Genomic DNA, 288,358 nt, shown 5'->3' with positions numbered 1-288,358 from the left:
GACGGACGTCGCCCTCACAGCTCCTCGGCTCGGGCTTGTAGTCCGTGATGGTCTGAATGCCCCGCCAAAGGCTACGTGCGTCCTTGCTGTCCTTGAAGTGGGTGGAGACCTTGCACGAGAACGCCTTCTTTGCTTCTTTGATGCCTCGGGACAGGTCGGCCCTCGCTGTCCTCAAGCCAGCCTCATCCCCCGCTCTGAAAGCCTTGTCCCTGGCCCTCAACAGTCTGAGGACAGCCCCCGTCAACCACGGCTTCCAGTTCGCGCGAGTGACGACGGATTTTGAGCAAGTCACATCATCGATGCACTTTGTGATGTAAGAGGTAACAGAGTCAGTATACTCCTCTATGTCCGTCCAATCGTTGGAGGTGGCTGCCTGCTTAAATAAGTCCCAGTCAGTGGTGTCGAAGCAGTCACGAAGTGCATCGGAGGCACCCTCAGGCCACACTCGAACCTGCCTCCGAACCGGCCTGGATGCCTTTACCAATTGTCTGTATGCGGGCAAAAGCAAAACGGTGAGATGGTCAGAAAGCCCCAGATGGGGGAGGGGGGTGGCTTTGAAAGCTCCCTTTTGCGCCGAGTAGACTAGGTCCAGGAAGCTGTCTCCACGTGTCGGAAAGGGAACATGCTGGTGAAGCCTCGGGAAAACAGACTTCAGGTTGGCATGATTGAAGTCTCCAGCGAAGATGGTGAAACCGTCAGAGTGCGCTGTTTGCTGTTCACTGACAGCCTGGTACAGTTCACCAAGCGCCGCGATCTTGTCTCCTTCGATGTTGGAAGGCGGGATGTATACCGCGACTAGCAGAATCGCGGTAAATTCCCTCGGCAGATAAAAAGGACGGCACTTAATGATCACAAACTCCACAAGCGGCGAGCAGTGCTTACACACCACCACAGAGTCCCGGCACCATTCTTCTCGGATGTAGACGCATATTCCACCTCCACGCGACTTTCCCCCTCGTACAATGGCACGGTCCGCCCGATAGCACGCTAGCCGCTCCAGGTGCACTGCAGAGTCCGGAATGTTGTCACTCAACCAGGTCTCGGTGAACACGAGCACACAGCAGTTCCGCACCGTCCGGTTCGTAGACCTCAGCAGGCGAACGTAATCCATTTTGTTGTCCAGCGATCGAACATTCGCCAGAAGAATGGAGGGCACCGCCGGTCGCGCTGGGTTGGCCGCCAGCCTGGCCCGGACGCCTCCGCGCTTGCCCCTCTTTTGCCTCCTCGCACACCGTTTCCGACGGCTCCCAACCGGGGAAGGAATAGCGGGTGTGGTCGGCGACGTTTCAGGACGTAGCAGTCCGAGCGCCTTTAATGTCGACGCTTCAAAGTCCAGAACGCCGCAAAACCCACTTCTGCCGATGTCAAGCAGAACCTGCCTGCTGTACTTGTAGCACGGACGAGACGAACACACAAGACTGTCGGACGAACACTCATAAGACGAACAAATCACCGTACTGACGGGACAGAGAGTGGCCGATAGAAAGAAAAATGGACTGAAAAAGAAAAGAAGAGAGAGAGAATTGGATTGTGCTAAAATGTGGTTAAAATCTTCCTGTTAGAGATTTGCTCACTCCAACTTATTTTGCAAGAACCACACGGGAGACAAGCAAGTTCTTTTAGACACCTGCAGGTGGAGAGTTCACTCGCTCCAGGAATGAAGTCTGCAAACACAAGTTCAAGATCACACAAGTCTTGCCCCTTTTTTCGTCCATAATTGAATTTCACTCTATGGACTTTATCATCATTATCATCATTTAGATGAAATACATCAGAACTTTTGCCTTTCTCAATCCCTTTGTCAGCGTCTCTGGGCCACTGCATGTTTTTTGTAAACCAAGCAGTGTCCGCTTCCACCAAATGTTTCCTCACCCAACTGCCTAAGTCAGGGGGGAAACCAGTGAGGAGCGCAATTTTAAGATGTTGCTGATAAGCACTCTCATCTGAATCATTGAATGGGATGCCACTATGTACCCAGGATTCTTTTTCAAATCTCAATTGAATGGTGGCCTCATCACTTTTCAACTTTCTATCTTTTGTATTTTGGATTTGTTCTCTTCTCTCTTGTGAAGCTTTTAACCACATTTTAGCACAATCCAATTCTCTCTCTCTTCTTTTCTTTTTCAGTCCATTTTTCTTTCTATCCACACTCTCTTCTAAAACATCAACTACTATCTTCCACCCTTCAACTCTCAACTTCCCTTCTACTCCATACTTTTTCTTCCACTTCGGCATATATTGCATACAATTAAGAAATCTACTCGCCATGTACTTCTCATCTCCGTCAAGAGGTAAGGATTTACCGTTTTTATTCCCCATATTAATTCTAGTAGTTTTAGGTTTTACAATTTATTTTTCTCAAAAATATTATTATTATTATTATTATTACTTATTTATTTCTTTGAGGATCCTCAATGTAGGTTTAAATTGACCTTTCAACAAATTACTAGCCTGTATTATTGCCATGGATCAATGCTAGAACTGCTGTTTAATCAATTTATCCTACCAGTCACACACTCAATCACACAAGTTATCCCTGCCTACGCGAAGTCCTCCTTTTAAAAAAAGGAGCTGCTTCATCCAGTGAGGGGACTCTACAACACCCCCCACCTTCCCTGGGAACTAAAGACAGCAGTCCTTGTCCCCAGCCCTGCCAACGCGAAGTCCTCCTTTTAAAAAAAAAAAAAAAAAAAAAGGAGCTGCTTCATCCAGTGAGGGGACTCTACAACACCCCCCATCTTGCCTGGGAACTAAAGACAAAAGTCCTTGTCCCCAGCCCTGCCAATGCGAGGTTGCACTCTTTAGAACAGTGGTCGTCAAATAATGATCCACGGAGGTACTGAGATTTTAAAACAGTTTGAGAACCACTGCTCCAAAAGAGACACCTCATCCAGAGGGGGACTCTACAACACCCCCTCCTTCCACAAAACTTACTTATTCCTGTGCACTTCTACCTTTTTATGCGTTTCACAAACAACAACACAATCACACAACTTCAGGCCTTTAACTTACTTGTCCCCTGGTTCGTTGCACTGCCGGGTCCCGTCAATCCACCTCTGTCAGACGAAGGCAGACCTAAGATGCTGGCAAAGCGAAGAATTCTCTTCCCAGGACTTTCTCCTCCAGGTCCTCCTAATGGACGCTGGCTTGTCGACAATGCAGCACGTCCTTCTTCGTCAGACAGATAGCGGGTATGAGGGGTCCCGGGTTTCGGCACCAAAATGTTAGAGATTTGCTCACTCCAACTTATTTTGCAAGAACCACACGGGAGACAAGCAAGTTCTTTTAGACACCTGCAGGTGGAGAGTTCACTCGCTCCAGGAATGAAGTCTGCAAACCCTCCCAACTGCAAGGACATATTTATTAAGAGAAAGAGTGGGGGCTGGTGTAGACTGAATAGGAAGCCCAAAACATATCAGGGGGTGTTTTACGACCTTGTGTAGGATGAGACAAGGTAGGTTATTTATTACCGGTTGCATTCCAACATAATCATACGATAAGGATAATCTGAAAAACCCTAACACTTCCCCTAAACCAGGCATGTCCAAATTCCGGCCCGCGGGCCAAATCCGGCTCCCGGTCAAATTTCATACGGCCCGCAGCTTCGGTCTTATAAAGTATTATTTATGGCCCACCTGCATTGTCAAACTGAACAAAAAATTCACAAAACTTGAAACTGTAATTTCTCTTATTACCAAAAGGTGGCAGCACCACCCCCTCCGCTAATTTCTGCCATGGCGAGGAAGAAAACGAGGAAAGTTGACTTTGAGGACCGTCGCTTTCAAGGGAAATGAAAAATCAAGCCAATTGTGTTTGTCTAATTTGTAAAGAGACGGTTGCCTTGTTTAAGGATTTCAACTTAAAGAGACACTATCATGCTAACACATACGACAAGCTAACTATTTAGGTTATTTTATAGACCTAAATTAGACGTCTAAATTAGGTCTATATATAGACCTAAAATAGACGTCTCAATTAGAACTATATATAAGCTTTTCAAGACGGCGGCGCGTGCACACGCAGCGGCCACTCTCTGTCCCGCCAGTACGGTGATTTGTTCGTTTAATGAGTGTTCGTCCGAGAGTCTTATGTGTTCGTCTCGTCGTGCTGTGTCGTGCTACAAGTACAGCAGGCAGGTTCTGCTCGACATCGGCAGAAGTGGGTTTTGTGGTGTTCTGGACTTTGATGCGGCGACATTAAAGGCGCTTGGACTGCTACGTCCTGAAACGTCGCCGACCTCGCTCGCTATTTCTCCCCCGGTTGGGAAGCGTCGGAAACGGTGTGCGAGGAGGCGGAAGAGGGGCAAGCGCGGAGGCGTCCGGGCCAGGCTGGCGGCCAACCCAGCTCGCCCGGCAGTGCCTTCCATTCTTCTGGCGAATGGTCGATCGCTGGACAACAAAATAGATTACGTTCGCCTGCTGAGGTCTACGAACGGGACGGTGCGGAACTGCTGTGTGCTCGTGTTCACTGAGACCTGGTTGACTGTCAACATTCCGGACTCCGCCGTGCATCTGGAGCGGCTAGCGTGCTATCGGGCGGACCGTGCTATTGTACGAGGGGGAAAGTCGCGAGGAGGTGGACTATGCGTCTACATCCAAGAAGAATGGTGCCGGGACTCTGTGGTGGTATGTAAGCACTGCTCGCCAGTTGTGATCATCAAGTGCCGTCCTTTTTACCTGGCGAGGGAATTTACTGCGATTCTGCTAGTTGCGGTATACATCCCGCCTTCCAATATCGAAGGCGACAGGATTGCAGCGCTTGGTGAACTGTACCAGGCTGTCAGTGAACAACAGACAGCGCAACCTGACGGTTTCACCATCTTCGCTGGAGACTTTAACCATGCCAACCTGAAGTCTGTTTCCCCGAGGCTTCACCAGCATGTTACTTTTCCGACACGTGGAGACAGCTTCCTGGACCAGGTCTACTCTGCGCATAAAGGAGCTTTCAAAGCCACCCCCCTCCCCCATCTTGGGCTTTCTGACCATCTCACCGTTTTGCTTTTGCCCGCATACAGACAATTGGTAAGGGCATCCAGGCCGGTTCGGAAGCGGGTTCGGGTGTGGCCTGAGGGTGCCTCCGATGCCCTTTGTGACTGCTTTGGCACTACTGACTGGGACATGTTTAAGCGGGCGGCCACCTACAACGATCGGACGGACATAGAGGAGTATGCTGACTCCGTTTCCTCTTACGTTGCGAAGTGCATCGATGATGTGACTCGCTCGAAATCCGTCGTCACTCGTGCGAACTGGAAGCCGTGGCTGACGGGCACTGTCCTCAGACTGCTGAGGGACAGGGACAAAGCTTTCAGAGCGGGGGATGAGGCTGGCTTGAGAACAGCGAGGGCCGACCTGTCCCGGGGCATCAAAGAAGCGAAAAAGGCGTTGTCTTGCAAGGTCTCCACCCACTTCAAGGACAGCAAGGACGCGTGGAGCCTTTGGCAGGGCATTCAGACCATCACGGACTACAATCCCGCGCCGCGGAGCTGTGAGGGCGACGTCCGTCTGCTGAACGATCTTAACCGCTTCTTTGCTCGCTTCGACGCCCAGAACAGCACTTGCCCGCTGAAGACCACTCCCCCCCCACATGAGCAGCCCCTGTGCCTCTCTGCCGACGGAGTGAGGAGGGCGCTTGCCGCTATTGACACCCGTAAGGCGGCGGGCCCTGACAACATCCCGGGTCGTGCGCTGAAGGACTGCGCTGGCGAGCTGTCGGGTGTCTTCACGGCTATCTTTAACGTTTCCCTGCAGCAGAGCATCGTCCCTTCGTGTTTCAAGGCTGCCACCATCGTTCCTGTGCCGAAGAAACCTGCACCGTCCTGCTTCAATGACTACCGCCCCGTGGCCCTGACGCCCATCATCATGAAGTGCTTTGAGCGGCTTGTCATGGTGCACATCAAATCCGTTCTCCCTCCCACCATTGACCCTTTCCAGTTTGCGTACCGTGCCAAACGGTCCTCTGAGGATGCGATCTGCTCTGCCCTCCACTTGGCCCTCACCCACCTGGAGAGAAAGGACTCATATGTGAGGTTGCTGTTTGTGGACTTCAGCTCTGCCTTCAACACCATTGTGCCGCAGCGACTGATCTGCAAACTCGACGAGCTGGGCCTCAGTACCTCCCTCTGCAACTGGCTACTGGACTTCCTCTGTCAGAGGCCTCAGGTGGTGCGTGTTGGCGACAAAATCTCCGCCAGCGTCAGGCTGAGCACGGGGGCCCCCCAGCTATAGGTTGTATAAATAATGAACAGAGGTTGAATCTCTTTGTTTTAAACGACCATTGATCCAGATGAAGAGTGGTTATTTCTGTAACCTTATCGACGTCTAAATTAGGTCTACATGTAGACCTAATTTAGACGTCAATTTTAGGTCTACACTAAATTTGCCTCACAGACATTAAAGACTGGATGACTCAAAACTGTCTCAAACTAAACAGTAACAAAACGGAAATCATCATCTTCGGTCCTAAATCCAGCCTCCCCACCTACCACAACTTCACACTCTGCATTGATGGCCACTCTCTCAGTCCCTCCCCTCTAGTCAGAAATCTTGGAATTTATATGGAGCCCACACTCTCCTTCAAACCACATATCAAGCAAGTCACCAAAACATCCTTCTTCCATCTACGAAACATTGCACGCCTACGTCCCTTTCTTTCCACCCCTGCGGCAGAGATATTAATTCATGCATTTATCACCTCCAGACTGGATTACTGCAATAGCATCTTGTATGGTCTCCCCTCAACGGTCCTTCACAAATTGCAATATGTTCAAAACTCTGCTGCCCGACAGCTCACCGGCTCACCCAGCAGACAGCACATCACCCCTGTCCTCCGTCATCTTCACTGGCTCCCCATAAAACAGCGCATACATTTCAAGATCCTTGTCACCACATATAAGGCCCTAAACAACCTTGCCCCCCCTACCTGTCTGAACTCCTGCACCGTAAAGGGAAATGTGCTTTCGGCAGTTTGCAAACATATTTTTTAAGATTGTGTAAATATTAATATAATATCTAGTATTGGAGTGCTCGTGTGGATTGGTGGGTGGCGAAGAATGTGCACGCAAACTGCATGAACTTGTTTTCTTCGAAGTGTTGTGGAATAGGCCCAGACAGGGAGTACCGGACAAGAACACCTCAAGGTCGGTGAGAAACGAGAACAACATCACGTCATCTGATGGCGCCGCGGATGGCTGCCACGGTGAGTCGCTCTCTGTTTCTTTGTCTTATTTTGTGTGTTTTCTGTGTCTTCTGCTGTCCATCCCGGATCACTTTTACTAGAGAAGCACTGTTAAACATCGGTCAGTCTTCTTCTGGTATTTTCTCTCCTGTTCTCTCTGATTCAGACTGTTTGTCGGAGATTTTAGCCGGAGCGGCGGTGCTATACAAGCTAGCGCGACGGCGGCGACGCGGAAAACGTGCCGGAGCCCTCGTAAAGCTGAGGCAGAGAGGGTTCCGTTCTGCCCTACCGTCAATTCATCTGGCGAATGTCCGCTCCCTGGCGAACAAGATGGACGAACTGCTGCTCCTCACTTCAAGGAACACGGACTTCAGCAGATCCGCCGCGCTGTGTTTTGTTGAAACGTGGCTTAGCGAACGAACCCCCCACCACGCCATGGAGTTAGCTGGGTTTCGGCTAACGCGTGCAGAACGCAGCGCGGAGCTCTCCGGAAAATCAAAGGGAGGTAGTCTCTGTTTCTACATTAATGAACGTTGGTGTACCGATGTCATGGTGTTGAAAGAGTTTTGCAGCCCTCTCCTAGAAACACTTTTCATGAACTGCCGGCCGTTCTATTCACCACGGGAGTTCTCCTCGATCGTCATAGCGGCTGTTTACATCCCACCACACGCACGTGCGAGTGAAGCCACGCAAATGCTGGCTGACCAGGTGACAGACATGGAGAAACTTCTACCAAATTCACTAATCATTGTTCTGGGTGATCTTAACAGGGCGAACCTCGCACACGAACTCCCCAGATACAGCACATAACGTGTCCCACCAGAGGGGCACAGACACTGGACCACTGCTACACCGTAATTAAGGATGCATACCACTCTGTGGCTCGTGCAGCTTTAGGACTCTCGGACCACTGTCTAGTTCATCTGATCCCTGCCTACAGACAGAAACTAAAAACTTCTAAGCCTGTGGTGAGGACTGTCAGGAAGTGGACAGTGGAGTCAAGGCAGGACCTCCAAGCCTGCTTTGACTGCACCGATTGGAGTGTTTTTGAAGCTGCAAACTCAGACTTGCATGAACTCACTGACACTGTCACATCATACATCAGTTTTTGTGAGGATCTGTGTGTGCAGACTAAGACCTTCTGCACGTACAACAACGACAAACCTTGGTTTACACCGAACCTTAGGAGGCTGCGCAAAGTCAAGGAGGAGGCCTACAGGAGCGGCGACCAGGACCTGTTCAAGCAGACTAGAAACACACTGAACCGAGAGGTCAGGAAAGCCAGGAGGTGTTACGGGGAGAGCCTGGAGAGACACCTCTCTGCCAATCCTGATCCCTCAACAGTGCGGAAAGGCCTGCAGAGCATCACGGGCTTCAAGAAACGAACCCCCCGTCCTGTGGAGAGCCCAAGGCTCGCTGACCAGCTAAACAGGTTCTACTGCAGGTTTGATCGGTCCTCCCACACAACGGGACCTCCTGCAGCACAATCCACTCAATCCACATACTCACCTCCCCCCACAACTGCTCTGTCCACACCTCCATCACCGTGGTCACCGACTCTCTCTCTTGCAGAGGCCGCGCCCGCACTCCAGATTCGCGAGGAGGAAGTGCGCCAGATGTTCCGGAGACAAAAGATCAGGAAGGCACCGGGCCCAGACGGCGTGTCACCTTCCTGCTTGAAAGTCTGCGCTGAGCAGCTGGCGCCCACCTTTGCACGGATCTTCAACCGTTCCCTGGAGCTGTGTGAGGTGCCCTCGTGCTTCAAGAGCTCCACCATCGTTCCAGTGGCCAAGAAGCCCGCCATCACAGGTCTGAATGACTATAGACCTGTTGCACTAACATCTGTGGTCATGAAATCTTTCGAGAGGTTAGTACTGAACCACCTGAAGGATGTCACGGGCCCCCTGCTGGACCCCCTCCAGTTTGCCTACCGGGCAAACAGGTCGGTGGATGATGCGGTCAACATGGGACTGTACTACATCCTGCAACACCTGGACACCCCAGGAAAGTACGCCAGGATCCTGTTTGTGGACTTCAGCTTGGCGTTCAACACCATCGCTCCTGACATCCTCCAACAGAAGCTCATCCAGCTCGCGGTGCCTGCCTCCACCTGTCAGTGGATCACCAGCTTCCTGACCAACAGGAGACAGCGTGTGAGGCTGGGGAGCATCACATCTGACACCCGGACCACCAACACTGGAGCCCCTCAGGGATGCGTCCTCTCCCCACTGCTCTTCTCCCTCTACACCAACGATTTCTCCGCAAGTGACTCTTCCGTGAAGCTCCTGAAGTATGCAGACGACACCACTCTCATCGGACTGATCCAGAACTGTGATGAGACTGCGTACAGACAGGAGGTGGAGCGGCTGGTCCACTGGTGCAGCCAAAACCACCTGGACCTGAACCCGCTCAAGACCGTGGAGATGACAGTGAACTTCAGGCGCGGCCCATCACCACTTTCACCCCTCACTATCCGCAGTAATACTATTCTCTCATCAAACACCTTCAAGTTCCTGGGAACCACAATCTCTCGGGACCTGAAATGGACCGGCCACATAGACTCTGTCCGGAAGAAGGCCCAGCAGAGGCTGTACTTCCTGAGACAGCTCAAGAAGTTCAACCTGCCGCGGGAGCTGCTGAAGACCTTCTACACTGCCATCATCCAGTCTGTCCTCTGCACCTCCATCACTGTCTGGTTTGGATCGGCCTCCAAACAAGACAAGCACAGACTGCAACGGACAATAAGGACTGCAGAAAAGATAATTGGAATCAACCTCCCATCTATCCAAGACTTGTACCTGTCCAGGACCAGGAAACGTGCAAGTAACATCTCAACAGACCCTTCACACCCAGGTTGCAGCCTGTTTGAACTATTCCCCTCCGGACGCCGTTATAGCTCTGTACACTAAAACCAGCAGACACAGAGACAGCTTCTTCCCCCAGGCTGTCGCTCTGATGAACTCACACCACTCTTAGAGTCTCAGTGTCATTACTGTGCAATAACATCCCGCTTTCCACACCTTTTTTGTCTACACTGTTTGTACTATGTGTCCTCTCTGCATCCATGGCAGCCTGGTCTTCCTAGAAGAGGGACCCTCCCATCTGTGGTCTCTTCTCAAGGTTTCTCATTTCCCCTAGCTGGAGTTTTGAGTTTTTCCTTGCCCTCTTGGGAGTTTAATATCAGTTTAAGATCAGGGGGTGTTTGAGAATATCTTTCGTTCTTCACATGTCCTGAGTGTTGTTGTTAGTCACCTAAATGTTGAACAGAGGCTGTGATTTACCGAAGTCAAATTCCTTGTTTGGCACGCTCAAACATGGCGAATAAAAAACTCTTGAATCTTGAATCTTGAATCCAGGTGGTCGGGCTTCGTGGGGAAACCTCAACCGCCTGACCTCAGCAATAACACCTAGACGGGAAGGAGATGGCCATCGACCAATCATCACACAATGTTTTGCATGCTTTAACATTCATATTGTGTTTCTTCAAAACTGGGCAACCCGGAAGAATGTGTAGTCTTTTGGTGGTCACAAAAATGCACGGGTTTTAGTGTGAGGGACCCGGGACCCAGTGCGCTTTGTCTCGAATAAACAATTGGTAAATTTGGTGTGATTGATCTACTGGTCTTCCCTTTGACAGAACGAACTCGAAAAATTGTTAGGTGTGCCAGTGTGTGGATTGGGACATAGCAACTCATGTGTTAAGTGTTGATCGCAATTTGCAGTCAGATCAATAACTAAAATCCGTAGCCTAACAATTTCTTGGTGACCGCGGACGTGATACGGTGAATAAGTTTGGAACTTACGTGTGTAAGGTGTACGGTAAAGTCAGGGACTTACGCGTACTACGGATAGGTCAGGGACCTAGTGCTTCGTTGTGGTGGACAAAAGTGCGGTGACGATCGTACTTAAATAGCTGGGGTGTTTTTTAGAGATCCCCGAGGGGAAGTGAGGCCTCCTCAAAAAATATCCGGTGGTAACAGTTCCTCCTGTGAGAGATCAGACCGCTAAAATATCCAAAATGAACAACCAAATTGGGGAGAGAGTGTGTGATGAGAGAAATGAATGGAGTGAGATTGAAGGAATGTATGCTGATGTGGAAGCACAAATTGTGAGTGGTATTGACCGATAGAACGTGGCAAAGAAGCTACATGAGAGATGGATTTGAATCCCTTTGTCTGTGTGTTCTGTGTTCGTGCGTAATCTCTGTAAAATTTGTGTCAGTCTGTCGTCGTTCGTCTGAGCTCTGTGTGCGCGCTTTGTGTATTGGCGTGCATGCGTGCGGATGCGTGTGTGTGTGTGTACGTGCGGTTGTGTGCGCGCTCGGTGTGTGTATGTTTATGTGCACGCCCTGTGTGGGTGCAGGTGTGTGAGGAGGAAGACGGCATGGATCAGAGAATGTTCAAGAAAGGAGGGGGCCGGTGGGCTCCAAGGTGTGGAATGGCGCTATACTGGCGGGGGTGGGGGTCAGCGGGACGCGCGGGCCTGGCCAGACCGTGGCGTCAACATTGATACGCTGACCCCCCTCGCCCAGGGGCGCTGTGCCGAGGAGTCCGCAAAGGCGGGGCTGCGTCCCCCGGGAGAGGTCAATGTCGAGGAGAACTGAGGCAAGACGAGGGGAGATCAAATGTTGATGAGCAAAGGGTGCATGACCAACAGCGAACGTGCATGATTGAAACATCACTGACACTAATGTGTAACAGTTTGCAAATAGGCGAGAGAGGGGCATGCTTGCAATACTCATTAAAATACTAATGTATGTGTACCTGTGGGTCTTAAGAAAACAGTTGAGCCGTGAAAACAGTAATTTATGGCAGGACGCTACACATTCGGCCCAAGACAGATAGAAAGAGGGAGTGAAGAAAAGGGGGGGGGGGGGGCTAACTCGTAAATAATGAGGAGATATTGGGAGTAATCTGTTTGTCCTTTCTTTAAGACCCTTTAAATGGTTTCCTGGTGTAGATATTAGGTTAGCAACACGAGAGATTTAGAGGTTCAAAAGAAAGACAGTTAAAAGAAAATAACATTTTTGATTTGGACAATTGCAGGCTAACAGGACAGTAGAAAGAAGTGCAGGCAGGGAGAGAGAGAGACACGCAAAGAGTATAATTTGCGAAGTGGTCAGGGACAGATGACACAGGCCGAGGTGCAGAAAGATGAATTGATGTGTCCGCTGGTGACCACATTGGGCGGTCAACGCTACAAGGCCCTGGTGCTCCGCGATGTGACCGCGATGATGGAAAAGATGCCCCCACTTCACAGAGGAGGCAAGGTGTGGCTGAACAAATTTTTGGCTCTGATGAGTGGGCAGGGCTGTACACTCGGTGACAGGCGCCAGATGTTGGCAGGAGCATGCTCCCTAGTGCAATTGCAGGCGATTGAGGAAGCAGCAGGCACAGCGAGACTGTGGAGGGAGGTGCCCTTGCCACAAGTAGCAGCGCCCCTGTTTGAAAACATTAAATTGACTTTCCCCACAACCCACCGATCTGGCCCCCACTATGTTTCCTTATGATGTGAAAATGTCACCTGCACAACATTATGTAACGTGTGGAGAGTTGGATTGAAACCACAGGTTACCATCCGGCTCTCACGCACAAGGCAGAGGTGCTCTTCCGAATGGCGCTGGTGGATGGACTTCTGCCAGATGTGAAGAAGCAGCTAATGTCAGACCCTGACATTCTGGTTTGTGCCGAAGAACGATTTAAACGTCATATTTTGCATCACTGCAGAATGTTCACTGAGTCACAAGCTAAAGTTAAAAACAAGACAGACGCATTATCCAAACAGTTGTTGAAATTACAGTTGGCAAAGATGCATGGTGAAGCTAAACAGTATAAATCACAGAAAAAAGGAATGCAAATGTCACAGGCTCCTCAGGTGGTGGGGTGTGTAAGGGGCCAGTTCCGGGGCGGATACAGAGTAGGGAGTGCACCTGCTTACCCGGGGAGGGCAACATACAAACCCCATTCGCCCAACGCATGCTTCATCTGCGGCGGAACCGATCACTGGGCAAAAGAATGCCCACAGTATCGACCGCGCGGAGCCACCCGCCCAGCCGGAGGCCCGCCATACCAACCCGGGGCGCCGATGCAACAGGCAGGAACAGCCCCATCCGGTGGACGGCCCTGGCAACAGCCACAAACGCACGGAGGTCAGTACTACCAACATGATGATCTCTGGTGTGGACAATTTGAATAGGGCTGCCCGGGGAGCCAGGAAAGCAGTGGCCCGGCGGAGCCAATACTTCATGTGACAGTGGAAGGAAAACCTGTGAAGATGCTGGTGGACACAGGAGCAACTTATTCATCAATAAACACTGCCCTTCCTGTATCCTCACTGTCAAAGAAAACAACAACTTTAGTCGACTTCTCGGGACAACCACGAACTCTGCCTTTTACCAAACCACTTGGAACTGTGATCACCCGGACAGGGTGTAGACTGTGGCACAAATACATCCATTCCACAGACACTCCGATCAATTTGACGGGGAGGGACTTGCTGTCAGCCATTGAAGCCAAAATTCTGTGTGGGCCAGAGGGAGTGATTATTCAATTTCCAGATGGCGTCAGCATCCAGTGCTCACAGCAGCTACAACAACATGGTCAGTGCCTGATGGCGCCCCTACCGGCAGAAGCAGAAACTGCAACCATCTACTGGGCCAGGCTGGAGCCAGAGACCCCTGCTGGTGGCGGTGTGTTCTCGACCTACCTACTGTGGAAGCCCTGGATCTGCTCACTGGCGCCATACCACCCACCTGTTGATCCTTTGCATTGCACTCTATATTATGACCGAAAAAGTGATGATGTATATCGGGATTTGTTTGAAGAAATTGAAGGGCACATGTGGGATTTAACTTCATCATGCATTTTGATTGGTAAAGAGGGAGTTGCAGCGGCAACTGAACTGACATGAACAATTGCAGTGGTTCAAAATGACAGAGAAAGGGGTGCCAGACATTTCGCTGGCTCTTGCCCCAGGACACGAGGCCAGACAATTGGGCTCAATGTTTAAGCAGTTGTTGCAACAGACCGATCGGCGGAAAACTCACATTCCTAATTTGTACTGGTCTGAGTCTCAGAATGCATACCAAATTAAACAACCCATGGCAGACACAGGATTGCTGAAGATCAAAGTCAAAGTCAAAGTCAAAGTCAGCTTTATTGTCAATTTCTCCACATGCCAAAGACACACAAAGAAACCGAAATTTTGTTCCCCCCTATCCCACGGTGACAAGACATGGCTCACAACAGACAAACAAGTAAACAAGTATAACAAAAGCGTGCTGAATAAATAATGAATAAATAACACATAAATAAATAAATAAATAAATAAATAAATAAATAAATAAATAAATAAATAAATAAATAAATAAATAAATAAATAAATAAATAAGAGGAGCAGAAAAAAAGGAGCAAGTGCGCGTACAGCAGACATTCCCGAAAATAGCGCAACAGTGCCGCACGCTACGCAGAAGGTGGTAGCGAGTTCAGGGCCCTAACAGCCTGGAGAAAGAAGCTGTTGGCAAGTCTGGTGGTGCGGGAGCGCAGGCTCCTGTACCTCTTCCCAGAGGGCAGAAGGTCAAACAAAGAGTGAGCCGGGTGACTCACATGATGATGGTGTCCCGCGGTCCAGTAATTCTGGACGGGGAACACCCCGACTCTTGTTTGCCTCTGTCACTCTCACATGCCGATCTGTGTACCGCCCAGGATGCCACGTCCTCGGAACAAAAATCAGTCTGGCTGGCAGCAAAGGTTGTCAAATGATCAGATGGCTTGTGGGTAGGACCCACAGGACACCCCGCTCTTCCGGAAGGAAGGCTAATGGCGGAAGTCCTGTCACAGGCACACACACCTTCCCATGTGGGTCCCCATGCCATGATGATCCATCTCTGAAGTTGGTGGCATCCCAGACTCTCAGACATAGTCTAGAAATCCGTTGCGGATTGTGAGTCCTGCCAGACGTTCAATGTACGCCCTACGTTGAAACCTAAGCCCGGCCTGTTTCAGCCGGCCCCGTGGCCGGGGGCAGAGGTGATCATTGATTTCACCGACAAGAGTGAATGGGAAATGCTTTTTGCTTGTGTTGGTTGACGCTTACTCAGGCTGGCCTGTGGCATATCCGTGCTCAAAGGAAGATTCTGCTGCTGTGATCAAGGCTTTGATCACCCATTACATCCCCACACTTGGTTTTCCGGCCCTGATCCGTTCTGACAATGGTACACACTTTAACAACAAAGCCTTGGCCAAGGTGGAATCAATTTTGGGTTTGAAGCATTGGTTCGGCAGTGTTTACCATCCTCAAGCCCAGGGCAAAGTTTAACGCATGAATCGGACGTTGAAGGAAAATCTGGCCAAAATTATGGCTCAAACGACAATGAATTGGCTCCAAGCACTTCCGCTTGCCTTGTTGTCTGTGCGGCAATCTGTTAACTGGATTTGCACAGTTTGAATTGATGACGGGTCGTCTAATGTCAGGACGAGCAACGACGCTCGTTCCACCGGAGGATGTTACTGTACCAAATTTGTCTCATACAGCATACTGGTCCTATTTGTCTGCTTTGGTGTCCAGTGTTTCTGCACAGATTGGAGAGAAGCAGCCGCAGCGGAAGAAGGCGTGTCGGTGGAGAAACAGCTCACGCCGTACGTGTACGTCCGAGTCATCTCCAGAAAGTGGACGGACCCCCGGTGGAAGGGCCCCTTTTGTGTCTGTCACATACCAGGGGTGGAGTATGGAGCAGGACGACCAAGTGCAGCTTGGACCAGGGTTTATTGAGGGAAAAGGGAAGTGGAACGAGGCATCGAGGGAAACAGACGAGAACTGGCAAACTAATAACATGACAGACTGACCGACAGGGATGGCAAACAGAAACTGACTTGAAACAGACAGGAACCACAAGGACAGCAAACGTGACGACATCGACGATCCGACAGGGAGTGAGGGGCAGACAGGACTTATATACACGACAAGTAACGAGAGCCAGGTGGGAATAATCACACTGATCATGGGCACACAGGAGGGGAGGGGCGAGCACACAGACACACGAACAAAACTATGACACGATCGGGGACGAGTCGTGACAGAACCCCCCCCCCCCCCCACAAGGGACGGCTCCCGACGTCCCAAAAAACAAACAACTAGGGGAACCGAACCGCACTCGGGCGGCAACTAGGGCAACCGAACCGCACTCGGGCGGCGACTTGGGGAACCGAACCGTGCTCGGGCGGCGACTTGGGGAACCGAACCGCACTCGGGCGGCGACTTGGGGAACCGAACCGCACTCGGGCGGCGACTTGGGGGACAGAACCGCACTCGGGCGGCGACTTGGGGGACAGAACCGCACTCGGGCGGCGACTTGGGGGACAGAACCGCGGCCCAGCTCAACTTCAAAGGACGCCGGTGGTATCACTACTCACACCTCCGTCCGGCCCCAGAGATTGTTCCGTCAGGATGCAGGTATTCCTGTTTGGCCCGGACCCGGCCAAGAGTGTGGGTGGGGGGGGGGGGGGGGGGGGGGAACAGAAGGAGCAATACGGAAAAGGAAAGGTTTTTCAGAATTTTCAGAATTAATTTTAGTAGGAGTGCTATGTGTAAGTTGTCTTTTTGTGTGGGCATTGATGACAATTGATGAGACCATCCAGCAGAAAACGTCCCAGATTCAAATTTCATCCACCTACAGACAATACCGATGCGGAGGAAAAGTAGTCTATGAAGCTGAGGTGAACACAACAGAAGAGCTCTCACGAGAGGAACAGGGGGTTTGAGAAAGAGATGTGACAGCGGAAATTGGCAAACGTGTGTCGTGGCCAGAGACAAACCAAACATTACATGACAAATTGGAAAAGTACCAGAGAAGGGTGCGGAGGAAGCAAATACAACAGGTAAAGGAAGTATTGGATTTAGCCCCACCAGACAGAGAAGGGACATATATTTACCAATGTAAAGAAGATGGACAGTTTGTAGTTGCTTCATGTCATGGACAAAAGAAGTTAACATATGGAGAAATGTGGTTGTTTTATTGTCAATGCTTAGCGAATGAGCTTGGTTTGTTCTCGGTTGAGAGGGCATTGGAGAGTCACGGCATACAATTATCCACTCAGATGACGCAGATGGTGGTGAAGGGAGGTTGAACGATAAATTGAAAAACCCAGCCCCAATCATGGCACCGTTGTGGTACTGTAATGGAACAGGGTGCCACACAACAAACAACAACGTGTCTGAGTACCATTTAAACATCCGGTCCAAAAGACAAGTGGTGACTGGGGTCACTCAGGCACACCGAGGACTCTGCGAACTGGTTCAATCATTTACATGGGGGATCCAGGTTTGAATCCCTAAAAATGTGACAGTACAAATTACCATACCGTGTGATAGTTTGGTAAACGGGCAGATTAGAGGACAAGATTATCGGGATTATGATTGGTATTTGACCAACGAGTTGGTAAACAGGGTTTGGAAAAATGTGGTATGGGACACCAAAGATTGGTATAAGTCATGGGGGACTAGTGTTCAAGCGAAACAGGCATCACTTTGTGGGTTAATACTTCGCACAATTTACATTTAGGAAGCCGCACAATAGGATGCTGGGGTTTCCAGTTAAACATATATACGTATATGTATAGATACCCGTATTGGCAGGTGTTCCTATGTCAAGGGGAGGATGCCAAACAAGAATTATCCTTGAGTCCCTCGACAAACCCTCGAATCCTCGCGAAAGCAGTCAGGAGCATAGATGATTGGTTTAGGATCACCACGGGAGTCACTGATATAAATAATAATTGGCTTTTGATGGCAGAACAAGCTGCTAATACTACTGGTGAAGATTGTGTGGTCTGTCTTAAGGCAAGAGTAGTGTTAAAAGTCGTTTCAGCTGCAGTAGAATCATCTTGTATCTTACAGGTGTTGACCCAGTCCAGTACCAGTGGTAACTGTTTGATTTATGATGATATTTTCCCAGTCGTGGGCTTGGAAAAAAGAAAGCCAATTTTTGACAACCATGTGACTCAGCAAAATATGACATGTTTAAAGTTAAAGGGAACCGGCATAAGTATTGGGACAATAGATCCCACATGGTGCAAATTCAATTTGTCACTGAATGTAACCTCTCCTTATATGATCGCTTGCCAAAGAATGCATCAGGTATCTGTGCCCTTGTGTCTTTGATAATGCCTGTGGTGGTTGTCCCCATTGAAATACAGAATCTCAATTGGGACCTGGAGTCCCCACTGGCGGAGCTCCTGAAGCGAGCCAAAAGAGACGTTTTTCCCCCGTGGTTGAGCGACGACGATCCAACATATATTGACGCTATAGGAGTGCCCCGGGGTGTACCAGATGAGTATAAACTCGTTAATCAAGTGGCCTCGGGATTCGAAAGTATCTTCCTATGGATCATCCCCAATAAGAATGTAGACCGTATTAATTACGTTCATTACAATGTCCAACGACTGGGTAATTATACAGCTGAATCATTTGCTGCAGTTCATGAACAATTGGCTGCAACATCGTTAATGGCGTTCCAAAATAGAATTGCGTTGGACATGCTATTGGCTAAGGAACATGGTGTGTGTGGAATGTTTGGTGATGCATGTTGTACTTTCATCCCAAACAACACAGCACCAGGGGGCCGACTGACCAAGGCGTTGGAAGGACTAAGAACACTGAACAAAAAGATGAAAGATCATTCAGGTGTACACACCGATATTTGGTCTGATTGGATGAAAACATTCGGAAACTGGAAAGGGCTCATTATGTCTTTTTACTACAATTATGATGTTATGCGGTTGTTGTTGTATTCCATGTATTGGATCACTCACTGTTCGGTTGATCGAGAAAACCGTTGGCCCGTTGCCACCGATGGGCCAATATACCCTGGTGTCTCAACATGAGCCGCGGGGGGAAGAAAGGACCGACAGCGCCCTGGTAGCTGTTTGCTAGAGTAATGGGTGATGACCTCATAAATGAGGTCATGAGAGGGAATAAAGGGAAATGTGCTTTCGGCAGTTTGCAAACATATTTTTTAAGGTTGTGTTAAACTTATAATCATATTAATATAATATCTAGTATTGGAGTGCTCGTGCGGATTGGTGGGTGGCGAAGAATGTGCAGGCAAACTGCATGAACTTGTTTTCTTCGAAGTGTTGTGGAATAGGCCCAGACAGGGAGTACCGGACGAGAACACCTCAAGGTCGGTGAGAAACGAGAACAACATCGCGTCCAGGTGGTCGGGCTTCGCGGGGAAAACCCAACCGCCTGACCTCAGCAACAAAACCTAGACGGGGAGGAGATGGCCATCGACCAATCATCACACAATGTTTTGCATGCTTTAATATTCATATTGTGTTTCTTCAAAACTGGGTAACCCGGAAGAATGTGTCGTCTTTTGGTGGTCACAAAAACGCACGAGTTTTAGTGTGAGGGACCCGGGACCCAGGCCTGTATTAGTGCGCTTTGTCAGGAATAAACAATTGGTCTGATTGAGCTACTGGTGTTCTCTTTGACAGAACGAACTCGCAAAATTGTTAGGTGTGCCAGTGTGTGGATTGGGACATAGCAACTCATGTGTTAAGTGTTGATCGCAATTTGGAGTCAGATCAATAACTAAAATCCGTAGCCTAACAACTGCTATAACCCCACCCGCCGACTCCGCACTGCTGACGGCAACTTCCTCACCCCCACTACCTTGACCAAATACCGGACAATTGAGGATAGAGCCTTTGCCATTGCTGCCCCGACTCTCTGGAACTCTCTCCCCCTGACAATCCGTAATGCTGACTCCCTGCACTCCTTCAAACACCCTCTCAAAACCCACCTCTTCAACTCTGCATATAACCCCTAACACTCCGTGTGTGTGTGTGTGTGTGTGTGTGTATGTGTGTGTGTGTGTGTGTGTGTATGTGTGTGTGTGTGTGCGTGTGTGTGTGTGTGTGTGTGTGTGTGTGTGTGTGTGTGTGTGCGTGTGTGTGTGTGTGTGTGTGTGTGTGTGTGTGCGAGTGTGCGCGATTAAGCGTGAATTTTCCATGTAAAGCACCTTTGAGTGTTTAGAAAAGCGCTATATAAAACCAATCTATTATTATTATTATTATTATTATTACACATAAACCTAAGTTAGACGTCTATTTTAGGTCTATAGAATAACCTAAAATAGACGTCTATTTTAGGTCTATGTATAGACAAAATAAATCATCAAATATGAAATATTAAACCCAAAACCATTTTGTAAGTTGTATACATAATGTACAGCAGTTGTGTCGCTTTGTTTTAAACAACCATTGATCTATGTGAAGTGTGGTTATTTCTGTGACCTGATTTTAGGTCAATGGAATAACCTAAAATAGATGACAAAATTAAATCCATCAATTATGATCATATTAAACCCAAAACAACCATGTTTTAAACAACCATTGATCCGTGTATAGTGTCATAGGGGCTATGGAATAACCTAAAATTTACGACAAAATTAAATCCATCAAATATAAAATATTAAACCCAAAACCATTCTGTAAGTTGTATAAATAATGTACAGAAGTTGTGCTGCTTTGTTTTAAACAACCAGTTATCCGTGTGAAGTGGAATAACCTAAAATAGACGACAAAATTAAATCCATCCATCCATATTCTATACTGCTTGTCCCCACGGGGGTCGCAGGCGTGCTGGAGCCTATCCCAGCAGTCATCAGGCAGTAGGCGGGGGACACCCTGAACAGGTTGCCAACCAATCGCAGTGCACTCATAGACGAACCAAAATTAAATCCATCAAATACGAAATATTAAACCCTAAACCAGCTGTAAATTGTATAAATAATCTACAGAAGTTGTATTGCTTTGTTTGAAACAACCATTGATCCGTGTGTAGTGTATATACGTATATATATATATATATATATATATATATAGCCCGCGTGGGTTTTCACCCAGGGACAATTTGGAGTCTTCAATCGGCCTACCAAGCATGTTTTTGGAATATGGGAGGAAACCGGAGTGCCCGGAGAAAACCCACGCGGGCCCGGGGAGAACATGCAAACTCCGCACAGGGAGGGCCGGAGGTGGAATCGAACCCGCACCCTCCTAACTGTGAGGCGGACGTGCTACCCAGTGCGCCACCAAAACATGCTTGGTAGGCCGATTGATCACTCCAAATTGTCCCTAGGTGTGAGTGCGAATGGTTGTTTGTCTCTGTGTGCCCTGCGATTGGCTGGCAACCGGTTCAGGGTGTCCCCCGCCTACTGCCCGATGACAGTTGGGATAGGCTCCAGCACGCCCGCGACCCCCGTGGGGACTAAGCGGTTCAGAAAATGGATGGATGGATATATATATATATATATACATACATACATATAAGGCGGCTCGGTGGCGCACTGGGTAGCACGTCCGCCTCACAGTTAGGAGGGTGCGGGTTCGATTCCACCTCCGGCCCTCCCTGTGCGGAGTTTGCATGTTCTCCCCGAGCCCGCGTGGGTTTTCTCCGGGCACTCCGGTTTCCTCCCACATCCCAAAAACATGCTTGGTAGGCCGATTGATCACTCCAAAATTGTCCCTAGGTGTGAGTGCGAGTGCGAATGGTTGTTTGTCTCTGTGTGCCCTGCGATTGGCTGGCAACCGGTTCAGGGTGTCCCCCGCCTACTGCCCGATGCCGGCTGGGATAGGCTCCAGCACGCCCGCGACCCCCGTGGGGACTAAGCGGTTCAGAAAATGGATGGATGGATGGATGGATACATACATATATACATACACATATATACATACATATATATATACACATACACACATACACATAAAATAAAAGAGTAGCAATCAAGATATAACCAAAAAAAGAAACCATAAATTATCTTCAAATGCCTGAAAAGGAGTGAGAAGAAGTATAATTTAAAGACTGGGAAGAAGTATAACTTATCCATCCATCCATCCATCCATCCATCCATCCATCCATCCATCCATCCATCCATCCATCCATCCATCCATCCATCCATCCATCCATCCATTTTCTATACCGCTTGTTCCCACCATCAAATATGAAATCAGGGATGAGAACGGCAAATGACAAATACAATGAAAAGTAGCCGGGGTCTGGGGGCCGCGTGCCCCACTGGGGGGGCCTGTGCCCCCCCCCCCCCCGACTTGTTCCAGGGGGCCAGGGGCCGCAGGCCCCCCCAATAGGGGCTGCAGTGGGCCCAGGGCCACAGGCCTCCATTGGGGGCCACAGGGGGCCAGGGGCAACTTCCCGGAGGGGGCGCAGGGGGAAAAGCTCCCTTGAAACTCCTGGATTTTGGCAGTATAGCAACCCCAAAACCATTAATTTCATCACTCAATTGCAACAGTTTTGTTGCATTTCTGCTTGGTGGGCTACCAAGTTGAATATAATACAGTCAAGCCTCGGTTTTCGACCACAATCCGTTCCAGAAGTTAGTTGAAGAAGCTAATCGGTCGAATTCCGAATCTATTTTTACCATTACAAACAATGGAAAACTTTTAATCCGTTCCAAGACATTTTTAAAGCATTTTTTCATTTGCGCATTTTTGTCCGATCGTGTAACTGCAGTGCACCGCCGAACGCGCAACCGTAGCGCTTTGATCCCTTTCGACTATTTCCCTGGCACAATCCTCGTCTTTTTTCTCTAAAACCTTCGCCATGCTGGCTAAAATTTTGCTAATTAGGCAAATTATGTGACGAAAGTAGCGCCAAAATGCTGCCAAAAATAAGGCGGCTGTTGTCGCAATACTGCTGACAGCCGCCCCCCCCCCCCCCCCCCATATAAAAACAATTTTCTCAACGGATCTACACGATTCACGAAAATGATACTCCCGACGGAAAAAAATACGGAAATCCACGGATTCGCGGAAGATTCTCATCCCTGTGAAATATTAAACCCTAAACCAGCTATAAATTGGAAAGATAATGTACATAAGTTGTAATGCTTTGTTGTAAACAACCAATGATCCCTGTGAAGTGTGGTTATTTCTGTAACCTGATATAGAAGTCTATATTAGGTTATTCCATAGATGCCAAAATTAAATCCATCAAATATGAAATATTGAACCTAAAACCAGCTGAAATTGGATGGGATTGCAATGTTGTATTACTTCGTTCGAAACGCTAGGGGCAGACACGTGCATAAACTGTGCGCCACCGTAAAAAAAACAAGAAGAAGAAGAAGTGTGCTGCACAAGTGAAGTGGCCTATGGGTTTGAAAATCGCCATGGCTAACAAGATCAAAGAGTAAGTATAGATAACAAATTTGAGATTTTCTGATGGCATGGCAAAGATGCCATTTCCCTTTTTACCTATGTTGTGATTTGTGACTCCAGATTTAGCTCAAGGAGTGGCACGTGAAAAGGTAGGATTTTATCTTCTGATGTCATGTGCACCTAACTTAGTTTTGCGCTCAACAGGCCTTTGCAAGGCAAATCACTTTAAAAGTTAAAATTGTGTTGTGTCATATGATTAATAGTGGTTAATGGGCGAATTGTCAAATCAGACATCTTCTTTTTCCCTTTTCGTCTTTTTCAGACTCCAAGCCTGGAGAAAAGAGGAGCATCTGTATTAAAAATTGACCGGACAAGGTACAGATTGATTTTTGACTTATTCTTGATTGTAGAAGTAATCACAACTGCCTTGCGTTATCTTTGGAAATTGACCTGTTATTGGTGGTTTGAATATACTTATGTATGCTTAGCTACTGTCGAGCAGATGCAAAAAGCGCAATTGCAATCTTCAATATGGAACTTTCATTCATGACATGTCATTGCCTTGATTTTCAGACTCCGGAAACCAGGGCGGATGTCAAACTTGCATTTCATCATGTGGATAACAACTTGTACAACACGCAATTTTATCAGTACTATTTTAAAATAACGTGATTAGATATGTACAACAGTCAAATTAAATTGCAGCACAAAGGCACAGACAGAATGTGATCTTTTTTTCAAACAGGGCAAAGTTTATCACTGGAGAATAGTTCATTTGAATCTTGCAGTTAATATTTGCTTCATTTTTCAACAGCTAGGAAGTGAGTGTGAAAGGCCCATAACAGGGAAAAGTAAGATTTTTTATTAAAATTACTCAATTAAAAGAGGTCATAGCTGCAGTAATTAAAGTGAGTATTTTATTTATATTTCTCTTTATTCTCAGAGTTTCTGAAGGTCATCGTGCAGCCCCTTCTGGCAATCCCTGGGCTGAGGAGCCTCAACTCTCGTTCAGAATGTGACGCGGAGAGTGGACGGTGCCCAGGACTCATCTGTAGACCTTTGACATGATGTCCAAGGAAATAAATGACAAACAGCATGCAAGACTGAATGACAGAATGATTAAGCTTGGAATTGGTTAGTCAAAATTTTGGATGTCGCCCCCTCACTCTTGATAGCTTACAAATGGAACCTGTAGGGTTCTGTTTGGTTTAATTGCTGTACTGTCAAAGTTACTGACTTTTCAGTTATTTTTTGGTTGATTTACAAGAAAAAAAGTCCTTGTTAGAGATTTGCTCACTCCAACTTATTTTGCAAGAACCACATGGGAGACAAGCAAGTCCTTTTTGGCACCTGTAGGTGGAGAGTCCATTCGTCGCTGTGTGTGCAGCGATGATCGAATGGAGGTCTGACTCTCTCCCTCCTGTAAGGGCATATTTATTAGGAGAAGCAGAGTGGGGGTGAGAGTGGACAGGTTTGGTGAACCCCCGGCCTCTGGTAAGATCAGAGCAGGGGGTGTTTTACGATGTTGTGGGAAACAGAACAACTTTGATTGCTTCCTCTGCAGCTGGTCACTCAAGCAGAGGAAGCAACCACTTCATTTTACTGCATTGTGAGAGCAAGACAAGATTGGTTAATCATTATAGTCTACATTCCAACATAATCCTATGATAAAGATAACCTGGAAAACCTTAACATCTTCCTCCTGTTTTATCATATGATTATGTCGCCCCAAACAACAAACATTGATAGCAACACTTTCCAGTGAAGATGAGACATCGCCTCAACACCCTAGATCAAACTTATTGTGTAAGCGAAAAACCTGCTGGCCAGATGTTATTAGCAGGAAAATTCTTACACGGTCCCTTTGCCTAAGGCGACCAGAATGCTAACAATAATAAAAAAAATAAAAAGAAAAACACAGAAACAGTACATCATTGTATCCATCACTTGCGAAGCATTTTCAATGGTCAAATCATCAAGTTTCTGTAAAACATGCTCAACAGAACAGCATCTATGCAATCCACGTCTCATTATCATTATCACATCTGTCACGTCTAAGAACTTGTATATGTGCTCGTGTTTTCGTCAGCTGATGATGTTCTAGTCTGTAGGTGAGGTCTGTCACACACACTGGCGCACACACTCGTGTCCAGTTGGCAGGCAGCATCGGACAACTCCTGTGACCACAAAACCACGATCCGTTCTGAACAGGCACGTGCACCCATAGGACGTAGGTGAGGCAGTGCTTCTGAAACTCTGGATGAAGTAGGTCCCGTCCGATGGTGCAGCCATGTCGGTAGTAGAGCCCTTACACCTTGAAAACGGCTCTCTCATCCTGGCACACAGCGGTGATGTCCAAAGCTCCCATCCAGTTTCCTCCTGGAGAGCAGTCGTCGTTAATGCATTTGTGGGTCCTCCAACCTTTGATGCAACATGTGTAGTTAGCAAGACTTGGAATGGTCCCCCCCGTCGTGGCTGGCCCAGTTTCTTCTTTTGATGACCTTGATGTAGACCCAGTCTCCTGGATTGATGCGGTTTTCGACCTGTGTGGAGGAAAGATCAGGCGGCAGTAAATTTGTCTTTGACACAGTTTGAGCGTCCTGATCATATAATCTGCCAAGGACTGCTCTTCATCTGTTGCTTGCAACTCTCGTAGTCAATTGTAGTGCCCATTTAACTGGCAAATAGGAGTGTTTGCGGGAAGAGTTTGAACACCTCCTAATGATTCCCTTTAACCAAAAACTATTTATGGTCCCATTTATTGCCTCCTGGTTTAAAAGAGATTGTCTTATCCATGCCTTCTTTCTCCTCACACGCTCGCACCCACACAGGGTGTGAACACACACACACACACGCACACACACACACAAAGGGATTCTAATCCATCTCTCATGTAGCTTCTTTTGATAGAATCTCCTATTGGTAAATGTATAGCAGACGTTTTAGCATATAATCCCATACTCTGCTCTCTCACTTCTACTTTTTCATGTCGGTGCAGTCGTAGGTGGCCCCTATTGCAGTCATTGTCTCATTAACTGTCGCCTTGTGACTCCTATGCATGATTGTGTGAATGTCAAAAATTGAATGTACCTAACTTTCTGACCATTCAACCTCCACTGTGGTGCAAAAAAACTTACTATTGTATTGAGTAGGTACATTGAGCAACCTAGCTTCCTCCTGACTACCAAATGTCCTGTTCTAAAATTTATATAACTCGACCTCTACGTCTTAAGCTTGATGAGCCAAAATATAAGATCTTGCTCTTGTTTCCTACCGTTTTAGCCTATTTGTTTTATCCAAATCCGTTCAATCTCTGATTATAATCTGTAGCCCTACGTATTTTTCAAATTTTTATTTATTTATTTATTTATCAAATCTCCTCAGTTCTGTCAAACTCAGTGCACAATGAACCTCCCTTCCACTTTGAACCAAGCTTCACCAAATTTGGGAACGCCGTAGCAAGGAGTGCGATTTGGTTGTCGGACACTCCAAGTCCATATCTTTTTGCCGCACTTCACCCTCTCACGTTGGTGTTCTTTGGCTGTTGCTTCAGAGCGACCCCATCCATCACTCTTGAATGAGTCCATTGTTCAAATGAGTCAATTTTCATCATTGTGAGTTCCTCCGTTTTTCACTGTCTTTTCCGTCCCCGAGGATGTTGTATTTCCTCCGGAGTGTACTTGTCCTTCTCCAAGCACAACAGCAGTCTTTTCTTGTCCTTCGCCAAAGGTCAAAGGTGCTTCAGAGCCAGGCACCATTTTGTAGTTGTTCACGGCTGCAGGCGAAGACTCGGATTGGGTTTCAGGGGCCCTGACACTGAGAATGACAGGCTGGGACGTCAAACTTGTAAGACTATCTCCAAATGTAGCTGCTTCCATCAATTTGCTGGTAACATTTATTTACCAAACTTCAACTTCTCCTAATAACAGCGGTTTCGTTTTTATATCGTAAATCCTGCAACTCATCCTATTTTTGAGCTACATTTTATCTATAGTTCCAATTTAATCGGACAGTATGTTGTCTTCAGTATCATTATTGAAAATCAACTCATCGAGGTCTGCTTTCCACATCAAGCCCTGATCTGTATGTCTTGACCTCTCACATGTTATTGTCATGCTTGCTCAAAAATGTGACTTAGAGTATGGTGCTGTGAATTCTCAATCTCCCCAATGAAATTGGATCCCATCTCATAGTTCTTATCGTTCTCATGTTCCTGTTAGCCTGCAATTGTCCAAATCAAAAATGTTTTCTTTTAACTGTCTTTCTTTTGAACCTCTAAATCTCTCGTGTTGCTAACCTATCTACACCAGAACAAAAAAATTACCACAGTATAACACCAAATGTATTCGAAAATTCATTGTCATAAAGTGTTGTATTATTACTATCTTCCACTATCTGTCCTACTCACTCCCTCCTTTTGAAGCTTGGCAACGCCCATGCCTCACACCTTGACAAACTTTTTGGGAGAATGCGTTCTTTACTACATACGATTCCATCATCATTTAATTTGACTTTCTTTCCAAAACGCTTCTCAATTTCCCAGTTCACACATCTTCTGCATGTGTTACTGGTTCTCCAGTTTTTTTTCTCTAGATAATTATCAATCCAAAAGCTACGTGTTTCTTTCTAACATTCAACCTGCTCAAAATCACTCTTTCATCAAAGTCGCTCTACTAATTTTCCATAGTAGTCGCCAACGACTTCAACCATTCAACCTTTCATTCAGGCAATCATTCATCAATGCTCATCATATGTATCTCACACAGTCTCCAAAAAGGAGTCTTCCTATAACATTAGTCCCAATTCATCCAAGCTCACCACACAACATTCATATATCATTTTCAACTCAGGTTTCCTGGTAGAACAATCCACCAATTCAAAAAAACTTAACTAAAACAAACAACTGGCAAATTAATCTGAATTTTTTCTTTGTTTTTAAATTTGAAGAACTCAATCTCTCAGATTTAGCTTGCATTTAGAATTTTGTATAATCTTATAATACAACCAATCAATTATTCCTATTAAATATAGCATTGCAAAATCTTAAATTCACAATTTAGCTTCTTCCAATTCCTGAAAGCATGTTCTGTCGGGTTTTTTTTTTCCTTCGAATTTCTCATGTGGGCTCGACACTTAACATGCACTAGTGTGGAATAGTTTCTGCTCGCAAACAGACTTCTCTCTTTTCCTCTCATTTTTTTTTTTTTTGTCAAATTGTTTCTGTTCTGCGGTGTAAATTGAATAGACCACAGTCTAGCAATTTTTTTTATACTAAAACTTTAGCCAATGTTCATCATTTTAACATATACGCACACACATGCACAGCTCTCACACGCAAAAGGTAGTTCCCAGCACCAATGATTCGTCACAGGCTGGCCATTTCCTGTGGTCGATCATGAGCTGGTCCCTCCCATGCACACGAGGACAGCACATTCTAATTTTATTTATTTATCTTCTAGAAGCAAGTTGCATTTCTTTACCACTTGATTTGCATATTTTAACTTTAATGTAACACAATTTGAGCTCTAGTCATTTGTAATTTGGGCATACAAACAGCATTGTCATACTTCTTGTATGGACAGGACTTCTAATAATCTAAAAAAAAAATTCTAATAATCTGACAATGACATGTTTTGCTGTCATATGGGCATCTATTCTTTCTTTCTCTGTATGAGCATAAGCAGTCAAAGAGGAGGAAGCTTGTCATGCTAAAAATGTGGCTTTTCCTCTGCTCCTTCCTCCGCCCTTTGATTGGTATTGTTTTGCAAAACGACACTCTCGTGCAAAGTGTCCTCGTCTCCCACAGTTCCAACAGTTGTCTGAATCTGATGGGGGTTTTGATTTGAATGGTGGCTTGCGACGTTGTTGGTATCTAACTCTTCCTCTGCCCCTTTGGGAACTTTGGTAGAAGATCGTTGTATCTTCATTTAGATCATTATCATCATCTATATGAAATACATCAGAACTTTTGCCTTTCTCAATCCCTTTATCAGCGTCTCTGGGCCACTGCATGTTTTTTGTAAACCAAGCAGTGTCCGCTTCCACCAAGTGTTTCCTCGCCCAATTGCCTAAGTCAGGGGGGAAACCAGTGAGGAGCGCAATTTTAAGATGTTGCTGATAAGCACTCTCATCTGCATCATTGAATGGGATGCCACTATGTACCCAGAATTCTTTTTCAAATCTCAATTGAATGGCGGCCTCATCACTTTTCAACTTTCTATCTTTTGTATTTTGGATTTGTTCTCTTCTTTCTTGTGAAGCTTTCAACCACACTGTAGCACTTCTACCACTTCAGCATGTATTGCATACAATTAAGAAATCTACTTGCCATGAACTTCTCATCTCAAAGAAGAGCAGACCAAGAGATTTACCGTTCTTATTTCCCATCTTAATTTTAGTAGTTTAAAGTTTTACAATTTTTTTTCAATTTTTTTTTCTTTGAGGATCCTCAATGCAGGTTTAAATTGACCTTTCAACAGATTACTAGCCTGTTTTATTGCCGTGGATCAACGCTAGAACTGCTTTTTAGTCAATTTATCCTACCAGTCACACACTCAATTACACAAACTCCAGCGCTTTTTTTTTCAGGCCTATCCAGGGATGGATGTAAAACCCTCCCAAACAGCTTTGGAAAAACTGACAAAAGAAAAAATCTACGCCCTCCTTCAATTAAGAAAAAGAAGCTCTGTTTTTCTTAGCCTGTTTCTTCCACTGGGATTTGCACCCAAGCTATTCTTTGGCTTGGAAAAACATACAAAGAAAAATCTACGACCTTCTTTGATTAACAAAAAAGAAGCTCCGTGTTTCTTAGCACGTTCCTTCCACTGGGACTCTAACCCAAGCCAGATCCCTCAGCTCGGAAAAACAGACAAAGAAGAGTCTACACACTTCTTCGATGAACGAAAAAGAAGCTCTGCCTTTCTTAGCCTGTTTCTTCCACTGGGACTTGAACCCAAGCTGGCTCCCGTGCACCTCTATGTGTTACGCGGTTAACAACACAACACAACTTCAGGCCTTTAACTTACTTGTCCCCTGGTTCGTTGCACTGCCGGGTCCCGTCAATCCACCTCTGTCAGACGAAGGCAGACCTAAGATGCTGGCCCAGCGAAGAATTCTCTTCCCAGGACTTTCTTCTCCAGGTCCTCCTAATGGACGCTGGCTTGTCGACAATGCAGCACGTCCTCCTTTGTCAGCCAGATAGCGGGTATGAGGGATCCCGGGTTTCGGCACCAAAATGTTAGAGATTTGCTCACTCCAACTTATTTTGCAAGAACCACACGGGAGACAAGCAAGTCCTTTTTGGCACCTGCAGGTGGAGAGTCCATTCGTCGCTTTGTGTGCAGCGATGATCGAATGGAGGTCTGACTCTCTCCCTCCTGTAAGGGCATATTTATTAGGAGAAGCAGAGTGGGGGTGAGAGTGGACAGGTTTGGTGAACCCCCGGCCTCTGGTAAGATCAGAGCAGGGGGTGTTTTACGATGTTGTGGGAAACAGAACAACTTTGATTGCTTCCTCTGCAGCTGGTCACTCAAGCAGAGGAGGCAACCACTTCATTTTACTGCATTGTGAGAGCAAGACAAGATTCGTTAATCATTATAGTCTACATTCCAACATAACCCTATGATAAAGATAACCTGGAAAACCCTAACAGTCCTCAATTCAATTTTGTCTACTCTTAATTCCACTCTTCTAAGACACTGTTCATAATTCCTTGTATAAAGATTGCAAAGCAGTCTTGTGTTAGGAGGCCGCTGATTTGGAGACCTGCATGTTTCCAAGACCATGGACAGGTATGATTAGTTTGTACTGTAGATTAAAAAAAGACAACAGTGAAGGCTTACGATGTGGTGGCTGCGCTCAATGTTGATATTTATTTTTCTGTTGTAGACTCTACACAAATGACAATGACAACGTTCAATATGCGTGCTTCTGTGACTCGTGCAGAGCGCCCTCAGGAAGACTGCTCTGATAGCGCTGGTAAATAAAAGAAAAAACCTGTCTGCTTGTTCCTATGCGAGTGCTTCATGTACGAAATGTGCGACTGACATGAGATGCTTCAAGAAAAAACTATTTTACAGGTAGTCAGTTTTTTTTCTTCCCATATACATATTTCTTTTACAGAGTAATCTCAAGGTCTACAATGGGTGGTGCCCGATGTCCATCGAGTTCATCTTAATAGAAGCCGTACGAATGATGAAACAAGGACCGCAAGGGCTTTAAAATTAAAACAGGCTCCAGCGCTGAGTAGCAAAGGGGCTATCAAAACCCCACAAGAGAGTGATTTTTATTTTGTTTCCCCCTTGTGTTTCGCCGAGCTGGTCGTTATGTTTATTTGATATGTCCTACATAAAATATGTATAATATATGTATATACATATATTGTAACTTAGTAGTTTTGTTCTATTAAATAGCCCCCATTTTTTTAATATTGTATGTATCGTTTTACATTTTTAAAAATATGATTTAAAAACATTGCACATTTATATTAGTTATGGTTGCATAATGTTTGATTTTTTTATTTTATTTAGGTTCAATTATTGTTTTGGTTCATTTTAACATCAAAAGGTATACAGTCAAACCTCGGTTTTCGACATCAATCCGTTCCAGAAGGCAGTTCGAGAAGTGAATCGTTCAAATTCCGAATCTATTTTTCCATTTAGAAATAATGGAAAAAAATTTAATCCGTTCCAACACTAAAAAAACGCCTTTTTTAAGCATTTTTTCACTTGCGCATTTTTGTCCGATCGCGCAACTGCAGCGCACCGCCGAACGTGCAACCGTAGTGCGCCGCCGACCGCGCAACTGCACCGCGCTGGTCGCATTATTGTGACAATAATGACAGAGCCATCGCTGAAATTTAGAAAATATTTTTCAAGTCCTGATGTACTTTCCAAAATTTAAGTGGACCGCAGTGCGCAGGGAGCTTAATTTGGTCCGATCGCGCAACTGCAGTGCGCCGGGCGTTCACTGTCGCATTGCTTTAAGAGCATCTTTGTGTTTTAGGATGGCTTTACTGCTCCCAATTGCTTTCTTTGGAGGCATGATTAGGGGTTAATACAATCCTCAAAGTAACGAAAATACAATAACAACGAACGGAGTCAGTCGTCATCCGGGTCGCGCGGTCGGGTTTTCTCGGGTCCTCTCGGCTCATCTCGCGAGGTTCGACCTCCGAATTTTTGTTCGACAACCGAAGCAAAAAACTCCACAATTTTTCGTTTGAATTTTGATTTGTTCGAGAACAGGGACGTTCGAAAACCGACGTTTGACTGTATTTATATCTGCAGCTAACATAAGTATGACTGTTACTGAAACCTATTTTTATATTAAAAATGTAAATTTTCACACCCTGGACCATCACTAATCAAAGGTTAAATGTATTGAAGCGAAACTCAATGTTGAATAGACGTCTAGAAGTTAAAATGATCACTAGCTATTAGCGCGATGAGTGCTAATTGCGCTAATAGATATTCAGCCATCATTCGAACGTCTACTCAATAAACGTCTAAAAAACTTTCACATATAGACGTCTAATAGACGTCTAGACGTCTATCCCGTAGACGTCTAAAAAACGTTCACATATATTCTTTCACATATAGACTTCTAACCAGTAGACGTCTATAGTATAGACGTCTATGCTATAGATGTCTATGGCAGGGTTACGCTCGCAGGGTTAAGACTGTTGCTGTTATGAAACTGCAGACGTGCCACAAACTATTACTTTCTGAAAGCAAGAGCAAAATTCACGTCTTTTAAGTTTTAATAATAACAGACAACTTTGCATTACTTATAACTCCCATTTAAAATGTTCATGAGGCAAACATTATTTTAAACTCATTTAAATTTAACGTATTTCATACAGTTCAATGTTATCTGACTCTTCTCTATCTGAATGAAAGGCAGAAATTGTGTTTTTAGAGTTGTTCACATCTGCCCGAGTGACTTATATTTGGTTATTTTGTCATTTGAAAAATAAAGACAATTGTGACAATGAAATTTGTTTTATAACAGTGTCTATTTGCATGAAATTTTTGTAGTTAAAACATTTCTGAAAATGTAAGGATCTGACAGTACAGCCATGTGCAGAGCGACCAGACTTTATTTTGAAAGGGAAAGGGATCAATGGAGTTTTAGAGCGGTGGACGGGCGAGGCTGTAGTCGCTGGGCGAGGGTGGCTGGATAACAGGACGCTTCTGGAGCGGGCTACTGCTGCTGCAAAAGCGGGGCAGGACTGACTAAACAAGGACCGAATCACCTGGAAACGGGGAGTCAAGCTTTCTAAGATCGATGCGGAAAAGGACATGACGAGACAAGCTGACAACTGGAGTTGCGCTGGTCATGCTAATATAGACTTCCTGATGAGCCAGCGCCAGGTGCCGGTGATCAGGGAGATAGGGGGGCGTGGCCGAGCGGCCGGTGGCGCCCACTCGTGACAGAACCCCCCCACAAGGGACGGCCCACGACATTCCCAGGAGACTCCAGAACACCCCTCCCAACCCACCGGAACGGGCGGGAGGGATCAGGACCCCGAAGGCCGAGCTGGTCCGGATGCTGTCGGTGAAACTCCGTGATGAGTGAGGGGTCGAGGATCCAATGGCTCAGCACCCAGGAGCGGTACGCGTTGTCGTAACCCTCCCAGTCCACGAGGTACTGGAACCCCCGGCCGCGGCGGCGCGACCGGAGCAAGGAAAAGAAAGTGTAGACCGGCTCCCCCTCGACGAGCTGGGGTGCCGGCGCAGCAGACGCCGAGACCAGCGGACTCTCAAACACGGGCTTCACACGAGAGATGTGGAATGTGGGATGGACTCTCATGGAACCTGGGAGGCACAAGCGGGTGGCGGACGGGCTGATCACCTTCTGTATAGGGAATGGACCAACGAAGCGGGGGGTTCCAGCTTGCGGGATCCCAAGCGTAACGGCAAGTCCCGTGTTGAGAGCCACACTCACTGTCCCACACTGTACCTCGGAGCCGGCATCCGCCGCTTGTTCGCCTGGCGAGTGTAGCCTGCAACTGAGCGGAGGAGAGAGACCTGGGCTCTTGCCCAGGCCCGGTGACAGCGGCGAACACAGCCCAGGGCGGACGGGCATGCAGCACTACGCTCCTGGTGGGCAAACAGAGGCGGCTGGTATCCAAAGACGCACTGAAAGGGTGAAAGACCCGTGGCCGAACTGGGGGAGGGTATAATGCGCATACTCCACCCAGGGGAGCTGTTTGGCTCACTCGTGCTGATCTCCAGCGGCCATGCATCAGATGGACTTACCCAGCTCCTGGTCAAGGCGCACCACTTGCCCGTTGGACTGCGGGTGAAACCCCGAGGAGAGGCTATCCGCGGCGCCGAGGAGCCGACAGAATTCAGTCCAGAAGGCGGAGGTGAATTGTGGGCCTCGGTCCGACACAATGTCCCGCGGGAGACCGTGGTGATCCCGTAGCAGAATGGACACCATTGTTGATTGTTTCGTTGACGGAAGCTTAGGCAGGGAAATGAAATGGGTCATGTTGCTAAAGCGGTCCACAATGGTAAGAACCATTGTGTTCCCCTCTGAGGGCTGAAGGCCCGTGACAAAGTCAATCGACAAGTGGGACCAGGGGCGCCGGTTAACGGACAACGGTTGGAGTAATCCGGCTGGAGGACGATTCGACGCCTTGCAGCGGTTACAGATGAGACAGGCCCGAACGTAATCGCGGACGTCATCTCTCCAGGTGGGCCACCAGAACCGCTGGGCTCCCACATACCTCGTGCGGGCAGCCCCGGGATGACAGGCCAGACGCAAGTAGTGCGCCTACTGCAGGACGGGCACCCGCAGGTTCTCCGGAACGAACAGGCGACCCTCCGGGCAATTGCTGGGCCCGGGTTGATTGCGCGAAGCGCCCTCCACCTGGCGCTCAATCTCCCATGACAGGGCTGTGACTCGAATGGAGCTCGGAAGGATAGTCGGGACTGGCCCCCGCTCCTTCCCCCCACCAGGTAACACGCGAGACAGGGCGTCTGCCTTGGCGTTGTGGGAAGCCAGCTTGTAGGAGAGCGAGAAGTTAAAACAGAGCCCACCGAGCTTGGCTGGCATTCAGCCTCTTCGCCAATCGCAGGTACTCCAAGTTACGGTGGTCTGTCCAAACAATGAACGGTGAGGCGGCGCCCTCAAGCCAATGCCTCCACTCCTCCAAAGCCAGCTTGACAGCGAGGGGTTCCCGGTTGCCGATGTCGTAATTGCGTTCTGCGGATGACAAGCGACTCTCGGGATCAGGCACCCGAAGGATCGGGGCGGTCGTAAAGCGCCTCTTCAGCTCTACGAAGGCGTGCTCCGCTGGCTCCGTCCATTTGTACAGAGAGACGGGGCTGGTGAGAGCAGTGAGAGGAGCAACCACTGTGCTGTATCCGTGAATGAAGCGGCGATAAAAATTTGCAAAGCCCAAAAATTGGTGCAGTCTTTTGCGGGTCGATGGCATGGGCAGGGATGGAAGGCCTCAGAGGCAGGAGGTTCACTCCCCATTGACGAGCCAGCCCCAGGTCCATAATGTTGCCCTCCGCCCCAGAATCCACCAAGGCTGTCCCGTCTCTGTCACGCGCAGCGATCCGAAGGTGAGCCTGTAGCATGAACGCGCTGGCTCAGAGAGAGTGAGCGCCGGTCGAACCCACGCGGATTCCCTGACACCGCGTGAGCTCTTGGTCTTTTAACGGACATTGAATCGCCCGATGACCCTCCTTCCCACAATATAAGCATAAGCCCAGTGTGAGGCGTTGAATGCGTTCCTCCGCGGCAAGGCGAACCCGCCCCAGCTCCTTTGGCTCAGCTGGTGGTGTGGTCGGTGGTTCTGACCCTGACGAGGGGAAATGGCGGCGTGTTTCTCGCGACGCTCTCTGCTCACGCTCGCGCCGCCGTGTTCGGATCCGCCGATCTATTCGGGCTGTGAGGTCCATCGCCTCCAGGGTTCGGGGGCGATCATATGCCACCATCCCGTCCTTCATATAGTCCGCGAGCCCGTGGAGGAAGGTGCTTACCAGGGCCGGGGTGTTCCAATGACTGCTTCCTGCCAACGTCTGGAACTTTAGGGCATATTTGGCCACCGAGCAACGACCCTGGCACAGCGTTGCCAGCTCCTCGGCTGCATCATTTTCATCTCACCAAATCTGCCCTTTTTTGCAAAACGTTTGGACACCCCTGCCATAGACCATGCACTTCTCAGGAGCTCAACCACAGGCTTAAATTTTCATGACCCGTCTCCGTTAATTTCCTTGTGTCTACGTTGTCATGGTTTCTGTTCGCATCTCTGTGTACTCGCCCCGCCCCACCTGTGTCGACTGACAATCTATGTAATCACAGTCACCTGCCTCTCGTTACCCGTCGTGTATTTAAGTCATGTCTGTGTCACTCCCCTGTCGGATTGTTCTCGTCTTGTCTCTTTGTCTTTCTGTCGTGTCTCGTCTCTAGTCTAGTCTAGTCTAGTCTAGTCTAGTCTCTTTGTCTGTTCTGTGTCTTTGTCTGTTGCTGTTCGTCACTGCGAGTTGGTCTGTCTGTTCCTCTGCCTTAGCAAGTAATGTTAGTGTGCCCGTTCCTGTTTGCCTGTTCCCCTTTATCCTCTACTCCAACACCCTTTTCCCTCAATAAACCCTGGTCCAAGCTGCATTTGGTTGCCCTGCTTCACTCATTCCCAAATGTGACATAAATTAAATATTTGTACCATATCTGGGTCATTCCAGCCGCCGGGACCAGCTGAGGGGACAATGACGTCCTGGTGAGTAGCATTCCAATCCAAGATGGACTTGATGCTGCTCCACGATTCGTAGATGTCTGCCAAGTTGCGCCACTGGTTGCGTGTTTCGGCAACGGTGTTTTAATTTGGCTGAAATGGAGGGGGTCACAAAAAGGCTACAACTTGAACCATATCTAGGGAATTCAGAATTTAAATGTTAGAGATCAGTTACCTTTTGGAAAGGCCACTCACAGGAATATAGGGGAAGCACAGGGAAGCCGTTCTGTTTAGCGCTTTGGACATGTTTATGTACCCTGAAAAAAATGGATGCATTAAAGCGTTCTAAGGGGCTCTAAGCACCATCAAGTCAGACAACTCAGTGAATTAAGGCAGAGGGAAATAAATGACATTTCTGCTACGCTCTCTAATTTGGCCACAACTAATCACAAGGCTGCAGAAAACAATGCTCTCAAATTGTAGCCTGAATGATCATGCAATGAACATGCCTTCCTCAAGCAAAGTAGCGTCCATGGAGCAGCCGTTAAACTTGAGCAGGTCACCTTCCCACTCAGCGAAGGTCTGGGCGTCCGTGTCGTAGTGGCCCAAACTGCCAGGGTATCCAGTGCAGGTGGTTGTGCCAACATCTGCATAAAAGCCCAACTTCAGACCCTTGTAGTGCACCTGGAACCAGAGCTATTACTTTCAGACAGTCTCAACAAATGCCTAAATGTCCAAAAACAGTCCTACCTAACGTTAAACACAACTTGAACTGTAAATAACAAATGTACTGTAGTGAAAGTGAATCGCCACTAGGGGAAGCCTACTACCACCCTGAGAATTAGGGTGTATTCAGACCTGACTGTTTGGCCCGCTTAAGGTTAAGGGTTCGATTGGATACTACTTAGTGAGGTTTTTTTTAATATATATATTTGACTTAGCTAATATGTCATATGAATACAAAACTAAGGGTGTGTTCAAACCTGACTGTTTGGTCCGCTTTAAACGGACCAGGGTTCGATTGTAACTCTGGTCCAAACCTTTTCTGCAGGTGTGAATACACGTAAACAAATCCTGGTGCGGGTTGAAGAAAGGGACCGAGATCCACTTTTTCAAGTGGTCTCGGTTCACTTCTAAACGAACTCTGTGCGGTTTGGTTCAGGTGTGAATACAAACAGCGAAGATCCGAACCAACAGCAACAATATGCAGAGCAGGAACGCAGCGCGTAAGACTCGCATGTTTTCCTCCATTTGCGGATCTGTGCTCTGTGTGCCGCCCTGGTCATTGCTGTCCAATGGGAGCACAGATCGTCACATGCGTGGATGTGTGTACTTACTTCACTTACAAAATGTACCGTCTGAATTGTAACCGCACTAAACGAAAGAAATTAACTACGCTTTTTGTCCGGACCAAACGAAAGGACTTTTCTGGTCTGAATGCACCCTAAAACTAATTATAAAACTAAATTAAATTCAAGGATTAACCCCAAAATAAAAGCTAACAAACCTGCTCTGAAAATGAAAACTGGCTATATTTAAATGATAAAAGTAAAATAGATATTACAAAACCATCATAAACCTGAAAATTTCCCAGGGCACAGTAGATGAAAATCACAGATGATTTATAGTGTTGCATGTTCTTTGTTGAGCTTTGTTGTCCGTTGTTGAGCCAGAAAAAACAAAGATGTGGCGTAAGAGTTGGTTCTTTATTGGCAAGATCTTGGGCTGTTTAATGGCGGCCAGTACACGTGGCACGGCAGATGAAACAACAGTCTCGTTCTCGAGTTCACAAGGGTTTATACTGTCCAGAAAAGTATAAGGCGGGAAAGCGTCACCTGACCATTTGGTACCTATGTGTATTGGGAGGTTACCTGCCCTATATGTGTGTGTGTGTGTGTGTGTGGGGGGGGGGGGGGGGGGGGGGGCCTGTGTGTGTGTGTGTGTGTGTGTGTGTGTGTGCGTACGTTGGGGTAACAATTTGGTGAATGAATCTTTTGAACGATTCTTTTTAATGAACTGATTCTACAGATTCAGTTCACTCAAAAGAACTATGATTTCCATTACTAATATGATGCAATTTAGCGACAACAGGCATGCTTGGTGAATAAAAAAAGGTAACAAAAACACCCTTCTCAGGTGTGAAGAGAATTTTATTCATTTAACAAAGTTATTTTTAAGATTTACAACTTTGAGATGTGCTATATAATTACAAAATACTGCTATGAACAATGAAAAACTCAGCCATGGGCTGTGCAGCCGAGTATTAGTCCCAAGCCCAGATAAATGAGGAGGGTTGTGTCAGAAAGATCATTTGCCGAACAAGCCAACCAAAACATGCAGAGTTGTGGCCCGGGTTAACAACGTCTGCCACTGATGCTGTTGCCCAATAGGTTGCCGGTGGAAATTAGGACACTGCTCGGCGAAAAAAAAGGAGGAGAATGTGCCCACAGACAGAGGGAGAAGAGGTTGTTGGTAGCATAACTGGTAAAGGCAGCCGAAGGGGTTCTTTGTTACGTTAATTTAGGTCAGGCATGTTATTGGGCAGCCAAAGGGATCCATTTGCCGTATGTCTCCACACACATCAAACTCTGTTGGCCTTTTGTTAAAAGGGAATATGACAGGCGGATTGAGTCATTTTAATGCAGCCACGTTTTCTACTACTGTGTGTCTTTGACTTGTGAGTGACTCTGTGGATGAAGGTGCTTTCCGAATCAAAAACAATCCTCGCTATCCTTAACAATGTAATAAAGCAGTCATAAAGATCAAACAGCCTGACTTCTTATTATCTAACAGGTTTAACCCTTGTGAGATACAAAAAGTTATACATAACGCAAAATTTATCCCAAGTTGGGCAGTGCTTTTGAGGTGTGATAATTTTGTGATTTCTAAATATGTTTTTACTTTCAACCACTCAACTAGCATCAGACTTATCCATAGATACGTACCGTATTTTTCTGAGTATAAGTCACATTTTTTACTTGATCATTAACACATTACTTACTAGTATAGTTGATCACTTCACATGTTATTTTCACTTTAAACCGCATGAGGGCGCACTATGGCTGTGGAATAATTGGAGCCTCACTGACAATGAGTTCCATTCATTGACTTCCAGAGTCAGGAGATTTAATTATTTGAAATGGTATCATCTGAAAACGGCCTTCCAAATAAAGCACCCTACCTCAAATCAAATCTATTTTTCCCATTACAAATAATGGAACATTTTTTAATCCGTTTAGAGAGAAAAAAAAAAACTTTTTAGAGCATTTTTTGATTTGCACATATTTGTCTGATCGCGCAACTGCAGCGCACCGCCAAACGCGCAACCGTAGCGCGTCGCCCACCGCGCAACTGCACCGCGCTGGTCGCATTATTGTGACAGAGCCGTCGCTGAAACATAGAAAATATTTTTAAAGTCCTGATGTACTTTCCAAAATTTAAGTCGACCTCAGTGCGCAGGGAGCTTAATTTGGTCTGATCGCGTAACCGCAGCGCGCCGGGCGCTCACTGTCGCATTGCTTTAAGAGCGTCTTTGTGTTTTAGGATGGCTTTGCTGGTCCCACTTGCTTTCTTTGGGGGCATGATTAGGGGTTAATACAATCCTCAAAGTACCAAAAATACAATAACAACGGAGTCAGTCGGCATCCGGGCCGCGCGGTCGGGTTTTCTCGGGTCCTTCCGGCTCATCTCCCGAGGTTCGACCTCCGAATTTTGTTCGATAACCGAAGCAAAAAAAATCTAGATTTTTTTGTTCGAATTCCGATTTGTTCGAGGACCAGGACGTTCGAAAACCGAGGTTTGACTGTAAAATAAATAGATGCAGCTTACTGACAAGTGCCGCTATTTGAGGTAATTTTAGGACAGTCCTGCAGGCGACTCATGCGGTCCTCACGGGCGACCTGGTGCACCATGTTTGTGACCCCTGATCTAAAAGATAACTCTGCAGTATATTAGACCAGAAATATAATTTAAATATTTCATATGATAATAGCAAGGTGGCATGGTGGTGCATTGGGTAGCATGTCAGCCTCACAGTTCAGAGGTTGTGGGTTCGATCCACCTCCAGCACTCCCTGTGTGGTGTTAGCGTGCCTACGTGGGTTTTCTCCGGGTACTCTGGCTGATGGAGCACTCCAAATTCCCCGTAGGTGTGAGTGTAAGTGTGAAAGATTGTTTGGCTCTATGTGCCCTGTGATTGTCTGGCAACCAGCTCAGGGTAATCCCCTGTTGGCTGATGACTGCTGGAATAGGCTCCAGCACACCCGCGACCCTCGTGGGGGCAAGCTATACGGTAGATTATTAGAGAATTTGAAGGCTTTCATATAAACATCCAGCTTGAGTGCATAAGAACTGGCAGCATTGCAAATTGCCCAGATCTTCAGTCCTTATTTTGCCAGTTTGGAAAACATGTATTGTTTGAACGAGCAGTGGCATCTGATAGAGATGAGCTGCTCATCCACGTAAACATCCCTGACCGGATCGGGGTCAATAGTTAAGCAAGGGCATCTTTTGAATTCTCAGTCCTCCCTCCACAGAGCTCTTTGAAATTTCGAGGCACATGAACACGCATGCTCAAACTCAGATTAAGACCGAAAGTGACACCATACAGGCTGATCTCCACCCCTATGGTATCACCATCCGGTGGGGTGGTTTGCGTGTCTCTGTAACACCTAGAGCTATGTCAGGTAGTGCCACCCATGCCGAACAGGTCGAAGAGTAGAGACCAGACAAAGAGTGATCCCACTGGCCTTCCAGGATGGGGCTTGGCTCTGGGCTGATAACCTGCACCCGAAAAAATGAAATTATTACAGAAACAGAGCAGGCCCAAACCGACGGAACGCCCTTGGGCTGAATAGGTCATTGCTGCTCCGAAAAGCACCTTGAAGATCGGAAACTGGAACGTACTAACATTTTACGCAAGCGGCAACATTTTAGTAGCAAGAGAAATGAAGAAGAGAGGAATCGACATTATGGGCATCATGCTGGACAGGACAAGGAAAAGTGGAACTAGCAGAGAGAGAAACCATAATTTACTCAGGAAGAGACGACAATCATAGACAAGGAGTAAGCATACTGATGTCAAAACCAGCAGCTGATAGACTGGACTCCAGTCAATGAGGGAAGTATTCAAGCCAGATACCACTCCCAACACATTAAGATGACAATCATACATATACAGTGGGGCAAAATATATATTTAGTCAGCCACCAATTGTGCAAGTTCTCCCACTTAAAAGATGAGAGATGCCTGTAATTTTCATCATAGGTAAACTTCAACTATGAGACAAAAAAAAAAAAAAAATCCAGAAAATCACATTGTCTGATTTTTAAAGAATTGATTAGCAAATTATGGTGGAAAATAAGTATTTGGTCAATAACAAAAGTTAATATCAATACTTTGTTATATACCCTTTGTTGGCAATGACAGAGGTCAAATATTTTTTGTAAGACAAGGTTTTCACACACCGTTGCTGTTTTTTTGGCCCATTCCTTCATGCAGATCTCCTCTAGAGCAGTGATGTTTTGGGCTGTCGCTGGCCTACACGGACTTTCATCTCCCTCCAAAGGTTTTCAATGGGGTTGAGATCTGGAGACTGGCTAGGCCACTCCAAGACCTTGAAATGCTTCTTATGGAGTCCACTCCTTTGTTGCCCGGGCGGTGTGTTTGGGATCATTGTCAGCTACGTTTCATCTTCAATGCCCTTGCTAATTAAAGGAGGTTTTCATTCAAAATCTCACGATACATGGCTCCATTCATTCTTTGTGCTACACGGATCAGTCGTCCTGGTCCCCTTGCAGAAAAGCAACCCCAAAGCATGATGTTTCCACCCCCATGCTTCACAGTAGGTAGATTGTTCTTTGGATGCAACTTTGCATTCTTTCTCCTCCAAACACAGCCGAGTTGAGTTGTCACCAAAGAATTCTACTTTGGTTTCATCAGACCATATGACATTCTCCCAATCCTCTTCTGGATCATCCAAATGCTGTCTAGCAAACTACTGGCCTAAGCAGGGGAACACATCTGGCACTGCAGCATTTGAGTCCCTGGAGACGGTTGTGTGTTACTGATGGTAGTCTTTGTTACTTTGGTCCCAGCTCTCTGCAGGTCATTCACTAGGTTCCCCCGTGTGGTACTGGGATTTTTGTTCACCGTTCTTGTGATCATTTTGACCCCACAGAGTATGATCTTGCATGGAGTCCCAGATTGAGGGAGATTATTAGTGGTCTTGTATGTCTTCCATTCTCTAATAATTGCTCTCACAGTTGATTTCTTCACACCAAGCTGCTTACCTATTGCAGATTCAGTCTTCCCAGCCTGGTGAAGGTCTACAATTTTGTTTCTGGTGTCCTTTGACAGCTCTTTGGTCTTGTCCATTATGACAGCCCCAAAACATCATTCCTATAGAGGAGATCTGCATGGAGGAATGGGTCAAAATACCAGCAACATTATGCAAAAACCTTGTGAAGACTTGCAGAAAACGTTTGACCTTTGTCATTGCCAACAAAGGGTATATAGCAAAGTATTAATATGAAGTTTTGTTATTGACCAAGTCCTTATTTTCCACCATAATTTGCAAATAAATTCCTTAAATATCAGACAATGTGGTAGTCCAGATTTTTTTTATTTTGTCTCTCATAGTTGAACTGTACCTATGATGAAAATTACAGGCATATCTCATCTTGTAAGTGGGAGAACTTGCATAATTGGTGGCTGACTAAATACTTTTTTGCCCCACTGTATCAACACACCTACAGAAGATGCAAAAAACAAGAAAAAGGTGATTTTATTTTGTGAGAGTACAGCATGTGTTACAGCAGGAAAAAACTATGAAAAAACATGACATGTTGATTGTAATAGGAGACATGAATGCTAACATATGTCAGGAAAACAAAGATTATGCAATGGTCATGGACAAGCACGGTCTCGGACAGCAGAATGATAACGGAGCAAGGCTATGTGAGATGTGTGACATAAATGAGCTAGTAATAACAGGAACTCTGTTCCTGCATCAAGGCATACATAAACTAACCTGGATATCCACAGATGGGAAGACCAGAAATCAGATAGATCATACACTAGTAAACTAACGATAAGGAATTCAGTACACAGATCTGCGGATATCGGAAGCGACCATAATCTCAAATGCACAACAATCACTGGCTAGGCCACTCCAAGACCTTGAAATGCTGAAGAATCATCCATCCATCCATCCATCCATCCATCCATCCATCCATCCATCCATCCATCCATCCATCCATCCATCCATCCATCTTCTTCCGCTTATCCGGGGTCGGGTCGCGGGGGCAGCAGCTTTAGGAGGGACTCCCAGACTTCCCTCTCCCCAGCCACTTCATCCAACTCATCCCAGAGGATCCCAACGCGTTCCCAGGCCAGCCGAGAGACATAGTCCTTCCAGCGTGTCCTGGGTCGTCCACGGGGTCTCATACCGGTGGGAAATGCCCGGAACACCTCCCCAGTGAGGCGTCCAGGAGGCATCCTGATGAGATGCCCGAGCCACCTCATCTGGCTCCTCTCAACGTGGAGGAGCAGCGGCTCTACTCCGAGTCTCCCGGATGACCGCGCTTCTCACCTTATCTCTAAGGGAGAGCTCAGACACCCTGCGGAGGAAACTCATTTCGGCCGCTTGTATCCAGGATCTCGTTCTTTCAGTCACGACCCATAGCTTGTGACCATAGGTAAGTATAGGAGTGTAGATTGACCGGTAAATTGAGAGGTTTGCCTTTTGACTCAGCTCTCTCTTTACCACGACGGACCGGGACAGAGTCCGCGTTACTGCCGACGCTGCACCGATCCGCCTGTCGATCTCGCGCTCCATACTGCCCTTACTCATGAACAAGACCCCAAGATACTTGAACTCCTTCACTTGGGGCAGGATCTCATCCCCGATCCGGAGAGGGCATTCCACCCTTTTCCGACCGAGGACCATGGACTTGGATTTGGAGGTGCTGACCCACATCCCGACTGCTTCACACTCGGCTGCGAACCGCTCCAGTGAGAGCTGGAGATCATGGCTTGAAGATGCCAACAGCACTACGTCGTCTGCAAAAAGCAGAGACACGATGCTGAGGTCCCCAAAACGGACACCCTCAGCGCCTCAGCTGTGCCTAGAAATTCTGTCCATAAAAATTATGAACAAAATCTGTGACAAAAGGCAGCCTTCGCGGAGTCCAGCCCTCACTGGGAATGAATCCAACTTACTGCCGGAAATGCGGACCAAACTCTGGCATCGGTGATACAGGGACCACCCTTATCAGTTGGCTCGGCACCTGTACTCCCGAAGCACCCTCCACAGAACTTCCCGAGGGACACGGTCAAACTTCTTCTCCAAGTCCACAAAACACATGTGGACTGGTTGAGCAAACTCCCATGCCCCCTCGAGGATCCTGACGATGGTGTAGAACTGGTCCACTGTTCCACGGCCAGGACAAAAGCCACACTGCTCCTCCTGAATCCGAGGTTTGACCTCCCAACGGACCCTCCTCTCCAGCACCCCTGAATAGACCTTCCAGGGAGGATAAAGAGTGTGATTCCCCTGTAATTGGAACACACCCTCCGTCGCCCTTCTTAAAGAGGGGAACCACCACAGCAGTCTGCCAATCCAGAGGCACCGTCCCCGATGTCCACGCAATGTTGTAGAGGAGTGTCAGCCATGACAGCGCCACAACATCCAGAGCCTTTAAGAACTCCGGGCGGATCTCATCCACCCCTGGGGCCTTGCCCCCGAGGAGTTTTTTAACTACCTCAGTGACTTCGACCCCAGAGATTGGAGAGTCCACCTCAGAGTCTCCAGGCCGTGCTTCCACAATGGAAGGTGTGTAGGTGGAATTGAGGAGGTCTTCAAAAGTATTCTCCCCACCGACTCACTACGTCCCGAGTCGAGGTCAGAAGCACGCCATCTCCACTGTAAACAGTGTTGACGGTGCACTGCTTCCCCCTCCTGAGACGCCGGATGGTGGACCAGAATTTCCTTGAAGCCGTCCGGAAGTCATTCTCCATGGCCTCGCCAAACTCTACCCACGCCCGGGTTTTTGCCTCACGAACCGCCGAAGCTGTGTTCCGCTTGGCCATCCGGTACCTGTCAGCTGCCTCCGGAGTCCCGCAGGCCAAAACGGCCCGTCAGCTTGACGGAATCCCTTGCCGCCAGTGTCCACCAGCGGGTTCGGGGATTGCCGCCACGAGTGATCAGTTCTCCTTGTTCCAAAATCCGAATTCTGTTTAAAAGAACAGGCTGGCCTAAAGAATGGAGATGACGATGCCCTAAAAATGGCTCCTCTCTCCTGCACCGAGGTCTGCATCTCCTAGCCTGTCTTTAAACTTAAAATTTGACTAAGTCCAATTTGAAGATAGTATAAATTCATTTTAACGGACCTTGGGTTAATCTCAGAAAGAATGAAATCTGTCTTTGTCTAATCGGCGTTCTCGACCCACGGCAGTGGCCGCAGGGGCATACCCCTGACGGGGAGAGCCCACTGGGCGAGAGAGAGCGATGCTCTTTGTCCGAACGAACCTTTTCTAGCAGTCCAGTTCGTGGGTACTATGCCTGCTTGGTCACTTACCAGTTTTTTCCATAACGTCATACATTGGTGTTAGATAAATTGTATATATATGTTATCATGCGTTCCCTAATGAGTACTTATTAATAAAGTTATTGCACAGAATGCTTGCTGTTTCGCCTTGCAGACATCACCCAGTCCACAACAAGTCAAACGATGCTGTCTGGAGCTTCCTGACCTTCTACACCTCTGGGAATCCAAGAAAGTTGTTGATAGCTCAGTCTATTTTGGTGATGTCTGCACATGTCATTTTGTCTTTGCACTCTTTTCACATGACTTCTTTTTGTTTCACATAGCATTTTGTCCTTGGACTCTTTCCGTTTCTCATGGCATCCTGTCTGCGACTTCTAGTTTCACAAAGAATCTCCCTTCTTCTCTCATGAGACAAAGCCCACGCTTCCCCCCCCCCCCCACCTATCAGGGGCTAGTCTCACATTGTAGGTAGGGCATTCCTAAATAAAAAGAGAGGAGTGTAAACAGACCTTTAGTGTAGTCGGATTGCAGTAAGTCTGAAAGCACTCCTCGCGAGAAAAGACTCAACATTCTGCCTCACTGGTTTTGTCTGCTGATCCTTTTGCTGATTTTGAACCTAACAATTGGCCTCAGATGACCCAATTTGAAGATAGTATAAATTCATTTTAACGGACCTTGGGTTAATCTCAGAAAGAATGAAATCTATCTTTGTCTAATCGGCGTTCTCGACCTACTACAGTAGCCTGCAGAGGCAAACCCCTGACGGGAGAGCCCACCGGGGGAGAGAGAGCGATGCTCTTTGTCCGAACGAACCTTTTATACCAGTTCAGTTCGTGGGTACGGTTAGGGTTTTCCAGGTTATCTTTATCATAGGATTATGTTGGAATGCAACAGGTAATAAATACCTTACCTTGTCCTCCTTATCACAAGATCGTAAAACATCCCCTGAGATGTTTAGACTAGAGGACAAGGGCTTTCTATTCAGCCCACTGATACCCCCACTCTGTTTCTCTTAATAAATATTGTCTTGCAGGAAGGAGAGTCCAGAGGTCTATTCGAACATCGCTGCACGCACAGCGACGAATGGACTCTCCACCTGCAGGTGTCTAAAAGAACTTGCTTGTCTACCGTGTGGTTCTTGCAAAATAAGTTGGAGTGAGCAAATCTCTAACATTTTGGTGCCGAAACCCGGGACCTCTCATACCCGCTATCTGGCTGACGAAGGAGGACGTGCTGCATTGTCGACAAGCCAGCGTCCATTAAGAGGACCTGGAGGAGAAAGTCCTGGGAAGAGAATTCTTCGCTGGGCCAGCATCTTAGGTCTGCCTTCGTCTGACAGAGGTGGATTGACGGGACCCGGCAGTGCAACGAACCAGGGGACAAGTAAGTTAAAGGTCTGAAGTTGTGTGATTGTGTTGTTGTGAAACGCGTAAAATGTAGAGGTGCACGAGAGCCAGCTTGGGTTCAAGTCCCAGTGGAATGAACAGGCTAAGAAAAGCAGAGCTTCTTTTTTGTTCATCGAAGAGGTGCGTAGACTCTTCTTTGTCTGTTCTTCCGAGCTGAGGGATCTGGCTTGGGTTAGAGTCCCAGTGGAAGGAACGTGCTAAGAAACACAGAGCTTCTTTTTTGTTAATCAAAGAAGGGCGTAGATTTTTCTTTGTATGTTTTTCCAAGCCAAAAAACAGCTTGGGTTCAAGTCCCAGTGGAAGAAACGGGCTAAGAAAAACAGAGCTTCTTTTTCTTAATTGAAGAAGGGCGTAGATTTTTTCTTTTGTCCGTTTTTCCAAAGCTGTTTGGGAGGGTTTTACACCCATCCCTGGATAGGCCTAAAAAAGCGCTGGAGTTTGTGTGATTGAGTGTGTGACTGGTAGGATAAATTGACTAAAAAGCAGTTCTAGCGTTGATCCACGGCAATAAAACAGGCTAGTAATCTGTTGAAAGGTCAATTTAAACCTGCATTGAGGATCCTCAAAGAAAAAAAAATTGAAAAAAATTGTAAAACCTTAAACTACTAAAATTAAGATGGGAAATAAGAACGGTAAATCTCTTGCTCTGCTCTTCTTTAAAACGAGAAGTTCATGGCAAGTAGATTTCTTAATTGTATGCAATACATGCTGAAGTGGAAGAAAATGTATGGAGTACAGGGAAATTTGAAATGTGGAAGAAGTGGTAGAAGTGCTAGAGTGTGGTTAAAATCTTCATAAAGAGATGAGAACGAATTCAAGAGACAAAAGCTAGAAAGATGAAAACTGATGCGGTCACAAGTGTTTGTCAGACCAGGAGACAATAAGGCCCCTGTGAGCAGGTGCAAGGCCGCAGCTCAAGCTGCGGCTCAAGCAAGGGGCAAGAGGAGTTTCCGGTCCTATGCAAATCATGTATCGAAATTTAAAAGATCTGAAACCTCTCCCATATGACAGCAAAACATGTCATTGTCAGGTTATCGCAAATCGTTTTAGATTGTTAGAGCCCCTGTCCACACAAGAAGTATGACAATGCTGTTTGTAGGCCCAATTACAAATGAATAGGGATCAAATTGTGTTACACTGAAGTTAAAATATGCAAATCAAGTGGTAAAGAAATGCAACTTGCTTCTAGAAGATAAATAAATAAAATTAGAATGTGCTGTCCTCGTGTGCATGGGAGGGACCAGCTCATGATCGACCACAGGAAATGGCCAGCCTGTGACGAATCATTGTTGCTGAGACCTACCTTCCGCACGCGAGAGCTGTGCATGTGTGTGCGTATGTGTTAAGTTGATGAAGATTGGCTAAACTTTTAGTATAAAGAAATTTGCTAGACTGTTGTCTATTCAATTTACACCGCAGAACAGAAACAATTTTGACAGATAGAAATGAAAGAAAAAGAGAGAAATCTGTTTGCGAGCAGAAACTAATCCACACTAGTGCATGTTAGTGTCAAGCCCTCATGAGAAATTCGGAGTTAACAAAACAACAGAACATGCTTTCAGGAATTGGGAGAAGCTAAATTGTGAATTTAAGATTTTGCAATGCTACATTTAATAGGAATAATTGATTGGTTGTGTTATAAGATTATGCAAAATTCTAAATGCAAGCTAAATCTGAGAGATTGAGTTCTTCAAATTTAAAAACAAAGAAAAAATTCAGATTAATTTGCCAGTTGTTTGTTTTAGTTAAGTCTTTTTTGAATTGGTGGATTGTTCTACCAGGAAACCTGAGTTGAAAATGATATATGAATGTTATGTGGTGAGCTTGGATGAATTGGGACCAATGTGATGGGAAGAGTCCTTTTTGGAGACTGTGTGAGATGCATATGATCAGCATTGATGAATGATTGCCTGAATGAAAGGTTGAATGGTTGAAGTCGTTGGCGACTACTATAGAAAATTAGTAGAGCGACTTTGATGAAAGAGTGATTTTGAGCAGGTTGAATGTTAGAAAGAAACACGTAGCTTTTGGATTGATAATTAACTAGAGAAAAAAACTGGAGAACCAGTAACACATGTAGAAGATGTGTGAACTGAGAAATTGAGAAGCGTTTTGGAAAGAAAGTCAAATTAAATGATGATGGAATCGTATGTAGTAAAGAACGCATTCTCCCAAAAAGTTTGTCAAACTGTGAGGCATGGGCGTTGCCAAGCCTCAAAAGGGGGGAGTGAGTAGGACAGATAGTGGAAGATAGTAATAATACAACACTTTATGACAATGAATTTTCGAATACATTTGGTGTTATATTGTGGTATTTTTTTTGTTCTGGTGTAGATAGGTTAGCAACACGAGAGATTTAGAGGTTCAAAAGAAAGACAGTTAAAAGAAAACATTTTTGATTTGGACAATTGCAGGCTAACAGGAACATGAGAACGATAAGAACTACGAGGTGGGATCCAATTTCATTGGGGAGATTGAGAATTCACAGCACCATACTCTAAGTCACATTTTTGAGCAAGCATGACAATAACATGTGAGAGGTCAAGACATACAGATCAGGGCTTGATGTGGAAAGCAGACCTCGATGAGTTGATTTTCAATAATGATACTGAAGACAACATACTGTCCGATTAAATTGGAACTATAGATAAAATGTAGCTCAAAAATAGGATGAGTTGCAGGATTTACGATATAAAAACGAAACCGCTGTTATTAGGAGAAGTTGAAGTTTGGTAAATAAATGTTACCAGCAAATTGATGGAAGCAGCTACATTTGGAGATAGTCTTACAAGTTTGACGTCCCAGCCTGTCATTCTCAGTGTCAGGGCCCCTGAAACCCAATCCGAGTCTTCGCCTGCAGCCGTGAACAACTACAAAATGGTGCCTGGCTCTGAAGCACCTTTGACCTTTGGCGAAGGACAAGAAAAGACTGCTGTTGTGCTTGGAGAAGGACAAGTACACTCCGGAGGAAATACAACATCCTCGGGGACGGAAAAGACAGTGAAAAACGGAGGAACTCACAATGATGAAAATTGACTCATTTGAACAATGGACTCATTCAAGAGTGATGGATGGGGTCGCTCTGAAGCAACAGCCAAAGAACACCAACGTGAGAGGGTGAAGTGCGGCAAAAAGATATGGACTTGGAGTGTCCGACAACCAAATCGCACTCCTTGCTACGGCGTTCCCAAATTTGGTGAAGCTTGGTTCAAAGTGGAAGGGAGGTTCATTGTGCACTGAGTTTGACAGAACTGAGGAGATTTGATAAATAAATAAATACAATTTTGAAAAATACGTAGGGCTACAGAGAAAAGCATTATAATCAGAGATTGAACGGATTTGGATAAAACAAATAGGCTAAAACGGTAGGAAACAAGAGCAAGATCTGATATTTTGGCTCATCAAGCTTAAAACGTAGAGGTCGAGTTATATAAATTTTAGAACAGGACATTTGGCAGTCAGGAGGAAGCTAGGTTGCTCAATACAATAGTAAGAAAGTTAGGTACGTTCAATTTTGACATTCACACAATCATGCATAAGAGTCACAAGGCGACAGTTAACAAGACAATGACTGCAATAGGGGCCACCTACGACTGCACCGACATGAAAAAGTAGAAGCGAGAGAGCAGAGTATGGGATTATATGCTAAAACGTCTGCTATACAGTTACTGATAGGAGATTCTATCAAAAGAAGCTACATGAGATGGATTAGAATCCCTTTGTCTGTGTGTTCTGTTTGTGAGTAATTTCTGTAAAATTGTGACAGTCTTGTTGTCGTTCGTCTGAACTTTGTATGCCGTTTTGTGTATGTGTGCGTGCAGATGTGTGTGTGTGTGTGTTCACACCCTGTGTGGGTGTGAGCGTGTGAGGAGAAAGAAGGCATGGGTAAGACAATCTCTTTTAAACCAGGAGGCAATAAATGGGAACGCCCCTGTCATAAATAGTTTTTGGTTAAAGGGAATCATTAGGAGGTGTTCAAACTCTTCCCGCAAACACTCCTATTTGCCAGTTAAATGGGCACGACAATTGACTACGAGAGTTGCAAACAACAGATGAAGAGCAGTCCTTGGCAGATTATATGATCAGGACGCTCAAACTGTGTCAAAGACAAATTTACTGCCGCTTGATCTTTCCTCCTCACAGGTCGACAACCCCATCAATCCAGGAGACTGGGTCTACATCGAGGTCATCAAAAGAAGGAACTGGGCCAGCCACGGAGGGACCATTCCAAGTCTTGCTGACTACACATGTTGCATCCAAGGTTGCAGGACCCACAAATGCATTAACGACAACTGCTCTCCAGGAGGAAACTGGATGGGAGCTTTGGACATCACCGCTGTGTGCCAGGATGAGAGAGCCGTTTTCAAGGTGTAAGGGCTCTACTACCAACATGGCTGCACCATCGGACGGGACCTACTTCATCCAGAAGTTCAGAGGCACTGCCTCACCTGCATCCTATGAGTGCACGTGCCTGTTCAGTACGGATCATGGTTTTGTGGTCACGAGAGTTGTCCGATGCTGCTTGCCAACTGGACACGAGTGTGTGCGCCAGTGTGTGTGACAGACCTCACCTACAGACTAGAACATCAGCAGCTGACGAAAACGCGAGCACATATACAACTTCTTAGACGTGACAGATGTGATAATGATAATGAGACGTGGATTGCGTAGATGCTGTTCTGTTGAGCATGTATTACGGAAACTTGTTGATTTGACCATCAAATATGCTTCGCAAGTAATGGATACGCTGATGTACTGTTTCTTTGTTTTTCTTTTTGTTTTTATTGATAGCATTCTGGTCGCCTTAAGGCAAAGGGACCGTGTAAGAATTTTCCTGCTAATAGCATCTGGCCAGCAGGTTTTTCGCTTACACAATAAGTTTGATCTGGGGTATTAATGTAATGCCTCATCTTCACTGGAAAGTGTTGCTATCATTGTTTGTTGTTTTTATTTTTCCTATTCTTCTTTCTTCATTATACATATATACCGTATTTTCCGGACTATAAGTCGCTCCGGAGTATAAGTCGCACCAGCCATAAAATGCCCCAAAAAGTGAAAAAAAACATATATAAGTCGCTCCGGAGTATAAGTCGCATTTAGGGGGCAATTTATTCGACAAAATCCCACACCAAAAACAGTCCTGAACGAGCAACAACAGGCTAAACGATAGCAACAATAGGCTAAACGATAGGTATGCTAACGTGAGAAACACAAACAAAGAGCTGAGAACGGGCCTGACGTAACATATAGAGTGATTAAGGACAACTATTACATGAATAACATGTTTATAAAACCATCGGTGTCACTCCAATTCATTAAATAGCAACAACAGGCTAAACGATAGGTATGCTAACGTGACAAACTCAAACAAAGAGCTGAGAACGGGCCTGACGTAACATATAGAGTGATTAAGGACAACTATTACATGAATAACATGTTTATAAAACCATCGGTGTCACTCCAATTCATTAAATAGCAACAACAGGCTAAACGATAGGTATGCTAACGTGACAAACACAAACAAAGAGCTGAGAACGGGCCTGACGTAAATTATAGAGTGATTAAGGACAACTATAACATGAATAACATGTTTATAAAACCATCGGTGTCACTCCAATTCATTAAATCCATCGATCGTTCTTTGTCAACACTGGGTGCGCACGGCTGAGGGCGCTTGCACTTCAAAATATTCCACAGGCTCATATAATGATAGATAAACTATATTTCAAATAACTATAATACATATGGTGCTTTAAAGTGTTAATTGCTTTATTTGATGTTTTCTCTATTTTTTAGGTTTTGAATATGTTCAAGATAAAGATATAAAAGCATGTGAAGTGATCAACTATACTAAAAATAACATGGGAAGTGGTCAACTATACATGTAAAAATTTGTGAAAAAAAAACATATATAAGTCGCTCCTGAGTATAAGTCGCCCCCCCCCCCCCCACCCAAACTATGAAAAAAACCGCGACTTATAGTCCGGAAATTACGGTATGTGTTTTTTTCTTACTTGTCTTTGTTGTTTGGGGTAGCATAATCATATGATAAAACAGGAGGGAGATGTTAGGGTTTTCCAGGTTATCTTTATCATAGGATTATGTTGGAATGCAACAGGTAATAAATACCTTACCTTGTCCTCCTTATCGCAAGATCGTAAAACATCCCCTGAGATGTTTAGTCTAGAGGACAAGGGCTTTCTATTCAGCCCACTCATACCCCCACTCTGTTTCTCTTAATAAATATTCTCTTGCAGGAAGGAGAGTCCAGAGGTCTATTCGAACATCGCTGCACGCACAGCGACGAATGGACTCTCCACCTGCAGGTGTCTAAAAGAACTTGCTTGTCTACCGTGTGGTTCTTGCAAAATAAGTTGGAGTGAGCAAATCTCTAACAGGTACTATGCCTGCTTGGTCACGTACCAGTTTTTTTCCATGATGTCATACATTGGCCTCAGATGACCCAAATGCTTCCAGAATAGACTGCACCTGCATCTCGGCCGGTCTCAACCGCATTCAAGCAGATGAGGTGACCATGTTCTCACGGAAGTAACGATTTTCTCAGGGATGCTTCATCCTGTTTCCCACTTCCAAATCTTGTCAACTGTCCATCAACGTGATATTTGCACATGTTTTTGCTCTGACTTGTGTTCTGTCAAACAGCATTTTGTTTAGAACTCAACTGAATGAACGTGACCTCGGGTCATGCTCATGTGTGGGATCTCAGGCTTCCACCACTTAGTATCACCATTAACCCTTTCCGCCTCCTTGTCTTCGCTCACATTGATACATTCATGTGTAAATGGAACATCATTACATACCGTAGTTTGGGTGGGGGGGCGACTTATACTGAGGAGCGACTTATGTGTGAATTGTTTCATAAGTGAAACCGCGATAAACGAACCACGATGTAGTAAGGGATTACTGTAATTTGAATTTTAAGTGACGTCAGCAGCGTGGTGTGGCGGTTGTTTACATAAAGGACAAAGATTCGATCACGGGATAACGAAGATGATGAAGGGCCCCATGTACTACCGGCATCATTAGCGGCTTTGTTTGTAAGTGACACGGAGGACGAAGAGTTTGAAGGATTTCATGATTTGGAGCGACACAGAAGGTTTGAGAAACTATTATGGCTTTTAGGCACGCCCGGTCCTACTCTACAGAGCTCTCTTTCACCTCCGTGGATGGAAGTCGGGGGCCGGCGCTCGGCCGGGTTGCTGTCAGGGGACGGTGGATGGGGCATGGACATGGCTTTTACGCATGCCCGGTCCTACTCTACGGAGCTCTCTTTCACCTCCGTGGATGGAAGTCGGGGGCCGGTGCTCTACCGGGTGTCTGTCCGGGGACGGTGGATGGGGCTCGAACATGGCTTTTACGCACACCCGGTCCTATGTTATGTATATATGTTTTTATCGTTACAGTTCAGTAGTTGTTGGCTCGTTGAACTTTTGTTTTGTTAAATAAAAATATATAAATAATAATAAAAAGCCGTTTACCAAACCCATGTCTTTCCTTGTACTTTGTTAACGCTATAATATAGTTATATACTAGATCTGTGGAATAACGACAAGGCTGACGTTAGGGCGCACGCGCGGCGTTGTTGACAAAGGACGAGGAATTTGCTGATGGATTTAATGATTTGGAGTGACACAGATGGTTTGATAATATTATTGCTTATATAATAGTCATTTGATATATAATTCATATATCGTTATATGGGCCTGTGGAATATTTTGAAGTGCAAGCGCCGATCGATGGATTTAATGAATTGGAGTGACAGATGGTTTTATAAACGTGTTATTTGTGTAATAGTTTTTTGAATAACTCAAATGTGACGTCAGGCCCGTTCCCAGCTCTTCGTTTGTGTTTATGTCACGTTAGCATACCTATCGTTTAGCCCAGACATGGGCAAACTACGGCCCGCGGGCCACATCCGGCCCACGGGGCCGTTTAATCCGGCCCGCCAAAAATGAATAAATTCCATCCATCCATCCATCCATCCATTTTCTGAACCGTTTAGTCCCCACGGGGGTCGTGGGCGTGCTGGAGCCTATCCCAGCCGTCATCGGGCAGCAGGCGGGGGACACCCTGAACCGGTTGCCAGCCAATCGCAGGGCACACAGAGACAAACAACCATTCGCACTCGCGCTCACACCTAGGGACAATTTTGGAGTGATCAATCGGCCTACCAAGCATGTTTTTGGGATGTGGGAGGAAACCGGAGTGCCCGGAGAAAACCCACGCGGGCCCGGGGAGAACATGCAAACTCCGCACAGGGAGGGCCGGAGGTGGAATCGAACCCGCACCCTCCTAACTGTGAGACGGACGTGCTACCCAGTGCGCCACCGAGCCGCCTACATGAATAAATTGTATTATTAATTTTTTGGGGGGTCATTTTCCCTGCAATTACTATGTTTCCCCAGTGGATGGGGAAGCGCCCGCCCGCGCATTTAAAGTTAAAGTTAAAGTTAAAGTCCCAATGATCATCGTCACACACACATCTGGGTGTGGTGAAATTTGTCCTCTGCATTTAACCCATCCCCATGTGATTTTGATCCATCCCCTGGGGGAGAGGGGAGCAGTGAGCAGCAGCGGTGCCGCGCTCGGGAATCATTTGGTGATCTAACCCCCCAATTCCAACCCTTAATGCTGAGTGCCAAGCAGGGAGGCAATGGGTCCCATTTTTATAGTCTTTGGTATGACCCGGCCGGGGTTTGAACCCACAACCTTCCAGTCTCAGGGCGGACACTCTACTACTAGGCCACTGAGCTGGTTTACTCCCGGGAGCCGTGTCAGAAAGCACGGTGCACACTCACAAGTGTGTGTGCGTACTCGGGAGTACGGACGCGGCGCACTCCGCGCTCTATTTCATCTATCAGTGCCGAATTTTGAGCGTAGGCTGTGACGTCAGTATTCTCGTAATTCGCGCGCTAAACTTTCAGATACAGTTTTACGTTAATGCCACCCACAAACTTTCCCCTGGAATCCTTCCATTAAAATGAGTAGCCCGAAGAAAAGAAAGGTGGACACTGAGTGCCGAATGTTAAAAAAGAGTGGACAATTTGGCTCGACCTACGTGTGTGAGTGTCAGGCCGGGAACAAGGCGAAGGACTCGGATGCAGAGTCGTTTCTATCTTGGATTTATTCCAGCAAGCACACAGAGCGAAAGTACAAATCAAATCGCCTCTTGCGAGGGAAAACACGTGGCAAAAAGTACAAACAAAAGGTGTCGCACTGAGGCGAGTCAAAAGGCTAAAAGTACAAATCAAAACGCCTCTTACGAGGGAAAACGCGTAGCAAAAAGTACCAACTAAAGGAGTCGCACTGGGGCGAGACAAAAAGGCGATGGAGACCAAGGCACAAACAAAAGCGTCGCTCGGTGGCGAGACAAAAAGGAGGGTTCTTACAGAGAGTTCGGACATCAAGGGATCGCTGGTGGTCGGGACGAGGCAAGACACACTGGCACAAGACAAGGGGAAGACACAGACTAAATACACACAAAAGGGCGGGGACACAGGTGATGACAATTAGTATCGATTACGCAGGTGCACACAATCGGGATCAGGGAAGACAAGACAACCAACACCGAGGAAGGAAACACAAACTGAACCGGAAGGAACGACAAAATAAAACCGGAAGTAAAATTACGACATCGACGAGACAGAAACCCGGAAAAACAAACGCGACCGCATGACAGAACCCCCCCCTTAGGGCCGGATCCCAGACGGCCCAGGAGCCCCAGGGTGAGCCGCATAAAAGTCCTCAAAAAGTCCCGGGTCCAAAATATAACTAGGCGGCACCCATTGTGTAGGCCGTCCCACCTCCTACAGTCCGCGGAGGCGGAGGGGGCGCAGGATCTGGCACCAACGGACTGTCCACCACCGGCTTGACCTTCCCAACGTGAAAGGTGGGGTGGACTGCAAGGGACCTGGGCAAGCGGAGACGCACCGCGGCCGGGTGCACGACCTTGGCGATGGGGAACGGACCCACGAAGCGAGGCGCCAGTTTCCTGGAGTCCCCCCGGTGGGGAAGAACCTTGGCGGATAGCCAGACACGTTGACCTCTCTGGTACACGGGCGCCGGACGTCTCCTCCGGTCAGCCATCCGCTTGACCCGGTCCCCCTGTCGGACCAGCGTGGCCCGAGCCGCCGACCAGACGCGACGACAGCGGCGCACCAAGGCGTGGGCTGAAGACACCGTCACCTCCGGCTCACTGTCAGGGAAGACAGGGGGCTGGTAGCCATACACACACTTGAAGGGGGACATACCTGTAGCCGTGGTGGGCAGGGAGTTGTGGGCATACTCCACCCAGGAGAGGTTCTTGCTCCACGAGGAGGGGTTCTGGGAGACCAGGCAGCGGAGACTTGTCTCCAACTGCTGGTTAATACGTTCCGTCTGTCCGTTTGCCTCCGGGTGATAGCCTGACGTGAGCCTCACGGTCGCCCCTATGAGCCTGCAAAACTCCCGCCAAAACCTGGAAACGAATTGGGGCCCTCTATCGGAAACAATGTCTTTCGGGAACCCATGAACCCGGAATATGTGGTCCATCATCACGGTGGCCGTTCGTTTAGCGGACGGGAGCTTGGGCAAGGCGATAAAGTGAGCCATCTTTGAGAATCTGTCCACCACTGTGAGTATGGTGGTTCGCCCATGCGAGGCCGGAAGCCCGGTGACGAAGTCCATGGATATCTCTGACCATGGGCGCAAAGGAATGGGTAGGGGATGCAGCAACCCCATACGGGCGCCGTGGGAGTTCTTATTCCGGGCGCAGACGGAGCAGGCTGCAACGTATTCATTGACGTCTGCCCTCATGGAGGGCCACCAGAATCGCTGCTGGATGACAAACAGCGTTCGGCGCATGCCCGGATGGCAGGAGAGTCTGGAGGTGTGAGCCCAATGGATGACTTGGGATCGTAATTGAGCAGGGACAAATAGTCGGTTCTCAGGGCAACCACTAGGGGGTGGCTTGTTACCATTGGCCCGCTGTACCCGGCCTTCGATAGGCCAGGTCACTGCTCTAACCAGGCAATGAGGAGGCAGGATGGTTTCGGGCTTCTTAATTTCTGGATCCGAGTTGAAAACACGGGAGAGGGCGTCAGGCTTGGTGTTCTTGGATCCCGGTCTGTAAGACAGAGTGAAGTTAAAACGATTGAAAAAAAGTGACCAGCGGGCTTGGCGTGAATTCAGTCTCTTAGCTGACTTTATGTATTCTAAATTTTTATGGTCTGTCCAGACCAAAAAAGGCTGCTGTGCTCCCTCTAACCAATGTCTCCATTCTTCTAATGCCAGCTTTACTGCCAACAGTTCGCGATCCCCCACATCATAATTCTGTTCGGCGGGCGTCAGCCGTCGAGACAGGAACACGCACGGATGGAGCTTGTTGTCGCTCTTGGCCCTCTGTGAAAGGATGGCACCTACTCCTTGATTGGAGGCGTCCACCTCCACCACAAACTGCCGCGACGGATCAGGAAGCGTGAGGATGGGAGCGGTGCTGAAACGGTTCTTTAGCTCCTGGAAGGCCGCCTCCGCCTCTGCTGACCAGCGGAAGGGGACTTTAGGAGACGTGAGCGCGTGCAAGGGAGCCGCTGTGGCACTGAAGCCCTTGATGAACCGCCGATAAAAATTGGCAAAGCCCAGGAATTGCTGCACCTTCCTGCGTGAGTCAGGGGTAGGCCATTCCGTTACCGCGCTTACTTTCGCCGGGTCCATCTCTACCTTGCCCGGGGCTACGATGAAGCCGAGAAAAGAAACGGTGCTCTTGTGGAATTCACTTTTCTTGGCCTTTACGTATAGTTGGTGTTCAAGGAGTCGTTGCAACACCGTCTCGACGTGAACCCTATGGGTCTTCAGATCTGGGGAATAAATCAAAATATCGTCCAAATATACGTACACAAACCGGTCCAAACAGTCTCTCAAAACATCGTTTATCATGGCCTGAAACACAGCGGGAGCATTGGTGAGGCCAAATGGCATGACGAGGCATTCAAAATGTCCTCGATGGGTGTTGAACCCTGTCTTCCATTCGTCCCCTTCCCGGATGCGCACCAGATGGTAGGCGTTGCGCAGATCTAACTTTGTGAACACCCGGGCTTGCTGTAATTGGTCGAACACGGTCGACATCAGTGGGAGCGGATACCGATTCTTGATGGTGATCTGATTGAGGGGACTATAATCAATGCAGGGACGTAGGGTGCCGTCCTTCTTGCCCACGAAAAAGAACCCCGCCCCCGCAGGCGACGACGATGGTCGAATCAGTCCTGCTTGCAGGGAGGAGTCTATATATTCATTCAAGGTTTGCTTCTCAGGTCCCGAAAGAGAATAAAGCCTCCCCTTGGGTATAGTTGAACCCGGCAGGAGGTCAATGGCGCAATCATACGGACGGTGGGGAGGCAGAGAGGTAGCCTTGGCCTTGCTGAATACCTCGGCCCATTGGTGGTAACACGCAGGGACCCCGGTTAGGTCTGGGGTTGGCGCGTTTGGAGCAGGAGGCACAGGGCGCGGGTTAGACTTGATACAGGAATCATGACAGTCGGACCCCCATCCCGTTATTTCCCCTGATCCCCAGTCTATAGCGGGGTTGTGGCGTTGAAGCCATGGATACCCGAGAATGAGAGGGTTCATTGGAGAGGTCACGACATGTAGCCGTATGTTCTCCTGATGGGGACCAATTGACAGCGAGACTGGTTCTGTTATGTGAGTTATCTCAAAGAGTGCCTGTCCATTGAGTGCCTTGGCTTTCACGGGAGTGTTCAGTAGCTCAGTCTTTACCCCCCACCGGCGAGCAAATGCCCAGTCTATCAAGCTTTCGTCCGCTCCGGAGTCTATTAATACTTCGAGTTCTATTTCTCTTCCCAACTGTGTAATCCTGCCCTTGGGGAGCACTCGCCCCGGGGACAGAGCCGCAGAGAAGGCGCTTACCTTCAGGGTCCTCCTCACTGGACAGGAGAGAAGGAGGTGTCCGAGCTTGCCGCAGTAGTAGCATCTTCCCTCTCGGCGCCGCCGTAACTTCTCCTCCTCTGTTAACTTAGCTCTGCCCAACTGCATCGGTTCTGGCTCCTGGCGCTGCCGATCCCCGTACAGCCTGGAGTGGTGAACGTCAGGGCCGGCTACTGGGACGAAGGCGGGGGCGTTGCTGCGTCGGTGCTTCCTCCACTCTTGCAGCCGGTTGTCAGTGCGGATAGCCAGAGCGATGAGGGCGTCGAGGTCGGTGGGAAGGTCTAAGGGGATTAGCTGATCCTGTATGGGTCCAGACAGGCCCCGGAGGAAGATGTCATATAGTGCCGCCGCGTTCCAACCGCACACCGCGGCCAGCGTGCGGAACCGGATGGCGTAGTCTCCGACGGTGTCTTGTCCCTGGACTATCTGACAGAGTTGGCGAGCCTTGTCTCGGTCAGCGGAGATTGGATCGAACACCGTTCGCAGGGCCTGGATGAAAGCGGGGAGAGAGCGACAGGAGATGGAATCCCTGGCCCATTCCGCGGTGGCCCACGTGCGGGCCCTTCCCGTCAGGTATGATACCATGTAGGCCACCTTGGAGCGCTCGGTGGGGAAATCTGCTGGGGAACTCTCAAAATGCATCTCGCATTCTGTAATGAAGGCCCGGCTAAGGCCGGGTTCTCCGGAGTAGCGCTCTGGAGGAGCCAGTCTGGCACCGCCAGTCATGGGAGCTATTGCAAGGGGAGTAACGGGGGAAGCGACGGGTGTACCGGAGGTCGCTGCTGGTCCCGCGTTTAAGAGCGAGAGCACTTCCTGCATTTGCTGACCCAGCTTTGCTACTTGGGTGGCGACCGCTCCTCTGAAATCTTCTTGATTCTTAGCGAGTCCTCGGATCTCTTCTCCCAAGTCGCCCACTTCCCTCTGGTGCTGGGCGAGCAGTGAGGCATGGGAGCGCACTGCGGCGCACAGGTGCTCCGACTCTGCCGAGTCCATGTCTGGCCAGTGTGTACTGTCAGGCCGGGAACAAGGCGAAGGACTCGGATGCAGAGTCGTTTCTATCTTGGATTTATTCCAGCAAGCACACAGAGCGAAAGTACAAATCAAATCGCCTCTTGCGAGGGAAAACACGTGGCAAAAAGTACAAACAAAAGGTGTCGCACTGAGGCGAGTCAAAAGGCTAAAAGTACAAATCAAAACGCCTCTTACGAGGGAAAACGCGTAGCAAAAAGTACCAACTAAAGGAGTCGCACTGGGGCGAGACAAAAAGGCGATGGAGACCAAGGCACAAACAAAAGCGTCGCTCGGTGGCGAGACAAAAAGGAGGGTTCTTACAGAGAGTTCGGACATCAAGGGATCGCTGGTGGTCGGGACGAGGCAAGACACACTGGCACAAGACAAGGGGAAGACACAGACTAAATACACACAAAAGGGCGGGGACACAGGTGATGACAATTAGTATCGATTACGCAGGTGCACACAATCGGGATCAGGGAAGACAAGACAACCAACACCGAGGAAGGAAACACAAACTGAACCGGAAGGAACGACAAAATAAAACCGGAAGTAAAATTACGACATCGACGAGACAGAAACCCGGAAAAATAAACGCGACCGCATGACAGAGAGAAGACGTTCAGCCACATGAACGTCAACAAAGCCCGTCACAGATCTAGGTTAACTGACCGACACCTCGGCTCTATCCTAAGAATTACTACAACAAATTTTACTCCAGACTATGCTGCACTAGCAAAAAAGCGAAACCAACAATACTATTGATTTCTTTATTACTTTATTTAGATGTATTCTTTCACTGATTCGTCAAGATGATGTATTTGGTCAGAATGTTTGCCGTTGGATGTGATTTCGCCTCATTAGATAAACATATTTTGTAAGTCTGACCTGCAGGCGCTGAAGTGATGGAAAATCTTATTCATCATAACAGTGTCGTATTTAATAAGAATCACTGATAGTAGTTTTTTGGTGAAATATTTTTTAATGCTGTTAATAAATGCATTTGTTTTCAAAAGGTTCTTTTTAATATCCATGCTTAAGTATCTACTAAAAGTAAAAACTTTTTATGCAATGACCATTAAATGTCATTTATATTACTTCACACAAACACTACATCCATCTGCTCCTGGTTCGGCCCCCCGGTCAAAATATAGAACCCAATTCGGCCCGCAAGTCAAAAAGTTTGCCCACCCCTGGTTTAGCCTGTTGTTGCTCGTTCATGTCTGTTCTTGGTGTTGGATTTTGTCGAATAAATTTCCCCCAAAATGCGACTTATACTCCGGAGCGACTTATATGTGGTTTTTTTTCACGTTATTGTGCATTTTATGGCTAATGCGACCTATATTCCGAAGCGACTTTTAGTCTGAAAAAGATGGTACGTTTGATATTGATTAAACATCATTACAATAATAACACATACTTTCACAATAGTCAATTTAACACATAATCATAACTATGATCGTGGATTCTCTTAATTAGCAGATTACAACAGTCAAATAGCTTCAAAACCTATTTTGACAAGCTGGTGACCTCTAGGTCAAGCTCAATTTTGCAGGATTGCAGTCTTCCACCCACGGTATCACTGTCAATCCCTTGGCCTTACTCAAATTTTAATACATTCATGCGTAAATGAAACATCAGTGCTATGATGCTGCTCAAGTTGCTACTAACTATACAATATTGCAAAGCAGAATAAAATAAAGTATATTGCAGCTTACTCTAACTGTGATTAACACGTCTCATTCTCATTACCTAACGATGAGCATGGGCTTCCCTAGTTAGCAAATTAAAATATTCCAGCAGTTTCAAAGTATATTATAGCAAAACAAAATAATATAACATAATCCAAAATTGTGTGTTGCTGTGCTTCAGAACAAGTCTTCATCTAATCGATGACTTTTTAAACTATTAATTTACTAGTTAGATCAATCTGACTTTGCCACCATCTTCTGGTGACATTTGGAATGGGAATGGAGGTTTACTGGTTCAACCAACAAATTCCCCTTTACCAATTTAACAATACTTAATTTTGAAGAACTAACTTTTAAGTAACCCTTACTCAGGCCCCCTTCTTCAGGTCTTCCATGTCAAGCTTTGAAATTTGGAATTTCATCTTAGCCAATTCGTCTGGGCCAAATCCAATACACACTCACGCATCGTCTTTTACCATCCTATCCACCATGTAACTCGACACCCCGAGGGCCCAAAAAATGTCTGCAGGGTCTAGAGCATCCGGAATTCGTTCTCCATGGCCTCGCCAAACTCCTCCCACGCCCGAGTTTTTGCCTCAGCAACCGCAGAAGCCGCGTTCCGCTTGGCCATTCGGCTGCCTCCGGAGCCCCGCAGGCCAAAACGGCCCGATAGGACTCCTTCTTCAGCTTGACAGCATCCCTTACCGCCGGTGTCCACCAGCGGGTTCGGGGATTGCCGCCACAACAGGCAGCAACGACCTTACGGCCACAGCTCCAGTCGGCTGCCTCAACCATGGAGGCACGGAACATGTTCCACTCTGACTCAATGTCCCCCGCCTCCTCCGAGATGTGCCAGAGGTGGGAGTTGAAGCTCTTCCTGACAGGGGATTCTGCCAGACGGTCCCAGCAGACCCTCACAGTATGTTTGGGCCTGCCAGGTTGGACCAGCATCTTCCCCCACCATCGGAGCCAACCCACCACCAGGTGGTGATCAATTGAAGCCTCCGCCCCTCTCCTCTTCCGAGTGTCCAAAACATGCGGTCGCAAATCCGATGACACGACTACAAAGTCGATCATCGAACTGCAGCCTAGGGTGTCCTGGTGCCAAGCGCACACATGGACACCCTTATGCTTGAACATGGTGTTCATTATTTACAATCCGTGTCGAGCACAGAATTCCAATAATAGAACACCGTTCGGGTTCAGATCGGGGGGGGGGCATTCCTCCCAATCACGCCCCTCCAGGTCTCATTGCCCATGTGAGCATTGAAGTCACCCAGTAGAATGACGGAGTCCCCAGAAGGAGCACTCTTGAGCACTTCCTCCAGGGACTGGGAGCTGCTGTTTGGTGCATTGACACAAACAACAGTCAGGACCCGTCCCCCCACCCGAAAGCGGAGGGAGGCTACCCTTTCGTTCACCGGGGTGAACCCCAATGTGCTGGCGCCCAGCTGGGGGGCAATAAGTATACCCGCACCTGCTCGACGCCTCTCACCGTGGGCAACTCCGAGTGGAAGAGAGTCCAGCCCCTCTTGAGAGGGCTTGTACCGGCATCCAAACTGTGTGTGGAGGCAAGTCCGACTATGTCAAGCTAGAACTTTTCTGCCTCGCACACCAGCTCAGGCTCCTTTCCAGCCAGAGAGGTAACATTCCATGTCCCAAGAGCCAGCTTCTGTAGCCGGGGATCGGACTACCAAGGTCCCTGCCTTTGGCCGCCGCCCAACTCACAATACACCCGACCCCTTTAGCCCCTCCCACAGGTGGTGAGCCCATGGAAAGGGGGACTCACCTTTCCTTTTCGGGCTGTGCCCGGCCGGGCCCCATGGGCAAAGGTCCGGCCACCAGACACTCGCCTTCGAGCCCCACCTCCAGGCCTGGCTCCAGAGGGGGGCCCCGGTGACCTGCGTTCGGGCGAGGGAAATCCGTGTCCATATATCTTTTTCATTATAAGGGGCTTTTTGAGCCGTGCTTTGTCTGGCCCCTCACCGAGGACCCTTTTGCCATGGGTGACCCGACCAAGGGCATGAAGCCCCAGACAACATGGCTCCTAGGATCATTGGGACACGCAAACTCACGGAGGGGTGTGTGTGTGTATATATGTGTGTATATATATATATATATATATATATATATATATATATATATATATATATATATATATATATATATATATATATATATATATATATTCGAGAGAGAAAGCATATTATTTTGCCTCATTCAAATCATGCAAAAACTGTCTATCACATCTTAATATCTGAACATTTAAATATGTAAACTAAAGTGCAATCACATTTGTAAATGAATGGCTTATGTTTTTTGAAATGTAAATAAACCAATCTACTGTGATAAAAGAACAAAATTGCAATAACTGCATTAACCATCAAAGTGAAGTCTAACTGTAACTGTAGTCTTGAAACAAATCTTAATAAGGAAAAACATTGCAATAAAATAATGCAAACTGCTACCGCTATTGTTGGGAAGCCTGAGGACTGAGGGGGTTGGATCAGATGGTTATGCGCTTTTCGCCGCCGGGTGTCGGTCAGAACGCAGGAGGGAAGACGTGGTTCAGTTTTGATTGCTTTACTGAATTACTGGCAAAAAGGTAACAGGCACTGTGGCTCATAGGTTCATACAGGCAAACTGGCAAAAGGGTATAGGCACAAGTTTGGTCGTAAGGATGTGAGAGCAGGTGTATGGTGAGTCTTTGGGCGTGTGAATGTGATTCTTGTCTGTGTGATTATTGTATGAAGCGTGTGAAGGGTATGCGTGCGTGCGTGCGTGCGTGCGTGCGTGCGTGCGTGCGTGCGTGCGTGCGTGCGTGCGTGCGTGCGTGCGTGCGTGCGTGCGTGCGTGCGTGCGTGCGTGCGTGCGTGTGTGGTTCTGCAACAGACAGAAATACAGCACGTAAGTCAACGCTCAACTTCTGACGTCACACAACACTAATAGACGGCACACATTACATAACTCACTGCGCGTAATGGTTCCGTAATACTAAATAACCATAAAGGAAATACTCTCGGCAACACACCAAATATAAGTCATCGAGACAACAAAATACATTTGCTGGCGACGGTTAGTAGCCGTGCCGCTGCGTAACGGCTACTCGTACGATGCAAGGCAAACTTAAAAGAGCGCGCCGGAGCTGTCAATTAAACGGCGTGCACACGAAGCAAACTGCGATCTGACAAACGGCACAACAGTGGACAGTAGTAACAATGAAATGTATATACTAACTTTGTGTGAAAGACACACACGATCACAGCTACATACTCAGTCGATACCAGCAACCTTTAACTTACCGCTGCGCACAAGTGTCTTCACAGACATCTTTAACGTTTCCCTGCAGCAGGCCATCGTCCCCTCGTGTTTCAAGGCTGCCACCATCGTTCCTGTGCCGAAGAAACCTGCACCGTCCTGCTTCAATGACTACCGCCCCGTGGCACTGACGCCCATCATCATGAAGTGCTTTCAGCGGCTTGTCATGGAGCACATCAAATCCGTTCTCCCCCCCCACCATTGACCCTTTCCAGTTTGCGTACCGTGCCAAACGGTCCTCTGAGGATGCCATCTGCTCTGCCACCCACCTGGAGAGAAAGGACTCATATGTGAGGTTGCTGTTTGTGGACTTCAGCTCGGCCTTCAACACCATTGTGCCGCAGCGACTCATCTGCAAACTCGACGAGCTGGGCCTCAGTACCTCCCTCTGCAACTGGCTACTGGACTTCCTCTGTCAGAGGCCTCAGGTGGTGCGTGTTGGCGACAAAATCTCCGCCAGCATCACGCTGAGCACGGGGGCCCCCCAGGGCTGCGTGCTCAGTCCACTGCTCTTCAACCTGCTGACGCATGACTGCACTGCGACCTACAGCGACAACCGCATAGTGAAGTTTGCTGACAACACGACTCTGGTGGGTCTCATCACGAAGGGCGACGAGACTCGGTACAGGTCGGAAGTTGACCTTCTGACCACGTGGTTTAGGGACAACAACCTCCTGCTGAACGTAATCAAGACCAAGGAAATCGTTGTTGACTTCCGGAATGGTCACACAAAACACCTGCCGCTGATCATCGACGGTGCTGTGGTGGAGAGGGTGAGCTGCACCAAGTTCCTGGGGGTGCACATCAGTGAGGACCTCTCCTGGTCCGCAAACACCGCGTCACTGGCAAAGAAAGCTCAGCGACGCCTGTACTTCCTGCGGAAGCTCAGGCGTGCATGTACTCCTCAGGCAGTCCTGTCTACATTCTACCGTGGCACCATTGAGAGCGTCCTCACCAGTTGAATCGCTGTCTGGGGTGTTAACTGCACTGAACAGAACTTGAAGGCCCTGCAGCGCATAGTGAATACGGCTGGTAAGATTATTGGTGCTTCGCTCCCCTTCCTGAAGGACATTTACACCTCCCATCTCGCCCGCAAGGCAACCTCGATTGAGAGTGATGTGAGTCACCCGGCTCACTCTTTGTTTGACCTTCTGCCCTCTGGGAAGAGGTACAGGAGCCTGCGCTCCCGCACCACCAGACTCGCCAACAGCTTCTTTCTCCAGGCTGTTAGGACCCTGAACTCGCTACCCCCTTCTGCGTAGCGTGCGGCACTGTTGCACTATTTTCGGGACTGTCTGCTGTGCGCTCACTTGCTCCTTTTTGCTCCTCTTATTTATTTATTGTTGTGTTATTTATTCATTATTTATTCAGCACGTTGTTGTTTACTTGTTTACTTTATTGTCTATTGTGGGGCATGTCTTGTCACCGTGGGATGGGGGGAACGTAATTTCGGTTTCTTTGTGTGTCTTTGGCATGTGGAGAAATTGACAATAAAGCTGACTTTGACTTTGACTTTGAAGTGAATGGGTATAATGTCTCGACCCCAAATGTAAGACGACCCCCACTTTTTCAGTCTTATTTCAATGCAAAAAACATTGTCTTATATTCGGGCCAATAAGGACTGTCTATATACAGGACTGTCTCAGAAAATTAGAGTATTGTGATAAAGTTTTTTTATTTTCTGTAATGCGAATAAAAAACCAAAAATGTCATACATTCTGGATTCATTACAAATCAACTGAAATATTGCAAGCCTTTTATTATTTTAATATTGCTGATTATGGCATTCAGCTTAAGAAAACTCAAATATCTTATCGCAAAATATTAGAATATCATGAAAAACTATACTAGTAGGGTATTCAACTAATCACTTGAATGGTCTAATTAACTCGAAACACCTGCAAGGGTTTCCTGAGCCTTGAAAAACACTCAGATTGATTCAGTAAACTAAATCGCAAGTATGGGGAAGACTGCTGATATGACTGCTGTCCAGAGGACCATTATTGACGCCCTCCATCAGGAGGATAAGACACAAAAAGAAATTTCTCAAAGAGCAAGCTGTTCACAGAGTGGAGTTTAAAAACACATCCACAAAATGTCTGTCGGAAGGGGGAAATGTGGCAGGAAACGCTGCCAACCAATAGAAATGGCCGCAGCCTTAACAGCATTGTGAAGAAGAGTCGCTTCCAGAATTTGGGGGCGCTTCAAAGACCGTGGACTGAAGCTGGAGTTCAGGTATCAAAAGCCACTGTTCACAGACGTGTCCGGGAAATGGGCTACAGTAGCCGTATTCCCATAGTCAAGCCACTTCTGAACTCAAGGCAACGGAAGAAGCGTCTGACTTGGGCTATGGAAAAGAAGCACTGGACAGTTGCAGAGTGGTCCAAAGTCCTCTTTTCAGACGAAAGCAAGTTTTGTATTTAATTTGGAAGTCAAGGCGCCAGAGTCTGGAGAAAGGCCGCAGAGAAGCAAAATCCAAGTTGCTTGAAATCCAGTGTGAAGTTCCCACAGTCAGCGATGGTTTGGGGAGCCATGTCAGCTGCTGGTGTTGGTCCACTGTGTTTCATCAAGTCCAGAGTAAATGGATATTTTAGAGCACTACATGCTTCCGTCTGCTGAAAAGCTCTATGGAGATGATAATTTCATTTTCCAGCATGATCTGGCACCTGCCCACAGTGCCAAAACCACCAGTAAATGGTGTACTGACCATGGCATTACTGTCCTCGATTCCCCTGACCTGAACCCCATGGAGAATTTGTGGGCTATTGTGAAGTAGAAGCTGAAAGACACCAGACCCAACAATGCAAATGAGCCAAAGGCCGCTATTGAAGCATCCTGGGCATCCATAACACCTCAGCAATGCCAGAGGCTGATTGCCTCCATGCCACCCCGCAATGATGCAGTAATCCATGCAAAAGGGTTCCCAACCAAGTACTGACTGCATCAATGGACATTTTCAAATGTTTGATTTTGTTTTGCTGTTATAAATCTTTTTTTTTTTTTTACTTGGTCTGAGGATATATTCTAATATTTTGAGATAGGATATTTGAGTTTTCTGGTGGTACTGTAAGGGTTGCGTGTGGATAAGGACCCAAATGCAAGGAAGTAGGATGTGTTCAATACTAAAATGTATTGAATTTAAAAGAACAAGGAAAACAAGGCACTACTGTGGATTGAAAACTAAACAAACATAAGTCTGTAAAAGAAAACAACGTATTAAAACAAAATACGAGCAAAAGGAGTTGGACTTTAACTGGGTAGCAGACAAAACTACAGCACCAAGACGTGACACAGACTAGATGTAATGCAAACAATGAACGGACGAGGGCTAACAGAAAGCAAGAAACTAAATACAAACCTAAATACAGACAAACTAACGAGACAACAACGAAAACCTAGACAAGTCACAAAGCGTAGGAGCAAGCTGATTGAGTAACACATGGGATTAGACAATTGAACACAGGGGGACACAATACCTAATGGGACACACTGAGCACAGGAACACAAATTGATAGCAGGGACACAAGGAAAACAGACTTGAGTCTAAATTAAATGTGAATCAAACACAGATCATGAGAGGAACATTACATATAGTTTGGTTTGTTCTAACAAGCATGATTAAACATCAGTGGCCACTCAAGTCTAGCATCTTTTTAGTTACTGAGTGAATTTGTGTGGCCGGTGAGGCGGTTATGTTTTAACAGGCTAACCCACACTGACTGACTGTTTGCGATGAACAAACTTTCCACTTCTTGGCACACACAGGCTCTTTGCCAGAGTGTGTGTGAGTGTGCGTGCGTGTGTGCGTCTGTAGGTGTGTGTGTGCATGTGTATGTGTGTGTGTGTGTGTGTGTGTGTGTGTGTGTGTGTGTGTGTGTGTGTGTGTGTGTGTGTGTGTGTGTGTGTGTGTGTGTGTGTGTGTGTGTGTGTGTGTGCGTTCGTGCGAATGCATGTGATCGCAAGCTAAGTAAACTCCATCGTGGTCCAGGCCCAAAATGAATGAAAGTGCTCATTGTCAGGCAAGGTTGAGGAAGCAGAGTGGGTGGGGCAGGGACTAGCCAGTCTGGAACAAACATGAATGTACCCTCAGTTCCCTCAGACATTGCACGTCTCTGATGACTTTCACAGTGGCACTAGAAGAGAGGAGGTGGACCTCAATGTCAATTAAGGAGGGGCAGGAGTGTGACGTGTTATCAGTCCGTTCACGGGAAGTGAGGGGTTGGGTTTAGCCATACAATCAGTCAGCTTATTGGAACACCAGTATTTTTTTATCCTCCTACCCAGCATGTAGATTTTGGAAAACACTAGGGATTCAGCTCTCTCAGTCTCCCCAGACCATGGGAGCAGAGAAGAGACCTAAGCGTTCTCATATACTTCAGCCCACCTAAGGGCCTCTTTTGGCATTCAGATGTCAGTCTTGAGACTCTGAGGTTTCGATGGCTTTTTGAGTGAGTTTTACTGTTTGATTTTTGTATTATTTAATTTTTCTTAACTATTTCCGCATCATTTCCTCAACTGAGAAGACAGATTATTACAGTGAGTGTAAGTGTGTGTTTGACTGTTTTATTTTTGTATTACTTGTTTTTTTTCTCTCAGCTTGTTACACTGTACTAGAATTTGGCTGCCCTGTAATTGTGGGATAATTCACCTCAGAAAAGTGAAAGAGTGAGATACAGAAATATGCCCTCATTGGAAATGTTTTGTTTTTTCTATCTCTCCCTCAGCTGTCTGGTGCTTCTATGGAAAAGGACCCTCTTGTCTCATTCCCTCCTGCATGGGGTATGTTTCCTTCTTTTAAGCCAAATTTTTATTTGGGTATTTAGCATTTTTGTGAGTACAGTAAACCTCCACTATATTGCGGTTGAGTTTCCCTGATATTTCCCACTTTTTAAAATGTTATTCATATTTCTATTTAACCAGCTAAAATAAAGATAAACCATCCCAAATCCTGAATCTAAGCTGTTTTTCCTCAATCACCTTGAACATCAAGCAGTCAACATAGATGGATGGATGACTAAATGGTTGATGCAAAAATAGATGGATACCCGTAACCTTACAATATGAATTAGCCCCAACAAAACTTTGAGCCCAAGAACTTCCAAACATTATCGGAAAATATTTTTGTTGGGACTCTATATCTTCCAACATTTCCTCAAATGCCGTAACATTAAGGGCCGTATTTTCATGCTGGGTGCAATTCTAGAGCAAAGTACCAGCTCAGTAGTAGTAGAGTGTCCGCCCTGAGACTGGAAGGTTGTGGGTTCAAACCCCGGCCGGGTCATACCAAAGACTATAAAAATGGGACCCATTGCCTCTCTGCTTGGCACTCAGCATTAAGGGTTGGAATTGGGGGGTTAGATCACCAAATGATTCCCGAGCGCGGCACCGCTGCTGCTCACTGCTCCCCTCTCCCCCAGGGGATGGATCAAAATCACATGGGGATGGGTTAAATGCAGAGGACAAATTTCACCACACCCAGATGTGTGTGTGACGATGATCATTGGGACTTTAACTTTAAAGCGCAAACTTTCTGTTACCAAATTCAGGTGTGTCGGGGGTGGGGCTTCTTTATACACAACATGGCTACTTACATGCAAAACCTCACCTCGAAAATCAAGTTACTATCGTTTTTGTCATATGGGCGCCTACCAAAATAGGGCCCTAAATGTTATGTCACACATTCATGCATAAAAGTTTCTGGAAGATTCCATCTCATTCACGTTTCATGTTGTCCAGGGACAAATGCATGAGGTTCATTTGAGGATGGGAAAGGTGGGGAGTGTGCCCCCGCAAAGGTTATTTTACTCCTACACACACACACACACACGCACGCACACGCACACACACACACACACACACACAGACACACACACACAAACATTCACAAGCACACGCACACGCACACGCACCCCCCCCCCACACACACACACACGCACACACACTTTACCTACATCTACATATGTTACACACACAGACACACATACACGCGCGCGATACACATACCTAAATCACAAGTTCACATTTCTTTTAATGCATTCCCTGGGCTGGCAAGTTTTATGGGTAAGGACTGTTGGCCAAAGTCCTTATGACTGAATCCTATGCAATAAAAAGTCTCAGTATTTACCATTTCAATGTTGGTTTATTAGAAATAACAGTCTAAATTTAGCTAGCAAGCACAAGAAGTGTGACATGACGTGCTTATTACTTCGTCAGCTATACGCCCATATAATAGCTATGTTTTGCTGCAAATAAACGTGAGTTTACTGACGAACGACACTCCCGCAATCCTTGGAAGACAAAGTATTGTTTTCAAAATCTAATTTCTCTATGGCAGGGCCCAGGCACATCCAGCAAGTGTAGTGTAATCGTTAGGTTTACCACCTGCTGCAGCGCCTCATTGCAAATAGCTAAAAAAAAGAATTCACTTTAATTTACTTACTGCTGACTACGTTTCACTTTCTGTAAGTTGTCATACTTGACAGACCTATTGATCATTAAAGATAGCAACCACTTAGTGGTTAAATTTCCAAGGGAAAGAAGAAAATCAAATCTTTCATAACATTTCTTTCAACGCCTGCCTGCCTGCCTACCTGCCTGCCTGACCGCCCGCCCACCCGCGTAATGAGAAAAAGATCTAAGCATGATAAAGGGAGGACAATAGGAACATGAGCAACTTTCTTTTTAGATCCACATCCCCCAGTGCCTAAACAATCACAACTGCGCTCATTGTTCAATTGGGTTCTTTCTTTCATGTGCCTTCATGGCCAATTGCTGTGACACACAAACACTGCCATTACAACCACCAGTACACACATGGAGGCCCAAACACAGGTTATTTATCTCAAGTCGTGTGAAACACTAACACTAAAAGCTAGTTGCCTAGGATGGCTGTATGTATGTATGTATGTATGTATGTATGTATGTATGTATGTATGTATGTATGTATGTATGGATGGATGGATGGATGGATGGATGGATGGATGGATGGATGGATGGATGGATGGATGGATGGATGGATGGATGGATGGATGGATGGATGGATGGATGGATGGATGGATGGATGGATGGATGGATGGATGGATGGATGGATGGATGGATGGATGGATGGATGGATGGATGGATGGATGGATGGATGGATGGATGGATGGATGGATGGATGGATGGATGGATGGATGGATGGATGGATGGATGGATGGATGGATGGATGGATGGATGGATGGATGGATGGATGGATGGATGGATGGATGGATGGATGGATGGATGGATGGATGGATGGATGGATGGATGGATGGATGGATGGATGGATGGATGGATGGATGGATGGATGGATGGATGGCTGTAAGGATGGATGGACAGTTGGGCGGGCGGATTTTCTTTCAGTGGGTGAAGCAGATTTACTTTATATTACATCTTACATCAGATAAGTGTTTCGGCAATCATGATATTGCCACACAAAGTTTGTGAGTTTTTGCAAAAAGCTGTTTCTGTGGCATCACTTTGTTTGCCAAGAAAACAACTTTTGAGGGTCCTGACATGCACAAAACTTGTATAACATGGCAAAAGCTTTGTAAAACTTGTCAAACTGGTAACAACATCTATAATTAGTTCATTGTACAAATTTTCAAAAATGGCTCAGTAGCACCCCCTTCAAAAGTTCAGCAAAGCAGCCCCGGTTATGTCTCAGAGATCTACAAAAATCTGAAAACAGCCCAAGACCATAAAGAAACTGTAAAAACTAAACCGAACTTGGCCGCATTTTTGGTCTTTCATAGAGGTCACATTTTAAACTCCTACAAGAAGTTACTCTTGAAACTAGGGTTTTCACGTTATTTATCAAGACAACAAAGCAAAGCTTATTTTGCTTCGGCTAGAGATGTTCAAGATATAAAAGAAAAGCTTTTTATTTTAACCAATACTCTTACCATGGTGTTTGCTAAGATATTGATGGTTTTAACATTTGTAAAACCATATGAAACCTGGCTTACACATCACAGAAATAATCACTATTTTATACGTTTGCTTATTTGTACCTCTACACATTTTTAACAAAGCAGACCCAATTGAACATTTCGCCGAAATCTATCAAAATTTGGAGGCATGTGAACAGCCCAAGACATAGAAAGTCTCTGGAGCCCTACGCTAAACCCAAAAGGAATTCAACAATTTTTGGTTTCCTTTAAAATTTTGCCTCTTAATAGCTCATGTTTGATTAAAGCAGCCTTTTTTGATGTACATTCCAAAGTACATGTATTTTTTTTTTAGATGAGCTAGCATCTCACTGTGCTAGTAGCCAACGTTGCCAGGGTTGTGAAGGCCTTTTATAGCTACTCGCAGCTCATTGTTTTTCTTTTTTACCTGTTGTACACCTGTTTCACACTGTAGTTTGACTATTTTTTCCAGGAAGAGAAAGAAAAAAAACAGTGTTACACAAACTCTTTGATGATGTGAATTTTATTGCAGAAAGCACTACTGAATATTGAAGGAAATAAAAAAGAATGCTTAATAATTTAGACTGCAATGAAAAGCATGTTAAAATATATTTTTGTAACCATGCTTTGCTTTTATTTTATTTTTTTCAGTCCAATGCATGCCAAGTCATGTGAAGATCTCAGTGTCCACACAGATGATGTTTGAAGAATCGTTTCAGTAGGTGTTGATCATGCTTACCACAAATGAATACACACAGCATATCGCTGGCATCATATATAATTACAGTGATTCCTCGCCACTTCGTACTTCACCTTTCATGAATGCGCTAATTCGTGCATTTATATGTGACAGGAGGATGACGTTTAAATACACGCTGATATGTGCAACACGGACTGATTATTGAGAGCATGCAAAAAGAGTTAAAGGGGAAAAGGCAGTCTAGAACGCCAGCAGGACGGGTGCACGAGGCGACTCACGAACCGGTCAGCGGGCTCGCGTCATCGTGGCATCTTGTCACACGGCAGATCAGATCACAGGACTCAAGTGTCAGGTGTGCGTGTGACAAGGCAGGCAACCAGCCAGGTGTACCCCTACACAGCAGATCAGTCAAACGCGTCAGCCGGCCAGCAGGGCGAGACCGGAGATGTAACATATCCGCACACGAAGGAAAAATGTACTGCCATGCAGAAAGAGGCGGGGCAGCGACAATGAGTGCTCATAGCACTGGCCGTGCCTCTGAGCAGTGTGGTTCACAGAGTGCAGGCTAGTTGCCTCACACGTAGGAAAAAAGCACTGCTGTCCTGGGGTCGGGACAGTGACAATGAGCCCTAATAGCGCGGGGCGTGCCTCTGAGCAATATGCTACACTGAGGACAAACGCTGGCAGCAGCGCATGTAGGAAAAAAACACTGCCGTCCAGGAGTCGGGACAGCGTCCATGAGCGCTGATAGCGCCAGCCGTTCCTCTGCGCAATGTGTGGCACTGCGGACGTGACTGAGCTCAAGCGCAGAGGCGGCAGCCGGACACGCGAAGGAAGAAGCAGCAACAGGTGCAGAAGGAATTGGGACACGTGACAATATCACGTCTTTGTTGTTTTGTTTTTACTGTAATGGTACAATACATGCACAGAACAGTGTGGGAATGTTTATTAGCGGAATGGGAAAGGTTTATGTAGCATAAAAGTATCGGGGAGGGTTTGAAAAGCCTTAATATTGTGTACTGGACCACAATGTTCTTACATGTGATTCATGTGCAACCATGACTAACAAACACTACGTGTTGGAAATTTCAGCCCAGTGGTGTTTACATTTCTAAATACAGTCAAACCTCGGTTTTCGAATGTCCTGGTTCTTGAACAAATCGGAATTCGAACAAATAATTCGAGATTTTTTGCTTCGGTTTTCGAACAAAATTCGGAGGTCGAACCTTGCGAGCTGAGATGGGAGGACCCGAGAAAACCCGACCGCGCGGCCCGGATGCCGACTGACTCTGTTGTTATTGTATTTTCGTTACTTTGAGGATTGTATTAACCCCTAATCATGCCTCCAAAGAAAGAAAGTTGGGAGCAGTAAAGCCATCCTAAAACACAAAGACGCTCTTAAAGCAATGCAACAGTGAGCGCCCGGCGCGTTGCGGTTGGGCGATCGGACCAAATTAAGCTCCTTGCGCACTGAGTTCCACTTAAATTTTGGAAAGTACATCAGGACTTTAAAAATATTTTCTAAATTTCAGCGACGGCTCTGTCACAATAATGCGACCAGCGCGGTGCAGTTGCGCAGTCGGCGACAGGCTACGGATGCGCGTTCGGCGGTGCGCTGCAGTTGCGCAATCGGACAAAATTAAGCTCCCTGCGCACTTAGTTCCACTTAAATTTTGTCTTAGACCGATTCGCTTCTCGAACTGCCTTCTGGAACAGATTGTGGTCGAAAACCGAGGTTTGACTGTAATAATGAACAAAATATACCATTTCTACATTGCGGATTTTTTTTTTCGTGAGTTGTTCTGAAACAAAACTCCTGCGAAAAAACAAGGGATCACGGTATTTGGTAAATTTATTATTTTTTCAAAAATCTTGTTCAGACCACTTGTGTGGGTGTTATTTTCATGAGTCCAATATTAAGTATTTATGGCTTACTTGCTTTCATGATGCAATGTTAATGGTATAAGGCATACATTTCAAGGTACAAGGATTCGCCTTAAACCAGCAATATTTAAGATAGTTTGAGTTCATTGTTTTGTTGTTGAACTTTGCAAGGTACATCATTTGTGATTCACTAAAAATCTATAATCTATTATGTGCATCATTAGATGAATGCGCGTGAAGCCATATGACCTTCATCAGAGACTTATCATCATGAGAGGAAAGGAGGGCCTTGATTACTCTGGCAGTGCCAGGTGAGAGTTAATGATGGTGTTAAAATAGTCTATGGCACTAGCAGTATGCAATTGAGCCATAAAGACTATTTTGTTATTATTGAGGCGAGACTTGAGGCCTCTTTATGTAAGCACGAGTGAAATGTTTAAATGTCACCGTCAGAGTTGATATCTTCTGTCTTCAGTCATCAACCCAGCCCATTGTCTTCCTCATTCTGTTTGTTTGTTTGGTTATTAATTAATTAATTTGTTTATTTTTTTATGTTATTGGTGTGTCAATTGTTTATCTGTTTTTACATTGTGTCTCTGTCTCCGGTGTCACGTCAGTGGTTTTACCCTATGGTAGGTGACATCATGCTGTTCTACCACAGGGTAGAACCACGGACGGGTTGCTGGGAGGTGTCTGCGTCTGCCCGTCAATCCATATACTCTCTATTTCTTTTTATATGTGTTAAGAGACAGGGATGGAGTTTTTGATGTTGGTTCTGGTGTTGCAGCTGGTGGTGGTACTTCTGGTGTGCCTTTGCGCTCTCTAGCATGCATCTTTGTACTGCTTCACTGTTTGTTGTCTTTTTTTAATGTCTGTTGTATTCCTAAATGTACGTCCTAAACATGTTTCTATATTGTACAGCAGGGGTCACCAAACTTTCTTAAACCGAGAGCTACTTCCTGGGTACTGATTAAGGCAAAGGGCTACCAGTTTGACACACACTTCTGAGATAGCCAATTTGCTCAATTTGGCTTTCACTATGTGTTATTATTGTCATTTCCAGTTCACATGTAAGTGTGATTTGAACAGTAATAGCAAAAATACATTCAAATCCGTTCCAGAAGGCGGTTCGAGAAGCGTATAGGTTGAATTCCGAATCTATTTTTCCCATTACAAATAATGGAAAAATGTGTAATCCGTTTTGAGACAAAAAAACCCTGCCTTTTTTAAGCATTTTTTCATTTGCGCATATTTGTCCGATCGCGCAACTGCAGCGCACTGCCGAACGCGCAACCGTAGCGCGTCACCCACCGCGCAACTGCACCGCGCTGGTCGCATTATTGTGACAGAGCCGTCGCTGAAATTTAGAAAATATTTTTAAAGTCCTGATGTACTTTCCAAAATTTAAGTGGACCTTTGTGTGCAGGTAGCTTAATTTTGTCCGATCGCGCAACTGCAGCGCACCGCCGACCGCGCAACTGCACCGCGCTGGTCGCATTATTGTGACAGAGCCGTCGCTAAAATTTAGAAAATATTTTTAAAGTCCTGATGTACTTTCCCAAATTTATGTGGACCTAAGTGCGCAGGGAGCTTAATTTGGTCCGATCACGCAACCGCAGCGCGCCGGGCGCTCAGTCACATTGCTTTAAGAGCGTCTTTGTGTTTTAGGATGGCTTTTCTGCTCCCACTTGCTTTCTTTGGAGGCATGATTAGGGGTTAATACAATCCTCAAAGTAACGAAAATACAATAACAATGGAGTCAGTCGGCATCCGGGCCGCGCGGTTGGGTTTTCTCGGGTCCTCCGGGCTCATCTCCCGAGGTTCGACCCCCAAATTTGATTCGACAACCGAAGCAAAAAAATCTTGAATCTTTTGTTTGAATTCCGATTTGTTCAAAATCCGAGGTTTGACCGTAAAATAAATAGATGCAGCACACTGACAAGTGGCGCTATTTGAGCCAATTTGAGAACAGTCAGGCGGGCGACTCATGCGGTCCTCACGGGCGACCTGGTGCCCGCGGGCACCGTGTTGGTGACCCCTGTTGTACAGTATGTGTCTACACACAAGCAATAGGACATGATCAATACAATCACATCAATTGAAAATGGGAATGTAAGGGAGATTGTCCTAGTCAGAATGCTATGAAATATTTTTTTTTTTTGGCAAAGAAAGCTTTATTTTACAATATGTCTGAACTAAACGTGCTTGAATGAAAAGGCTTTAAATAATTTGTTCAGCTATTTTGACTAAATTACAAACATCCTTGTCCATCCTTATAAATATGTTTTGAAGATGCTCCACCGGTTCATAAGAAGGTTGTAGCCAGGGGATGACGGTGGCCACACCATGAGTTTAATCCCTTCATATCCATAGCAGCTACAGCTTCAATGGTATTTTCTGCAGTGTGGAATGGTGCATCATCTTTCATGATATTTATTTTAATGCAGAAAACATGTTTCTTACCAATTTGACATTTCAGATGCTTTTCATTTTGACAATTTTGTCAATCCATCCATTTTCTTAACCGCTTTCCCTTATAAGCGTCACAGGCGTGCTGGAGCTTATCCCGGGTCACTTCTGGCAGTCGGAGGGGGACACCCTGAACTGGTTGCCAGCCAATCGTCGGGCACACATAGACTAAGAACCCTTCACACTCACAATCATGCCAACGGGCAATTTGGAATGGTGAATGAGCCTACCATGCATGTCTTTCAAATGTGGGAGAAAACCGGAGTACCGGAGGAAACCCAGAGTGGACTGCACTTCATGTGGCACAGAAAACGTGGAGTGGATTTCTCTCTACTTCGCCCCCTACCTAAACACAGCCCCGCAGCCACAATCAAAATAGATCTCCTCAACATCCAAGCACTCATCCGTAAATCATTATTTATTCACGACCTCATCCTGGACAAAGGCATAATGTGCCTGACTGAGACCTGGCAACCACCGGATGGCTATCAATCCCTCAATGAACCCTGTCCCTCTGGTTATAAATACATAACTAAACCTCACAGCACTGGCCGTGGCGGTGGCCTGGCTGTACTCCACCGTCTTGATCTAGAGCTGTCCCCCCTTCCTCTACCTTTTTTTTTTTTTTTTCAAAGTCAAAGTCAAAGTCTCCTTTATTGTCAAGACACTATCCCAGGGTGACAAGACAGAGTTCACAGCGCACATACAAGTAAACAACACAGGAAAAATAAAACAAGAAGATGAACAATAAGAGTGATAGCACGCTAGCCGCTCCCGATGCACAGCAGAGTCCGGAAAGATGACAGTCAACCAGGCCACTGTGAACACGAGCACACAGCAGGCACGCACTGTCCGGTTCGTGGATCCTATCAGGCGAACACAACTAAACCGATCTACTCACTACCCTCTGTACCTCCACTTCCTCTAATCTAACCATACTAGGTGATGTTAACATCCATGTCGACACCCCCTCCCGCCCCCCTGCCTCTGACCTGCTGCAACTATTGGACTGCTTACACCTCACTCAACATGCAGGAGGAGAAGATACGACGACGCCGGGAAGGTAGATGCTACTACTGCGGTGAGCACGGACACCTACTCCTCTCCTGCCCGGTGAGGAGGAGCCTGAAGGTAAGCGCCTTCTCTGCTGCTCTGTCCCCGGGACGAGTTCTCCCCAAGGGCATGATTACACAGCTGGGAAAAGATATAGAATTTGACGTGCTAATAGACTCAGGAGCTGATGAAAGCTTGATAGACTGGGCATCCAAAAATCCGTCGTCACTCGCGCGAACTGGAAGCCGTGGGTGACGGGGGCTGTCCTCAGACTGTTGAGGGCCAGGGACAAGGCTTTCAGAGCGGGGGATGAGGCTGGCTTGAGGACAGCGAGGGCCGACCTGTCCCGAGGCATCAAAGAAGCGAAGAAGGCGTTCTCGTGCAAGGTCTCCACCCACTTCAAGGACAGCAAGGACGCATGTAGCCTTTGGCGGGGCATTCAGACCATCATGGACTACAAGCCCGCGCCGAGGAGCTGTGAGGGCGACGTCCGTCTGCTGAACGATCTGAACCGCTTCTTTGCTCGCTTCGACGCCCAGAACAGCACTTGCCCGCTGAAGACCACTCCCCCCCCACACGAGCAGCCCCTGCGCCTCTCTGCCGACGGTGTGAGGAGGGCGCTTGCCGCTATTGACACCCGTAAGGCGGCGGGCCCTGACAACATCCCGGGTCGAGCGCTGAAGGACTGCGCTGGGGAGCTGTCGGGTGTCTTCACGGACATCTTTAACGTTTCCCTGCAGCAGGCCATCGTCCCCTCGTGTTTCAAGGCTGCCACCATCGTTCCTGTGCCGAAGAAACCTGCACCGTCCTGCTTCAATGACTGCCGCCCTGTGGCACTGACGCCCATCATCATGAAGTGCTTTGAGCGGCTGGTCATGGAGCACATCAAGTCCGTTCTCCCCCCCACCATTGACCCTTTCCAGTTTGCGTACCGTGCCAAGCGGTCCTCTGACGATGCCATCTGCTCTGCCCTCCACTCGGCCCTCACCCACCTGGAGAGAAAGGACTCGTATTTGAGGTTGCTGTTTGTGGACTTCAGCTCTGCCTTCAACACCATTGTGCCGCAGCGACTCATCTCCAAACTCGACGAGCTGGGCCTCAGTACCTCCCTCTGCAACTGGCTTCTGGACTTCCTCTGTCAGAGGCCTCAGGTGGTGCGTGTTGGCGACAAAATCTCCGCCAGCATCACGCTGAGCACGGGGGGCCCCCAGGGCTGCGTGCTCAGTCCATTGCTCTTCACCCTGCTGACGCATGACTGCTCTGCGACCTACAGCGACAACCGCATAGTGAAGTTTGCTGACGACACGACTCTGGTGGGTCTCATCACGAAGGGCGACGAGACTCGGTACAGGTCGGAAGTTGACCTTCTGACCACGTGGTGCAGGGACAACAACCTCCTGCTGAACGTCAATAAGACCAAGGAAATCATTGTTGACTTCCGGAAGGGTCACACAACACACCTGCCGCTGATCATCGACGGTGCTGTGGTGGAGAGGGTGAGCTGCACCAAGTTCCTGGGGGTGCACATCAGTGAGGACCTCCCCTGGTCCGCAAACACCTCGTCACTGGCAAAGAAAGCTCAGCACCGCCTGTACTTCCTGCGGAAGCTCAGGCGTGCATGTGCTCCTCAGGCAGTCCTGTCTACATTCTACCGTGGCACCATTGAGAGCGTCCTCACCAGTTGCATCGCTGTCTGGGGTGGTAACTGCACTGAACAGAACTTGAAGGCCCTGCAGCGCATAGTGAATACGGCTAGTAAAATTATTGGTGCTTCGCTCCCCTCCCTGAAGGACATTTACACCTCCCATCTCGCCCGCAAGGCAACCTCGATTGCCAGAGATGTGAGTCACCCGGCTCACTCTTTGTTTGACCTTCTGCCCTCTGGGAAGAGGTACAGGGGCCTGCGCTCCCGCACCACCAGACTCGCCAACAGCTTCTTTCTCCAGGCTGTTAGGTCGCTGAACTCGCTACCCCCTTCTGCGTAGCGTGCGGCACTGTTGCGCTGTTTTCGGGAATGTCTGCTGTACGCGCACTTGCTCCTTTTTTTTTCTGCTCCTCTTATTTATTTATTTATTGTTGTGTTATTTATTCATTATTTATTCAGCACGCTTTTGTTGTACTTGTTTACTTGTTTGTCTGTTGTGAGCCATGTCTTGTCACCGTGGGATAGGGGGGAATGAAATTTCGGTTTCTTTGTGTGTCTTTGGCATGTGGAGAAATTGACAATAAAGCTGACTTTGACTTTGAAATTTGCTCGCCGATGGGGAATAAAAACTGACCTACTGAACACTCCCGTGAACGCCAAGGCACTCAATGGACAGGCACTTTTTGAGATAACTCACATAACAGAACCTGTCTCGCTGTCTCTTGGGCCCCACCATGAGAATATACGACTACATGTCGTGACCTCCCCAATGAACCCCCTCATTCTCGGGTAGCCATGGCTTCAACGCCACAACCCCGCTATAGACTGGGAATCAGGGGAAATAACGGGATGGGGGCCCAACTGTCACGATTCCTGTATCAAATCTAACCCGCACTCTGTGCCTTCTGCTCTAGACTCGCAAACTCCAGACTTGACCGGGGTTCCTGCGTGTTACCACCAATGTGCCGAGGTATTCAGCACGGCCAAGGCTACCTCCCTACCACCCCACCGTCCGTATGATTGCGCCATTGAACTCCTGCCGGGCTCAACCATACCCAAGGGGAGGCTTTATTCCCTTTCGGGACCCGAAAAGCAGGCCCTGAACGATTATATAGACTCCTCTCTGCAAGCAGGATTGATTCGACCGTCATCGTCGCCTGCGGGTGCGGGGTTCTTTTTCGTGGGCAAGAAGGACGGCACCCTACGTCCCTGTATTGACTACAGCCCCCTCAATCAGATCACAATCAAAAACCGGTATCCGCTCCCCCTGATGTCGACTGTGTTCGACCAATTACAGCAAGCCCGGGTGTTCACGAAGTTAGACCTGCGCAACGCGTACTACCTAGTGCGCATCCGGGAGGGGGACGAATGGAAGACGGGTTTTAACACACATCGAGGACACTTTGAATACTTAGTAATGCCATTTGGCCTCACCAATGCCCCTGCGGTGTTTCAGGCCATGATAAATTATGTTCTGAGAGACTGTTTGGATCGATTTGTGTATGTATATTTAGATGATATTTTGATTTATTCCCCGGATCTGGAGACCCATAGGTCTCACGTCGAGACTGTTCTGTGACGCCTCCTTGACCACCAACTGTACGTTAACGCCAAGAAAAGCGAATTCCACACAAACACCGTATCTTTTCTCGGTTTCATCATAGCCCCGGGCAAAGTAAAGATGGACCCGGCAAAAGTTAGCGCGGTAACTGAATGGCCTACCCCTGACTCCCGCAAAAAGGTGCAGCAATTCCTGGGCTTTGCCAATTTTTATAGGCGGTTCATCAAAGGCTTCAGTGCTACGGCGGCTCCCTTGCATGCGCTAACGTCCCCTAAGGTTCCCTTCTGCTGGTCAGCGGAGGCGGCCTTCCAGGAACTGAAGAACCGCTTCAGCTCCGCTCCTATCCTCACGCTTCCCGACCCGTCACGACAGTTTGTGGTGGAGGTTGACGCCTGCAATCGAGGGGTAGGGGCCATCCTATCCCAGAGAGCCAAGAGTGACAACAAGCTCCATCCGTGCGCGTTCCTGTCCCGACGGCTGACGCCAGTCGAACAGAACTACGACGTGGGAGATCGCGAACTGTTGGCGGTAAAACTGGCATTAGAAGAATGGAGACATTGGTTGGAAGGAGCACAGCAGCCCTTTCTGGTCTGGACAGACCATAAAAATTTAGAGTACATTAAGACGGCCAAGAGATTGAATTCTCGCCAAGCCCGCTGGTCACTCTTTTTCAATCGATTTAACTTTACTCTGTCTTACAGACCGGGATCCAAAAACACCAAGCCTGACGCGCTCTCCCGTGTCTACAGCCCAGGTCCAGAAGTTAAGAAGCCCGAACCCATTCTGCCTCCTGCATGGTAAGAGCAGTGACCTGGCCTATCGAAGGCCTGGTACAGCAGGCCAATGGCAACGAACCACCCCCTAGTGGATGCCCTGAGAACAGACTGTTTGTTCCCGATCAATTACGGTCCCTAGTTGTCCATTGGGCTCACACCTCCAGACTCTCCTGTCATCCGGGCATGCGCAGAACCCTGTTTGTCGTCCAGCAGCGATTCTGGTGGCCCTCCATGGGGGCAGACGTCAGAGAATACGTCTCAGCCTGTCCCGTCTGCGCCCGGAATAAGAACTCCCACGGCGCCCGTATGGGGTTGCTGCATCCCCTACCCATTCCATCGCGTCCGTGGGCAGAGATCTCCCAGGGCTTCCGGCCTCAAATGGGCGAACAACCATACTCACTGTTGTAGACAGATTCTCGAAGATGGCTCACTTTATCGCCTTGCCCAAGCTGCCGTCCGCTAAACGAACGGCAACAGTAATGATGGACCACATATTCAGGATTCATGGTTTCCCAAAGGACATTGTTTCAGATAGGGGTCCCCAATTCATATCGAGGTTTTGGAAGGAATTTTGCAGGCTCATAGGGGCAACCGTGAGTCTCACATCGGGCTATCATCCGGAGGCGAACGGGCAGACGGAAAGCATCAACCAACAGTTGGAGATGGGTCTCCGCTGCCTGGTCTCCCAAAACCCCTCCTCGTGGAGCAAGAACCTCACCTGGGTGGAGTATGCCCACAACTCCCTGCCCACCACGGCTACAGGTATGTCGCCGTTCAAGTGCGTGTATGGCTACCAGCCCCCAGTCTTCCCTGACAGTGAGCCGGAGGTGACGGTGACCTCGGCCCACGCCTTGGTGCGCCGCTGTCGTCGTGTCTGGTCGGCGGCGCGGGCCACGCTGATCCGCCAGGGGGACCGTGTCAAGCGGATGGGTGACCGAAGGAGACGTCCGGCGCCCGTGTACCAGCGGGGTCAACGTGTTTGGCTGTCCGCCAAGGATCTCCCCCACCGGGGGGACTCCAGGAAACTAGCACCTTGCTTTGTGGGTCCATTCCCCATCGCCAAGGTCGTGCACCCGGCCGCGGTGCGTCTCCGCTTGCCCAGGTCCCTTGCAGTCCACCCCACCTTTCACGTCGGGAAGGTCAAGCCGGTTGTGGACAGTCCGTTGGTGCCAGATCCTGCGCCGCCCCCGCCTCCGCGGACGGTAGGAGGTGGGATGGCCTACACGGTGAAAGAACTGTTGGACGTGCGCAGAAGGGGCCGGGGCTGGCAGTACCTGGTGGACTGGGAGGGTTATGGGCCTGAGGAGCGGCAATGGGTGCCGCCTAGTTTTATTTTGGACCCGGGGCTGTTTGAGGACTTTTATGCAGCTCACCTTGAGGCTCCTGGGCCGTCTGGGATCCGGCCCTATTATGTCATGCGGTCACGTTCATTTTTCCGGATTTCTGTCTTGTCTGTGTCGTAACTTCACTTTCTGTTTTATTTTGTCATCCCTTCCGTTTCAGTTCGTGTTTCCTTCCTCTGTTTTCGGTTGTCTTGTATTCCCCGATCCCGATTGTGTGCACCTGCGTGATTGGCGCTAATTGTCAGCACCTGCGTCCCAGCCCTTTTGTGTGTATTTAGTCCGTGTCTCCCCCTTGTCTTGTGCCAGTGTGTCTTGCCTCGTCCCGACCACCAGCGATTCTTTGACGTCCGAACTCCCAGTAAGATTCCTCCTTTCTGCGACGCTTTCTGTTAGTGCCTTGTTCCCCACAGCCCTTTTTGTCTCGCCACCGAGCGACGCCTTTTGTTAGTGCCTTGATCCCCATAGCCCTTTTTGTCTCGCCCGAGTGCGACGCTTTTTGTTTGGACTTTTTGCCAAGTGTTTCCCTCGCAAGAGGCGCCTTGAGTTGTATTTTTTGATCATCGTGTGCTGGAATAAATCAGAGAAAAGAAAGACTCTGCATCCGAGTCCTCCGCCTTGTTCCCTGCCTGACACCTGCGTCTTGTAGTCTGGTGTGGTGCATCTATGGATTTTTCGTGATTTTTGTGATGTCTAATACACTCGTTCGTAAAACGTTTGTGGACCACTGTTGTGTGACCAGACACACTGTTAGTGAGGAGAAGAGTGGTGTGTTGATCACACGTTCGTCCGCCAGGCAAATAGTGTCGCACAAGTGACGCGAACTTTTACACACAAATCCTCATTATGGTAGGCAAAAGAAATGCATATGATGCCGCTTTTAAGTTAAAGGCAGTTGATTGGCTCTTAACGAAGGAAATAGAGCCGTTACGTTTACTGTAGAGGTTTTCTCTGGCCCAGAGGACACTGGGCTATTGTTGATGACATCGTATTGCGTCACACAGTATTTTCTTTCCCGGTCATGAGCTTTACGCGTAGCTCGTATCACATTGCCAGCTTTACCCCTGTAATTGGTCAAATTTTATTTATTATTAGTTGTGTGTTGCTAGTGTTCCCTGCACATTAAGTTCATTATGGTCGTCGGTGAGATTTATACAAGTTTGTATGTTTGCAGAGCTCCTTCATCTCTGTCAATAAACGCTATGTTAATAAAATGTCATGAATGAGTGGAGCAGGGCGACCAAATGCAGCTTGGACCAGGGTTGATTGAAGGGAAGGGAGGTGGGCGAACAAAGACACAAGCGGGACAAAGACTCACGGACAGCAGACAGGCAAACAGAAGTCCACTCGGACACGGAACAGATTCTAACCATGAGCCTCCACACAAGACCGGGGGGAAATGGATGAGCACGATAGGAACACTAGGCGCGGACACGGACGGACAACAACAGTAGAATCCGACAGGGAGAAACACACGGGCAGCGTTTAAATACAATGGATAACAAGAGGGAGCAGGTGACAGACATTAATGAAGGGGTGTGGATGAGGGAAGTTGCCGGCTGCGCATTCTATGGCACGGACGTGACAGTACCCCCTCTCAAGGGACGGCCCTTGACGTCCAAAAAACTAAAAAGAAAAACTGTCCAACAAGGGGGTACAGAACCATGCGCAGTGGCAAACGGAACCGCGCACAGCTGCAAATGGGGAAACGAAACCGCGCACAGCGGCAAGCGGGGAAACGGAACCGCGCGCGATGGCAAACGAGGAAATGGAACCATAATCAGCGGCATTCAGGGAGTCAGAACCACACTCGGCGGCATTAGGGGAGTCAGAACCGCAATTGGCAGCATTTGGGAGGTGGAGCCGTGCGCAGCGGCAGGAGTCGAGCATGTTGCAGCCGTGAAAGTGGGGTAAGGTGATGATCCGGGTCCGGCGCTGCTGGCATGAGGTCCAACGGCGGCCGCGGGTCCGGCGACGCTGGGGTGGGGTCGGATGGCGGCCGCGAGTCCGATGGCACTAGTACAAGGTCTGGCGACGGCCGCGGGTCCGGCGTCGGCTGCGGGCCCGGCGATGTTGAGTTGGGTCCCGATGGCGCACGTGGGTCCAGCGTCGCGGACGGGAGCTGGTGGTGGAGGTTGGTCCAAGCGCTGGTTGCTGTGATGGTTGGTGTCTTCTGTCATGAATGAGTGGAGGAGGGCGACCAAATGTAGCTTGGACCAGGGTTTATTGAAGGGAAGGGAGGTGGGCGAACAAAGACACGAGCGAGACAAAGACTCACGGACAGCAGACAGGAAAACAGAAGTCCACCCGGACACGGAATAGATTCTGACCGTGAGCCTCCACACAAGACCGGGGGGAAATGGACGAGCAGGACGGGAACACTAGGCACGGACACGGACGGACAGCAACAGTAGACACCGACAGGAAGAAACACATGGGCAGGGTTTCAATGCTTGGGATAACAAGAGGGAGCAGGTGACAGACATTACGGGAATGAAAGGGTGTGGCTGAGGGAAGTTGCCGGCTGCACGTCCTATGGCACGGACGTGACATAAAAGGTATGTGTCCCCTCTTTGTGTATATTCTCTTACAAATGGTAATGAAACCAATTAAAATTAAACCCACCTGCGGCTTATAGTCCAGTGTGGTTTATATATGAACAAAACAAGATTTTCCCCTAATTTTAGCTCGTGTGGTATATAATCAGGTGCGATTTATAGTCCAAAAATTACAGTAATCACCACTGCTTACAACATGGTTTCAAACATAAAGCTCTCAAGCATAAAACACTCAAATTTTTGTGTGCTTTGGAATTCATGGATTGACCAATAGTTACATAAATAAATTTGGTTTGTAGTCAATGTATCGACATTTGTAAACATTTCATTCAGCCAGCCGTATAAGATTCATATTAGAAATGTATATTTCTTCAGTTGCATGGGTAACATAAGTATTTTTGATTCACTCGTTTTTTTTAATTCATTGTTAAAAAAGGTATTTAGCATGACGGTGGCTTCATAGCAGACTTTTGTGATGCCCACATTACTTCACTTTCTACTACAGCAGTGAATTTGACGCCGCTTGACACGCCAACTTGCCCAGACTGTCGGAAACATAATTGCTGAACAAATCGGGACACCTTCGAGTGGCTCCACGTATTAAACTTCAAAGTAGAGGGCAGGATGGCGTAGAAGAAGAGCGAGGCAATGAAGGCTGTGAAGGTCACATTTTCATAGCCTTAACCTATGGCCCATCTCTATGGAAAAGAGGTCAGATTCGATGGCTGGTTGTCGAAGGCTGTGTGAATTTAGACACCAACAGTGCGTACTTGTCGTGCCGGAAATGACATCACGCTGTTGCCCTATTGTGCAGTGAAGGACGCTGCCTATAAATTAGTATGCAGCTATTCCGCCTGTCCAAATTTGCCAGGGCTTATGCGGCCAAGAGAGACAGAGAGCAGTTCAGTCTATGTAACTGCATAGCCTGTCGACATAGGCAGCCGTGTGATTACGCAATCCTCAGAGGAGGCTAGACAGGACGTTGGTTCCTCCGTGCGAATCGTCTTCGGTTTTAAAATAACAATAAAAAATTCAGCGATTTTGGTTCAAAATGATACAAAATTGTTGAAATTAAAATGAAAATGACTACAATAAAAACAATTGAATATGTTTTTCCCCTTTTCCTGATGGCAGGGGAGGCGTAGTCACCCTTGCCTCCTTTGACCGCACGTCCCTGCTGTGCCATAACATCCTGTTCTTGATGCTTTACTTTTGGATTGTCCATATTATGTCTACTATGTGTCCTCTCTGAATCCACTGTAGCCTGATCATCCTGGAAGAGGGATCCTCCCATCTGTGGTCTCTTCTCAAGGCGTCTCATTTCTCCTAATAAGAGTTTTGAGTTTTTTCTTGCCCTCCTGGGAGTTTAAGGTCAGGGGATGTCTGAGAATAATTGTCAATTTTTGCACATGTCGTCCTGAATGTTGTTAGCTACCTAGATGTTGTACAGAGAACGAAATCTACCGGAGTCAAATTCCTTGTTTGGCATGCTCAAACTTGGCAAATGATTGATTGATAGATCGATCGATCCATAATGATAATGTACCATAAAATGTGATGTGACTCTGAAACTTACACCTTCAACTCCCTCAACAGCTTCTGTTTGCTGACACGCTCGTGAGTCAGTCATATTTAAAAAAGGAAAACAAACATTTGAACTCAATGCACTTAAAGCTTACGTATCACATGAATAAATTCTTCTCTTTTATGTTTTAGTCATTCAGTTGTGGTCTATGTAAAGTGGAACAGCGATGCTTTTGTCTAAATTCCTCGTTTTGATAGCTTGACAGGTCCCTCTTTTATACTTGTTCTGAGGTCCCTGCGAGCATTTTGATGTCTAATACACGTCTATATGTTAACAGGGCCTGTTCTAGGAATGCACATAAGAGGGGGCAGTCAGAAATGTGAAGGGGGCATTTTTTATTTATTTTTTTAACACATTTTTAACATTGTTAGTGTTTTCTTCACGGCAGTTGTTAGCTGTGTGTCTAGATCTCAACCTGGAGAAGTGGATTGCACTCTGTCAGGCCTCTACAATAAGACCTGTCCAGCTTGGGTGTCCTACCTGAACGCTTCTGCTGCTATAGCTCTTAGGGTCACTGAGGCACGCAAACCCCCTGACCACAATAAGGTGGCAATCCCTCAGGGGGGGAACTGAAAAATAAATGAAATAAATAAATGAAAAGTAAAATAAAATATCCTTCATCCAGATTTTAACAACCAAGCAACAACCAATTTCAACAACATAACATTCATCTTAACTGGATGGCCTAATTCTCAAATAAATTTCAAGTTAAAGGAAAGACTTGTCACTATCATCAATATTTACAAAACTGAAAGGAAGTCTTATGAAAAAAAATCACCAAACATCAAGTTTTCAAACTAATTTATAAAAACAGAAAAATTTATAATTTTGTCTTTATGAGCTAATAACTCAAAATAGTTAGGGAACTAATTTGTACAACACAACAGTTACAGAACAGGACATATAACATAACTTTTTTTCTTCTTTTTTTATTAGAAACGTAATAACTAAAATCTCCTTTCTCATTATTTTTTCTCCCCACTCCACTCTACAACAAAATAGTTAGGGAACTAATTTGTACAACATAACAGTTACAGAGCAGAACATATAACACATAACTTTTCTTTCTTCTTTTTTTAATGTATTTTTTTATTAGCTACTTAATAACTAAAATCTCCTCCTTTCTCACTAGTTTTTTCTCCCCACTACAACACCAGTCTCCTGCTTCCTTGTGCTAAGACTCTCACAAATTAACCCTAATCCAAGTTACTCGTTATGGACTTCTCATGGGCTAAAATGACCAAATGTATCTTTCGCTTGTGCAACATGGTGCGACGATAAGGGGTTAGGACCCGTGACAATGTGGAGAAGGAACGCTCACACGATGCTGAATGTCAGGGTTTTCAGGTTATCTTTATCGTATGATTGTGTTGGAATGCAACCTGTAATAAATAACCTAGCTAGATTAGTTTTATGCTTATGTTGGAATGCAACCTGTGATAAATAACCTAGCTTGTCCCATCCTACACAAAGTCGTAAAACACCCCTTGCTATGTTTTGACTAGAGGTCAAGGGCTTTCTTTATTCAGTCCACTCTTACCCCAACCCTGTTTCTCTTAATAAAAATGCTCTTGCAGGAGCCGAGTCAGACCTCCATTCGATCATCGCTGTACGCACAGCAACGAATGGACTCTCCACCTGCAGGTGTCTAAAAGGACTTACTTGTCTCCCGTGTGGTTCTTGCAAAATAAGTTGGAGTGAGCACAACTCTAACACTGAAGACACACCAATTACCAGGGCTGTTACATACAATTTATGCAACTCAGGAAAAACTTCCTGGTACTCCTGTAGATGTTTACAGACAGTGGATAGGTCTGTTTCATTTGGACATTTCTTGAGCAACATCTGTTTTACCACAAGAATTTCATTTTTTAGATCATCTGCCACAGTGCCAGCCAGTGCAGACAGAGGATGCAACACGGTTGAATCTAGAAATGTGCTGGATTTGGGTGCAAGACTAGATATGGCTCTCATCAGCTCAACGTTCTTCTGAGAAAATCTATTCTCCATTTCTGAAATGGCCCTGTCAAGGATGTTGCGCAGAGATCTTTTCAGAGACTGAGAAGGGGAAATGGTTGGATCGCCCGAGTCTGTATGGCCCACAGTTGAGAGCACAACACTTTGACCAAGACATTTGCTCATTGTCCTCCTTCTCTTTGGAGGTGGTGCATCATCCCCAGCAGCTGCCTGAGATGACTCTCCCCAATCCTCATCTTCACGGAGGCTTTTTAAGGACTCCAGTGCTGCACCAACAACCGCATAAGCACTGCACATATCCACAGACTAAGACTGTAGAATTGCATTTGCTGGTTTCAAGACACCAAGCACCAGCACTAGAAACTTTTCAGTCTCAAAGAAGTGATGCCTCTTAATTTGACACAGCAGGCCCGATGCCTCGGTGCACAGGTCAACAGCAGCACTATCATCCTCTGTCATCTCAGATAGGATACTGACAATATGGTCTTGATTGTCAACAATGCACCTTGTCACCTCATAGTGGCTTGTCTATCGGATTTCCAGCAGCCTTTTAAGGTTAGGTGCATTATATTTCTCAGACACATATTGGTGCTGAAAAAACTTGTACAATGAACTAGAGAGGTCAAAAAATCTCTTTGCACATGGTTCACTCTGGATGGCATGCACAACCACTAAGTGCAGTTGATGGTTGTAGCAGTGGATGTATGGGATATACCTAGCAAGCTTATTTTGCAGCAGCGCTTGTACACCACCTCTTATCCCACTCATCACAGAAGCTCCATCATGACACTGGCTAAGTATGTTGTCAGTACTGTAGCCAGCATCAGAAAGGTGTGTCAGCATTTCAGACGTGATGTACTCTGCATCAAATTGATGCAAGTCAAGCAACCCAATAAGATGCTCCTCTGGCATGGAATTGCTGACAAATCTAATCATCACAGACAAATTTTCCACATTGCACCTGTCCCTGGTCCCATCACTTTTGAGGAAACACCCTGCAGAATCAGCATTTTCATATTTTTTCCTGACCTCTGCAAGCACCATGTCTGCCAGTGTTTGGATCATTTCATTTTGGATATCCTTAGATGTGTATTTTGCATTCTTTGGGATACCCTTAGCAATGCTTGCTAGCTTCTCATCCTTCTCTAATGTATACTCCATTAGTTTCAGAAAAAGCCCTGAAGCAACATCATCACCACCTGCATCATGTCTCAAAGTTTCTGCAGTCCCACGGAGCCCCAACTCATTCACACAGAGAAACTTAATAGCACTGCCCACACTCTTGACATAATAATTATTTTTTTCAAGTTGGGTTTTACCAACCAACAGAGAGACAACAGTACCCCCTGTAGCCTCTCTGCTTTTTGTGCTAATTCCAGGTGGTGGAAGAGTGCACATGGTTGTGGCTGGATACATGCCTCTGTAGCCCCTTGTCTCGTTCGAGTGCTGCTTTCCAATTGTTAAAACCAGTCAGGGTAAAAACAACATCCCTCTCATTAGCAGAGCTACCATATTTCCGACAGGGGAAACAGAAGCATGCGTCCCGCACAACGGAGTACTCCAGCCATGGTCGCGAGCGGTACCAGGCAGGATTGAATGACCTGAATGTCGCACCAAATGCACGCTTTGGGTAGCTACCCAGTATTGGCTGGGATGGTGCATTGACATTTAAGTCACTAGGTAGCTGAGCAAGGGGCTTTAAGGCAGCACATGTTGAGGGAGGAGGAACAGGAGAAGCAGTGCTTGCTGATGGTACAGGTGTATTTATGTTAGCTACTGCCTCGGATGCACTAGTACTTGCTGCAGCATCACTGCTACTGCTTTCAGTACATGCAAGAGGAGCAACACTTGTTTTAAATGCTCTGAAACAAGGATGCATCTCGAAGGATTAACTCTCCCTTTGTGAGCAGCTGAAAGGTGGAGTGCAAAGTGAAGTTTTGAGAAAAACATCTTCTTTATTTATTGATTGATTTTTTTTTTAAATTATTTCCCTGAGCAGTTTGAAACAAAACTGTGCAGAGGGGCGGGGCTTCACGTAGGGATCCGGCAGACACCGCTCATTTGTCCTCAGTCTGTTAGATGCAGTGTACAGATGTGCTTGTGGCTTGAGAAACGCTCCCGGTGGGTAAAGAAACAGCAGACTGTTCCCCATTTGACTGCACACATGTATATATGAATGTTATATTAACTATTATCTGAGTTGTTGTTAATCATTAGTTATATCACGGGTCGCTACGACGAGTTTGGTGGAGTTTTTACTGCTCCTTCCAACTCCTACCGCGCTGACTGTAACTTGACACTCTCTGGCTGCGTCTTGACTCATTTGCATACTCACAGTGATTGGATGTTAGCGGAGGGGCGCGGAGTCCTGACAGTAGGCTGTGTGAGGGCACACACTGCACCGACATGAGAGAAGAGAGGGGGCTGATCAACGTGTTTCTATCAGCGGATTTTTCACTTCTAAAAGTTTGATTTGAGGAGGCAGGACATCTGTTGAGGGGGCGTTGCCCCCTCTTGCCCATGCGTAGAACCAGCCACGTATGCTAACCAGCCGTCTCGGCTAAAACACGTCTAAAAGTCGTCTAAAAGTGTAACAAATATAGACGTCTAAAAGACGTCTATGCTATAGACATCTTTTAGACGTCTTTTAGACGACGTCTATATGTGAAAGATTTTTTTAGACGTTAATTGAGTAGACGTTCGAATGATGGCTAATAGCTATTAGCGCGATTAGCGCTAATCGCGCTAATAGCTAGTGATCATTTGAACATCTAGACGTCTATTCAACATTGAGGTTCCCTTCAGTACATTTAACCGGTGATCCTTACCTTCGTGTAGTTCCAGGATTTTGTGAAAATGCATTTGATTAGTGATGGTCTAGGGTGTGAAAATTTAAATTTTTTAAATACAGAAATGGGTTTCAGTAAGTCGAATGAGTCGTGAATTGCATTTCCCGTTCACCAACGAACGAATCTGTGAGTGAACGAATCAGTGAGGGAACGAATCCTGACTTTCTCGTTCGCGAACGAGTCAATGAGTGAACTGCCTTCCCGTGCTTCAACGGATCAGTCAGTGAACGTGTTGCGTCTCCTGGCGTGAACTATGTAAGCCAGAATATAGATTTACGATTTACTTATAGTAGGTTTTAAATAACGTGTATGCATATATATGCCTTAATATTGTTATCCAACATATCAATTGCAGTTTCACATTAGATTGCTGGTTTGAGTTGTACTTTTAATTATTATTATTATTATTATTATTATTATTATTATTATTATTATAAACATTTATGTTAAAACTTGTCTGGTGTTTTATTCCTTGTTTTTGTATTCGCCAATCAAAACATAAAAATCAGACATTTGGTTAACTGCTTTATATGACAATATGGATATGTGTTTTACGTTGTTATATGAGTTGGTGTCCCCAAATTTAACAAATGTCGGATTAACGTTTTTTCTCAACTATTTAGTCAAACACAAACACATTCGATATAATAACACCATCAACTACAAGCCAACAAATACAAAATTAAAACATCAATGTCGGCATAACGTGTTTCGGCTGGCAATGGCATAGCGGCAATGCTGTCTGTCACTCATTCGCTAATCTTCGCGAACGACCAATCAGATAGATGTGATAGATGGACGAGTCAGTGACGTAATTTCCCGTCACGAACAAGTCAGTGACGCAACTTTCCGTTTACGACCGGGTGAGAGACTGTTGCCAACGGATCAGTGTGTAGGTGTTGTATTATAGAAAGAAAGTGTTATGTCCTTACTACTTTCCGGGTTCTTAGGTAGCAAGAAAGGTTCGGGCAACGACGTGATGAATACTGCTTTATTTCTTCAACACCGTCAGTTCACAGGCCGTACATCACAACACTAAACGTCCCCGAAGCTGCCCCTCCCACTCCCGGAGTTTTCCCACTACGGAACATGAGTTAGCCCAAAATATACAACATCTCCTCCCCCCTTACAATGAACATGCTTTATGCATGAACAACACGGAATTACGCACCTAGAACTAGACATCCCCATAACTCGGGTCAACCACGAACCTATAAGTTCAAGCGCGCAGGAGCTCGCCGCTCTCTGATAGGATATCTCCTATCTGGGGGCACAGGATCAGCTCCACGGTCGATCAATGGTGAACTTGTTGCAGGAGCTTCTGCAAAGGGAGATGTCAGAGTCTCTGTCTCAGGCGCATCCTCAGCTGGGACTGGTGGCGCGAGTGTGATTGAGTCCTGCACTTGGGAGGGTATGGGAACCGGCGTTTTGACGTGGGCAGAGCTATCAGGAAAATCTTTGAGGGACAGCTCTGCTGGCCCTAACTGAGTCTGCAGGAGTTGATCAACATGTCTTCTCCATACACCATCAGACGTTTGGACAGTATAAGATACTGGTCCCGTTTGCGCAATAACAGTGGCAGGAATCCACTTTGGTTCGCCACGGTAGTTCCTTGCCAACACAGAGTCTCCTGGCTTGAAAACTCTTCCTTTGCCCTTCTGTCCTCTGCACCTAACCTGTTTTTCCTGCTGACCTTGGACAATGTCCTTCATTGCTGAGGGCTTCAAGAGGTCAAACGTGGTGCGCAGGTCTCTCTTTAGCATCAGGCTAGCAGGAGATGTCTTGGTGGTGGCATGTGGACTGTTCCGATAGGTTAGTAGGAAGTGGTGCAGTCTCTGATGTAGTGTTCCTTGTCCTTGTGATGTTTTCAAGGCATGCTTCATGGTTTGAACAAATCTCTCAGCAAGCCCATTTGTTGCGGGGTGGTAGGGGGCCGACTTAATGTGTTGGACACCGTTAGCTTGCAGGAACACTGCCATTTCTTGTGAGACAAATTGGGGTCCATTGTCAGAGACTAGCTGGGCAGGAGATCCAAACCGACTAAACAGTTCCCCTAACTTTTCGATAGTCTTTTCTGCAGTGGTTGATCTCATGATAGCTACCTCTGGCCATTTACTGTGTGCATCCACAGCAATAAGGAACATCCTGTCCTCCACTGGTCCCGCAAAATCAATGTGCACCCGGTGCCATGGTCCTTGTGGGAATTCCCAGGGGTGAAGAGGCGCTAGTGGAGGATTGTTCCTGACTTGGTGGCATGATGGACAGCTTTTGGCCAACTCTTCAATTTGTTGATCCATGTTCGGCCACCAAAAATAGCTTCTCGCTATTTCTTTCATTCGGACTATTCCGCTGTGTCCCGAATGCAGTTGCTGCAGCACTTTTGTGCGAAGTGACCGTGGTATGACCACCCTCCTACCCCAGAGTAGACACCCAGACTGGACAGACAGTTGCAATCTCCTCCCGAGGAAAGGCTTCAGACTCGCATTATCGCCAGCAGATCGACCCTTGACGACAATGTCCACGACCGCAGATAACTCCGGGTCATTCCGAGTTTCCCTTTTTACCTGCACCGCAGAGACAGGTGCTCTCTCCACCTCCCTGAAGTAGAAAAGGTCCACCGTGTCCGACTCCGGCTTTGTGACAGGCAAAGGCAATCGGGACAAGCCATCCGCATTGCAGTGGAAGTCTGATTTTTGATACCTGATGTCATATGCATGCGCCGACAACAACAAAGCCCACCTCTGCAGTCGGCATGCAGCAAGAGACGGTATTCCAGTGTGTGGACCGAGGATGGTGGTGAGGGGCCGATGGTCCGTCAGGAGCGTAAACTTCCTCCCATACAAGTATTGATGGAATTTCCTAACTCCAAAAACAATGCTCAGTGCCTCTCGTTCCAGTTGAGCATAGTTAGACTCTGCTTTGTTCAATGTCCTCGATGCAAAAGCGATTGGCTTTTCCTCACCACCCGGCAGGACATGAGAGAGAATCGCCCCTACTCCGTAAGGAGAGGCGTCACAGGCGAGCTGCAGTGGAAGTGATGGGTTGAAGTGCGTCAGGACCTTGGACGTAGTCAGCGCTCCTTTAGCCTTTTCAAAAGCCTCCTGACAGCTGGCTGTCCACTTCCACGTTTTGTCTCGGCGTAACAGTTCGTGCAGGGGTTGAAGCAGTGATGACAGATTGGAGATGAAGCGTCCGTAATAGTTCAGCAGACCTAAGAACGATCGTAGCTGGCTGATGTTTTGGGGTGGGGGCGCGTCCACGACAGCTGCCACTTTTGATGGTGCAGTGTGCAGTCCTTCTGCATCGATCACATGCCCCAGATATTCTACAGATGGCTTGAAGAAGTCACATTTGTCCTTACGGACTCTTAAGCCGTAGTCCTTCAGCCTTTGAAGGGTAGCATCCAAGTTGCGCAGGTGCTCGTCATCGGTAGATCCAGTGCACAGGATATCGTCAAGGTAGCACTGTACCCCAGGCAACCCACTAAGGATCTGATCCATCGCTCGCTGAAAAAGTGCCGGGGCTGACGTGATGCCGAACGGCAGTCTGCAGTATCTGAAGAGACCCTTGTGTGTGTTAATGGTCAACATTTCATGTGACTCTTTTTCTACATGCATTTGTAGGTAAGCCTGACTGAGATCTACCTTACTGAATTTTTGTCCCCCACTCAGTCCAGCAAACAAGTCATCAATTAGGGGAAGTGGATATTGCTCTGCTGCTAACACCGGGTTAAGTGTTACCTTGAAATCTCCACAGGTCCGAATTCCCCCATCTTTTTTTGGTACGGGAACGATGGGTGTGGCCCACTCACTGATGGTCACTGGCTCCAAAACCCCATTCTTGACCAGGGCGTCCAAGTCAGCTTCTACCTTGGATCGGATGGCGTATGGTACTGGTCTAGCTTTCATAAACACAGGCTTGCTACCAGGTTTGACATGTAACTTAACGGTTATATCTTTCATGCTGCCTAATTCATCACAGAAAACCTCTTTGTGTTTCTCGAGTATTTCTTGTAGCGGAGTGGAACTGTGTGACAGTTTCCTTATCGCTTGCCAGTCCAGCCGGATTCCCTGTAGCCATGTACGCCCCATTATAGCAGGATGATTTCCCTTGGTCACATAAAGGGGAAGCCTTTTTGTTCGCCCATGGTACTGAACAGTCACATCCGTCATCCCTTCCATGTGCACTCGATGTCCCGTATATGCCTTAAACACTGTGTCTGATGGACGTAGTGGAAGGTGCCTCATGAGTTTCCTGTAGATCTTGTGTGACACTAGTGATGCCTTTGATCCTGTGTCTATCTGCATTTTCACCACATGTCCCTCCAACTTGGGTTCAGCCCAGTAGCCATCTGAGCTCTCACCTACATTCATCACTCGTATTGTATTTACAGGCACTTCTTCCTCCGAAGAATCACTATTTCTTCCATTATCATGGCAAACGGTGCGAACATGCCTTTTTTGTTTATATTTCACATTGTCACTTTTGTTCCCAGCCCTTGAGCTTTTGTCCATGTCCTGTTTACTTCGGCACGCCCGCTCTATGTGCCCTTTTTTCCACAGTTACGACAGTCCATCTCTTTGCACCAGCACGTCGATGCAAGATGTCCAGATCTACCACAGCGAAAACATGGCCCTTGCGCGTTCGGTTTATCATTGTTGAGTTGGTGCACTCTTTCTGTAGCACTTAGTTGCTGGGCCTCCTTTTTCGCCATTTCCATTGTTACACTGATGTTAATGGCCTTTTCCAAAGTCAAGTCACTTTCTGTGAGTAATCTCTTCTGTGCTGCCTCGTTTCTAAGTCCACATACCAGCCTGTCTCTCAAAGTGTCATTTAACACATCTTGGAACTCACAGTGTTCAGCCAGCTTGCGTAGGCCCGCTACAAACTGGGTGACCGACTCGCCCTCTTCTTGGCTGCGTCTGTGAAATCGGAATCTTTCTGCGATTACCAGGGGTTTCGGTGAAAGATGGTTTGCCAGTACATCCACTATTTCTTGGTATGTTTTACTGCCGGGCTTTTCTGGTTGCAGTAGGTCACGTAGCAAGGTAAACGTTTTCGGCCCCATTACACTCAAAAACGTGGGCACCAGCTTCTCCTCCTTTATATCATTAGCCATGGCGAAGTAATCGAAACGCTCAGTATATGAGCTCCATTGTTCAACACTTTCGTCAAAGGGACCAATTGAGCCAATCATTCCGGCCATTACAAGTTCCTGTTTGTATGGCACTGCTTTCCCTACAGATGTCTCCCCTCAGCAGGCCACTCTTTTTTTTTTTTTTTTACTTCGCCACACTACTCACGACGTTGCCACAGTCCACCAATCCACTCCACCCGTCGAGACGAAGCCGGCCAACACGCGTCAGTCCAGACGTCCTCGTCGCCAGTTTTGTTATGTCCTTACTACTTTCCGGGTTCTTAGGTAGCAAGAAAGGTTCGGGCAACGACGTGATGAATACTGCTTTATTTCTTCAACACCGTCAGTTCACAGGCCGTACATCACAACACTAAACGTCCCCGAAGCTGCCCCTCCCACTCCCGGAGTTTTCCCACTACGGAACATGAGTTAGCCCAAAATATACAACAGAAAGGTGTTAATTACCCGAGCCAATTAAAAACGGATCAGTGTGTGTGTGTGTGGTGGGGGGGGTGCGATTTTTTTGAATGATTTTTTTGAGTGAACTGATTCTAGAGATTCAGTTCACCTAAAAGAACTGGAATGCACACTACTGCTTCCTGGTAGTGTTGGCTCGTGAGTGACCGATTCGTTCAAAAGAACGAAACCTTTCAGTGAACGAGAGTGAAGAGCGTTTTTCAGTTCATATGACTTCAACCAGTAGGTGTCGGTAATGTCCAAAGCTGGTGTCACCTTGCTGTAAAACAAAACGAAGAAGAAAATGACATAACTTCCAGTTCACGAACGAGTTGTGATTCGCATTTCCAGTTCATCGCGAGAACGAATCAGTGAGGGAACGAATCCTGACTTTCCCGTTTGCGAACGAGTCATTGGGTGAACTGCCTTTCCGTGCATCAACAGATCAGTAAGTGAGTGTTGCGTCTCCTAGCGTGAACTATGTAAGCCAGAATGTACAAGACTGTCTCAGAAAATAAGAATATTGTGATAAAGTTCTTTATTTTCTGTAATGCAATTAAAAAAACAGAACTATCATACATTCTGGATTCATTACAAATCAACTGAAATATTGCAAACCTTTTATAATTTTAATATTGCTGATTATGGCAAACAATTTAAGAAAACTCAAATATCCTTTATCAAAATATTAGAATATTTCCTCAGACCAATTTAAAAAAAAAGATTTAAAATAGCAAAACAAAATCGAACATTTGAAAATGTCCATTAATGCACTCAGTACTTGGTTGGGAATCCTTTTGCACGGATTACTGCATCAATGCGGCATGGCATGGAGGCAATCAGCCTGTGGCATTGCTGAGGTGTTATGGATGCTTCAATAGCTACCTTTAGGTCATTTGCATAGTCCGGTCTGGTGTCTTTCAGCATCTTCTTCACAATACCCCACAAATTCTCTATGGGGTTCAGGTCAAGGGGATTAGCAGGCCAATCGAGGACACTAATGCCATGGTCAGTACACCATTTACTGGTGGTTTTGGCACTGTGGGCAGGTGCCGTATCATGATGTAAAATGAAATCATCATCTCCATAGTGCTTTTCAGAAGACGGAAGCATGTAGTGCTCTAAAATCTCTTGGTACACAGCTGCATTTACCCTGGACTTGATGAAACACAGTGGACCAACACCAGCAGCTGACATGGCTCCCCAAACCATCGCTGACTCTGGGAACTTCACACTGGATTTCAAGCAACTTGAATTTTGCTCCTCTCCAGCCTTTCTCCAGACTCTGGCGCCTTGACTTCCAAATGAAATACAAAACTTGCTTTCGTCTGAAAAGAGGACTTTGGACCACTCTGCAACTGTCTAGGTCTTCTTTTCCATAGCCCAAGTCAGACGCTTCTTCCGTTTTCTTGAGTTCAGAAGTGGCTTGACCATGGGAATGCGGCTATTGTCGGCCATTTCCCGGACACGTGGCTTTTGATACCTGGACTCCAGCTTCAGTCCACGGTCTTTGATGCTCCCCCAAATTCTGGAAGCGACTCTTTTCCCCAATGCTATTAAGGCTGCAATCATTTCTCTTGGTTGTACAGCGTTTCCTGGCACATTTCCCCCTTCCAACAGACTTTTTGTGGATGTGCTTTGAAACTGCACTCTGTGAACAGCTTGCTCTTTGAGAAATTTCTTTTTGTGTCTTACCCTCCTGATGGAGGGTGTCAATGATGGTCCTCTGGACAGCAGTCAGATCAGCAGTCTTCCCCATACTTGTGATTTAGTTTACTGAACCAAGCTGAGTGTTTTTCAAGGCTCAGGAAACCCTTGCAGGTGTTTCAAGTTACCGTATTTATTCAAATTATTGCCCAGGGCGATAATTAGAGAAGGTTTATGTCCAACAGGTGGGGTGGGCGATTAATCGAGAACACTTTTTGTCCGATCACCAAGGGGCACTGAAATGGGCGATAATATGTATATTTTCCTTATGTAGTATGCAATACCTGCATCTCACTGGTGTTCTTAACACTAGAACAACGGCTGTTTTGATCTACCTCTAACAGCGGGGTGCATCAATTGACGTTCCATCGATGCGACGCGTTACCGTCGCACATCACATGTTACGCACGTCATGTTATCGTGATCGTCTTGTTCGAGCGCACGCACCGATAACGTAATTGTGTGAGGATATTGTAGCGGAGTGATGAGTGTAATTGTATCATAGTTTATGGAGAAAAACAATGTAAAAGGGAGATTTGACGTGCTGTCAAATCAGTCATATTTAAACTTGCGCAATGACGTCGGTATGCGGTCACGGAGGAAAACGTAAGTTTTGGGGGGAATTTTTAGCAGCATGGGCGATAATTAGAATATGGGCGATAATTAGAATAAATACGGTAATTAGACCATTCAAGAGATTAGTTGAATACCCTACTAGTACGTATAGTTTTTCATGATATTCTAATAGTTTGAGATACGATATTTGAGTTTTCTTAAGCTGTATGCCATAATCAGAAATATTAAAATAATAAAAGGCTTGCAATATTTCAGTTGATTTGTAATGAATCCAGAATGTATGACATTTTTGTTTTTTTTTAATTGCATTACAGAAAATAAAGAACTTTATCACAATGTTCTAATTTTCTGAGACAGTCCACATTAGATTGCTGGTTTGAGATGTACTTGTATTATTATTATTATTATTATTATTATTATTATTATTATTATTATTATTATTATTATTATTTTAATGAACATTTCTGTTATAACTTGTCTAGTGTTTTATTCCTTGTTCTTATATTTGCCAATCAAAAATCTGACATTTGGTTAACTGCTTTATATGACAATATGTGTATGTGTTTTACGTTGTTATATGAGTTGGTGTCCCCAAAATTAACAAATGTAGGCATAACGGTTTTTTTTTCAACCTTTTATTCAAACACAAACACATTCTATATAATAACACCATCAACTACAAGCCAACAAATACAAAATTAAAACATCAATGTCGGCATAACGTGTTTCGGCTGGCAATGGCATAGCGGCAATGCTGTCTGTCACTCATTCGCTAATCTTCGCGAACGACCAATCAGCAGTGAGTGATAGATGGACGAGTCAGTGACGTAATTTCCCGTCACGAACTTAAAACATAATGTCGGCTGGCAATGGCATAGCGGCAATGCTGTGTGTCACTCATTCGTGAATCTTCACGAACGGCAAATCAGCAGCGAGTGATAGATGGAGGAGGGACTTTACGAGTCACTGACGTACTTTCCCGTTCACGAACGAGTCAGTGACGCAACTTCCCGTTCGCGACTGGATGAGAGACTGTTGCCAACGAATCAGCGTGTAGGTGTTGTATTATAGAAAGAAATTTGTTAATTACCCGAGCCAATTTTTATTATATATAATATATTTTGTGTGTGTGTGTGTGTGTGTGTGGGGGGGGGGGGTGTTGTGTAGTTGTATTGTTTGATGTGTATGAGTTGTTTCCACGGGATGTTGTGTAAAAAAAAAAAAAAAAAATGAAAGAAAAAACGGATCAGTGTGTGCGTGTTTGTGTGTGTGTGTGGGGGGGGGCAACGATTTGTTTGAACGAATCTTTTGAGTGAACTGATTCTAAAGATTCAGTTCACCTAAATGAACTGGAATGCACATCACTACTTCATGGTAGTGTTGGTCAAACATGCGTGCAAGTTGATATTTTATTTTACTCAAGTAAAATAAAATGAAATAATAATAAAATAAATAATAATCATAATAATAATAACATAATTATTTTCCTCTGATCCACATGAGATATTTTTTGGCCGTACACTATCTAATGTATTTAATTCAAGCCCCCACATGGTCAGACAATCTACAAGTAGACGTATGGTTAAGATTAATAATAGTTGTTTAAAATTCTGTACATTATTTATACAACTTACAGCCGATTCAGAGTTTTATATTTTAAATTTGTTGTCTATTTTAGGTTATTCCATAGCCCTCATATCAGGTTACAGAAATAACCACACTTTTTTTTTAAAACAAAGCATCACAACTTCTGTACATCGTACAGTTCACTAGTTTTGGGTTTAATATTTCATATTTGATGGGCTTCATTTTGTCGTATATTAGCACCAATGACACTTTGCACCGATCAATGTTTTTTTTTTAAAACATGTTTGTTTTGAGTTTAATATGACTGTCAGGAATGAGTTGAGCCAGGGCGACCAAATGCAGCTTGAACCAGAATTTATTGAAGGGAAAGGGAGTTGGAAGGGAGGTAGGTGGGGAACCGAAGACACAGACGGGATAGAGACTCACGACCAGCAAACAGACAGACTGACAGAAGTCCACTTGGACAAGGTTAAAATTCTGACCATGAGCCTCCAGAGAGATCGGGGGAAAAACAGACGACAGCAATAGGAACACTGGGCACGGACACAGCAGTAGACACCGACAAGGAGGAACACACGGGCAGGGTTTAAATACATCAGGTAACAAGAGGGAGCAGGTGACAGAAATAACGATAACAAAGGGGTGTGGCTGAGGGAAGTTGACGGCCGAGCGGGCTCTGTCACGGGCGTGACAGCACTCCCCCCTCAAGGGACGGCTCCTGACGTCCCACAACAAAACCCCCACACGGATTGTGCACGCGTGGGGGGGCGGGGGGCTAGGCGGAAGCACACCAGTCCCAACGACCCCGACTGTCCAGAACACCCGATTTGTCCGTGGCAGAGTTCGACTGGCAGCAACAAAGTCTGACCCGCGTGCAGCGGCAAATGGGGGAACAGAACTGCCCTCAGCAGAAACTCGGGAACAGAACCGCAATTGGCGGAAACTTGGGAACAGAACCGCCCTCGGCGGAAACTCGGGAACAGAACCGCAATCGGCGGCAATCGGCGGCAATCAGAGAAGCGAAGCCGTGCGCAGCGGCAGGAGTAGAGCATGTTGCAGTCGTAGACGCGGGGTCGGGTGATGATCTCGATGGCGGCCGGGCGTCAGATGGCGCCGGGAGGAACTCCGATGGCGGCCGTGAGTCCGGCGTCGCTGTTGCTTAGTTTGTGGCCCGGATCAGGCAGCTGCGTGACGTCAGCAAGTTGATAGCATCTTGGCTGGCTCTAATCTCGTCCCCAGCATTAGTGCAGGCCAGAGAGGTGTGACGTAATGAACTCCGGGAGAATATGAGCTGGGTCACGGAGCATGGATTCAGTGAGGGTCAGTAGTATTGAGGATCATGCGACATGGCGCAGTGTAAAACAATAATAATAACAAATGGAAAAACAAAGACAAACACTTCTTCCGCGTGCCAATGCCAAGCAATTATGATCGTATAAGGATCTGTAAACAATGGTTGCACAATCTAGGAACACAATGAAAACTTTCCCTTTTGGCAGTAATTCCATGGTTTGTGAGGAACATTTTGAAGAGAATTGCTTCACAGCTGATGTGATTAGGACCCTTGGTTTGAAAGAGAAAAAACGTCTGCATTCCTGGGCAGTGCCAACAATTTTTGCCCATAAACAGAGGAAAACTGATGTGAAAGCACATTTTGCCAGTTTCCTGTTAAGTTATTTTAGTAACGGCTATGATCAATTGGTCTTTTAAGTAAATGTTTGGAAGCTGATTTGTACAAAATGGAATCAACTGGGTGACGTCATATCCGGGGCGCCATATTTCTTCCCCAGGCAGCAAAAGTGCCGGTCAAACGGCAATGTTTCAGGCTATATATCTCTTGTCCTTAAGAGGTGTTATTTCTTTTTTGATATTGTACATTTACTTTATACTAAATCAGTGCCTGCGTTATACAGGTTGACCAAAGGTGCCCTTTAAACACAAATCCAAACATCTTCTGTACATTATTTATACAACTTACAGCTGGTTCAGACATTAAAATTTCAAAATATGATCATATATAATGTTTTTAATTTATACGTCTATTTTAGGTCTATACCGTAACCAATTTTAGACGTCTAAATTAGGTCTTTACGAGACCAGACGTCTAATAGACGTCTATGGCTGACAGGGGTGTGACTCAGAGCAAGTCGTTTTGGTGTGGTCTCTTTAAATGTAAATGAGATACTTCACACCCCACTCCCTCCAGGCTGCAAGATGTGTGCCTCCCTTTCCGGTCGACAAATTTGTAGTTTTTTTTAGCCGAGGTAGTGTTTACTTGCGCCGCAAACTTTTTGATCGATTAAAATATGTCAACTGCAGAAGACTTGTGACATTACACGGGAAAAAAATAAATCACCTCAAAGTATTGATTAACACGTCTTGTAAACAAGCACTGCAGTCAAGTTAACCAGTAAACTAATGCTAGCGTTAGGGGAAAGCTAACAAATGCGTTTGTCACATTGTAGTGTTCCCCAAGAATCATACAGGTACCTTTGATGCAATTAATGTGATACAACCACACAAAATACACGTGCAAGAATTGAAAGCAGAGCGCACAGCTTTAAAATCAGCAGAAAGACTGACGCTAATGTGATGAAAACGAGTGCATCATAGCATCAGTGTCAATATGCACAATAATATGAGAGTGAAATACAGTTCATTATTTTTGTGTCATCTCATACTTACCGCTTTATTGTGTCCGTCGTTTCCATAGATTGAAGAAATTGAACCATCAACAAAACAAACTCTTTCGGCGAATCCTTCTCTATACTGACAAAAGGTTTCTGAAACATTGGTCCTTGAACAAGCAGGACTTTGCCCACAGATGTGGGAACACTGTTTGAAAAATGAAATTTGACCAGGCACTTCTTTGAGGTTTTGATGCTGAGGGACGGTGGAATGAGTTATATGGCTTGATGCATCTAACAACGGAACATTTTCATCTCTCGACTTCGGCATCCTTGAGTTATTTGGACTTCAAAAGTCTCTCCGAGTAATAAAGATGGCAGATTTGCGAAACCGTTAGGCCAAAAACATTACCTTGTTTGGTAATCCTGCCCCAACGGATGTGATGCAATAGATAGAGATACATAATAAAAAACAGAGAAAACTTAGAGTAAAAAATAGCCCCCAAACAGATCATAAAATTATCTCTGCAGCACCTGGAGGGATAGATTTGGAGCACAAAATAAAATGAATATAAAAGCAAAAAAAGTGGATTTTCCATGATACGTCTCCTTTAAATAATGTTGAGATTCCTTTTGAAGGTTCTTTGGAGCCTGATGCGGAGTAATGCACTACTTCTCCTTGTCACTTTATACAATGTATAAAGTTAGATTAAGTAGAACAATGCATGCCAGTCTTATTATGCTTCATACTAAGTAGATTAATTGCCTTAACTGTATTAATTAATTGCCTTATAATTGCTGTGCATATCTTAGTTTTGTCTAGGCGTCATTGTTAAAAATACCTGCTAAAATTACAGCAAAAGATGCATCTAGATCAGGCATGCCAAACATACGGCCCGCGGGCCGGATCCGGCCCATTGGATCATTTAATCCGGCCCGGCATATATGTCAAAAAAAGAAGCGAGTCTCTAGATCAGGGGTGTCCAAGTCCAGTCCTCGAGGGCCACATTCCTCCATGTTTTCCAAGTTTCCCTCGTTAAACACACCTGATTCAATGATCAGGCTCCTGCACAGGTGTGTTTAACGAGGGAAACTTGGAAAACATGTAGGAATGCGGCCCTCAAGGACTGGACTTGGACACCCCTGCTCTAGATCATTTCTATCAAAAGTTATGATTTTTTAAAATAAATACAAACCAAGTGCTCCCTCCGGCCACGGGAGGGCAGTAAATGTGTAAAAGAGCTCACGTCCAGCGGCATTGACACGAGTTAGTACTAAAACCAAACGGTCAATCTTGCTTCACAATTCACCACAAGTTATCGGTCAACACACCCTTCCCAAAATGGCACTGTCAAAAAAACAAAAAAAGTGGACACGGAGTGCAGAGTTTTCAAGGAAAAATGGACTGAGCATTATTTATTCACAGAAGTTACTCTGCGCATTTCTCTTGTCTCACAGCTGTTCGTCCAGAGGCACCGGACCGTCCCGATAATGATTTGAAAAAATATAAAGAAAACATAACAGATTTTCTGCGAGAGTTTGAGCAGAGGTTTCAGGTATTCAGTGAACTTGAAAACAAATTTGGCTTTTTTCGCTTGCCATTTACAGTGAAGCCTTCTGATATGCCAGCTGACATTCAGCTCGAGCTTATTGACTTGCAGTGCGATTCCGCTATGAAGGATAAATTTGGGTCCGTGGGATTGGATACGTTTTATCAATATCTCGTGCCAGGTCACCCCAAATTAACAGCCATGGCTGCAAACGTTCTATCCATGTTGACTACTTATCTTTGTGAACAGGTTTTCTCCGTAATGAACACTAATAAAACAAAACAGCGCTCAAGGTTAACAAATAAACACTTGAATGATATTGTTAAATGTGCTGCTACTCAGGATTTGACACCCAATATTGATACACTTGTGAAGGCAAAAAGATCCCAAGTTTCAGGAGCCAGCAGCAGCAAGTAAACTGCAGGAGTGCAGTGAAAGAGAAAAAAAGTGTGATGACACGAAATTTGTTTGCACTCATTAATACAGATCATTAAAAATAAGATTAATCTGGTTTCATATTAAAGACAGTTAATATTGTGCAGTATATTCTCAGCTTCAGTAGGCCCAGCCTAGTAGTTTGATCGGATGTAGTATAAGCATGCACTGCTATAACTTTTATTTTGTATTTATTTTTTTATTTATTTCAAAGCAGTACGACAATTAAGGCGAGAATATTTTTTTCATAGCTCCCACTTGAGTTTGTTAAGTGTGGTGAGTTGGTTCAGGTGTAAACCTGCATTCACTTCATTGTTAAAATAAACCAGTGAACCATGAAATCATTTTTTTCATTGTTTGTGAAAAAAATGTGTTGTGCTTAGAAAAGATTCCTTGTCATCCGTGATTATAATATGTAGGGTAGGCTACAAATATAGGCTGAATGATAAAGCATAGTACTGAAAAACAAAGCAAAATATTTGGAGTTGACATTCTTTTACTGATCCGGCCCACCTGAGAACAGAAAGTCTGGATCCGGCCCCAGAGCCAAACTGAGTTTGACATGCCTGATCTAGATTAAAACAGCTGTGATAGTTACTGCTCTTGAAATGTGATATTTTTCCCCTCCCTTTATCTTAGTATTATTCCCAATATCAAATCACATTATGACTCAAATTGCATTTGTGCTATTACTCTTCAGGCTGTGGCTCTTCCTGCTGTCCCATGAGGTTTTGAACCCTCCGTACTGTCTGTTTGAATATGCTGGCACCAAGAACTACTGCCTGCAAATCAACCCAGACTGCTCCATCAACCTAGACTACCTCATGAAGATTCGCTTCATTTTACAGTTCATTTCTTAAGTCTCCAATTTGGGGTTTGACATGAAAAAGACTTCTGTAAAAGAAACAAAACTCGTACTTGCACGCATACAAATCACTGCACGCAACTACACAAACCTTTTTCACAATTTTTACAAGTATACAAACCTTTATCACCAAAAAATACCTCCATAGATAGCCTGCCTCCAGGACTGTCGAGGGAAATTTCAGCTGGTATCAGGGCTCATGGTGGGGTGTTTAGGGTACAAATCCTCACTTAGTATACTGACATCTGCTACAGTATCAATTTTGAACTCCATCTCAGTGGAATCCACTTTGAGCTGTTCTTTTTAGCCTCAATACTGTGAACAGAACTAAAAAGACATTGGTTCTGCCTGTTCAGTCTCTGAAATTTTGTTGACAACTTGCACTTTTTAGCTCCGTGTTCTGTTTTGTGGCAGTAGTTACATGTAGATCCTAATACAGGGCAGTTCACATCTCTGCCATGCAGTGCTTTTCCACATCTCCCACATTTATCGTCATGTGGTCCCACTTTCTTTTCTTTTAATTTGCCTTTTTTGCCTGTTAGAGTCTCTTTGCGGCCTCAGTCCAGCATCATTTGTGGCCTGCATGAGAGCTCTTTATCAACAACAGTCACGGATATTTTCCTCCAGATTTGAGCCAGATTCACAGTATTCGGACAGATCTTAAAGGGCTCGAATAAAACACACCGCTTTTTTGCCTAGCGGCTGCCTACACTGCTGGAAACATGCCCTCTAATGTATGGTGTTCCTCCATGGGAAAAAATCATCAAACATTTTCACCACAGTGCTTAGGTCATCTCTGTGGCCCTCCCTCTTCGGCGAACGTGATTGACTTTATATTTTCTGCTTCATTGCCCATGGCATATATCAGGGAGCTCACCTGGACTCTCATCTTTACTCAGCTTCGTCTGAGCCTGAACCACTTGAAACGCCACCATTCCCGCCAGTCAGTTGGTTTATGTATGTCCCCCGTGGGGACAGTGGTACAGAGAATGGATGGATGGACAACATGAGGCATTGGAGTTGGTACTAAATATGGTTGTTCATCATTCTATTCAGATCCCAGTGTTATACAGATAATTAGTGTGAAGACAAAGCCCTTCACATTTATGTTATTCTACACCATTCACTTTATTCTTCTATTTTATTCTCCTCACTTTTTTGTCCTGCTACTACTTCCACATAATTCATCCGATTTACTTCATTCCACTTTTGACGTATTCCAAATATTCACATCAGGAGTGCTTGCATCTTTCTCATTCCAAAAATGTCCCATTCCAACGCCACTAATCTGGCCAGTCAGTTGGTTTATGTATGTCCCCCGTGGGGACAGTGGTACAGAGAATAGATGGATGGACAACATGAGGCATTGGATTTGGTACTAAATATGGTTGTTCGTCATTCTATTCAGATCCCAGTGTTATACAGGTAATTAGTATGAAGGCGTAAGCCTTCACACCTATGTTATTTTACACCATTCACTTTATTCTTCTATTTTACTCTCCTCATTTTTTGTCCTGCTACTACCGTATTGGCCCAAATATAAGACGATGTTTTTTGCATTGAAATAAGACTGAAAAAGTGGGGGTCGTCTTACATTCGGGGTCTAGACAATATAACCATTCGTAACATTAGATGGCGCCTTTCAAGCGAAGTTACGTCACGTAAGTCTCGCGTGAGTTACCTCAGTTTATCGCTATTGTTGGAGCTTGTGCAGAGCGGTAAGTTAAAGGTTGCAAGTATCGACTGAGTATGTTGCTGTGATCGTGTGCGTCTTTGACACGAAGTGAGTATATACCAGGGGTTACCAACCTTTCTTAAACTGAGAGCTACTTCCTGGGTACTGATTAAGGCCAAGGGCTACCAGTTTGACACACACTTCTGAAATAGTCAATTTGCTCAATTTGGCTTTCACTATATGTTATTATTGTCATTTCCAGTTCACATGTAAGTGTGATTTTAACAAGAATAGCAAAAATACAGTCAAACTTTGGTTTTTGACCACAATCCGTTCCAGAAGGTGGTTCGAGAAGCGAATCGGTCGAATTACGAATCTATTTTTCCTATTACAAATAATGGAACATTTTTTAATCCATTTCAAGACAAAAAAAACCCCTGCCTTTTTAAAGCATTTTTGGATTTGCACATATTTGTCTGATCGCGCAACTGCAGCGCACCGCCGAACGCGCGACCATAGCGCGTCGCCCACCGCGCAACTACACTGCGCTGGTCGCATTACTGTGACAGAGCCGTCGCTGAAACAGAAAATATTTTTAAAGTCTTGATGTACTTTCCAAAATTTGGACCTCAGTGCGCAGGGAGCTTAATTTGGTCCGATCGCGTAACCGCAACGCGCCGAGCGTGCACTGTCGCATTGCTTTAAGAGCGTCTTTGTGTTTTAGGATGGCTATATTGCTCCCACTTGCTTTCTTTGGAGGCATGATTAAGGGTTAATAGTCAAAGGTTAATACTCGGCTCATCTCCCGAGGTTCGACCTCCGAATTTTGTTCGACAACCGAAGCAAAAAAAATCTTGATTTTTTTTTTTTTTTGTTCGAATTCCGATTTGTTCTAGAACCAGGACGTTCCAAAAACGCGGTTTGACTGTAAAAAACATAAATGCAGCTCACTGACAAGTGCCGCTATTTGAGCTAATTTTAGAACAGTCCTGCGGGCTACTCATGCGGTCCTCACGGGCGACCTGGTGCCCGCAGGCACCGTGTTGGTGACCGCTGGTATATACATTTCATTGCTACTACTGTCCACTGTTGTGACGTTTGTCCGATCACGGTTTGCTTCGTGTGCGCGCCGTTTGATTGACAGCTCAGGCGCGCTCCTTTAAGGTTGCCTCGCAACATAGCAGTTCCGCAGCGGCACGGCGACTAAGGGTCACCAGCAAATGTATTTTGTTGTCTCGATGACTTATGTTTGGTGTGTTACATAGAGTATTTCATTAATGGTTATTTCATATAGCGGAACCGTTACGCGCAGTTAGTTATGTAATGTGTGCCGTCTACGAGTCTTGGGTGACGTCAGAAGTGTAACAATATGATCTATTGTTGGCCAACTGGGAACTCTTGAAGGAAGGGGAACGTTTTAAGGGCGGACACTTCCGGTTACAGGGTTAGACTAGCAGTACTGTGTAAGTGTACCAGGAGACAGAAAGAAAAGTTACAACCACGTTGGGTTGAATGGAGACCAGAGTGTGTGCCTTGTTTCTGATAACACCATACATTAAACATGGTGGCAGCGGAGGAGTCTGAAGTCACAAGTGATTTTTCCGGACGAGGATCGTTACTGGATGCTAACTTAGCCGCTAGCATACGGCTTCCGTGACGACATGGAGTTGTGTTTGGATTCCAGCAACCTCTCTAAAACAAGGAAGACTTGGAGGGACGAGTTTGCACTGTATGTGGATCTGGCGTTGGAGGAGGCTGAAGACAGACAGAAGGTACGGCTGTTCAGTTATCTTGTTGGCGAGAGCAGCAGAGAGCTCTTGGATACCCTGATGGGCGACGCAGCTAAGGATACGTGGAAACTAGAAGACATCATTAGAAAGTTTGATGATCACTGTTACCCCGTCATTCTTCACTAGAAATCAGGGCATCGGCGAAAATATAGACACTTATCTCATGGAACTAAGACTGTTGGCAAAGACATGCAACTTTGGGACGTTGAGAGACTCCCTCATTCGGGATCGGATTGTGTGTGGTGGCAACAGCGCAGGGATGATGGAGAGACTGTTGCGGGAGAAAAACCTCACTCTCGACACGTGTGCAACTGTGCAGAGCTGTGGAGCTCTCAAAGGAGAATGTTAAAACCATCACCGGTCCGTCGGATGAGGAGCTACACGCTGTTCAAGAAGTGCGGTACAAGAGGAAAGTTGACAACTTGGTGGATTATAAATTCTGTGGGAAGACACATGAGAAAAGTAAATTTAAATGCCCGGCATTTGGAAAAAAAAGTGCGCCAAGTGTAGCAAAGAGAACCACTTTGCGGTGAAATGCAGGGCTAGAAAGGACTCAACGTGGAAGCAGAACGTGAGGGCCGTAGCAACAGAAGACGTGACGATGGATTTGAGGATGTATCACATATAACTGAGACAGTGCCTAGAGTGGAGACAGGCTCAGGCACGGATGTGGTAGCAGCAAAAGCACAGTGCAATGAGATAAACACAGCTTGGTCTAACACCCGGCTTCTCTTTGCTGGCATGCCTTTAGGAAACAACCTGGTCAAATTTCAGATAGACTGTGGGGCTACATGCAGTGTTATTCCGATTAACCTGTTGAACCCTGACATTAAGCTGGAACATACTACCACAGTGCGAGTTATGTATAACAAAAGTAAGGTGAGACCATTGGGGAAATGCAAAATCAAAATTAGAAATCCACGAAATCACAAACAATATTGCTTGGAGTTTCAAGTGGTAAATACAGAGGGTGCAGTGCCACTCCTGGGCAGGAGTGCCAGTGAGGCAATGAAGCTGATCAGAGTGCACCATGAGAATATCATGGCTATAGATGAGATAATCACGACAGGGAAACTCGCAACAGAATAGTGGACAATGGAACAAATTAAAACAAGCTATGCAGACGTGTTCACTGGAGATGGATGTCTGGAAGGAAAATATAAAATGGAGATGGACAGCAACGTGAAGCCTGTACAGCTGCTAAAGCGACGGGTCCCTGTTGTACTGATGAAACCGTTGAAGAAGGAGCTCACAGACCTGCAACACAGAGGAATAATCACCCCTGTTGACTGCAGCACGAACTGGATCGGCACTATGGTGGTGGTACAGAAACAGAATGGCAAGCCAAGAGTCTGTATTGATCCTAAACCATTAAACAGAGCATTGAAGCGCAGCCACTTCCCACTTCCAACCATTGAGGACATCTTACCCGACTTGTCAAGAGCCAAAGTGTTCACAGTGTGCGACGTTAAGAGTGGATTCTGGCATGTACAGCTGGAAGAGGAGTCCAGCTATTTAACAACATTTGCCACTCCCTTTGGACGTTACAGATGGCTAAGGATGCCGATGGGCATAAGTCCAGCCCCGGAAATATTTCAGCGAAAGCTCACACAGGCCTTGGACCATGTCCCGGGTCTGCACATTGTTGTGGGTGACATCCTGATCACAGGACAAGGGGAGACACAGGAGGAAGCAGAATGGGACCATGAAGATAAACTGAAGCAGTTTCTTGACCGATGCAGAGAAAAGAACATAAAAATAAACGTAGAAAAATTCAGATTGAGACAGAAGGACACCGCATACATTGGACACCGCTTGTCGGCCGAGGGACTCAAGGCGGATCCGGAAAAAGTGCGTGCAGTGGAGCAGATGCCAGCGCCGACAGATGTGAAAGGAGTGCAGAGGCTTCTCAGTACAGTCAATTACCTCGCAAAGTTTTGCCCTCATCTCTCAGACCAATGCAAAGTACCGTAATTTTCGGACTACAAGTCGTGTTTTTTTTTTCATAGTTTGGGTGGGCGACTTATACTGAGGAGCGACTGATATGTGAATTTTTTTCGTGAATTTTCAAAATAAAAAAATAAAAAGTGAAACCGCGATGTAGCAAGAGATTACTGTAATTTGAAATTCAAGTTACATCAGCAGCGCGGCGGTTGTTTACATAAAGGACAAAGATTCGTCATCACGGGATGACGAAGATGACACAGGGCCCCACGTACTCCCGGCATCATTAGCGGCTTTGTTTGTAAGTGACACGGAGGGCGAAGAGTTTGAAGGATTTAATGATTTGGAGTGACACAGAAGGTTTGAAAAACTATTATGGCTTTTACGCACGCCCGGTCCTACTCTACGGAGCTCTCTTTCACCTCCGTGGATGGAAGTTGGGGGTCGGCTCACGGCCGGGTGGCTGCCCAGGGACAGTGGATGGGGCTCGGACCTGGCTTTTACGCACGCCCGGTCCTACTCTACGAAGCTTTCTTTCACCTCCGTGGATGGAAGTCGGGGGCCGGTGCTCGGCCGGGTGGCTGTCCGGGGACGGTGGATGGGGCTCGGACATGGCTTTTACGCACGCCTGGTCCCATTCTATGGAGCTCTCTTCCACCTCCGTGGCTGGAAGTCCCACCTCCGGGGATGCAAGTCCACGCCGCCACACGCCTGGAAGTTGACGCCGGTGCTTGGGGCCGTGTGGCGGTTAAGTAATTATGTTATAGTTATTTGATATATTTTATTTCGTGTAGCAACTTGTATATGTTTTTATCATTACAGTTCAGTAGTTGTTGGCTCGTTGAACTCTTGTTTTGTTAAATAAAGACCCATTTACCAAACCCACGTCTTTCCTTGTACTTTGTTAACGCTACAATATAGTTATATACTAGATCTGTGGAATAACGACAATGCTGACGTCAGGGCGCACGCGTGGCATTGTTGACAAAGGACGAGGAATTTGATCGATGGATTTAATGATCCCCTCCGCGAGTCGTCACCTTATCGTGGTGGAGGGGTTTGCGTGCTCCTATGATCCTAGGAGCCATGTTGTCGGGGGCTTCATGCCCCTGGTAGGGTCACCCATGGCAAACGGGTCCTAGGTGAGGGGTCAGACAAAGCACGGCTCACCCAAGCCCCTTATGATGAAAAACATAAATGGACTTTGTTTTCCCTCGCCCGGACGCGGGTCACCGGGGCCTCCCTCTGGAGCCAGGCCTGGAGGCGGGGCTCGAAGGCGAGCGTCTGGTGGCCGGGCCTTCGCCCATGGGGCCTGGCCGGGCATAGCCCGAAATGGAAACGTGGGTCCCCCTTCCCATGGGCTCACCACCTGTGGGAGGGGCCGAAGGGGTCGGGTGCAATGTGAGCTGGGCGGCAGCCAAAGGCAGGGACCTTGGCGGTCTGATCCCCGGCTGCAGAAGCTGGCTCTTGGGACATGGAATGTCACCTCTCTGGCTGGAAAGGAGCCCGAGCTGGTGTGCGAGGCAGAAAGATTCCGACTAGATATAGTCGGACTAGCCTCCACGCACAGTTTGGGTTCCGGTACAAGCCCTCTCGAGAGGGGCTGGACTCTCTTCCACTCTGGAGTTGCCCACGGTGAGAGGCGTCGAGCAGGTGTGGGTATACTTATTGCCCCCTGGCTGGGCGCCTGCACATTGGGGTTCACCCCGGTGAACGAGAGGGTAGCCTCCCTCCGCCTTCGGGTGGGGGGACGGGTCCTGACTGTTGTTTGTGTCTATGCACCAAACGGCAGCTCAGAGTACCCACCCTTCTTGGGGTCCCTGGAGGAAGTGCTGGAGAGCGCTCCTTCTGGGGACTCTATCGTTCTACTGGGTGACTTCAATGCTCACGTGGGCAATGACAGTGAGACCTGGAAGGGCGTGATTGGGAGGAACGGCCCCCAAGATCTGAACCCGAGCGGTGTTCTATTGTTGGACTTCTGTGCTCGACACGGATTTTCAATAATGAACACCATGTTCAAACATAAGGGTGTCCATGTGTGCACTTGGCACCAGGACACCCTAGGCCGCAGTTCGATGATCGACTTTGTAGTCGTGTCATCGGATTTGCGGCCGCATGTTTTGGACACTCGGGTGAAGAGAGGGGCGGAGCTGTCAACTGATCACCACCTGGTGGTGGGTTGGCTCCGATGGTGGGGGAAGATGCCGGTCCGACCTGGCAGACCCAAACGCTCTGTGAGGGTCTGCTGGGAACGTCTGGCAGAATCTCCTGTCAGGAAGAGCTTCAACTCCCACCTCCGGCAGAGCTTTTCCTACGTCCCGGGGGAGGCGGGGGACATTGAGTCTGAGTGGACCATGTTCCGCGCCTCCATTGTTGAGGCGGCCGACCGGAGCTGTGGCCGTAAGGTCGTTGGTGCCTGTCGTGGCGGCAATCCCCGAACCCGCTGGTGGACACCGGCGGCAAGGGATGCCGTCAAGCTGAAGAAGGAGTCCTATCGGGCCGTTTTGGCCTGCGGGACTCCGGAGGCAGCTGACAGGTACCGGATGGCCAAGCGGAACGCGGCTTCGGCGGTTGCTGAGGCAAAAACCCGGGCGTGGGAGGAGTTCGGTGAGGCTATGGAGAATGACTTTCGGACGGCTTCGAGGAAATTCTGGTCCACCATCCGGCGTCTCAGGAGGGGGAAGCAGTGCAACGTCAACACTGATTACAGTGCGGATGGCGTGCTGCTGACCTCGACTCGGGACGTCGTGAGTCGGTGGGGAGAATACTTCGAAGACCTCCTCAATTCCACCTACACGCCTTCCATTGAGGAAGCAGGGCCTGGAGACTCTGAGGCGGATTCTCCAATCTCTGGGAACGAAGTCACTGAGGTAGTTAAAAAACTCCTCGGTGGCAAGGCCCCGAGGGTGGATGAGATCCGCCCGGAGTTCTTAAAGGCTCTGGATGTTGTGGGGCTGTCATGGCTGACACGCCTCTACAACGTTGCGTGGACATCGGGGACAGTGCCTCTGGATTGGCAGACTGGGGTGGTGGTTCCCCTTTTTAAGAAAGGGGACCGGAGGGTGTGTTCCAATTACAGGGGAATCACACTCCTCAGCCTCCCTGGTAAGGTCTATTCAGGGGTGCTGGAGAGGAGGGTCCGTCGGGAGGTCGAACCTCGGATTCAGGAGGAGCAGTGTGGCTTTCGTCCTGGCCGTGGAACAGTGGACCAGCTCTACACCCTCGGCAGGATCCTTGAGGGTGCATGGGAGTTCGCCCAACCAGTCCACATGTGTTTTGTGGACTTGGAGAAGGCGTTCGACCGTGTCCCTCGGGAGGTTCTGTGGAGGGTGCTTCGGGAGTACGGGGTGCCGAGCCAACTGATAAGGGCGGTTCGGTCCCTGTATCACCGATGCCAGAGTCTGGTCCGCATTTCCGGCAGTAAGTCGGATTCGTTCCCAGTGAGGGTTGGACTCCGCCAAGGCTGCCCTTTGTCACCGATTCTGTTCATAATTTTTATGGACAGAATTTCTAGGCGCAGCCGAGGCGTTGAGGGGGTCCGGTTTGGGGACCTCAGCATCGCGTCTCTGCTTTTTGCAGATGACGTGGTGCTGTTGGCTTCTTCAGGCCGTGATCTCCAGCTCTCGCTGGAACGGTTCGCAGCCGTGTGTGAAGCGGTCGGGATGAGGGTCAGCACCTCCAAATCCGAGTCCATGGTCCTCGATCGGAAAAGGGTGGAATGCCCTCTCCGGATCGGGGATGAGATCCTGCCCCAAGTGGAGGAGTTCAAGTATCTTGGAGTCTTGTTCACGAGTGAGGGGAGGATGGAGCGTGAGATCGACAGGCGGATCGGTGCAGCGTCAGCAGTAATGCGGACCCTGTACCGGTCCGTTGTGGTGAAGAGAGAGCTGAGCCAAAAGGCAAAGCTCTCAATTTACCGGTCGATTTACGCTCCTACCCTCACCTATGGTCACGAGCTATGGGTCGTGACCGAAAGAACGAGATCTCGGATACAAGCGGCCTCCTGGACGCCTCCCTGGGGAGGTGTTCCGGGCATGTCCCACCGGTAGGAGACCCCGGGGACGACCCAGGACGCGCTGGAGAGACTATGCCTCTCGGCTGGCCTGGGAACGCCTTGGGATCCCCCGGGATGAGCTGGATGAAGTGGCTGGGGAGAGGGAAGTCTGGGAGTCCCTCCTAAAGCTGCTGCCCCCGCGACCCGACCCCGGATAAGCGGAAGAAGATGGATGGATGGATGGATGGATGGATGGATGGATGGATGGATGGATGGATGGATGGATTTAATGATTTGGAGTGACACAGATGGTTTGATAATATTATTGCTTATATAATAGTTATTTGATATATAATTTATATATCGTTATATGGGCCTGTGGAATATTTTGAAGTGCAAGCGCCCTCAGCGGCGCGCACCCATTGTTGACAAAGGACGATCGATGGATTTAATGAATTGGATTGACACAGATGGTTTTATAAACGTGTTATTTATGTAATGGTTTTTTGAATAACTCTGAAAGTTAAGTCAGGCCCGTTCTCAGCTCTTCATTTGTGTTTATGTCACGTTAGCATACCTATCGTTTAGCCTGTTGTTGCTCGTTCATGTCTGTTCTTGGTGTTGGATTTTGTTAAATAAATTTCCCCCAAAATGTGACTTATACTCCGGAGCGACTTATGTTGTTTTTTCACATTATTGTGCATTTTATGGCTAATGCGACCTATATTCCGGAGCGACTTTTAGTCCGAAAAATACGGTACTGAGGGACCTGACGCACAAAGACGAGGATTGGAAATTGACAACAGAGCACACGGAGGCATTCCTCAAACTTAAAGAAACAATAATGAATGATCCAGTGCTGAAATATTACAATCCGGATGAGGAGCTGCCAGTGCAGTGCGACGCCTCAGACACTGGGTTGGGCGCAGCGCTCATGCAGAAGGGTAAGCCTGTTGCTTTTGCAAGCAGAGCGTTGACACAAACTGAGCGTCGTTATGCTCAAATTGAAAAAGAGTTTTTGGCTATGGTTTTCAGCATGGAAAAATTCCACCAGTTCACATATGGTCGCAGGGTCACAGTCCAGAGGGATCACAAGCCATTAGAAACCATTGTTATATAACCCCTACTGAGTGCACCGAAGAGACTACAGGGCATGATGCTGTGAATTCAGAAGTATGACGTGGACGTTGTGTACGTGCTGGGGAGAGACATGCTATTGGCTGACACACTCAGCAGGGCCTATCTCCCAGAAAGCCTGCCCGTGGAGGATGAATTGGAGACTGCCAATATGGTACAACACCTAGCGATCTCATCGCACAGACTGCAGGACATAAGATCAGCCAAGGACAAGACCCTGCAACTGCTCATCCAAACAATGATCCAGAAATGGCCCACGGATAAGTCTCAGGTACCAAATGAAATTAGGCCATTTTACGCGTTCCAAGATGAACTGAGCCACCAAGATGGAATAGTCTTCCGGGGGGAGCGTGCTGTCATTCCGGATACTCTGAGGTCGGACATCACTGGGCGATTGCACTCATCTCATCTTGGCGTTGAGGGATGCCTACGGAGAGCTAGAGAATGTGTCTACTGGCAGGGCATGAATGATCAGGTCAAGCAATATGTTGCTAAATGTGGAATCTGCAGGTCAATGGACAATAAACAGCAGAAAGAAACATTGAAGTCACATGATGTTCCGCACAGGCCCTGGGCTAAGGTGGGCACGGATCTTTTCGTTCTGGATGGCAGAGACTATCTCATCACCGGATTATTTTTCAAACTTTTGGGAACTGGACTACTTGCCGGACACGAAGTCGACCACGGTGATAAAGAAACTTAAAGGTCACTTTGCGTGCCAAGGCATTCCGGATACGGTGGTCTCAGACAATGGGCCACAATATGCATCCCAGGACTTTAAAAAATTTAGTGAACGGTGGGGTTTCCAGCATATGACTTCATCACCTGGCTATCCACAGAGCAACGGCAAGGCTGAATCAGCCGTTAAGACAGCCAAATAACTTCTTATCAAAGCTAAAACAGCCAATAGTGATCCTTATCTGGCTGTTCTAGACCACCGCAACACACCGTCACAGGGTCTAGAAAGCAGCCCAGCACAAAGACTACTCAGTCGCAGAACCCAGACACTGCTACCAACAAAAGAAAGCCTGCTGAAACCACGAGTGGTGCAGATAAATCGGAATCTAAAGAACAAAGAGCAGTCTCAGAGTGTATACTACAACAGAGCAGCTAAGGACTTAGACATACTTAAAACAGGTGACTGTGTGAAGATACAGCCACTCCCACCCCATACTGTCTGGAGATTGGGCCGCTGCGATCTCCAACCGTGCTGGGTGCCGTGTGCCTGTGAAACAATGCACTAGACTTTCTTTCTAAGTTTCACACAATAATAATAATAATAAGTAAATAATCAGATACCTCTCGTCCAAACACTCCAACAAACATTAAGTAAATGTGAGATAACTTGCATGAAGTCTACTTAAACAAACATTGAGTAAATATGGGATAACTTATGTGCAATTACTTCAACATGTATGTCTTTTCTGTAACACTTTATATCAAAGAAAAACTGTCCCGGTCAACAACAATTTATGAACAGAAACTACAAGGTTTATTAAGAGAAAGAACTTCTCTCGAACTAAACAAAGAACAAAGGTGTTCTGTTCATAACTAGTGAGGGCCTCTCACAGATAAGAAAGGAAGGGAGTCTAAGAACTCCCCGGAGCTCGACAGAGATCTTTGTTTAAGCAAACATGTGAGGCCTCCGGTTCAGGCCGACCAGCGCTTCTGCAAAAACAATTATTGCAACAAGAACTCATAACTTTTAAAAGAGAAAGGATGTAACAATATAATCTATTGTTGGCCAACTGGGAACTGTTGAGGGAAGGGGGACGTTTTAAGGGCGGACACTTCCGGTTACAGGGTTAGACTAGCAGTATTGCGTAAGTGTACCAGGAGACAGAAAGAAAAGTTACAACCACGTTGGGTTGAATTGAGACCAGAGTGTGTGCCTTGTTTCTGATAACACCATACATTAAACAAGAAGTTGAGCATTGACATGCTGTATTTCTGTCTGTTGCAGAACCACACCCACACACCCCACAAACCACACACACCCTTCACACGCTTCACACAATACCCTTTAGCCAGTTTGCCTGTATGCCCCTATGAGCCACAGTGCCTGTTACTTTTTTGCCAATAATTCAGTAAAGTAATCAAAACTGAACCACGTCTTCCCTCCTGTGTTCTAACCGACACCTGGGGGTGAAAAGAGCATAACCATCCGAGCCAACCCCCAATACAGTCCTCAGGCTCCCCAATAATAGCGGTAGCAGTTTGCATCATTGTAACGCAATGTTTTCCTTATTCAGATTTGTTTCAAGACTACAGTTAGTTAGACTTCACTTTGATGGTTAATGCGTTATTGCAATTTTGTTGTTTTATCACAGTAGATTTACATTTCAAAAACCAGAAGCCATTCATTTACAAATGTGATTGCACTTTAGTTTACATATTTAAATGTTCAGATATTAAGATGTGATAGACAATTTTTGCATCATTTGAATGAGGCAAAATAACATGCTTTTTCTGTCGAATATATTGTTATAATCATTTGTTTCAGATGTACTGTAATTATTTTCTGTATAAAAATTAAATTTGGTGTTCAAAAAGTATTTTTTCAAACTTGAGTCAAAAAGTCTTTTTTCAAATTTGAGTCTTGAAAAAGAGGGGGTCATCTTATAATACGAGTCGTCTTATATTCGGTCCAGTACGGTACTTCCACATAATTCATCCGATTTACTTCATTCCACTTTTGACGTAATCCAAATATTCATGTGAGGAGTGCTTATATTTTTCTCATTCCAAAAATTTTCCGTTTTCTCAAAATTCGCAAATTGCCGGCAGAATTTCCCTCATTCATTCTTAATGGCACATTCAACATTTCACATTTACATCGTTCCTGTGTGAAATTCACACCATTCAGCTCATACAAAACACATTGGGAGGATTGTCAACATTTCCAAGATTGCCACGATTAAAAATTTTTACATTTTCACAAAGTTTGTGCAAAATGTTGCAGTTTCCTTTTTGCCTTCTAATTTCTACATCTTTCAATCGATTCAACCCGTTCCAACTTTAAACTCTTCATCTTGTGCCTACCCACTCCAAAACTTCCCACTTACCAAAAGTTAAGCATTTTCAATTTTGAAATTCATGCAAAATTTTACAAAATTTAATTTTTCCCTTGTAATTTCTACATTATTTGACCGATTCAATCCGTTCTAACTTCAAACTGTTCACCTCACGCTTACCACATTCACCTCCTTCACCACCACCCCCACTTACACTATGCTTACCTAATTCACCATTTCACCCCCACTTCCACAGTGTGGCGGGCATCTTGGAGTGACCCCAGAATGAATACAAACTGAACCGCAAATGCCCCAATACAAATGGGAAGTGCCCCAAAAAGAACAAGAAGTACACCAACATGAACAGGAAGTGAACCGGGAGTGCCCAAACCTTAACAGGAAGTGAACCGGAAGTGCCCCAAATCCAACCAGAAGTACCGCAATCAAACTGTAAGTGCCCTCAATTGAACCAGAAGTGCCGCAAATAAACCGGAAGTGACCTGCATTGAAATGAAAATTACATCAATTGAACCGGAAGTGCCCCCAAACAAACCGGAAGTGCCCCAAATAAACCGGAAGTTACCCTAATTGAACCGGAAGTGCCCCCAAACAAACCGAAAGTGCTGCAGATTTTGTTCTTCCCTTCTAATTTCTCAATTTTTCAACCGATTCAAACTGATCCAACTTTTATTATCTCATGCCTACCTATTCCACAACTTCCCACTTACCAAAAATTCTAAATTGTCAACTTTAAAATTCACATAAAATTTGACAAAATTCTGTTTTTCCCTTCTAATTCCAACAATTGACCGATTCAACCCGTTCCAACTTTAAACATCATTCTTTAGCATTCCCCAAGTATTGTATGTATTTCTTCACCTTCACACACAATTTCTCCAGAAATTGCAAATTCCAGTTGATTAAATGCCGTAATTTGTTTTTAATTTGGAAAAAAAAATCTGCGATGTTGTGAAACCGCGATAAACAAACCGCGGTGTAGCGAGGGATTATTGTACACCATTTTGGATTTATGTGTCGTATTGCTCTTGCAACGCCCCTTCCAGTGTGCAAGCCAACCACAGGAATAAAGGTAGACAATTGTCTTCTCTTTTTATTAATGTACCGTTTCATTTTATTACTGTCGACTTATACCTTAATTCTGTTTACATCGCCGCGTAGGAAAGGAGCAACGTCGTAAACCGAGGACCCCCTGTACTTTAATTGTTACATTTTTTGCACTTGTGTCTTGCCTTGTGGGCAGGTTTGGGGAATTCATCATGCTACTGAATACAAATTACATCATGCAATACATGTAATTTTTGTTAGCTACTGGATAAGGACAAAAAAAATATATAATCTAAATGATTTTGACCGAGCTTCTCATCTCCAAGTGAGAGCCCGAACACCCTGTGGAGGAAACTCATTTTGGCCGCTTGTATCCAGGATCTCGTTCTTTCAGTCACAAGCCACAGCTCATGACCATAGGTGAGGGCTGGGAAGTAGATCGGAGGGTAAATCGAGAGCTTCACCTTTCGGTTTAGCTCCTTCACCACAACAGACTGGGACAGATTCCGTATCACGGCGGACGTCTGGGTCTGCCAGGTCAGACCAGCATCTGCTCTTACCATCAAAGTCAACACATCACCAGGTTAGGTACTGATCAGTTGATAGCCCCTCTCTTCACCCGAGTGTCCAAAACATGCAACGTCAAATCCAACAATACTACAAAGCCGATCATCTGTGGCCTAGAATGTCCTGGTGCTAAGTGCACATAAGGGCACCCTTTTGCTAGAACATGGTGCTCGTTATGGACAATCTGTGACAAGCACAAAAGTCCAGTAACAGACCACCCCTCGGGTTCAGATTAGGGGAATAGGGGTGTTCCTACCAATCATGCCCTTGCCCACGTGAGCATTGCAGTCGTCCAGCAGAACGATGGAGTTCCCAGAGGAATTTCAAGATTCAAGAACTTTTATTGGCCATGTTTGAGCATGCCAAACAAGGAATTTGACTTCGGTACATCTCAGCCTCTGTTCAACATTTACGTGACTAACAACACTCAGGACATGTTAAAGTCCCAATGATCATCACACACACACATCTGCATGTGCTGAAATTTGTCCTCTGCATTTAACCCATGCCTGTGTGATTTTGATCCATCCCCTGGGGGAGAGGGGAGCAGTGAGCAGCAGCGGTGCCGCACTCGGGAATCATTTGGTGATCTAACACCCCAATTCCAACCCTTGATGCTGAGTGCCAAGCAGGGAGGCAATGGGTCCCATTTTTATAGTCTTTGGTTTGACTCGGCCGGGGTTTGAACCCACAACCTTCCAGTCTCAGGGCGGACACTCTACCACAAGTCCACTGAGCTGTGCAAAAAATGACAAATATTCACAAACATCCCCTGATCTTAAACTCCCAGGAGAGCAAGGAAAAACTCTTTACTTCTACTAGGGGAAATGAGAAACCTTGAGAAGAGACCACAGATAGGAGGATTCCTCTTCTCGGATGACCAAACTGCAGTGGATGCAGAGCGGACACATAGTACACATAATACAGACAATTCAAAATAAAGTGTCGAGAGCAGGATGTTATTGAATAGCAATGACTCTGAGACTCTAAGAGTGGTGTGAGTTCATCAGAGCGACAGCCTGGGGGAAGAAGCTGTCTCTGTGTCTGCTGGTTTTGGCGTACAGAGCTCTGTAATGCCGTCCGGAGGGGAGTAGTTCGAACAGACTTCAACCTGGGTGAGAAGGGTCTGTAGAGACGTTACTTGCACGTTTCCTGGTCCTGGACAGGTACAAGTCCTGGATAGATGGGAGGTTGATTCCAATTATCTTTTCTGCAGTCTGTGCTTGTCTTCTTTGGAGGCCGATCCAAAACAGACAGTGATGGAGGTGCAGAGGATAGACTGGATGATGGCAGTATAGAAGGTCTTCAGCAGTTCCCGTGGCAGGTTGAACTTCCTGAGCTGTCTCAGAAAGTACAGCCTCTGCTGGGCCTTCTTCCACACAGAGTCTATGTGGTTGGTCCATTTCAGGTCCCGAGAGATTGTGGATCCCAGGAACTTGAAGGTGTCTGTGGGGAGAATAGTATTACTGCGGATAGTGAGGGGTGAAAGTGGTGAAGCGTCTCGCCTGAAGTCCACTGTCATCTCCACGGTCTTGAGCGGGTTCAGCTCCAGGTGGTTTTGGCTGCACCAGTGGACCAGCCGCTCCACCTCCTGGCTGTACACAGTCTCGTCACTGTCACGGATGAGTCCGATGAGAGCGGTGTCGTTTGCATACTTCAGGGGCTTAACAGAAGAATCGCCTGAGGAGCAATTATTAGTGTAGAGAAAGAAGAGCAGTGGGGAGAGGACGCACCCTTGTGGGGCGCCAGTACTGGTGGTCTGGGTGTCGGATGTGATGGTCCCGAGCCTCACACGCTGTCTCCTGTTGTTCAGGAAGCTGGTGATCCACAGACAGGTGGGGGCAGGCACCGCGAGCTGGATGAGATTCTGTTGGAAGATGTCAGGAGTGATGGTGTTGAATGCCGAGCTGAAGTCCACAAACAGGATTCTGGCGTACGTTACTGGGGTGTCCAGGTGGTGCAGCATGTAGTGCTGACCGCATCATCCACCGACCTGTTTGCCCGGTAGGCAAACTGCAGGGGGTCAAGCAGGGGGCCCGTGACGGTTCAACACTAACCTCTCGAAAGATTTCATGAGCACAGATGTCAGGGAGACAGGTCTATAGTCATTCAAACCTGTGATGGCGGGCTTCTTGGCTACCGGTACGATGGTGGAGCTCTTGAAGCACGAGGGGACCTTACACAGCTCCAGGGAACGGTTGAAGATCCGTGCAAAGGTGGGTGCCAGTTGTTCAGCACAGACTTTCAAGCAGGAAGGGGACACACCGTCTGGGCCTTGTGCCTTCCTGACCTTTTGTCTCTGGAACATCTAACACACCTCCTCCTCGCGAATCTGGAGTGCGGGCGTGGATTCTGTAAGCCACTGTGCTCCTTCATCTTCCCGTTCAAGGTCCGCAGGCCCTCAAGGGCCTGGGACAGGCTTCCGCCGGCTGCAGTATTATTCGGAATAAACGTGCAACATTGCTCACCGAACATGGCGCAGACACCGCCCTCCTTTGAGAGTAGCATGTCAAGGGCCATTCGATTCTGGAAAGCCATGAGGGAAGTAGCGGCCAGTTGGGAGTGGACCGCCCTGAAACCCGCCTCGGACCAGTTTCCAAGCCTCTGCACGTTGTAATGGACGTAGTTAATCCTGTCAACATTTTTGTTAATAGTACACCACCAACACAGGGCGGATTCAAAACCAGCTGCTATCTGATTCACCACCTTATACTCATCCGGTACTCCTCTAGGAACACCAATGGCGTCAATGTAAGTTGGATTAGCCGCGCCCCGCCATTCGGCACTTCGTTTTGTTCTCGGCCAGAATACGGGAACCACGGACTTAGCAAAAGATGTCAGATCATAAGAGGACATCGGTATCAAATGAACGGGCAGCAATAGGGTTACCAAAGCGCAAATTCCGGAGCTGTCGAAAGGCAACCTATCATAAAGTTTGTTACTATTACACCAAAACCAAACATCACTACGAGCAATGGGCAAAAAAGGGGCAGTGACATTGGTCACGGACCCACACCATAGAGGAGGCAGGGCGCCGAGCTTCTCACCGGTACCAGGTAATCTAAGACATGTAAAATTACCCTTAGCTACATCGGACGAAAAAAGGGGTTTATATTTTGTCATAGAGGCAACAGGGTAAACCTTATCCCATTTAAAACAATCATGAGCGGGTGAAATGGACAGGCTTAACATTAAAGTAACAGCACACTTAGGACCTATATTCGCAGGTATGATTTTCAAAAGAGGTCTTGGACCCATGCATGCAACGCAACTGGCGCCAGCCATCTTTGCGGCCTGCTCAGCCATAAGAAGCCAGTTGTTAGTATGACCGCTTATCCCTGTGGAGGCCACAAAATAGCTATCTACATCAGTGAGGAGCGTACTTGTGATTTTTGCTCCTGCTGACAGGGTGTATTTATTTGTAACGGGACGGTCTGCGACCGACATTGTTCTATTAAGGCAAATAGCAATAGGAAAGCGAGGATCGATTCCAGAGGACCAAGCCCACAGTTGAAAACCCCAACAAGAAGTGTTAAACAAGGTGACATTTGGAGGACGAATTTGACCATCAGGGAGTGTAAGAGTCAAAAGGAGGCTTGTGCCCCGATTTATCAAAGTCACTCGTTTAGCAAAGAACACAGCCTCGTCACTGGAACCAGAGGGCCAATACCCTCGCATTTGTGTGGTGACAAGGGTGCCCCAGCCGGTGTTAACCGGGTGGCCAGTTAAATACCACCAATACCCGAGCCATTTATCTCCAGTAGTGGGGCGACCATTACGAAACCCTTTCAAACTTTTCAAAGGTAAAATAATAGAAGAAGATGTATTGGGAGCCACAGTAAATATTAACGAGTTATTATAAGCCCAAGACAAAAGCCATGGTACACAGGTTGGAACACGGACGGCTCCTGGAACACAAACAACATGATCAAAAGGGGATTTAGTGTCGCGCTTATGTCTAGCAATTTCTCCCCATGAGCCATATTGATTAGAATTAGCGTTAGCAGTCGCCTGAGAGAATAATGTTCGAGGCTCATGGTACTCTATCCCTCCAAATAAAATAACCCCCGAAAAAAACACAATGGTAACACAAACCAGCAAAAGCAACCAAAAACACATGGCAGACTTAGCGCAGGCCACAGCCTGATTAAAGCACACACCAAATGACTCTCTAATGCTCATGTTTTTTGGATCTCCTCAGAGTCAACACCCTGAGCTTCGGGTTGGTGTCTTGGAAATTGGCTTCTGCTAGCTTTCGTGTCAACCCTGGATCTTGGCACCAGGATCAGGCACTATTACCAGACTTTGCTCACCTTCCGTACTTTAGGTTGGGTCTGCAGAGATCACCTTTTTACAATGAGATAAATGAATCCACGTGTTGCGTTCGGCTATTTTCAAAGCATTTGGTGTCGTGAGTAGTACCAAAAAAGGACCTTCCCACTTGGGTGAATGCCAATTCTTCCTCTTGATACTCTTGATCAAGACCCAGTCTCCCGGTACCACTTTGGGGTCTTCCTGCGGAGAAATGGGTTCATCATCAGTGTTATTGGTTAGATTCTTTTGACGTTCCAACATTTTTCTCATGTAATCAGCTAACGTGGCTTCCTCGGGGATCTCCCATGTGTTCTTGAACTGAGGAAGCCTGTAAGGCCTTCCAAACATTGTTTCATAGGGAGTTAGCCCTGTTGTACTTGGAATATTTATGTACATTTTGACCAGGTCTAAGCACTGAGTCCATGGTCGTTTGGTTTCCTCCATACATTTTTTAAATCTGTTTTTTATAGTGGCGTTAAATCGTTCAACGAGGCCAGCTGACTGTGGTCTATAGGAACAATGGTTCTTTAGATTTATGTGGAACATTCTCCCAATGTTATGCACTATTTGATTTACAAAATGTGGACCATTGTCGCTGTAAATTGTTTCCGGAATGCCGTATCTTGGAATGATGTCTTTGCATAAGGCCTTTGCCACTGTGAGTGCATCAGCATGTTTGGTAGGAAATGTTTCTACCCATTTAGAAAATGCGTCTATTATGACCAAACAATATTCTTTCCCTTCACATTTATGTAATTGGATATAATCCATATGTATTGTCTGAAATGGATACAATGGAGTCGGGAATTTCCCTCTCTGAGGTCTTAAATTGCCTTGTGGGTTATGTTTAGCACAGATCAAACACGCTCTGCAAAATTGTTTTGAAAAAGCTGCAAAGCCGTACGTTGTATAAATAGCTTCAACTTGTTTCACCATACCCCCCGTCGAGACATGGGTGACCCCATGACTCGAAATAGCAGCCCATTTGAACAAGTTACGAGGCAAGACAGGCTTGCCCAAAGGTCACACAAAATGACCAACAGCGTTCTTAGTTGCACCCCGTTTTTCCCAAGAGAGCCGTTCCTGGGAGGGGCTCTGAGATTGCATGTCAAGCAACACATCAGGGGGGATGTGTGACATCGAATCATGAGCCGTGAGAGACGAGAGGACATGGAGCAGGCCTTCTGCAGCGGCCTTCGCGGATTTGTCAGCAAAAGCATTACCGAGAGAAACAGGATCAGAGCACGCAGTGTGAGCAGCACATTTGCAAACTGCTATCTTTAAAGGCAGCTGGACCGCGTCCAAAAGTTGAGTCAGCAATGTGGAATGGGTGACGGGCTTCCCTGCAGAAGTTATCATGCCACGGTTGCTCCACTGCTGAGCAAACACGTGTACTGTAGGAAAAGCATACTGACTATCAGTCCAGATAGTGACGGATTTGTTTGCAAACAATTTGCAGGCCCCAGTCAAAGCAGTGAGCTCAGCGGCCTGTGCAGACATATTGGATGGCAGTCTAGCAGCCTCCAAAACCATGTCGGCAGTAACAATGGCATACCCAGTAAGGGTCACACCAGATTCATCTTTCTTAGAAGACCCATCAACAAAAACCACATGACCATCTGGCAGAGGCGTATCTTCCAAATCAGGCCGAGCCTTAGCAACTTGTTGGGCAGCATCGACACAATCATGGAATTCGCCGTCGCCAGGAAGGGGAATGAGAGTGGCAGGATTGAGTGTCGTGCATCTTTCAACGGTCAGATGTGGCTGAGACAGCAACGTAGCCATGCAAGAAAGATGACGCGCAGGCGACAGGAAGGTCATACTAGTCTGCAGCAGAAGAGCTGAGACAGCATGAGGAACTTTCAACGTCAAAGGATGAAACAACACAACACCAGCACTGCTCTCCACAGCCATGGAGGCCGCCACCACGGCCCTCACGCACGGAGGGAGAGCACATGCAACACTGTCCAATTTAGAGGAATAAAAAGCAATAGGTCGCAACCTTGAGCCATGTGATTGGAGCAAAACGGAGGTCATGTAATGACCTTTGCAGTCAACAGTTTGGACAAATACCTTTTCATAGTTGGGCAAGGCTAGAGTGGAGCTGGAGACCAAAGTCTGTTTGATCAAAACAAAAGCATCCTCAGCTTCAGGAGTCCATTTTAAGTGAGTGGACATCGAGATGTCCTCCACATACATCAATTTGGACAGAGGAGCAACAATTTGGGCATAATCCAGTATCCAGCTTCTACAATAACCCGTGAGACCCAAAAAAGACATCATTTGCTTCTTTGTTAGCGGCTTAGGAGCTTGTAAAATAGAGGCCTTTCTGCTCTCAATTATGGATTGACCTTGGGAACTCAGATTGTGGCCTAGATACTTAATTTCAGCGGACCACAGTTGAAGCTTGTTCTTGCTGACCTTGTGGCCTTCACCTGCCAAGTGATGCAGCACAGCAAGCGTGTCTTTCTGGCAAGAGGCCAAATCAGGAGACGCTATCAAAATGTCATCAACATAGAGCAAGATTTGACTTCCCATCGGCGGGACAAATTTAGCCATGCTGGCTGCCATCACCTGTGAGTAAATTGTCGGGCTTTCGCAATACCCCTGTGGCAACCTCGTAAAGGTGTACCTGGAGCCAGCATATGTAAACGCAAACCAAAATTGACTTTCTTCCGCAATAGGGACAGAGAAAAAAAGCATTGCTAATGTCAATCACTGTGAAGAATTTCGCATCAGGTGTCAATGAATTTAATAAGGTATGCGGGTCAGGGACACAAGGTGCCCTCTGAATAACCGCATTGTTTACAGCTTGCAAGTCTTGCACCAGTCTCCACCCAACAGAAGGGAGTGCCTTCTTCACAGGGAAAATTGGAGTATTGCAAGGAGAATCCGGGCAAGGAACAATGACACCTGCTTTTAATAAATCAGAAATAACAGGTGCGATCCCCTGTAAGGCATCAGATTTTAAAGGATATTGCCTCACACAAGGGCGGTATTCAGTTTTAGGTCTTATGACAACAGGAAGCGCACCTTTCACTAAACCAACGTCAGAAGGACCCGTAGACCAAAGATGACTCGGGACGTCAGCGAGGACGTGCTCGTCATCTGACGTCAGCACAAAATCTCAAAATGAGGGTGTTTGCTCAACACCAGGATCAGCATGGATTCCACTAATGAATGACAAATCTCGAGCCATATTTTGTTTGAAAAGCTTGGTGGAAGGACTATAAAAGGAGTCAGAATTAACCTGAGTCCAGTCAGAAGCTGCCAAGGCATCACCAGCCATAAATCCCAAACATTGCCACGCTGCGGTGTGAGGCCTGTAGAGAGAGATGTGGAGCGGAGTGGGAGACATGTGCAATCTTTGAACAGCAGGGGGAGCCGTTTGTATAACCACACAAGCACGGCTTTCACCATCATGCAGAAGGAAAGATGCCGTCAAAGTGGCAGGTGTAGCAGCCTCAAGCATGTTCTCGTAGTTGTGATCAGGACCAGGTGTGTCTTTATGCCACATAGTTAGGTGCAGTTTATCGGCCTCCATTGCCTGTTCAGGGCAACGCAAAAGAGTGGCCACTCGGGCCAAAAGAGGGGAACCAAATTCCATCACTTCCGCATCAGCCAAATCCAATGAATAAAAATAGTAGCAGTGAAATTGACCAAAAATCTGCAACTGGTGTCGCCTTTTGACAACAATTTGACCGTCAAGAGACACAAGGGAAAGCCCAAGGGCAGTGAGAGCATCTCTACCTAGCAAATTAATAGGGCAACTGGGCATCAGTAAATGGGAATGCAACAACTTCCCCCTTCCAGGTCCCGTATCCAAACTGGTCGAGACTGGGGAACTGGGGTTGCCAGCCCATTTGCTGCTCTCACCCAAAAGGATTTACCGTTTGGTTGCACACCTGCAGGTATGTCACGACATGTGGTCACACATGCCCCTGAGTCACACAAAAAGGTTATTGGAGTCCCGTTTACCATTAGAGTTATTACTGGCTTCTCAATATTGTTCATCAACAAATCTTGAATGTTCAAATCGACATCAACAGGGGGAGCTGTTGACAAGACAGTTGTTCCAACTGTATTTTGATCTTTGTCTAGTCATAAGGGAGGTCTACTCCCGCCCTTGTAATTACCTGGGCAGTTTCTTGCTATATGGCCTCTCTTCCCACATGACCAGCAAATAGGTTCAGAATTGTACCGCTTTGACTGACCTGAAGCGGGCTGGTCATTTGTTCCGTAATTGGGAGAATCACGACTGTACCCCCCGCTACCTCTGCCACGGAATTTGTTACGACCACGCCCCCCTAGGCGTGGTTCGAAGGTCTTATTTTGATAGAACACTTCAGACTGCCCTCCTTCAACAAAAAACACGGTGTCTTTTTTCCCCTTATCTTTTGCTCTTTTTGAATTGACAACTTTTTCGGCGTGTATTGCATGATCAATGAACTGTGGCAAGGTAGATGTCGGGAAAGTGATCATATGTTTAGTGATCCAGGTTTGGATTGCTGGATGCGAATTTGCATGCAGAGCATTTTTGAGTTGTTGGTCATAAACATCAGTTCCATGCTCCAAGCCACTATTGGCTTTGAACACTCTTTCGAGCCTGTGTCTAAAGTCTTCAAACAACTCATCTGCTTTTTGTTTGGTTCGGCCAATGTCTGTGTAATTTGCTCTACGTTCGAATTTTATTTTTATCCTGCCCAATAGGCGGTCAATTTCTGTCTGCAATGGCACCCCGTTACATTCCAATGGACGGCCCCGGGAATCAAAAGGATCCCAGGTGCCTTTAACGCTTGCCCAATGTTTGGTTAAGGATGCCATGAAAACCTGCTGTACTTCATCGCCTCTCAAATTATACGAAGCAATGAGTTGTTTCACGTCAGTACAGTATTGATCAACACCTTCAGTGGGCAACGCTATACCCTCAATTGCCGATTTTATATCAGCACTGGTCCATGTTCTGTACACTAAAATTGTGGGTCCTCCATCATCATGAGGATTTGCCACTTCAATCATCGGGTATGCCGAATGATCCAATTTAGCACGGCTCCGCGTCAACATACCACGAGCACGGCTCCGCGCCAACATACCACGAGCAGAAGCACTATACTCAGGAGGATGATCTGTGTTTGGTAATTTGGGGTATAAAGACGGAAAAGTTGGTTCGCCTCGGCGTGCCGCAATCTCCGCCTTGACAATTTGATCATTTTTTTCATCCTCATTCATCGCATTGTCAGCCTCGGCCCTCAAGCGGGTCCGAGCTGACACTGTCTCATCATCCTCCTGCCTGTGCAACAGCAAGTTCTTTTTTATCTTTTCTTCGTCTTCCTTATCTCTCAATTTTTCTCTTATCTGCCCACATTTTCTCTTTTCCGCTTCTAATTCCCATTGTACTATCAGATGATACCCGTCTCTATTGTTCTTTACACCACATTTAGCATCAATTGCTTGCTTTAGGTTATTCAACGAATTTGTTTTCAGCTGACCATCAAATTTGTAATCAGTTATCCATTTATCAAGATATCTTACATTTTCGGGGTCGCCTTCTTCCATCAATTTCCAATCTTTGCATTTTAATTCATGTCGGGGTAGCGGTTTTTGTTTGCTATTCGCTGTCCCCATGGTTTATTTTCTAAATTTCAGTTTTGACTTTATTCACAGGACAGTGTTTAAATGTTCGATGTGTGGAGGAAACGGAGAATCCCTGCTTTCGTCCACACAAAGCCACGGTTTACAGTCCCGTGTATTTTACACAAAGGAGAGCTCAAAGGAGATCACTCTCAGTCAAATCACACACACACACACACAATGCGCACTCTTATCTTCCCACAGGCAAGCAGGGGAGTCCGCCCTCCCGTGGAACTTAACAAAATCTAAACTCTCTAACCTTCCTATTGTGTAAGAAAAACCCTATTTTTGCTTTTTTTCCCCAAAGCCGATATAAAACCTATCTTTTCACGGATCAAGAAGCCAAACCAGCTAAACCAGAGTTAAGAAAACACCACAGATGGCAGCAGAAAGCTAGGAAGGTTAACTAGGAGGCCCACGACACCTCAGCGGAATTTAACTGCTCCAAATTACCTGTACTTCTCTAGAAAACAGATGGGTCCGCTTTCCCATGGAATTTAACTGACTCATCAGTCAGGGGACTCCAACATCCCAGCAGAATTTACTGTTTCTAATTGCACTTGATAGGGTCTAGAATTATCAAGGTTTTAAGTGACCTCTTGTCACTGCACTTTCATTACTTCAACAGAATCAAGATTCGTACTCACAGTCTGCTGGGCCTTCTCCTCGGATGATCTCGTCAACCACTCCGGTGTCCAGCCAACTGATCGAGTCAGCCCCGTGAAAAGGGTTTCTCAATATGCCTTGGCCAAGGACTTGTCCTGCGTCGAAAAGTCGGCCGGAACCAGAAATAGTCCTATTGAGATCCCGGAACGAGCCCCCAAAAATCTGTTAGGTTCAGATTCAGCACAAGGATCAGCAGACAAAACCAGTGAGACAGAATGTTGATCTTTTCTCGCGAGGAGTGCATCCAGACTTACAGCAATCCAAAATACACTAAAGGTCATGTTTACACTCCTCTCTTTTTATTAAGGAATGCCCTACCTACAATGTGAGACTAGCCCCTGATAGGTGGGGGGGGGAAGCGTGGGCTAGTCTCAAGAGTGAAGAAACGAGATTCTATGTGAAACTAGAAGTCGCGGACATGATCCCATGAGAAACGAAAAGTGAATGTTATGGGAAACAAAGTAGTCATGAGAAAAGAGTGCATAGACAAAATGACATGTGCAGACATCAACAACTTTCTTGGATTCCCAGATGTGTAGAAGGTCAGGAAGCTCCAGACAGCATCGTTTGACTTGCTGTGGACTGGGTGATGTCTGCAAGAAGAAACAGCAAGCATTCTGCGCAATAACTTTATTAATAAGTACTCATTAGGGAACGCATGATAACATATATATACAATTTATCTAACAGAGAGAGTAGGTGATAATGATGATGGAGGTGTGGACAGAGCGGTTGTGGGGGGAGGTGAGTATGTTGATTGTGCTGCAGGAGGTCCTGTTGTGTGGGTGGACCATTCAAACCTGCAGTAAAACCTGTCTAGCTGGTTTGCAAGCCTTGGGTTCTCCACAGGGGTTGGTTTCTTGAAGCCCGTGATGCTATGCAGACCTTTCCACACTGTTGAGGGATCAGGATTGGCAGAGAGGTGTCTCTCCAGGCTCTCCTCGTAACACCTCTTGGCTTTCCTGACCTCTCGGTTCATTGTGTTCCTGGTCTGCTTGAACAGGTCCCGGTCGCCACTCCTGTAGGCCTCCTCCTTGGCTTTGCGCAGCATCCTGAGGTTCGGTGTAAACCAAGGTTTGTCGTTGTTGTACGTGCAGAAGGTCTTAGTCTGCACACACAAATCCTCACAAAAACTGATGTATGATGTGACAGTGAGTTCATGCAGGTCTGAAGTTGCAGCTTCAAAAACTCCCCAATTGGTACAGTCAAAGCAGGCTTGGAGGTCCTGCTTTGACTCCACTGTCCACTTCCTCACAGTCCTCACCACAGGCTTAGAAGTTTTTCATTTCTGCCTGTAGGCCGAGATCAGATGAACTAGACAGTGGTCCGAGAGTCCTAAAGCTGCACGAGCCACAGAGTGGTATACATCCTTTATTACGGTGTAGCAGTGGTGCAGTGTCTGTGCCCCTCTGGTGGGACACGTTATGTGCTGTCTGTATTGGGGGAGTTATTGTGCAAGGTTCGCCCTGTTAAAATCACACAGAACAATGATTAGTGAGTTTGGTAGAAGTTTCTCCATGTCTGTTACCTGGTCAGCCAGCAGCTGCGTGGCTTCACTCACACGTGCGAGTGGTGGAATGTAAACAGCCGCCATGACGATCGAGGAGAACTCCCGTGGGGAATAAAACGGCCGGCAGTTTATTAAAAGTGTTTCTAGGAGAGGGCTGCAAGACTCTTTCAACACCATGACATCGGTACACCAACGTTGATTAATATAGAAACATAGACCACCTCCCTTTCGGTCTGCCCGCATTAGCCGAAACCCAGCTAGCTCAACGGCGTGGTGGGGGCTGCGTCCGTCAAGCCACGTTTCAACAAAGCACAGCGCAGCGGATCTGCTGAAGTCCGTGTTCCTTGAAGTGAGAAGCAGCAGTTCATCCATCTTGTTCGCCAGGGAGCGGACATTCGCCAGATAAATTGATGGTAGGGGAGAACGGAACCCTCTCTGCCTCAGCTTTACGAGGGCTCCGGCGCGTTTGCCATGCCGCCGTCCTCGGCATGCTAGCTTGCTAGCCACTCCGGCTAAAATCTCCGTCAAACAGTCTGGATCAGAGAAAACTGGAGAGAAAATAACAGGAGAAGACTGTCCGATGTTTAACTGTTCTTCTCTGGTAAAAGTGATGGACAGCAGAAGACACAGAAAACACATAAAATAAGACAAAGTAGCAGAGAGCAACACACCGAGGCAGCCGTCTGCGGCCCATCATGACGTCCAAGAACTACCAAAAGGGCTGTTACTCTGAGATGCTGTTAAGACACGTTTAAAGACAAATTTCTGTGATATGGCCTTTAATTAACCTGTAATGGCCGATTCGGCTGGAGTTTGTGTTTTCGCTCCCTCTCCCCATCCCCTGCCCACCCCTCCCCGGCTGGGGAGGTGGTTAGGTGACACCCAAGCTGACAGCGGCTGTCTGGATTCTTGTGAACCAATCAAGTTGGGGGAACTGCAGTGGATTACCCTCCTCGAAGACACTGCCAGGAAAATCCCGGGCACCTCCGGCAGCTCTTTGCTTTGACTTGGACATCCACTTTATCATTGATTTTCTATATTATGTATTTTATGTGCCCTCACTGTATCCATTGCAGCCTGGTGATCCTGAAAGGGGGATCCTCCCATCTGTGGTCCCTTCTCAAGGTTTCGCATTTTTCCCCTGGTAGGTTTTTTTTTAGTTTTTCCTTGCCATTTTGGGAGCTTAAGATCAGGGGATGCTTTGATTGTCAATTTGTTTGTCTATGTGAAGCCCTTTGAGACTGCTTGTGATTTAGGGCTATATAAATAAACTTGACTTGACTGTTTGATGCATCGGCACAAAAAACACTCAGGACCCCTCTCCAATCCAAAGGCGGAGGGAGGCTACCCTCTCATCCACTGGGCTGAACCCCAATGTACAGGTGCCAAGCCCGGGTAAATACGTTTGCCCACACCTGCTCTGCACATCGTGGGGAACTCCAGGGTGGAAGAGATTCCAACCCCTTTCGAGAGGACCGGTGCCAGAACCCAAGCTGTGTGTTCTGTGTATTGTCATGTAACATGGGGAGAAGAGATGGTGTAAAGCAGGGGTGTCAAAGTCAAATGGACGGAGGGCCAAATAAAAAAATTTGCTACAAGCCAAGGGCCGGACTGATCGAATGTTCATTGAAATTTTTTTAAATGACGCATATAGTCTAGTGAACCTAATTGAACCTACTGAAAACCTAACAAATATATTCCAATATGATCAGATAAATAAAGCAATATTTTCTTATGGCTCTGTCAGTAATCTTTAATTTTCAACAGACACAAAAGACAAATTTCCTTTATATAAAAATCCCCATAACATTAAAGGGAAATGTGCTTTCAGCAGTTTTTTTTAAGGTTGTGTTAAACTTATAATCATATTAATATAATATCTAGTATCGGAGTGCTCGTGTGGATTGGTGAGTGGCGAAGAATGTGCAGGTAAACTGCATGAACTTGTTTTCTTCGAAGTGTTGTGGACTAGGCCCAGACAGGGAGTACCGGACGAGAACACCTCAAGGTCGGTGAGAAACGAGAACAACATCACGTCCAGGTGGTCGGGCTTCGCGGGGAAAACCCAACCGCCTGACCTCAGTAATAACACCTAGACGGGGAGGAGATGGCCATCAACCAATCATCACACAATGTTTTGCATGCTTTAATATTCATATTGTGTTTCTTCAAAACTGGGCAACCCGGAAGAATGTGTCGTCTTTTGGTGGTCACAAAAACGCACGAGTTTTAGTGTGAGGGACCCGGGACCCAGGCCTGTATTAGTGCGCTTTGTCAGGAATAAACAATTGGTAAATTTGGTCTGATTGATCTACTGGTCTTCTCTTTGACAGAACAAACTCGCAAAATTGTTAGGTGCGCCAGTGTGTGGATTGGGACATAGCAACTCATGTGTTAAGTGTTGATCGCAATTTGGAGTCAGATCAATAACTAAAATCCGTAGCCTAACAACATGAACATTAAATGAAAGAAACCTGTATTATTTAAGGCACCATCAGTAACCTATATTTTATATTTTAGCAAAAGTGGTCTAAATTTACTTCAAAGAAAAAAATAATAGCAATTTTCTTTCATCCACTCAACTGAAATATTTTTAAAATATAATTGGATTGAAATACAATAAAATAAAGTGCAAAAATCTATTAATCAAAAACACTTTCCTCAAGGAGAAGTAACATGCAGTGAAAACAAATATTAAACTTTAACTTTTAAACTTTCTATTTTAGCCAAAGTGGGCTAAATTTACTTCAAAGAAAAAAATAATCCGCGTCTTTCGTTTCATAATGTCGTCTCAGATTATACTCTTTCAGTACCGCCACACTTTCTCCACACAGAAGACACAGGTTTTCCAGCTACCTCCGTGAAGATATACTCCGACTCCCACTTGTTTGAAACCCCCAGTTCTCAGTGTCCACCTTCCTTTTTGCCATTTTTGACGGGTATCTGAAAGTTAATTTTACAGTTATGCTGACTGCTAATAATAAACACTGAAATGAGGCAGCGTACTGCTCGGTGCGTCACCGTTGCATTGTGGGAAATGTAGTATTGGTGCGTGTAAAAGATCTGCGGGCTGCAGGCTTGCTGCGGTCTGCGGGCCGGTTCTAATAATAAATCAAGATCATCCCAGGGGCCGTAAAAAACCTTCTCGCGGGCCGGATGTGGCCCGCGGGCCTTGACTCTGACATATGTGGTATAGAAGAAAGAAAGGGGGGGGGGACAGAGAAGTCTATAAAAAGTCCTGCAGGGGCAGCTACGGGGCTTTTCCCCCCAAAGAGCGCTCATACGTGAAGAAGCCCGAAGGAGTTTCAAGATTTTTTCCAAAGTCCCGGGATCTTTGTGTGAGACGCAGGATCGGTTGCTTGGATTAACTTGGATTTACTCAAAAGAATTGGACTGGACAACTTTGCATGAGGAACTAGGTGAGGGGAACGACTTTTCTGTATCTACGCGAGGGGGGGGGGATAGCCATCGGGTCGTCGGTCCCCTGGAGGCCAACCTGTTTCTCTAATTTGGATTTTAGAAGTAAGGTCGAACTGATCACTCGACTTTGCTTCCACCAAAAAATAGCACCCAACTGGTATCTACCTTTTCCCTCTTTCATGAACTGTGTTTTGCAATCGAATTGTTCTGGGATTGAATGATTTTATTAGCACGGGTATCAGTGAGTGAAGTTGTTCGGTTTCTGGAGTAATTGAGATTTGTAATTCTATTTCATGTTTCTTCAATAAAAGTGTTTTGTATGTTCATCTACTTCGTTGTGCGCTGATCTGTACGGAATGTGCAATCGATTGTTTGGGGTTGATTTGACAAATTTGATTAATGAGCGGGTGGTTATTATGGTATAGCATAGGACCGTAATAAATAAAAGTAACATCAGACAATTTTAGAGAATTAAATAACCTTCGTAGTTATTTGAGATACGAGTGAATTTCAATCCGTTTGAAAGTTTGCTTCGTCTGAATGAATTAACGGAAGTGTTTAACTCGGATTATTGTTTGGTGTAGAATTTAAAGTAATTTAATTCTTTGGAGGGCGCAGGCCCGTTTCCCTTTTTGACGGGCCGCGTAAAAAGTCACTCCGTACATGTTAGAGAATTAGATAGCCTTCGTAATTATTGAAAGGACGAGTGAATTTCGTTAAATGTTAATTCGTTTGAAAATTTACTTCCTCTAAATAAAATAACGACGGTGGTTGAATCAGATTATTTGAGTTGGTGACGGATAAAAGTATTTTTTTTGTCCGTCGGGCGCAGGCCCGTTTCTAACTTTGTCGGGCCGCGTCAAAAGTTAAATAAGACACGATCGAAAAACTTGCCTTCCAAATTAATTACAGGGCAAATCTAATTAGAGTAGGACATTTTGATTCGTTTTGAGAGAGTTATTAATCTTTTTAAAGCGATCGAGTGGGTTGAAGCATTCCGACAGTTAAGTGCTGGATCTACGTATAAGAAGTTAGAATTAATAATGTAAAGTGCATTAACTTTCTTCTTAAATGCTATTATGGTCACACCTTTATTAATTCGATTCTCTTTTGGATAAACAAGTTGGTCGGCTCGCTGCTTGAGCGACCAAGTAGAACGGACCCATATCAACATTTACTTCGGCAAAACTAGTGCTAGGGTGCGCTATACAAACGAATCCCTGAGGTCTTAACAAAGACATCTAAAAATATCCATAACATAATAAAAACTTCAAACAGTAGCGGGGAGCCATCAATACGATGCGGTCACTTCGAAGTCTTGCCTCAAATTGAGTTACTCGGCTCGAGCTTCGGGTGACTTGAGAGGGATTGGCGTCGTACAGAAATTAGATTGATTCCGGTGGAGTTAATTTAACTCGGGTGGTTGGATTACGGACGAATCTCCGAACCCGGCTAAGACAAACCCGTTACCGGGAAGCCGGGGGCACCTTATTGAAAGAGGTGCGTTTGACAGTATCTAGTTGGAATCTATCTGCCTTTCACACCAGTTCGGGCTCCTTCCCAGCCACAGACGTGACATTCCATGTGCCAAGAACTAGCTTCTATAGCCGGTGTTCAGACTGCCAAGGTTTTGATTAAGCATCATCATAAGGGGTTTTTGAGCCATGCTTTGTCTGGTCAATCGCCCAGGACCTGCCAGCTTCTAAGATCAATGGAACATGGAAACCCCTCCACCACGGTAAAGACTCATGAAGTGGACAACGACAACAATAATATCAATAACTAAAACTAATATTTATAATGATAATATAAAATCATAAATATTGCACTCATAGCAAATACTTGCCGCAGTCTCACTCATTTGATTAATTTAATTGATCAGTAAAAATATGCAAGATTAACTTGCAAAACCTCTGATGTTGCAGTGACACTGAGTTAGCATTTACTTTAAATCTACACAGCCATTTTCCTTGAAATCTTCATTTATTTCACATTAACATTCTGATAAAATACTGTACAGACTTTGAAATTGTCAGTTTAGCTAACTTTGATAAATGAAAACTTGCCCACAGAAACCTGAATGTCCATTTATGATATACAGGTATACATTCTAAGAGGGAACTAAAGTACCCTAGTAAAGTATTATTATGTCTCCATTAAAGTCTTAAGGTGAAAATCAATATCTTAACAGAATACTACTGACTGTGGCGCGTAAAATCAAGATTTAGGTGTATGATGTAAAACACTGGTGTCAAACTAATTTTAATCACAGGCTTCATCTGAGGGACACTCCAACACTATACTTCTCGGAGAGACATCAACAAAGTACCGTAATTTCCGGACTATAAGCCGCTCCTTTTTGCTCAAGTTTTGAACCCTGCGGCTTGTCATCCGGTGCGGCGTATCTATGGATTTTTCATGATTTTTGTGATAACTCGATCACTTATACACTCGTAAAAAGGCTGTGGACCACTGTTGTGCGGCACCGCTTTGCTGGGCAGAGAGATATGTGACACGGTCACTGAGGAGAAGAGTGGTGTGTTGATCGCATGTCCATCCGCCAGGCAAATAGTGCCGTATAATTCACACATAGAAGAGACAGAACGAGATCAAGACGGACATTACTGAAGAAAGGAAGCTTTTATACACAAACCCTCATTTTGGGGGACAAAAGAAATGCATTTGAGGCCGCTTTTAAGTTAAAGGCAATCGATTTGGCTCTTAACATGCATTGTAGAGGTTTATTCTGGTCACTAGGGGGCACTGGGCTATTGTTGATGACATCTTGTTGCGTCCCCCTTTTCTTTATTCATTTCCTGGTCATGTCTACTCTGGAACTATATGTGTAGCTCGCTAGTTTAATGTAACTTAGAGCTTTATGTGTGAAGAAAATTAGCATGAACATACCCTCATCATGGAAAATGTTAGAAGCATAAAAGCGACAACGAAAGAGAAACCGAGAAAGTGTGTGGTGACGTATCAAGTGGTTTCAGTGCACAGGAGGAAGATGAAGACGGCTCTCAGTGACTTTTATTGGTATTCTTTTAACCAGCCCTGTTAGTGATGTGCTACCGTGTTGCTGCTGTGTTACTGCCGCGTCTCAGTGACTTTTACCGGTATGTTTTTTTATCCAGCCCTATTAGTGCTGTGTTACTTCCATGTTGCTGCGGTATTACTGCCGCGTCACAGGTAGTGTTTGGAAAGAAATGTTAAAGTATGTTATTAAAACTTTAAAAGGGCTTTCTATGTATCGTCTTTCTTTGTAAATAACTCCCGTGCACATGCAGCTTTTAGTACGGTGCGGCTTATTTATGGAAAAAAAACAAAATTTTCCTCAAATTTTTGCTGGCGCGACTTATTATCAGGTGCGGCTTATTGTCCAGAAATTATGGTAACTCCAGTTAAAGGGATATGCTGGAACAGAAACAAAGTACCGTATTTTCCGCAGCATAAGGTGCTTCGGGTTAAAAGGCGCAGACTCAATTTTCGGAGCTTTTTTGTACTTTATCCACACATAGCATAGGTCGCATGCATGCCATGACTTATGGTAAAATGAAAAGTCACAGGAGCAAGGCAGTCAGTTCCGTTGAACTTGATTCTACTATTTAATCATGTACTATATTGTACTCACATTGTTAATCAACATTGAAATGCAAATTCATCAAAATTCTTATCTTCTGTGTCCAAATTAAACAATTGGGCAAGTTCGCCATTTATCATGCCAGATTCCCTCTCGTCATTGTATCATCGTAGTCACGTTGGTCTTCTGCAATGATCCTGGCTTTCCAGAAAGCTCGTAAGTGCGTCGTAAGCATGTCTCTTTGTCTATGCAATTTTAGAGGGTTCTAATGCTATTAGCTTTACACAAATGATAGTATTTATTTGTCTAAGGTGGAGGAGTTATGTACTCTACGTGTTACGTACAGTCCTCTGTTTATTTTGCCTCGATCTACGGAAAACGTAATGTCTTCTGTTTGGTTCATCGGGTCTACATATTACGCCTGTATATTAGAGAAGCCACACAAAACAGCTTTACAGATTTTGGAATTCGGTCCACACAAAAGGCGCACCTTATTAAAAGACGCAACTTGATTTTTTGAGAAAATTAAAGGCTTTTAACCAAACTTTATGGTGCAGAAAATACGGTACAGTAGAAAACTGCAGTTAATCGGTATTTATGATACTGCTGCAAATCATAGAAAAATAACAATTGACAGTAGTCCTTACAGTTGTCCGAGACAACCTGTGGCCATGTCACAGTTTTCACAAACTATTGCATTGCCCATAGATGTCAAAACAGTGTTGCGCGACTTATATTAACACAACTTATGAAAACTGCATGGAACAAGTCGAGACTTCAGTCGAGATAAATGTCGTTTACTATGCACTGTTTTAATTGTTACTGGAGTGCTCTGTTTTTTGCGGTAACCAGCTGAACTGGTATGGTTCACGTGGTACCAATAAATCAATATCAAGTCTCTTCTGTTCTTTATCACTGTTAACGGTTGTGTAGCCAAGCAGTGACATGGCCCTCTTACACACTTCCTGGATGCGCTTGACCTTATTGTGTGGCAGCGTGGTGCGCCATGCCTGGGAAACATCTGCAGCGTTTCTTGAAGTGATTTCAAAAGCTTCTTTTAAGGAACCTTTGCCTTTTCCATGAGTCAGCTTATAAATCCATTCCTCTAACTGATTTGTCATGTCCAGATCTACAAAGTCATACATGGCACTTATTTCCTCAAGTGGATTGCGGGCTACATCTTCATACCGAACCATTTTGTACCGGCCTTTTAGAAATGATGGGGGCTTCTGTAGGGCCCTTTCACTAATGCGCACATGGCTCCGGCAGATCTCCTGTATGACTTGGTATTGTATCTCAGCTGCAGGCATGCTTTTCTGCTCCAACACAACAGCATTATCACCAACAAAAGCTTTTGCAGACTGTTCTCTTGACCGCACCACAGCCCGGGGATCCCGAACCAGGTGAATGATGCGAAGGTCAAGGCTAGGATCCTCAAAGAGGGGGTAGAGAGATTCCAGTTCAAATATTCGCACTGATTTTAAGACCACATGACTGTATGAAAAACAGGCCTCCTGCACACCTTGTAGCCCCACCTCACCACAAGTTTGCAAGCATTGAGTTTGATTGCTGAAATAGCCACGCGGTGTGAGAAAACAAGCCGGTGGTGAGCACAATGCTCGACTGTGACTCCACATGAACAAAGAGGACATGTTGTGATTGTCTGGCAAGTAGGCATCAGCCACGGAGAAATCACAATGGAACACACTACGCATGAGATCCCTTACAGCCATTCGTAGTGTCTGTGCACCAGAGTTCCTAAGTTTGGTCCAAACATGCCAGGCAGGCTCCATGAGGTAGAACACAGACGGATGTTGACTGAACACCTGACCAACAAAGGATGATCCTGATCGCCATGATGACAGTAGCACAACATGGATTTTCCTATTGGAAGGGATGCAGTCGCAAGGGTTTAGCCTGATGTACCAATTGAAGAAGAGGACCACAGCCGCTCCATGCAGGATCAACAGGAAAACCATAGTGCTGAGGTTCACTCTGGAACGGAGCATGATTGATTGTGGATTGGTATCTTGAGCTTGTTGTTGATGCTTTTCCCTTGTGCAGTTGTACACTGCCTGAGCTGCAAAATGAGCAGGAAATGACAGATTTGAGGTAAGGGACTGACCCCCCAAAAAAATACACACCAAACATATGCACGCAAGCACACATAGGTAAATGTAGGTACTTGTACAGCAGGGGTCACCAACCTTTCTTAAACCGACCACAATCCGTTCCAGAAGACGGGTCGAGATGCGAATCGATGGAATTCCGAATCTATTTTTCCCATTACAAATAATGGAAAATATTTTAATCCGTTTCAAGACCCCCCCCCCCTTTTTAAAGCATTTTTTCATTTGCACATATTTGCAACTGCAGCACACCGCTGAACGCGCAACCGTAGCGCGTCGCCCACCGCGTAACTGCACCGCGCTGGTCGCATTATTGTGACTGAGTCATCGCTGAAAGTTAGAAAATATTTTTAAAGTCCTGATGCACTTTCCAAAATTTAAGTGGACCTAAGTGCGCAGGGAGCTTAATTTTGTCCGATCGCGCAACTGCAGCGCACCGCCGAACGCGCAACAGTAGCGCGTCGCCGACCGCGCAACTGCACCGCGCTGGTCGCATTATTGTGACAGAGCCGTCGCTAAAATTTAAAAAATACTTTTAAAGTCCTGATGTACTTTCCAAATTTTAAGTGGACCTCAGTGCGCAGAGACCTTATTTTGGTCCGATCGTGCAACCGCAGCGCGCCGGGCGCTCACTGTCGCATTGCTTTAAGAGCGTCTTTGTGTTTTAGGATGGCTTTACTGCTCCCACTTGCTTTCTTTGGAGGCATGATTAGGGGTTACTACAATCCTCAAAGTAACGAAAATACAATAACAACGGAGTCAGTCGGCATCCGGGCCGCGCGGTCCGGTTTTCTCGGGTCCTCCCGGCTAATCTCCCGAGGTTCGACCTCCGAATTTTGTTCGACAACCGAAGCAAATCTCGAATTTTTTGTTCGAATTCCGATTTGTTCGAGAACCAGAACGTTCGAAAACTGAGGTTTGACTGTAAAATAAATAGATGCAGCTCACTGATAAGTGCCACTATTTGAGCTAATTTTAGAACAGTCCTGTGGGCGACTCATGCGGTCCTCACGGGCCACCTGCTGCCCGCGGGCACCGTGTTGGTGACCCCTGATGTAGAGTGATCCCTCATATATCGCTAATAATGTGTTCCAAGAAAAGTGCAAATCCGTGATGTCGAGTCAATATTTTTACCATATTCACACAAGACTTTTATAATTAATTTTTGGGTAAAGGCGATGGCCTTCACACATATGTTATTCTACACTATTCTCTATTATTATTGTGTGAAGGCGATGGCCTTCACACATATGTTATTCTACACCATTCTCTATTATTATTATTATTATTATTATTATTATTATTATTATTATTATTATTATTATTATTATTAGTGTGAAGGTTAAGACCTTCACACTATTGTTATAGCTGTCCTTTATTATTATTATTATTATTTGTGTGAAGGTGAAGACCTTCACACTATTGTTATTGCTGTCCTTTATTATTAGTGTGAAGGTGAAGACCTTCACACTATTGTTATTGCTGTCCTTTGTTATTAGTGTGAAGGTGAAGACGTTCACACTATTGTTATTGCTGTCCTTTTTTATTAGTGTGAAGGTGAAGACCTTAACACTATTGTTATTGCTGTCCTTTATTATTATTATTAGTGTGAAGGTGAAGACCTTCACACTATTGTTATTGCTGTCCTTTATTATTATTAGTGTGAAAGTGAAGACCTTCACACTATTGTTATTGCTGTCCTTTATTATTATTATTATTATTAGTGTGAAGGTGAAGACCTTCACACTATTGTTATTGCTGTCCTTTATTCTTATTATTAGTGTGAAGGTGAAGACCTTCACACTATTGTTATTGCTGTCCTTTATTATTATTAATGTGAAGGTGAAGACCTTCACACTATTGTTATTGCTGTCCTTTATTATTATTAGTGTGAAGGTGAAGACCTTCACACTAGTGTTATAGCTGTCCTTTATTATTATTATTATTATTAGATTGCTGTCCTTTATTATTATTATTATTAGTGAAGGAATGAGGTCGAAATACAAAAAGTCCTGCCTCGCTACAAAAACAGATATGCTCAAACCTCATTGAATAAAGTACATAAGCAGACAAGTATATTCACATATTAAATAAATAAATAAAATAAACATTTTAAGCATATAATTATACCTACACACCAAATCAATAAAGAAGACATAACTAGACCTTTTTGATAAGTGGTGATGAGAAAGGTTTTTATAACTTTATGATCTGATATATTTCTGAGGACTTTGAAATAACACATGACTTTTGATATATTGCCTAAATAGCTTAATGAATTGTTATTGCTGTCCTTTATTATTATTATTATTATTATTATTAGTGTGAAGGTGACCTTCACACTATTGTTATTGCTGTCCTTTATTATTAGTGTGAAGGTGAAGACCTTCACACTATTGTTATTGCTGTCCTTTATTATTAGTGTGAAGGTGAAGACCTTCACACTATTGTTATTGCTGTCCTTTATTATTATTAGTGTGAAGGTGAAGACCTTCACACTATTGTTATTGCTGTCCTTTATTATTAGTGTGAAGGTGAAGACCTTCACACTATTGTTATTGCTGTCCTTTATTATTATTATTATTATTATTATTAGTGTGAAGGTGAAGACCTTCACACTATTGTTATTGCTGTCCTTTATTATTATTATTATTATTAGTGTGAAGGTGAAGACCTTCACACTATTGTTATTGCTGTCCTTTATTATTATTATTAGTGTGAAGGTGAAGACCTTCACACTATTGTTATTGCTGTCCTTTATTATTATTAGTGTGAAGGTGAAGACCTTCACACTATTGTTATTGCTGTCCTTTATTATTATTATTATTATTATTAGTGTGAAGGTGAAGACCTTCACACTATTGTTATTGCTGTCCTTTATTATTATTAGTGTGAAGGTGAAGAACTTCACGCTATTGTTATTGCTGTCCTTTATTATTATTATTATTATTAGTGTGAAGGTGAAGACCTTCACACTATTGTTATTGCTGTCCTTTATTAGTGTGAAGGTGAAGACCTTCACACTATTGTTATTGCTGTCCTTTATTATTAGTGTGAAGGTGAAGACCTTCACACTATTGTTATTGCTGTCCTTTATTATTATTATTATTATTATTATTAGTGTGAAGGTGAAGACCTTCACACTATTGTTATTGCTGTCCTTTATTAGTGTGAAGGTGAAGACCTTCACACTATTGTTATTGCTGTCCTTTATTATTATTAGTGTGAAGGTGAAGACCTTCACACTATTGTTATTGCTGTCCTTTATTAGTGTGAAGGTGAAGACCTTCACACTATTGTTATTGCTGTCCTTTATTATTATTATTAGTGTGAAGGTGAAGACCTTCACACTATTGTTATTGCTGTCCTTTATTATTAGTGTGAAGGTGAAGACCTTCACACTATTGTTATTGCTGTCCTTTATTATTATTATTAGTGTGAAGGTGAAGACCTTCACACTATTGTTATTGCTGTCCTTTATTATTATTATTATTATTAGTGTGAAGGTGAAGACCTTCACACTATTGTTATTGCTGTCCTTTATTATTATTAGTGTGAAGGTGAAGACCTTCACACTATTGTTATTGCTGTCCTTTATTATTATTATTATTATTATTATTATTATTCTACTTATTCCGCTCACTTTTTTGACGCTTAACTCCTTCCACATACTTCAACCGATTCACTCCGTTCCACTTTTCACTTATTCCAAATATTCATGACACGGCTGCTTACATTTTTTTTGTTCGAAAAATTTTCCGTTTTCACAAAATTCACGATTTTGTGGCATTTTTTTCCCCATTCATTCTTAATGGCAGATTCAACATTTCACATTTTTGTTGTTCCAGTTTGAAATTCACTTATTTCAACACATTCAAATCACATTGGGGACATTCCCAAACTTGCCAAATTCAAAAATTTCACGTTTTCACTTTTAAAATTTGCACAAAATTTTGCAAAATTTCACAAAATTTAGTTTTTCACTTCTAGTTTCTACATTTTTCCACCGATTCAACTCGTTCCAACTTTCAACTGTTCATCTTTTGCCTACCTATTCCACACCTTCCCACTTAGCAAAATTTGCAAATTTTCAATTTTGAAATTCACACCAAATTTTCCCAAAATTTAGTTTTTCCCTTCTAATTTCTACATTTTTCAACCAATTCAACCCATTCCAACTTTATTCACTTTGTTCACCTTATGCTTACCATATTCACCCCCTTCACCCCCACTTCCACAATTCAACCGTTGACCCCCACTTCCAGAGTGGCGGCCATCTTGGATTGACCCTGAAGTGCCCCAATGAACCCGGAATGAACTGGAAGTGCCCCAAATCAAACCGGAATTGACCCCAAATGAACCGGAAGTGACCTCAGGTAAACCGGAAGTGACCCCAAATCAAACCGGAAGTGACCCAAAATCAAACCGGAAGTGACCTTTTTAAACCGGAAGTGACCCCAAATAAACCGGAAGTGACCTCAGCTAGACCGGAAGTGCCTCTAATCAAACCGGAAGTGACCCAAATCAAACCGGAAATGACCATATTTCAACATTAAGTGCCCTAAATACCTACATTTGCGCTACCTTTTGCAAATTTTGCCCGATTAAACCCATTTCAACATTTTAACCCCAAAAGTGAACCTCCTGAAGCCGTTTCTTTCCTTTTGTTCCAAATTTCAGAAACTTTTGGTGCAATTTTTTTTTCTTTTAATTCCCATTCATTCTCTATTAGGATTCAAGATTTGCTCTAACTTCTACATTTTTTAACCGATTCAACTCGTTCCAACTTTCAACTGTTCCTCTTTTGCCTTCCTATTCCACAACTTCCCACTTACCAAAAATTCTCTACAATTTTGTTTTTCTACTCTAATTTCTACATTTTCAACTTATTCAACCCATTCCACCTTTCAACTGTTCATCATTTTCCTACCTATTCCACAACTTCCCACTTACCCAAAATTCCAAATTTTCAATTTTGAAATTCACACCCAATTTTCCCAAATTTCCTTTTTCCCTTGTAATTTCTACATTTTTCAACCGATTCAACTCTTTTCAACATCATTCTGCAACATTCCCCAAGTATTTATTCAACCTCTTCACCTTCACACGCAATTTCTTCAGGAATTGCAAATTCTAGTTAGTGTGAAGGTGAAGACCTTCACACTATTGTTATTGCTGTCCTTTATTATTATTATTATTATTATTATTATTCTACTTATTCCGCTCACTTTTTTGACGCTTAACTCCTTCCACATACTTCAACCGATTCACTCCGTTCCACTTTTCACTTATTCCAAATATTCATGACACGGCTGCTTACATTTTTTTTGTTCGAAAAATTTTCCGTTTTCACAAAATTCACGATTTTGTGGCATTTTTTTCCCCATTCATTCTTAATGGCAGATTCAACATTTCACATTTTTGTTGTTCCAGTTTGAAATTCACTTATTTCAACACATTCAAATCACATTGGGGACATTCCCAAACTTGCCAAATTCAAAAATTTCACGTTTTCACTTTTAAAATTTGCACAAAATTTTGCAAAATTTCACAAAATTTAGTTTTTCACTTCTAGTTTCTACATTTTTCCACCGATTCAACTCGTTCCAACTTTCAACTGTTCATCTTTTGCCTACCTATTCCACACCTTCCCACTTGGCAAAATTTCCAAATTTTCAATTTTGAAATTCACACCAAATTTTCCCAAAATTTAGTTTTTCCCTTCTAATTTCTACATTTTTCAACCGATTCAACCCATTCCAACTTTATTCACTTTGTTCACCTTATGCTTACCATATTCACCCCCTTCACCCCCACTTCCACAATTCAACCCTTGACCCCCACTTCCAGAGTGGCGGCCATCTTGGATTGACCCTGAAGTGCCCCAATGAACCCGGAATGAACTGGAAGTGCCCCAAATCAAACCGGAATTGACCCCAAATGAACCGGAAGTGACCTCAGGTAAACCGGAAGTGACCCCAAATCAAACCGGAAGTGACCCCAAATCAAACCGGAAGTGACCTTTTTAAACCGGAAGTGACCCCAGATAAACCGGAAGTGACCTCAGCTGGACCGGAAGTGCCTCTAATCAAACCGGAAGTGACCCAAATAGACCGGAAGTGACCCAAATCAAACCGGAAGTGACCATATTTCAACATTAAGTGCCCAAAATACCTACATTTGCGCTAACCTTTGCAAATTTTGACCGATTAAACCCGTTTCTACATTTTAACCCCAAAAGTGAACCTCCTGAAGCCGTTTTTTTTTCCTTTTGTTCCAAATTTCAAAAGATTTTGGCGCAATTTTTTTTTCTTTTAATTCCCATTCATTCTTTATTAGGATTCAAGATTTGCTCTAACTTCTACATTTTTTAACCGATTCAACTCGTTCCAACTTTCAACTGTTCAATTTTGGTTTTCTACTCTAATTTCTACTTTTTTCAACTTATTCAACCCATTCAACTTATTCAACCCATTCCACCTTTCAACTGTTCATCATTTTCCTACCTATTCCACAACTTCCCACTTACCCAAAATTCCAAAATTTCAGTTTTGAAATTCACACCCAATTTTCCCAAATTTCCTTTTCCCTTGTAATTTCTACATTTTTCAACCGATTCAACTCTTTTCAACATCATTCTGCAGCATTCCCCAAGTATTTATTCAACCTCTTCACCTTCACACGCAATTTCTTCAGGAATTGCAAATTCTAGTTATTATTATTATTCTACTTATTCCGCTCACTTTTTTGACGCTTAACTCCTTCCACATACTTCAACCGATTCACTCCGTTCCACTTTTCACTTATTCCAAATATTCATGACACGGCTGCTTACATTTTTTTTGTTCGAAAAATTTTCCGTTTTCACAAAATTCACGATTTTGTGGCATTTTTTTCCCCATTCATTCTTAATGGCAGATTCAACATTTCACATTTTTGTTGTTCCAGTTTGAAATTCACTTATTTCAACACATTCAAATCACATTGGGGACATTCCCAAACTTGCCAAATTCAAAAATTTCACGTTTTCACTTTTAAAATTTGCACAAAATTTCACAAAATTTCACAAAATTTAGTTTTTCACTTCTAGTTTCTACATTTTTCCACCGATTCAACTCGTTCCAACTTTCAACTGTTCATCTTTTGCCTACCTATTCCACACCTTCCCACTTAGCAAAATTTCCAAATTTTCAATTTTGAAATTCACACCAAATTTTCCCAAAATTTAGTTTTTCCCTTCTAATTTCTACATTTTTCAACCGATTCAACCCATTCCAACTTTATTCACTTTGTTCACCTTATGCTTACCATATTCACCCCCTTCACCCCCACTTCCACAAATCAACCCTTGACCCCCACTTCCAGAGTGGCGGCCATCTTGGATTGACCCTGAAGTGCCCCAATGAACCCGGAATGAACTGGAAGTGCCCCAAATCAAACCGGAATTGACCCCAAATGAACCGGAAGTGACCTCAGGTAAACCGGAAGTGACCCCAAATCAAACCGGAAGTGACCCCAAATCAAACCGGAAGTGACCTTTTTAAACCGGAAGTGACCCCAAATAAACCGGAAGTGACCTCAGCTAGACCGGAAGTGCCTCTAATCAAACCGGAAGTGACCTAAATAGACCGGAAGTGCCTCTAATCAAACCGGAAGTGACCTAAATAGACCGGAAGTGACCCAAATCAAACCGGAAGTGACCCCAAATGAACCGGAAGTGACCTCAGGTAAACCGGAAGTGACCCCAAATCAAACCGGAAGTGACCCCAAATCAAACTGGAAGTGACCTTTTTAAACCGGAAGTGACCCCAAATAAACCGGAAGTGACCTCAGCTAGACCGGAAATGCCTCTAAGCAAACCGGAAGTGACCCAAATAGACCGGAAGTGACCCAAATCAAACCGGAAGTGACCATATTTTAACATTAAGTGCCCAAAATACCTACATTTGCGCTAACTTTTGCAAATTTTGACCGATTAAACCCGTTTCTACATTTTAACCCCAAAAGTGAACCTCCTGAAGCCGTTTTTTTTTCTTTTGTTCCAAATTTCAAAAAATGTTGGCGCAATTATTTTTTCTTTTAATTCCCATTCATTCTTTATTAGGATTCAAGATTTGCTCTAACTTCTACATTTTTTAACCGATTCAACTCGTTCCAACTTTCAACTGTTCAATTTTGGTTTTCTACTCTAATTTCTACTTTTTTCAACTTATTCAACCCATTCAACTTATTCAACCCATTCCACCTTTCAACTGTTCATCATTTTCCTACCTATTCCACAACTTCCCACTTACCCAAAATTCCAAATTTTCAATTTTGAAATTCACACCCAATTTTCCCAAATTTCCTTTTTCCCTTGTAATTTCTACATTTTTCAACCGATTCAACTCTTTTCAACATCATTTTGCAACATTCCCCAAGTATTTATTCAACCTCTTCACCTTCACACGCAATTTCTTCAGGAATTGCAAATTCTAGTTAGTGTGAAGGTGAAGACCTTCACACTATTGTTATTGCTGTCCTTTATTATTATTATTATTATTATTATTATTCTACTTATTCCGCTCACTTTTTTGACGCTTAACTCCTTCCACATACTTCAACCGATTCACTCCGTTCCACTTTTCACTTATTCCAAATATTCATGACACGGCTGCTTACATTTTTTTTGTTCGAAAAATTTTCCGTTTTCACAAAATTCACGATTTTGTGGCATTTTTTTCCCCATTCATTCTTAATGGCAGATTCAACATTTCACATTTTTGTTGTTCCAGTTTGAAATTCACTTATTTCAACACATTCAAATCACATTGGGGACATTCCCAAACTTGCCAAATTCAAAAATTTCACGTTTTCACTTTTAAAATTTGCACAAAATTTTGCAAAATTTCACAAAATTTAGTTTTTCACTTCTAGTTTCTACATTTTTCCACCGATTCAACTCGTTCCAACTTTCAACTGTTCATCTTTTGCCTACCTATTCCACACCTTCCCACTTAGCAAAATTTCCAAATTTTCAATTTTGAAATTCACACCAAATTTTCCCAAAATTTAGTTTTTCCCTTCTAATTTCTACATTTTTCAACCGATTCAACCCATTCCAACTTTATTCACTTTGTTCACCTTATGCTTACCATATTCACCCCCTTCACCCCCACTTCCACAATTCAACCCTTGACCCCCACTTCCAGAGTGGCGGCCATCTTGGATTGACCCTGAAGTGCCCCAATGAACCCGGAATGAACTGGAAGTGCCACAAATCAAACCGGAATTGACCCCAAATGAACCGGAAGTGACCTCAGGTAAACCGGAAGTGACCCCAAATCAAACCGGAAGTGACCCCAAATCAAACCGGAAGTGACCTTTTTAAACCGGAAGTGACCCCAAATAAACCGGAAGTGAGCTCAGCTGGACCGGAAGTGCCTCTAATCAAACCGGAAGTGACCCAAATCAAACCGGAAATGACCATATTTCAACATTAAGTGCACTAAATACCTACATTTGCGCTAACTTTTGCAAATTTTGCCCGATTAAACCCATTTCAACCCCAAAAGTGAACCTCCTGAAGCCGTTTCTTTCCTTTTGTTCCAAATTTCAGAAACTTTTGGTGCAATTTTTTTTTCTTTTAATTCCCATTCATTCTTTATTAGGATTCAAGATTTGCTCTAACTTCTACATTTTTTAACCGATTCAACTCGTTCCAACTTTCAACTGTTCCTCTTTTGCCTTCCTATTCCACAACTTCCCACTTACCAAAAATTCTCTACAATTTTGTTTTTCTACTCTAATTTCTACATTTTCAACTTATTCAACCCATTCCACCTTTCAACTGTTCATCATTTTCCTACCTATTCTACAACTTCCCACTTACCCAAAATTCCAAATTTTCAATTTTGAAATTCACACCCAATTTTCCCAAATTTCCTTTTTCCCTTGTAATTTCTACATTTTTCAACCGATTCAACTCTTTTCAACATCATTCTGCAACATTCCCCAAGTATTTATTCAACCTCTTCACCTTCACACGCAATTTCTTCAGGAATTGCAAATTCTAGTTATTATTATTATTATTCTACTTATTCCGCTCACTTTTTTGACGCTTAACTCCTTCCACATACTTCAACCGATTCACTCCGTTCCACTTTTCACTTATTCCAAATATTCATGACACGGCTGCTTACATTTTTTTTGTTCGAAAAATTTTCCGTTTTCACAAAATTCACGATTTTGTGGCATTTTTTTCCCCATTCATTCTTAATGGCAGATTCAACATTTCACATTTTTGTTGTTCCAGTTTGAAATTCACTTATTTCAACACATTCAAATCACATTGGGGACATTCCCAAACTTGCCAAATTCAAAAATTTCACGTTTTCACTTTTAAAATTTGCACAAAATTTTGCAAAATTTCACAAAATTTAGTTTTTCACTTCTAGTTTCTACATTTTTCCACCGATTCAACTCGTTCCAACTTTCAACTGTTCATCTTTTGCCTACCTATTCCACACCTTCCCACTTAGCAAAATTTCCAAATTTTCAATTTTGAAATTCACACCAAATTTTCCCAAAATTTAGTTTTTCCCTTCTAATTTCTACATTTTTCAACCGATTCAACCCATTCCAACTTTATTCACTTTGTTCACCTTATGCTTACCATATTCACCCCCTTCACCCCCACTTCCACAATTCAACCCTTGACCCCCACTTCCAGAGTGGCGGCCATCTTGGATTGACCCTGAAGTGCCCCAATGAACCCGGAATGAACTGGAAGTGCCCCAAATCAAACCGGAATTGACCCCAAATGAACCGGAAGTGACCTCAGGTAAACCGGAAGTGACCCCAAATCAAACCGGAAGTGACCCCAAATCAAACCGGAAGTGACCTTTTTCAACCGGAAGTGACCTTTCTCAACCGGAAGTGACCCCAAATAAACCGGAAGTGACCTCAGCTGGACCGGAAGTGCCTCTAATCAAACCGGAAGTGACCCAAATCAAACCGGAAATGACCATATTTCAACATTAAGTGCCCTAAATACCTACATTTGCGCTAACTTTTGCAAATTTTGCCCGATTAAACCCATTTCAACATTTTAACCCCAAAAGTGAACCTCCTGAAGCCGTTTCTTTCCTTTTGTTCCAAATTTCAGAAACTTTTGGTGCAATTTTTTTTTCTTTTAATTCCCATTCATTCTTTATTAGGATTCAAGATTTGCTCTAACTTCTACATTTTTTAACCGATTCAACTCGTTCCAACTTTCAACTGTTCCTCTTTTGCCTTCCTATTCCACAACTTCCCACTTACCAAAAATTCTCTACAATTTTGTTTTTCTACTCTAATTTCTACATTTTCAACTTATTCAACCCATTCCACCTTTCAACTGTTCATCATTTTCCTACCTATTCTACAACTTCCCACTTACCCAAAATTCCAAATTTTCAATTTTGAAATTCACACCCAATTTTCCCAAATTTCCTTTTTCCCTTGTAATTTCTACATTTTTCAACCGATTCAACTCTTTTCAACATCATTCTGCAACATTCCCCAAGTATTTATTCAACCTCTTCACCTTCACACGCAATTTCTTCAGGAATTGCAAATTCTAGTTATTATTATTATTATTCTACTTATTCCGCTCACTTTTTTGACGCTTAACTCCTTCCACATACTTCAACCGATTCACTCCGTTCCACTTTTCACTTATTCCAAATATTCATGACACGGCTGCTTACATTTTTTTTGTTCGAAAAATTTTCCGTTTTCACAAAATTCACGATTTTGTGGCATTTTTTTCCCCATTCATTCTTAATGGCAGATTCAACATTTCACATTTTTGTTGTTCCAGTTTGAAATTCACTTATTTCAACACATTCAAATCACATTGGGGACATTCCCAAACTTGCCAAATTCAAAAATTTCACGTTTTCACTTTTAAAATTTGCACAAAATTTTGCAAAATTTCACAAAATTTAGTTTTTCACTTCTAGTTTCTACATTTTTCCACCGATTCAACTCGTTCCAACTTTCAACTGTTCATCTTTTGCCTACCTATTCCACACCTTCCCACTTAGCAAAATTTCCAAATTTTCAATTTTGAAATTCACACCAAATTTTCCCAAAATTTAGTTTTTCCCTTCTAATTTCTACATTTTTCAACCGATTCAACCCATTCCAACTTTATTCACTTTGTTCACCTTATGCTTACCATATTCACCCCCTTCACCCCCACTTCCACAATTCAACCCTTGACCCCCACTTCCAGAGTGGCGGCCATCTTGGATTGACCCTGAAGTGCCCCAATGAACCCGGAATGAACTGGAAGTGCCCCAAATCAAACCGGAATTGACCCCAAATGAACCGGAAGTGACCTCAGGTAAACCGGAAGTGACCCCAAATCAAACCGGAAGTGACCCCAAATCAAACCGGAAGTGACCTTTTTCAACCGGAAGTGACCTTTTTAAACCGGAAGTGACCCCAAATAAACCGGAAGTGACCTCAGCTAGACCGGAAGTGCCTCTAATCAAACCGGAAGTGACCCAAATCAAACCGGAAATGACCATATTTCAACATTAAGTGCCCTAAATACCTACATTTGCGCTAACTTTTGCAAATTTTGCCCGATTAAACCCATTTCAACATTTTAACCCCAAAAGTGAACCTCCTGAAGCCGTTTTTTTCCTTTTGTTCCAAATTTCAGAAACTTTTGGTGCAATTTTTTTTTCTTTTAATTCCCATTCATTCTCTATTAGGATTCAAGATTTGCTCTAACTTCTACATTTTTTAACCGATTCAACTCGTTCCAACTTTCAACTGTTCCTCTTTTGCCTTCCTATTCCACAACTTCCCACTTACAAAAAAATTCTCTACAATTTTGTTTTTCTACTCTAATTTCTACATTTTCAACTTATTCAACCCATTCCACCTTTCAACTGTTCATCATTTTCCTACCTATTCCACAACTTCCCGCTTACCCAAAATTCCAAATTTTCAATTTTGAAATTCACACCCAATTTTCCCAAATTTCCTTTTTCCCTTGTAATTTCTACATTTTTCAACCGATTCAACTCTTTTCAACATCATTCTGCAACATTCCCCAAGTATTTATTCAACCTCTTCACCTTCACACGCAATTTCTTCAGGAATTGCAAATTCTAGTTATTATTATTCTACTTATTCCGCTCACTTTTTTGACGCTTAACTCCTTCCACATACTTCAACCGATTCACTCCGTTCCACTTTTCACTTATTCCAAATATTCATGACACGGCTGCTTACATTTTTTTTGTTCGAAAAATTTTCCGTTTTCACAAAATTCACGATTTTGTGGCATTTTTTTCCCCATTCATTCTTAATGGCAGATTCAACATTTCACATTTTTGTTGTTCCAGTTTGAAATTCACTTATTTCAACACATTCAAATCACATTGGGGACATTCCCAAACTTGCCAAATTCAAAAATTTCACGTTTTCACTTTTAAAATTTGCACAAAATTTTGCAAAATTTCACAAAATTTAGTTTTTCACTTCTAGTTTCTACATTTTTCCACCGATTCAACTCGTTCCAACTTTCAACTGTTCATCTTTTGCCTACCTATTCCACACCTTCCCACTTAGCAAAATTTGCAAATTTTCAATTTTGAAATTCACACCAAATTTTCCCAAAATTTAGTTTTTCCCTTCTAATTTCTACATTTTTCAACCGATTCAACCCATTCCAACTTTATTCACTTTGTTCACCTTATGCTTACCATATTCACCCCCTTCACCCCCACTTCCACAATTCAACCCTTGACCCCCACTTCCAGAGTGGCGGCCATCTTGGATTGACCCTGAAGTGCCCCAATGAACCCGGAATGAACTGGAAGTGCCCCAAATCAAACCGGAATTGACCCCAAATGAACCGGAAGTGACCTCAGGTAAACCGGAAGTGACCCCAAATCAAACCGGAAGTGACCCCAAATCAAACCGGAAGTGACATTTTTAAACCGGAAGTGACCCCAAATAAACCGGAAGTGACCTCAGCTGGACCGGAAGTGCCTCTAATCAAACCGGAAGTGACCTAAACAGACCGGAAGTGCCTCTAATCAAACCGGAAGTGACCCAAATCAAACCGGAAATGACCATATTTCAACATTAAGTGCCCTAAATACCTACATTTGCGCTAACTTTAGCAAATTTTGCCCGATTAAACCCATTTCAACATTTTAACCCCAAAAGTGAATCTCCTGAAGCCGTTTCTTTCCTTTTGTTCCAAATTTCAGAAACTTTTGGTGCAATTTTTTTTTCTTTTAATTCCCATTCATTCTCTATTAGGATTCAAGATTTGCTCTAACTTCTACATTTTTTAACCGATTCAACTCGTTCCAACTTTCAACTGTTCCTCTTTTGCCTTCCTATTCCACAACTTCCCACTTACCAAAAATTCTCTACAATTTTGTTTTTCTACTCTAATTTCTACATTTTCAACTTATTCAACCCATTCCACCTTTCAACTGTTCATCATTTTCCTACCTATTCCACAACTTTCCACTTACCCAAAATTCCAAATTTTCAATTTTGAAATTCACTCCCAATTTTTGTAATTTCTACATTTTTCAACCGATTCAACTCTTTTCAACATCATTCTGCAACATTCCCCAAGTATTTATTCAACCTCTTCACCTTCACACGCAATTTCTTCAGGAATTGCAAATTCTAGTTATTATTATTATTCTACTTATTCCGCTCACTTTTTTGACGCTTAACTCCTTCCACATACTTCAACCGATTCACTCCGTTCCACTTTTCACTTATTCCAAATATTCATGACACGGCTGCTTACATTTTTTTTGTTCGAAAAATTTTCCGTTTTCACAAAATTCACGATTTTGTGGCATTTTTTTCCCCATTCATTCTTAATGGCAGATTCAACATTTCACATTTTTGTTGTTCCAGTTTGAAATTCACTTATTTCAACACATTCAAATCACATTGGGGACATTCCCAAACTTGCCAAATTCAAAAATTTCACGTTTTCACTTTTAAAATTTGCACAAAATTTTGCAAAATTTCACAAAATTTAGTTTTTCACTTCTAGTTTCTACATTTTTCCACCGATTCAACTCGTTCCAACTTTCAACTGTTCATCTTTTGCCTACCTATTCCACACCTTCCCACTTAGCAAAATTTCCAAATTTTCAATTTTGAAATTCACACCAAATTTTCCCAAAATTTAGTTTTTCCCTTCTAATTTCTACATTTTTCAACCGATTCAACCCATTCCAACTTTATTCACTTTGTTCACCTTATGCTTACCATATTCACCCCCTTCACCCCCAGTTCCACAATTCAACCCTTGACCCCCACTTCCAGAGTGGCGGCCATCTTGGATTGACCCTGAAGTGCCCCAATGAACCCGGAATGAACTGGAAGTGCCCCAAATCAAACCGGAATTGACCCCAAATGAACCGGAAGTGACCTCAGGTAAACCGGAAGTGACCCCAAATCAAACCGGAAGTGACCCCAAATCAAACCGGAAGTGACCTTTTTCAACCGGAAGTGACCCCAAATAAACCGGAAGTGACCTCAGCTAGACCGGAAGTGCCTCTAATCAAACCGGAAGTGACCCAAATAGACCGGAAGTGACCAAATCAAACCGGAAGTGACCATATTTCAACATTAAGTGCCCAAAATACCTACATTTGCGCTAACTTTTGCAAATTTTGCCCGATTAAACCCGTTTCTACATTTTAACCCCAAAAGTGAACCTCCTGAAGCCGTTTTTTTTCCTTTTGTTCCAAATTTCAAAAGATTTTGGCGCAATTTTTTTTTCTTTTAATTCCCATTCATTCTTTATTAGGATTCAAGATTTGCTCTAACTTCTACATTTTTTAACCGATTCAACTCGTTCCAACTTTCAACTGTTCAATTTTGGTTTTCTACTCTAATTTCTACTTTTTTCAACTTATTCAACCCATTCAACTTATTCAACCCATTCCACCTTTCAACTGTTCATCATTTTCCTACCTATTCCACAACTTCCCACTTACCCAAAATTCCAAAATTTCAGTTTTGAAATTCACACCCAATTTTCCCAAATTTCCTTTTCCCTTGTAATTTCTACATTTTTCAACCGATTCAACTCTTTTCAACATCATTCTGCAGCATTCCCCAAGTATTTATTCAACCTCTTCACCTTCACACGCAATTTCTTCAGGAATTGCAAATTCTAGTTATTATTATTATTATTCTACTTATTCCGCTCACTTTTTTGACGCTTAACTCCTTCCACATACTTCAACCGATTCACTCCGTTCCACTTTTCACTTATTCCAAATATTCATGACACGGCTGCTTACATTTTTTTTGTTCGAAAAATTTTCCGTTTTCACAAAATTCACGATTTTGTGGCATTTTTTTCCCCATTCATTCTTAATGGCAGATTCAACATTTCACATTTTTGTTGTTCCAGTTTGAAATTCACTTATTTCAACACATTCAAATCACATTGGGGACATTCCCAAACTTGCCAAATTCAAAAATTTCACGTTTTCACTTTTAAAATTTGCACAAAATTTTGCAAAATTTCACAAAATTTAGTTTTTCACTTCTAGTTTCTACATTTTTCCACCGATTCAACTCGTTCCAACTTTCAACTGTTCATCTTTTGCCTACCTATTCCACACCTTCCCACTTAGCAAAATTTCCAAATTTTCAATTTTGAAATTCACACCAAATTTTCCCAAAATTTAGTTTTTCCCTTCTAATTTCTACATTTTTCAACCGATTCAACCCATTCCAACTTTATTCACTTTGTTCACCTTATGCTTACCATATTCACCCCCTTCACCCCCACTTCCACAATTCAACCCTTGACCCCCACTTCCAGAGTGGCGGCCATCTTGGATTGACCCTGAAGTGCCCCAATGAACCCGGAATGAACTGGAAGTGCCCCAAATCAAACCGGAATTGACCCCAAATGAACCGGAAGTGACCTCAGGTAAACCGGAAGTGACCCCAAATCAAACCGGAAGTGACCCCAAATCAAACCGGAAGTGACCTTTTTAAACCGGAAGTGACCCCAAATAAACCGGAAGTGACCTCAGCTGGACCGGAAGTGCCTCTAATCAAACCGGAAGTGACCCAAATAGACCGGAAGTGACCCAAATCAAACCGGAAGTGACCATATTTCAACATTAAGTGCCCTAAATACATACATTTGCACTAACTTTCGCAAATTTTGCCCGATTAAACCCGTTTCAACATTTTAACCCCAAAAGTGAACCTCCTGAAGCCTTTTTTTTCCTTTTGTCCCAAATTTCAAAAAATTTTGGTGCAATTTTTTTTTCTTTTAATTCCCATTCATTCTCTATTAGGATTCAAGTTTTGCTCTAACTTCTACATTTTTTAACCGATTCAATTCGTTCCAACTTTCAACTGTTCATCTTTTGCCTTCCTATTCCACAATTTCCCACTTACCAAAAATTCTCTGCAATTTTGTTTTTCTACTCTAATTTCTACATTTTTCAACTTATTCAAGCCATTCCACCTTTCAACTGTTCATCATTTTCCTACCTATTCCACAACTTCCCACTTACCCAAAATTCCAAATTTTCAATTTTGAAATTCACACCCAATTTTCCCAAATTTCCTTTTTCCCTTGTAATTTCTACATTTTTCAACCGATTCAACTCTTTTCAACATCATTCTGCAGCATTCCCCAAGTATTTATTCAACCTCTTCACCTTCACACGCAATTTCTTCAGGAATTGCAAATTCTAGTTATTATTATTATTCTACTTATTCCGCTCACTTTTTTGACGCTTAACTCCTTCCACATACTTCAACCGATTCACTCCGTTCCACTTTTCACTGATTCCAAATATTCATGACACGGCTGCTTACATTTTTTTTGTTCGAAAAATTTTCCGTTTTCACAAAATTCACGATTTTGTGGCATTTTTTTCCCCATTCATTCTTAATGGCAGATTCAACATTTCACATTTTTGTTGTTCCAGTTTGAAATTCACTTATTTCAACACATTCAAATCACATTGGGGACATTCCCAAACTTGCCAAATTCAAAAATTTCACGTTTTCACTTTTAAAATTTGCACAAAATTTTGCAAAATTTCACAAAATTTAGTTTTTCACTTCTAGTTTCTACATTTTTCCACCGATTCAACTCGTTCCAACTTTCAACTGTTCATCTTTTGCCTACCTATTCCACACCTTCCCACTTAGCAAAATTTCCAAATTTTCAATTTTGAAATTCACACCAAATTTTCCCAAAATTTAGTTTTTCCCTTCTAATTTCTACATTTTTCAACCGATTCAACCCATTCCAACTTTATTCACTTTGTTCACCTTATGCTTACCATATTCACCCCCTTCACCCCCACTTCCACAATTCAACCCTTGACCCCCACTTCCAGAGTGGCGGCCATCTTGGATTGACCCTGAAGTGCCCCAATGAACCCGGAATGAACTGGAAGTGCCCCAAATCAAACCGGAATTGACCCCAAATGAACCGGAAGTGACCTCAGGTAAACCGGAAGTGACCCCAAATCAAACCGGAAGTGACCCCAAATCAAACCGGAAGTGACCTTTTTCAACCGGAAGTGACCTTTTTCAACCGGAAGTGACCCCAAATAAACCGGAAGTGACCTCAGCTGGCCCGGAAGTGCCTCTAATCAAACCGGAAGTGACCCAAATCAAACCGGAAATGACCATATTTCAACATTAAGTGCCCTAAATACCTACATTTGCGCTAACTTTTGCTAGTTTTGCCCGATTAAACCCATTTCAACATTTTAACCCCAAAAGTGAACCTCCTGAAGCCGTTTCTTTCCTTTTGTTCCAAATTTCAGAAACTTTTGGTGCAATTTCTTTTTTTCTTTTAATTCCCATTCATTCTCTATTAGGATTCAAGATTTGCTCTAACTTCTACATTTTTTAACCGATTCAACTCGTTCCAACTTTCAACTGTTCCTCTTTTGCCTTCCTATTCCACAACTTCCCACTTACCAAAAATTCTCTACAATTTTGTTTTTCTACTCTAATTTCTACATTTTCAACTTATTCAACCCATTCCACCTTTCAACTGTTCATCATTTTCCTACCTATTCCACAACTTCCCACTTACCCAAAATTCCAAATTTTCAATTTTGAAATTCACACCCAATTTTCCCAAATTTCCTTTTTCCCTTGTAATTTCTACATTTTTCAACCGATTCAACTCTTTTCAACATCATTCTGCAACATTCCCCAAGTATTTATTCAACCTCTTCACCTTCACACGCAATTTCTTCAGGAATTGCAAATTCTAGTTATTAGTGTGAAGGTGAAGACCTTCACACTATTGTTATTGCTGTCCTTTATTAGTGTGAAGGTGAAGACCTTCACACTATTGTTATTGCTGTCCTTTATTATTATTATTATTATTATTATTCTACTTATTCCGCTCACTTTTTTGACGCTTAACTCCTTCCACATACTTCAACCGATTCACTCCGTTCCACTTTTCACTTATTCCAAATATTCATGACACGGCTGCTTACATTTTTTTTGTTCGAAAAATTTTCCGTTTTCACAAAATTCACGATTTTGTGGCATTTTTTTCCCCATTCATTCTTAATGGCAGATTCAACATTTCACATTTTTGTTGTTCCAGTTTGAAATTCACTTATTTCAACACATTCAAATCACATTGGGGACATTCCCAAACTTGCCAAATTCAAAAATTTCACGTTTTCACTTTTAAAATTTGCACAAAATTTTGCAAAATTTCGCTAAATTCAGTTTTTCACTTCTAATTTCTACATTTTTCCGCCGATTCAACTCGTTCCAACTTTCAACTGTTCATCTTTTGCCTACCTATTCCACACCTTCCCACTTAGCAAAATTTCCAAATTTTCAATTTTGAAATTGACACCAAATTTTCCAAAAATTTAGTTTTTCCCTTCTAATTTCTACATTTTTCAACCGATTCAACCCATTCCAACTTTATTCACTTTGTTCACCTTATGCTTACCATATTCACCCCCTTCACCCCCACTTCCACAATTCAACCCTTGACCCCCACTTCCAGAGTGGCGGCCATCTTGGATTGACCCTGAAGTGCCCCAATGAACTCGGAATGAACCGGAAGTGCCCCAAATCAAACCGGAATTGACCCCGAATGAACCGGAAGTGACCTCAGGTAAACCGGAAGTGACCCCAAATCAAACCGGAAGTGACCCCAAATCAAACCGGAAGTGACCTTTTTAAACCGGAAGTGACCCCAAATAAACCGGAAGTGACCTCAGCTAGACCGGAAGTGCCTCTAATCAAACCGGAAGTGACCTAAATAGACCGGAAGTGCCTCTAATCAAACCGGAAGTGACCATATTTCAACATTACGTGCCCTAAATACCTACATTTGCGCTAACTTTTGCAAATTTTGCCCGATTAAACCCATTTCAACATTTTAACCCCAAAAGTGAACCTCCTAAAGCTGTTTTTTTTCCTTTTGTTCCAAATTTCAAAAAATTTTGGTGCAATTTTTTTTCTTTTAATTCCCATTCATTCTCTATTAGGATTCAAGATTTGCTCTAACTTCTACATTTTTTAACCGATTCAACTTGTTCCAACTTTGAACTGTTCTTCTTTTGCCTTCCTATTCCACAACTACCCACTTACCAAAAATTCTCTACAATTTTGTTTTTCTAATCTAATTTCTACATTTTTCAACTTATTCAACCCATTCGACCTTTCAACTGTTCATCATTTTCCTACCTATTCCACAACTTCCCACTTACCCAAAATTCCAAATTTTCAATTTTGTAACTCACACCCAATTTTCCCAAATTTCCTTTTTCCCTTGTAATTTCTACATTTTTCAACCGATTCAACCCTTTTCAACATCATTCTGCAACATTCCCCAAGTATTTATTCAACCTCTTCACCTTCACACGCAATTTCTTCAGGAATTGCAAATTCTAGTTAGTGTGAAGGTGAAGACCTTCACACTATTGTTATTGCTGTCCTTTATTATTATTATTATTCTACTTATTCCGCTCACTTTTTTGACACTTAACTCCTTCCACATACTTCAACCGATTCACTCCGTTCCACTTTTCACTTATTCCAAATATTCATGACACGGCTGCTTACATTTTTTTTGTTCGAAAAATTTTCCGTTTTCACAAAATTCACGATTTTGTGGCATTTTTTTCCCCATTCATTCTTAATGGCAGATTCAACATTTCACATTTTTGTTGTTCCAGTTTGAAATTCACTTATTTCAACACATTCAAATCACATTGGGGACATTCCCAAACTTGCCAAATTCAAAAATTTCACGTTTTCACTTTTAAAATTTGCACAAAATTTTGCAAAATTTCACAAAATTTAGTTTTTCACTTCTAGTTTCTACATTTTTCCACCGATTCAACTCGTTCCAACTTTCAACTGTTCATCTTTTGCCTACCTATTCCACACCTTCCCACTTAGCAAAATTTCCAAATTTTCAATTTTGAAATTCACACCAAATTTTCCCAAAATTTAGTTTTTCCCTTCTAATTTCTACATTTTTCAACCGATTCAACCCATTCCAACTTTATTCACTTTGTTCACCTTATGCTTACCATATTCACCCCCTTCACCCCCACTTCCACAATTCAACCCTTGACCCCCACTTCCAGAGTGGCGGCCATCTTGGATTGACCCTGAAGTGCCCCAATGAACCCGGAATGAACTGGAAGTGCCCCAAATCAAACCGGAATTGACCCCAAATGAACCGGAAGTGACCTCAGGTAAACCGGAAGTGACCCCAAATCAAACCGGAAGTGACCCCAAATCAAACCGGAAGTGACCTTTTTAAACCGGAAGTGACCCCAAATAAACCGGAAGTGACCTCAGCTAGACCGGAAGTGCCTCTAATCAAACCGGAAGTGACCTAAATAGACCGGAAGTGCCTCTAATCAAACCGGAAGTGACCCAAATCAAACCGGAAATGACCATATTTCAACATTTAGTGCCCTAAATACCTACATTTGCGCTAACTTTTGCAAATTTTGCCCGATTAAACCCATTTCAACATTTTAACCCCAAAAGTGAACCTCCTGAAGCCGTTTCTTTCCTTTTGTTCCAAATTTCAGAAACTTTTGGTGCAATTTTTTTTTCTTTTAATTCCCATTCATTCTCTATTAGGATTCAAGATTTGCTCTAACTTCTACATTTTTTAACCGATTCAACTCGTTCCAACTTTCAACTGTTCCTCTTTTGCCCTCCTATTCCACAACTTCCCACTTACCAAAAATTCTCTACATTTTTGTTTTTCTACTCTAATTTCTACATTTTCAACTTATTCAACCCATTCCACCTTTCAACTGTTCATCATTTTCCTACCTATTCCACAACTTCCCACTTACCCAAAATTCCAAATTTTCAATTTTGAAATTCACACCCAATTTTCCCAAATTTCCTTTTTCCCTTGTAATTTCTACATTTTTCAACCGATTCAACTCTTTTCAACATCATTCTGCAACATTCCCCAAGTATTTATTCAACCTCTTCACCTTCACACGCAATTTCTTCAGGAATTGCAAATTCTAGTTATTATTATTATTCTACTTATTCCGCTCACTTTTTTGACGCTTAACTCCTTCCACATACTTCAACCGATTCACTCCGTTCCACTTTTCACTTATTCCAAATATTCATGACACGGCTGCTTACATTTTTTTTGTTCGAAAAATTTTCCGTTTTCACAAAATTCACGATTTTGTGGCATTTTTTTCCCCATTCATTCTTAATGGCAGATTCAACATTTCACATTTTTGTTGTTCCAGTTTGAAATTCACTTATTTCAACACATTCAAATCACATTGGGGACATTCCCAAACTTGCCAAATTCAAAAATTTCACGTTTTCACTTTTAAAATTTGCACAAAATTTTGCAAAATTTCACAAAATTTAATTTTTCACTTCTAGTTTCTACATTTTTCCACCGATTCAACTCGTTCCAACTTTCAACTGTTCATCTTTTGCCTACCTATTCCACACCTTCCCACTTAGCAAAATTTCCAAATTTTCAATTTTGAAATTCACACCAAATTTTCCCAAAATTTAGTTTTTCCCTTCTAATTTCTACATTTTTCAACCGATTCAACCCATTCCAACTTTATTCACTTTGTTCACCTTATGCTTACCATATTCACCCCCTTCACCCCCACTTCCACAATTCAACCCTTGACCCCCACTTCCAGAGTGGCGGCCATCTTGGATTGACCCTGAAGTGCCCCAATGAACCTGGAATGAACTGGAAGTGCCCCAAATCAAACCGGAATTGACCCCAAATGAACCGGAAGTGACCTCAGGTAAACCGGAAGTGACCCCAAATCAAACCGGAAGTGACCCCAAATCAAACCGGAAGTGACCTTTTTAAACCGGAAGTGACCCCAAATAAACCGGAAGTGACCTCAGCTAGACCGGAAGTGCCTCTAATCAAACCGGAAGTGACCCAAATAGACCGGAAGTGACCCAAATCAAACCGGAAGTGACCATATTTCAACATTAAGTGCCCTAAATACCTACATTTGCGCTAACTTTTGCAAATTTTGCCCGATTAAACCCATTTCAACATTTTAACCCCAAAAGTGAACCTCCTAAAGCTGTTTTTTTCCTTTTGTTCCAAATTTCAAAAAATTTTGGTGCAATTTTTTTTCTTTTAATTCCCATTCATTCTCTATTAGGATTCAAGATTTGCTCTAACTTCTACATTTTTTAACCGATTCAACTGTTTCCAACTTTGAACTGTTCTTCTTTTGCCTTCCTATTCCACAACTACCCACTTACCAAAAATTCTCTACAATTTTGTTTTTCTAATCTAATTTCTACATTTTTCAACTTATTCAACCCATTCGACCTTTCAACTGTTCATCATTTTCCTACCTATTCCACAACTTCCCACTTACCCAAAATTCCAAATTTTCAATTTTGTAACTCACACCCAATTTTCCCAAATTTCCTTTTTCCCTTGTAATTTCTACATTTTTCAACCGATTCAACTCTTTTCAACATCATTCTGCAACATTCCCCAAGTATTTATTCAACCTCTTCACCTTCACACGCAATTTCTTCAGGAATTGCAAATTCTAGTTATTATTATTCTACTTATTCCGCTCACTTTTTTGACGCTTAACTCCTTCCACATACTTCAACCGATTCACTCCGTTCCACTTTTCACTTATTCCAAATATTCATGACACGGCTGCTTACATTTTTTTTGTTCGAAAAATTTTCCGTTTTCACAAAATTCACGATTTTGTGGCATTTTTTTCCCCATTCATTCTTAATGGCAGATTCAACATTTCACATTTTTATTGTTCCAGTTTGAAATTCACTTATTTCAACACATTCAAATCACATTGGGGACATTCCCAAACTTGCCAAATTCAAAAATTTCACGTTTTCACTTTTAAAATTTGCACAAAATTTTGCAAAATTTCACAAAATTTAGTTTTTCACTTCTAGTTTCTACATTTTTCCACCGATTCAACTCATTCCAACTTTCAACTGTTCATCTTTTGCCTACCTATTCCACACCTTCCCACTTAGCAAAATTTCCAAATTTTCAATTTTGAAATTCACACCAAATTTTCCCAAAATTTAGTTTTTCCCTTCTAATTTCTACATTTTTCAACCGATTCAACCCATTCCAACTTTATTCACTTTGTTCACCTTATGCTTACCATATTCACCCCCTTCACCCCCACTTCCACAATTCAACCCTTGACCCCCACTTCCAGAGTGGCGGCCATCTTGGATTGACCCTGAAGTGCCCCAATGAACCCGGAATGAACTGGAAGTGCCCCAAATCAAACCGGAATTGACCCCAAATGAACCGGAAGTGACCTCAGGTAAACCGGAAGTGACCCCAAATCAAACCGGAAGTGACCCCAAATCAAACCGGAAGTGACCTTTTTAAACCGGAAGTGACCCCAAATAAACCGGAAGTGACCTCAGCTGGACCGGAAGTGCCTCTAATCAAACCGGAAGTGACCCAAATCAAACCGGAAATGACCATATTTCAACATTAAGTGCCCTAAATACCTACATTTGCGCTAACTTTTGCAAATTTTGCCCGATTAAACCCATTTCAACATTTTAACCCCAAAAGTGAACCTCCTGAAGCCGTTTCTTTCCTTTTGTTCCAAATTTCAGAAATTTTTGGTGCAATTTTTTTTTCTTTTAATTCCCATTCATTCTCTATTGGATTCAAGATTTGCTCTAACTTCTACATTTTTTAACCCATTCAACTCGTTCCAACTTTCAACTGTTCCTCTTTTGCCTTCCTATTCCACAACTTCCCACTTACCAAAAATTCTCTACAATTTTGTTTTTCTACTCTAATTTCTACATTTTCAACTCATTTCAACCCATTCCACCTTTCAACTGTTCATCATTTTCCTACCTATTCCACAACTTCCCACTTACCCAAAATTCCAAATTTTCAATTTTGAAATTCACACCCAATTTTCCCAAATTTCCTTTTTCCCTTGTAATTTCTACATTTTTCAACCGATTCAACTCTTTTCAACATCATTCTGCAACATTCCCCAAGTATTTATTCAACCTCTTCACCTTCACACGCAATTTCTTCAGGAATTGCAAATTCTAGTTATTATTATTATTCTACTTATTCCGCTCACTTTTTTGACGCTTAACTCCTTCCACATACTTCAACCGATTCACTCCGTTCCACTTTTCACTTATTCCAAATATTCATGACACGGCTGCTTACATTTTTTTTGTTCGAAAAATTTTCCGTTTTCACAAAATTCACGATTTTGTGGCATTTTTTTCCCCATTCATTCTTAATGGCAGATTCGACATTTCACATTTTTGTTGTTCCAGTTTGAAATTCACTTATTTCAACACATTCAAATCACATTGGGGACATTCCCAAACTTGCCAAATTCAAAAATTTCACGTTTTCACTTTTAAAATTTGCACAAAATTTTGCAAAATTTCACAAAATTTAGTTTTTCACTTCTAGTTTCTACATTTTTCCACCGATTCAACTCGTTCCAACTTTCAACTGTTCATCTTTTGCCTACCTATTCCACACCTTCCCACTTAGCAAAATTTCCAAATTTTCAATTTTGAAATTCACACCAAATTTTCCCAAAATTTAGTTTTTCCCTTCTAATTTCTACATTTTTCAACCGATTCAACCCATTCCAACTTTATTCACTTTGTTCACCTTATGCTTACCATATTCACCCCCTTCACCCCCACTTCCACAATTCAACCCTTGACCCCCACTTCCAGAGTGGCGGCCATCTTGGATTGACCCTGAAGTGCCCCAATGAACCCGGAATGAACTGGAAGTGCCCCAAATCAAACCGGAATTGACCCCTAATGAACCGGAAGTGACCTCAGGTAAACCGGAAGTGACCCCAAATCAAACCGGAAGTGACCCCAAATCAAACCGTAAGTGACCTTTTTAAACCGGAAGTGACCCCAAATAAACCGGAAGTGACCTCAGCTAGACCGGAAGTGCCTCTAATCAAACCGGAAGTGACCCAAATAGACCGGAAGTGACCCAAATCAAACCGAAAGTGACCATATTTCAACATTAAGTGCCCTAAATACCTACATTTGCGCTAACTTTTGCAAATTTTGCCCGATTAAACCCATTTCAACATTTTAACCCCAAAAGTGAACCTCCTAAAGCTGTTTTTTTCCTTTTGTTCCAAATTTCAAAAAATGTTGGTGCAATTTTTTTTCTTTTAATTCCCATTCATTCTCTATTAGGATTCAAGATTTGCTCTAACTTCTACATTTTTTAACCGATTCAACTTGTTCCAACTTTGAACTGTTCTTCTTTTGCCTTCCTATTCCACAACTACCCACTTACCAAAAATTCTCTACAATTTTGTTTTTCTAATCTAATTTCTACATTTTTCAACTTATTCAACCCATTCGACCTTTCAACTGTTCATCATTTTCCTACCTATTCCACAACTTCCCACTTACCCAAAATTCCAAATTTTCAATTTTGTAACTCACACCCAATTTTCCCAAATTTCCTTTTTCCCTTGTAATTTCTACATTTTTCAACCGATTCAACTCTTTTCAACATCATTCTGCAACATTCCCCAAGTATTTATTCAACCTCTTCACCTTCACACGCAATTTCTTCAGGAATTGCAAATTCTAGTTATTATTATTCTACTTATTCCGCTCACTTTTTTGACGCTTAACTCCTTCCACATACTTCAACCGATTCACTCCGTTCCACTTTTCACTTATTCCAAATATTCATGACACGGCTGCTTACATTTTTTTTGTTCGAAAAATTTTCCGTTTTCACAAAATTCACGATTTTGTGGCATTTTTTTCCCCATTCATTCTTAATGGCAGATTCAACATTTCACATTTTTGTTGTTCCAGTTTGAAATTCACTTATTTCAACACATTCAAATCACATTGGGGACATTCCCAAACTTGCCAAATTCAAAAATTTCACGTTTTCACTTTTAAAATTTGCACAAAATTTTGCAAAATTTCACAAAATTTAGTTTTTCACTTCTAGTTTCTACATTTTTCCACCGATTCAACTCGTTCCAACTTTCAACTGTTCATCTTTTGCCTACCTATTCCACACCTTCCCACTTAGCAAAATTTCCAAATTTTCAATTTTGAAATTCACACCAAATTTTCCCAAAATTTAGTTTTTCCCTTCTAATTTCTACATTTTTCAACCGATTCAACCCATTCCAACTTTATTCACTTTGTTCACCTTATGCTTACCATATTCACCCCCTTCACCCCCACTTCCACAATTCAACCCTTGACCCCCACTTCCAGAGTGGCGGCCATCTTGGATTGACCCTGAAGTGCCCCAATGAACCCGGAATGAACTGGAAGTGCCCCAAATCAAACCGGAATTGACCCCAAATGAACCGGAAGTGACCTCAGGTAAACCGGAAGTGACCCCAAATCAAACCGGAAGTGACCCCAAATCAAACCGGAAGTGACCTTTTTAAACCGGAAGTGACCCCAAATAAACCGGAAGTGACCTCAGCTAGACCGGAAGTGCCTCTAATCAAACCGGAAGTGACCCAAATAGACCGGAAGTGACCCAAATCAAACCGGAAGTGACCATATTTCAACATTAAGTGCCCTAAATACCTACATTTGCGCTAACTTTTGCAAATTTTGCCCGATTAAACCCATTTCAACATTTTAACCCCAAAAGTGAACCTCCTAAAGCTGTTTTTTTCCTTTTGTTCCAAATTTCAAAAAATTTTGGTGCAATTTTTTTTCTTTTAATTCCCATTCATTCTCTATTAGGATTCAAGATTTGCTCTAACTTCTACATTTTTTAACCGATTCAACTGTTTCCAACTTTGAACTGTTCTTCTTTTGCCTTCCTATTCCACAACTACCCACTTACCAAAAATTCTCTACAATTTTGTTTTTCTAATCTAATTTCTACATTTTTCAACTTATTCAACCCATTCGACCTTTCAACTGTTCATCATTTTCCTACCTATTCCACAACTTCCCACTTACCCAAAATTCCAAATTTTCAATTTTGTAACTCACACCCAATTTTCCCAAATTTCCTTTTTCCCTTGTAATTTCTACATTTTTCAACCGATTCAACTCTTTTCAACATCATTCTGCAACATTCCCCAAGTATTTATTCAACCTCTTCACCTTCACACGCAATTTCTTCAGGAATTGCAAATTCTAGTTATTATTATTCTACTTATTCCGCTCACTTTTTTGACGCTTAACTCCTTCCACATACTTCAACCGATTCACTCCGTTCCACTTTTCACTTATTCCAAATATTCATGACACGGCTGCTTACATTTTTTTTGTTCGAAAAATTTTCCGTTTTCACAAAATTCACGATTTTGTGGCATTTTTTTCCCCATTCATTCTTAATGGCAGATTCAACATTTCACATTTTTATTGTTCCAGTTTGAAATTCACTTATTTCAACACATTCAAATCACATTGGGGACATTCCCAAACTTGCCAAATTCAAAAATTTCACGTTTTCACTTTTAAAATTTGCACAAAATTTTGCAAAATTTCACAAAATTTAGTTTTTCACTTCTAGTTTCTACATTTTTCCACCGATTCAACTCATTCCAACTTTCAACTGTTCATCTTTTGCCTACCTATTCCACACCTTCCCACTTAGCAAAATTTCCAAATTTTCAATTTTGAAATTCACACCAAATTTTCCCAAAATTTAGTTTTTCCCTTCTAATTTCTACATTTTTCAACCGATTCAACCCATTCCAACTTTATTCACTTTGTTCACCTTATGCTTACCATATTCACCCCCTTCACCCCCACTTCCACAATTCAACCCTTGACCCCCACTTCCAGAGTGGCGGCCATCTTGGATTGACCCTGAAGTGCCCCAATGAACCCGGAATGAACTGGAAGTGCCCCAAATCAAACCGGAATTGACCCCAAATGAACCGGAAGTGACCTCAGGTAAACCGGAAGTGACCCCAAATCAAACCGGAAGTGACCCCAAATCAAACCGGAAGTGACCTTTTTAAACCGGAAGTGACCCCAAATAAACCGGAAGTGACCTCAGCTGGACCGGAAGTGCCTCTAATCAAACCGGAAGTGACCCAAATCAAACCGGAAATGACCATATTTCAACATTAAGTGCCCTAAATACCTACATTTGCGCTAACTTTTGCAAATTTTGCCCGATTAAACCCATTTCAACATTTTAACCCCAAAAGTGAACCTCCTGAAGCCGTTTCTTTCCTTTTGTTCCAAATTTCAGAAATTTTTGGTGCAATTTTTTTTTCTTTTAATTCCCATTCATTCTCTATTGGATTCAAGATTTGCTCTAACTTCTACATTTTTTAACCCATTCAACTCGTTCCAACTTTCAACTGTTCCTCTTTTGCCTTCCTATTCCACAACTTCCCACTTACCAAAAATTCTCTACAATTTTGTTTTTCTACTCTAATTTCTACATTTTCAACTCATTTCAACCCATTCCACCTTTCAACTGTTCATCATTTTCCTACCTATTCCACAACTTCCCACTTACCCAAAATTCCAAATTTTCAATTTTGAAATTCACACCCAATTTTCCCAAATTTCCTTTTTCCCTTGTAATTTCTACATTTTTCAACCGATTCAACTCTTTTCAACATCATTCTGCAACATTCCCCAAGTATTTATTCAACCTCTTCACCTTCACACGCAATTTCTTCAGGAATTGCAAATTCTAGTTATTATTATTATTCTACTTATTCCGCTCACTTTTTTGACGCTTAACTCCTTCCACATACTTCAACCGATTCACTCCGTTCCACTTTTCACTTATTCCAAATATTCATGACACGGCTGCTTACATTTTTTTTGTTCGAAAAATTTTCCGTTTTCACAAAATTCACGATTTTGTGGCATTTTTTTCCCCATTCATTCTTAATGGCAGATTCGACATTTCACATTTTTGTTGTTCCAGTTTGAAATTCACTTATTTCAACACATTCAAATCACATTGGGGACATTCCCAAACTTGCCAAATTCAAAAATTTCACGTTTTCACTTTTAAAATTTGCACAAAATTTTGCAAAATTTCACAAAATTTAGTTTTTCACTTCTAGTTTCTACATTTTTCCACCGATTCAACTCGTTCCAACTTTCAACTGTTCATCTTTTGCCTACCTATTCCACACCTTCCCACTTAGCAAAATTTCCAAATTTTCAATTTTGAAATTCACACCAAATTTTCCCAAAATTTAGTTTTTCCCTTCTAATTTCTACATTTTTCAACCGATTCAACCCATTCCAACTTTATTCACTTTGTTCACCTTATGCTTACCATATTCACCCCCTTCACCCCCACTTCCACAATTCAACCCTTGACCCCCACTTCCAGAGTGGCGGCCATCTTGGATTGACCCTGAAGTGCCCCAATGAACCCGGAATGAACTGGAAGTGCCCCAAATCAAACCGGAATTGACCCCTAATGAACCGGAAGTGACCTCAGGTAAACCGGAAGTGACCCCAAATCAAACCGGAAGTGACCCCAAATCAAACCGGAAGTGACCTTTTTAAACCGGAAGTGACCCCAAATAAACCGGAAGTGACCTCAGCTAGACCGGAAGTGCCTCTAATCAAACCGGAAGTGACCCAAATAGACCGGAAGTGACCCAAATCAAACCGAAAGTGACCATATTTCAACATTAAGTGCCCTAAATACCTACATTTGCGCTAACTTTTGCAAATTTTGCCCGATTAAACCCATTTCAACATTTTAACCCCAAAAGTGAACCTCCTAAAGCTGTTTTTTTCCTTTTGTTCCAAATTTCAAAAAATGTTGGTGCAATTTTTTTTCTTTTAATTCCCATTCATTCTCTATTAGGATTCAAGATTTGCTCTAACTTCTACATTTTTTAACCGATTCAACTTGTTCCAACTTTGAACTGTTCTTCTTTTGCCTTCCTATTCCACAACTACCCACTTACCAAAAATTCTCTACAATTTTGTTTTTCTAATCTAATTTCTACATTTTTCAACTTATTCAACCCATTCGACCTTTCAACTGTTCATCATTTTCCTACCTATTCCACAACTTCCCACTTACCCAAAATTCCAAATTTTCAATTTTGTAACTCACACCCAATTTTCCCAAATTTCCTTTTTCCCTTGTAATTTCTACATTTTTCAACCGATTCAACTCTTTTCAACATCATTCTGCAACATTCCCCAAGTATTTATTCAACCTCTTCACCTTCACACGCAATTTCTTCAGGAATTGCAAATTCTAGTTATTATTATTCTACTTATTCCGCTCACTTTTTTGACGCTTAACTCCTTCCACATACTTCAACCGATTCACTCCGTTCCACTTTTCACTTATTCCAAATATTCATGACACGGCTGCTTACATTTTTTTTGTTCGAAAAATTTTCCGTTTTCACAAAATTCACGATTTTGTGGCATTTTTTTCCCCATTCATTCTTAATGGCAGATTCAACATTTCACATTTTTGTTGTTCCAGTTTGAAATTCACTTATTTCAACACATTCAAATCACATTGGGGACATTCCCAAACTTGCCAAATTCAAAAATTTCACGTTTTCACTTTTAAAATTTGCACAAAATTTTGCAAAATTTCACAAAATTTAGTTTTTCACTTCTAGTTTCTACATTTTTCCACCGATTCAACTCGTTCCAACTTTCAACTGTTCATCTTTTGCCTACCTATTCCACACCTTCCCACTTAGCAAAATTTCCAAATTTTCAATTTTGAAATTCACACCAAATTTTCCCAAAATTTAGTTTTTCCCTTCTAATTTCTACATTTTTCAACCGATTCAACCCATTCCAACTTTATTCACTTTGTTCACCTTATGCTTACCATATTCACCCCCTTCACCCCCACTTCCACAATTCAACCCTTGACCCCCACTTCCAGAGTGGCGGCCATCTTGGATTGACCCTGAAGTGCCCCAATGAACCCGGAATGAACTGGAAGTGCCCCAAATCAAACCGGAATTGACCCCAAATGAACCGGAAGTGACCTCAGGTAAACCGGAAGTGACCCCAAATCAAACCGGAAGTGACCCCAAATCAAACCGGAAGTGACCTTTTTAAACCGGAAGTGACCCCAAATAAACCGGAAGTGACCTCAGCTAGACCGGAAGTGCCTCTAATCAAACCGGAAGTGACCCAAATAGACCGGAAGTGACCCAAATCAAACCGGAAGTGACCATATTTCAACATTAAGTGCCCTAAATACCTACATTTGCGCTAACTTTTGCAAATTTTGCCCGATTAAACCCATTTCGACATTTTAACCCCAAAAGTGAACCTCCTAAAGCTGTTTTTTTCCTTTTGTTCCAAATTTCAAAAAATTTTGGTGCAATTTTTTTTCTTTTAATTCCCATTCATTCTCTATTAGGATTCAAGATTTGCTCTAACTTCTACATTTTTTAACCGATTCAACTTGTTCCAACTTTGAACTGTTCTTCTTTTGCCTTCCTATTCCACAACTACCCACTTACCAAAAATTCTCTACAATTTTGTTTTTCTAATCTAATTTCTACATTTTTCAACTTATTCAACCCATTCTACCTTTCAACTGTTCATCATTTTCCTACCTATTCCACAACTTCCCACTTACCCAAAATTCCAAATTTTCAATTTTGTAACTCACACCCAATTTTCCCAAATTTCCTTTTTCCCTTGTAATTTCTACATTTTTCAACCGATTCAACTCTTTTCAACATCATTCTGCAACATTCCCCAAGTATTTATTCAACCTCTTCACCTTCACACGCAATTTCTTCAGGAATTGCAAATTCTAGTTAGTGTGAAGGTGAAGACCTTCACACTATTGTTATTGCTGTCCTTTATTATTATTATTATTAGTGTGAAGGTGAAGACCTTCACACTATTGTTATTGCTGTCCTTTATTATTATTATTAGTGTGAAGGTGAAGACCTTCACACTATTGTTATTGCTGTCCTTTATTATTATTATTCTACTTATTCCGCTCACTTTTTTGACGCTTAACTCCTTCCACATACTTCAACCGATTCACTCCGTTCCACTTTTCACTTATTCCAAATATTCATGACACGGCTGCTTACATTTTTTTTGTTCGAAAAATTTTCCGTTTTCACAAAATTCACGATTTTGTGGCATTTTTTTCCCCATTCATTCTTAATGGCAGATTCAACATTTCACATTTTTGTTGTTCCAGTTTGAAATTCACTTATTTCAACACATTCAAATCACATTGGGGACATTCCCAAACTTGCCAAATTCAAAAATTTCACGTTTTCACTTTTAAAATTTGCACAAAATTTTGCAAAATTTCACAAAATTTAGTTTTTCACTTCTAGTTTCTACATTTTTCCACCGATTCAACTCGTTCCAACTTTCAACTGTTCATCTTTTGCCTACCTATTCCACACCTTCCCACTTAGCAAAATTTTTAAATTTTCAATTTTGAAATTCACACCAAATTTTCCCAAAATTTAGTTTTTCCCTTCTAATTTCTACATTTTTCAACCGATTCAACCCATTCCAACTTTATTCACTTTGTTCACCTTATGCTTACCATATTCACCCCCTTCACCCCCACTTCCACAATTCAACCCTTGACCCCCACTTCCAGAGTGGCGGCCATCTTGGATTGACCCTGAAGTGCCCCAATGAACCCGGAATGAACTGGAAGTGCCCCAAATCAAACCGGAATTGACCCCAAATGAACCGGAAGTGACCTCAGGTAAACCGGAAGTGACCCCAAATCAAACCGGAAGTGACCCCAAATCAAACCGGAAGTGACCTTTTTAAACCGGAAGTGACCCAAAATAAACCGGAAGTGACCTCAGCTAGACCGGAAGTGCCTCTAATCAAACCGGAAGTGACCCAAATAGACCGGAAGTGACCCAAATCAAACCGGAAGTGACCATATTTCAACATTGGGTGCCTTAAATACCTACATTTGGGCTAACTTTTACAAAGTTTGGCCGATTAAACCTGTTTCAACATTTTAACCCCAAAAGTGAACCTCCTGAAGCCTTTTTTTTCCTTTTGTCCCAAATTTCAAAAAATTTTGTTGCAATTTTTTTTTCTTTTAATTCCCATTCATTCTCTATTAGGATTCAAGATTTGCTCTAACTTCTACAATTTTTAACCGATTCAATTTGTTCCAACTTTCAACTGTTCATCTTTTGCCTTCCTATTCCACAACTTCCCACTTACCAAAAATTCTCTGCAATTTTGTTTTTCTACTCTAATTTCTACATTTTTCAACTTATTCAAGCCATTCCACCTTTCAACTGTTCATAATTTTCCTACCTATTCCACAACTTCACACTTACCCAAAATTCCAAATTTTCAATTTTGAAATTCACACACAATTTTCCCAAATTTCCTTTTTCCCTTGTAATTTCTACATTTTTCAACCGATTCAAGTCTTTTCAACATCATTCTGCAGCATTCCCCAAGTCTTTATTCAACCTCTTCACCTTCACACGCAATTTCTTCAGGAATTGCAAATTCTAGTTATTAGTGTGAAGGTGAAGACCTTCACACTATTGTTATTGCTGTCCTTTATTATTATTATTCTACTTATTCCGCTCACTTTTTTGACGCTTAACTCCTTCCACATACTTCAACCGATTCACTCCGTTCCACTTTTCACTTATTCCAAATATTCATGACACGGCTGCTTACATTTTTTTTGTTCGAAAAATTTTCCGTTTTCACAAAATTCACGATTTTGTGGCATTTTTTTCCCCATTCATTCTTAATGGCAGATTCAACATTTCACATTTTTGTTGTTCCAGTTTGAAATTCACTTATTTCAACACATTCAAATCACATTGGGGACATTCCCAAACTTGCCAAATTCAAAAATTTCACGTTTTCACTTTTAAAATTTGCACAAAATTTTGCAAAATTTCACAAAATTTAGTTTTTCACTTCTAGTTTCTACATTTTTCCACCGATTCAACTCGTTCCAACTTTCAACTGTTCATCTTTTGCCTACCTATTCCACACCTTCCCACTTAGCAAAATTTCCAAATTTTCAATTTTGAAATTCACACCAAATTTTCCCAAAATTTAGTTTTTCCCTTCTAATTTCTACATTTTTCAACCGATTCAACCCATTCCAACTTTATTCACTTTGTTCACCTTATGCTTACCATATTCACCCCCTTCACCCCCACTTCCACAATTCAACCCTTGACCCCCACTTCCAGAGTGGCGGCCATCTTGGATTGACCCTGAAGTGCCCCAATGAACCCGGAATGAACTGGAAGTGCCCCAAATCAAACCGGAATTGACCCCAAATGAACCGGAAGTGACCTTAGGTAAACCGGAAGTGACCCCAAATCAAACCGGAAGTGACCCCAAATCGAACCGGAAGTGACCTTTTTCAACCGGAAGTGACCTTTTCAAACCGGAGGTGACCCCAAATAAACCGGAAGTGACCTCAGCTAGACCTGAAGTGCCTCTAATCAAACCGGAAGTGACCCAAATCAAACCGGAAATGACCATATTTCAACATTAAGTGCCCTAATTACCTACATTTGCGCTAACATTTGCAAATTTTGCCCGATTAAACCCATTTCAACATTTTAACCCCAAAAGTGAACCTCCTGAAGCCGTTTTTTTCCTTTTGTTCCAAATTTCAGAAACTTTTGGTGCAATTTGTTTTTCTTTTAATTCCCATTCATTCTCTATTAGGATTCAAGATTTGCTCTAACTTCTACATTTTTTAACTGATTCAACTCGTTCCAACTTTCAACTGTTCCTCTTTTGCCTTCCTATTCCACAACTTCCCACTTACCAAAAATTCTCTACAATTTTGTTTTTCTACTGTAATTTCTACATTTTCAACTTATTCAACCCATTCCACCTTTCAACTGTTCATCATTTTCCTACCTATTTCACAACTTCCCACTTACCCAAAATTCCAAATTTTCAATTTTGAAATTCACACCCAATTTTCCCAAATTTCCTTTTTCCCTTGTAATTTCTACATTTTTCAACCGATTCAACTCTTTTCAACATCATTCTGCAGCATTCCCCAAGTATTTATTCAACCTCTTCACCTTCACACGCAATTTCTTCAGGAATTGCAAATTCTAGTTAGTGTGAAGGTGAAGACCTTCACACTATTGTTATTGCTGTCCTTTATTATTAGTGTGAAGGTGAAGACCTTCACACTATTGTTATTGCTGTCCTTTATTATTAGTGTGAAGGTGAAGACCTTCACACTATTGTTATTGCTGTCCTTTATTATTATTATTATTAGTGTGAAGGTGAAGACCTTCACACTATTGTTATTGCTGTCCTTTATTATTATTATTATTATTATTATTATTATTCTACTTATTCCGCTCACTTTTTTGACGCTTAACTCCTTCCACATACTTCAACCGATTCACTCCGTTCCACTTTTCACTTATTCCAAATATTCATGACACGGCTGCTTACATTTTTTTTGTTCGAAAAATTTTCCGTTTTCACAAAATTCACGATTTTGTGGCATTTTTTTCCCCTTTCATTCTTAATGGCAGATTCAACATTTCACATTTTTGTTGTTCCAGTTAGAAATTCACTTATTTCAACACATTCAAATCACATTGGGGACATTCCCAAACTTGCCAAATTCAAAAATTTCACGTTTTCACTTTTAAAATTTGCACAAAATTTTGCAAAATTTCACAAAATTTAGTTTTTCACTTCTAGTTTCTACATTTTTCCACCGATTCAACTCGTTCCAACTTTCAACTGTTCATCTTTTGCCTACCTATTCCACACCTTCCCACTTAGCAAAATTTCCAAATTTTCAATTTTGAAATTCACACCAAATTTTCCCAAAATTTAGTTTTTCCCTTCTAATTTCTACATTTTTCAACCGATTCAACCCATTCCAACTTTATTCACTTTGTTCACCTTATGCTTACCATATTCACCCCCTTCACCCCCACTTCCACAATTCAACCCTTGACCCCCACTTCCAGAGTGGCGGCCATCTTGGATTGACCCTGAAGTGCCCCAATGTACGCGGAATGAACTGGAAGTGCCCCAAATCAAACCGGGATTGACCCCAAATGAACCGGAAGTGACCTCAGGTAAACCGGAAGTGACCCCAAATCAAACCGGAAGTGACCCCAAATCAAACCGGAAGTGACCTTTTTCAACCGGAAGTTACCTTTTTCAACCGGAAGTGACCCCAAATAAACCGGAAGTGACCTCAGCTAGACCGGAAGTGCCTCTAATCAAACCGGAAGTGACCCAAATCAAACCGGAAATGACCATATTTCAACATTAAGTGCCCTAAATACCTGCATTTGCGCTAACTTTTGCAAATTTTGCCCGATTAAACCCATTTCAACATTTTAACCCCAAAAGTGAACCTCCTGAAGCCGTTTTTTTCCTTTTGTTCCAAATTTCTGAAACTTTTGGTGCAATTTTTTTTTCTTTTAATTCCCATTCATTCTCTATTAGGATTCAAGATTTGCTCTAACTTCTACATTTTTTAACCGATTCAACTCGTTCCAACTTTCAACTGTTCCTCTTTTGCCTTCCTATTCCACAACTTCCCACTTACCAAAAATTCTCTACAATTTTGTTTTTCTACTCTAATTTCTACATTTTCAACTTATTCAACCCATTCCACCTTTCAACTGTTCATCATTTTCCTACCTATTCCACAACTTCCCACTTACCCAAAATTCCAAATTTTCAATTTTGAAATTCACACCCAATTTTCCCAAATTTCCTTTTTCCCTTGTAATTTCTACATTTTTCAACCGATTCAACTCTTTTCAACATCATTCTGCAACATTCCCCAAGTATTTATTCAACCTCTTCACCTTCACACGCAATTTCTTCAGGAATTGCAAATTCTAGTTATTATTATTATTATTCTACTTATTCCGCTCACTTTTTTGACGCTTAACTCCTTCCACATACTTCAACCGATTCACTCCGTTCCACTTTTCACTTATTCCAAATATTCATGACACGGCTGCTTACATTTTTTTTGTTCGAAAAATTTTCCGTTTTCACAAAATTCACGATTTTGTGGCATTTTTTTCCCCATTCATTCTTAATGGCAGATTCAACATTTCACATTTTTGTTGTTCCAGTTTGAAATTCACTTATTTCAACACATTCAAATCACATTGGGGACATTCCCAAACTTGCCAAATTCAAAAATTTCACGTTTTCACTTTTAAAATTTGCACAAAATTTTGCAAAATTTCACAAAATTTAGTTTTTCACTTCTAGTTTCTACATTTTTCCACCGATTCAACTCGTTCCAACTTTCAACTGTTCATCTTTTGCCTACCTATTCCACACCTTCCCACTTAGCAAAATTTCCAAATTTTCAATTTTGAAATTCACACCAAATTTTCCCAAAATTTAGTTTTTCCCTTCTAATTTCTACATTTTTCAACCGATTCAACCCATTCCAACTTTATTCACTTTGTTCACCTTATGCTTACCATATTCACCCCCTTCACCCCCACTTCCACAATTCAACCCTTGACCCCCACTTCCAGAGTGGCGGCCATCTTGGATTGACCCTGAAGTGCCCCAATGAACCCGGAATGAACTGGAAGTGCCCCAAATCAAACCGGAATTGACCCCAAATGAACCGGAAGTGACCTCAGGTAAACCGGAAGTGACCCCAAATCAAACCGGAAGTGACCCCAAATCAAACCGGAAGTGACCTTTTTAAACCGGAAGTGACCCCAAATAAACCGGAAGTGACCTCAGCTGGACCGGAAGTGCCTCTAATCAAACCGGAAGTGACCCAAATAGACCGGAAGTGACCCAAATCAAACCGGAAGTGACCATATTTCAACATTAAGTGCCCAAAATACCTACATTTGCGCTAACTTTTGCAAATTTTGACCGATTAAACCCGTTTCTACAGTTTAACCCCAAAAGTGAACCTCCTGAGGCCGTTTTTTTTCCTTTTGTTCCAAATTTCAAAAGATTTTGGCGCAATTGTTTTTTCTTTTAATTCCCATTCATTCTTTATTAGGATTCAAGATTTGCTCTAACTTCTACATTTTTTAACCGATTCAACTCGTTCCAACTTTCAACTGTTCAATTTTGGTTTTCTACTCTAATTTCTACTTTTTTCAACTTATTCAACCCATTCAACTTATTCAACCCATTCCACCTTTCAACTGTTCATCATTTTCCTACCTATTCCACAACTTCCCACACCCAAAATTCCAAATTTTCAATTTTGAAATTCACACCCAATTTTCCCAAATTTCCCTTTTCCCTTGTAATTTCTACATTTTTCAACCGATTCAACTCTTTTCAACATCATTCTGCAGCATTCCCCAAGTATTTATTCAACCTCTTCACCTTCACACGCAATTTCTTCAGGAATTGCAAATTCTAGTTATTATTATTCTACTTATTCCGCTCACTTTTTTGACGCTTAACTCCTTCCACATACTTCAACCGATTCACTCCGTTCCACTTTTCACTTATTCCAAATATTCATGACACGGCTGCTTACATTTTTTTTGTTCGAAAAAATTTCCGTTTTCACAAAATTCACGATTTTGTGGCATTTTTTTCCCCATTCATTCTTAATGGCAGATTCAAGATTTCACATTTTTGTTGTTCCAGTTTGAAATTCACTTATTTCAACACATTCAAATCACATTGGGGACATTCCCAAACTTGCCAAATTCAAAAATTTCACGTTTTCACTTTTAAAATTTGCACAAAATTTTGCAAAATTTCACAAAATTTAGTTTTTCACTTCTAGTTTCTACATTTTTCCACCGATTCAACTCGTTCCAACTTTCAACTGTTCATCTTTTGCCTACCTATTCCACACCTTCCCACTTAGCAAAATTTCCAAATTTTCAATTTTGAAATTCACACCAAATTTTCCCAAAATTTAGTTTTTCCCTTCTAATTTCTACATTTTTCAACCGATTCAACCCATTCCAACTTTATTCACTTTGTTCACCTTATGCTTACCATATTCACCCCCTTCACCCCCACTTCCACAATTCAACCCTTGACCCCCACTTCCAGAGTGGCGGCCATCTTGGATTGACCCTGAAGTGCCCCAATGAACCCGGAATGAACTGGAAGTGCCCCAAATCAAACCGAAATTGACCCCAAATGAACCGGAAGTGACCTCAGGTAAACCGGAAGTGACCCCAAATCAAACCGGAAGTGACCCCAAATCAAACCGGAAGTGACCTTTTTAAACCGGAAGTGACCCCAAATAAACCGGAAGTGACCTCAGCTAGACCGGAAGTGCCTCTAATCAAACCGGAAGTGACCCAAATCAAACCGGAAATGACCATATTTCAACATTAAGTGCCCTAAATACCTACATTTGCGCTAACTTTTGCAAATTTTGCCCGATTAAACCCATTTCAACATTTTAACCCCAAAAGTGAACCTCCTGAAGCCGTTTTTTTCCTTTAGTTCCAAATTTCAGAAACTTTTGGTGCAATTTTTTTTCTTTTAATTCCCATTCATTCTCTATTAGGATTCAAGATTTGCTCTAACTTCTACATTTTTTAACCGACTCAACTCGTTCCAACTTTCAACTGTTCCTTTTTTGCCTTCCTATTCCACAACTTCCCACTTACCAAAAATTCTCTACAATTTTGTTTTTCTACTCTAATTTCTACATTTTCAACTTATTCAACCCATTCCACCTTTCAACTGTTCATCATTTTCCTACCTATTCCACAACTTCCCACTTACCCAAAATTCCAAATTTTCAATTTTGAAATTCACACCCAATTTTCCCAAATTTCCTTTTTCCCTTGTAATTTCTACATTTTTCAACCGATTCAACTCTTTTCAACATCATTCTGCAACATTCCCCAAGTATTTATTCAACCTCTTCACCTTCACACGCAATTTCTTCAGGAATTGCAAATTCTAGTTATTATTATTCTACTTATTCCGCTCACTTTTTTGACGCTTAACTCCTTCCACATACTTCAACCGATTCACTCCGTTCCACTTTTCACTTATTCCAAATATTCATGACACGGCTGCTTACATTTTTTTTGTTCGAAAAATTTTCCGTTTTCACAAAATTCACGATTTTGTGGCATTTTTTTCCCCATTCATTCTTAATGGCAGATTCAACATTTCACATTTTTGTTGTTCCAGTTTGAAATTCACTTATTTCAACACATTCAAATCACATTGGGGACATTCCCAAACTTGCCAAATTCAAAAATTTCACGTTTTCACTTTTAAAATTTGCACAAAATTTTGCAAAATTTCACAAAATTTAGTTTTTCACTTCTAGTTTCTACATTTTTCCACCGATTCAACTCGTTCCAACTTTCAACTGTTCATCTTTTGCCTACCTATTCCACACCTTCCCACTTAGCAAAATTTCCAAATTTTCAATTTTGAAATTCACACCAAATTTTCCCAAAATTTAGTTTTTCCCTTCTAATTTCTACATTTTTCAACCGATTCAACCCATTCCAACTTTATTCACTTTGTTCACCTTATGCTTACCATATTCACCCCCTTCACCCCCACTTCCACAATTCAACCCTTGACCCCCACTTCCAGAGTGGCGGCCATCTTGGATTGACCCTGAAGTGCCCCAATGAACCCGGAATGAACTGGAAGTGACCTCAGGTAAACCGGAATTGACCCCAAATGAACCGGAAGTGACCTCAGGTAAACCGGAAGTGACCCCAAATCAAACCGGAAGTGACCCCAAATCAAACCGGAAGTGACCTTTTTAAACCGGAAGTGACCTTTTTAAACCGGAAGTGACCCCAAATAAACCGGAAGTGACCTCAGCTAGACCGGAAGTGCCTCTAATCAAACCGGAAGTGACCCAAATCAAACCGGAAATGACCATATTTCAACATTAAGTGCCCTAAATACCTACATTTGCGCTAACTTTTGCAAATTTTGCCCGATTAAACCCATTTCAACATTTTAACCCCAAAAGTGAACCTCCTGAAGCCGTTTTTTTCCTTTTGTTCCAAATTTCAGAAACTTTTGGTGCAATTTTTTTTTCTTTTAATTCCCATTCATTCTCTATTAGGATTCAAGATTTGCTCTAACTTCTACATTTTTTAACCGATTCAACTCGTTCCAACTTTCAACTGTTCCTCTTTTGCCTTCCTATTCCACAACTTCCCACTTACCAAAAATTCTCTACTATTTTGTTTTTCTACTCTAATTTCTACATTTTCAACTTATTCAACCCATTCCACCTTTCAACTGTTCATCATTTTCCTACCTATTCCACAACTTCCCACTTACCCAAAATTCCAAATTTTCAATTTTGAAATTCACACCCAATTTTCCCAAATTTCCTTTTTCCCTTGTAATTTCTACATTTTTCAACCGATTCAACTCTTTTCAACATCATTCTGCAACATTCCCCAAGTATTTATTCAACCTCTTCACCTTCACACGCAATTTCTTCAGGAATTGCAAATTCTAGTTATTATTATTCTACTTATTCCGCTCACTTTTTTGACGCTTAACTCCTTCCACATACTTCAACCGATTCACTCCGTTCCACTTTTCACTTATTCCAAATATTCATGACACGGCTGCTTACATTTTTTTTGTTCGAAAAATTTTCCGTTTTCACAAAATTCACGATTTTGTGGCATTTTTTTCCCCATTCATTCTTAATGGCAGATTCAACATTTCACATTTTTGTTGTTCCAGTTTGAAATTCACTTATTTCAACACATTCAAATCACATTGGGGACATTCCCAAACTTGCCAAATTCAAAAATTTCACGTTTTCACTTTTAAAATTTGCACAAAATTTTGCAAAATTTCACAAAATTTAGTTTTTCACTTATAGTTTCTACATTTTTCCACCGATTCAACTCGTTCCAACTTTCAACTGTTCATCTTTTGCCTACCTATTCCACACCTTCCCACTTAGCAAAATTTCCAAATTTTCAATTTTGAAATTCACACCAAATTTTCCCAAAATTTAGTTTTTCCCTTCTAATTTCTACATTTTTCAACCGATTCAACCCATTCCAACTTTATTCACTTTGTTCACCTTATGCTTACCATATTCACCCCCTTCACCCCCGCTTCCACAATTCAACCCTTGACCCCCACTTCCAGAGTGGCGGCCATCTTGGATTGACCCTGAAGTGCCCCAATGAACCCGGAATGAACTGGAAGTGCCCCAAATCAAACCGGAATTGACCCCAAATGAACCGGAAGTGACCTCAGGTAAACCGGAAGTGACCCCAAATCAAACCGGAAGTGACCCCAAATCAAACCGGAAGTGACCCTTTTCAACCGGAAGTGACCTTTTTAAACCGGAAGTGACCCCAAATAAACCGGAAGTGACCTCAGCTAGACCGGAAGTGCCTCTAATCAAACCGGAAGTGACCCAAATCAAACCGGAAATGACCATATTTCAACATTAAGTGCCCTAAATACCTACATTTGCGCTAACTTTTGGAAATTTTGCCCGATTAAACCCATTTCAACATTTTAACCCCAAAAGTGAACCTCCTGAAGCCGTTTTTTCCTTTTGTTCCAAATTTCTGAAACTTTTGGTGCAATTTTTTTTTCTTTTAATTCCCATTCATTCTCTATTAGGATTCAAGATTTGCTCTAACTTCTACATTTTTTAACCGATTCAACTCGTTCCAACTTTCAACTGTTCCTCTTTTGCCTTCCTATTCCACAACTTCCCACTTACCAAAAATTCTCTACAATTTTGTTTTTCTACTCTAATTTCTACATTTTCAACTTATTCAACCCATTCTACCTTTCAACTGTTCATCATTTTCCTACCTATTCCACAACTTCCCACTTACCCAAAATTCCAAATTTTCAATTTTGAAATTCACACCCAATTTTCCCAAATTTCCTTTTTCCCTTGTAATTTCTACATTTTTCAACCGATTCAACTCTTTTCAACATCATTCTGCAACATTCCCCAAGTAGTTATTCAACCTCTTCACCTTCACACGCAATTTCTTCAGGAATTGCAAATTCTAGTTATTATTATTCTACTTATTCCGCTCACTTTTTTGACGCTTAACTCCTTCCACATACTTCAACCGATTCACTCCGTTCCACTTTTCACTTATTCCAAATATTCATGACACGGCTGCTTACATTTTTTTTGTTCGAAAAATTTTCCGTTTTCACAAAATTCACGATTTTGTGGCATTTTTTTCCCCATTCATTCTTAATGGCAGATTCAACATTTCACATTTTTGTTGTTCCAGTTTGAAATTCCCTTATTTCAACACATTCAAATCACATTGGGGACATTCCCAAACTTGCCAAATTCAAAAATTTCACGTTTTCACTTTTAAAATTTGCACAAAATTTTGCAAAATTTCCCAAAATTTAGTTTTTCACTTCTAGTTTCTACATTTTTCCACCGATTCAACTCGTTCCAACTTTCAACTGTTCATCTTTTGCCTACCTATTCCACACCTTCCCACTTAGCAAAATTTCCAAATTTTCTATTTTGAAATTCACACCAAATTTTCCCAAAATTTAGTTTTTCCCTTCTAATTTCTACATTTTTCAACCGATTCAACCCATTCCAACTTTATTCACTTTGTTCACCTTATGCTTACCATATTCACCCCCTTCACCCCCACTTCCACAATTCAACCCTTGACCCCCACTTCCAGAGTGGCGGCCATCTTGGATTGACCCTGAAGTGCCCCAATGAACCCGGAATGAACTGGAAGTGCCCCAAATCAAACCGGAATTGACCCCAAATGAACCGGAAGTGACCTCAGGTAAACCGGAAGTGACCCCAAATCAAACCGGAAGTGACCCCAAATCAAACCGGAAGTGACCTTTTTAAACCGGAAGTGACCCCAAATAAACCGGAAGTGACCTCAGGTAGACCGGAAGTGCCTCTAATCAAACCGGAAGTGACCCAAATAGACCGGAAGTGACCATATTTCAACATTAGGTGCCTTAAATACCTACATTTGGGCTAACTTTTACAAAGTTTGGCCGATTAAACCCGTTTCAACATTTTAACCCCAAAAGTGAACCTCCTGAAGCCGTTTTTTTCCTTTTGTTCCAAATTTCCAAAAATCTTGGCGCAATTTTTTTTCTTTTAATTCCCATTCATTCCCTATTAGGATTCAAGATTTGCTCAAACTTCTACATTTTTTAACCAATTCAACTCGTTCCAACTTTCAACTGTTCATCTTTTGCCTTCCTATTCCACAACTTCCCACTTACCAAAAATTCTCTGCAATTTTGTTTTTCTACTGTAATTTATACATTTTTGAACCGATTCAACCCATTCCAACTTTATTCACTTTGTTCACCTTATGCTTACCATATTCACCCCCTTGACCCCCACTTCCAGTGTGGCGGCCATCTTGGATTGACCTTGAAGTGCCCCCAATGAACCCAGAATGAACCAGAAGTATCTCAAATCAAACCGGAAGTGACCTTAGGTAAACCAGAAGTGACCTTAGGTAAACCGGAAGTGACCCAAAATCAAACCGGAAGTGACCCCAAATCAAACCGGAAGTGACCTTTTTAAACAGGAAGTGACCTTTTTAAACCGGAAGTAACCTCAGCTAGACAGGAAGTGCCTCTTATCAAACCGGAAGTGACCCAAATAGACCGGAAGTGACCCAAATCAAACCGGAAGTGACCATATTTCTACATTAAGTGCCCTAAATACATACATTTGCACTAACTTTCGCAAATTTTGCCCGATTAAACCCGTTTCAACATTTTAACCCCAAAAGTGAACCTCCTGAAGCCTTTTTTTTCCTTTTGTCCCAAATTTCAAAAAATTTTGGTGCAATTTTTTTTTCTTTTAATTCCCATTCATTCTCTATTAGGATTCAAGTTTTGCTCTAACTTCTACATTTTTTAACCGATTCAATTCGTTCCAACTTTCAACTGTTCATCTTTTGCCTTCCTATTCCACAATTTCCCACTTACCAAAAATTCTCTGCAATTTTGTTTTTCTACTCTAATTTCTACATTTTTCAACTTATTCAAGCCATTCCACCTTTCAACTGTTCATCATTTTCCTACCTATTCCACAACTTCCCACTTACCCAAAATTCCAAATTTTCAATTTTGAAATTCACACCCAATTTTCCCAAATTTCCTTTTTCCCTTGTAATTTCTACATTTTTCAACCGATTCAACTCTTTTCAACATCATTCTGCAGCATTCCCCAAGTATTTATTCAACCTCTTCACCTTCACACGCAATTTCTTCAGGAATTGCAAATTCTAGTTATTATTATTCTACTTATTCCGCTCACTTTTCTGTCCGTTAACTACTTCCACATACTTCAACCGATTCACTCCGTTCCACTTTTCACTTATTCCAAATATTCATGACATGGGTGCTTACATTTTTTTCATTCAAAAAATTTTCCGTTTTCGCAAAATTCACGAATTTATGGCAAATTTTTCCCCATTCATTCTTAATGGCAGATTCAACATTTCACGTTTTTGTTGTTCTAGTTTGAAATTCACTTATTTCAACACATTCAAATCACATTGGGGACATTCCCAAACTTGCCAAATTCAAAAATATTACGTTTTCACTTTTAAAATTTGCACAAAATTTTGCAAAATTTCACAAAATTTAATTTTTCACTTCTAATTACTACATTTTTTCACCGATTCAACTCGTTCCAACTTTCAACTGTTCATCTTTTGCCTACCTATTCCACACCTTCCCACTTACCAAAATTTCCAAATTTTCAATTTTGAAATTCACATCAAATTTTCCAAAAATTTAGTTTTGCCCTTCTAATTTCCACATTTTTCAACCGATTCAACCCATGCCAACTTTATTCACTTTGTTCACCTTATGCTTACCATATTCACCCCCTTCACCCCCACTTCCACTATGCTTTCACAATTCAACCCTTGACCCCCACTTCCAGAGTGGCGGCCATCTTGGATTGACCCTGAAGTGCGCCACTGAACCCGGAATGAACTGGAAGTGCCCCAAATCAAACCGGAATTGACCCCGAATGAACCGGAAGTTACCTGAGGTAAACCAGAAGTGACCCCAAATCAAACCGGAAGTGACCCCAAATCAAACCGGAAGTGACCTTTTTAAACCGGAAGTGACCCCGTTCACACATTCCAAAAATTCATGGCATGCTTGCTACCATTTTTTTTGTTCATAACATTTACCGTTTTTGTGTAATTAGCAAATTTGTGACTTATAAATCCCCATTCATTCTTAATGGCAGTTTCAACGCGAGCCATTTTCCTGCGTGGGTCCGAATTCTACACGTGTCACATTGGGCGTCTCATCATTAAAAAAACTCACACAGAACTTACTAAAGTTTATTTTTACCTAAACATTTACCGTTTTTGCATAATTAGTACATTTGTGGAATAAAATTACTCATTCATTATTAATGGCACATTCAACTTGAACATTCATGTCATTAGGCAAAGTCCACCTGTAAAGGAACAGGAATATGATTAGCTCAGTTGGTAGGACACACGTCTTCGGACGTGAGCCGTTTCCCTGCATGGTTTCGATTCCACCTAAGGGAGATTTTTCTTTTTATTCTTCTCGCTTATCATTTTTAACGCTTATCATTTGTAACTGTCATCATTGCATAATTTGTAAATTTGTGGTATAAAAGTACACATTCATTCTTGGCATTCAACAATTTTGCATTCTTCCCGCTTATCATTTTTAACGCTTATCATTTGTAACTCGTCATTTTTCCAGTTATTTTAATAATAATTCAATTCACTATTTATTCTTCCCGCTTATCACTTTTAACGCTTATCATTTGTAACTATTTTCCTATTTATCTTTATCATCATTTAATTCCCTGATTATTTTTCTTGTTTATCATTTTTCCCATTTTTAAAGGTTTCAGGGTTTTCTTGCATGTATAGATTTTGTATTTTCTTGGAGAACTCTGCATTGCCACAGCAACAGCACTGGCAAAACCTCACACTCACTCAAAGTCACTCAAACGTTGTGTTTTAGCATCATGAAGGCCTCAACACTTCAGAGAAAATTTGAAGTACATTTGGTTAACCCTGCCAGAACAGCAGAGCGGCTTTAAAAGTTACTTTGTTCTTATTGTCGCAATATTTATAGCGCTAGTCTAAAACAGTAAACTAAGTCATGTTGATTCTTTTGGATTTTAATCACAACCACTTTCAATAATTTATTCTTTACACCGTCTAAAACCTTTAAAAAAAAACAACACTTTTATTAAAAAATGTATATTTATTTTTATTCAATTATTCGACTCTCCATACATATACAGGAATAGGACTTTATTGATATAGCACTTTCACAATGTCTTTTGTTGTATTATAACTAATTGTAATATAGAAGCTGACGTAACACTTAACAGATTTTTGGTGTTGGTGTGCCTCGAGATTTTTCCAATGTAAAGCTCTGCCATGCATGAAAAAAGGTTAGGAAACACTGCTTTATGGAGGAAAAATAATAATAAAAATAATAATTTCTACAAAAACAGTATGGCTCTCGCTGCGGTCGCAGCTTGGGCCTTAATGAAAAATTATTTCTACAAAACTAGAGACCTCAAAGTGGTCGCTGATCGGGCTTCAAAAAGAAGAATTTCTACAAAACAATAGGGACCTTATAGCAGTCGCTACTCGGGCTCTAATAATAATTCCTACAAAAACAAAAGGGACCTCACAGTGATCGCTGCTGGGGCCCGAATTGGTTATATTTCAAATACTATTACTCAATATATTTAAGGATGATTGAACTTTATTGAAAGCGGGCACTCATTCCCACAAGATTACGAGTGATGCTCTTGAAACTATATATGGTGGCTTTGTAGATTGATAATGTGTGAGCAAATATTTAACTGAGGTGTTGCAATGAGTTATTTGTTTAAAGCAGGAAATCCTTCTCTGATAACTTTTCACCAATAGGTGTGTCAATCTGTTTACTCAAGGCAAATAGATAGCTTGGAAGCATGGGCACAAATGGCAAAGGGGGGTGGGGTTGTAAATCTTACTATTTACATTGTAAATATAAACATACAATTTGGCACATTAGACCATATAGTACTTGAAAAATAAGCACATTTCATTGTGCGATTAAAGCTTCCATTTCAAACGAAACACATAGGGCAGTAAAATCGAAAACATAACATCACTTTACCCATGACAAGACCCGTTGTATGAGCCATTTTTCAAAGTCAAAGTCTGCTTTATTGTCAATTTCTTCACATGCCAAGACACACAAAGAGATCGAAATTACATTCCCACTATCCCACGGTGACACGACATAGTTCACAATGTACATACAAGTAAACAACACAAGAAAATAAAACAAGAAGGCACAAACAATGAATAAATAAGAGTGATGAATAAATAATAAATAAACAAATAACACAATAAATAAGTACAGGACGCTATGCAGAAGGGGGAAGAGAGTTCAGGATCATAACAGCCTGGAGAATGAAGCTGTTGGTGAGTCTGGCGGTGCGGGAGCGCAAGCTCCTGTACCTTTTCCCAGAGGGCAGAAGATCAAACAAAGAGTGAGCGGGGTGACTCACATCACTCACAATCGTGGTCGCCTTGCGGGCAAGATGGGTCCTTTTGCATTATTTCTGCATTGATGTAATAGAGGGACTCGTGTGCATTGTACTCTCTCTCGGTCGTCCTCAAACGAGCTTCCATTGTATACATTGCGCATTAATAATGACTATGGGGCGCAGCTCCTCACAGCATGCCCAATCCAACCCTTAATGCTGAGTGTCAAGTAGGGAGGCATCGGGTTCCATTTTATAGTCTTTTGGTATGACTCAGCTGGGGATCGAATTGCTCCTCACGACCTGTATGCCTGAGCCGGAGGTGGCTTTTGAAGCGGACTTCCGTGTTTATCCCATACTCACAATCATCTCCTCTAAATTTACTCCTTTGTTTTGCTGTACCGCAATCACGAAGAGCGATATTTTGCTCAATTGTAAGCTACTTGAAAGCCGATTGCTTCTGTTTCGCCATTTTCTCTCACTCTCTGACTTCTTCCTCCATAACTCTACAACATTCTCCATTGTTCTCCCATGTAGACTGGGCTTACAGTTTACGTCACCTCTCTATGAGCCAGCAAGCGCAACTGCTATCAAGTGGTCAAAATTAGCCACTACAATGCACTATGCCGGGGTGTCAAACTTATTTTGGTCGCGGGCCGCATCATAGTCATAGTTTGCCTCAAAGGGCCATTCAAATTGTCAACCCAAATAAATGTATGAAAGTCTCATATGGTATATATAGTATTGGTCAGTGGTCCCCAAACACCGGGCTGCGGACCGGTACCGGTCCGTGGGTCACTTGGTACCGTGCCGCCAAGCCGCACAGGAAAAAAATAAAAAATAAAATAATATATATATATATATATTATATATATATATATATATATATATATATATATATATTTTTTTTTTTTTTTTAATTGACGATCAATTAATTCAGGTCAAGACGCTCGTTCCGGTCACGTGACGTTTCCCCAGTCGAGCCCGCAAAGCTAGCAAAAATGAGTAAGAATTTATATTGAAAAATATAAAAATTGTGGCGAATCTCTCCCAATTACATCTGTCGGTGCATTTGAAAAATTAACACTCTTGACACAGAGAGTTATGCAAAAAAGGTTGGGGACCACTGGTATAGGTCACACAACAAACTGATGAATAAGTTTTCAAAACAGACACTAATAAAAACTTGTCAAATATTTAAAATTGAAATCAAATCAAATATCTACCGTATTTTTCGGACAATAAGACGCGTTTTTTTTTCATAGTTTGGGTGGGGGGGGGGGGCGACTTATACTGAGGAGCAACTTATGTGAATTTTTTCATAAATTTTCAAAATAAAAAAAAGTGAAACCGCGATAAACTAACCGTGATGTATCAAGGGATTACTGTAATTTGAATTTTAAGTGATGTCAGCAGCGCGGTGCGGCGGTTGCTTACATAAAGGACAAAGATTCGATCACGGGATGACGAAGATGACGACGCACTACCGGCATCATTAGCGGCTTTGTTTGTAAGTGACACAGAGGACAAAGAGTTTGAAGGATTTAATGATTTGGAGTGACACAGAAGGTTTGAAAAACTATTATGGCTTTTACGCACCTGGTCCTACTCTACGGAGCTCTCTTTCACCTCCGTGAATGGAAGTCGGGGGCCGGCGCTCGGCCGGGTGGCTGTCCGGGGACGGTGGATGGGGCTCGGATATGGCTTTTACGCACGCCCGGTCCTACTCTACGGAGCTCTCTTTCACCTCCGTTGATGGAAGTCGGGGGCCGGTGCTTGGCCGGGTGGCTGTCCGGGGATGGTGGATGGGGCTCGGACATGGCTTTTACGCACGCCCGGTCCTATTCTATGAAGCTCTCTTCCACCTCCATGGCTGGAAGTGCCACCTCCGGGAATGGAAGTCCACGCTGCCACACGCCTGGTAGTCGACGCCGGTGCTTGGGGCCGTGTGGCGGTTAACTATTTATGTTATAGTTATTTGATATATATTATTTCGTGTAGCAACTTGTATATGTTTTTATCGTTACAGTTCAGTAGTTGTTGGCCCGTTGAACTCGTTTTGTTAAATAAAGAGCCGTTTACCAAACCCACGTCTTTTGTTGTACTTTGTTAACGCTACAATATAGTTATATACTAGATCTGTGGAATAACGACGAGGCTGACGTAAGGGCGCACGCGCGGCGTTGTTGACAAAGGAAGAGGAATTTGATTGATGGATTTAATGACACAGATGGTTTGATAATATTATTGCTTATATAATAGTTATTTGATATAAATTTATATATCGTTATATGGGCTGTCATGTAACATGGGGTATGGGGAGGAAAGATGGTGCAAAAAGTGAATATGGATTGCTCCCAGGAATAAATTGGCAGGGCTGAAATTCCAGATTTTAGCGGCAGATGGTGCAAAATTTAAATTGAGAATTATTTAATAAATTGGCATTGCTGAAATTCCAAATTTGTCCAAGAGATGGCGCCAAACCGATACATGAGACCAAAGATGGCCAAGACAAGCTGAACTAGCAAAAATAGAGACAAACAGGAACACGGGGTCGGTTGTGGGTCACGCACGCAAGCACAAATGTGGTTTTTATTTGTAATTTTAATTTCTTTGCTTGGCTAAAATATATTCTGTAACATCTTATGCAATATCATCACTCAATTGGATCAAGGTGCCCACTACTATGAAAATGGTGGTGTGTTTAAAAATTGTTTGGAAAGAATGATACAAATGTTGTTTTTATTTGTAATTTTAATTTCTTTGCTTGGCTAAAATATATTCTGTAACAATTTAAGCAATATTATAACTCAATTGGATCAAGGTGCCCACTACTATGAAAATGGTGGTGTGTTAAAAAATTGTTTGGAAAGAATGATACAAATGTTGTTTTTATTTTTAATTTTAATTTCTTTGCTTGGCTAAAACATATTCTGTCACAGTTTAAGCAATATTATCACTCAATTGGATCAAGGTGCCCACCACTATGAAAATGGTGGTGTGTTAAAAAATTGTTTGGAAAGAATGATACAAATGTTTCTATTTTTTATTTTAATTTCTTTGCTTGGCTAAAATATATTCTGTAACATCTTAAGCAATATTTTCACTCAATTGGACAACAGGTGTATAAGCGTGGGAAACTGGGCAATCTTATCCTATGGGAGGCATAGGTACCAATAGAGGGGAGGGGGGCAGAGAAGTCTATAAAAAGACCGGCACGGGCAGCTACGGGGCTATCTCCCCCAAAGAGCGCTCATACGTGAAGAAGCCCGAACGAGTTTCAAGATTCTTTCCAAGTCCCCGGGATCTTTGTTTGAGACGCAATATCATTTGCTTGGATTAACTTGGATTTACTCAAAAGAATTGGACTGGACAACATTGAATGAGGAACTAGGTGAGGGGAACGACTTTTCTGTATCTACGCGAGGGGGGGAACAGTCATCGGGCAGTCGGTCCTCTCGAGGCCAACCTATTTCCCCAATTTGAATTTTAGAAATAAGATCAAACTGATCACTGGACTTTATTTCCACCAAAAAATAGCACCCAAATGGTAGCTACCTTTTCCTTCTTTCCTGATCTATGTTTTGCAATCAAAGTACTCCGGGATTGAATGATTTTATTTGCACGGGTATCAGTGAGTGAAGTTGTTCAGTTTTTGGAGGAATTAAGATTTGTAATTCAATTTCATGTTTCTTCAACAAATGTGTGTTATATACTCATTTAATTCGTTGTGCGCCAATTTGTATGATATGTGCAATCGATTGTTTGGGGTTGATTTGACAATTTGATTTATGGACAGGTGATTATTATGGTATAAAATCGTACCGTAATAAATAAAAATAACGAAGGTGTTTAAATCAGATTATTTGGATTAGTCTAGAATTAAAAGTAATTTAATTGTCCGTTGGGCGCGGGCCCGTTCCTATTTTAGTCGGGCCGCATCAAAAGCTAAATTGCACAAGTTTGAGGGATTAAATTGCCTTCAAAATTAATTGCAGGATAAATATAATTCGAGTAGGACATTTTGATTCCTTTCAAGAGAAATATTATTCCTTTTAAACAATCGAGTTGGTTGAACCATTCCAACGGTTAAGTGTTTATATATATAAAATGTTAGAATTAATGATTTAAATGCATTAACTTCCTTCTCAAATACTATTATTGTCATACTTACATTAATTCGAATCTTCTTCGAATAAAGACAAGTAGGCTCGCTACTTGAATGACAAAGTAAAACAGACCCATATCAATAGTTACTTCGGCAAAACTAGTGCAAGGGTGCGCTAGAACAACAAATCCCTGAGGTCTTAACAAAGACATCTAAAAATATCCGTAACATAACAAAAGCATCAAACTACTGAAGGGGGCCATCATTATGGCGCGGTCATTTCGAAGACTTGCCTCGAATTGAGTTACTCGGCACGCGCTTCGGGTGACTTGAGAGGGATTGGCGTCATAAAGACATTAGATTGATTCTGGTAGAATTAATTTAAATTGGGTGGTTAGATACGGACGAGTCCCTTCACCCCAGCTCATCGAACCCGTTACCGGGGAGCCGGTGGCACTTTGATAAAAAGTGTGCATTTGACAGGGCCTGTGGAATAGTTTGAAGTGCAAGCGCCGTCAGCGGCGCGCACCCATTGTTGACAAAGGACGATCAATGGATTTGATGAATTGGAGTGACACAGATGGTTTTATAAACGTGTTATTTATGTAATAGTTATTTGAATAACTCTGAATGTTACGTCAGGCCCGTTCTCAGCTCTTTGTTTGTGTTTATGTCACGTTAGCATACCTATCGTTTAACCTGTTGTTGCTCGTTCATGTCTGTTCTTGGTGTTGGATTTTGTCGAATAAATTTCCCCCAAAATGCGACTTGTACTCCGGAGCGATTTATACATGTTTTTTTTCACGTTATTGTGCATTTTATGGCTAATGCGACCTATATTCCGGAGCGACTTTTAGTCCGAAAAATACGGTAATAAATATATATTTTTTTTAAATGAATGGAAAAAAAAATAGCCAACAATATCTATTTTTGAAAAGTGAAAACAATTTGAAATTTTGGAATTGACATGAATTCGATGCACAATTTGCCTTGGGCCACCTAAAATGATGTGGCGGGTCATATCTGGCCCCCAGGCCTGGACTTTGACACCGGTACACTTGATTTTAAGTGGAGAGGTGGCCAGTTATCTACCCATTAATAAAATTAAAATAAGTTGACGAGAATATTCGTCAACGGGATCCTAAATCATTAATGTCATGACGAGTATTCCCGTCGCTGCCATACAAAGAGTTAACAGAACTCCACGTCTGCTTACTTTCGTACTTTCAAGTGGCTTAATACTCTGTTTATCAGCCTTTTGGAATTGACTGTATAGCGTATAGTCAATTCACCCGTGTCAGATTTTTATTTTACTTTAGATCAAAAGTAAATTTGTTCTTTCGACTGGTCTTTAAAGAATTTATTTTTATTCATCCTTTTTCTACCTGAGAGCAGTCAAAGAGGTTTTTCATTCATACTTTATTTATTTAAACAATGTTGGCTGCCCCAAAGAGAGTTATTTAAAAAAAAAAAGTGTTATACCTCAGACTGGTTCAAGAACAGTTTTATTTATTTTATTATGTCAAAGTAGACTGATCATAAAACAAATGTTTATTTTAGGATTCTTGGTGAATTGAGGTAAATTAAAGTACACGTATGAAAAATCAACTTTTTTTGCTTGTATTTGGAGTCTCCAGGAGTGTAGAAAAGTGTAACCTATCCCTCCAGGTGCTGTAGAGATACTTTTATGATCTGTTTTGGGGCTATTTTTTACTCTGTTCAGATTTGTCCATTTTCTGTTACGTATTTTTATCTATTACATCACATTTGTTAGGGCGAGACAAACCAAACAAGGTAATGGGTGTTGCCAAACAGAAATCCGAGCAATAAACATGGCGGATTTGTGAATTTGCCATGTTTATTACAAATCTGCCATGTTTATTACTCGGAGAGACTTTTATAGTCAAGGATGTTGAAGTGGAGGGATCAAAATGTTCTGTTGTTGGATGCATCAATTCATTGCACAACATCAGCACCTCAAAGAAGTGCCTGGTCAAATTTCCTTTTTCAAGCAGCGTTCCCACGTCTGTGGGCAAAGTCCTACTTGTTCATATATATATATATATATATATATATATATATATATATATATATATATATATACCGTATTTTTACGGCGAAAAGTTGCTCCAGAGTACATCGCATCACCCATAAAATGCACCATAAAGGGGGAAAAAAAACATATAAGTCGCACCGGAGTTTAAGTCGCATTTTGGGGGAAATTTATCTGACAAAATCCAAAACCAAGAACAGACATGAACCAGCAACAACAGGCTAAATGATACGGTATGCTCTCTCTCGGTTGTCCTCAGACAAGCTTTCACCGGAGTCTCCAATCCATCCGATTCTCCATACACCCAGCCAACTCGGAAGAGCTTTCAGCTCCTACGTCCTTCTTCAGAACGTCCACGTATGTTAGCGTGGGACGTCCTCGTGATCGATGCCCGCGCATGCTAACGTGACATAAACACAAACGAGGAGCTGAGAACGGGCCTGACGTAATATTTACAAAGTCAAAGTGACGTCAGACTAGATCAGGGGTCACCAACACGGTGCCCGCGGTCACCAGGTTGCCCGTGAGGACCGCATGAGTCACCCGCAGGACTGTTCTAAAATTAGCTCAAAAAGCGTCACTTGTCAGTGAGCTGCATCTATTTATTTTACAGTCAAACCTCGGTTTCCGAACGTCCTGGTTCTCGAACAAATCGGAATTCGAACAAAAAAAATAAAAAAAAATTTAAAAAAAGCGAGATTTTTTTTTTTGCTTCGGTTGTTGAACAAAATTTGGAGGTCGAACCTCGGGAGATGAGCCGGGAGTACCCGAGAAAACCCGACCACGCGGCCCAGATGCCGACTGACTCCGTTGTTATTGTATTTTTGTTACTTTGAGGATTGTATTAACCCCTAATCATGCCTCCAAAGAAAGCAAGTGGGAGCAGTTGCGCGGTGCACGACGCGCTACGGTTGCGCATTTGGCGGTGCGCTGCAGTTGCACGATCAGACAAATATGTGCAAATCAAAAAATGCTTTAAAAAGGCGAGGGGTTTCGTCTCGAAACGGATTAAAAAATGTTCAATTATTTGTAATGGGAAAAATAGATTCGTAATTCGACCGATTCGCTTCTCGAACCACCTTCTGGAACGGATTGTGGTCAAAAACCAAGGTTTGACTGTATTTTTGCTATTCTTGTTAAAATCACACTTATATGTGAACTGGAAATGACAATAATAACACATAGTGAAAGCCAAATTGAGCGAATTGACTATTTCAGAAGTGTGTGTCAAACTGGTAGACCTTTGCCTTAATCAGTACCCAGGAAGTAGCTCTCGGTTTAAGAAAGGTTGGTGACCCCTGGACTAGATATATCAAATAAATGTAATATAAACAACAATTTTATTGAACCATCAGTGACACTCCAAATCATTAAATCCATCGGAATCTTCGTCTTGTGTCACTTAAAAAAAACAAAAAACCTAGCTGTTGACGCCGGAACTACCTGCGCCGCTGACGTCAGACTAGAAATATCAAATAAATGTAATATAAACAACAATTTTAACGAACCATCCGTGTCACTCCAAATCATTAAATCCATCGGAGTATTCATCCTCTGTGTCCAAAAAAAAAAAAAAAAAAAAAAAAAAAAAACAGCTGTTGACTAAGGACCTACGTGCGCCGCTGACGTCAGCCTCATTGTCAGTTGCGGCTCCAATCATTCCACAGATCTACGTATATAACTATATTGTAGCGCAGTGACATGCGGTGAGGTTCATGACTGGGGAGGCACTGACGTCACCCCCCCCAACCCCAGTAAAATTTGTCCGGCACCTAACCGTGTCACAAAAAAGGTTGGGGAATGCTGCTCTAGTGTAGCTTATTCATTATTTAATTTAAACTATTTTAATTAAAATCTCATATCAGCAGTCTTCACACATATAAACACTCAATAAAGCACAATGAAATCAAAAACTTGTTTTCGATCATGCATACCACTCCGTTTGAAAAGACATGCTCCCGTTGTCCAAATCAAACCTTTTAACTCCGGAGTTGCTCTTCCTTGACTGATAACCTTCAACCGAAAATCCATAGTTGAAAATCGTTTGGATATGTAAGCCTTTATCTTAAAACAAAATGTAAAAACGAGAGGAAAGAAAAAAACGAATGTAAAATGAAATAAATGGATGACTGCTCAGTTGTTCACTGTAAATTTGAACTGGAGATCTCTTATTCTACAGATAGGCGCATGAAGCATCCCGGGATTACTAGCACTATATATATATATATATATACACATACATACATACATATTATATATATATATATATATATATATACATATATACATACATATATATATATATATACACATACATACACATACATATATACATACACATATATATATATATATATATATACACATACATACACATATGTATATATACACATTATATATATACTATACTATTAATATATTAAATAATATATTATATATAATATATTATATTAATATACTATTTATATACACACACACACACACACACACACATATACATAGTACATACATAAATACATACGTATACACACACACACAATACAAGTTCATTTTAAAAAATTGTAGTCTGAACTTGGAACTGTTTGTCTCTTTAAACAATTTTTCTCCCTCTTTAAATGTAAATAAAACTATGTCTTGTTTATTTCTCCTAGTTAATTTTAGGAGAAACACCTGAAAAACATTTAAGACAAAAGTGCAAGTAATATGAGCTTGAGATGAGCTCTCACGTTTGTCTCACGAGCCATAGATGAGCAAGCAAAATTTTCCTTTGGGCCGCTAACTGCACGCCCCCTCCCCCCAAAAAAGCCTCAATGTATTATCTTATCTTTGTATTGCTTCTGTCCCTTGGAAACTCGTTCAACAAATACGAGTCTTCCGAGTGAAGTGAAAAGAAATTATTCCGCAGGAAAAACTTACCGTGTGGTTGCTCCAGTTTTTGTTTGAATAAATCACGCAATTTAAGCTTACCTCGAGGGTTGTAGGGTACTGCAGAGGTTCGAGAGAGCCGATGCACTTTCCTCTCCCGAGACCTCGCGATTCGTTTCTGCACACTGCTCCCTGCTCCTCTGCTTTTTCCTCTCGCAGCTGCTCACCGACCTCGTATACACCGGCTGAGTGCAATAGTGTTGGCTCGTGAGTGAACGAAATGTTCAAAAAAACGAATCTTTTTAGTGAACGAGAGTGAACGAATCGCTTCCTAAAGTGATTCGTTGTTTTTTCAGTTCATATGACTTTAACCAGTAGGTGTCAGTAATGCCCATTGAAGCTGGTGTCACCTCGCCGTAAAACAAAACGAAGAAGAAAATGACGTAACTTTCCGTTCACGAACGAGTTGTGAATTGCATTTCCCGTTCACCAACGAACAAATCTGTGAGTCAACGAATCAGTGAGTGAGTGATTCGCATTTCCAGTTCATCGTGAGAACTGATCAGTGAGGGAACGAATCCTGACTTTCGCGTTCGCGAACGAGTCAATGGGTGAACTGCCTTCCCGTGCATCAACGGATCAGTGAGTGAACATGTTGAGTCTCCTGGCGTGAACTGTTTACACCAGAATGTGGATTTACGATTTACTTATAGTAGGTTTTAAATAACGTGTATGCATATATATGCCTAAATATTGTTATCTAATATATCACCTGCAGTTTCACATTAGATTGCTGGTTTGAGATTTACTTTTATTATTATTATTATTATTATTATTATTATTATTATTATTATTATTATTATTATTATCCATCCATCCATTTTCTGAACCGCTTAGTCCCCACGGGGGTCGCGGGCGTGCTGGAGCCTATCCCAGCTGTCATCGGGCAGTAGGCGGGGGACATCCTGAACTGGTTGCCAGCCAATCGCAGGGCACACAGAGACAGACAATCAATCGCACTCACACTCACGCCTAGGGACAATTTGGAGTCTTCAATCGACCTACCAAGCATGTTTTTGGAATGTGGGAGGAAACCGGAGTGCCCGGAGAAAACCCACGCGGGCCCGGGGAGAACATGCAAACTCCACACAGGGAGGGCCGGAGGTGGAATCGAACCCGCACCCTCCTAACTGTGAGGCGGACGTGCTACCCAGTGCGCCACCCAGCCGCCATATTATTATTATTATTATTATTATTATTATTATTTTAATACACATTTATGTTATAACTTGTCAGGTGTTTTATTCCTTGTTTTTATATTCGCCAACCAAAACATAAAAATCAGACATTTGGTTAACTGCTCTATAGTACTTGTATGTATATGTGTTTTACGTTGTTATATGAGTTGGCGGCCCCCCCCAAAAAAAAATGTCGGCATAACGCTTTTTTTTCAACCTTTTATTCAAACACAAACACATTCGGTATATTAACACCATCAACTACAAGCCAACAAATACAAAATTAAAACATCAATGTCAGCATAACGTGTGTCGGCTGGCAATGGCATAGCAGCAATGCTGTCTGTCACTCACTCACTCGTGAATCTTCGTGAACGACCAATCAGCAGCGCCAGCGAGCTTTAGATGGAGGAGTCAGTGACGTAATTTCCCGTTCACGAACGAGTCAATGAGTGAACTGCCTATGTAAGCCAGGATGTAGATTTACAATTTACTAATAGTAGGTTTTAAATAACGTGTATGCATATAGTGTATGTATATGTGTGTGTGTGTGTGTGTGTGTGTGTGTGTGTGTGTGTGTGTGTGTGTGTGTGTGTGTGTGTGTGTGTGTGTGTGTGTGTGTGCGCGCGTATATATATATATGCACACATGATTGATGACCCAGTTCTAACACAGTGGCGCAGGTCGATGACGTTGCACGCATGTCCAATTTCTGCTGTTTTCGCACTCTTGCAGCCTGTACACTCTGACACTTCTACTAGGTGTACACTTCACCGAGGATCGTAGGGTGCGAATTTTTGAACAGATGACACGGCACACAAGATGAGCATTATATCAAAATATTTTGTTTCAGCAGCGGTCGAACTAGCGTAAACATGTCTTTGTGAGTGTGTCCGGAATTTGTCTTCCCGTAGCATGTAGTTGGTTTGCTACTTTGATAGCGTGAATCAACCGTCTCGTCGTTAGCTTGTTGCCGGGTACACAATAGAGTCATTCGTCACACGTATGAATGAACATAAACTTATAACAAATTATGGCTTTTTATGAAATTTATTCTCATCCCGCTTTGATTCGATACAAAGCAGGTGTTTGTACGAGCGCGACTGTGTTTGCCGTTGTGGTTGTGTGCCTCACTTACATCTCACCGCTACTGGTGGCGTACAGGAGCCAAGGTCAGTATCTTAAAGTTACGTGTATTAAATCAATCTGTTAAAATGTTGAGTTAAAGTGAAAATACAATTACTTGTGGGTTCAAACCAATAGATTTCACCTTATTGTAGGTTTCTGGATGAAAAGGAACACTTATGAAGAACAAGCAGTAGTTCGGTTCCAGTATGAAACGTTGCTGGTGGCTGCAACAGATACAAATGGTGATTATGTGGCGTGGAGCACCTTTCACCATCTGAACAACATGCTCGGAAAGAAGCTGAGAATCCCTGCTGTCTCTGTAGGACATTTTTCCACAGCAATTTCCGCAAATGTGTAATTGTTAGATTTTGTTTAATTGTTATCATGGTTTTAACCAATGCAATCCACAGGTGAGGGAAGAGGACCAAAACCAGGATGGAAAGTTGGACCGTCTGATTTTTCAACTGCAGTTACCCCTGAAGAATGAAGAAAATGTGTACAGTGTCCAGCTGCTCCTGACATTCAGCTACCAGCTCTTTGTATGTATTTAACGTGATACAGTAAAACAGTAAAATAATTGAACATCTACAGTAGACACCATCTGTAGCATGATTATAACTACTTAATTCAATTTGAGTCCAGAAAGCAGTGAGAATGCATTTTTATTTCACATTTAAAGCAGGTCTAGACAACTTTTCGACCTTCATAAGATTTCCTGTGATGAAACATTGACTTATACAACTAGTTGAATGGTACTATTGTCATGCCCTCGCGGCGTCTGTATTGCATTTACTGGCACAAAAAAACTTTGAGGAGTATGGCAGTGTGCCTCACAAAAAACTAAAAATCTTTACGGCGTACATCACTTCGTTTCGTTGCAAAGATGGAAGTCGATGAAATCGTCTACGTGCAATTACTGTTGTCACTAGCTCCACAACATCCAAAGAAACGGCTGCAAGATGTAAAGATTTGAACCTGTAACATGCAGGATTGAAGCAGTTCCTTCACGGTGACTGTTTATCCCACTACATGCATATGAGGCGCACTCCATCACGCAGAATTTGTACTTTTGTCTTTCAAGTGATTCACGGCAACGCATGATATAGTATGATGAATAATGACATATGATGAATAGTAACTGCCTTGCTTCCTATTCTTCCCTCTCCATCGTACTCGGTGCTTAAGGAACATGCGGCTGGCTCGTGAGTAGGGTTGTCACAATACCAGCATTTCAGTAGTCGGTACCAATACCTATGATTTTCCACGATTCTCAATACTAATTCGGTACCACGGTAAAAAACACCAAAACAAAAGAATCCATGTACTTTTAAAATCACTAATCCATCTGCTATAGTGCACATAGGAGGCCAATACCTTCCGCTGCTGCATATCAATGGAGAAGAAGTCCATGTTGTAACATCCTTTACCTACCTTGGCTCTATAATCACCAGCAACGGCAACATGCTACCAGAAATAAATCGGAGACGTGCTCTGGCAGCCACTACCATGAAAACACTTTGGAAACCACTGTGGAGACATCACTCCATATCAAGAGAGACCAAACTAAGGATATATAACTCCTCAGTCTTGTCCATCCTCCTTTACGGAGCAGAAACCTGACCTCTCAACAAGACCCAGGCAGCACAACGTCGGCTGCGCAGGTATGGCCATGTCAAAAGACTCCCCCCTGAACACCCGACTCACGCTATCCTCAATTTTCAACCAAAAATTGCCAGCTGGAAATGTCCCCGCGGTGCCCCCCGCACTCAATGGATCGATGCCGTCACCATGGACCTACATCACCTGGGCCTATCGCTAGCTGAAGTTGAGTCCTTAGCACTGGACCGAACCAACTGGCGAAGACTAACTAAATTGATTGGCTTTACGCATGGCGGCACCCCCGTCGCTGAGCAAGAGAAATGACGATGATGATCTGCTATAGCCAAGAAGGCTTGCGCACACACCCTCAAAATGTGCCCAAACTTAATTTTGCACATTTGAGCTTTTGTCTGCGTATTTTGTCTGTGTTTGACATTAAATACGTTTGGTAAACGTCTTGCCCCAGCTGACTCATGCTGAAATGACGGCACGTAGGCATTTCTGGGTTAACGTATGTATGACGTAACATGGCACAACAGTGATAATAAACAGACAAATCTCCTCGAATGCAAAATATTTCCACACACGACTCTTTGAGCGACCTAGCTTCTCAACAGGCCGGCGTGTTGGACTTCCACTTCCACTTGCTGAAGCCATTGTTATTAAAGACCGAAAGTTTTCTTCTTCTTCAGCGCCGCTGACTACTACTTTGTGCTGCACGGATGCATATACTGCCCCCTTCAGTTCCGGCAAGAATCCACACAGCTCGCCGAGTGAAAAGTTAAATATTCGGTTCTGACGGTACCACAAAAAGCAGGTATTGACATAGTTTTTGCATGTTGGTACTGAATTGGTACCAGAAGTGTCAGTTCTTGTGACAACCCTATTTGTGAGTGAGTGAGTGAGTGAGTGAGTGAGTGAGTGAGCGAGCGAGCGAGCGAGCAGGTGCCTGACTGCGCATGAAACACAGAAGGATGGCTCGTCTACTCATCCTCAGCCAGCCAAGATATCGGGTACATTTTTTAGAAAATCCGTTGGGCAGAGGGTGTAACATTTTGCCCAAGCGAAAAAGTACAGAGCCCTGGGACGTCAGGCTAGTGATTTTGTGAGCTCTGGTCTGATTGGTTGTTCTCTATGTGGCCTGGCGAGTGAATGAGCGAGCAGGTGTCTGGCTGATTTTTGTGAGCCCTGGTGTGATTGGTTGTTCTCAATGTCAGTATTTCCCAACCACTTTGCCGCGGCACTGGAGGTGTGTGAAATTGTTCAATATTAATTAGTGCATTGTAAATAGGATTGCCAAACCACTGGTCAGTTAGTGCAAGGCCTGGTCAGCCACTTGCTGATCACCCATGTGTGGCTAATTGGAGAAACTTGAGATTTCATTTTGTGTCGGTCTGATTGTGTTGCATTGGCACATCCTCAATTTGCTGCTGACTTATTGTCAAACTGGTAAAGAAAGGCCTGAAGTGATTCGATCTCGGCGTGCCATATATTGGACAAATGACTTGGTTGTATGCAAGATACTGGTTGGTGTGTTATAGTGAAGCGTGTATTATAGTTTCTCTAATTTGGGTTTTGCTTCACCTCTAAACCGACTGGACATACAGTGGGGCAAAAAAGTATTTAGTCAGCCACTAATTGTGCAAGTTCTCCCACTTAGAAGATGAGAAATGCCTGTAATTTTCGTCATATGTACTGTCAATCGTGCACTTATCAAATGTAAGTGACCGGCTCTCCGTTTAAAGGGTAAAATTCTGTACTTGAACCCCTCTGCTATAACGCACTATGCAGGGGAGACATGAATTTATTTAAGCCGGTTCGGAGAGGGAATTCGTTCCGAGTTTCACCGCTGTTCAGGTAACTAATCTATTGCTAGATCAATTCCGTCTCTTCGGACGCCAGTCCCGCTGAAATCAAAGAAACCCGAGGGTTGAGTAACTACTTTGTTGAGACCCAGGATCTCCTCAATCGCGGCCGTCAGCAGCGGCTCTCTCTCCTATTAAGATTGTTGCTTTTGTTATCCGCTCGGAATAGTTTAGCTGTCTTTGTTAAGACCATGGGAACTCGTTTATTTTCACTAGCGTACGCTCACACTAGCTGAGCTTAAGATAACGGTTTCGAACCAGATCTGACACTCCTTGTTGGCAGGATTAAAGCTGTCCTCACTTAAAAAAGAACTCAACGGTTTACAGTATGACTAAAATAGACGAAGAAAAGAGATATAAGGTTTATAAGATTAACATGTCCCCTCTATTTCATTTAATTCAGATAGAAAAATTAAAGGACTAGAGACATCCCTTTTTTTTTTTCAATTAGAACGGAATTTGATAGAATGTATAAAGTGAACACATTTGCCGCATTGGAAATGAAAAGTGGACACCGATTACTAAGAATAAAGCTGAAATGAAATGCCAGTTTATCGATCGGGTCCCGCACGAAGCCAAACTGGCGGCGCCATTACTGTGACGTCACAAGTTGTACATCTGGATGACAACAAACCCAAACAACATGGCAGATGATAGCGACAGCTCCGTTTCTAGCGGCAATATTAGCATCATTTTATCCATTCAGAAACCTCTTTTGACGCAGAATATGATGAATCTAGCAGTTCACTTGGGCTGAGCTGAGCACATTTTCTGAATTGTGCCCCTCCCGTCACTCTGGTTAGGTTGGCATAGTAAAAAGTGCTCTTGGGGGCTTTAGAGTGCCGAGTTGATCTCGGCACATGAAGACATGACCACCTGCAACATTTGGTTTAGGTTTTATAAGCATTTTTAATTTTATTGCTTAAATCGCATTTTCTCGACGAGCTGAGCACGTTTTCTGAATTGTGCCTCTCCCGTTCACTGTGGTTAGGTTGGCATAGTAAAAAGAGTAGAGTGCCGAGTTGACCACTGCGAATGAAGAAATGAACATCTGCAGCGTTTGGTTTAGGTTTTAGGCGCATTTTTAATTTTATTTCTTAAATCGCATTTTTTCGACGAGCTGAGCACGTTTTCTGAATTGTGCCCCTCCCGTGACGCTTCGACATACTTTTCAAAGTCAAAGTCTCAAAGTCTCCTTTATTGTCAATTCCTCCGTATGTCAAGACACACAAAGAGATCGAAATTACGTTTCTCACTATCCCAGGGTGACAAGACAGCGTTCACAACGCACATACAAGTAAACAACACGGGAAAAATAAAACAAGAAGATGAACAATAAGAGTGATAGCATGCTAGCCGCTCCCGATGCACAGCAGAGTCCGGAAAGATAAGACAGAGTTCACAACGCACATACAAGTAAACAACACAGGAAAAATAAAACAAGAAGATGAACAATAAGAGTGATAGCACGCTAGCCGCTCCCGATGCACAGCAGAGTCCGGAAAGATGACAGTCAACCAGGCCACTGTGAACACGAGCACACAGCAGGCACGCACTGTCCGGTTCGTGGATCCTATCAGGCGAACTCAACCCATCTTGTCGTCCCGCGAACGAATGTACGCCAGGATAATGGAAGGCACGGCTAGGCGAGCTGGGTTGGCCGCAAACCTGGCCCGACGTCTCCGCGCTGGCCCCTCTTCTCTTTTTGTTTACATTCACTGAAGCTAAACGCGTACAACTTGAGACGTCATGAGACGTCACTTCCGGCTGGCGGCTCGGTGCAGTCAAACTCGTCTGTGCGGCAAATTTAAATGATATTTTTTAGAGCAACAGCTTCCTTTTCGTTGTTTCGAGCGTCAATTTATATTTATAAGCCCATAAGCTAACTAAAACCGATTTATACATATACGGGTGTCTCTAGCCCTTTAAGTCGTCAATCGTAAAATTGAAATTATATGATTTAGGATCCTAGAAATTGAAGAAAAAAGATTAAATAGAAAATCACTGTCATTCGAAAACAAAAGATTAGATGTCAGCAGTTAGTCTCAAACTTAATGCTTCTAAACAATCCCTTAATCGAAATTTAATGATTTAAGATAATAGAAATTAAAGAAAAAAGATTAAATAGAAACTCACTGTTATTCGAAATTAAAAGATTAAATGTCAGCAGTTAGTCTTGAGCCTAACGTTTTTAAACAATCCCCTAATCGAAATGTAATGCTTTAAGATAATAGAAGTTAAAGATAAAAGGTTTAAATAGAAAATGACTTTTATTCGAAATCAAAAGATTAAATGTCAGCAGTTAGTCTTGAGCCTAATGCTTCAAAACAATCCCCCAATCGAAATTTAATGATTTAGGATAATAGAAGTTAAAGAAAAAGGTTAAATAGAAAATCACTTTTATTCGAAATTAAAAGATTAAATGTCAGCAGTTAGTCTCAAACCTAATGCTTCTAAACAATCCCTTAATTGAAAGTTAATGATTTAGGATAATAGAAGTTAAAGAAAAAAGGTTTAAATAGAAAATCACTTTTATTCGAAACTAAAAGATTAAATGTCAGCAGTTAGTCTCAAACCTAATGCTTCTAAATAATCCCCCAATCGAAATGTAATGATTTAAGATAAAAGTTAAAGAAAAAAGGTTTATTAGAAGTTCAATGTCAATCGAATTTAAAAGATTAAAAATCAGCATTTATTATAGAAAAAGAATAAGCAATACAAGTCTTAATTATTGTTAGGTTCAAAGTGCTAACTGAATATCTGAATAAGAGAAAAGGATCAGCAGACAAAAAACAAGTGAGGCAGAATATTGAGTCTTTTCTCGCGAGGAGTGCAATCAGACTTACAGCAATCCGACTACACTAAAAATCTGTTTTACACTCCTCGCTCTTTTTATTTGGAATGCCCTACCCACAGTGTGAGACGATTAGCCCTTAAGGGGGGGGGGGGGAAGAGATTGTGGCTTCGTCTTGTAAGAAACAAAAAGTAACGCACAAAGTGTTGCGTGCAGATATGGCTATATCAGCAAAACAGTTTAAGCGATATTCCGAGAGATAAAAAGAGAAAGTGACGTTCTTTAAGGAAGATCAGAAGGTTCATGACGCATTGTTTGACGTGTTGTTTTCACGATCTGTTCTGGTGGACGCTGAGCTGTCAGCAGCATCTTGTTTGACACAACCATCATCTCGCCCCTGACCCAGCCGTAATCCTTCTGTTCTGTTGTACAAGATAAGAATAAGCAAGGCAAAGCAGCAAGCATACTGAACAGTAATATTGTGAATAAGTACTCATTAGAGAACGCATGATAACATATATATACAATTTTTCTAACAATCCCCCCCTCGGGGACTAACTTATCACCCATATGGCCACTTCAAAAGATTTTCAGCCAAGGGATCACATTTCGCAAGAACTAACTTACACTTGGGAGGAAATTGAGTCTTAATCGTCAAAGCCAGAGTCACGAAACAAATCGGACAGGTTTACCACAATGGATTCGCTGACAGAGGTTGCTGTTTGTGGACTTCAGCTCTGCCTTCAACACCATTGTGCCGCAGCGACTCATCTGCAAACTCGACGAGCTGGGCCTCAGTACCTCCCTCTGCAACTGGATACTGGACTTCCTCTGTCAGAGGCCTCAGGTGGTGCGTGTTGGCGACAAAATCTCCGCCAGCATCACGCTGAGCACGGGGGCCCCCCAGGGCTGCGTGCTCAGTCCATTACTCTTCACCCTGCTGACGCATGACTGCACTGCGACCTACAGCGACAACCGCATAGTGAAGTTTGCTGACAACACGACTCTGGTGGGTCTCATCACAAAGGGCGACGAGACTCGGTACAGGTCGGAGGTTGACCTTCTGACCACGTGGTGCAGGGACAACAACCTCCTGCTGAACGTTAATAAGACCAAGGAAATCATTGTTGACTTCCGAAAGGGTCACACAACACACCTGCCGCTGATCATCGATGGTGCTGTGGTGGAGAGGGTGAGCTGCACCAAGTTCCTGGGGGTGCACATCAGTGAGGACCTCTCCTGGTCCGCAAACACCTCGTCACTGGCAAAGAAAGCTCAGCGCCGCCTGTACTTCCTGCGGAAGCTCAGGCGTGCATGTGCTCCTCAGGCAGTCCTGTCTACATTCTACCGTGGCACTATTGAGAGCGTCATCACCAGTTGCATCGCTGTCTGGGGTGGTAACTGCACTGAACAGAACTTGAAGGCCCTGCAGCGCATAGTGAATACGGCTGGTAAGATTATTGGTGCTTCGCTCCCCTCCCTGAAGGACATTTACACCTCCCATCTCGCCCGCAAGGCAACCTCGATTGCCAGAGACGTGAGTCACCCGGCTCACTCTTTGTTTGACCTTCTGCCCTCTGGGAAGAGGTACAGGAGCCTGCGCTCCCGCACCACCAGACTTGCCAACAGCTTCTTTCCCCAGGCTGTTAGGGCCCTGAACTCGCTACCCCCTTCTGCGTAGCGTGTGGCGCTGTTGCGCTATTTTCGGGAATGTCTGCTGTACGCGCACTTGCTCCTTTTTTTTTCTGCTCCTCTTATTTATTTATTTATTGTTGTGTTATTTATTCATTATTTATTCAGCACGCTTTTGTTATACTTGTTACTTGTTTGTCTGTTGTGAGCCATGTCTTGTCACCGTGGGATAGGGGGGAACGAAATTTCGGTTTCTTTGTGTGTCTTTGGCATGTGGAGAAATTGACAATAAAGCTGACTTTGACTTTTGACTTTGACTTTAGAGTCGTCACTAGAGAAAGAACTCCCGTCGATCGAAAGGTCATCCCTTTGGAGTAACGGAAAAGTCTCAGCTGGTGGAGAGATAGCAGTTGTAATTAGCTTAATAATTAAGGATCGGAGACAAGGAATGCAGCAACATCCACACAGGGTCAAAATGGCAGAGAAAACGGCAATGGAGACCAGGACCGAGGAAACCAGGGTGCGGTACTTTCCGAACACGTTCAACCAGTCGGTCCAAACCTCCGTGTTCACCCCACTGTGTTCCTTCATCCTCCCATTCAAGGTCCTCAGACCCTCAAGGGCCCGGGACAGGCTTCCGTCGGCTGCAGTATTATTTGGAATAAATGTGCAACATTGCTCACCAAACATGGCGCAGACACCGCCCTCTTTTGAGAGTAGCATGTCAAGGGCCATTCGATTCTGGAAAGCCATGAGGGAAGTAGCGGCCAGTTGGGAGTGGACCGCCTTGAAACCCGCCTCGGTCCAGTTTCCAAGCCTCTGCACGTTGTAGTGGATGTAGTTAATCCTGTCAACATTTTTGTTAAGAGTACACCACCAACACAGGGCGGATTCAAAACCAGCTGCTATCTGATTCACCAGCTTATACTCATCCGGTACTCCTCTAGGAACACCAATGGCATCTATGTAAGTTGGATTAGCTGCGCCCTGCCATTCGGCGTTTCGCTTCGTTCTCGGCTAGTATTTGGGCACTACGGACTTAGCAAAAGATGTTAGATCATAAGAGGACATTGGTATCAAATGAACAGGAAACAATAGGGTTACCAAAGCGCAAATTCCAGAACTGTTTAAAGGCAACCTATCATAAAGTTTGTTACTATTACACCAAAACCAAATATCACTACGAGCAATGGGCAAAAAAGGGGCAGTGACATTGGTCATGGACTCACACCATGGAGTAGGTAGGGCGCCGAGCTTCTCACCAGTACCAGGTAATCTAATGCATGTAAAATTACCCTTAGCTACATCGGACGAAAAAAGGGATTTATATTTTGTCATAGAGGCAACAGGGTAAACCTTATCCCATTTAAAACAATCATGAGTGGGTGAAATGGATGAGTTTAACATTAAAACAACAGCACACTTAGGAACTATATTTGCAGGTATGATTTTCAAAAGAGGTCTTGGACCCATACATGCAATGCAACTGGTGTTAGCCATTTTTGCGGCTTGCTCAGCCATAAGAAGCCAGTTGTTGGTTTGACCGCTTATTCCTGTGGAGGCTACAAAATAGCTGTCTATATCAGTGAGGGGCATACTTGTGATTTTTGCTCCTGCTGACAAGGTGTAATTATTTGTAACGGGATGGTCTGCGATCGACATTGTTTTGTTAATGCAAATAGCAATAGGAAAGTGGGGATCAATTCCAGAGGACCAAGCCCACAGTTGAAAACCCCAACAAGAAGTGTTAAACAAAGTGGCCTTTGGAGGACGAATTTGACCATCAGGGAGTGTAAGAGTCAAAAGGAGGCTTGTGCCCTGATTTTTCAAAGTTACTCGTTTAGCAAAGAACACAGCCTCTTCACTGGAACCAGAGGGCCAAAAATCTTGCGTTTGTGTGGTGACAAGGGTGCCCCAGTCGGTGCTAACTGGGTGACCAGTTAAATACCACCAATATCCGAGCCATTTATCCCCAGTAGTGGGGTGACCATTTCGAAAACCTTTCAAACTTTTCATTGGTAAAATAATAGAAGAAGATGTATTAGGAGCCACAGTAAACATTAATGAGTTATTGTAAGTCCAAGACAAAAGCCATGGTACGCAAGTTGGAACGCGGACGGTTTCTGGTGTACAAACAACATGATCGAAAGGGGATTTTGTGTTGTGCTTATGTCTAGCAATTTTTTCCCATGAGCCATATTGATTAGAATCAGTGTTGGTAGTTGCCTGAGAGAAGAATGTTCGAGGCTCATGGTACTCTATCCATACGAATAAAATAACCCCCGAAAAAAATATAATGGTAACACAAATCAGCAAAAGCAACCAAAAGCGCATGGTAGACTTTGCGCAGGCTACAGCCCAATTAAAGCACTCACCAAATGACTCTCTAATGCTCATGTTTTTGGATCTCCTCAGAGTCAACACCCTGAGCTTCGGGTTGGTGTCTTGGAAATTGGCTTCTGCTAGCTTTCGTGTCAACCCTGGATCTTGGCACCAGGATCAGGCACTATTACCAGACTTTGCTCACCTTCCGTACTGCGGAGATCACCTTTTTACAATGAGATAAATGAATCCATGTGTTGCGTTCGGCTATTTTCAAAGCATTAGGTGTCGTGAGTAGTACCAAAAAGGGACCTTCCCACTTGGGTGAATGCCAATTCTTCCTCTTGATACTCTTGATCAAAACCCAGTCTCCCGGTACCACTTTGGGGTCTTCCTGCGGAGAAATGGGTTCATCATCAGTGTTATTGGTTGGATTCTTTTGACGTTCCAACATTTTTCTCATGTAATCAGCTAATGTGGCTTCCTCGGGGATCTCCCATGTGTTCTTGAACTGAGGAAGCCTGTAAGGTCTTCCAAACATAGTTTCATAGGGAGTTAGCCCTGTTGTACTTGTAATATTTATGTACATTTTGACCAGGTCTAAGCACTGAGTCCATGGTCGTTTGGTTTCCTCCATACATTTCTTTAATCTGTTTTTTATAGTCGCGTTAGATCTCTCAACAAGGCCAGCTGATTGTGGATGATAAGAACAATGGTTCTTTAAATTTATGTGGAACATTCTCCCAATGTTATGCACTATTTGATTTACAAAGTGTGGACCATTGTCGCTGTAAATTTTTTCTGGAATACCGTACCTTGGAATGATGTCTTTGCATAAGGCTTTTGCCACTGTGAGTGCATCAGCATGTTTGGTAGGAAATGTTTCTACCCATTTAGAAAATGCATCTATTATGACCAAACAATATTCTTTCCCTTCACATTTATGTAATTGAATATAATCCATATGTATTGTCTGAAACGGATACAATGGAGTCGGGTATTTCCCTCTCTGAGGTCTTAAATTGCCTTGTGGGTTGTGTTTAGCACAGATCAGACAGGCTCTGCAAAATTGTTGTGAGAAAGCTGCAAAGCCGTATGTTGTATAAATAGCTTCAACTTGTTTCACCATACCCCCCGTCGAGACATGGGTGACCCCATGACTCGAAATAGCAGCCCATTTGAACAAGTTACGAGGCAAGATAGGTTTGCCCAAAGGTCACACAAAAAGACCATCAGTGTTTTTAGTTGCACCCCGTTTTTCCCAAGAGAGTCGTTCCTGGGAGGGGCTCTGAGACTGCATGTCAAGCAACACATCAGGGGAGATGTGTGACATCGAATCATGATCAGTGAGAGACGAGAGGACATGGAGCAGGCCTTCTGCAGCGGCCTTAGCGGATTTGTCAGCAAAAGCATTACCAAGAGAAACAGGATCAGATCTTGCAGTGTGAGCAGCACATTTGCAAACAGCCACCTTTAAAGGTAGCTGGACAGCGTCCAAAAGTTGAGTTAGTAATGTGGAATGGGTGACGGGCTTCCCTGTAGAAGTTATCATGCCACGGTTGCTCCACTGCTGAGCAAAAACGTGCACTGTAGCAAAAGCATACTGACTATCAGTCCAGATAGTGACGGACTTGTTTGCAAACAATTTGCAGGCCCCAGTCAAAGCAATGAGCTCAGCGGCCTGTGCTGACATATAGGATGGCAGTTTAGCAGCCTCCAAGACTTTGTCGGCAGTAACAATGGCATACCCAGTAAGGGTCACTCCAGATTCATTTTTCTTAGAAGACCCATCAACAAAAACCACATCACCATCTGGCAGAGGCGTATCTTTCAAGTCAGGCCGAGCCTTTGCAATCTGTTGGGCAGCATCGACACAATCATGGAATTCACCGTCGTCAGGAAGGGGAATGAGAGTGGCAGGATTGAGTGTCGTGCATCTTTCAACGGTCAGGTGCGGCTGAGACAGCAACGTAGCCATGCAAGAAAGATGACGTGCAGGCGACAGAAAAGTCATATTAGTCTGTAGCAGAAGGGCCGAGACAGCATGAGAAACTTTCAGTGTTAAAGGATGAAACAACACAACACCAGCACTGCTCTCCACAGCCATGGAGGCCGCCACCACGGCCCTCACGCATGGTGGGAGAGCACATGCAACACTGTCCAGTTTAGAGGAATAAAAAGCAATAGGTCGCAACTTTGAGCCATGTGATTGGAGTAAAACAGAGGTCATGTAATGACCTTTGCAGTCAACAGTTTGGACAAATGCCTTATCATAGTTGGGTAAGGCTAGAGTGGAGCTGGATACCAAAGTCTGTTTGATCAACACAAAAGCCTCCTCAGCTTCAGGAGTCCATTTTAAGTGAGTGGACATTGAGATGTTTTCCACATACATCAATTTGGACAGAGGAGCAACAATTTGGGCATAATCAAGTATCCAGCTTCTACAATAACCTGTGAGACCCAAAAAAGACATCATTTGTTTCTTTGTGAGTGGCTTAGGAGCTTGCAAAATAGAGGCCTTTCTGCTCTCAACTATAGATCGACCTTGGGAACTTAGATTGTGGCCTAAATACTTAATTTCAGTGGACCACAGTTGAAGCTTGTCCTTGCTGACCTTGTGGCCTTCACTTGCCAAGTGATGCAGCACTGCAAGTGTGTCTTTCTGGCAAGAGGCAAAATCAGGAGATGCTATTAAAATGTCATCAACATAGAGCAAGATTTGACTTCCCATTGGCGGGACAAATTTAGCCATGCTGGCTGCTATCACCTGCGAGTAAATTGTCGGGCTTTCACAGTACCCTTGTGGTAACCTTGTAAAGGTGTACCTTGAGCCAGCATATGTAAATGCAAACCAAAACTGACTCTCTTCTGCAATAGGGACAGAGAAAAAAGCATTGCTAATGTCAATCACTGTAAAGATTTTCGCATCAGGTGTCAATGAATTCAACAAGGTATGCGGGTCAGGGACACAAGGTGCTCTCTGAATAACAGCATTGTTTACAGCTTGCAAGTCCTGCACAATTCTCCACCCCACAGAAGGGGGCGCCTTCTTTACAGGGAAAATTGGAGTATTGCAAGGAGAATCAGGGCAAGGAACAATGACACCTGCTTTTAGCAAATCAGAAATAACAGGTGCAATACCCTGTAAAGCATCAGGTTTTAAAGGATACTGCCTCACACAAGGGCGGTATTCAGTTCGAGGTCTTATGACAACAGGAAGCGCACCTTTCACTAAACCGTCAGAAGGACCCGTAGACCAAAGATGACTTGGGACCTCAGCGAGGATGTGCTCGTCATCAGACGTCAACACATAATCTCAAAATGAGGGTGTTTGCTCAACACCAGGATCAGCGTGGATTCCACTAATGAATGACAAGTCTTGAGTCATATTTTGTTTGAAGAGCTTGGTGGAAGGACTATAAAAGGAGTCAGGATTAACCTGAGTCCAGTCAGAAGCTGCCAAGGCCTCACCAGCCATAAATCCTAAACTTTGCCACGTTGCGGTGTGAGGCCTGTAGAGAGAGATGTGGAGCGGAGTGGGAGACACGTGTAACTTCTGCACAGCAGGGGGAGCCGTTTGTATGACTACACAAGCACGGCTCTCACCATCATGCAGAAGGAAAGATGTCGTCAAGGTGGCAGGTGTAGCAGCCTCAAGCATGTTCTCGTAGTTGTGATCAGGACCAGGTGTGTCTTTATGCCACATAGTTATGTGTAGTTCATTGGCTTCCATTGCCTGTTCAGGGCAGCGCAAAAGGGTGGCCACACGGGCCAAAAGAGGGGAACCAAATTCCATCACTTCTGCATCAGCCAAATCCAATGAATAAAAGTAGTAGCAGTGAAATTGACCAAAAATCTGTAACTGGTGTCGCCTTTTGACAACAATTTGATCGTTAAGAGACACAAGGGAAAGCCCAAGGGCAGTGAGAGCATCTCTACCTAGCAAATTAATAGGGCAACTGGGCATCAGCAAAATGGGAATGCAACAACTTCCCCCTTCTGGGTCCCGTATCCAAACTGGTTGAGACTGGGGAACTGGGGTTGCCAGCCCATTTGCTGCTCTCACCCAAAAAGTTTTACCGCTTTTTTGCACATCTGGAGGTATGTCACGACATGTGGTCACACATGCCCCTGAGTCACACAAAAAAGTTATTGGAGTCCCGTTTACCATTAGAGTTATCACTGGCTTCTCAATATTGTTCATCAACAAATCTTGAATGTTCAAATCTACATCAACAGGGGGAGCTGTTGGCCAGGCAGTTGTTTCAACTGTAGTTTGACTGTCGGCTAGTCATAAGGGAGGTTTACTCTCGCCCTTGCCTGGGCAGTTTCTTGCTATATGGCCTTTTTTTCCACATGACCAGCAAATAGGAGGTTCAGTGTTGTATCGTTTTGACTGACCTGAGGCGGGCTGGTCATTTGTTTTATAATTGGGAGAATCACGACTATACCCGCCGCTACCTTTGCCACGAAATTTGTTACGACCACGCCCCCTTAGGCGTGGTTCGAAGGTCTTATTTTGATAGAACATTTCAGACTGCTCTCCATTGACCAAAAAAATGGTGCCTGTTTTCCCTTTCTCTTTTGCTCTTTTTGAATTGACAACTTTTTCGGCGTGTATAGCATGATCAATGAACTGTGGCAAGGTAGATGTCGGGAAAGTGATCATATGTTTAGTGATCCAGTTTTGGATTGCTGGTCGCGAATTTGCATGTAGAGCATTTTTGAGTTGTTGGTCATAAACATCAGTTCCATGCTCCAAGCCACTATTGGCTTTGAACACTCTTTCTAGTCTGTGTCTAAAGTCTTCAAACAACTCATCTTCTTTTTGTTTGGTTCGGCCAATGTCTGTGTAATTTGCTCTACGTTCGAATTTTATTTTTATCCTGCCCAATAGTTGGTCAATTTCTGTTTGTAATGGCACCCCGTTACATTCCAATGGACGGCCCCGGGAATCAAAGGGATTCCAGGTGCCTTTAACGCTTGCCCAATGTTTGGTTAAAGATGCCATGAAAGCCTGTTGTACTTCATCGCCTCTCAAATTATAGCAAGCAATGAGTTGTTTCATGTCGATACAGTATAGATCAACATCTTCAGTGGGCAACGCTATGCCCTCAATTGCTGATTTTATATCAGCTTGGGTCCATGTTCTGTATACTAAAATGGTGGGTCCTCCATCATCATGAGGATTGGCCACTTCAATCATCGGGTATGCGTCAGCCGAGGGACCCAACTTAGCACGGCTCCGCGTCAACATACCACGAGTAGAATCACTATACTCAGGAGGATGATCTGTGTTTGGTAATTTGGGGTACAGAGACGGAAAAATTGGTTCGCTTTGGCGTGCTGCAATCTCCGTCTTTATAATTTGATCATTTTTCTCATCCTCATTCATCGCATTGTCAGCCTCGGCCTTCAAGCGAGCCCGCCCTGACACTGTCTCATCATCTTCCTGCCTGTGCAACAGCAAGTTCTTTTTTATCTTTTCTTCGTCTTCCTTATCTTTCAATTTTCCTCTCATTTGCCCACATTTTCTCTTCTCAGCTTCCAATTCCCATTGTACTATTAGATAATATCCGTCTTTATTCTTCTTTACGCCACATTTAGCATCAATTGATTGCTTTAGGTTATTCAATGAATTCGTTTTCAGCTGACCATCAAATTTGTAATCGGTTATCCATTTGTCAAGATATTTTACATTTTCGGGGTCGACCTCTTCCATCAATTTCCAATCTTTGCATTTTAATTCATGTCTGGGTAGCGGCTTTTGTTTGCTATTTGATTTTCCCATGGTTTATTTTCTAAATTTCGGAGTTGGCAATTCGAATGGCACCTACAGTGTCCTAAAGCCAACTTTATTCACAGGACAGTGGTTAAATGTTCGATGTGTGGCGAGTCTCTTTTCACCTTCCCGGAGGAAGCAGAGAGTCCTTGCTTTCATCCACACAAAGCCACTGTTTACAATCCTGTGTTGTTTACATAGAGGAGAGCTCAAATGAGGTCACTCTCAGTCAAACCATACACACACACACAATGCGCACTTTTATCGTCTCACAGGCAAGCAGGGGAGTCCACCCTCCCGTGGATTTTAACAAACTCTTTAACCTTCCTATTGTGTAAGAAAACTTATTTTGCCTTTTTCTTGAAGTAGATATAAAACCTATCTTTTCATGGATAAGGGAGCCAAACCAGCTAAACAAGAGTTAAGAAAAACACCACAGATGGCAGCAGAAAGCTAACACATTAGGAAGGTTAAGTTAGGAGGCCCCACGACACCTCAGTGGAATTTAACTGCTCCAAATTACCTGTACTTTTTAGAAAACAGAGGAGTCCGCCCTCCCGTGGAATTTAACTGACTTTTACGTCAGGGGACTCCACCATCCCATGCAGAATTTAACTGTTTCTAATTGCACTTGATAGGGTCTAGAATTGTCAAGGTTTTAAGTGACCTCTTGTCACTGCACTTTCATTACTTTTAACAGAATCAAGATCCGTACTCACAGTCCGCTGGGCCTTCTCCTCGGATGATCTCGTCAACCACTCCGGCGTCCAGCCGACTGATCGAGTCAGCCCCGTGAAAAGGGTTTCCTCTATATGCCTTGGCCAAGGACTTGTCCTGGGTCGAAAAGTCAGCTGGAATCCCGAAATAGGTCTATTGAGACCCCGGAACGAGCCCCCAAAAATCTGTTAGGTTCAAAGTGCTAACTGAATATCTGAATAAGAGAAAAGGATCAGCAGACAAAAAACAAGTGAGGCAGAATATTGAGTCTTTTCTCGCGAGGAGTGCAATCAGACTTACAGCAATCCGACTACACTAAAAATCTGTTTTACACTCCTCGCTCTTTTTATTGCCCTACCCACAGTGTGAGACGATTAGCCCTTAAGGGGGGGGGGGGGGGGGGAAGAGATTGTGGCTTCGTCTCGTAAGAAACAAAAAGTAACGCACAAAGTGTTGCGTGCAGATATGGCTATATCAGCAAAACAGTTTAAGCGATATTCCGAGAGATAAAAAGAGAAAGTGACGTTCTTTAAGGAAGATCAGAAGATTCATGACGCATTGTTTGACGTGTTGTTTTCACGATCTGTTCTGGTGGACGCTGAGCTGTCAGCAGCATCTTGTTTGACACAACCGTCATCTCGCCCCTGACCCAGCCGTAATCCTTCTGTTCTGTTGTACAAGATAAGAATAAGCAAGGCAAAGCAGCAAGCATACTGAACAGTAATATTGTGAATAAGTACTCATTAGAGAACGCATGATAACATATATATATATACAATTTTTCTAACAATTATTCTTACAAACAAGATTGAATTCACTCACCAAACTCATGTCTTCTATATTGTCTGTTCTCAAAGTTCTCTCAATTGTAAAGCTCAAAAAGTGTATGAAAAGAGGATATATATATCTTAAAAAATAAATGGCTATTTGATGGAACAAGTGAGTGATCAGGTCAGCTAATTCCAAAATCTCTATAAAAATCTAAGTGGCCACAGAGAAGAGAAGCGCCGTCCTAAATTGGCATTCTTTTTCTCTATGCTTGCCCTTTTCTCTTCTCCTTTCCAAAGCTCAAACTTTGAATAAGTCCAAATTGAAGATAGTATAAATTCATTCTAACAGACCCTGGGTTAATAAGTAAGAATGAAAAATCTATCTTTTTATAAAGGACGTTTAGCGCAGTCGGACAGCATCGCGTCCCTTTGGACCTAAAGAAGCCTCGCCCTCTGTTGGATCACCTTTTTATACAGATTTGGGCTCAGTCCTCTTCCCATGACTATTTTAAAAATAGACTGAGGCATCCACCTGCTTGTGCAACGTGCCTTGTCTTCCGGAAGATGTCCATCTTCCCAGAGATGCTTTCATGTTCCCAGAGATTCTCATCCTGATTCTCATGGATGCTACTCTGTTCTCACGGAAGCAACGCTTTCTCAGAGATGCTTCATCGACTCCCTAATTTTCCGACGCTTAATTTGGCGTGCGACGTCTGTCGCCTCGTGTCAGCGTGACATCTGCCGCGGCCTGCTTTCACTCATGTTCCATCAAAAAGCACTCCCTCCCCTCTCTACTAAATTGTCATTCATGTGTAAGTGACACATCATTGCCACATTTATGTTGAAATGACACATTATTGCTAAATTCATGTTTAACCTTTGTTAACATTACAACCTATAACAACATGTTCTCAAATTAATTCAACAACTAATCATCTTTTGTGCACAGAATACCTTATGACAAACAAAATATAATACCGTAAATCGCACCGGACTGTTCGTTTCGTTTATTTCAAACATGTGAAAGAAAGAAAAAATATGATTACTGTACACAATGAAAAGACATGACAAATATGATTACTGTACACAATGAAAAGACGTGACAAAATACAATACATGTATACACATACAGACATACATACATACATACATACATACATACATATACCTATATATACCTATAAAATATACATATACCCATATATACATATGCACACATACATACACGCAAACTAAAAAAGTAGAAATAAAGATATAACCACAAAGAAACCATAAATCACATTCACATGCCTGAAAAGGAGTGGGAAGAAGTATAATTTATTTAATCCCACCCCCTTTTAATAATCCCAAATACCCAGCTATAAATCATTTTGCCTCAGTTATTCCAACAAAATACTAAATTACTAAATCATCTCCCACCTGCTGATCGCTAGACACTAAACATGTACCTACACAATATTAATAAATACATATATCTCACACACAGACATTTAACATACATACATACCTTAAATACAACAGAAAGATACCTGAATGATAAAAATAAACAAAATAACAGCATGACGAAACAAAGACAAACAAAACCAACAAAGAAACGTAAATCAATAATTACTAAGCACCCCCTGATACTCGTACACCCTCATTTCTGTACCTTGTAAAAATAATTTCTTCTTTATATCTTTTTTTAAACTGATAGATGTTTGAACATTCCCTGAGCGTTTCCTCCAAAGTATTCCATAACTTAACTCCACAAATTGAAATACAGAATGTTTTTTTTGTTGTGCGCGCCTTCCTTATCCTGTAATTAAATGGCCCCCTTAAATTATAACCCCCTTCCCTTCCAGTGAAAAGATTCTGAATATTAGTTGGCAACAGATTATTATTTGCTTTGTAAAGTATTTGTGCTGTCCGGAATTCCACTATATCTTTGAATTTGATAAGTTTTGACTCTAAGAATAATGAATTTGTGTGATTCCCGTATCCTGCCCCATGAATGATCCGTATTGCTTTTTTTTGTAAAATAATAAGTGGATATATTGTGCTTATGTAATTATTACCCCAAATGTCTACACAATACATGAAATATGGACGAACTAGTGTATTATAAAGGATGCGGAGTGATTTATGATCCAGAGCCTGTTTTGCTCTATTCAATACTGCGATGCATCTTGAGATTTTAGTTTGTACATGTTTAACTTGTGATTTCCAACAGATCTTATCATCTATTGTCACCCCTAAAAATTTAATCTCATTCACTCTTTCAATACTAACCCCATCCAGGTTTATCTCTAGTTTCAAATTAGTTCTGTGATTACCAGAAAGTATTACTCTTGTTTTGCTTAGGTTTAAGGATAATCTATTGCTGTCCAATCATACCTTTAATTTGCTTAATTCATTATTTATTAGTCTTGCTAAGGTGTATAAATCACTACCAGAACAAAAAATATTTGTGTCATCTGCAAACAAAACCATCTTCAAAATATGTGATACCTTGCATATATCATTTATATATAATATAAAAAGTTTAGGGCCCAACACTGATCCCCGAGGGACGCCACAAATAATATCCAAACACATTGAACAAGTGTCACCCAACTTCACAAACTGCTTCCTTTTTGTTAAATAGCTCTTGGTCCACTCTAATGGTTTCCCCCTGATGCCATACCGATGTAATTTATTGAATAATATTTCATGATTTAATGTGTCAAATGCCTTTCTTAGATCTATGAATATCCCAACTGTATATTGTTTTAGGTCTATTGCGTTAGTAATTTCCTCCACTGTGTCAATTAGTCCCAGTGATGTTGCTCTTTTGGATCTAAATCCATATTGACTTTCAGTGAGTAAATTATATTTATCTATGAATTTCTCCAGTCGGTTATTGAAAAGTTTTTCCAGTATTTTAGAAAATTGTGATAGTAATAATACAGGTCTGTAGTCAAAGTCAAAGTCAGCTTTATTATCAATTTCTCCACATGCCAAAGACACACAAAGAAACCGAAATTTCGTTCCCCCCTATCCCACGGTGACAAGACATGGCCCACAACAGACAAACAAGTAAACAAGTATAACAACAGCGTGCTGAATAAATAATGAATAAATAACACAATAAATAAATAAATAAATAAATAAATAAATAAATAAATAAATAAATAAATAAGAGGAGCAAAAAAAGGAGCAAGTGCGCGTACTGCAGACATTCCAAAAAAAGCGCAACAGCGCCGCACGCTACGCAGAAGGGGGTAGCGAGTTCAGGGTCCTAACAGCCTGGAGAAAGAAGCTGTTGGCGAGTCTGGTGGTGCGGGAGTGCAGGCTCCTGTACCTCTTCCCAGAGGGCAGAAGGTCAAACAAAGAGTGAGCCGGGTGACTCACATCTCTCGCAATCTGTAGTTTGTGAAGTGGTGTTTGTTCCCAGTTTTATACAAAGGTATGATTTTTGCTATTTTCATTTTATCTGGAAATATACCGGTCTGAAATGATAGGTTATAGATGTATGTTAATGGTTTAGAAATCCCCTCAATCACTCGTTTTACAGTAGTCATATCAATATCATCGCAGTCTTTGGATGTCTTGTTTGTGCATTGGGAGACTATCTTTACAATTTCCTTCTCATCCGCTGCTTTGAGGAACATTGAGCTCAGATTTCTATCTATTAAACTATTATGCTCCTCAGATGTCACTGAATCTGGGATTTGTTTGGCCAGATCAGGTCCCACACTTACAAAGAATTTATAAAAGTTATTACCCACTTCTTGCATATCATGCTTCTCAGTGTTATTGATAATAAAATATTTAGGATAATTAATTTTTTTAGAGCCATTTTTTATTACAGTATTCATTATATTCCATATTTCTTTGTTATTTTTATTATTTAATATTTTACTGTAGTATTCTTTTCTAGCTACTCTTAATATTAGTTAGTTTATTCTTATATTGTTTGTATTTATTTTCTGACTCTTTAGTTCTCTGTCTTATAAATTCTCTGTAAAGTGTATCTTTCTTTTTACAGGCATTTTGTAAGCCCTTTGTGATCCAGGGATGATCTACATATTTTAGTTTCCTAGTATTTACTTTTACAGGACAGTATTTTTCATATAACCTTTTGAAAAATTTTAAGAATTCCTCATATGCACAGTTAATGTTATTTTCATTGTATATAGTATCCCAGTTTTGTGACATTAAACCATTTTTAAATTCATTTATTGTTTCTTCTGTTTTAATTCTTCTATATTCCTGTTTTTTGGCCGGTTGAGTAATTTTATAGTTGTCATCAAAAACCATAAAAACTGGCAAATGGTCACTGATGTCGCTGACTAATAACCCACTTATTGTGTTGTTTAAAATGTCATTTGTGAATATATTATCAATAAGAGTAGCACAGTGAGAAGTTATTCTGGTTGGTCTAGTGATTTTTGGATACAAGTTCATGCTATATATTGTGTTAAAGTCTTCGGTCAGTTTGTGCTTGTTTGGATCGAGTAAATCAATGTTGCAGTCTCCACAGATGAAAATTGTTTTGCAACTGATTTTTGAAAACACCTCCATCCATTCTGTGAACAGTTCAATGCTAGAACCTGGTGTCCGATATATACAGCTAATGATTATATTTGTCTTTTTTTCTTTGAGTATTTCAATTGTTATGCATTCCGATATGTTGTTACTTACCATTGACATGTCCTGTATCACCCTGACGTCTAATGTCTTTTCCACATAGATCGCAACTCCTCCTCCACCTTTGTTTTGTCGATCTATGTGTATAAAGTCATATCCCTCCAGCTCAAAGTCCGCCCCTTTTACTGTGTTGATCCATGTTTCCGTTATTGCAATAATGTTGAATGGGCGAGTAAACTGATGAAGATAATCCTTAATGTTTGTAAAGTTGGCCTACAGACTCCTACTGTTAATATGTATCAGACAGTTTGCTATCTTCATTGATTCTATTAAATTCTTCATCAGTATAGTAACTGCAGTTATTGTTGATTGAGTTGAAGAAGTTGTTATCCGGGTCTATATCATGTTCCATATCCAGTGAACTGTGGTCAGTGTATTGAAATGATTGGAGTTCCAGTTTGTCGTGTTCACTAATCCTCTGAGTTATGTTACTGTTGTCTTCAAGTGTCGATGCTTGACTTCTTTCGGTGTGTGTCATGGTTGTGAGTAGAGTTTACCTTACAGTCCTGTATGATGATCATTGGTATCTATTCAGCGCCTCGATACTTCTTACCATCAGCACTTTTGCTTCCTCCGGTGTTCCATTGAGCTTGATAAATATTTTACAGTTTGTAGTCCAGGTATGTTGAATATTTTTCTGCTTCCTCAGGTAGCGTGCTTTTTTGGCAATATCAGCATTGCGCTTGGTCAGGTGCTCATTGATGTAGATGTCGGTTCCTCTCAGCTTTCTTCCTTGTTTTAATAATGCAATCTTATTTTTTTTGTTGACAAACCGCATGATGACAGTGGATTTGTCTCTGGGGCTCCTCTTGGGCAGAGGGTGGCAAGCTTCGATGATGTCGCAGTCCAGTTGTATCCCCTTGGACTGCAGGAAGGTAGCCACCTGTTGCTCTGTGGAGCTAACATCCAGTTCACCGGGCTCACCTCCCTCGCCAGCGGCCAATGCCCGGGCGTATGATCGGGGTTTGATGTTTACTCCGGAGATGATCACATCGTTCATTCTGGTGTCTTGCTCCAGGTCAGCAACCCTGCTTTCCAGGAAGGTGATTTTCTTTTCATTTTCCTCATTCTGGATGCGGAGAGCTTTAACCTCCTCAACCAGCTTAAGGATAGCTTTCTGCTCCAGCCTGACAGCCGAGACTTCTTCAGTGAGGAAGTCCAACGCCTTTTTAATATCTTCGACCTCCTCCACCGAATAGAGGGGAGCCGTTGATGCCTTCTTCGGACCCATGTTTGGGACGTGCTAGTCTAGGAGGTTAGCTTACTTTGCGTTTGTTTGCTTGAAGCGATGACGAGTTGCCTGCTAGCTGTCAAAAGTTCGTTTTTGTTCCTGAGGGAATAGATCTGCTCTCCGCTCACCGACTTGTTGTTAAAATAATACATTTACTGAAATACACACAACAGCGGCAGTTACAGTTACAACCCGGCGAAACTCCCGCTCACTGTCAATTACTTCCGGACTATAAGTCGCACCAGCCATAAAATGCACAATACAGTGAAAAAAAACATATATAAGTCGCACCGGAGTATAAGTCGCACTTTTGGGGCAAATTTATTTGTCAAAATCCAACACCAAACACAGACATGAACCAGCAACAACAGGCTAAACGATACGGTATGCTAACATGACATATACACAAACGAGGAGCTGAGAACGGGCCTGAGTAATATTCAGAGTTATTCAAATAAGTATTACATAAATAACACGTTTATCAAAGCATTTGTGTCACTCCAATTCATTAAATCCATCGATCGTCCTTTATGTAAACAATGCGCCACATATGCGCCGCTGACGTCGGACTCGTAAGTTGCATTTCTAATTATTCCACAGACCCATCTAACGATATATAAAGTATATTTCAAATAACTATCATATAAAAACAATATCAAACCATCTGTCACTCCTAATCATTAAATCCATCGATTAAATTCCTCGTCCTTTATGTCAACAACGCCGCGTGCGCACCGCACAGATCTAGTATACAACTATATTGTAGCGTTAACAAAGTACCAGGAAACACGTGGGTTTGGTAAACGGCTCTTTATTTAACAAAACAAGAGTTCAACGAGCCAACAACTACTGAACTGTAACGATAAAAACATATAGAAGTTGCTACACAAAATAAGATATATCAAATAACTATAACATAAATACGTTTTTCAAACCTTGTGTCACTCCAAATCATTAAATCCTTCAAACGTTGGGCCCTTCGTCATCCCGTGATAGAATCCTTTGTCCTTATGTAAACAACCGCCACGCTGCTGACGTCACTTGCAGGTCAAATGACAGTAATCCCTTGCTACATCGCGGTTCGTTTATCGCGGTTTCACTACATCACGGATTTTTGAATTTTGAAAATTTGCGAAAAAATTCACATATAAGTCGCCCCCCCACCCAAACTATGAAAAAAACCGCGACTTATAGTCCGAAAATTACGGTAAGTGTATTTCAGCTTCTCTACTTGTGGTTAACACATTCTCATCTCTTAACAATGATCATGGGCTTTTCTCGTGAGCAGATTAAAATATTCAAGCAGTTTCAATATAATATGTCAAAGCATAAATAATATAAAATCATCCAAAGTTGTGTGTCCATGTTTTATCCAGAATATGTCCTTCTAATCAGTTAACAGTTGTGACTACTGATCGATTATCAGGTCAATTTAACATTAGCACCATCTCTGGTAAAATTGTTATTATTATGAATTATTAATTTGGAAAAACTAACTATTAACCTATCTTAACTCCGGCCCCCTTCTCCAGGTCTCTCATGTCAAGCTTTTGTCACCATCTTCTGGCGAAATTTAGAATTTCATTTAAGCCAATTGTCTAGGCCAGGGGTCTCAAAGTCCAGTCCTCGGGGGCCGCATTCCTACATGTTTTCCAAGTTTCCCTTGTTAAACACACCTGATTCAAATGATCAGTTCATCCTCACGTTCTGCAGCAGCCTGATAATTGAATCAGGTGTGTTTAACGAGGGAAACTTGGAAAACATGTAGGAATGCGGCCCCCGACTGGACTTTGAGACCCCTGGTCTAGGCCAAATCCAACACCATCTTAACCTCTGTCACTCGTCAGTACACTTCAACTATGAGAGACGGAAAATCACATTGTCTGATTTGTGTCAAGTGTTAATCCATGAAGTGTAGAATTAACTGAGAGCACGTTGGAAAACACTTTGTTTGGGGTTTAAATTATTTGAAGTAGTCACTGAATTAATATTTTAGTTTAAATTAATATTTACTTTGTTTAATAGCACGTCCATTTAAAATTAAATTGAAATCAAAGCGAGGTGCAATCACAGCCTAGCAAAACATGCCTTACCTTTTTGACTGTTTTTGTTTCATTTTGAGCTGCTTCCAAGTCCTTTTTTCTCCTGTTGGATTGCACCTAAATGAAAATCAGATTTCATTCCTACTTAAATTCATAACTATAAGCTATGCTACGATCTTATGGTTAGATGTTACATCAATTAAATAGTTCATTCAAACTTGCACATCGGGCAGCAATTTCCTCCCATGACGTCTCTCTCTCCTTCGCTGCTGCAGCCGTATTAAATTTGCGGCGAAAAATACGTTCGCCATAGGCTTGCATGAGGACCTCCAACTCTATTGTGATAAAATAAGGTAATCTGTTTTTCCTCAGTTGTCATGGTGACTCGTGGTATCAGGGCTCCATTGATGATGGCTTTTTATAGTGGTTGTGCACGTGTGTAACTCAAGGTTAACATACTCAGAGTTGATTGAACTAACTCAGATAAGTTGTTCTGGAACCGAATACTCAGTCTCCCATCTCAGAGTAAGTCAACTCAGAGTTCAGGGATAGACTCAGAGTATGTTGAACTTGCTTTCTGGAATACCCCCCTAGAGAGACATGAGCCAAACAAATGATTTTCTATGTGTGTTTGTTAGACCAAGTCAACAGTGGTGATGCAGAGCCTGGCCTACGTGCAGCATTCCTCTTCTGTTTCTGGAGCAAAGCTGTTCATTAGTGGCGATCTGAGACTGCAGCAAAGAACACCTTTGTCTCACCGTGGCCTGTTCAACATTTACAACGTGAGTGTTTTTACGGACTTTCTCACAAAAATGCATATTTTTAATAATGTACCGTATTAGCCCAAATATAAGACGATGTTTTTTGCATTGAAATAAGACTATAAAAGTGGGGATCGTCTTACATTCGTGGTCTAGACATTATACCCATTCACTTGTGCGCAGCGGTAAGTTAAAGGTTGCTGGGATCGACTGAGTATGTTGCTGTGATCGTGTGCGTCTTTGACACAAAGTGAGTATATACATTTCATTGTTATTACTGTCCACTGTTGTGCCGTTTGTCTGATCGCGGTTTGCTTCGTGTGCGCGCAGTTTGATTGACAGCTCCGGCACGCTCCTTTAAGTTTGCCTCGCATCGTACAAGCAGCGTACACACCGTCACGCAGCGGCATGGCGACTAACGGTCGCCAGCAAATGTATTTTGTTGTTTCGATGACTTATGTTTGGTGTGTTGCCGAGAGTATTTCATTTATGGTTATTTAGTATAGCGGAACCGTTACGCGCAGTTAGTTATGTAATGTGTGCCGTCTACTAGTGTTGTGTGACGTCAGAAGTTGAGCGTTGACTTACGTGCTGTATTTCTGTCTGTTGCAGAACCGCACACACGCACACACACACACACACACACACACACACACACACACAAACACACACACACACAATAATCACACACACAAGAATCACATTCACACACCCAAAGACTCACCCATGTACACTACACACACTTGGCCTCACATCCTTCCGACCAAACTGTACCCTTTTGCCAGTTTGCCTGTATGCCCCCATGAGCCATAGTGCCTGTTACTTTTTTGCCAGTAATTCAGTAAAGCAATTAAAACTAAACCACATCTTCCCTCCTGTGTTCTGACCGACACCTGGGGGCGAAAAGAGCATAACCATCCTCAGGCTCCCCAACAATAGCGGTAGCAATTTGTATTATTTTATTGCAATGTTTTTCCTTATTCAAATTTGTTTCAAGACTACAGTTAGACTTCACTTTGATAGTTGAAGCGGTTATTGCAATTTTGTTGTTTTATCACAGTAGATTGGTTTATTTAAAATTTCAAAAACCAGAAGCCATTAATTTACAAATGTGATTGCACTTTAGTTTACATATTTAAGTGTTCAGATCTTAAGATGTGATACAGTTTTTGCCTGATTTGAATGAGGCAAAATATCATGCTTTTTCTCCTGAATATATTGTTATAATCATTCGTTTCAGATGTAATCATTTTCTGTATAAAAATTAAATTTGGTGTTCAAAAAGTGTTTTTTCATATTTGAGTCTTGAAAAAGAGGGGGTCGTCTTATAATCAGGGTCGTCTTATATTCGGACCAATACGGTATTCGATGGATGGCTGTTTGTGTTGTATAAAAGCACACTTAAACTATCATCAGTTTCTTTGTTTAAAACATTGCACTGCATTTAAAATGATCAGAATCAGCTTCATTGGCCAATGTTTGTGCATGCCAAACAAGGAATTTGACTCCGGTTGATCACAGCCTCAGTACAACATTTAAGTGCACTAAGTGAACAACTAACAACAATGTTGTGCTGATCTTCCCAGTCAACGTGAATGATGGGTGTAGGGGTGTAACAGATCACCATACCAACTCTTCCAGACAAAATGTCTTGATTTTATTGCAATATCAAGAACATGTACGTGATTCAATTATATGTTATAATAACATCTCTTTAGATCAGTCCTCATTAATAAAGTACTTCTAACCTCGGCGTTATTTTCTACCCTACCCTGTCCTTCCACCCTCATGTCAGTTCTGTTGTCAAGCCCCCCTACTTCCACCTTCGCCGCATCGCCAAAATCCGACCATGCCTCTCTCTCCCTGCCGCTGAATCCCTCATCCATGCCTTCATCTCATCTCGGCTTGACTACTGCAACTCCCTTCTCACTGGCATCACTTTTCACTCACTCCATAGACTTCAACTAGTCCAAAACTCTGCTGCCCGCCTCCTTACCCACACCGGGTCCTGCGAATACATCACCCCCATTCTCCACTTGCTTCACTGGCTCCCCATCAAACAGCGCATCATCTTCAAGATACTCCTCCTCACCTTCAAAGCCCTTCACCACCCGGCTCCCCCTCACCTATCCAACTTCCTTATCCCCTACCGCCCCACCCGTCCCCTCCGATCCTCCACTATTTCTCGTCTGACAGTCCCAAAAACCAAACTCAAATCTTTTGGTGACAGAGCCTTCTCCTGCACAGCACCCCGACTCTGGAACTCTATCCCACAATCTGTCTGCCACTCACCCTCACTCCCCATATTTAAGTCCCGTCTAAAAACGTACCTTTTTTCACAAGCCTACAATCTCCCCTACCCATAACCAGTGTCCTGTTCCCAACTTTATGCTATTGTCTCTCTCTATGTATGTCCTCACCTTTGTTTCCCTGTAAGCGTCTTTGGGTCTTTGAAAAGCGCTATACAAATTGTATGTATTATTATTATTAACTGCAGAAGAGAAAACCGTCTCACAAGCAACAGGTGTTGCTGGGACTCCAAGATAGCGTTTAGCCAACTTAGCTATGTGGGAAAATTTGCTGGCTTAATAATTGGTTTTGCTCGCTCTGAATCTGGACCAAGTTTCGCTTTGAAGGCCTCATTCAAGATTCAAGAGTTTTTTATTCGCCATGTTTGAGCGTGCCAAACAAGGAATTTGACTTCGGTAAATCACAGCCTCTGTTCAACATTTAGGTGACTAACAACAACACTCACGACATGTGAAAAACGAAAGATATTCTCAAACATCCCCTGATCTTAAACTGATCTTAAACTCCCAAGAGGGCAAGGAAAGACTCAAAACTCCAGCTAGGGGAAATGAGAAACCTTGAGAAGAGACCACAGATGGGAGGGTCCCTCTTCTAGGATGACCAGGCTGCAATGGATGCAGAGAGTACACATAGTACAAACAGTGTAGATAAAAAAAGTGTGGAAAGCGGGATGTTATTGCACAGTAGTGACTCTGAGACTCTAAGAGTGGTGTGAGTTCATCAGAGCGACAGCCTGGGGGAAGAAGCTGTCTCTGTGTCTGCTGGTTTTAGTGTACAGAGTTCTATAACGGCGTCCGGAGGGGAGTAGTTCAAACAGGCTGCAACCTGGGTGCGAAGGGTCTGTTGAGATGTTACTTGCACGTTTCCTGGTCCTGGACAGGTACAAGTCTTGGATAGATGGGAGGTTGATTCCAATTATCTTTTCTGCAGTCCTTATTGTCCGTTGCAGTCTGTGCTTGTCCAGACAGTGATGGAGGTGCAGAGGACAGACTGGATGATGGCAGTGTAGAAGGTCTTCAGCAGCTCCCGCGGCAGGTTGAACTTCTTGATCTGTCTCAGGAAGTACAGCCTCTGATGGGCCTTCTTCCGGACAGAGTCTATGTGGCCGGTCCATTTCAGGTCCCGGGAGATTGTGGTTCCCAGGAACTTGAAGGTGTCTGATGAGAGAATAGCATTACTACGGATAGTGAGGGGTGAAAGTGGTGAAGGGCCTCGCCTGAAGTCCACTGTCATCTCCACGGTCTTGAGCGGGTTCAGGTCCAGGTGGTTTTGGCTGCACCAGTGAACCAGCCGCTCCACCTCCTGTCTGTACGCAGTCTCATCACCGTTCTGGATCAGTCCGATGAGAGTGGTGTCGTCTGCATACTTCAGGAGCTTCACAGAAGAGTCACTTGCGGAGAAATCGTTGGTGTAGAGGGAGAAGAGCAGTGGGGAGAGGACGCACCCCTGAGGGGCTCCAGTATTGGTGGTCAGGGTGTCAGATGTGATGCTCCCCAGCCTCACACGCTGTCTCCTGTTGGTCAGGAAGCTGGTGATCCACTGACAGGTGGAGGCAGGCACGGCGAGCTGGATGAGCTTCTGTTGGAGGATGTCAGGAGCGATGGTGTTGAACGCCGAGCTGAAGTCCACAAACAGGATCCTGGCGTACTTTCCTGGGGTGTCCAGGTGTTGCAGGATGTAGTGCAGTCCCATGTTGACCGCATCATCCACCGACCTGTTTGCCCGGTAGGCAAACTGGAGGGGGTCCAGCAGGGGGCCCGTGACATCCTTCAGGTGATTCAGCACTAACCTCTCGAAAGATTTCATGACCACAGATGTCAGTGCAACAGGTCTATAGTCATTCAGACCTGTGATGGCGGGCTTCTTGGCCACTGGAACAATGGTGGAGCTCTTGAAGCACGAGGGCACCTCACACAGCTCCAGGGAACGGTTGAAGATCCGTGCAAAGGTGGGCGCCAGCTGCTCAGCGCAGACTTTCAAGCAGGAAGGTGACACGCCGTCTGGGCCCGGTGCCTTCCTGATCTTTTGTCTCCGGAACATCTGGCGCACTTCCTCCTCGCGGATCTGTAGTGCGGGCGCGGCCTCTGCAAGAGAGAGAGTCGGTGACCACGGTGATGGAGGTGTGGACAGAGCAGTTGTGGGGGGAGGTGAGTATGTGGATTGTGCTGCAGGAGGTCCCGTTGTGTGGGAGGACCGGTCAAACCTGCAGTAGAACCTGTTTAGCTGGTTAGCGAGCCTTGGGCTCTCCACAGGACGTTTCTGGCTTCGTTTCTTGAAGCCTGTGATGCTCTGCAGGCCTTTCCACACTGTTGAGGGATCAGGATTGGCAGAGAGGTGTTTCTCCAGGCTCTCCCCGTAACACCTCCTGGCTTTCCTGACCTCTCGGTTCAGTGTGTTTCTGGTCTGCTTGAACAGGTCCCGGTCGCCGCTCCTGTAGGCCTCCTTGACTTTGCGCAGCCTCCTAAGGTTCGGTGTAAACCAAGGTTTGTCGTTGTTGTACGTGCAGAAGGTCTTAGTCTGCACACACAGATCCTCACAAAAACTGATGTATGATGTGACAGTGTCAGTGAGTTCATGCAAGTCTGAATTTGCAGCTTCAAAAACTCTCCAATCGGTGCAGTCAAAGCAGGCTGTAGTGACGTCATGTCAGTGGCGCAGCGCGGCGGTTGTTTACATAAACGACAAAGATTCGATCATGGGATGACGAAGGGCCCCACGTCCTGCCGGCATCATTAGAGGCTTTGTAAGTGACACGGAGGACGAAGAGTTTGAAGGATTTAATGATTTGGAGTGACACAGAAGGTTTGAAAAACTATTATGGCTTTTACGCATGCCCGGTCCTACTCTATTGAGCTTTCTTTCACCTCTGTGGATTGAAGTCGGGGGCCGGCGCTCGGCCGGGTGGCTGTCCAGGGACGGTGGATAGGGCTCGGACATAGCTTTTACGCACGCCTGGTCCTACTCTACGGAGCTCTCTTTCACCTCCGTGGATGGAAGTCGTGGGCCGGCGCTCGGCCGGGTGGCTGTCCGGGGACGGTGAATGGGACTCGGACATGGCTTTTGCGCACGCCCGGTCCTATTCTATGGGACTCTCTTCCACCTCGGTGGCTGGAAGTGTCAGGAACGGATGGAACAGGGCGACTTAGTGCAGCTTGGACCAGGGTTTATTGGCGGAACTCAAAATACAGACTCGGTAAACTGACATGACTCACTAACAAAACCAACAACAGAAACTGAACAGAGAGGTGAAACAAAAAGACAGAGTGACACTGACAGAACAACAACAATGATCCGACGAGGGGTGAGGGTCAGACAGGACTTATATACACGACAGGTAACAAGAGGCAGGTGGGAATAATCAAACTGATCATGGGCACACAGGAGGGGAGGGGCGAGCACACAGACAGAAACCAAGACAACCGACACATAGTGGAACGGCTGGGGAAAAGACGCGACAGGAAGTGCCACCTCTGGGGACGGACGTCCACGCCGCCACACACCTGGAAGTTGGCGCCGGTGCTTGGGGCCATGTGGTGGTGAACTATTTGTTATAGTTATTTGATGTATTTTATTTCGTATAGCAACTTGTATATATTTTTATCGTTACAGTTCAGTACTTGTTGGCTCGTTGAACTCTTGTTTTGTTAAATAAAGAGACGTTTACCAAACCCACGTCTTTCCTTGTACTTTGTTAATGCTATAATATAGTTATATACAAGATCTGTGGAATAACGACGAGGCTGACGTCAGGGCGCACGCGCGGCGTTGTCGACAAAGGACGAGGAATTTGATCGATAAATTTAATGATTTGGAGTGACAGATGGTTTGATAATATTGTTTGTGATAGTTATTTGATATATACCTTATATATCGTTATATGGGTCTGTGGAATATTTAGACATCAGCGGCATGACGCATACGCGGCATCGTTTCCATAAAGGACGATTGATGGATTTAATGAATTGGAGTGACACAGATGGTTTTATAAACGTGCTATTTATGTAATAGTTATTTGAATAACTCTAAATGTTACGTCAGGCCCGTTCTCAGCTCTTCGTCTGTGTTTGTCACGTTAGCATACCTATCGTTTAGCCTGTTGCTTGTTCATGTCTGTTCTTGGTGTTGGATTTTGTCGAATAAATTTCCCCCAAAATGCGACTTGTACTCCGGAGCGACATATATGTTTTTACGTTTCTAATGAGGTAGCAGTTCTAATATCCATTGGTAGGGCATTCCAAAGCTCTGGAGCCCGAATAGAAAATGCTCTAGGCCAGGGGTGGCAAACCAGTCAGAGACTAAGCCACATTTTTTACTGTTATCGCACAGAGCCACATCAGACACATGAGCACACGGCTTCTCGGTTTTAAATGGGCCACGTTTAGCTGTGCATTTTTTCCCTGCCATTTTGAGAGCGAAATTGCCAATAATTGTATCTTCGAATGGGTTTGCCCCTCCTCCTTTGCGGGATTTCACCTCATGCGCGTTTGACGAAAATACCATATTGAACTCAAGCGAAGCGAACATACAGCGTTTGACAAAAATACCACATTGAACTCAAGCGAAGCGAACACGAACAGGAACAGTTTCAGAGCCACATTTTTTTTTTATATTCTTTGCTTTACAAAGAAGAGCTAAATACATGGATGTTAACTGTGATCTCAGTTCAGGTGGTGCATTGGCTAGTACCCAGTAAACTGCTGTGATTTTTTTTCCGTGATGTTCCAAGACGATTGCAGAATTCAAAATAATCTACATACAGTATAAGTGAAATACTAAACTCCTCATTAGCATGTAATTCATCCATCCATTTTCTGAACCGCTTAGTCCCCACGGGGATCGCGGGCGTGCTGGAGCCTATCCCAGCCGTCATCGGGCAGTAGGCGGGGGACACCCTGAACTGGTTGCCAGCCAATCGCAGGGCACACAGAGACAGACAACCAATCGCACACACACTCACACCTAGGGACAATTTGGAGTCTTCAATCGGCCTACCAAGCATGTTTTTGGAATGTGGGAGGAAACCGGAGTGCCCGGAGAAAACCCACGCGGGCCCGGGGAGAACATGCAAACTCCACACAGGGAGGGCCGGAGGTGGAATCGAACCCGCACCCTCCTGACTGTGAGGCGGACGTGCTACCCAGTGCGCCACCGAGCCGCCAGCATGTAATTCATTTAGCTTGAAATATTTACCATCACGGAAAGATGCCAACTGTGAGTAGTCTCAATGTTTAGTCCATAAACTGTTTACAATCTCTTCCTTTTTCAACAATAGCTAAAAGAACAGGCACGTACTGAAAGCTGCAATTCTCCTCTGGATCCAAAATATACTCTACTGGCTCAATTACACTTAAGTTGTGCTTATAATACTTTGCCCCTTTTCTTTAGAAGAAAAGGGACCGGCAGTACCAGTGTTCTCTCTAATTTTTCAAGTGTCTGTGAAAACACACAAGCTCCCTGTGCACACTGTGGACCACTGTGTGCAACACCAGATTAATTAATTTAATTAATTTAAGTAAATTAATTAATTAATTAATTATTTAATATATTGGCAATGAGAACTTTAAATTCCTCGGGGTTGGATTTTGTTTTGTGTGACACCTCATTCGTTTTCTGTCGGTCTTTTGCACTCTCTCTTAATAATGTACCGATCCCCTGTCCCATCTTGAATCCTTGTTCAATTCCAACAGCTTTCAAATGACATTTCTGCTGAATGTGACGCTTGAAGTAGTCCAACTTCCATTCCTTCCATATTTTACTGTCCGTAAACTCGTCCGCCACTTTGGCTTCACTGCATGTTGTGCAGAGGAGACCTTTCTCATTCGAAAAAGAAAATCTCACCCAGTTTCACCGTTTCCTCTTGTACTTGCACACACTCCGGCAGCCATTCAATATTAAAAGAACTGCCACATCTCTTATACATTTTGGCTTGGTGAGTGGATGTGTCGCTGCTCATTCGTTTCGCCATGATTAGCTAATTTAGCAGTTGCATTGCTTGACTCCGCCACACCGACGTTCGCTAGCTAACCTGCACGGCACGGATGGGCGGGACACATGTTCAGGCACTGTCAAGCCTATGATTGGCTATGTAGCGTACGTGAACCATATCATATCATTGGCTGGACACCTATCAATTACTGATTTACACTACAAAAAGCCACAGAAAAAAAAATAATTCGTCCACTTAATTAGATTAGATTACGTCTAACATTAGATATTAATCGGTCAGTTTATGCAAAATTTTATTTTGCGTGCAGCATGGAGTTTCTTGTGCGCAGAGACTGTGCGACCAGTGCACAATTGCACAGCTGCGCAATTGCGTGACCAGTGCGCAATTGCGCAGCTGCGCAGCTTAGAAGGAACACTGGGCAGTACCCAAAGCTGCAGTAAAAAGATTGGAGTGACAGAGTTTGTCAACCGAGTCACTGAAGATAGCGTCATCATTAGCATAGTTATTCTTTGTGGAAACCGGGTTCGGTTGAAGTTGGAAAATTGTGTAAAATGTAAATAAAAACAAAATACAATGATTTGAAAATCCTTTTCAATCTATATTCAATTGAATACACTCCAAAGCCAACATTTAATGCTCAAACTCATAAACTTTATTTTATTTTTCAAATAAAAATTAACTTAGAATTTCATGGCTGCAACACGTGCAGTAGAAGTTGGGAGAGGGCATGTTTACCACTTCGTTACATCACCTTTCCTTTTAATAACACTCAATAAACGTTTTGGAAGAAAGGAGACTAATTCTCTTAGCTTCTCATGTGGAATTCTTTCCCATTCGTGCTTGATGAACCGCTTCAGTTGTTCAACAATCTGGGGTCTTCCCCGTCGTAATTTACGCTTCGTAATGCGCCACACATTTTCAATGGGAGACAGGTCTGAACTGCAAGCGGGCCAGGGGAGAACCTGGACTCTTTTACTTCGAAGCCACGCTGTTGTAACACGTGCAGAATGTGGCTTGGCATTATCTTGCTGAAATAAACAGTGGCGTCCATGAAAAAGATGTTGCTTGGATGGCAGCATATGTTGCTACAAAATCTGTATGTACTTTTCAGCATTTATGTTGCCTTCACAGAAATATAAGTCACCAATGCATTGGGAACTAATGCACCCCCATACCATCGCAGATGCTGGCTTTTGAACTTTGCGTTGATAACAGTCCGGATGTTCCGCTTTCTCTTTGGTCCCGAGGACACGACGTCCATTGTTTCCAAAAGCAATTTGAAAAGTGGATTCATCAGCCCACAGAACAGTTTTCCATTGTGCATCAGTCCATTTTACATGAGCTCGGGCCCAGAGAACCCGGCGGCATGTCTGGATGTTGTTCATAAACGGCTTTTGCTTTGCATGGTGGAGTTTTAACCCGCACTTACTGATGTAGTGACTAACTGTATTTACTGACAGTGGTTTTCTGAAGTTTTCCTGAGCCCATTTGGTGATATCCTTTAGCACTCATGTCGGTTTATTGTGATTATTGTGTGTGATTATTATTGTGGTCCCTTTTATTGTGTGTGTGATTATTGTATGTAGCGTGTGAAGGGATCATCTGAGGGATCGAATGTCACGGTCATTCAGTCTTGGTTTCCGGCCGTGGCCCTTACGTGCAATGATTTCACCAGATTCTCTTAACCTTTTGATGACATTATGGACCGTAGATGTTGAAATCCCTAAATTCCTTGCAATTTTGCTTTGAGAAATGTTGTTCTTAAACTGTTCAACTATTTTCTCACGCAGTTGTGGACAAAGTGGTGAACCTGGCCCCATCCTTGCTTGTGAATGACTGAGCATGTTTGGGGAGGCTCCTTTTATACCCAATTATTGGTACCCACCTGTTCCCAACTACCCTGATCACATGTGGGATGTTCCAAATAGGTGTTTGATGAGCTTTTCTCAGCTTTCTCAATATTTGTTGCCACCTTTCCCAGCTTCTACTGGACGTGTTGCAGCCATGAAATTCTAAGTTAATTATTAGTTGACAAAAAACAATTAAGTTTATCAGTTTGAACATTAAATATGTTGTCTCTTTGGTGTATTCAATTGAATATGGGTTGAGAAGGATTTTCAAATCGTTGTATTTTGTTTTTATTTACATTTTACACAATTTCCCAACTTCAACCGAATCCGGTTTGTAAAAATATCACTCCCTAATTTTGGAATGTACTCAGTGGATGATGTGCACATAAACTGAAGCTGTTCCACAAAGTCATCAACAGATCTGCCAGAGACATTGTAGATGCTTTCCAATTTTTACAAGAAAGAACCAAAATGTTTTACTATTTCACCTGAAGTATACCTTCTACAACCCAAATCTAAGGTGCTCTATTAGCCCGAATATAAGACGACCCAAGTCAAGTCAAGTCAAGTTTATTTGTATAGCCCTAAATCACAAACAGTCTCAAAGGGCTTCACATAGACAAAAATTGACAATTATTCTCAAAGCATCCCCTAATCTTAAGCTCCCAAAAGTGCAAGGAAAAACTCAAAAACCCCTACCAGGGGAAAATGAGAAACCTTGAGAAGGGACCACAGATGGAAGGATCCCTCTTTCAGGATCACCAGGTTGACCCTGATTATAAGACGACCCCCTCTTTTTCAACAGTCAAATTTGAAAAAAGACTTTTTGAACACCAAATTTAATTTTTATACAGAAAATAATTACAGTACATCTGAAACATATGATCCTGTTGAGCTCTTGAAAGCAGCCGCTCTGAGGACCATGGAAAGCTTTTCTCTAATTGTGAGCATTTTTTAGGTGATCTTTTTGAGCTCTCCATCTCCAAACATTACACTCTGTGACACCATATTTCACACCCACTTTGCAATTGTTTGAAGCCTCATTTATCACCATCATCTTGAAGTTTGCATCATAACTTATCCTCAGCAGCCTGTTAATCTGGCCGGTCTTCGACCCACTTTTCTGTAGATTGTCGCTACGTTTCTGTTGGGAAGCCTGAGGCCACGCCTCCCCTGCCATCATGAAAAGGGGAAAAACAAATTCAATTGTTTTTATTATAAAGTCATTTTCCTTTTAATTTAAATAATTTTGTATCATTTTGAACCATTCTTAACGATGGATTTTCGGTCGAAGCAGGAGGTCATCAGTAAAGGAAGAGCAACTCCGGAGTTAAAAGGTTTGATTCGGACAACGGGACTTAGGAGCATGACTTTTCAAACGGAGTGGTGCGCACGATCGAAAACAAGTTTTTGATTCCATGTGCTTTTTTGAGTGTTTTTATGTGTGAAGACTGCTTATATGAGATTTTAATTAAAATAGTTCAAATGAAATAATGAATAAGCCACACTAGAGCAGCATTCCCCAACCTTTTTTGTGACACGGTTAGGTGCTGGACAAATTTTACCGGGGGGGTGACATCAATGCCTCCCCGGTCATGAACCTTACCGGACGTCACTGGTGTAGGGTGTTTGTGGTTCTGCAACAGACAGAAATACAGCACTTAAGTTAACGCTCAACTTCTGACGTCACACAACACGACGGCACACATCACATAACTGACTGAACATCACGTTTCCACTATACTAAATAACCATGAATGAAATACTCTTGGCAACACACCAAACAGAGTCATCGAGACAACATCGAGACATAGAGCTGTGTAACAGCTACTCGTACGATGCGAGGAAAACTTAAAGGAGCGCGCCGAAGCTATCAATCAAACGGCGCACACACGAAACAAACCGCGATCAGACACACAATGGCACAACAGTAGACAGTAGTAACAACACAATGTATATATTCACTTTGTGTCAAAGACGCACACGATCACAGCAACACTCAGTCGATACCAGCAACTTTTAACTTACCGCTGCTCACAAGCTCCAACAACCGCGATAAGCTGAGGTAACTCACGTGAGACTTAAGGCGCGGTGACGTAACTATCCAACATTTTAACATCAACATAGGAACCTTTCTAACAGTTTCTCCATTTTTTGTTCTCTTTTCTTATTTTCTTCTCTTTTCTTTCTTACCGCTATTTTTCATTTTTCTTCTTTGTGCTACCGCTATTTTTATTTTTATTCTTCGTGACAGGGGTTCGCTTTGGCCTAGCGTTGTGAATGGGTTTAATGTCTAGACCCCGTATGTAAGACGACCCCCACTTTTTCAGTCTTATTTCAATGCAAAAAACACCGTCTTATATTCGGGCCAATACAGAACTATCCATGTGACCATGCAATTCCAACATGAAATTCTCAGTATTCTCAGTAACAACAGGATGCTTAGCTATCACATCTGTCTTGAAGTCTTTCCATGAATTGGACTTTCTACTTCTGTGTGTTGCATAAGTCCCATATATGTTTGTCTTGAAATCACAGACGTTAAAAGCACATTCTACGGTTTCATGTTTTTTCAAGTGGGGTTTAATATGCTGGAAAAAGTATTTTGTACTAAGATAAAATGTGTCACATACTTGACATCTGAAAGATTGCACACTGTCGCACTCTTCACTTTCCTTTGAATTGTGGGCTCGAGACAAATGCGTACGCAGGGCATCCTATCTCTTAAAGCAACAAGCACACCTTAAATGAATTGTGTGCTGGCCGACTGACGCGCCCCCGCGGCCCAGCGCGAACGCATCCGCACAAAACTTTTATAATTTTAATTTTATGCACTCTATTGTACTTTTAAATACAGTCAAACCTCGGTTTTCGAACGTCCCCGGTTCTGGAACAAATCGTAATTCGAACGAAAAATTTGAGATTTTTTGCTTCGGTTGTCGAACAAAATTCAGAGGTCGAACCTCGCAAGATGAGCCAAGATGGCGGCGCCCTGTGAGGCTGCGGCCAAGCCGGCTCCCGATAAAAATGTGTGTTTTGTGTTAAATGTACCGTCCAAATCGTCTCCGAGAATCGCATACGACAGAAGTACACTATTGGGACTTAGAAGCAACAACTGCACAAAGGATATATCCGGAGTTAACTTTGCCATGGATCGCGAAACTCTTCGCGGTCTTGGAATAATGTCCCGAGACAAAGGAACCTCCGAGGCAGCGGGCTCCCCCTCCCCCACCAGCCAACACTGGAAGCAGCTGAAGCGGCGGTGGAGTCTGAGCACACGCCGGAGGAGAAGGCGAGGTTCCCGAGCCGGCATCACACACCGACTGAAGAGAAACCCTCACAAAACAGCACTTCCATCTATTCTCCTTTCAAACGTGCGGTCGTTGGAAAATAAACTATCTCAAGCTGGACTTAACTACAGAACGAAAGGTGAGAGAATGCAACGCGATCATCCTCACAGAGACGTGGCTTCACAACAACGTTCCGGACAGCGCCATTAAACTGGATGGGTTTACAACTTTCCGCGCGGACAGAAACCACGCCAGCACGGGTAAATCTCGAGGAGGTGGTGTGTGCATTTACATTAACAACAACTGGTGTACAAACGCTGTAGTTACTACAAGTCACTGCTCAGAGAACATTGAGTTTTTAACCCTCAACTGCCGTCCATTCTACCTACCGCGTGAATTCAATACCGTCAACATCACAGCTGTTTACGTCCCCCCCAGCGCTAACACAAAGGACGCACTCTCCATACTGTACAAGTCTGTGAGTACACTACAGAAGACACACCCGGACTTGGTCTGCATAATCGCTGGCGATTTCAACCAGGCCAAATTGAAAACAGTAATGCCACACTTCCACAAGTGTGTGAACTTTGCAACAAGGGGAGAAAACACACTTGACCAGGTCTACACAAACATCAGACAGGCCTTCAGAGCGGTTCCCCACCCCCGCCTGGGTTCATCAGACCATCTCTCTGTTATGCTAATTCCAGCCTACAGACCTCTGTTGACGAGAAGCAAACCAACTGTGAAGCAGATCAGGGCCTGGCCAGAGGGCTCCACAGCAGCTCTACAGGACTGTTTTGAACGCACAGACTGGTCTGTCTTCAGGGAGGCGGCCACCACCAACCAGGACGTCAACCTCACCGAATACACAGACTCTGTAACTGGATACATAACGAAGTGCATGGAAGATGTAACCGTCACCAAAGACATTACAGTGAGAGCAAATGAAAAACCCTGGTTCACCAGGGAGGTACGTGAGCTCCTGAGGGCACGCAACGCTGCTTTCAAGTCTGGGGACAAGGAGGCCCTCAAGACTGCTAGGGCCAACTTGCACCGGGGCGTGAGAGTAGCCAAGCGTGCATATGGTAAAAAAATCAACTCACACTTCACAGACACAAAAGACCCAAGACGCCTGTGGCAAGGCATCCAGTCAGTCACAGACTACAAACCATCCCCCCCACCGTGTGAGGACAACATAGACTTCCTTAACTCTCTCAACACCTTCTTCAGCCGGTTTGAAGAACACAACACCCACAAAAACCCCAGTACACCCAGAGAGCACAACACTTCAACTGGACCCAGCGGACGTGAAGAGGACCCTACTCAAGGTGAACCCCAGGAAAGCTGCAGGTCCAGACAACATACCCGGGCGCGTGCTCAGAGACTGTGCAGACTCACTCACTGACGTCCTCACAGACACCTACAACACCTCTCTGAACCAAGCCATCATATCAGCAATTTTCAAAGCTACCACCATCGTACCACTACCCAAGAAGTCACCAGCATTATCACTGAATGACTACAGACCCATAGCACTCACTTCCATCATGATGAAGTGCTTTGAGAGACTGGTGAAGGCCCACTTAACATCCACCCTCCCCACTACTCTGGACCCATACCAATTTGCCTACCGCCCCAAGCGCTCCACTGATGACGCCATAGCAACAGCACTCCACCTCTGCCTGGCTCATCTGGAGAACAAAAACAGTCACGCGCGGATGCTGTTCATTGACTTCAGCTCTGCGTTCAACACAGTCATCCCCCAACATCTGGTGAATAAGCTGAGTACAATAGGCGTCAGCACTTCACTGTGCAACTGGCTGCTGGACTTTCTAACGAACAGACCGCAGACAGTCAGAGTCGGAAACAACTCCTCAGCGACCACCGTCATAAACACCGGGGTGCCGCAAGGATGTGTGCTATCCCCCCTGCTGTTCACGCTGATGACCCACGACTGCTGATTTGAAACGAATCACATCATCAAATTTGCAGATGACACAACAGTGGTGGGCCTCATCAAAGACAACGATGACTCAGCATACAGAGAGGAGGTACAGCAACTCATCACCTGGTGTGATAGGAACAATCTGCTTCTCAACGTAAACAAAACAAAAGAAATCACTGTGGACTTCAGAAAGAAACAACCAACACACATCCCACTCATCATCAACGGCAGTGCAGTAGAGTCTGTGAAAAGCACAAAGTTCCTGGGAGTGCACATCACTGATGACCTGTCATGGACTACCAACATCACTGCACTGGTCAAGAAGGCGCAGACACGACTCCACTTCCTGAGAAGGATGAGAAGAGCCGACCTCCCCACCTCTGCTCTCACCACCTTCTACAGAGGTGCTATTGAGAGCATCCTGACCAGCAGCGTCTCTGTTTGGCATGGCAGCTGCCTAGCTGCAGACAAAAAGGCGCTGCAGAGGGTGGTGAGGACAGCAGAAAAGATCATCAGGTCACCCCTTCCAGCCATTCAAGATTCAAGATTCAAGAGTTTTTTATTCGCCATGTTTGAGCGTGCCAAACAAGGAATTTGACTTCGGTAAATCACAGCCTCTGTTCAACATTTAGGTGACTAACAACAACACTCAGGACATGGGAAGAACGAAAGATATTCTCAAACACCCCCTGATCTTAAACTCCCAAGAGGGCAAGGAAAAACTCAAAACTCCAGCTAGGGGAAATGAGAAACCTTGAGAAGAGACCACAGATGGGAGGGTCCCTCTTCTAGGATGACCAGGCTGCAATGGATGCAGAGAGGACACATAGTACAAACAGTGTAGACAAAAAAGGTGTGGCAAGCGGGATGTTATTGCACAGTAATGACTCTGAGACTCTAAGAGTGGTGTGAGTTCATCAGAGCGACAGCCTGGGGAAAGAAGCTGTCTCTGTGTCTGCTGGTTTTAGTGTACAGAGCTCTATAACGGCGTCCGGAGGGGAGTAGTTCAAACAGGCTGCAACCTGGGTGCGAAGGGTCTGTTGAGATGTTACTTGCACGTTTCCTGGTCCTGGACAGGTACAAGTCTTGGATAGATGGGAGGTTGATTCCAATTATCTTTTCTGCAGTCCTTATTGTCCGTTGCAGTCTGTGCTTGTCTTGTTTGGAGGCCGATCCAAACCAGACAGTGATGGAGGTGCAGAGGACAGACTGGATGATGGCAGTGTAGAAGGTCTTCAGCAGCTCCCGTGGCAGGTTGAACTTCTTGAGCTGTCTCAGGAAGTACAGCCTCTGCTGGGCCTTCTTGCAGACAGAGTCTATGTGGCCGGTCCATTTCAGGTCCCGAGAGATTGTGGTTCCCAGGAACTTGAAGGTGTCTGTGGAGAGAATAGTATTACTGCGGATAGTGAGGGGTGAAAGTGGTGAAGGGCCTCGCCTGAAGTCCACTGTCATCTCCACGGTCTTAAGCGGGTTCAGGTCCAGGTGGTTTTGGCTGCACCAGTGGACCAGCCGCTCCACCTCCTGTCTGTACGCAGTCTCATCACCGTTCTGGATCAGTCCGATGAGAGTGGTGTCGTCTGCATACTTCAGGAGCTTCACGGAAGAGTCACTTGCGGAGAAATCGTTGGTGTAGAGGGAGAAGAGCAGTGGGGAGAGGACGCATCCCTGAGGGGCTCCAGTGTTGGTGGTCAGGGTGTCAGATGTGATGCTCCCCAGCCTCACACGCTGTCTCCTGTTGGTCAGGAAGCTGGTGATCCACTGACAGGTGGAGGCAGGCACCGCAAGCTGGATGAGCTTCTGTTGGAGGATGTCAGGAGCGATGGTGTTGAACGCCGAGCTGAAGTCCACAAACAGGATCCTGGCGTACTTTCCTGGGGTGTCCAGGTGTTGCAGGATGTAGTGCAGTCCCATGTTGACCGCATCATCTACCGACCTGTTTGCCCGGTAGGCAAACTGGTGGGGGTCCAGCAGGGGGCCCGTGACATCCTTCAGGTGGTTCAGTACTAACCTCTCGAAAGATTTCATGACCACAGATGTCAGTGCAACAGGTCTATAGTCATTCATACCTGTGATGGCGGGCTTCTTGGCCACTGGAACGATGGTGGAGCTCTTGAAGCACGAGGGCACCTCACACAGCTCCAGGGAACGGTTGAAGATCCGTGCAAAGGTGGGCGCCAGCTGCTCAGCGCAGACTTTCAAGCAGGAAGGTGACACGCCGTCTGGGCCCGGTGCCTTCCTGATCTTTTGTCTCCGGAACATCTGGCGCACTTCCTCCTCGCGAATCTGGAGTGCGGGCGCGGCCTCTGCAAGAGAGAGAGTCGGTGACCACGGTGATGGAGCCATTCAGGAACTGTACACTTCACACTGTACCAAGAGGGCAATGAACATCATCAAAGACACTACTCATCCTGCACACAGACTGTTCTCCCTTCTACCACCAGGGAAGCGATACCGCAACCTGCGGTCCCGCACAAGCAGACTGAGTAACAGCTTCTTTCCTCAAGCCATCAGACTCATGAACACACTGAGGAAAACCACTTGAACATTCCAAAGTCACCATGCCACTTGGCACTTTACTCTTGCACCTTATATACAGTTATACACTTTTTCACTTTACTATGACCACTGATTGTACTTCTGCTGCTGTGTATGTATGTGTGTGTGTGTGGGTCTGTATTGTCAATACTCTTATTACACACCGTGTGTGTGTGTGTGTGTGTGCGTGTGTGTGAATGTGAGAGAGAGTATTTTATTGTATAGTACTGCACATGTTTATCAGCATGTTAGTGTTTGAATGACTGCAATGTGTAAGTGTGCATTGTCTATGTTTATGTTGTGAATGAATATGTCAGAGAAAGAAATTGTAAATTCAGTATGAGTAAGTTAGCTGTGTGTGTGTGTGTGTTGTGTGTATGTGTGTGTGAGAAAGAAAGAGATTTATGTCAATGTCTTATTTAAATGTTTTTAGTTAAACTGCACATTGGAGACTGGTCAAACGCAATTTCAAACTTCTGTGGTAACCCTGTTACATAGGATTTTATATATAAAAAATAAAAGTAAACTTGAACTTGAACTTGAACTTGAAAGGACCCGAGAAAACCCAACCATGCAGCCCTGATGTGCCAACTGACTCCGTTCGTTATTGTATTTTCGTTAATTTGAGGATTGTATTAACCCCTAATCATGCCTCCAAAGAAAGCAAGTGGGAGCAGTAAAGCCATCCTAAAACACAAAGACGCTCTTAAAGCAATGCGACAGTGAGTGCCCGGCGCGCTGCGGTTGCGCGATTGGCCCAAATTAAGCTCCTTGCGCACTGAGGTCCACTTCAATTTTGGAAAGTACATCAGGACTTTAAAAATATTTTCTAAATTTCAGCGACGGCTCTGTCACAATAATGCGACCAGCGCGGTGCAGTTGTGCGGTCGGCGGCGCGTTACGGTTGCGCGTCCGAGATGCGCTGCAGTTGCGCGATGCGCAATTGAAAAAATGCTTAAAAAAGGCGGGGTTTTTTTTTGTCTTGGAATGGATTAAAAATGTTTCCATTATTTGTAATGGGAAAAATAGATTCGGAATTCGACCGATTCACTTCTCGAACCGCCTTCTGGAACGGATTGTGGTCGAAAACCGAGGTTTGACTGTACGTTATTCTATTTTAAACACTTTTTAAAACAAACAAAACAAAAAATGTCACTGCTCTTGCGTGCTGGGCGACTGACGTGCCCCGTGGCCCAGCGCGAGCGCATCCGCACAAGGCTTTTATAATTTTACTGACAAACATTTAATTGTATTTTTAAACATTTTAAAGTGTAAATGTGTCACGGCGGGCAGCTCGGTGGCGCACTGCTTAGCACGCCCGCCTCACAGTTAGGAGGGTGCAGGTTCGATTTCACCTCTGACCCTCCCAGTGTGGAATTTGCATGTTCTCCCCATGCCCGCGTGGGTTTTCTCCGGGCACTCTGGTTTCCTCCCACATCCCAAAAACATGCTTGGTCGGCCAATTGAGCACACCAAATTGCCCCTTGGTGTGAGTGCGAGTGCGGATGGTTGTTCGTCTCTGTGTGCCCTGCGATCGGCTGGCAACCCGTTCAGGGTGTCCCCACCGACTGCCCGATGACTGCTGGGATAGGTTCCAACACGCCCGCGACCCCCGTGGGGACAAAGCGGTACAGAAATGAATGGATGGATGGATGTGGGTCACGGCTCTGCTCTGCTCTTGCGGTGCTGACCGGCTGATGCACCCCGGCAGCCCAGCGCAAGGGCATCCACACATTGCTCAGAGGCACGCCCTGCGCTTAGTGCTCATTGTCGGCTGCTGTCCCAAATCCTGAAGGGCAGTGCCTTTTTCCTACGTGTGCGGTTATGCTCACTGCCGTTGTTTCGACTGTTTCTGCACGGCAGTCATTTTTCCTTCGTGCGCGGATGTGTCACGCCCTCCGCACTAAACCTCTGAGGCGCGCCTCGCCAATACGGAACTGCTAATCGTCAGTCCTCACAGTTTTGTCTGTTTTGACATGCACACCTGCCACCTGATTCTCGTTTGCCTGACCCGCTGTGTTACGAGATGCCTGCACGACGTGAGCTCGCTGACCGACTCGTCATTTTAAAATGTAAACATGCAACGTCTCCGCTCTGCTCTTGCCGTGTTGAACAACTGTCACGCTACCGCTCCTCGGCGCGAGTTCATCCGCACAAGACTTTTATAATTTTATGACGAGCAAACAGGACGATTCAATCGGGAGTGACAAGCAGAGATGCACGCAGTTCTACTCCGCTTGGTGATTGAGGATCGGAGACATGATAGTATGTGTGTAATGAAGTGCAAGTCTGAGATGCTGCTGATATGTTGACTCAGACGGAGTGAATAAAGTGCAGGAGGCTGAGATAAAGTGTAGTTAGAACTGCTAAGCCAATCAGCTGCAAGGACACAGATCAACATGTTACCATTGGCCATTAGAGTCATATGGGCAGACAAAGCCCTGCGCTCCAAGTGATGCCGCAAAAAGCCGCGACCATCGGGGAGACGCTGATGGAGTAGGGGTGCACTTGCCTGTCTTGTTGCCTGGCTTGTGTGATTCGTTGCATATGACGCTGTGAATGTGTGTGTGACAGACTTAAAAAAAAAAATCTGTGATGCACCAAATCTATCCGCAATATCTCCTCAATAAATCCACGATAGAGCGAGGCCGCGATAGATGAACCGCAAATTAGCGAGGGATTACTGTATATGGAGTATTGTATTGGTTAACGCTGACAACTTGAGGGCAGAGTTGCTCTTGCTAGCTCATAAACAGGTGACGTAAACTGTAAGCCCATCCCACATGGGAGAACAACGGAGAATGTAGTTGTAGTTATGGAGGAAGAAGAGTGAAAATGGCGAAACGGAATCGATAGGCTTTCAACTAGTTTACAATTGAGCAAACTATTGCTCTTCGTGATAGCGGTATAACAAATCGATGGAGACAATTTAAAGGGGATGGCTGTGAGTATGCGACAGACACGGAAGTCTGCATCACAAACCACCTCTGTCATACACGTAGTGTGTGCTTTGTGCCACAGGTTGAATGAATCGCCGTCATCTGACAAATATTCTGTGGGATACAGTGACGCATGAATACATCCCTTCTAAATAGCAAAAAAGTGACCAGCTCAGTGGCCTAGTGGTAAAGTGTCCGCCCTGAGACTGGAAGGTTGTGGGGTCAATCCCCGGCCGGGTCATACCAAAGACTATAAGAATGGGATCCATTGCCTCCCTGCTTGGCACTCAGCATTAAAGGTTGGAATTGGGGGGTTAGATCACCAAATGATTCCCGAGCGCGGCACCGCTTGTTAGAGTTGTGCACACTCCAACTTATTTTGCAAGAACCAAACAGGAGACAAGTAAGTCCTCTTAAGCACCTGCAGGTGGAGAGTCCATTCGTCGCTGTCTGAACAGCGATGATCGAATGAAGTCTAACTCAGGCCTCTTGCAGGAGCATTTTTATTGAGAGAAACAGAGTGGGGGTATGGGTAGGCTGGCTAAAGCCCTTGTCCTCTAGTCTAAACATGTCAGGGGATGTTTTACGACCTTGTGATAAGGAGGACAAGGTAAGGTATTTATTACCTGTTGCATTCCAACATAATCCTACGATAAAGATAACCTGGAAAACCCTAACATCTCCCTCCTGTTTTATCATATGATTATGCTACCCCAAACAACAAAGACAAGAAAAAAACACATATATATGAATGAAGAAAGAAGAATAGGAAAAATAAAAACAACAAACAATGATAGCAACACTTTCCAGTGAAGATGAGGCATTACCTTAATACCCCAGATCAAACTTATTGTGTAAGCGAAAAACCTGCTGGCCAGATGTTATTAGCAGGAAAATTCTTACACGGCCCCTGTGCCACAGGCGACCAGAATGCTATCAATAAAAAAAAAAAAAGAAAAACACAGAAACAGTACATAATTGTATCCATCACTTGCGAAGCATTTTCGATGGTCAAATCATCAAGTTTCTGTAAAACATGCCCAACAGAACAGCATCTACGCAATCCACGCTGCATTATCGTCATCACATCCGTCATGTCTAAGAAGTTTGTATATGTGCTCGTGTTTTCGTCAGCTGATGATGTTCTAGTCTGTAGGTGAGGTCTGTCACACACACTGGCGCACACACGTGTCCAGTTGGCAGGCAGCATCGGACAACTCCTGTGACCACAAAACCACGATCCGTTCTGAACAGGCACGTGCACCCATAGGATGCAGGTGAGGCAGTGCCTCTGAACTTCTGGTCCCGTCCGATGGTGCAGCCATGTTGGTAGTAGAGCCCTTACACCTTGAAAACGGCTCTCTCATCCTGGCACACAGCGGTGATGTCCAAAGCTCCCATCCAGTTTCCTCCTGGAGAGCAGTCGTCGTTAATGCATTTGTGGGTCCTGCAACCTTGGATGCAACATGTGTAGTCAGCAAGACTTGGAATGGTCCCTCCCGTCGTGGCTGGCCCAGTTCCTTCTTTTGATGACCTCGATGTAGACCCAGTCTCCTGGATTGATGGGGTTGTTGACCTGTGAGGAGGAAAGATCAAGCGGCAGTAAATTTGTCTTTGACACAGTTTGAGCGTCCTGATCATATAATCTGCCAAGGACTGCTCTTCATCTGTTGTTTGCAACTCTCGTAGTCAATTGTAGTGCCCATTTAACTGGCAAATAGGAGTGTTTGCGGGAAGAGTTTGAACACCTCCTAATGATTCCCTTTAACCAAAAACTATTTATGGTCCCATTTATTGCCTCCTGGTTTAAAAGAGATTGTCTTATCCATGCCTTCTTTCTCCTCACACGCTCGCACCCACACAGGGTGTGAACACACACACACACACACACACACACAAAGGGATTCTAATCCATCTCTCATGTAGCTTCTTTTGATAGAATCTCCTATTGGTAAATGTATAGCAGACGTTTTAGCATATAATCCCATACTCTGCTCTCTCACTTCTACTTTTTCATGTCGGTGCAGTCGTAGGTGGCCCCTATTGCAGTCATTGTCTTGTTAACTGTCGCCTTGTGACTCCTATGCATGATTGTGTGAATGTCAAAAATTGAATGTACCTAACTTTCTGACCATCCAACCTCCACTGTGGTGCAAAAAAACTTACTTCGATTGAGTAGGTACATTGAGCAACCTAGCTTCCTCCTGACTGCCAAATGTCCTGTTCTAAAATGTATATAACTCGACCTCTACGTCTTAAGCTTGATGAGCCAAAATATAAGATCTTGCTCTTGTTTCCTACCGTTTTAGCCTATTTGTTTTATCCAAATCCGTTCAATCTCTGATTATAATCTGTAGCCCTACGTATTTTTCAAATTTTTATTTATTTATTTATCAAATCTCCTCAGTTCTGTCAAACTCAGTGCACAATGAACCTCCCTTCCACTTTGAACCAAGTTCAAAAGTGCAACTATCTCTGTAAATAGCCCAAAATTTTTAAATAATTCGTCAAATGTGAAAATGTTGCTGTTTGCACAAGTTATCAAATTTTTAAATAAATGTTTTTGCCATCAAAAATATATTTCCATTGTTTTAGTTCAGGTTTTATGGAAGGGAAGGGCTGCTGAGATGTTTGAGATGTCACTAAACCAAAAAAATATTAGCGTCAAGGTCGCAGTTGTGCAGAAAATACGTCTTGCACTAAAACCTAGTTTTCTCCTTATTTTGTCTGAAATTGCTGATTTGAATGAAACCATGCTATTTTCAAATGTGATAACCAAAGAACGATATAAGTTAAAACCATACTGTCTTTTCTAATTAAAGAAAGAGAGTACAATGTTTCATTTGGTCCCACCCGTATGTGTGTGTGTGTATATATATATATATATGTATATATATATGTATATATATATGTATATATATATATATATATATATATATATATATATATATATATATATATATATATATATATATATATATATGTATGTATATATATATATGTATATATATGTACCGTATTTGCCGGTGTACAGGTCGACTCGGTGTATAAGTCGACCCCCTAAAATTCGACGGAAATTTACGATTTTATGATATATCCTTTGTATAAGTCGAGCTCAATTGTTGCATTATATTAAACTTCAAAATTCAATATGCGAAATTTATTGACGAAATGTGTTCAAATTCCGGGAGGCCGTGCGCATGCGGCTGTTTATAAGCACCGCGGAGGAAGGAGATCGCGGCCGGCGAGCTCGCGCACGCCGCCCGGCACCAACGGGAGGCCGGAAATAGCTCCAAGCCGAGCGGATCGGCACTTTATAAGCACCGCGGAGGAGATCGCGGCCGGCGAGCTCGCGCACGCCGCCCGGCACCAACGGGAGGCCGGAAATAGCTCCAAGCCGAGCGGATCGGCACTTTATAAGCACCGCGGAGGAGATCGCGGCCGGCGAGCTCGCGCACGCCGCCCGGCACCAACGGGAGGCCGGAAATAGCTCCAAGCCGAGCGGATCGGCACTTTATAAGCACCGCGGAGGAGATCGCGGCCGGCGAGCTCGCGCACGCCGCCCGGCACCAACGGGAGGTCGGAAATAGCTCCAAGCCGAGCGGATCGGCACTTTATAAGCACCGCGGAGGAGATCGCGGCCGGCGAGCTCGCGCACGCCGCCCGGCACCAACGGGAGGTCGGAAATAGCTCCAAGCCGAGCGGATCGGCACTTTATAAGCACCGCGGAGGAGATCGCGGCCGGCGAGCTCGCCCACGCCGCCCGGCATCAACGGGAGGCCGGAAATAGCTCCAAGCCGAGCGGATCGGCACTTTATAAGCACCGCGGAGGAGATCGCGGCCGGCGAGCTCGCGCACGCCGCCCGGCACCAACGGGAGGCCGGAAATAGCTCCAAGCCGAGCGGATCGGCACTTTATAAGCACCGCGCAGGAGATCGCGGCGCCTCATTGGACTTCCAGCGGGCCGCGCACTTGCGCACGCCGCCCGGTTCAAATTTTCTAAGTGCAACGCACAATGAGATGCATGAGAAACGGCCTTGGTTACCATCAAATTTGAAGCGATGAATACGAAGTTAAATTTTATGACTCGGTGTATAAGTCGAGGTCGATTTTTTTCGGTCGATTTTGGATCGAAAAAGGTCGACCAATACACCGGCAAATACGGTATATATATATATATACCGTATTTGCCGGTGTACAGGTCGACTCGGTGTATAAGTCGACCCCCTAAAATTCGACGGAAATTTACGATTTTATGATATATCCTTTGTATAAGTCGAGCTCAATTGTTGCATTATATTAAACTTCAAAATTCAATATGCGAAATTTATTGACGAAATGTGTTCAAATTCCGGGAGGCCGTGCGCATGCGGCTGTTTATAAGCACCGCGGAGGAGATCGCGGCCGGCGAGCTCGCGCACACCGCCCGGCACCAACGGGAGGCCGGAAATAGCTCCAAGCCGAGCGGATCGGCACTTTATAAGCACCGCGGAGGAGATCGCGGCGCCTCATTCGACTTCCAGCGGCCGGCGAGCTCGCGCACCCGCCCGGCACATCCGGGAGGCCGTGCGCACGCGCCAAGTGGCCGAAAATAGCCCCCGCCGAGCAGATCGGCTGTTTATAAGCACCGCGGAGGAGATCGCGGCGCCTCATTCGACTTCCAGCGGCCGGCGAGCTCGCGCACCCGCCCGGCACATCCGGGAGGCCGTGCGCACGCGCCAAGTGGCCGAAAATAGCCCCCGCCGAGCGGATCGGCTGTTTATAAGCACCGCGGAGGAGATCGCGGCGCCTCATTCGACTTCCAGCGGCCGGCCACCTCGCGCACCCGCCCGGCACATCCGGGAGGCCGTGCGCACGCGCCAAGTGGCCAAAAATAGCCCCCGCCGAGCGGATCGGCTGTTTATAAGCACCGCGGAGGAGATCGCGGCGCCTCATTCGACTTCCAGCGGGCCGCGCACTCGCGCACGCCGCCCGGTTCAAATTTTCTAAGTGCAACGCACAATGAGATGCATGAGAAACGGCCTTGGTTACAATCACATTTGAAGCGATGAATACGAAGTTAAATTTTATGACTCGGTGTATAAGTCGAGGTCGATTTTTTTCGGTCGATTTTGGATCGAAAAAGGTCGACCAATACACCGGCAAATACGGTATATATATATATATATATATGTGTGTGTGTGTATATATATATATATATATATATATATATATATATATATATATATATATGTTATGGCATGCCGTTGAGGAAATTAATATTTGAATATATTGAAAGAACCTTGAATATATTGAATGAACTTCGGAATATATTGAATGAACCTTGAATATATTGAATGAACTTCGGAATATATTGAATGAACTTCGGAATATATTGAATGAACCTTGAATATATTGAATGAACTTCGGAATATATTGAATGAACCTTGAATATATTGAATGAATTTCGGAATATATTGAATGAACCTTGAATATATTGAATGAACATTGGAATATATTGAATGAACCTTGAATATATTGAATGAACTTCGGAATATATTGAATGAACCTTGAATATATTGAATGAACCTTGAATATATTGAATGAACTTCGGATTATATTGAATGAACCTTGAATATATTGAATGAATTTCGGAACATATTGAATGAACCTTGAATATATTGAATGAATTTCGGAATATATTGAATGAATTTCGGAATATATTGAATGAACTTTCCCAATATATTGAATGAACTTCGGAATATATTGAATGAACTTCGGAATATATTGAATGAAAGTTGACTGACGTCATCATTGCCGCCATCTTGTACATGCATTTTGTTGCTGCCGCAATTATGAACCAGTCAGCTCGCAATATCGTGTCAGCTATTCTTAGCAATGATGAAATTATCAATGCACTGGCGAGTGCTTGTACCACCCAAAATCCCCCGGAGACACATGCCCAGCAATATCATGCTTTGGACGAAGAAGTCCAGGCTGCTTTTAATCGGGGCAGACCTGGGCGCACAACAGACCAGGCTTCTGTTAATCATCGCAACCTCAGTTTGCCATCGACCTCACAGCAGTGCCCCACAACAGCCCCCCTGTACAATGTACGCCCATTCACTAGAAAGGGCCCAAGACAGAAGAGGTAAGAATAGGTAGGGTTAATTTAAACCGCACGTTGAGCGGGGGGTCTGGTCCGTGAAAATATTGTCTGACATTAAACCGGTCCGTGGTGCAAAAAAGGTTGTGGACCGCTGCGTTATGGCACTGCGCTCCGGCGCGGCACTTGTAGAGGTTAGAGAATGGAAAGATGCAACGGTTGCATGGGTTGCATGAACTAAAAGAGAAGCTGTTCATATAGATATCATTAGAATCACCCACAACCATGCAGGCTGAATATTTAATTTAGTATTGAACGCCGGCTATTTGATGGACGGCGACACATTGTCACGTTGCTCACACAGCGGAATGCGGACATACAGACAAATGTATGTGAGATTATGCCTGGCGGAGATTATTGCTATGGAACTAATTTTTGTTTACAGTATTCCATGGTTAATTATTTTCATAATGCATACAGTGCAGTTTTTACCTTTCCTTTACCAGTACTGTAAATATGGAAGAGTATTAGGGCCACTGAATATTTTTTTTAATGGGGAACTTTTTTTTTAAATTCATTCTACAAAAAAGTCAGAACTCTGACTGTATACTGTAAAAGTTAAAGTCAGCCCAAAGAAAATTACTTTTAGAAAAAAAAACTCTCTTTCAAGATGCCTGTATTTTATGTGTGAGGCCTTCCGATGGATGGTTTTGTGTTCCTACTTTGTGTGGACTGGTTCATTGTCAATTTAGTATCACTGGGAAATGTACATACCTGACTTGTCATGTCGTGGGCAGTAACTAGTACATGTACCCAATCGTTCTTAAATAAAGATTTCAGGTCTTTGCCAGGCCTTTACTTGAGCATTTGCATTGCATGATACTTTATAATTCTACTTCACTACATCTCAGTTTGTGTCAGTTTAGGGGTCCGGAAGTGGAAAAGTTTGAGAACCCTATGCTTTTAACAGTACAACTGAAAGGGTCAAACTCTTACTGTATATACTTTTATTTGAAAAGAACTGAATACTTCATCCACAATTGAATATAAAATGCATGGCACAGTATCTATATGGTGATACATCATATGAAACTTACAGTATCAAAGTCAAAGTCAGCTTTATTGTCAATTTCTCCACATGCCAAAGACACAAAGAAACCGAAATTTCGTTCCCCCCTATCCCACGGTGACAAGACATGGCTCACAACAGACAAACAAGTAAACAAGTATAACAAAAGCGTGCTGAATAAATAATGAATAAATAACACAACAAATAAATAAATAAATAAATAAGAGGAGAAAAAAAAAAAGGAACAAGTGCGCGTACAGCAGACATTCCCGAAAATAGCGCAACAGTGCCGCACGCTACGCAGAAGGGGGCAGCGAGTTCAGGGCCCTAACAGCCTGGAGAAAGAATATCTATATGGTGATACATCATATGAAAGAATAGTATGTTATGAGAAAATCTTAGGTCCTATGACCTGTACACTCCTTTTGTCCATTATCCCTTAAACGATTAAAACTCAAATTACTTATTTATATCCAGGTCTGTGACAATATATTATATCACAGTAGTGGAACAACTGAATTACTAATGCTAGTAGACTATCTCTCAAGTAGGTCACATGCTCTGACAAAAAGTTCAATTCCATGATTTCCATCATCAGTGAAGGGGTTGATGGGCCTTAACTCCACATCCCACTGGTGATCATAAGGGGGTTGCACAGGCACACGATTGAGTGGCCTTTGATCCTGAGGAAGTTGGAGCATTCCCATTGTCCACAGCTGCAGTGGGGACCGACTCGCCATTGTCCTCAAGCTGTGGTTGTTCCACTGGATCACAAACTCATCCACAGATCTGTTTATTCTAGGAAGATAAACATGTTGAAGAGCTGTAATGTGAAGAGGGTCAGTGCTGTCTAAAACTATATATTTCATATTCCATGAAGAGGAAAAGGTCTTTATAGTATGCTGACACAACCCTGTTTACTTCTGCCCACAGTCTTTCGATCCTTTGATTATGCACACTACGTCCAACTATGAAACTTCCTCTGTTTGTTCCTCGATTTGCAATCATGAACCGTGCAACATCAATGTTCTCGCTACCAGCATCACCCCTGACATGGTGTGGCAGTCCAAATACATTCACAGCACCCTGGAAAAGATGCAAGGCAGTCGATGCTCGGTTGTCTGTGCAACATCTCAGAAAGGTAATGCAGCGACTGTAGCCATCAACTGCTCCATGATAGACAAATCCCCATGGATTTAATTTGTGGTTTGTGTCAATATGCCTGAAATAAGAAGAAATGTATTATTATTTCTGTTTTTGATATTGTTATTATTAATATTATTATCATTATTATTGTTGTTGTTGTTATTATTATGATTATTATTGTAATAGACAACACTGGATGTACATAAAAATGTAACTTCATTGATTTTGCTGTAAGACTATTTGTACTTGGTAATAAGAATGTTCCAATCTCGGATGTAATGCGCCTCATGTACTAAGGCTACAAGTCCTCTGCTGCAGATGCAGTTCAACTCCTGCCTGCGACCCTTTGCTGCGCATTATTGACCAGCTAGGAAAAAATAACTAATGTTAATCAAATTTATAAAACACATACCACACTTCATTTGGGGAAGAGACATTGTAGACCCTCCGTTGAATTGCCCTTCGTCCTCTCAAGGCTACCCCACTGGATCCACTGCCCTTAAACGCTCCCGTACCCGCCAACGCTGAAATCTGATTCCTCTCCCTCTCAAACTACCAGTGACATAGGTCTCTCCAGAACCGGGGGTTCGTCTGATAATATCAGCAATAAGACGATCGAGATCGTCATTTGTAATGTCAGTGAAACTCCCATAATCCATCAGACCGAGTTGTGTCCTGTAGTTGTACAGTGTTCGGATATTTACAGACAGCATCTGAGATATGGTGATCCAGCTAAACCTTAAATCTCGCATGTGAATCAGCTGAGCAGCTGGTATGTTGTACCTTCAAAGAGAAAAAATAAAGTAAAAACAAATGTGTTAATGTGTTTATTCATATGTGAATTAATTGTCTTATTCCTATAGCAACTACCTTGCAGTCTATAATATTTTTTTATGTGATGATAAATAATAATAAGTTTGTAAGTAGATATTATTCTTGGGCTGCATTAGCCTAGATCCCCATACACTTGTTTAAATATTACTTACCTCAGCCTTCCTCTCTGAGATGCAGAATGTGTGCCCATGTCATGCGGTCGTCCATCAACTTCCAGCTGGACTGTTATTTCCGCCAACATCTCGTTTAGAGACTCGTAGAGTCGTTCAAGAAGGACGCATAATGTTCTTTCAGTAATGTTTTGTTGAACATTATTACTCATAAGCACTATGAATGACGCAATAATGGAGATATGATCCTCAATGTGACGAGATACAGTCTCCAAACTGTTAGTGTCATTTGGAGTACAACCTATAGCAAAAATGTTATCCAGTTCAGTAAAGTACTGGAATATTTCAACTGATGCCATTTTATTAAGCCAGCAAATTCTGAAGGCTACCACCTGACTTGACTTGGTTTTAGTACAACTTCATTTAATATATTCCGAAGTTCATTCAATATATTCCGATGTTCATTCAATATATTCCAAAGTTCATTCAATATATTCAAGTTTCATTCAATATATTCCAAAGTTCATTCAATATATTCCGAAGTTCATTCAATATATTCCGAAGTTCATTCAATATATTCCGAAATTCATTCAATATATTCAAGGTTCATTCAATATATTCCGAAATTCATTCAATATATTCAAGGTTCATTCAATATAATCCGAAGTTCATTCAATATATTCAAGGTTCATTCAATATATTCAAGGTTCATTCAATATATTCCGAAGTTCATTCAATATATTCAAGGTTCATTCAATATATTCCAATGTTCATTCAATATATTCAAGGTTCATTCAATATAATCCGAAGTTCATTCAATATATTCAAGGTTCATTCAATATATTCAAGGTTCATTCAATATATTCCGAAATTCATTCAATATATTCCGAAATGCATTCAATATATTCAAGGTTCATTCAATATATTGCGAAGTTCATTCAATATATTCAAGGTTCATTCAATATATTCAAATATTAATTTCCTGAACGGCATGCCATAATATGTGTATATATATATATATATGTATATATATATATAGGCCTAGCACAATATTCTGTAGGGTTTACAAATGAGTGAAAATACTCGAATTCGGCTGGTATTTTAGGGGCTTTTTTTCGGAAAATGTTTGGCCTTCAAAGAGTTAACTGTCGGATTTTTCAACATTTATTTTAATAATAACTCAAATAATCAGCTTCTTGACTTTCAGAGATTTTAAGATAATATATATTTTTATTTTAATGATATATATACTAAGGTCCTGAATGACTTTTTAGAGCAGGGGTGTCAAACTCGTTTTTTTTTCACGGGCCGCATTGTAGTCATAACTTCTTTCGGAGGGCCATTATGACTGTCAACCCATCCATCCATCCATCCATCCATCTTCTTCCGCTTATCCGGGTTCGGGTCGCGGGGGCAGCAGCTTTAGGAGGGACTCCCAGACTTCCCTCTCCCCAGCCACTTCATCCAGCTCATCCCGGGGGATCCCAAGGCGTTCCCAGGCCAGCTGAGAGACATAGTCTCTCCAGCGCGTCCTGGGTCGTCCCCGGGGTCTCCTACCGGTGGGACATGCCCGGAACACCTCCCCAGGGAGGCGTCCAGGAGGCATCCTGATAAGATGCCCGAGCCACCTCATCTGGCTCCTCTCAACGTGGAGGAGTAGCGACTCTACTCCGAGTCTCTCCCGGATGACCGAGCTCCTCACCCTATCGCTAAGGGAGAGCCCGGACATCCTGCGGAGAAAACTCATTTCGGCCGCTTGTATCCGGGATCTCATTCTTTCGGTCACGACCCATAGCTCGTGACCATAGGTGAGGGTAGGAGCGTAAATCGACCGGTAAATTGAGAGCTTTGCCTTTTGGCTCAGCTCTCTCTTCACCACAACGGACCGGTACAGGGTCCGCATTACTGCCGACGCTGCACCGATCCGCCTGTCGATCTCGCGCTCCATCCTCCCCTCACTCGTGAACAAGACTCCAAGATACTTGAACTCCTCCACTTGGGGCAGGATCTCATCCCCGATCCGGAGAGGGCATTCCACCCTTTTCCGATCGAGGACCATGGACTCGGATTTGGAGGTGCTGACCCTCATCCCGACCGCTTCACACTCGGCTGCGAACCGTTCCAGCGAGAGCTGGAGATCACGGCCTGAAGAAGCCAACAGCACCACGTCATCTGCAAAAAGCAGAGACGCGATGCTGAGGTCCCCAAACCGGACCCCCTCAACGCCTCGGCTGCGCCTAGAAATTCTGTCCATAAAAATTATGAACAGAATCGGTGACAAAGGGCAGCCTTGGTGGAGTCCAACCCTCACTGGGAACGAATCCGACTTACTGCCGGAAATGCGGACCAGACTCTGGCATCGGTGATACAGGGACCGAACCGCCCTTATCAGTTGGCTCGGCACCCCGTACTCCCGAAGCACCCTCCACAGAACCTCCCGAGGGACACGGTCGAACGCCTTCTCCAAGTCCACAAAACACATGTGGACTGGTTGGCCGAACTCCCATGCACCCTCGAGGATCCTGCCGAGGGTGTAGAGCTGGTCCACTGTTCCACGGCCAGGACGAAAGCCACACTGCTCTTCCTGAATCCGAGGTTCGACCTCCCGACGGACCCTCCTCTCCAGCACCCCTGAATAGACCTTACCAGGGAGGCTGAGGAGTGTGATTCCCCTGTAATTGGAACACACCCTCCGGTCCCCCTTCTTAAAGAGGGGGACCACCACCCCAGTCTGCCAATCCAGAGGCACTGTCCCCGATGTCCACGCAACGTTGTACAGGCGTGTCAGCCATGACAGCCCCACAACATCCAGAGCCTTTAAGAACACCGGGCGGATCTCATCCAGCCCCGGGGCCTTGCCACCGAGGAGTTTTTTAACTACCTCAGTGACTTCGACCCCAGAGATTGGAGAATCCGCCTCAGAGTCTCCAGGCCCTGCTTCCTCAATGAAAGGCGTGTAGGTGGAATTGAGGAGGTCTTCGAAGTATTCTCCCCACTGACTCACGACGTCCCGAGTCGAGGTCAGCAGCACGCCATCCCCACTGTAAACAGTGTTGACGTTGCACTGCTTCCCCCTCCTGAGACGCCGGATGGTGGACCAGAATTTCCTCGAAGCCGTCCGAAAGTCATTCTCCATGGCCTCACCAAACTCCTCCTACGCCCGGGTTTTTGCCCCAGCAACCGCCGAAGCCGCGTTCCGCTTGGCCATCCGGTACCTGTCAGCTGCCTCCGGAGTCCCGCAGGCCAAAACGGCCCGATAGGACTCCTTCTTCAGCTTGACGGCATCCCTTACCGCCGGTGTCCACCAGCGGGTTCGGAGATTGCCGCCACGACAGGCACCAACGACCTTACGGCCACAGCTCCGGTCGGCCGCCTCAACAATGGAGGCGCAGAACATGGTCCACTCAGACTCAATGTCCCCCGCCTCCCCCGGGACGTGGGAAAAGCTCTGCCGGACTGTCAACCAAAATAAATGTATGAGCACCTCATATTATATACAGTAAAAGCTAAAAAACAAACTGACAAATAATTCGTTTTCAAATCAGACGGGTAAAAAACGGTCAAATATTTAAAAAAAAAGATATTATTAAGTGAAGACAATTTGCAATTCTAGTAATGACACACGAATTTGATGCACAATTTGTCTTCGCGGGCCACATAAAATGATGTGGCCCCCGGGCCTTGAGTTTGAGACCTATGTTTTAGAGTGTAGATATTTGCAAAATATTTCACTGTATAAGGAACTTTGTCTACAACAAGCTGCGGTTATTATTATATCAGAAGTTTAGACAGACAATGAGATTATTTGTTACCTCTACTAGTTTTGATGTCATCTGCTATTTTCAAGTGCTTAAAAAGTCCTCCTGATCTTCTATCATTTCAGGAATCGATATTTCCGTTTTTGTCATCAAATGATTCATCTGCTCTTCTTTTAAGTGTAATAGTTGCATTTTTAGAGGTAAAATATTCACACACACACATTCCAAATTCCTAGTTTTGATACCATCACAGGTCCTTCTTTTCTACTTGTTCTGAGGTGCGGGTCAGAACAAGCCGTTTTAGTGCGGTCTCTTTAAATGCAAATGAGATACTTTACACCCCACACACCCCAGGCCGCAAGATGTGCGCCTGCCTTTCTGGTCGACATAGTTGTAGTTGTTTTAGTCGAGGTAGCGTTTACTTTTTTCTTTTGCTTTATTTAAACAAGGTAGCGCTTACTTGCGCCGCAAACTTTTTGATTAATATATATCAATGTCAGAAGACTTGTCCATACAACCATACATGACACATAATCCTCACAATATTTATGAACGTCTTGTAAACAAGCACTGCAGTCAAGCTACGAAGTAAGCTAATGCTAGCGCTAGCGAGTAGTTAACGAATGCATTTCACATAGTGTTCCCCAAGAATAAAACAGCACCTTTGATGCAATTCATCTGATACAACTACTGAAAATACACCCACAAGAAGTGAAAATATAGAGCGCACAGCTCCAAAATCAGCAGAAAGACTGACTCTAATGTTATGAAAACGAGTGTAGACACGCAACATTATTAGTGAAATACAGTTTATTACTTTTGTGTCATCTCAAACTTACCGCTTTATTGTGTCCGTCATTTCCATAAATTAAAGGAACTGAGCCATCAACGAAATGAAGTCTTTCGGCAAATCCTTCTCTACTGACAAAAGATTTCTGAAACACTCCTTAACAAGCAGGACTTTGCCCTCAGATAATAATAATAATAATTCATTTAATTTATATAGCGCTTTTCAATGGCCCAAAAACGCTTACAGGGAATAAAAAGGTTGGGGACATATGAAGGTGGGGACATATTTGGGGGGAACAATAGGATATAGTTAATGACAGGACATCGGTCAGCAATGCGAAGAAGATGGATGGAGGAGCAGGAGGGGCGGGAGCAGAGGTTGTTGAGGTTGGCAGTACGGGAGGTGGGGGTGACGGGAGAGTTGGTAGTCCAGAAAGAGGGGCTGGGTGTGCCGTCGGGGAAGTCCCGGTTAAAAGACAGTCCAGATGCAGCGACGACGGCGAAGGATCCCAGCCTCGTGTGGAAGCAGCATTGGACCAGGTGGTGATGCCGGTCGATCTTGACTGCACCTGCACGAACGGCAGACCCCAACGCACCACTGCGGCACACAGCTGAGCCACAGTCGGCGAGCCCACAGGGAGTGGAGCCCGTCCCCCGAGGACTCCTGCCAGATGGCCAGAGAGCAAGACCGGCGCTGCCGTCGAGTCCAGAGCAGGCGGTCACAGGCTCAGAGCCGGGAGGCAGGAGGGTCCGGTGGTGGTTTTGGCCAGCTGGCTAACGTAGCTGGTAGTCCGAGGGAAAGGAAACAGATTGGTGAGACCGGAGCTGCGGGGATGCGAGGTGGACGGAAGACAACACGAGAAAAATAAAAGAAGAGGCGGGTGCACTGAGAACGGGAAAACGAAAAACAAGTAACGGACACGGTCCGGGACAGAAGCGGCATTGAGCAGATCTGACGCCAGCATTGCTCTAACCTGGAAGACAACAGACGGTGGGGGATGTGGGAACACTGCTTTAAAAATGAAATTTGACCAGGCACTTCTTTGAGGTTCTGATGCTGTGCAATGATTTGTGTGGATTGGTGCATCCAACAACGGAACATTTTGATCCCTCCACTTCGGCATCCTTGAGTTGTTTGGACTACAAAAGTCTGACAGAGTAATAAACATGGCGGATTCGTAACAAACATGTTCACAAATCCGCCATGTTTATTACTCGGATTTCCATTTGGCAACACCCATTCCCTTGTTTGGTTTGTCCCGCCCCGTAATAGATAAAAAAAACGTCATAGAAAACGGAGAAATCTAAACAGAGTAAAAAATAGCCCCCCAAAACGACCATAACAGTATCTCTGCAGCACCTGGAGGGATAGATTACACTTTTCTACACTCCTAGATACTCCAGATACACAAGAAAATGATTTTAAAAGCAAAAAAAGTTGATTTCCCATGATACGTGTCCTTTAAAAGAATACAGCATATCCTCATTTTTTGCCGGAGATGCGTTCCAGGACCACCCGCGAAAAACGAAAATCCACAAAGTAGAGACATTATTATTTCATGTTAAGGCTTTATTATCCGCCCCCCAAAAAAAAAAATTTTGCTACATAAAACCTTAATAACCATTCCTTCCTCCACTGTTTTGTGCATGTATAGAAATAAAAGAACAAACGCAAACTGTAATTTTTTATTGTGGCATAATACAGTGCAGAACAATAACTAATGCTATATTCTATATTGTGAAGTACTACAATACAGAACAATGACTGTAATACGTTCTTTATTGTAATGTAATATAGTACCGAGCAATAACTAATATGTACTTTAATAATATAAGTAAAAGTCTAAACACAGAGTAAAAGTAAACCAATCTCTCTCTCGCTCTCCTTCTCTCTCCACGACACGATGTTGGAGTGACCACGTCCTTTTTACAGCGGCTCTTCCCATAAAGGATTAGGTGCAACTTGGTAACTCTCGGGTAAATTAAGCTTGTTAAGACCGCGGATATTCGTTAATTTACACTAGCGCGCACTCGCCCTAGCTGAGTTTAAGATAACTATTTCGAACTAGATATGACAATTCCTGATGTTAAGAATTAAAGCTGTCTTCACTTTAAAAATAATTGAATGGATTTAAAGAATGACTATGATATGGAAATAAAGAACATTTTAAGTTCTAATTACTGCACATAAAACCATGCTCAACATAGTTAATGCGAAATAATCGATAACCGAATTAAGGATTAAGAAGAAATTTAATGAATAAGCAAGAAAAAGAATTACAAGTCTCAATATTTCGAACAAACAACAATAATTCCACTCACCAATCTCAGAGCAAAAGAGGAGACAAAAGGTAGAAAATACTATTTGGTGGAATAAATCGAGTGATCAATTCGTTTTTGTTCCAAAAATCCGAATTTTGTTTAAAAAGAGGATATGTCTGCTGATGAGGAGATAGCCAACGCCCTAACATTGGCGTCTTCCCCTTGCTGCCACAGAAGCAACTGTCTCCTCTGCCTTCCTCAAAGTTTAAAATTTGACAAAGTCCAATTCGAAGACTAGAAATTAATCTTCGTAGATTTCGGTCCAATCTTAAAAAGAATGAAAAATCCATCTTTGTCTAAACGGCGTTATTTACTCCAGGCAGCGTCAGGGCCATCGCCCTGGCGGGGAAGAGCCCTTTTCTCGTCCGAAACCAAGCTTTTATAGGCTCATCAGCTCCTCTGGCATGACCTCATTGGTATGTGTGGAATGCCTGGTATGCATGGCATCCTTGGAATGCATGGCATTCTTGGTATGCTAGGAATGCATGACCTCATACCACTTCCTCTATGCCTGCATGGGAACCACTGGTTGCCTTGGCAACATTGCTCAAAACAGTAACCATTGTGCATGACTGTTTTCTGCTACAGGATGCAGCTGTTTTCCTGTTTTGCTTGTTCTTTCAGCCGATTACCACCCCAGTATCACTATTAACCCTTGATGTCACTTCTCAACTTAATACATTCATGTAAAAATGGAACAACAATGTTAAATAAATACATGTTGGATATCGATTAAACATTGCAACATGAATAAAGCATGTTTTCACAACAGTCAATTTAACAGCTCAGTGGCCTAGTAGTAGAGTGTCCGCCCTGAGACTGGAAGGTTGTGGGTTCAAACCCCGGCCGGGTCATACCAAAGACTATAAAAATGGGACCCATTGCCTCCCTGCTTGGCACTCAGCATTAAGGGTTGGAATTGGGGGGTTAGATCACCAAATGATTCCCGAGCGCGGCACCGCTGCTGCTCACTGCTCCCCTCTCCCCCAGGGGATGGATCAAAATCACATGGGGATGGGTTAAATGGAGAGGACAAATTTCACCACACCCAGATGTGTGTGTGACGATGATCATTGGGACTTTAACTTTAACTTTAACAGATAATCCTCATTAGCCACAATAATGGGTTCTTCTAACTTTAACATATATAATGATATTGCTCAAGCTGTTACAGATTAAAATCATGGCAAAGCAAAATCACATTCCAAAGTTGTGTGTTTCTATGTATTTAAACAGGTCGTGTCCTCCCAATTGCTAACAATGTAATTTATTAGATTTATTAGTTCACATCAAGTTACCCCTACTTTAACACCATCTCCTGGTGAAATTTGGAATTACTACATGTTTTAGGATTGTCAATTTGCCTGGGTCAAATCCATCCATCCATCCATCCATTTTCTGAACCGCTTAGTCCCCACGGGGGTCGCGGGCGTGCTGGAGCCTATCCCAGCCGTCATCGGGCAGTAGGCGGGGGACACCCTGAACCGGTTGCCAGCCAATCGCAGGGCACACAGAGACAGACAACCATTCGCACTCACACTCACACCTAGGGACAATTTGGAGTCTTCAATCGGCCTACCAAGCATGTTTTTGGAATGTGGGAGGAAACCGGAGCGCCCGGAGAAAACCCACGCGGGCCCGGGGAGAACATGCAAACTCCACACAGGGAGGGCCGGAGGTGGAATCGAACCCGCACCCTCCTAACTGTGAGGCGGACGTGCTACCCAGTGCGCCACCGAGCCGCCCCTGGGTCAAATCCAATACCCAATTACACACCATCTGAACGTCCATGCCACTTGACTAGTGATGTGCATTCCAGTCCTTTTAGGTGAACAGAATTTTTAGAATCAGTTCACTCAAAAGATTCGTTCAAACGAATCGTTCAACAAATCCTCCCCTTCTATCGCTTAAAATATCCCAAAACAGCTATCAATTGGCACCAAAATGTACATGGACATCTGTACTTCACCATATCACAAGGATTAGCCTCTCCTTGGCTGATTTAAGATAAATGAACAGCCTCTCTGCAGCTGAAATGCCCTGTCACGTCTGTCTATTTTTTTCACCAGTCACCTACATACGCAAACACGATGCAGTCCAAGAGTCTTTAGTCAACCTGAATTGTTCATACATTGTTATATAGTCAATTGAAATGGATAAGAGTTCATTTAACTTGCATTTCCCTTGAAGTCCAAGTCTGGGGTAGCACCTTCGCCGCCTCTACAAAAAGGAGGTGGTTTAAACGACCACACTCAGCTGAAGAGTCGGCCTCCTAGCTGGAAATACAGTGCTGCTAATCTTTCCAACAAGCCACCTTTGGCCGTTGTGTTTGTCAATTTCCATTTTTAGAAATTAACCTTATTTCCTTTTATTTTCTTCTCATTTGCATTCTGCAATATGCCCAGTGTGTGTTCAAAGACCACGCACAGTCGGAAGACTCATCAACTGCACTAAAAACTGGTCTGACTAAACCCTGGATGTACCTAATGTTCTGTCCAAGATAGCCGCTCCACAAGGGAGGCCAAAATACAACTGTGGAAGCCAAGGGACAACAATGCGAGAAAAACTGCTCCTCATAGGAAAAAAGTTATTTTGAGCCTTCTGTCGTACACGCCCGCACATAAAACAAAGCATACCGACCAAAATGAAGCAGACAACTTTTACGTCCAAAATTTTAGCCTTTTGTAATTTCAAAATAGCATTCTACTACATTGCAATGTCAATTTGAATTTGGTTAAAAATTCAGCACTGGTCAGTGTACGCAAGACGAGTTAGCAGTCAAACAAAAACATCAGATTCACCAAAAATGTAGTGGACTCAAATAAATAGAATCCAAAGAAAATGCATTCCACTCAGAATAATTTTCTTATTTGTGTTCTTTTCATTCAAGGTTTCTGTGATTCAAGGCTCCAGCCCCTTTGCAAGTGCCTATGATCTCGACAACATCATGAGGCGCTACCAGGGCCGTAACTGTAAGGTTTAAAATAGCTCATGGTTTTGTTCAATACTGCTGATATTTCATGCAAAATATGAATTTTGAACCTAGACAGTTTGCAAAAGCTGTCATACTACTGTACTACTGTCAGTGGATGAACCGTTCACAAGTTCAAACTCTACTAGGCAGCAATTGCCTCAGGCTATACATACTCAAGCTGCCAAGATTAGGCGACTGAGCTCAACAATGTGGACAATCAAAATCATTGATCATTGAGTAATTTGATCATTGACATGTCGTTAATGTAGTTATTTGGTGCTTCATGATCTTAGGTTATACATACTCGAGCTGCCAAGTTTAGGCGATTAAGCACAACGATGTGGACAATCAAAATAATTGACAATTAATTTGATCATTGACGTGTTGTTAATTAATGTACCGTAATTTCTGGACACAGCCACACCTGATTATAAGCCACACCAGCAAAAATTCAAGGCAATTTTTTTTTTCATGAATAAGCCGCACCGTACTAAAAGCCGCATGTGCATGGGAGTTATTTACAAAGAAAGATGATACACAGAAAGCCTTTTTAAAGTTATTAACATTTCTTTCCAAACACTGCCTGTGACGCGGCAGTAATACCGCAGCAACACGGAAATAACAGCTCTAATAGGGCTGGATAAAAGACATACCGGTAAAAGTCACTGAGACGCGGCGGTAACAAAGCAGCAACGCGGTAGCACAGCACTGGGCTGGTTAAAAAAAATACCAGTAAAAGTCCCTGAGAGCCGTCTTCACCTTCCTCCTGTGCACTGAAATCATTGAAGTATTCCTCCTCAGTGTCTGATTGTAATACTTGATACTTTGCCACACACTTTCCCAGTCTCTCTTTTGTTGTCACTTTTATGCATTTCTTCTAGCATTTTCCATGATGAGGGTCTGTTCATGCTAATTTTATTCATGCACAAAGAGCTAAGTTACATTAAACGTATAGCTCCAGAGTAGACGTGACCAGGAAATAAATAAAGAAAAGGGTGACGCAACAAGATGTCATCAACAATAGCCCAGTGCCCCCGAGTGACTGGAAGAAACCTCTACAATGCATGAGCGGCTGTAGTTCCTACGTTAAGAGCCAAATCGACTGCCTTTAACTTAAAAGCGGCATCACATGCATTTATTTTGTCCCCCATAATGAGGGTTTGTGTATAAAAGCTTCCTTTCTTCAGTAATGTCCCTCTTGATCTTGTTCTGTCTCTTTGTGTGAATTATATGGCACTATTTGCCTGGCGGATGGACACGCGATCAACACATCACTCTTCTCCCCAGTGACCGTGTCACATATCCCTCCGCCCAGCAAAGCGGTGCCGCACAACAGCTGTCCACAGCCTTTTTACGAGTGTATAAAAGTGATCAAGTCATCACAAAAATCACGAAAAATCCATAGATAGGCCGCACCGGATGACAAGCCGCAGGGTTCAAAACTTGAACAAAAAGTAGCGGCTTATAGTCCGGAAATTACGGTATTTATTTGGTGATTTATGATCTTGAAACTGCCTCAACTTGTGCTTCAGCCGCTGTCTATTAGCAGTCATGACGCGCATACACAGTAATAGTAATCCAGGTCATCCGCGATGTAACCAAAAACATTGTGGGTAATGCAACATCATGGCTAACACCTGTTAGCAACAGAGTCCGGGGCGCATTTGAGCAAAAATACTTGTTGTAATACGATGCAAACATCCGAGGTGGTGGGTCGATGGCAGAGTTCACTCTTTCAGTCATTCATTTTTCTGACTCTCTAGACCAGACATAGGCAAACTACGGCCCGCGGGCCACATCCGGCCCACGGGGCCGTTTAATCCGGCCCGCCAAACCTGAATAAATTGTATTATTAATTTTTTTTGGGGTCATTCTCCCTGCAATGACTGTTTCCCCAGTAGATGGAGAAACGCCCGCCCGCGCATTTACTCCAGGAAGCCGTGTCAGAAAGCTCGGTGCACACTCACAAGTGCGTGTACGTACTCAGTAGTACAAACCCGGTGCACTCCACGCTCTATTTCTATCGGTGCCGAATTTCGAGTGTGGGCTGTGACGTTAGCATTCCCGTAATTAGCGCGCTGAGCTTTCAGATACAGTTTTACGCCAAAGCCACCCACAAACCTTCCCCAGGAATCCTCCCATCAAAATGAGTGGCCCAAGGAAAAGAAAAGTGGACACTGAGTGCCGAGGATTTAAAAAAAGAGTTTGACAACCAAATATTTTTTTGCTGAAGTCCAATCCATACCGGTTTGTCTAATATGCAAAGAAACGGTTGCAAGGAGTACAATAATAGCCGTCACTTCGCTACGAAGCATGCTAACTACGATAGCAGTCAACACATGAACGGGCGGCTACAGCGGAGAGGTTGACATCTAACTTGAAGACTCAGCAAAACGTTTTTTTCGACAAACTGCAGATCAAAAGTCAAGTACAGTGGCAGGTTTTTGATGCACCACCTATGTATTTTCGACTAATCTTAACTTTTAAAGGTTTTGAGGCCGACTTTAAGGAAGTGTTTCCCCTTTCCTCACCTCTGTCACCAGGTGTATGTGAGTTAAAGTTGTGCTCTGATTTTCAGATATCTGTCACCGTGTTGCTGTTTTGATTTCTTTATTAGTAATTTCGTTATTAGTACTTTATTTAGATGTATTATTTCACTGATTCTGACATTCTGGCGGGTTTTTTTTTTGCTTGGAATGGATTACATATGACCATTATTTGTTATGGGAAAACATGATTCGGAATTCGAACAATTCACTTCTCGAACAGCCTTCTGGAGCGGATTGTGGTCGAAAACCCAGGCTCCACTGTATTTACTTTTGACTCACAGCCCTGCGTGAAGAATCGCTGTTGTGATGCCAGTTCAGCTTGGAGCTGTTTCACTTTATCAGCACGGTAACTCCCTGTTAGCTTGTCGTGTGTGTTAGCATATTTAGTTTGGTAGTATCTCTTTAGGTTGAAATCCTTAAACAAGGCAACCGTCTCTTTACAAATTAGACAAACACAATTGCCTTGATTTTCAATGAAGTATAGTAATTCCCATCTCTCTTGAAACCGACGGCCCTCAATGTCAACTTTCCACTTTTTTTGCAGTCGGCATGGCAGAAATGAGCGGAGAGGTCTTCGCTGCACGGATGCAGACTGATATTATTAAAGTGGTGCTGCCACCTTTTGGTAAAAGGAGGAATTATAGTTTCAAGTTTCATGATTTTTTTACTCAGTTTAACAGTGCCGACGGGCCATATAAGACCGAAGCTGCAGGCCGTATGAAATCTGACCGGGGGCCGGATTTGCCCCGCGGGCCGGACTTTGGACATGCCTGATTTAAGATGTGACTTCAAGGTTCTTCTATTAACCAATAAATCACTGCATGGCCTTTGTATCCCGTCGACCTAGTTGTTCCTTACATTCCGTCCTGTAACCTCCGCTCGCAAAATGCTAGTCTTTTAGTGACCCCGAGGGCCAAAAAGAAGTCTGCAGGGTCTAGAGCAGGGGTGGGCAAACTTTTTGATTTGCGGGCCGAATTGGGTTCTGAATTTTGACCGGGCGGCCGAACCAGGAGCAGATGGATGTAGTGTTTGTGTGACGTAATATAAATGACATGTAAAGGTCATAGCATAAAAGGTTTTGGCCTTTAGTAGGTAGTAAAGCATGGATATTCACAAAAAGCTTTTTGAAAACAAATGCATTTATTAACAGCATTAAAAAAATATTCCACCTCAAACTACTATCAGTGATTCTCATTAAATATGACAATGTTATTATGAATAACAGTTTCCATCACTTCAGCGCCTCCAGGTCAGATTTATGAAAGATGTTTATCTTATGAGGCGAAATCACATGAAACGGCAAACATTCTTTCCAAATACATCATCTTGAAGAATCAGTGAAAGAATATATCTAAATAAAGTAATAAAGAAATCAAAACAGCAACACGGTGACGGATATCTGAAAATCAGAGCAGAGCTTTAACTCACAAACACCTGGTGACAGAGGTGAGGAAACGGGAAACACTTCCTTAAAGATGGCCTTAAGAACTTTAAAAGTTTAGATTAGTCGCAAACAGGTGGTACATCAATGTCCTTGAGCATCCTGCATTGTTTGAAAATGAGAATGGTCGCTAGTTTCAATCCTTGCTATTTGTACAAGTTATTTCCAAAATGCATTTTATTTTACGACAAAATAGAGAAACTCCCCTTCATTGTCAGTGGGAACAGTGTTGTTGGTCTCCCATTTTTGCTAGTGCATCATAGAATTATTTATTAAATAAAATTTGTTGTTGCAATTCTTAGGATCGAGCCGAGGTGTTGGTCCGTTACCCTATATCTGTGTCGGGCTTTGTTTATAAAGTCCCAAGTCCCAATGATCATCGTCACACACACATCTGGGTGTGGTGAAATTTGTCCTCTGCATTTAACCCATCCCCATGTGATTTTGATCCATCCCCTGGGGGAGAGGGGAGCAGTGAGCAGCAGCGGTGCCGCGCTCGGGAATCATTTGGTGATCTAACCCCCCAATTCCAACCCTTAATGCTGAGTGCCAAGCAGGGAGGCAATGGGTCCCATTTTTATAGTCTTTGGTATGACCCGGCCAGGGTTTGAACCCACAACCTTCCAGTCTCAGGGCAGACACTCTACTACTAGGCCACTGATCATGTGGCTGGACGTCTGCTCACACACGTAGGTCGAGCTAAATTGTCCACTCTTTTTTAAACACATGGCACTCAGTGTCCACATATCTTTTCCTTGGGCCACTCATTTTAATGGACAGATTCCAGGGGAAGGTGTGTGGGTGGCTTCAACGTAAAACTGTATCTGAAAACTCAGCGCGCGAATTACGAGAATGCTGACGTCACAGCTCACATTCGAAATTCGGCACTGATAGAGCATACAGCATGGAGTGCGCCTGGTCCGTACTACTTACTGAGTACATACACGCACTTGTGAGTGTGCACGGAGCTTTCTAACACAACTCCCGGGAGTAAAGGCGCGGGCGGGCGTTTCCCCATCTACTGGCAAAACACAGTCATTGCAGGGAAAATAACCCCGAAAAATATTTAATACAATTCATTCAGGTTTGGCGGGCTGGAGTTTGTGTTTTCGCTCCCTCCCCCCATCCCCTCCCACCCCTCCCCGGTTGGGGAGGTGGTTAGGTGACTCTTAGTGACCCGAGGGCCAAAGAAATGTCTGCAGGGTCTAGAGCATTTTCTATTCAGGCTCCAGAGCTTTGGAATGCCCTACCAATGGATATTAGAACTTCTACCTCAGTAGAAACATTTAAGACACGTTTAAAGAAATTTTTATGATATGGCCTTTGTCAATCGTGCACTTATCTGATGTAAGTGACCGGCTCTCCGTTTAAAGGGTAAAATTCTGTACTTTAGCCCCTCTGCAATAACGCAGTCTGGAGGGGAGACGAGAATTGATTTAAGCCGGTACGGAAAGAAGATTCGTTCCGAGTCTAACCACTGTTCAGGTAACTAATCTATTGTTAGATTAACTACGTCATTTCCGGACGCCAGTCACACTGAAATCAAAGAAACCCGAGGGTTGAGTACCTACTTTGTCGAGACCCAGGATCTCCTCGATTGCGGCCGTTTCAGCGGCTCTTCTTTCCTATAATGATTGGGGCTTTTGTTAACCGCTCGGAATAAATTTAGCTGTCTTTAAGACTGCAGGAACTCGTTTATTCACACTAGCGTGCACCCACACTAGCTGAGCTCAAGTTAACGGTTTCAAACCAGATTCTAACACTCCCTGATGTCAAGGATTAAAGATGTCTTCATTTAAAAAAGAACTGAACGGTTTAAAGTATTACTATGATAGAGAAACAAAAGAAATTTAAAGCATAAAAGATCAAAATAATCATTAATCGAAATTAAATGATTATAAAGTAGAAATTTAATGAATAAGCAAGAAAGAGAATTACAAGTTTCAATTCGAACAACTAACAATATTTTCCACTCACCCTTCTCAATAGAGCAAAAATTATTCAGTCTCGAAGTTCTCTCGATTGAAAACTCAAAAATATAGTAAAAAAGGGTATGAGGCTAGAGGTCTAAAATGCTGTTTGGTGGAAAAGTCGAATGATCAGTTCTCCTTGTTCCAAAATCCGAATTCTGTTTAAAAGAACACGCTGGCCTAAAGAATGGAGATGACGACGCCCTAAAAATGGCTCCTCTCTCCTGCACCGAGGTCTGCATCTCCTAGCCTGTCTTTAAACTTAAAATTTGACTAAATCCAATTTGAAGATAGTATAAATTCATTTTAACAGACCTTGGATTAATCTCAGAAAGAATGAAATCTATCTTTGTCTAATCGGCGTTCTCGACCCACGGCAGTGGCCGCAGGGGCATACCCCTGACGGGGAGAGCCCACCGGGCAAGAGAGAGCGATGCTCTTTGTCCGAACGAACCTTTTCTACCAGTCCAGTTCGTGGGTACTATGCCTGCTTGGTCACGTACCAGTTTTTTCCATAATGTCATACATTGGCCTCAGATGACCCAAATGCTTCCAGAATAGACTGCACCTGCATCTCGGCCGGTCTCAACTGGATTCAACCAGATGAGGTAACCATGTTCTCACGGAAATAACAATTTTCTCAGGGATGCTTCATCCTGTTTCCCACTTCCAAATCTTGTCAACTGTCCGTCAACGTGACATTTGCAAATGTTTTCTCTCTGACTTGTGTTCCGTCAAACAGCATTTTGTTTAGCCTTCAACTGGATAAACGTGACCGAGGTCACTCTCATGTGTGGGATCTCAGTCTTCCGCCACTTAGTATCACCATTAACCCTTTCCGCCTCCTTGTCTTCGCTCACATTTACACCTCCCATCTCACCCGCAAGGCAACCACGATTGTGAGTGATGTGAGTCACCCAGCTCACTCTTTGTTTGACCTTCTGCCCTCTGGGAAGAGGTACAGGAGCCTGCGCTCCCGCCCCACCAGACTCGCCAACAGCTTCATTCTCCAGGCTGTTAGGACCCTGAACTCGCTACCCCCTTCTGCGTAGCGTGCTGCACTTTTGCGATATTTTCTGGAATGTCTGCTGTACGCTCACTTGCTCCTTTTTCCTCCTCTTATTTATTTGTTGTGTTATTTATTCATTATTTATTCAGCACGCTGTTGTTTACTTGAGTGTCTATTGTGTGCCATGTCTTGTCATCGTGGGATAGCGGGGAACGAAATTTCGGTTTCTTTGTGTGTCTTTGGCATGTGAAGAAATTGACAATAAAGCTGACTTTGACTTTGACTTTGACATACATGTTTGATACTGATTAAACATCGTGACAATAATAACACATATTTTCACAATAGTCAATTTAACACATAATCATAACTATGATCGTGGATTCTCCTAGTTAGCAGATTAAAATACTCAAGCATCGTCAAAACATATTTTGACGAGCTGGTGACCTCGAGGTTAAGCTCAAGCGTGGGATTGCAGTCTTCCACCCACGGTATCACTGTCAACCCCTTGTCCTTACTCAACTCTTAATACATTAATGTGTAAATGAAATGTCAGTGTTGCTCAAGTTGCTACTAATTATACAATATTGCAAAGCAGAATAAAATAAAGTATATTGCAGCTTACTGTAACTGTGATTAACATGTCTCATTCTCATCCCTAACGATAAGCATGGGCTTCTCTAGTTAGCAATTTAAAATATTAAAGCAGTTTCAAAGTATATTATAGCAAAACAAAATAATATAACATAATCCAAAATTGTGTGTTGCTGTGCCTCAGAACAAGTCTTCATCTAATCGATGACTTTTTAAACTATTAATTTACTATGTTAGGTCAATCTGACTTTGGCACCATCTTCTGGTGAAATTTGGAATGGGAATGGAGGTTTACTGGTTCAACCAACAAATTCCCCTTTACCAGTTTAACAATACTTAATTTTGAAGAACTAACTTTTAAGTAACCCCTACTCAGGCCCCCTTCTTCAGGTCTTCCATGTCAAGCTTTGAAATTTGGAATTTCATCTTAGCCAATTCGTCTGGGCCAAATCCAATACACACTCACGCACCATCTTTTACCATCCTATCCACCATGTAACTCGACACCTTTAATTAACCTGTCGTGGCCGATTCGGCTGGAGTTTGTGTTTTCGCTCCCTCCCCCCATCCCATCCCACCCCTCCCGGGCCGGGGAGGTGGTTAGGTGACACCCAAGCTGACAGCGGCTGTCTGGATTCTCGTGGACCAATTAAGATGAGGGAACAGCAGCGGATTATCCTCCTCGAAGACACTGCCAGGACAATCGAGATCACCTCCTGCAGCTCTTCGCTTTGACTTGGACATCCTTTTTTTTCTTTGATTTTTTTATAGTATGTTTTTCATGTGCCCTCTCTGTATCCATTGCAGCCTGGTGATCCTGAAAGGGGGATCCTCCCATCTGTGGTCCCTTCTCAAGGTTTCTCATTTTTCCCCCAGTAGGGGTTTTCTGAGTTTTTCCTTGCCCTCCTGGGAGTTTTAGATCAGGGGATGTTTGACAATAATTGTCAACTTTTGTACATGTGAAGCCCTTTGAGACTTGCTTGTGATTTAGGGCTACGTATATAAATAAACTTGACTTGACTTGTTATTTTATTAAATATTAAAATATGACTTGAGCAATTTTACCATGTGGCTGACGATATGAACATGTAAATTATGCTTGTCCTTGAGTGATTGTATAAGTGTAGGCTCCAATCACTCCATTGGATCAGCAGAGTTTGAAAACTGACTGGAGGGGTGCTGGTCAGTGGGGATCAATGCAGTTTGTAACTCAAATGTCCAGTCAAGAGGATGATCACCTTAAAACAAAATTGAGAAGGGGAAGCTTGCAGCTGCAGCAGAAAGTTCCAAGTATTGTAGTGTAAGATTTGTTATAAGTTTTATGTTTTATGCGTACAAATGTTCTTTATATTTTATATCGATTGTATATTTATTGTATAAAATTGTTCTTTAAAATTATTTTTTAACTCAACATTTTATTTCAGTGACCACGGTACTTTCCTGTCCCACACTGGTGTGGACTACTGGACGGGCTGCTGGTTCTCCTTTCCATCTTATTGCAGACATTCACTACCCTATGGAGGTCATTAGATATCCTTTCATAAATAGTATACTTGATCAAAGTTTTTTTTTTATTCTTATGCAATTAACATCAAATCTTGTTTCACAGCATTATACAAAATTAATTTATAATGTGTGAACGTGTGCATAGTCATTACTTCTTTAACTGTTTGCCTTCACCTATTATCCTGGCTTCTGGGAAACCATCAAGTTTGCCTGGATCCAGTATGTCAGCATTCTTCTGATCTTTCTCTGGGTCTTTGAACGAATCCAGACATTTGTTTTTCAAAACCAAGTTTTAACCACTGTACCCATAAGTATTGAAAAACCTCACCAGCCTTGATAGTGTGTGACAGTAATCATTTCATTAAATTTGTGAAATTAATGCATGTGGGGTAAGCACTGTTCCGGGGCTAAATAAGGACTAGTGTGTTTAATATTGATTAAATAATATATCTGATATCTGCAGCATTTTCTCCCCGTTCCTTTTAAAGAATAACTAGTTTTGTTTAGAGAAGGCACCACGACAAATTAAAAACTATATTCTGCCTCCCGTCATACAACACATTGTGGTTGCGTCCATCCTGTAATTTAACGACATTTTGCAGAAAATTGTTTCAAACAAAGAATCAGCTCAACTTTTTTGCAAACACTTTTGAAAAAACCATCCATCCATTTTCTGAACTGCATTATCCTTACGGGGGTTGCTGGCGTGCTGGAACCGTTCCTAGTAGTCTTTGGACAGTAGGCAAGGTACACCCTGAAATGGCCACCACCCAATCTCGCAGACGAACAACCATTCACATTCACATTCACTCTTATGGGCAATTTGAAGCGGTCAATTGGCCTGCCATGCATGCTTTTGTAATGATGGAGGAAACCGCAGTACCTTGCACTTGTGAACTCTGAGGCGGACGTGCTAACCAGGGTGCTGAAAACTTCCATAGCTGAAACAAAGTTCTCTACGTGTCAAAGTAAAGTCAAATTTATTTATAAAGCCCTTAATGACAAAATAGTCTCACCTTTGACAAATATTGAGGACATTCCCTGATCTTAACCCCACAGGAGGGCAAGGAATACTAAAAGAATTTTGCTGGGAATAAAGAAAAAAAAACATTGGGAAAGGGCCGCAGATGCGAAGCATCCTCCTCCCATTATGACCAGGCTGGAGCTCGAATTGATAATACTGTAGAACCTGCAGATCTTTTGTTTTTGCTCTCCCGATCACTAAAAGACCAGCGTATTTTGAACTAAGGTTCTGGAAAAGAGCATATGGTACTAAAAACACCAATTTTATCCATTTGAGGGTGCTGCTATTTCACCCTGCACTGACCCCGTGGTGGCGACTGAGACTGAATCACTATGTCAATTTCAGTCTTTAGCAGGAGTCTGTTGGGAAATACTATGTCAAATATTATCATTAGATTCTATGTATATAAGTGTGGAAGATCTTCCAGTATGTGACAGTTCGACCTTGTGCTCATGACTTGGGAGCGTGTGGCTGGCTAAGGAGCACATGACTGGAGTCATGAGTTGCGTCAAACAATAAACTCCTTGGTTAGCTAGTCATGAGTAGATCATGAGATGGCTGAAGCAGACAAATGTCTTGGTTTAAGTAAAATCATGAGTGCGCCATGAGACGTATGCATCCCATGCGCACCAAGACTACGTCGTTGATAAACTAAAGTCATGAGACGACCATACTGCTCTTTTCAACAATAACATCCCTGTTTTATTGAAGTCATCGGAGTATCATGAGATATCCCGTACTGTTTAAGAAGCTATGCATTTGTGTAAACTCCACCCATTAAGATGTTGACGACTTGAACTCAATAGAAGGCAGAGCTAACTCTCGGGAGAGCGCGGTTCGGGCCACACATCCTGTGTGTGTGTCTCGGGCGCCCTCCTGCTGGAGTCGTTGGCCTGATGAAGACAACTCTAGGTCTGACGAAATTCTTTGTGTAAAATGTTGATGAACCCAACATTTCTTGGGGGATCGTCCGGGATCCCAAGAAATCTGCTCGCTGATCCGAGTGGTGTTGAAGACGGCGAAATCTGTGCACGGCTGGAAAAAAGCCCTGGGGAGCGACCTTCATCCACCAGTCCAGTTCAGCACCTCTCGGCGGCGACGATTGACGGGAATCTTTGGAGAAGTCTTTCGCAGACCCGGTGAGTCTCTTCATTGGCGACGTGTTGGGGTTTTTAGTCCATGGAAAAGAGGGTCCCTGGTAAGGACGGCAGAGTCCTTGGTAATGAATTCCGAGGTACTGGAATTCCTTCTACAGATGTAACTTGTAGACATAAAAGCACCTCGTTGTGTTGAAAAATTCTGCGGGAAGAACGCGTGAATGTGTGTGGATGGTAACACATCACTTGATAGTGTGTTGCATGTAACATAGTGGGAAGAAATAATGAATTTCTGTGGACGCACAGGCCAGAATTCCTCACCAGGATACTGGTTGAAGAAAGAATTACCACAGGAAGTCATTATCCATCCATCCATCCATTTTCTTCCGCATATCCAGGGTCGGGTCGCAGGGGCAGCAGCTTTAGGAGGGACTCCCAGACTTCCCTCTCCCCAGCCACTTCATCCAGCTCATCCCGGGGATCCCAAGGCGTTCCCAGGCCAGCTGAGTGACATAGTCTCTCCAGCGCGTCCTGGGTCGTCCACCGGGTCTCTTACCGGTGGGACATGCCCAGAACACCTCCCCAGGGAGGCGTCCAGGAGGCATCCTGATGAGATGCCCGAGCCACCTCATCTGGCTCCTCTCAACATGGAGGAGCAGCTGCTCTACGCCGAGTCTCTCCCAGATGACCGAGCTTCTCACCTTATCTCCAAAGGAGAGCCCGGACAACCTGCAGAAGATACTCATTTTGGCCACTTGTATCCGGAATCTCGTTCTTTCGGTTACGACCCATAGTTCGTGACCATAGGTGAGGGTAGGAGCGCAGATCAACCGATAAATTGAGAGCTTTGCCTTTTGACTCAGCTCTCTCTTCACCACGACAGACCGGTACAGAGTCCGCATTACTGCCAACGCCGCACCGATCCGCCTGTCGATCTCGCGCTCCCTCCTGCCCTTACTCGTGAACAAGACCCCAAGATACCTGAACTCCTCCACTTGGGGCAGGATCTCATCCCCGATCCAGAGAGGGCTTTCCACCCTTTTCCGACGGAGAACCATGGACTCGGATTTAGGAACGTTCATCTTAAATATAATTAATCTGTCTGTCTCCTCTGGGATAGTGCCAACAGCCTTTAAAACCGGTCATTAAACCGCTACTTTAGCGACCAAATCTCGACCCGGACTGTCTCAGTAATTATAGGTCAGTTTCAAATCTCCCATTCATAGCAAAACTTCTTGAAAAAGTAGTAGCGCAGCAGCTTATTGATTACATGGTCGCCAATAATCGATATGAATCCGTTCAGTCTGACTTTAGAGCTAATCATTCCAACGAGAGCACTTGCTAAAGTGACTAATGATCTCCTCATAGCTATGGATTTAAACACTTCATCGGTATTGTTATTACTAGATCTTAGTGCTGCCTTCGACACTGTAGACTTCGATATTTTATTAGAGCGTCTTAAATGCTGTGTTGGTATTTCAGGGTCAGCACTAGGCTGGTTCTTTTCTATCTATCAGACAGGACGCACCGAGTGGTCCATGGCAATTTGACGTCTGAGCTCTATAATGTTACATGTGGGGTCCCACAGGGATCGGTACTCGGACCAATTCTATTTAATATTTATATGATTCCACCTCGGGACATAATACATCAATATAATATTAGTTTTCAATGTTACGCGGATGACACGCAATTATATATGCCGTCATCGATGACAGATCCGCGGGACTGTTGTAATCTTGAGGCGTGCCTTGCAGAGATCAAGCAATGGATGTCTCTCAACTTCCTTCGTCTTAACCCAGATAAAACTGAGATGTTGATAATTGGTCCAGCACGTTATCACCACTTATTTAAGGAAACCACTATAACTATTGATAACCGTACCATCACTCAGAGTGATACTTAACTAATCTCGGGGTAATATTTGACCAAACGCTCTCCTTTCAAAAGCATATTAAGAACATAACTCGAATTGCGTTTTTTCATCTTCGTAATATTGCTAAGATTTGTCCGATCCTCGCGACCAGTGATGCGGAAATGATTATACATGCGTTTATTACATAGCGCCTGGACTACTGTAACGCATTATTCTCTGGTCTTCCTAAGTCCAGTATCAAAAGTCTACAGGCTGCTCTCACGGACAAGAAAATTTGATCACAATACCCCAATATTAGCTAACTTACATTGGCTCCCGGTCCATTTGAGATGTGATTTCAAGGTTCTTCCATTAACCTATAAATCATTGCATGGCTTAGCGCCTTCATATCTCGTCGACCTAGTTGTTCCTTACGTTACGTCTCGTAACCTCCGCTCACAAAACGCTAGTCTCTTAGTGACCCCTGTCAATCGTGCACTTATCTGATGTAAGTGACCGGCTCTCCGTTTAAAGGGTAAAATTCTGTACTTTAGCCCCTCTGCAGTAACGCAGTATGTAGGGGAGACACGAATTGATTTAAACCAGTACGGAAAGAAGATTCGTTCCGAGTCTAACCGCTGTTCAGGTAACTAATCTATTGTTAGATTAATTCCGTCATTTCTGGACGCCAGTCCCTTTTTAAAGCAACAGGATCCCGGTGTTGAGTAATTCCTTTTCGAGACCCAGGATCAAATTGGTCGCGGCCGTTTCAGCGGCTCTTCTTTCCAATAATGATTGGGGCTTTTCTTAACCACTCGGAATAGATGTAGCTGTCTTTGTTAAGACCGCAGGAACTCGTTCATTAAATTAGCGTGCACCCACACTAGCTGAGCTCAAGTTAACAGTTTCAAACCAGATTCTGACACGCCCTGATGTCAAGAATTAAAGCTGTCTTCATTTAAAAAAGAACTGAACGGTTTACAGTATGACTATGATAGAGAAACAAAAGAGATTTAAAGCATAAAAGATCAAAATAATCATTAATCAAAATTAAATGATTATAAAGTAGAAATTTAATGAAAAAGCAAGAAAAAGAATTACAAGTTTCAATTGTTTGAACAACTAACAATAATTTCCACTCACCCTTCTCAA

At 43.7% G+C, this 288,358-nt stretch overlaps 2 protein-coding genes, 1 long non-coding RNA gene and 1 pseudogene across 9 annotated transcripts; 1 reads left to right on the top strand and 3 right to left on the bottom strand.

The window, feature by feature from the left end:
- Positions 1–24,243: 24,243 nt before the first annotated feature.
- Positions 24,244–37,351, bottom strand: LOC125971354 (uncharacterized). The gene is made up of 4 exons (XR_007482415.1): positions 37,268–37,351; positions 37,024–37,185; positions 30,655–30,724; positions 24,244–30,532 (listed from the first exon to the last, which is right to left on the bottom strand). It is a non-coding gene; the product is annotated as an uncharacterized lncRNA (long non-coding RNA).
- Positions 37,352–42,664: 5,313 nt separating this feature from the next.
- On the bottom strand, positions 42,665–43,466 carry LOC137840343 (uncharacterized; annotated as a pseudogene).
- Positions 43,467–142,900: 99,434 nt separating this feature from the next.
- chst6 (carbohydrate sulfotransferase 6) lies at positions 142,901–206,156 on the bottom strand. The gene is made up of 2 exons (XM_068650930.1): positions 205,809–206,156; positions 142,901–146,596 (listed from the first exon to the last, which is right to left on the bottom strand). The coding sequence occupies exon 2, from the start codon at positions 146,523–146,525 to the stop codon at positions 145,329–145,331; it is 1,197 nt and encodes a 398-aa protein (XP_068507031.1). The 5' UTR covers positions 146,526–146,596; positions 205,809–206,156; the 3' UTR covers positions 142,901–145,328.
- A 36-nt stretch (positions 206,157–206,192) lies between these two features.
- tmem231 (transmembrane protein 231) lies at positions 206,193–283,692 on the top strand. 7 transcript variants are annotated; one of them, XM_049724600.2, is made up of 8 exons: positions 206,193–206,348; positions 208,030–208,116; positions 208,225–208,391; positions 208,483–208,611; positions 234,136–234,279; positions 274,078–274,159; positions 283,149–283,254; positions 283,405–283,692. In XM_049724600.2, exons 3-8 carry the CDS (start codon positions 208,233–208,235, stop codon positions 283,565–283,567), a joined length of 783 nt encoding a protein of 260 aa, XP_049580557.1. In that variant the 5' UTR covers positions 206,193–206,348; positions 208,030–208,116; positions 208,225–208,232; the 3' UTR covers positions 283,568–283,692. The 7 variants fall into 7 exon arrangements, 6 of the variants coding, with proteins under 6 accessions (XP_049580557.1, XP_049580555.1, XP_049580556.1 ...); XM_049724599.2 differs by lacking the exon at positions 206,193–206,348 and adding an exon at positions 207,553–207,731; XR_011086929.1 differs by lacking the exons at positions 206,193–206,348; positions 283,405–283,692 and adding an exon at positions 282,532–283,024 and having other exon boundaries at positions 207,561–208,116; positions 283,149–283,258.
- The last annotated feature ends 4,666 nt before the right edge of the window (positions 283,693–288,358 follow it).

The sequence above is a fragment of the Syngnathus scovelli genome, chromosome 6 (genome assembly GCF_024217435.2).
Source record: "Syngnathus scovelli strain Florida chromosome 6, RoL_Ssco_1.2, whole genome shotgun sequence".
NCBI classification, from domain to species: domain Eukaryota; kingdom Metazoa; phylum Chordata; class Actinopteri; order Syngnathiformes; family Syngnathidae; genus Syngnathus; species Syngnathus scovelli.
Note: the sequence above shows the minus strand (reverse complement) of the source record. Positions and strands in the feature narration are given on the sequence as shown.

What these genes read in the sequence shown, in the direction of transcription:
- chst6 (XM_068650930.1), bottom strand. Translation starts at nt 146,525, where the DNA reads ATGCTCCGTTCCAGAGTGAACCTCAGCACTATGGTTTTCCTGTTGATC.
- tmem231 (XM_049724597.2), top strand. Translation starts at nt 207,978, where the DNA reads ATGGCTTTTTATGAAATTTATTCTCATCCCGCTTTGATTCGATACAAA. An exon ending in GCCTGTTCAACATTTACAAC is followed by an intron (nt 234,280 to 274,077) that starts GTGAGTGTTTTT and finishes TTTTCATTCAAG; the next exon opens with GTTTCTGTGATTCAAGGCTC. An exon ending in GCGCTACCAGGGCCGTAACT is followed by an intron (nt 274,160 to 283,148) that starts GTAAGGTTTAAA and finishes ATTTTATTTCAG; the next exon opens with TGACCACGGTACTTTCCTGT.